Source organism: Tiliqua scincoides, chromosome 8 (genome assembly GCF_035046505.1).
Source record: "Tiliqua scincoides isolate rTilSci1 chromosome 8, rTilSci1.hap2, whole genome shotgun sequence".
Classification (NCBI taxonomy): domain Eukaryota; kingdom Metazoa; phylum Chordata; class Lepidosauria; order Squamata; family Scincidae; genus Tiliqua; species Tiliqua scincoides.
The window spans coordinates 24,067,870-24,349,091 of record NC_089828.1 but is presented as its reverse complement, the minus strand read 5'-3'; the positions used below and the strand labels follow the sequence as shown (position 1 = coordinate 24,349,091).

Here is a 281,222-nt window from a genome sequence, read left to right as displayed (position 1 = left end):
CTGTACACCAAGTGCAAGTGTGTGTGCAAGTGGTCCTCAAGAGTGGATATGGCCAGGTGACATTTGCAGTGGTAGTTATCCAATAAGATTCTGGCTTGATAGACTTGCTTTCTGCTTATGGATGCATATGGTTTTTCTGTGATATCTTCAACTCTACTCAGTGGCTGGTTCTTATATGAGAGACCAGTTCTTATGTGATAAGCATGACTGAAGTATTGGCCTGAAGACCACAACTGCAAGAAATTTTCCAGCCAGTTGTGAAGATTTGCATCCCTCCTCAAAATGGTAAATGTAAAGATGGCCTCCATCTCGCACCCTGCAGACCAACAGTTAATCTGGAGTAAAATTGAGACTTTTGCAGTAGGTTTCCTTCAGTTGCAAACTATATTGCATGCATTTTCATTTTTGTTCTGCATAAGGGTTTCTGTTGTTTCCTCTACGACAGATGCAAACTGAACACTGATTCACATGTGCATGTATGTCAGACTCAAGATCACATTGCTCAGAGCGCTTGGAACCTGAATGATGATCTCTTTTGAAAGTACGTGAACCAGTGATGTCGCTAGGGGCTATGTGGGCTGCATGGGTGATGCACCCGGGGGTGTGTGTGTGACACCACTACTACCCCAAATTTTTAAAATCTTGGTATTTTCAAATAATACCATCATGTTATATATTGTTTGACGTGTAATTTCATGAGGAATGTAATGAAACAAATGGCATTGAAACATCTCTATTCTATCAAACGTTTTAGCCAAAAAACTAGTGGGGTGGGACAAAGGTGCATCACCACGCCCACCGCCTGGTGCGTTGCCCTGCCCACTGCATGAGAGGAGCTCCATCAGGGGGTGACTTGCTGGCCTCCTGCACCAGGTGTTGCAAGCCCTAGGGACTCCACTGGTGTGAACTGTTTCCATTAGGAAAGCAGTATGTTTGAGGTACATATGCTTCATCTGAGGTGTTGATCGAAGTGTGGTTGTTTCGCCTGGGAAAGGCTTCACTGTAGGTTGCAGTCAGCGAGGCAGACATACACGTGTGAACTTGCCCCAAGTTTAATCTGGAAAAGCAGCATTGAGGACAAGGCTGTACCTTCTGCAAAAGCTGCCCATGTCCTCTTAGGGCAGTGGTTCTCAAACTCTCTGGGAGGCTTTGAGAGCCACTAAGTACTTGCGTGGATGCGGGGGGAGGCAGCAGGGGCGGGGGGAAGGCAGCGGCGCTATCCCCAGGATTGCACCGCCCAGGGGCGCTGCAGGGGCTTGGGTGCATTTACTCAAGCCTCCTGCAGCCTCCCCCAGGCTTCGGGGAGCCCGGTGCGACCTGCAGCAGGGCCCCCCACAGCAGTGAAAGTAAATGCGGAGTGATCGCACCCTGCCTCCTCTAAAGCAGAAGTGGAGCGCGATCGCTCCGCATTTACTTTCACTGCTGCGGGAATCCCTGCTGCAGGTTGCGCCGGGCTCCCCGCAGCCTGGGGAGGCTGCAGGAGGCTTGGGTAAGTGCAACCAAGCCCCTGCAGCCCCCCTGGGCGGCGCGATCCTAGGGATTGCGCCGCTGCCTCCTCCCTGCCTCTAGGCAGCCCCCGCCCCTGAAGGGGGCAGAGGCCAGGGCTCACAGTTTGGGGCGTTGTGACGCCCCGGTTTGAAAAGCCCTGTCTTAGGGAGATGTGCTTTGCTCTTGCAGAAACCAAACAGGGTTATTAGAATATCCTTTTCTGCTTAAACATGATTCTGCTATATTATGGAGTGGTAGAAGCACCACCTGGTGGCCGAATAGATATAAAGTACATAACTGTGAATCAACATTGTACAGTACTGAGCTTGTGATAGTGAAACATCAGAGACAGCTGGCTGGCTGAGTTGCTGAGCGAATATTCCAATTTCTCGAGAAATAAAGCTGCGGAAGCATATGCAGCCCTTCTGCAGTGAGGGAAAGAACAATTGTCAGTTTGGCAGGGACTAAGACCTAATATAGGTCCCTTTGGACAGGAGTAATTTTGTGGGGCAGATTGCTAACTGGGAGGTGGTTGTAGCAGGAAGTGCAAACTAAGAGGCAGAGAGCTCACACCCAAAGTAGATGGTTGGTTGATGTAGGCACGGTGGTATGTAGGTAGAGGTAGGTTGATTCTCAATAGCTGGAGGTCACCTGGACAGGAAACACCTTTAGGGCACAATCTTAACCTACTTTCCAGCGCCGACATAAGGGCAATGCAGTTCCTAGGTAAGGAAACAAACATTTCTTTACTTTGAGGAGGCCTCTGTGAGTGTCTCCCATCTGTAGGATCCCATTGGCCAGTGCTGGAAAGTGGGTTAGGATTTGGGCCTTAGTCTGTATCTCAGCTTGCATCACAGAGATTGTATTTTGGATTCTGAAAGGAAGAAGGGATCATCTCCAATACACCAATCCTCATTCAGTACTCTCTTCTGCTCTCCACTTCTGTAGTGCCCCCCTCTTTCTTTTCTAACACAGGAAGTGAAAGGAGGAACAGAAGAGACATGGGTGAAGAGGGGACAGGGGCATTTGGCCTGGTGAAGGTCTTGGACCAGCCCTATCTGAGCACCCCTTTTAGATTAGTGGAGTAGGGTGGCAGCCAAGGAAAGGGCGTTGTTTGTGGTGATGCCTTGACTTTGGATTGCTCTCTCCAGGGATGTCCACCTCGGTCTCTGCTTTGATGAGTTTTGGTGGCTGTTCAAGACCGTTTTGTCTGCACAGGAACTGAATGATGAAAATTTGGATACTGGGAGTTTAGATAGTACTCATGATCCTTCCTATGTTTAACAGTGGTTTTCATTTATTGTCTTATGGTTTACAATTTTAAAGACTGTATTTCAATGTTTGTTATTGTGTTAACTGGATTTTTTTTTAAAAAAAGCTGTCTTGAAAATGTAGTAATTATTAGATGGGGTCTAAAGTTGTAAAACTGATGTGCTGTGTATGCACCAAATTCTGCTGTGGGATTTTTTTTTCGTATTCTTGGTATAGTGCTAAAGGATTAAAGTTGAAACTGTCTTCCATAAATGTGACTTATTATTATCATTTTTAATTCTGTTCTCTCTTTGGGTCTTTCAGCTAGCAGACCAACAAATCTAAGTGATCTTCACATCTCTGAGCATTGTTCTCTCATCACAGAAGTCTCTCACTTTGAGAGTGTTGATATAGTTTGTCAAGTTGAAGGTTATTTTTGCTCCACACATTGCAGTATGTGTGATTTTTAAGGTAGGCGACAGAATCCTACAAAAGGGCTATAATAAAGCACACGTGTGGTAAGGAGATGCAAGAGCAGGGCTGGCCTGTCCACTAGGCTTATTAACAGCCCAATCCTGAGCTGCCCAGAGCTCCCAGGTCCGGTGGCTCCGTGGAAGGCTGCCGCCGGATCCTGCGCCTCCCGCGCTACCGAGTTTGTTCCCCCGAGTAAGGGAAACAGCCCCACAATGGGGCTACTCGCTTTAGCGCCGACCAAAAGGTTGGCGCTAAAGTAAAGGCGCTCACGTAGGGCAAGCAGCCCTGCCCGAGTGCCTTGGATCCTGCGAAGCTTGGCTCCGTGGATCTGCCTCTCCCCCTCCCCCCGATACGCCTCCTGCCCGCCCCCGGCCATGCCTGCCCCCTCCCCGGAACACCTCTCCCATGCCCCCGGCCACACCCCCACCTCCCGTTCCACAGTCTGGACTGCTGAGCCGCGGAACCCAGGCTCCCACCACGCACCGGCCCGGCTCTGGCCAGCACTGGGCTAGCTCCTGTGGGAGCCTGGTAGTAAGCCCCGCAAGCGTGCCTTATGGCATATTTGTGACTGAGGTCTGCGGCGTGGAGTTGTGCCGCAAACCTCAGGATTGGACTCTAAGGCAGTTGTCTCAGGTGGATTGGTGAGGATGCTTGCCTCCCACCACTCCTTCTCCTGATCCCTGGATTAAAAATGGAATAGGGCAGTGTTTCTCAAACTGTGGGTCGGGACCCACTAGTTGGGTTGCGAGCCATTTTCAGGTGGGTCCCCATTCATTTCAATATTTTATTTTTAATATATTAGACTTGCTGCTACCATTGTATGTGACTGCGTCTGGGGAAATGTTACAGCTCTCATAAACTACTATGTTTATGCTTTTAACAATGATAGTAAGTGGGACTTACTCCTGGGTAAGTGTGGGTCGGATTTCAGTCTGGCATTGTTAAAAATTTTCCTGCTTGATGGTGTTCTGGTCATGACATCACTTCTGGTGGGTCCTGGTGGATTCTCATTCTAATAAGTGGGTCCCAGTGCTAAAAGTGTGAGAACCACTGGAATAGGGGAATGAAGTGGGAGAGACTGTGTGGAGGAGAGGACTGGTTGACTAGATGTCAGAAGCTATCCTTCCCCTTTGGTGAATCAGTATTCCTCAGCTTTACAACTGCATTTTATAATAACTTCTACAGTGTTAACTGATTGTAAGTTCTTCCAAGGAGCTCAGGGTAGCTTACATGCCCCCTTCCATGTTATTCTCACAACAACCCTGTGAGGTTGGCTACTGAGAAGGAGTGACTGGCTCAAGGTCACTCAGGGGACTTTACAGGTGAGTGGGGATTTGAACCCAGCACTCTAACAGCTACATCATACTGTGTGATCCCGATATTAACACTGACCCACCCCATGGCTGTTGCAAAGATCACTGAAAGAATGAAGCATTTTGAACATACTTAGAGCTCAAAAAATGCCAAGTTGTTTTTAAAAAATAAAACATGCATTATGTTTTTACAAAATCCTTTATTGTGGTCACATGGTGTGCTTTGGAGGATTAAGAAAAATAAGTAAAAAAAAAAAACAAACCTCAGAATTTGGCTCCTGCAGATAATGTATCTTTGTAGACAGACTTTGCCTGAAACGTCAAACTTGGGAATGGCAGTTTTGTTTTAACAATTAACAAAAGGGAAAAAAAATAAAACTGTGTTTCTTTTGTGTTGCCTTGGCTGGAAAGTTGCTGCTGTGATTGCTTTCACTTTCTCTCTCTCTCTCTCTCTCTCTCTCTCTCTCTCTCTCTCTCACACACACACACACACACACACACACACACACACAAATACAACATGAGGTCTTGATTATAGATGAGGTAGACTTAAAAAAAGGATCCATGTTCTCAGCTAGCCTGTGACAGCCCAGCTCTGAATGCGGCTTTAATTATATAGAACAACTTGATGGATTAGGGGTCTCAAGGAGCAGAACTGTGGCATATTGGATGGTAAATAGAAAAGGAAGGGATTCTGTTGAGGTTGCTGGCTGTAAATTCTCCAGCCGAGGAAAAGAGATTTATAGATGGGCAAGGCCAACATATCTGAGCAACTCATTTGTTTATTTAGATAGACTTTTTTAAAAAAAGAAATAAATTCTCAACCCATCCTGCCTCATGGTATTGGGTAACAAAGTTTAAAATCAAATGCATGCAAAAGAATTCTAGGTCCTTCTTGAGTTCTGCCATCCAAATTGGCAAGGGGCCATAACTCAGTGATAGAGCGTGTGCTTTGCATGCATAAGATCTGTGCTCAATTTCTGGCATCATCTCAGGGCCAAGGAAGATCACCTTGCAACAGAGGTAGCTGCCCCCCCCTGTACCTGATGATGTGCCAACCTGTGCTCTTCTTGCTGCATGGATTGGAGTAGCAAGAGGAAGAATGGAGTGGAAGTGTAGAGGAGAGGAGAATAGTGAATTAGAGTATCTCTCTCTACCAACTCTTCTGTTCCATTTCCCTCTTCCTTTTCCAATCCAGGGAGTGGGAGGAGAAGGAGCAACTGAGGCAAGTGGGTGTATGGAGGTGGACTCTTCTTGCCTATCTGTTGCCTGAAGCAAATATCTCAATTGGCCTCATGGAGGGGCCGGCCCAGCAAGCAGAGCAGGGAAACAATGCAGTCTGAAATCTTAGAGCCACCACCGATGAGGGTAGACCATTCTCAGCTACATGAACCACTGGTCTGACTTAGAATAAAGCAGTTTGCCCGTGTAGCCTATCTCAGCCCAGTGATTCTTGAAAGTTTTAGCACCAGGACCCACTTTTTAGTATGACAATCTGTCGGGACCCACCGGAAGTGATGTCATTAACCTGGAAGTGATGTATGGTAGGGAGTGACATAATTAAGCAGGCAAATTTTTAACACCTCCATCCGACAAAATCAAATTAAGTAAATTAAAAGTTTACAATAAGTTTAAAATAAGCAAAAATTAAATTTATTTTAAATAAAGAAGAACCCTCCTAACACTTCCAAGCTGTTGCTGATCTGTTTTTTTTTAATTCCCCAAACATTCCAAAAGCTGCAATTCTATCCTCACTTACCAGGGAGTAAGACCTACTGATTACACAGGCCAACACACATTTTGTTTTCTTAAACATTACACAAATTCCTGGGTATATTCGGGGTGCAGATTCAAAAAATGGTATCCTTTGCCCTATCACGTCTAGTTTTGGAGACATGGCATAGCCTCTTTAGTGAATGCTTCAAGCAGCTTCCTCATGAGGAAGCCTACACCATGGCTTGCTCATGAGGAAACTGCTTGAACCATTCACTAATGAGGCTATGCCTCATTAGTTATTAAGGAATTGAAGAATGAAGTTGCAGATCTCTTGACTAAGGTATGCAACTTGTCCCTCAAAACGGCCACGGTGCCAGAAGATTGGAGGATAGCAAATGTCACGCCTATCTTTAAAAAGGGAAAGAGGGGGGACCTGGGAAACTATAGGCCGTTCAGCCTAACATCTATACTGGGTAAGATGGTGGAATGCCTCATCAAAGATAGGATCTTAAAACACATAGACGAACAGGCCTTGCTGAGGGAGAATCAGCATGGCTTCTGTAAGGGTAAGTCTTGCCTCACAAACCTTATAGAATTCTTTGAAAAGGTCAACAGGCATGTGGATGCGGGAGAACCCGTGGACATTATATATCTGGACTTTCAGAAGGCGTTCGACACGGTCCCTCACCAAAGGCTACTGAAAAAACTCCACAGTCAGGGAATTAGAGGGCAGGTCCTCTCATGGATTGAGAACTGGTTGGAGGCCAGGAAGAAGAGAGTGGGTGTCAATGGGCAATTTTCACAATGGAGAGAGGTGAAAAGCGGTGTGCCCCAAGGATCTGTCCTGGGACCGGTGCTTTTCAACCTCTTCATAAATGACCTGGGGACAGGGTTGAGCAGTGAGGTGGCTAAGTTTGCAGACGACACCAAACTTTTCTGAGTGGTGAAGACCAGAAGTGATTGTGAGGAGCTCCAGAAAGATCTCTCCAAACTGGCAGAATGGGCAGCAAAATGGCAGATGCGCTTCAATGTCAGTAAGTGTAAAGTCATGCACATTGGGGCAAAAAATCAAAACTTTAGATATAGGCTGATGGGTTCTGAGCTGTCTGTGACAGATCAGGAGAGAGATCTTGGGGTGGTGGTGGACAGGTCAATGAAAGTGTCGACCCAATGTGCGGCGGCAGTGAAGAAGGCCAATTCTATGCTTGGGATCATTAGGAAGGGTATTGAGAACAAAACGGCTAATATTATAATGCCGTTGTACAAATCTATGGTAAGGCCACACCTGGAGTATTGTGTCCAGTTCTGGTCGCCGCATCTCAAAAAAGACATAGTGGAAATGGAAAAGGAGCAAAAGAGAGCGACTAAGATGATTACGGGGCTGGGGCACCTTCCTTATGAGGAAAGGCTACGGCGTTTGGGCCTCTTCAGCCTAGAAAAGAGGCACCTGAGGGGGGACATGATTGAGATATACTAAATTATGCAGAGGATGGACAGAGTGGATAGGGAGATGCTCTTTACACTCTCACATAATACCAGAACCAGGGAACATCCACTAAAATTGAGTGTTGGGCGGGTTAGGACAGACAAAAGAAAATATTTCTTTACTCAGCATGTGGTCGGTCTGTGGAACTCCTTGCCACAGGATGTGGTGCTGGCGTCTAGCCTAGACGCCTTTAAAAGGGGATTGGACAAGTTTCTGGAGGAAAAATCCATTATGGGGTACAAGCCATGATGTGTACGCGCAACCTCCTGATTTTAGAAATGGGTTATGTCAGAATGCCAGATGCAAGGGAGGGCACCAGGACGAGGTCTCTTGTTATCTGGTGTGCTCCCTGGGGCATTTGGTGGGCCGCTGTGAGATACAGGAAGCTGGACTAGATGGGCCTATGGCCTGATCCAGTGGGGCTGTTCTTATGTTCTTATGCCGTGTCTCCAAAACTAAATGTGATAGGGCAAAACGGATGCCATTTTTGGAATCGGCACCCCAAATTAATATCAAACCACCATAAAGTTTGGGAAAAACTTTTCTGACCCTCAATTTTGTAGGCCTGTGTTATCATTGTTAAAAGCATATACATAGTAGGTTGTTAAATGTTAAAATCTGTAACGGTTCCCTAAATGCAGTCACATACCACATGGTTGCAAACAGTCTAATACAGCCATTTTCAACCTTTTTCAGCTCACTGCACACTGTCAAGGCACTAAAGTTGTCAAGGCACACTCCCAGTTTTTTTTACTTACATTAAATTACTATATTACAATTAATTTTTAATTAATGCAATTAATACATTTAAAACATTACATGACAAAGGGCACAAGCCTAACCAGGTCTACTCAGAAGTAAGTCCTGTTGTGTTCAACGGGGAAAGTGAACTCTCAGGAAAGTGTGGTTAGGATTGCAGCCAAAGGGGGGGGGGAATGTGCATGTGGGAGTTACTTCTGTGTATACATGCCTAGGATTGGGCTTTTGGTTGCGCTCTTTTTTTCTCAAATACATGAGCAGGCAATTGGTACTTCTCTCTCCTCCTCTCCCCCACCCACAGGGACATTCCCCCCTCATCTCATAATTGCAGCTAGCACCTCTCCTACTATCCCTCCCCTCACTGGTCCACACCTTCCAAAGGTCTAGAATCACTTGCTTCACATTCCCCCCCCCCCCCCATTGCCTGCTCCTGTATTTCAGAAAAAAGTGTGACTAGTAGACACTTTGCCCAATCTTAGGCATATCTACTCAGAAGTAAGTCCCATTATAGTCAATGGGGCTTACTCCCAGGAAAGTGGGGGCTAGGAGAGGAACTTGAGAGCCCAGCCTAGGCGTGTCTACTCAGAAGTAAGTCCCATTATAGTCAATGGGACTTACTCCCAGGAAAGTGGGGCTAAGAGAGGAACTTGAGAGCCCAGCCCAGGCTTGTCTACTCAGAAGTAAGTCCCATTATAGTCAGTGAGGCTTACTCCTAGGTAAAGGAGGTTTGGGGGTTGCAGCCTTCCTCTTGCTCACAGCAGGAGATGCAAAGCAGCCACAGCTGCTCCTTTTTCACTGCTGCAGAGTGAGGGTCCAAGCAGCCGCTTCTCCCGCCCATGGCTGCTGCCTGACTCCTCTGGCCCCACGGCACACCTGAGGCTGCGTCGGCACAGCGGTTGAAAACCGCTTGTCTAATATAATAATAAAAAAAAATACACATTGAAATGAATGGGGACACACCTGAAATTGACTTGTGACCCACCTATGGGTCCAGACCCAAAATTTGAGAAACACTGTCTTCGTGGACTGAGGTTTTGGAAGTCAACTATTCCACCAGAGGTTGTTGAAGAACAGAAGTGTGAACTCATGCTAATGAAGAGATGTGTGTTTTGTTCTGTTTGTGGTAAGTCACTTATTAGAACTCATGTGGCAAAAAGGCACTAATATATTTTTATTGTTAAACTAAGATAACCATGGTCTGGAGCCAGCCAGTGAGTGGATAACTGTACTGTTCAGACTGGATAGTTTTAAAGGTGCAGGTAACTTTTTTCTTTTCTTCAGGTGACTACGCTTAGGATGCATGTATACTTAGCTTATTGTTATAAATGCATAGCTCTCTGAGCATGAGGAAATGAGTATGTGAACACTTGTCTATGCCTTCATTTCTACAAACAAAAAAATTGAAAGGGATGCTGTTGATTTGTCGTGTCAATTTAAATTATTCATAACTCTTCCTATAAAAATAATTTCCAAGTAGAACTATGACAGTAACATTTGGATCATGTTAAGCATGCTTTATTGATTTTTTCCCCCCACTATTCAATCATTTCAGTTCAAATATTTCTATATGAAAAATCATTTTACACACTGTATAAATGTCACATAACCTAGCCTACGCTGTTTTGTTTAATAATAACAAAGAAACAGGGCAATCAGTGAAAACTTTGCCATTCCAAAGTACATTCCTTAGATCAATCCATGTTAATTGATTTAAACTGCTGTTTTATATTTCATGACTATGATTAATATATAATGCTAACTTATATGTCTAATTTATGTTACATTGTTTTGAATTGTTAACTGTCTTGGGTACAATTTGATAGAAAGGCAGGCTATAGATAATAGTGATCAATGAATAAACTTCCAATTGATTTTGGGCAGGAGTGGACGCAACTTTCTGAGATCTCCTTCTTTGCGAGAAGCTTTGGAGTCACAAATACGAGTACAAAATGGCAGCTTGGGAAGGTGGAGTCAGGCATGAAATGGCAGCTTGTTCAATATCTTCTGTTTTGGGGTTGTTTTTTGCACAGTGCACACATAACTCAGTAGTGTACAAAATTCCACCCTTGCTCTGAACACATTTGACTGGATTTTGAACTTGGGTTCGCAAGAGCACGGGACGACACAAGGAAAAAAAATTCTAACCACCAGTGTTGGAAAGGGGGAGGAAAGCAGACAAAAAATTTGAGAGTGAATTTCGATCACTATTGGGGATACCGATGTCTCCAGAATAACCTTCTGTCCCCCTGATTTAGGGCATTGGAAAATATTTCAGGAGACCCACATCATTGTCAGGATTTTCAATTCTGGATAGTGTGTGTTAGGGTCATGAATTCTAATGCTGGTTGTGCCATCAGAGTTTTCTGTACATTCAGATTTCCTTTTAAACCAAACTCTAAAAAAAAACCAAAAAACAATTGTGAATTTTGCTATGGCAGACATTTAAATTAAACCTGATTTTAAATAAAAATTGAAATATGAAAAATATAATTTCAAACACTATCGTATTTTTACATTTTTTTTTTGTTTATTCTGCCTCATTCAGTGCTTCCGTGCAAGCAAATAGAACAGAAGGAACTTCAAAGACAGAGATGATGGGCAGAGATTTTGCTCTTTTGGGTTATGCTGAATAGATTCTGCAGGAAGGTTATCTTGAGAAAAACATCTTTCGCTTGGTGTTTGTCCCGTTTGGTATAACGAGAACCTACTGCTAACAGCCGACCTAATTAGAAGCAATGATTTCAACCCAAAAAACCTATTAAGATGATTTGACTCCTGGGAAGGTTAGCATTTGCCTGACTTGGATATTGGCATAGCAGGCAAGCTTCTGTTTGTTTAATTCGTTTGGAAAGAGGCATTTGAATAAATCAGGCGTTACTTTCAGGGAGGGAGTTGGGCTTCTTCTGCTTCTGCCTGGGAGCTTGAACATGAGAGGATTCTCTTTGCAACAAGACAGGTTGCTCAGACCAAAGGCCTTAGCCTCCCAGCTTGTCTTTATAGGACATGTAGGTGGCCCAGGTAGTACTGCAACCTATTTACGATTTATTCATTCATTCATTCAAAATTCAATAAATGGCAAAATAACTTCTAATGCAGCAGATGATGACATTTAAAATAAAATGAATCAGTCCAATAAAACAAAGCACTGAGCCATCAGCAGTACTACGGAACCATGAAAAGCAACCCATCTGAACTAGTCAGTGGAAGGCTAGAGCAAGTAAACATGCCTTGACCCCCACCTTCTCCGAAGTCAGTAGGAAAGGAGCAGGTCTAACCTCCACTGGAGGGGAATTGACCTAGATGGCACTCTTGGAAAAACACAATTCAGTCTGCAAGGTGGGGGACTGAAACTTGACCTGGTGATGCAGGAGGTATAGTGTTAGAGCAGGCCTGCTGACCGAACTACTTTGTGATGCAGGGGCGCACACATATACATGCATGCCCCTTATACACTGTAATTAGTTAGGGAGAACTATGTCTTGGGATGTTGCTCAGTTTATGGCTGCTATAGGGCTGACCCAAAGCCTCCTAATACCTGCAGCAGTATGTTGCAACGCCACATAAGAAGAGCCTTGCAGGTTCAGGCCAAAGGCCTATCTAGTCCAACTTCCCATATCTCACAGTAGCTCACCAAATGCCTCAGGGAGCACACAAGACAACAAGAGACCTGCATCCTGGTGCCATTCTCTTGCATCTGGCGTTCTGAGGTAGTCTGCTTCTAAAACCAGGAGACTGCACATACCCATCACGTTTTGTAACCTGTGATGGACTTTTCTTCTAGAAATCTGTCTAATCCCCTTTTAAAGGGACCACATCTTGTGGCAAGGAGTTCTACAGCCTAATTACATCACAGGTAAAGGAATATTTTCTTTTGTCTGTCCTAACTCTCCCAACACTCAGTTTGAGTGGATGTCCCCTGGCTCTGGTGTTATGCGAGAGGGAAGAGAACATCCCTCTAGCCATCCCCTGAATAATTTTGTATGTCTCAATCATGTCCCCCCTTAGGCACCTTTTTTCTAGACTGAAGACCCCAAATTCTGTAGCCCAGGGGTGTCAAACTCATTTCATACAGAGGGCCAGATAGCATTCATGATGCCTGCTGAGGGCTGGAAGTGATGTCATTAGGCAAGAAATGATGTCATTAAACAGGTCATAACCAAAAATAAACACTTTTTTCTAACTTAGGAACTCATTAGCTGCAAATAACAAAAGAGAAAATATATGAATCTTGATCATATTTCAAGATATGGGAGAGCCCAATTTTCATGTGAGGGTCTTTCAGCAGTAACACCTCAGCACTACTCAGCGACTGAAAGCCTAAGGGCCGTATAAAAAGCTTCCGTGGTGTGCATCCGGGCCCCTGGGCCTTATGTTTGACACCCCTGCTGTAGCCTTTCCTTGTAAGGGAGGTGCCCCAGCCCAGTAATCATTTTGGTTGCACTTTTTCCTCTTTCTTCCCTCCTCCTGCTCCTTGGATTTGAAAAGAAAGAAGGGGAATGGGGCAGAAGGGGAAGTGTGGAGGAGAGCATTGGACTACTCCTCCACACTTCCTCTTCTGCTCTGTTCCCCTCTTCCTGTTCAAATCCCGGGAGCAGAATGGAAGGAGGAAAAGCAGCAAGAATGAACGGAGGCAGGCAGGCAGGCTGTGAGCACCCTCTGCCAGTCTTGTCATCTTAGCCATCATTCCAATCAACCACAAAATACTCAACCTAGTTCCAGCCCAGTGGAAGGCACACTGAGAATATTGCATGGCCAGTTCCAGCGAGTGCTGAGTTCAGTATAGAAAGGCAAAAGAGTCAGATGCCTGCTAAAACGGAGCCTCCAGTCCAGTTTCATGACCTTCTGAGTGTACATGGTGAGGCCCAGAACTTCACATATGTGGAGTTGGGTTTGTTGCTTCCCCCAGTAACAGCCGCAAGATGCCTCTGACTCAGTCACGTGACTCAGGCTTTCATCAAATTATTTTATATTGAGTGTCAGAATGGATACATTGTGTGTCCGCTGTTGGATTTCTGAGACTGGGGTTTAGGGAGATTATTTATGGAGCAGGATTTAGTAGCTGCCAACGCACTGTTTGCCTGATATCACCAGGGACCAGTTCTTCCATAAATCCTCATCTTCCGATGTTAAGCCTTTTGCAGAGAGCTGAATAATAATTTTTTTCCCCTCCAACCACCTGCAGTTAAAGTTCTTAATGTCACAGATTTTTAAATCTCCGAAGGTCTAGGGAAGCGATGGCTCAACTATAATGTGCTGCATTTTAAATGTGGGGCATTATCTTTTTTCGGTTCTCGGCTGAAATGCTAAAGCAGTCCAGGTGGCTTCGGCAGAAGTGACCCTTTAGAATAATTTCTTGCTGACTGCGCTTTTGTTAAGGCAAAGCGGGAAAAATGCAGATGACTTTTATCAAGTGTGCGACACAGATTATGGCACTATATTCCTGAGCTGTATTTCACTTTATATTTCTGGAACTCCAGAGAGCTCCTGCATAATCGCTTAAAAGACCATCTGGGAGAACTAACTAAAGATGCATTTTCCATTTTGGTGTCTTTTATATAGGGAGGTCTGTGGTTGAGGTAGACTGTAGCGGTCTGTCCCACCATGATATATACAGGTGGGCCACCATATCCATTGGGGTTCTTTTCTGTGGATAAGTGGGTCATGATCACGTTTTTTCATTGTTTTGAGGTATGGGGAGCAGTGGCGCATTCCTGGTGAGTGTGTCTCTGCCTTCCCCTCTTGGTGTAATTAGTCCATGGAACTCCTTGCCACAGGACGTGATGATGGTATCCCACCTAAATGCCTTTAAGAGGGGATTGGTCAGATTTCTGGAGGAAAAGTCCATCATGGGTTACAAGTCATGATAGGTATGTGCGTGCTTCTGATTTTAGAAGTAGGCTACCTCAGAATGCCAGATGCAGGGAAGGGCACCAGGATGCAGGTTGTGTCTTGCTATCTTGTGTGGTCCCTGAAGCATTTGGTGGGCCACTGTGAGATACAGGAAGCTGGATTAGATGGGCCTTTGGCCTGATCCAGTGGGCTCTTCTTATGTCTATTTGCCTTTAAAAATAAAATCTCTCTAGGCTTCCCCAGAATGTTACTTCATAAATCTTGTATATGTTGCATGTGTAATCCCAACCAATCAGGGACCACATCATAAACACCATTGCTACAGAGTTTGCTGTGCATTAGTGTAAGTTGCTGATTAATGTGTTGTGAAAACATGTGAAGTGGTTTTGGATTTGTCCTAAGTGTCTGTCATTTCTGTCTCTCTCCCCTAACTCCATCATGTGTATCAAGCAAGTGTTGTGCATTCTGCCTTGTTATTTCTGACTTGTTTTTTAAAGATGTCTTATGTGTGATGTCTGAGATGAGAATTGTTCATGAAACATCTTGTATGACACAGAGGCACAGTTACCCTGAAGGCATTGTGTGTGTTAATATTCCATCCGTGGATGTAGCTACAAACTCATTTATCATCTCACCAGGAGAAACAAGAGGCTAGATTATTGATTTAATTATCATAATACAAAATGTCCTTGCGTGGAGAGTGAAGTGTTGGTCTTGTAGTAACACTGGCAACCTCTTGCAGGGGCAGCAGTGAATCCATGTATTCTTTTCATACTATATAACCTCCACTCAGTTGGCTTGAAAACTTCACTGTACTGAAGTCCGAAAGGTGGAATAGCTCCTCTTCTTTCAAGATTATGTTCAGTGAGGTTGTGTATATGGGCTAATTCAAATGTTCAGTGGCTGTGGTTGTGTCAATGGGTTGCTTCACTGATCAATGGTTGTGGTTGTGTCAATGGACTGCCTATACTTTTTACCTTCTCTTACTAAGGACCATACCATGACCCTGATCTCAAGTGATAGGTAGGATTTGGGCTCAGAAGGGGAGGAGCCAGTTAAAATCCCATCCCTGAAGCTGGCTAATAAGGAGCAAGACTGGGTTGGGACAGCAAGGATGAGCTAGGAAGTGGGGAGACCCGGGAACTGGAATCCAGAAGCTGTCACCCTTGAGGTGAAATCACCAAGAACCTCTTGCCCTCTGGTCCTAGCTTGCAAATCCTAGGAATGTGTCTGGTGAGAGACAGAATGTTTGACTCCAGGCTTGGGCTTCACTCCTCTAAAGGATTCTTACTTTGCAAATGTAAGGTGGAGCCTGGGTGAGGGAGTGGAGACCTGGAGGCATAAAAGGGCTTAGTTGAAGCTGAGCCTGATGGACCAGCTAGCTCCTCTGGAGCTGTCCAAGGTCCTAGAGCCCTGTTGATTCTGCATCACTCCTTGCGGGTCCCTGACTGCTGCTTGTAGAGGGCAAGGGAGTGCTGAAACGGTCCACCCACTACCCAGAACTTGACTATCCCTTCCCTACATGAAAATGTGGTTTATGCAGGGGATGATCTGCATGATGGAGGACAGAGTCTTGTTCTGCTCCTCAGCTATGCCATTTAATCACCAGATCCTGGAGAATCCCGAGACAAAAACAGTGTGTTATACACTAAAAAGATATATCACCTTTCCTTGAATCTCCTTGCATGCCTAGTTTATTTTCATGGCAGCCAACTTCCATTTTCTGTAACTTGGTCTGCAGATTTTTGCCTAACAGCCTTGGTTATTGCAGTTTGTATATTTGTTCCCACCCTCTATCCCGATGAGCAGTTTTTTACAGCGTTTTAGTTGTACCACCCCATGGTTTGTTAACCCTTGGACATCTTTGAAGAATCCTGTCTCTCCCTTTTCCCCTTCCCTAGCTCTTCTGTACACAGTTTCAGAGCAGCTTAGGAAAAACCAGCCAAGTACTTTCCTGCCCACTCCTACTCCTTACTGTCCACTAAAGGCAGTAAGGCCTACCTTCCCACCCACCCAAAATAACTTCTTCATCTCAGTTCTACCCATGTCCAACCTTTTCTATATCCTTGACTTATTTGGTCTACTCTTCAGTTTAGTGGATGACTTATCCTGTAGGAGGAGGTCATTCACAGGTGACTGTTGTATAAGAACTGCTTTGTTGGAACATTGCCGTGGTCCATCTTGTCCAGCATTCTGGTTACAGCCGTGCTTCCGGGCACTCATCAAGCAGCATAATATATCGATAGCAGCTCATAACCTCCACCTAACTTGCCCCATACATTTTCCACCTCTGAGGTAATTGGATTCTTTCCCCATCCCTTCCTTGTTTGACGTTCATTGCAACAATTGCCACCAAATTGTTGCAATGATGTCTTTATAGGGTGTCTTTAGGTGATGTCTTTACGATGCCCTTCAGCTCTTGCCATCATCTTGCAACTATGAAGTAATGCCATGTTCAGATACATTGAAAGGACATAATGGTACAATAATCTCTTGGTGATGCACCTGGGTTGAGTCACGGTTGCAAGCAGATGCTTTCAGGCTAAATACTGATACTTGATATGCTAAATGTCTCTTTAGGTAGGCACCTTTTTCCTGTTCTGTACTTCTGCTTGCCACTTATTGTGGCATCTCCCTGAGCAACATCGGGGGGAGTCAGGTCAAGCAGTGACCTAAGGCACATGCCCATCAGCAGGCTCCCTCTTAGCCAGGAGTATCTTTTGAATTTCTCCCCCCCCCCCATACTGATCAGCCACTGCAAATTTCCCCTGTTCACCAATGGGGAGTAGGAGAAGCTGCCATCTGCTGCATGTTTGCTTGGGGATGTGACCCAGAGGTGGCACCAATATCTCCTTATTCTTGATTCTGTTAATCAAGAGTTAAACCTGTTCCTATCTAGATATCTATCTATGGACCACCCTTCCTCTAAAGAATTCAGTGTGATGCACATGGTCCCTTTCCTCCTTTTGTCCTCACAACAACCCTGTAAGGTAGATGAGGCTGAGAGAGAGAGAGTGACTGCCCCAAGGTCACCCAGGAAGCTTCATGGCTGAGCAGGGATTTGAACCTAGATCTTCCAGATCTAAGTCCAGCTCCCGAACCACTACACCATGCTGGCTACTTCCTGTCTGGCCTTCTAGCTTCTGATCAGCTTACATTTAAAATTTTAACATTGCTAACGTGTGAAAGTGTCACCGTTGGTTGATTTTTTTAACACACTCTCTCTGCACACAGCATACATGGCAGTATCTGTTTTCAAGTGGATGGAAGAAGAGAGAGAAGACACCGCCCAGGCTAAGATTAGGAAAACAGGCTAAAAAGACCCTGTTTGCAGACAGGGGGGTGATTCAGAAGGGCAAATGTTGTTCAGGACATTTTGTGTATACGGCGCCCAGCAATCTGGAGAATCCTTCTTATCAATCATGCAGTGTTGTTAGATCTGATGCAGGCTGGTCCCCCTGCACAATTGCGATAAGGGCGGCCAAGCTTGCTAGCCAGGATTTGCGAGGGGTTGGAATTAGTATGCTTTTGACGTAGCTGTACTGTCTTGCAAATCTGGCACCAGCAAAATGGGTTCGTTTTGTGCAGGGCAGTAATTGTGTGGTCTTTTTGTGGTGTTCTTATTTATATCGAACATAATAAATGTTCTAGAGCGGTGGCAAGGTGTTGTTTTTCTTTCTAAATCGGTATCAGCACATCATGTTCAGTCTCTCTGTGAACATATGAGGCTGCCTTATATGGTATTGAGTGAGACCTCTGGTCCAGCCAATCCAGCACAACCTGCTTTCAAATGCCAGTAACTTTCCAAGGTCAGAGGAAGGCTTTTTATTTTTCCACAACCCTGGTACCAAATCACCCTAAGAGTGGAAATGTCAGGTGGGACTTCTGCATGAAAAGCAGGTGCTTTTCCTCTGAGCTGTGGCCCCGTCCTCTCTCACCCCACTAACCTACCATTCTACCATGCTTGTGACTGCCATTTGAAAAAGCATCTGTGTCTATTATCCCCTTTAGCATCTTCCACAATGTACTTGTATCCTGATATAATAAAATTGTTGTCTGTCCCTTGCCAATGTCAGCCAGTAATGTGGGGAAATGTAGAACCTTGTGGCATTGGGACACAGCTAAGTTGTACTAGATGTGCAACTGCCTCTTTTGGTGGCGTTAGCACATTTATAGTATCTGTTTTGGTGAATCTGCCAGCAGCAGCCGTATCAGAAGAAAGCAAACTTCACATCAGTTATCCTTGCACTGGTTATGTTCAGGCTTGGCTTCTGCAATCTGCTCTGCCTGGGGCTACCCTTGAAAACGGTTCAGAAACTTCAGCTGACACCTGATGTGGCCACTAGGGTGGCCCATCAGTGTGAGATGCTTTGAACATGTTGCAGTGGTTTTATATCAATTGCATTGACTACCAGTAAGTTTCTGGGTTCAATTCCAAGTGCTGGTTAGTTCTGTTCATTTAATCCCAGGCTGTATAGGGCAGTGGTTCTCAAACTTTCAAACCGGGACCCAGTTTTTAGAATGACGTATCTATTGGGCCCCATTGGAAGTGATGTCATGGCCAGAAGTGACAACATCAAGCAGGAAAATTTTTCACACTCCCCATATGACAAAATCTAATCAAAAATAAAGAAAAAGTTAATAATTAAGTTTATAAGTATAAAAAATTTATTTAAATAAAAGAAAAGCCCCCTAACCCTCCCAAGCAGTTGCTGATCAGTTTTAAAAAAATTCCCCAAACATCCCAGAGGCAGCAATCCTATCCATACTTATTCGGGAGTAAGCCCCATTGACTATCATTGTTAAAAGCACATACATGGTAGACTTAAAAGTACGGATCTGTAACATTCCCCCAAATGCAGTCTCATACCATGGTAACATCAAGTCTAACATACTAAAAATAAAGTACACGTTGAAATGAATGGGACCCACCTGAAATTGGTTCATAACTCACCTAGTGAGCCTCAACCCACAGTTTGAGAAACACTGGTATAAGGTATTATCTCACGGACCACCTACACTCATACATACCTATCTAGATCCAAGATCATAACCCCACTGCTTTCTGACTCTTCACTGAGGACCAGTTCCACAAGTAAAACCAATTTCACTTCCTCAAGTTATAGAAAGTGTGACACGGACCCTCCTTTGTACATTCGTCCTAACCTTTCATCTAAGCCTTGGATGCATTGAACATTGCGTTGAACATCTAAGCATTGGGTACATTGAATGGGGTGGGGGGAGGCAGCAGCAGGGGGTGGGTGGATCAGGCCCAGAAGGGTTTGGGATCAGTGATACTGGCACGCACCAATGCCTATCACCCTTCCTGGGCCTGATCCGCTGACACAGATCAACTGGCGCAGGTTCCAAGTTGACCCATTGTGGCTGCTGGGACTTACTCCAGGGTAAGGGACAAATATCCCCTTACCCCAAGGAAACATCCAGCAGCCAGAATTTCCCTGCAGGATGTAGCGTAGCCCGTGCTGGTGCTGCTGCATTTTTGCAAGGGAGTTTACTTAGGATTGGACTGGAAATGTCAGTTCAGTTAGGAGCTGGTTGTAGAGCTATTCTAAAAATGAGGCAGACTCTGCTACTGGTGATGGTTTATCAGGGGGCAGAGCAAAAGGTGGAACTGGGAGTCTCCATAGCCCATTTCTCTCTTCTTTTCTGCTCAGAACCTCTGCTTCTTTTCAAACACAATGGACCAAGGAGAAGAACTCTGATCAATTCCTCCTGCTGCCTCAGGTTAAGTGACATGGTGGAGGAACCGGGGTGGGATTTGATGCCCCGCCTCAGGCACCTGGTTGTTGTGTTTCACCTGGTTTCAGAACACCCCTGGTTGGCATGTTAGTTTTCTCTGAAAAGCAAGTTTGCTTTAGAAAGGACTGATTTAAAAGCGACAGTAGTTTTGCCCTTACTTTAATACTGAGGTGATGTCAATACAAAGAAAACCAACCTTTATGCTTCCTTTGTGGATTTAAAGACATCTTTAAATACAATGGATAGGAGGCTACTTCAGGGAAAACTTTGCAGAAGTAAGTTGTTGATCTAAATTCTATATTTAGACATATGCCTGAGGCTTAGAACCAGTCTTATGGGATGCTATCAAATAACTATCTCTGTAGCTTGGGAGGTGGGAGATGAAGCAAGACTGTATCTAGGCTTCTTTTTCGTTCATTTATTCTCCATTGATGGCATCTTCATTAAAATGGCATCTTAGTTTTACTATTCACCAACAGTTTGCCAACAGAAAGTGTCTATTTTCCTTGCTGATCTGGTCCTATCTCTGATTGGGGGGGGGGGGGGGGAGGAATTATGATAAAACCAGTGTGGTGGAACAAGATCCAGCTCTATAGAGCTTGCGTCCTGAGTACACTTCTGTACTGCAGTGAGTCATGGACTCTTCGCTCACAACAGGAGAGGAAACTGAGCGCTTTCCACATGCGCTGCCTCCGACGCATCCTCAGCATCACCTGGCAGGACAAAGTCCCAAACAACACAGTCCTGGAACGTGCTGAAATCCCTAGCATGTATTCACTGCTGAAACAGAGATGCCTGCGTTGGCTCGGTCATGTTGTGAGAATGGATGATGGCCGGATCCTAAAGGATCTCCTCTATGGAGAACTTGTGCAAGGAAAGTGCCCTACAGGTAGACCACAGCTGCGATACAAGGACATCTGCAAGAGGGATCTGAAGGCCTTAGGAGTGGACCTCAACAAGTGGGAAACCCTGGCCTCTGAACGGCCCGCTTGGAGGCAGGCTGTGCAGCATGGCCTTTCCCAGTTTGATGAGACACTTGGCCAACAGACTGAGGCAAAGAGGCAAAGAAGGAAGGCCCATAGTCAGGGAGACACACCAGGGACAGACTGCACTTGCTCCCAGTGTGGAAGGGATTGTCACTCCCAAATTGGCCTTTTCAGCCACACTAGACGCTGTTCCAGAACCACCATTCAGAGCGCGATACCATAGTCTTTGAAGACTGAAGGTTGTCAACATTCGGTGGCTTTTACACATTTAGGCTGCAATCTTAGACACACTTATCTGGAAATAAGTTTTGTTAAATTCAGTGGCACTTACTTCTGAGTAGACATGCCTAGAATTGCACTGAAAATCTTGCAACATATTTTAGTAATTTTTCACATTTTTATACTGCCCTTCCTCCAAGGAGCTCAGGATGGGGTACATAGTTGCTCCTCTTCTTTTGTCCTCACAACAACCCTGTGAGGTAGGCAAGGCTGAGAGTTAGTGCCAATTCTAAGGTCACCCAGGAAGCTTCATGGCTGAGCGGGAATTTGAACCTGGCTTTTCCAGGTCTACGTCCAACTCACAACCCACTATACCATCCTGGTTTTCACTATGGCATATATGGTGTACTGACTTCTAGATAATCTAGCAGAGTTGCTACTTGACGTTTTTTGGTTTGTTTTCAAGTTAGGGCAATTGGAAAAAGCATTTGGCTGTATCTTGGCTGAAAATGAAACTGTGGGTTTCTGGTGCATGGAGAGATATGGGAGGAAGCAAACCATTAAAACGAACCGCTGAATCTAAATGATACCCACAGATTCTGTACGGTGCAGAAATGTCCAGTTTTTGTGGACTATCTGATATGAAGGTGTTTCAGAACAAGGTTTTGGAATGTATCCTAGATGTTGTCTCTTTTTTGGTGGTATTAAGAACAAAAACGGTGCTGCTTTCAAGTGCAGTACAAGTGTGTCTTTTTATCTCTTCATTACTGGCTAAAACTCATATGCTAGAAATCAGATTTCCAAGAATGTGCTTTCAAGAACAATTGCAAGCAGGGATGTGCCAGAGCCACAGCACTGAGTCTCAAGTTGAGTCCCGAGTATCTGCCCCCTTTGACTTGAGTCAGCCATGAGTCATAACGGGCAGCTGTTGCGACTCTTGCAGAGGCATTTTTAGAGTCATTTTGACTGGAGTCCAAGTCTTTTCAAGAAGCAAGTCAGGCATGGAAAAAAAAACCAGGTGTGTGTGTGTGTGTGTGTGTGTGTGTGTGTGTGTGTGAGAGAGAGAGAGAGAGAGAGAGAGAGTGTTCTTATTTAACACTCTCCTGATGTTCCCTTTCCATCTGCTGTTAGCGATGTGTTGAAGTCCTTCACTTCAAATGAGCCATGAGTTTGGAAAGGGTTCCTCTGCGATCGCAAGGAAATGTCTCCTCCCGACTTTGCCCGCCTCCTTAGCCCCCTCTCTGGGCTATCCAGGCATTTTTATATTGCAAGAACCCCCCCTCCCTTGTCCATTGGGCTTCTCCCTCTCACGTGCCCAGAAAAAAATATATCAGGCCATCCATTTGGCCAACCAATCTTTTTTTTTTTTTTTTTGAGATGAACAGGAGAGCCCGGTGTGTCCCCCCGTGTCCTGGTTGCCCCCACCTTCTTCTGGTTCCTCCCCTCAACCTCATGCAACCTCCCTCCTTCCCTCCACTCCTGCCTCCTGGAGCCAGCGTACCCCCCTCTCACCATGTATGCTGCTTGCCATGGTTTGAATGCCAGCTTCCAGATCATGGATGAAGTTTTTCAGGGTGAAGCAGAACAGCGAAAAAAATAGTAAGCAAGCATGCACATGAATCTGAGTCGCCAAGTCTTGGGCCCCAAACAGCTAGTCTTTGTGACTTGTGCATCTACATGACTTGGGGCAAAAACCCTGAGTCTCAAGCCAGTGCTTGAGTCATTGATGCGTGTGACTCAAGTTCTCACGAGTCACAAAAACCATGTGTTTTCATGTCTCAAGTCTAGTTTGTGAGTCAGTAGTCCCCATTCCTGCTTACTAGATAACGCTTTCTGTTTAACAATCAACAGTATTTCTCATAAACTCATAAACAGTATGAGTTTATCTCCATGGGCTCATACCTTTGTGATCAGTATAATTTGCCTCTAGTGTTTAATAGTAAAACAGCAGCTTGGTGTACAAGGAAGTTTTATCATGACTGAGAACATTTGCCATTTATTATTATTATTATTATTATTATTATTATTATTATTATTATTATTATTATTATTATTATTATTATTAACAGTATTTATATACCGCTTTTCAACTAAAAGTTCACAAAGCGGTTTACAGAGAAAAAAATCAAATAACTAATGGCTCCCTGTCCCAAAAGGACTCACAATCTAAAACGATGCAAAAGAACACCAGCAGACAGCCACTAGAAAAGACACTGCTGGGGTGAGGTGGGCTAGTTACTCTCCCCCTGCTAAAAAGAGGAGCACCCACTTGAAAGAGTGCCTCTTATCCAATTAGCATTTACTTACAGCTGTGCATAACAGTATAAATAAATATAGGCTGAGTCTCTGTATCTGCGAGGGTTCCATTCCCAGAACTCAGGTGGATGGCAAAAATTGCATTAAAGCAAATCCATTTAAGAAACAATATCCCTTTGCTAGGCAATTTAAAAACAGCCTTTGTGATGATGGAGTCATTAGGCAGACAATCCATCAATCACTCTCTCTCCAGGCGCTTAGAAAGGCTTCACTCCGAGGCAGCGACCCTTCCCTTCACCCAGAGCACAGCACTGGGAAAGAATGTAAAGTGATTACCTTTCTTTCACGTGCTCAGTAAGAAAGGAGGGGTAGCTTGCCTTGGAGTGAAGCTATTCTAAGTGCCTGGAAAGAGAATGATTGATGGATTGTCAGCCAGTCCCCCTCTCTCACATTTTTTTCTTTAATTTAAAGGGTCCTTCTCATCTTGTTGAGATAAAACCATGGGTGAAAAATCCATGGATAATTAGGTTATACCTGTATGCTATCATAGCCTTGTGGTCTGGAGGTCTGGTCTAGAGGGTAAAGCCTCCGTCTGCCTGAAGATAACATCCACAAGGTCGCCAGTTCGAGGCCACCGGCACCGTGCGACCTTGGAGCAGCTGACAAGCTGAAGCCGAGCAATTCCATCTGCTCTGAGCGTGGGAGGATGGAGGCCAGAATCTGAAGCCAGATCGGAATGAAACACCTTGAATGTAGTAGTTCTTGAAAGAAAGAACCTTCTTTGAAATTGTAAAAATCCCTAAATAGGGATTTAAATAAAAAGCCTGCCTATGTAAACCGCCTTGAATAAAGTCTTGAATAAAGACCAAGAAAGGCAGTATATAAATACCTGTTGTTGTTGTTGTTGTTGTTGTTGTTATTATTGTGCATGGATACAAGCAACGGGATTGGACCTGGTGCGCTAGCAGGAAGCATTGTATTTTGTCTGTCTTTGGCACCTCAGCCTTTGAGGCCGACAATATGAAAATGGAATTGTCATTGGATGCAATCAAATAGAGCAACTGGGGTTTTTCAGCTCTTTCTTTGGATAAATAAAAGGAAGAACTTGGGTGATAAATCACTTGCCAAGCCAAGCAATAAATAAATAAATTTTTAAAAGCTTTTAATGTATTTGGATGTAAGTTATGAGGACTCCCCCCCACAAAAGAAAAAAGAGAGAAAAAGAAAAAGCTTGACTTTGTCAGGATTTTTAATTAAAAATCTCAAATATCTCCCTAAAGCATAAATTAGTTTGGCGTTGAGCTGACAAAATATTCCCCATCTCCCTCTTTTCCCTCCCGGATGTCTGCTGCAATTTATGTGTGTCTGTATAGTTTATGCTAATTGGTGTAATCTCTAATAGCTTAGGAACAGCTACGTTCTCATAAAAAACCATGTTTATGGTATGTATTTTAGAAACTTTAGGATTTTAGAAGGTGTCTGTGGGGGATCCTAAATTGTTCAGATCTTATTTATTTTATTGTGTGTCTTTTGGAGAAGTTTTTTGGCTAGTGGCTCAGAGCAAAGAAATTACTTTGCAGCAATAAATTCTTCCAATGCTTGCTGGAAAGAAAATGGGGACATGAATGTTCTACTTGTGTTACTTGCCCAAGCTGTGAGGCCTGGAGGGAACTGACTTTGAACATTTAATATATACGGAGGGAACTTTATATGGAGTCCTTCAGTATCAGGTGGCAAACTGTTGGTGCTTGGAGGGGTCAGTTCCCAAAGTGCTCAGGGTCTAACGGTCTTGGGAAGGGTATTGGTTATTGGTCTGGGGCCCAGGCCAATAGCACAGTCCAGGGTAGTCAAAATCAAATTTGAGCACTGACAGTGAAAGGGAGAAGTATTGAAAGATGTGGTTAACCACAGATATTTCACATTCTTGAAAGGAGCAGGAGTGAAGCAAGGTTGGAGCAAGCAGCTGGTCTGATCTGTGCTGCTCCACAGCACCACCCTGATAATGGCTGAGAGGGGTACTGCAGCTTGTCAAAGCAGCTGGATCAAAATTCTGGGAAGCCAATGAGGGTCTTGCTGGTCTTGCATAACTTGCCCTTGTTCGCTCCTGGAATTGGACCACTTGTCGTCCAGTATTAGGCCACATCACTTGCCTCTGGCCTTTTTGCAGTTTCAGTTGCTACCTTTAGAACCTGACTTGTTGCCCATCTTGAGCTTGCCCCCTTTGACTACTTTATTGGGGAGTTGTCTTGTGCTCCTTGTCTTTGTTCCTTGCAATGAGAACCAGTCTCTTCACAACCTCTGAAACCTCGTCCATAGACCCTGCTGGGCTATGTCAAGCTCACTGGAGGCTCAATTGACCCTCCAGTTCTTGTTGTTTACCTGGGACTCTAGGTTGTTTTAACACCTGGCACACCACTACACATGGCTTGTGCATTCACGGGGTGTTGGCTTGATGGGTCACAAGTCATACAGGCCTCATCTAGTTTGATCATATCCTTCCCTTGCAACATCACAGCCAGAAAAAACACTGAACGTCACGTAGGCACCTTTAACCCTTCTTAATTTTATTCTGGCCAGAAAGCAAATTGGAATGTTGATCTTTCTTTTGTTCATCTTTGACCCCATTAGGGATTTTTTGCTGGCTGGCTCAGCATCACTGAGTCTGTAAGTATAGTCTGCTTTCCTTGTATGCGGGTATTTTGGTAGAACTTGGTCCAAAGCTGCTTGTTCATTCAGAAAGCATATCCAGAAACTGCTGCAGTATGACACAACGGTACATCAGGTTGCTCCATAATTGGCATTTAGCCCTCGGGTTGACTCTTTCTCTGTAAGTGGTTTTTTTCTCTAGGACTCTTAAATCCCACTCTAGGAGACCTGTGGTCTGTTATTCGGGCATATTAGAGGAACAGCTCTTGAAAGATGAAGTGGGCCTTCAGAGGGAGGTGCAGATGGCTGCTATGGAAGACCCAAGTGTCCCTCCTGTCTTCACAGAACATGAGCATGTACTATGCCTCTCGCAAACCTCCTGAAATAAATAAAGCAATTCTGAGTGTGAGATTGGTTCCATCTTTTGGAGTTGTATATTTATTTAGCAGCATCAGTGTGTGTAGTGTTTTAGAGTAACATAAGAGGGGGAAAAAAGAAAGATTTGTGCAGGGTTGGCCCTAGACCTCCCAAGGACTGTACCATGTTGGCAACCTTCAGTCTCGAAAGACTATGGTATTGCGCTCTGAATGGTGGTTCTGGAACAGCGTCTAGTGTGGCTGAAAAGGCCAATTCGGGAGTGACAATCCCTTCCGCACCGGGAGCAAGTGCAGTCTGTCCCTGGTGTGTCTCCCTGGCTATGGGCCTTCCTTCTTTGCCTCTTTGCCTCAGACAGTTGGCCAAGTGTCTCATCAAACTGGGAAAGGCCATGCTGCACAGCCTGCCTCCAAGCGGGCCGCTCAGAGTCCAGGGTTTCCCACTTGTTGAGGTCCACTCCTAAGGCCTTCAGATCCCTCTTGCAGATGTCCTTGTATCGCAGCTGTGCTCTACCTGTAGGGCACTTTCCTTGCACGAGTTCTCCATAGAGGAGATCTTTTGGGATCCGGCCATCATCCATTCTCACAACATGACCGAGCCAACGCAGGCGTCTCTTGTTTCAGCAGTGCATACTTGCTAGGGATTCCAGCTCATTCCAGGACTGTGTTGTTTGGAACTTTGTCCTGCCAGGTGATGCTGAGGATGCGTCGGAGGCAGCGCATGTGGAAAGCGTTCGGTTTCCTCTCCTGTTGTGAGCGAAGACTCCATGACTTGCTGCAGTACAGAAGTGTACTCAGGACGCAAGCTCTGTAGACCTGGATCTTGGTATGTTACGTCAGCTTCTTGTTGGACTGTACTGATGTGCCCACTCCAGTCTGTACTACAGTACAGTCTGTACTCCAGTCTGTACCACTCCAGGACTGTACTACAGTCCCCACTCCAAATGAGTGGGGGGGGGGCATCAGATGGTGCTGAAGAGGATGCATGGAGGAAAGGCGAATACTGGGCTAGAACATCTCTGTGTTTCCACTTCTGCCCCATTCCTCTTGTCCATATCCAGGGAGCAGGGCCGGCCTTAGGAGCTATGAGGCTCAATTGGAAACAATTTTTGCAGGACCCCAGGTTCACAGCCAATTTCAAAATATACACGAACACTGCAGGTTGGACTTCAGTGTCCGCGGGGGATCTGCTCTGGTCCCCCCATGGATACTGAAATCTGTGGATAATGGAATGCACAGATGGGGTCCAATAGGACCTCCGGATGTGCTTTTCGTTCATGTCCAGAGGTATTCTGTGGAGGCCACATGCTCTTCAGAAAGCCCCCCTGGAGGTGTCAGAAAGACACTTCCAGAAGGTCCTCTGTGGTTCCTCCAGACACAGATTCAGAACACGCTGTGGGGTCGAATCTACAGGTTCTGAATCTATGGATAAAGTGGACCACAGTACTGACTTTTTATTAAGAATTAAGAAGAAAATTAAAATTGTTGCCGTTCTCTGTAAAATCTGCAATGTGGTGTTTGTTGCAATGTGTTGTTGTGTGTAGCTGACAAGACTAGAATAGATTAGCCTAGCTCAGGGGGGGCCTTAGAAGCAGGGCCCAATTTTAAGCAATTGGTCCAGTTGGCTTAAAGCTGGCTTTCCCAGGGAGTTCAATGGAGGAGGAGGAGCAGTGGAGATGGGCGGACAGAGGTGAGTTCCCCATCAGTTCTCTACATGGAATGACCATCTCACTTGGCCTCATGGGTGGACTGGATCTGCTACTGGTCACCTGGTTATTCCCACAAGTCAAGACAAGTCACATGTCTCTCTCCAGGAAGAGAATCATGGGCATTTTGCTGAAGAACTTTGATATTCAGGTCTCCTGCCCTGTCAATTAACTTCTTAATAAGTGTGTGTCTGTTGATTTTTAATGAAGAAGGGAACAATGAGATCTCTGTAGTGCTTAACAAAAATGAAAGGTCTAAAAACTGACTGAGCCCACAGAAGGAATGAAATTTACAGCCCAGTCCTAATGAAATACCCACAAGGTGATGCAGCAGTACTGGTGGAGGCTATGCTGTTTCCCTTGGAGGATTTTTGGCTGCTGGAGGTCTCCCTTTTGCCCCCTTGTCCCTGCAGTAAGCCCCAGCTGCCTTAGCGGGTCAACTTGGACCTGTGCTAGCGAGACCACTGATGCAAGTCCGCGTTGATTCACGCAGGTGGACCAGGCCTGGGAAAGGGGTTTGGCTATTTCACAGCCTGGTGCTGCGACCCCGCCCCCCTCCGTGGCCCAATCCGTCCAGCCCTATCCTCATTGCGGCCCCACAGCTTTTCACAGTCTGCCAAGTGTGGGGTTGCTCTTTGGTGGTATCGTTTCAGTAATGTGATTGACAGGTACAAGGCATCTTGAATCCCATGGCAAATAGACTCACCTTCATGGTTAAGAGCAGGGCACAGTTTAGACCTAAAGTGCAGCAAACATTGGGCAACAGTACAGATGTTTCACCAGCTGTTGCCAGAACCAGGATCTTGGTTTCCAACTCTGGATTTTGGTTAACCATGGCTAATGTTGGTGTGGATCATAATACCAAACTATAGTTATGGACAGTGGCAGGTAGGCAGGGAAAATATGAACAGAATGAACAAAGGAGCATGCAACTCCTTCTCCTTTAACTGTGTAGTTATGGGGTGGATATTGTCATGTCTGCAGCAGCCCCAAATCTAGATGTTCATTTTCTGTCTTCTTTCAGTTTCTTTCTCTCAACAGGCTGCAGTTTTACAAGGCCTGGGTATTTAATGAGAATGGACAGGCTTGGGACTTTTAAACACTTCCCTTGATCTTCTTGCTGATTTGATTTATTTACTCTGATGGAAAGGTAAAAGGGGCGATCGGTTCTGGTTCAGGAGGCCTGTTTTGAAATTGGCAGCAAGCTCCGGATATCTGTTAGGCATTGTCTTGAATGTATCGATTTGTGCTTTGCAAAATCTAAGCAAAAGCGCGTGTTTAGAAGCAGGTCCCTTTGAACCGGCCCTGGCCAGCTTATTTATATTCCCTCTGCCGATTCATTTGTGTCAGCAGTTGCTGTGTTTGGTCCCGGTGAATTAAAAAAAGCCGCAAATCAAAATAAATACACAGCCGAGAGCTTTCTTTGATCGTTGCCAGTGGCCATAAGTGCACGGAAATGTTCAATTGAAATGGACGGCAGTTAAGAGATGGACAGGACCCCCTTACCTCCGTCCTGATTGGATGCAGTTCAGCGTTCTGGATGGTGATTCTGAACATCTGAATGAAGTTCCAATTGCACCTTTCAGCAGCAAGTGAAAAACCAATGAAGGGAGATCAGGAGAGGCGAGAACACGAAGAGACCAAGGTTAGATGAAGAAGGGGGAGGCCTGGTCGTCTCTAGCATAATGTGGTGCTAGCAGCCTTCATGTGTCAAACCGGATTGTTTGGGAGTGGGTGGGTAGATGTGTGTTGGCAACCTTAAGTCCCGAAAGACTCTGGTATCGCACTCTGAAAGGTGGTTCTGGAACAGCGTCTAGTGTGGCTGAAAAGGCCAATTCGGGAGTGACAATCCCTTCCACACTGGGAGCAAGTGCAGTCTGTCCCTGGTCTGTCTCCCTGGCTATGGGCCTTCCTTCTTTGCCTCTTTGCCTTAGACTGTTGGCCAAGTGTCTCTTCAAACTGGGAAAGGCCATGCTGCACAGCCTGCCTCCAAGCAGGCCGCTCAGAGGCCAGGGTTTCCCACCTGTTGAGATCCACTCCTAAGGCCTTCAGATCCCTCTTGCAGATGTCCTTGTATCGCAGCTGTGATCTACCTGTAGGGTGCTTTCCTTGCACGAGTTCTCCATAGAGGAGATCCTTTGGGATCCGGCCGTCATCCATTCTCACAACATGACCGAGCCAACGCAGGCTTCTCTGTTTCAGCAGTGCATACATGCTAGGGATTCCAGCTCATTCCAGGACTGTGTTGTTTGGAACACAACACAGGTGGGTGAAGGGTGGGTAGAAGGCAACTGCTATTTTCCTTTGCAAACTTGCCTATAGAGATGATGCTGGACAACCCCTTTTCTGCCTATGTGGCAGTGATTAATTCCTCTTGCAAACCTTGATGGACTGAGGCTTGCTTGAGTGATGCCGGTCCGTGTTCTTGGCAGGCTGGCTGAATTATCCCTTGCTCTTTTTTTCTGGTGGCATTTGCAAAGGAGCAAAGAGGAGAAACCGTTCTCATTTTTCACCAGCCTGAGATGTCCGGCTTTCTCAATGCAGGTCAACAGCTTGTGAAAAAGGGCAGCAAGTAATTAAATGTAAACCTGTCCTGGTTGAGTTCCTACCGCCAACAAGTCATAAAGATACGGTTGGCTTGTGCGTTGAAGTTATTAACATTCAAGGTACTTATCAGTAAGAATTGTATAAATCTTGGGAATAGGGTTGGCTCCAGCTGTTTTGCTCCCCCAAGCAAGCAATACTTAATATATATTGTCCAATTAATTTGTTTTTTCACCAAGAGCCCAGGGCAGTCCAGGGTTTCCCTTTTATCCTTGCAACAGCCCTTTGGGGTAAGCTGGCTGAGAGTTAGTGACTGGACCCGAGGTTAACCAGAAAGCATTCTGGCTGAGAGATAGATTTAGCATGGGGAAACGGGTTCAAATACTCTAACCCAGTGGTTCTCAAACTTTTTAGCACCACGATCCACTTTTTAGAACGGCAATCTGTCAAGACCCACTGGAAGTGATGTCACTAACCTGGAAGTGATGACCAGAAGTGACATCATCAAGCAGGAAAATTTTTAACACCCCCATATGACAAAATCAAATCAAATCAATCACTTAAGTAAATTAAAATCTGACAGTAAGTTTAAAAAAATATTTAAAATAAAGAATGCTCCTAACCCTCGATCTGTTTAAAATAAATTCCTCAAACATCCCAAAGGATGCAATCCTATCCACATTTTAAAAATAAAATACACACAGAAATGAATGGGGACTCACTTGAAATTGGCTCGTGACCTGACCCATAGTTTGAGAAACAATGCTGTAACCACTGCACAACAGTGTTTTGTTTTGCATCTTGTTCTAAAGTCAGAGATGCTCTGGTCTCCAATCCAAGTCAACTGATCCTGCTTAGCTTTTTCAGGCATTGTGACAGCTCAACTTCCAGACCACACCTCCTATTTATAACCCTGTGTACCTAAAGGATTACTATAAATTCCCAGTTACCATATCTGATCAGCTCCTTGGTTTATCCTTGGGGATCTGTTCATAAAAACACTCCAGAAATATCATACTACATATTTTAATTGTAGCATGTGCCCAAGATTTGTTTGTTTAGTCACATTTTTATACCGCACTTCCTCCAAGGAGCTTAGGGTGGTATACGTGGTTCCTCCCCTCCTTTTGTCCTCACAACAACCCTGTGAGGTCAGTGAATGTGAGAGATCGTGACTGACCCAAGGTCATCCAGGAAGCTTCATGACTGAGGCAGGGATTTGAACCTGGATCTTCCAGATCTAACTCCTGACCCACTGCACCATCCTGGCTCTGAATGCCCCAGGAAGCCCAGCCAGCCAGTGGGTAGTTAAACCCAAGTTCCCTATTAGTTGGTCTGTTGTAGCAAAAACGGCCTCAAAACTTTGGAGGCAGCTTGAAGACTCACAGATCTATTAGATAAGATTTCATTATGAAGTTGCCGTCTGTGAGGGTAGAAATCCATGTATGTCCAGCTGTGAGGTAGTGACTGGCCCAAGGTCACCTAGGAAACTTCATGGCTGAGCGGGGATTTGAACCTGGATCTTTGAGATCTAAGTAACTCCAGAACGACTACACCATCCTGGCTGCCCTCCCCCCCGTGCAAGGTAGCTGAAGACGGAAGCATTGTTGCAGGTTGGCATGGTCGTGGGTGCCACATTTCCAAACAAACTGCATTAAACATGGCCATTTTAGATGCATTTATGTGAAGAACTGCTTATCCTTCCAAATCACTTCTTGAAGATCTGTGAAAGAGACTGCCCCCATCCTCTGCCTGCGCAGAAGCTGTGAAATTGCTTCCTTTTTGAAGTTGAGTCATCTTGAGCTCCTTGCGTTAGTCTTTAATACGTGATACATCTTTAGCTGGGCCTGAAAATTCCAGCTTTGATTAGATTTGCAAGTACTGTTGTAATTGTTTTTACATCTAAATTATTTACACTCTCAGTTTGCTTTTAATCTTGCAAGCGGCTGGATCTTTTTTTTTAAAAAAAAGAGGAAAAAAAGAATAAATTTTACTGTATTGTGGCATTCATCTCTTCTATGGGATTTTGTTGTTGCTAGTAATAATAGCAAAAATATTGTATAGTGTTCCATCAGTATACATGGAGCTTTACACAGAGTGGCTAGACTGATCCCTGCCCCAGGAGGATCACAATCTAGAACGGGCACAAGGAAGATGACAGAGGAAAGGGTCTTCTGTTCTGGGGTCTCCTGGCAGGCCCAGGCTGTAACCTGGGTCTTCTGCCTCAAATGCAACCCTTAAGAGTCAGGCTTCCGCTTTTACTCAGGACTAGAGACATGACATTGGAAATTGGAGGCCATGGCCCAGTTATCATGGAGGTGATAAACCTGTGTCTGGGTTGTGCCACTTTCAGAATGTAGTCAAGGCCTTGCAGGGTTGGATGCTGATTGGTATATAAATTACCAAGTGGTATATAAATTACTTGCACTTAGTAAAATAGCCTGTCAGGTAGAAGGCTAAGCTAGATCCCTTCAACCTAACATGCTAGCTTTCGAGATGGAGATAATTTTTCTTGTATGAGCAGACAATCATATGAACCCCCACCTGCATGGTGAAGTGGTACAAACTAAACACAGATTTACTGTCTCCATGAGAACTGGCTCGATCTCTTATGCACAGGGATCTCTGTCCGTTGTTTTCTCATGTGACAATGTGGAAATAATTGTCCTGTTGCATGGATGTGAAATCTTGTGGCAAAGTTTGCTTTCTGAACTGCTTTCCTGTCCCCACTGATAGTGATATAAGAGGCAGCCTAGATATAAAATGCTATGTCCTTAAATCTTGGGCTTACCCTCTAGTTCTTGCTTTTTATTATATTAATCATAATGAAATGTCACATTATGTAAAATATGTGCATTGTGCACAATTCATTGTGCTTTGGTGATCAGATTATCTTTTCTAGGCACTTTGGGGTCATCGATAGAATGTTGGTATATTCTGCTTCATTGCCTGTCAGAAACTGCTAGTCCCTTCTAGACAAGCTACTCAGAACTTCACTGAAAGGTTTCCAGGACTAAAGTGCCTTCTTAGGGTTCAGAGCAAGCTTCACTAGGAAGGCTGTTCACCTTTCCTTAACTAGAAATCTATGAAAGCTTCTGGGTCCTACCATCTTGGGGGAGATGAATGGTCTGCCTGGGTGGGTTGGAAGAGTCGTCCCATACCATGGGAAAACTCCATTGTCCTAGGAATATATAAGTGCCCCAAATTAAAGCAACAAGTGTCTGAACAATGACAATAGGTTGACGAGGAAAAAAGGCAGGGTGGGAGGTTACTGTGCCATCCATAGTGTTGAACATATAATTCTGGAATGGTGAAGGGGGTGAAATAGGCTGGTCTTTTGAAAAAGGACTAGGCAGTTTGACTGGTGTTCTCAGTGGACAACGATAACAATATTGCACCATGTGCAATAAGAAGTCTGCAGATCTGCTGGCAGCCTCTGTGGGCTTCAGAATGGCTTTTTCGGGGCTTCCCCAGGCCTCAGAATGCCTTATATGGCATAAAAACATCACTTCCAGTTTCCCAAGGGAAATCGGAAGTCATTTTTTTTTTTTTTGGCTGAAAAGGCCATTCTGAAGCCCGCAGAGGCCACGGGTGGATGTGGGTGTCTCTGTGGGTTTCAGAAAGCCCACCGGAGGTGACCAAACCACAGTTCTGGTTGCCTCCAGAGGACTTAGGTGGGGCCAAGTCTGGTTCCATGCAGATCCGAGGGACCCATGTTGAACCACATCCATGGATGCAGAATCTGCTGATACAGAGGCCCCACCTTTATAAGCAATGGCAAGTTGGATATATCTAGTAACATTGGAGGTTTTCACACATCCCTTCTGAAGGGCTTTTAGAAAACAATCTGCTAACGAGCAAACTCTTACCTCTGTGAGCTGTGAAACCTGGGCTGTGCCATCTGGAACCTGTGTGTATGTGTGCATGTGTGTTGCACAGAGAGAGCACAGGTTGCTCGTGCTTTGAAAAATGTGTTTGATCTTTACTGTGGAGAGGATGTCTAACTGCTTGGTATTTGCTGTTGTATTTTCTCGCTCGCTGCAGCCTAGTTGGCTAGAAGGAATCCTGGAGGATGCCCAGAGGCTTTTATGCAGCTAGTAAACTACTGAGTGCATCTGGGATTGGCAGAACTGACTGATTAGAGAAGGGAGCTTCTGAGGGAGCAGCTGTGAATCCGCCATGTTCCATGTCAAGAACTTAATGACATTAAAGGGCTGCTGCTTCTTTTTTTGGAAGAGGTGATTCAAAACCTAAAAACCAGCGCTTGTTTCTCACCCTTTGTAGCTTGCTTTTATAATTATTGTTGCTCTACAAAATAGCCCAATCCTAACCAACTTTCCAGCACTGATGCAACCATGCTAATGGGGTGAGCACTGCATTCTGCAGTGGGGGCAGTCATAGAGGCCTCGTCAAGGTAAAAGAATGTTTGTTCACCTGAGGGCTGCGTTGCAACTGCATCGGCCCTGGAAGGTTTTTCATAATTGGACTGTAATTTAATTATACCCAGCCGTTACCCCAAGGAGATCAGGGCAGGGCATGTCTGTTTGATGCTTACAAGAAACCAAAAAAGTTAGGATGAGAGAGACCGTAAACAGGCCACAGTTTGTCCCAGTGAACCTTGTGGCTGAGTAGAGATTTCGGCCCAGGACTCTTTGGTCTAGTTCAGTGTTTCTCAAGGATTGTCCTCCTCTGTACTGCTTCACATGGTCTACATCTTTGAAGTTCCACAGGTAATGGCATCATTGCCAGTCACTTCTGGGTTGGGAGACTAGATGCAATGTGCCAGATGTCAGAAAGAGGCTCAGGTGGACAGGAGGGTTTTTTTGAGCACAGAAAAGCATGCTTTGGAGCTCTACCTGCCGAGCTGAGCTTCCTACTACTGCTTGTTGCTTCGCGATCCTGGTCTTGCTGCCAGGCAGCAGGTGTCCAAGGATTCCATGAGTACCACCAGACACCACCTCAAGTACCACTAGTGGTACCCGTACCCCTGGTTGAGAAACACCGGTCTAGTCCAACACTCGAACCCAGAGGTGCTAGACACAAGGCCTACAGAAGCTCTTTATCCAGCCCATGTGATAATGGGGTTATCCCAGCGCCACCCTTTTAGCACTGCTGCTTCTGCTGAGGCTCTGGGAGGGAGAGATAGAAGGAGGCTTCTGAAGGCAAGGAATGCTATGGGGGAAGGATGCAGACCAAGAGGGGTGAGAGAGGGAGATGCTTCTGGTCAGGTGTTACTTGTCAGAGCACCTCTCAGCTGCTGAGCTGCAAAGTGATTCTTCGGCAGAAGCACTGCTGCTTCAAGTGTGGCCCATGTGATAATTGGGGCCTCCCAGCATGAAAATTGGGTTTTCCCATGTCTTGAAAATATGATCAAGAATTGCATATTTTCCTCTTTGGTCATTTGCAGCTAATGAGTTCCTACGTGAGAACAAAGTGCTCATTTCCGGCCATCATCTCCTTAATGAGGTCACTTCCTGCTTAATGATGTCACTTCTGGCCTTCAGTAGGTGCTTTGTCCTGGCGTGTGAAATGAGGCTGCTCTAACCACCGCACCACTCTGCCTTATAGCCTTTCATAATGAACAGCTGAAGACTACCTGTGTGAAATGTACATAGTGCATAATAAATACTTCTAGACATTGCCTTTGCCATAATATTTATCCATCAAATTCATGTTTTGTATAATACATCTGTCAATGATACATGCTTATTTCTGTTACATGGAATCAAAAAAGCAGATTAAACTAGTATGTAACTTATTAATGGCAACTTATTTGTAGCTCACAACTGGGAGTTGAGCATAATGTAACATGCCATCAGGAAAGGAAAAGATATAACATGTCCACAGCCTTTTCTAAAGGCCCCCCCTCCCCAATTAATAGTACTTCCTTAACAAGTTCTGAATTTCCATTTTTGCTGCAGTGGCAGCATGGATGCCTTCTGGCTTGCACAAGAATGCACGCTTTAAGCGGCAAAAATCAAAGAAATTTTTAGAAATCAGAGACATTGGCAAAGCATTTTCTTTTAATGGAGGTTCTTAAGCTTCTACCATCTGTTCTGCCCATAAATATGTTCTGCCAAAAAGATTGCATTTTGACTTGGAGCTGTATCGGCGCAAAGGCTTCAGCCATGCGCTTCCATGCTGCGCTCACACTGATGCGTCTGCTGTGTTCTCACTCTACCTACGCAGTCCAGAAAACAACCTGTTCATAGCGGAGCCTGTTTCCTGTAACATGTGATTTCAGCGGCAAGGAGGCTTGTCGGTCAGCCAGTATTTCACAGATCCAGATAGTAAAATTCTGCTCTAGTATTTCTGTAGAGCCTGTTAGTTTCCACCCATAAATCACCAGGCAAGGACAGCTCCAAGTTTAAGGGAGGAATCTCTGCAGAGTCGCCTCCATGTTCCTTTCTTTCTCTTCCCCTTAGACAGGCAGAAGGTGAAGGCAAGAGCATTGCCTGGCTGTGACAGCTATTGGCACTTTTAACGTGCAGCCATGGAAGAGTCCTTGTGGCTGCTGCAGCTAGAATGAAAAAATCATCCACTTGTCTGCTCATTTTTTAAACGGAGGGGAGGAGGAAATGGGGTGGAGAGGGTGTAGGCATTGTATCACAAGACCATTTGAGGCAAGGGGAGAAGGTCTCGCTCAGGCTGTCCTGGCCATGAGGCTTCCATCTGCCCCATTCAGTTGCTGGCGCAGGACCGAGAAGACCTGTGTAGGGCATGGAGGCACAGGAGGGGATAGAATCTGGCGGCAAACTCTGCTGTCATCCTTGCCCCTTTCCTGGACCTGAACTACCCTCAGGTCAGTTCTGCCTCCAGAACTGAGCCAGTTCTGCCCACTCAGTTTTGCCTCCTCTCCACCTTCCACCCTCCCTCCTTCTGCCCTGGAACACCTCCCTGCCCTTTAGCAGGGAAGTTAACTGCTGCTGGTTCCCAGTGGTCATCCAACTGTTATTGACACCTGCCTGTGTTGGCCAACCTACCAGCATCTCCCTTCTCCTGGCCACCGTGACATGCCTTACATTTGCAACTATCGTCACCCGGGCAGTGTGGGAGACAGGTACTGTCCAGGATCAGGCCCTTCAAAGGTCAGTACTGTGCCCCTATGAGGTTTGCACCCTAGGTAGCTGCCTAGTTGGGCCAGTCACTTTCTCTTAGCCTCACCTACCTCACAGGGTTGTTGTGAGGACAAAAGGAGGGGATCAGCTGTGTACACTGCCCTGAGCTCCTTGGAGGAAGGGCCGTATAAAAAATGTGAAAAATAAATAAATAAATAAATAAATAAATAATGATAGCACCAGACCTGTGCCTATTTTATCTCACACATGAGAAGAGCTGGGCTGTATCTGGGCTGGTTTATCTTAAGCATGTCCCCTGTCCACGTGGAAGCACAAATCATACAAATGAGACTTCCGTGAAGTCCTATCATGCTCCCAAGCTTGGTGGCTTCTCCATATTCTCTTACAGACAATCACACGGAACCCAAGAAGCATCTGAACCAAACCTAAGGATAGTGTTTATGGTGGTGGTAGGGGAAGGGCAAGATACTGTAGTGCAGCAGTTACCAAACTTACCACGGTCATGGCACTCTTTTTTTCCAGCAGCCTCTAATGACCAGCTCTCTCTGTCATTGGTGTCTTGGATCTCATGAGAATCACACGAGATCTTGCAGGATTCAAGATGGTGTTGCCTGGGAGAACCAGAAGAGGCCACAGGGGACATCTCATGGTGCCCCTGTGAGTTTGCCGCAGCGCTCTCAGACACCATGGCACACTGTTTTGGAACCACCGCTGAAGTATATTTGTGTATGTAGGAACATGAAGTTCAGCTATAGTTAAACACTGAGGAAACGAAAGCTTGAGGTCCTGTGGGGTTTTTTTTGGCTATGATGATGTTCCTCAGAATGGACTTTTGTCGCTTCCTGCCCCCGGATGAATTTCCACCTTGTTCCATTGATCCCTTTTTAATTAAAGCCTTTTGTTTCTGTACTCCTGTCGGCCACTCATATTTTCCCCACCAGCCTTTTTAACATTTTGTTCAAACACAACTTGTTCTTTCGGTCTCGCTGTGTGATTTAATATTAGTAGCTGGGAGCATTCAGCTTGTTAGGAAAAGTAAGAATTAAATGAGTCACTGGGAGAAAAAGACCTGTTTTATGCGCTATAATGAATAGGTCAACTTCTCTGCAGGTATCGTGTTGACACAATTTCCCTGAAATCAAGGGCAGTGTGCTAGCTGACTATTGGTTGGTGGAATGATTCCCTGTGCAGCCAGCAAGGGGAATGAGACTGTTGGGTTGTACAGCTGTGTGTGTGTGTGTGTGTGTGTGTGTGTAAGCAAAAGAGAGAAAAAGGCAGAGAAGGAAGGAGCGCAGGTATTGCAGCAACTGTGACCCTGCACATGTGTGATCTCGGAAGCTAAGCAGGGTCAGGCCTGGTTAGTACTTGGATGGGAGACAGCCTGGGAATACCGGGTGCTGTAGGCTTATACCATAGTCTTTCGAGACTGAAGGTTGCCAACCAATGACAACTATCATCCTGGGGATTGGGGTCCACAAATGCCTTGGCTCAGTAACCACCCATAACTTGTGGTTGCCACCAACCCCATCTCCCCATATACATTAAGGCAGTGTTTCTCAAACACTTGGGTTGGAACCCACCAGGTGAATTGTGAGCCAGTTTCATGTGGGTCATGTAGCACCTAGCTCAGCTGCCATTGAAAATATAGTTGGCATCCTTCAGTCTCGGAAGACTATGGTATCGCGCTCTGAATGGTGGTTCTGGAACAGAGTGTCCTCTCCAGTGCGCGAAGCCTGGGTAAAGTAGATATGGAGGATAGACTGTTACCCATGCAGCAAATCCCCCCTCTCCACGTCACTGAAATGGTCCAATGGAAAGGCAGAAGCCAATACGGTTGGTTCCAGCGGCGTCGCAGGAGTTGCCAGAACGTGACTGTGTTCAGCCATGAACTGCCTCAGGGACTCCGGCTCAGGATTTTGCCTCGAGGTTGACTCCTGAAGCCTCTTCCATAACTGGATGTAGCCACAAGGCAGTGGAGGTTTGGAATCGGAGTTTTCCTTCTCTCAGATGAGCTGCCTTCCCAGGCTGACGAGTCCCATCTACCCAGTGGCTGTTTAGTCGCCTCTTATGACAAGTACAGCCAAACCGAGGGCCTATTCTTATCCCCAGCCCCCAGGGGGCTACAGGGCTGAAAATACAGGGCTGAAAATACAGGGTACAGAGCTGCTGGGCAGGTTGGGCTCCCAGCTGGAGAGAGACACGATGCTTTGCCCTGGATAGGTGGAAAGATGGGATGCTGGATAGGAGGGAGAGTTGTGTGGTTGGAGAAAGATCCAAATCTGCTTTGACTTCTGAGCTGGAATGTTTGAATTCCAAGCTATGCACAATAACAAGATGAGCATGTTGTGTATGGGAATCTTAAGCTGATCATGGCTTAGGTTTGAAGCCTAAATTGATGGTGTCACTTCTGACCATGACATCACTTCCAGGTTAATGGCATCACTTTCAGTGGGTCCTGACAGATTGTCATTCTAAAAAGTAGGTCCTGGAGCAAAATGTTTGAGAACCTCTGCGTTAATTCCTCTAGCATTCAGGGAGGGTGTTCTCTGATGTGGGCTGGTATATGGTGTTGAGAAAACCAATTGTATAGGTATAACCTAATTATCCATGGATTTTTCACCCACAGTTTTATCTCAACAGAATGAGAAGGGCCCTTTAAATTAGAGGAAAAAAGTTGCTTAACAATAGCTTCGTTAATGTGAGAGAGGGCAGCCAGCTGACAATCCATCAATCATTCTCTCTCCAAGCACTTAGAAAAGCTTCACCCCCTCCCTTCCCCCTGAGCATGTGAAAGAATGCTAAATGGCAGTGATTAACACATCCTCCAACCCCCCCCCCCCACACACACACTGTGGCTTCTGGTGAAGGAAGGGAATGCTGCCTTTGAGTGAAACCTTTCTATTATTATTATTATTATTAACAGTATTTATATACCGCTTTTCAACTAAAAGTTCACAAAGCGGTTTACAGAGATAAATCAAATAACTAAATGGCTCCCTGTCCCAAAAGGGCTCACAATCTAAAAAGATGCAAATGAATACCAGCAGACAACCTCTAGAACAGACACTGCTGCAGAGAGATGGGCCAGTTACTCTCCCCCTACTAAAGTTACTCTCCCCCTGCTAAGAGCCTTTCTAAGAGTCTGGAGAGAGACTGATTGGTGTATTGTCTGCCTAATGACTCTTTCTTAGTGATTGGTGAATTGTCTGCCTAATGACCCTTTGCTAGGTAATTTAAAAACAGCCTTGCTGATCTTTGTGACCTATCTGCAAGGCTGTTTTTAAATCACCTAGCAAAGGGACATTGTTTTTTAAATGGATTTGCTTTAATGTGATTTTTGCCATCCAATTTGATTTTTGCCATCCAATAACAAGACTCAACCTGTAATCTCACTGTTGCGTGGAAGGGGTTTCAATTAGTTCTTATTCCATGCATGGCAATGAAAATGACACCTCCAGGAAGGGGAGCTGTGTAGTGTTTGCGGGGGTCCTCCTTTCCAGCCCACTGGGGGTATTGCCCCGGTGGGCTGCGAATAGATTAAGAATGCCTGCTGGCGATCCTATCTCAGCACCTTTCTCTGCATGTTCTCTCATCTTTGTCAGCAAGCTTTTCAAACTGTCTCACTGATCAAAACATGCGGCAGAATCCATGACACCAAAATTATCAAAAACAGGAAAATAAACCACAGTCACAGAGCACTAAAATTAAAGTCCTAAGCAGTTAAGGAAGAAGCAGATTAAAAACCTAAAATGCTGGAACAACAGCTGATAACATGACAAGAGGCTGGAAGGAAAAGGTCTGAGTGAAATGAGATAAGTCTTAGCTGGTGCCCGAAACTCATAACAGCCAGTGTCAAGTGCACGGCCCTGGGGATGGGCTTCCGAAGGCACAGAACCACAATCAGAAAGGCCCAGTCCTGTCATCAGCCATCCAGCCTCAGAAGGTGGGGACATCTAGTCTTGGTAGTAGTAAATAATGGCATATTAACGTATCTTTACACTAGTGCTAAGGCCACCACTTCTGATTTGTCAGCTGCTAGCTACATTGATAGTGATTTAAATTGGTTTATAGTGCAAACTTGAGCATGTCTACTCCGAATTTTTGAATTGAATGGCTTTTAGTGTCAAGGAAATAACAATACAGTGAACTTCCTTGAATACAATACAATGTATACAAAGGGTACAAACTGCAAGAGAGGAGATTCAGATTGGACACTGGGAAGAAATTCTTGATGGTAAGAGCGTTTTGGCAGTGGAACAGATTGCGGGGTGTGTGTGTGTGTGGGGGGTGTGGATTCTACCTCCCTAGAGATCTCCAAGCAGAGGTTTGATTGGCACCTGCTGGAGATGCTTTTGGAGGATTTCCTGCAAGAGTGGTTGGGCTAAATGACCTTGTGCGTCCCTTCCATGATTCTAAGTGTGTCTCCAATTGCAACCTAAGCATCTCACATGGAATTCTCGGATCTCCTGCCAAACTTCAGTGGGAGAAAGCCATTATTATTAATTAACAGTATTTATATACCGCTTTTCAACTAAAAGTTCACAAAGCGGTTAACAGAGAAAAATCAAATAACTAAATGGCTCCCTGTCCCAAAAGGGCTCACAATCTAAAAAGATGCAAAAGAATTCCAGCAGACAGACACTAGAACAGACAGTGCTGGGGTGAGGAGGGCCAGTTACTATTCCCCTGCTAATTAAAAGAGAAGCATCCACTTGAAAAAGCCATGACAGTTAAGCTGGTATAACACCAATATAAATTTGTAGTTTATTATTATTATTATTATTATTATTAGTAGTAGTAGTAGTAGTAGTAGTAGTAGTATTTATATACCGCTTTTCACCAAAAGTTCACAAAGCAGTTTACAGAGAAAAATAACTAATGGCTCCCTGTCCCAAAAGAGCTCACAATCTAAAAGATGCAAAACACCAGCACACATTCACTGGAAAAGACACTGCTGGGGTGAGGAGGGCCAGTTACTCTTCCCCTGCTAATTAAAAGAGAAGCACCCACTTGAAAAAGTGCTTCTTACCCAATTAGCAAGGGTTCATTAGCAAGGGTGTAGTTGATTAACTCATAGGATGAAGCCATAATGTGTGTATTGTTCAAGTCATGCAAAGTTTTTCTCTGTCTACCTTTTAAATTTTCAATTACCTTAATTAAAAGCATGTGGGCAAAACTAGATGTTTCAAGAAATACATGACAGCTGCCAAAAGTCCCCCTCCTTTCTCCTGGCTCCCCTGATTGAATAACCAGAGTGGGACCAGTGGGAACTGGCCCCATCAAAGATATCCTCTCCTACATTCTCTGTCCATTTAAAAAAGCAAGTTTCTAGTTCCTTTTACTTATAAAGATATTAGGAAAAGCATGCCGAAAAGTGTCTACCCAATTGCTTGCTAAGCAATAATATCACAACTGTAAACAAATTGAACTCCTTTTTTGTTTGTGTGTCTTAGCTGTTTTGCAATAATTTATCCTTTAGGATCCCTAATTCACAGCCAGATTTATGGATACAGGCCTGGTTCTGCCCTGTAGAAGTACAGATTTAAATATGAATAGCAAAGCAGAGATTTATGCATAAGTTGGAAGATACAAAATATGCCCTGTGGCAACTAACCCTCAGTATGTGTAGCTAAATTACATGCCTGTTTTCACCTTTCACATCTGCTTCCACTTCCCTTCCCTTCGTCCGATATCTCCCTTGTGTTGAATTTTAGATTGCATGCTCCATGGGGCGGGGACCTGCCCACTCTGTAAAGCTCTGTGTGCGTAGACAGCGCTGTGAAAATAATAAAGTCAAAATGGAAGGAAAGAATCAATTGGAGCATTCATTCCAGTAATGTGACCAATCCACCGAAGTCAATTGATCAAGGCCAAATCAATTAAACAGTTCCCTGCTCCATTCTGTTTCTTCATGCCATCAATGTTTATGGAGAAAAATCAATGGAAGGGAGGGACCTGACTGGTCAAAATAAAGCTGGCTGATTCAGGTTCCTTCATTCCTCCTCTTTGGGTTCATTTGGCCCAGTTCCCCGGTGTCCTTTTCCCCTTAACTACATGTAGCTAGTCCCTAAGCCCTGTGCGAGGGTTTTCCCCAGCCATTTTTTTAAATCAGTCAACATTTCCACCTTTGAACTCTGTCTTCCCTTCTCATTTTCTGTTCTCTTCATCTAACAATTCAATTCTATGCAGGTTTATTCAGAAGTGAGTCCCACTGTGTTCAGTGGGGCTTACTCTTAGGCAGTGGCGTCACTAGGGTTTGCATCGCCTGGTGTGGGAGGCCCACGCGTCACCCCTATGATGGACCTCCTCCCATGAAGTGGGCCGGGCAATGCCCTGAGCGGTGGGCGTGGTGATGCGCCATCACCCCACCCTGATGAGTTTTTGGTTATAACTTTCGACAGAAGAGAGAGAATTCAACACAGTTTATTTCATTGCGTTCTGCGTGAAATTACGCATCAAGTGATATATAACTTGATGGTATTATTTGAACATACCAAGATTTTAAAAATTTTGGCCAGTAGTGGTGTCACCCCCCCTGCGCACATCACCCGGTGTGGCCCGCACCCCGTGCACCCTCTTAGCAATGCCACTGCTCTTAGGTAAGTGCTTATTGGATTGCAGCCGAAGGCTTCCTTTTCCCCCATCCCTTTGTTTCTGCCAAACTCTTGCTGTCCTCCCTGGAACTCCCTCTACCCTCAGCCTTCATGCACATGCAATGCACCTGCATTTCTCTTTCAGTACACACAGTTGCTGCAGCCCTTCAGCCCTGTGTGAGGCTTTTCACCCAGCCAAGCTGACCTTTCATTTCCTTCACAGGGGTTGGGCTGTTCTGTTACCACTCAGAGGCGGGAATCTTTCGCCTTCAGCAATAAAGATGTTTGTAGGCATTCCGTGACAGTTCAATAGCTCAGCTGCTGATGGGGGGGGGGGAGGCTTGACAGTTGAATTCTGATTTTAGCCTCTTCTCAGTGCAGTGAAGGAAGACATATATGCTGAAGATGTATTTTTCTAGGCACTATGGTGGTAATAATAATTAAAACAACTCTGGCTGACTTTATAGAGGAACATTGTGCATGTGTGTGCATGATTATGGTCTCTTGAATATTTGTAAAAGTGATTGACAAATGATTTATCTTCTAACCAGCTGTAGTAATTGGAAAGGATTCTATTGGTGCACAATATTATGGCTTCTGGAGACACCGTGAAAAATCTTTTTAAGCTTGTTTTTCATGTGCAGAAGATTATGCGCCGAGGAACTGTGCACCTGGTACACAATCTGCTGAAGGCTATGGGTATTTATAACAAAATGGTTTGCTGCGTGGGCCTGTGCTTCAGTTTGCTGCTAACAAAAAGGCTTCTGATTATCTTGCATGTTTACCGGTCTGAACAAATCAATGTGTTGTGAAATGTGTTTTTTTTTTTTTTTTTTTTTACAATCTTGCTAGTTGCTGATGTTGATTAAGGAAGAACATAGGAAAAATTTATGCCTAGAGGTTTGGGAAGAATATGCTAGGGTGTTTTTTATATTTTTTTCCACCATGGTGCATCTTTTATAGGTTTTATTATTTCAGAGTGGTTTGCAGCAAAGCTTCCATAATTTAGAGCGTGTGTGTGTGTGTGTGTGTGTGTGTGTGTGTGTATTTCTTGGGAAGAAAGAAACGGAGCTCTAAGGAGGGGGAAGTGTTATAATCCTCTTATGTTAATGGACTGAATTCTCCTGATGGGTTTTCATAGGTTTGATAGAAGTTGGAAATTTGGGCAGTTTAAAACCTGACAATCATATTTTATGCATTTCCATTTTAATGATCCTGGCCAGGCTCCCATTTCGCAGTTCTTGCCCACCTCTTCTGAACATCCTGTTTGCATTTAATGCCTTCTAGAGAGGAAAAAATTTCCCTCTTTCTTTGGATTGGGCTCCTGCCATATACATTTTCAGAAGTCCCTGTTTTGTCAGGTTTGGATTGTCAGGTTATACTCATTCCAAAACCTGTGCCAGGACTTGATGATGCCACAAGACCTCCACTCTTGAAAAATGGAGGAAAAAAGTCTGGTTTTGGATGGCCCCCAGCAATATTGGGAATTGATCCCAGTAGCAGTCCCACCAGTTGGCCAGAGGTTGACTTTGCCATGTGTCTCCCTGGGGGGGGGGGGGGAAGGAGGAAAAACTGGACAAGCAGGATTGCTCTAGGCAAGTGGGCAACTGTCTTGATCTGGCTTTCCCTCTCTATTTGCCCTTTGTGAATGCCTTGTGTAGTGCAGTGACTGAGAGCTCAAGCCTGTGCATGTCTACTCAGAAGTAAGCCCCATTATAGTGAATGGGGTTTACTCCCAAGTAAATGTGCACAGGATTGTAGCCTGAGCTGTGAACCTTGCCTCTGCCATGAATTCTCACTCGGTGGCCTCAGGCCAGCCATTTCCACTCAGCCTTTGCCTCTACAATATAGGAAGAATAATACCTTACAGGGTTGTTCTGTTAACTTGTTTTTCTCCTTTATATGAAAAGTGCTTTGCAGACTCAGGAAGCTCTCTACTGATGTGAATGTGTAAGCCTTCAGCGCATGACTTCAGGGCAGTGTACGGTTTCAAAACAGGCACTCATAAAAGGATGAAAACAGGAAATAATAAAACCACCGGAAAGAGTTAAACCTCAAAAGCAGCAGCCAAAAATATTTAAATCCAGAAACGTTGGGTTTGACTTTATGGATATGGGAAGGGACCTTCGACGGAGTTGGACATTGGTCCATGTTCTCAGTGCAGATAACCCTGGATTGCCAGTGGCGCACTCCCAGCCCTGTCTGAAGGTGGCAGGGCATTTTACCTGGGACTTCTTGCATATAAGGTGCGTACTCTGTCACCAAGCTGTGGATACTCCTGATAAGTGTAAGAAGCTACTTTCTACTGAGTCAGATCATTGGTCCATCTTGCTCAGTTTCATGCGCGCAGACAGGCAGCTGCAACCCAGAGATTCAGACTGGGTCTTTCCAAGCCATATCTGGAGATGCTACCAGAGATTGAACCTGTGGCCTTGTACAGACGAAGCAGGGGTTCTGCCACTGTGCTATAGGACCCCACTCTTGACTGTATGATAGGACAAAAAAATTTAGGAGATGATGTTAATAGGTTTTTGTGCCACGTACTTGTACTCTGCCACTGTTCAATAGACAACTTTCACTTATTCACTCAATAAAATGTTCACTTATTTATTTTTATTTTCCATGTTACCCTGCACATGCCTGATCTCGTCTGATCTCGGAAGCTAAGCTGGGTCAGGCCTGGTTAGTACTTGGATGGGAGACCGCCTGGGAATACTGGGTGCTGTAGGCTTATACCATAGTCTTTCGAGACTGAAGGTTGCCAACCTTCCTCCAAGGAGCTCAGAGTGGTGTATAGAGTTCCTCCCCTCCATTTGTCCGCATAACAATCCTGTGAGATAGGTGATGCTGAGAGATAGTGACTGGCTCAAGGTCATCCAAGAAGCTTCGTGGCTGAATGGCAGGGACATGCGGAGGGTGGGGAGGCAGGTGAGGCAGCGCCTCCCCATAGGAGTCCTTTGGAAAGCGCTGTCGCTGTGTGAGGTATGCAAGCGCTGAAAACCTGTGTGCTTGAGCTGGTTGTGAGTGCTTTAGCACCTTCCATGGTGGTGGCGCTTTTCAAAGGCTCTGTTGGGGAGACTCTGCCTCACCTGCCTCCTCACCCACCGCACATCCCTGCTGAGCAGGGACTTGAACCTGGATCTTCCATATTTAATTCATCTCCTGAACCACTGCACCATCCTGGTTCTTAAAGCACTTGAAACCTGTCTCCATTACAAATCTAATGGGTGCCTCCAGCCGGCATCACCTGATCATAATTTTAGAGCGCTTGCTCCAAAGTAGTGCATAAAATACTATGGAAATATGAAAAAGAATTTAAATTGGCTGTGCAACAATTTCCTTGTAATTACCTTTACTTTTAAATGTAGCTTCTCCTCTCTGTGCACAAAATAAACAGCAATTTACCGGCATATAATGCCACGATAATAACTTTCGATGATTATCTCCTTGTTTATTATATTTGGTTGGAATAAAGCAGCTGCTATTTTCTATGCAAGTCGAGGAGTTTTGTGTGTAATAAGCCATACAAAGATGTTGATTTAAATTTTTTTTTTATTTTTTGCTAATGGTTTTCAGTGGCATAGAAGGTGTGAGAAAACCAAACCATTTTCTCTGCCGATTGTTCTTCCATGTTGTAATGGATGAGCTTCTTTGCGGTTGGGGAAGGCTATAGCTATGAATGCTATAGCGCCTGAAAGCCAAGCTGGGGCGAAATCTGAAAATGCCCCATATTTTATTCATGCGCAGGCACCAGCCCGTCGGTCGCATGCATCGAATCATTAATGTACACTAATGTACAAGCAAATGCAGGAAATGCATTGCACCGTTTATTGTCGACAGAGCCAGTCTGTTTGTTTAATGGATGGGAAAGGGGCCCTTAAAGTTCAAAGCTCAGGAGTTGCTGGGAAGAAGGGGCAGAGAGAAAGCTGCCTTATATTCAGTTTGACTAATATATATTAAGTTCGCCTTCAATATTGCCAATATGGATTGGCAGGGGCTCTGCAAGTTTTCAGGTGCTTTCTCTGCCTTACCTAGAAACATCAGGTAATTGAAATTGAGACCTTCTGCATGTAAGGCAGTGGTTCCCCGACTTACCTAGGTCGTGACGCCCCCCACGGCCTCTTTTTTCCTTCTCAGCTGGGCACCACCACCTTGGATCTTGCAAATCTTGTAAGATTTCATAGGATCAAAGATGGTGGTGCCCAAATGGGTTTTGGGTGCTGCCATCTTGGATCTCCTGAAATCTTGCAAGATATAAGATGGTGGCACCCGGTGGAACATAAAAACAGCCCCACTGGATCAGGCCATAGGCCCATCTAGTCCTGCTTCCTGTATCTCACAGCTGCCCACCAAATGCCCCAGGGAGCACACCAGATAACAAGAGACCTCATCCTGGTGCCCTCCCTTGCATCTGGCATTCTGACATAACCCATTTCTAAAATCAGGAGGTTGCACATACACATCATGGCTTGTACCCCGTAATGGATTTTTCCTCCAGAAACTTGTCCAATCCCCTTTTAAAGGCATCCAGGCTGGACGCCATCACCACATCCTGTGGCAAGGAGTTCCACAGACCGACCACACGCTGAGTAAAGAAATATTTTCTTTTGTCTGTTCTAACTCTCCCAACACTCAATTTTAGTAGGAACAGGTAGGAGGGGCCACCGGGAGTGTCCCATAGCACCTTGTGAGTGTGCCGCAATGCTGAAGGTGTTGCAGTACACACTTTAGGAATCCCTGCTGTAATGCATGTGCTCTACCATGAAGTATAGCCCCTCCCCAAAGCTAGAGAGGATGTCTTCAATGTGGTGACTTATAAGTTGAGACTGGTCCCAGTTCCTCCTATGAAGCAAGTCAAAGTTAATCATCATGGGGAGCAAAGTATCAATAAGTGTATTTATTTCAAGTCGACCCTTCCTCCAAGGAGCTCAGGGCAGCATACAAAATCCTTCCTGATTATCCTCAGAACAACCCTGTAAGGTAGGTATGATGACAAAGTAGCTACAAGGGCTCCATGGAAGGCTCCATAGTGTCGTACCCCTGCCCAGAAGGGCAGCGCCAGTTCGGTAGACAGGGTGGATTCTGTGCAGTGCGGCTGAGGCCGAATAAGCAGACGCTGAAAGGTGGAAGGCTTTGAAGGTTCTTTATTGTTCAACCAGACATGTCTGTGACCTTTGAGAGTGCAAGCACACTCAAATTCAAAGGCAATGTCAAAAGGGTGGGACCCTCCTTTTATACATTTCAGTTGTCATTCAAAACACAATCCCCCAAAGGGTGTTACCCTTCCCTGGTAACATTCCACTGGCCTCCTCATGCTGTTGCCCTCCGCCATTCTCCATTGCCCTCCTCATGCTTTTGCCCCCCCCCCACCTTTCAACAGGGAAGTGGTCTGGTTTCGGTCTTCCTGTGCAAACATGTTTTGCTATGGCTATTTTCAGCTATATTGTCTGGTTTCTGGCTTTGTCAGCCGGGGGTTTTACTGGCATTAGGCACCTTTGGTTAACTTGTTGCAAGGCAGCAAGTCTGGAGCATCTCCCCTAAGTTCATACTTGGCCTGTCTTTATTCTGCACCCCCTCCCTCTGTCCTGTATTGATGGTTGTTACAGGTTACTTTGGGAGGAAAGAAGGGGGTCCAAGACAAGTAATTAGGTAACAATAGAATATCCCCCCACAATCCCCAGGGCTGAAAAAGATGCAAGGTGTAATGAAATACCTTTTCTTGGCGTCATCTTTCCTCTTAAAAGAGCTTCATATACTTTGTAAGTCTGTACCTTTATTACTGCAATCCCCAAGATCTTGGTGGGGATATTTCCCATCTCTTCTGTTAATTTTCCTTTGCAAGACAAATACGTCTGCCTTGCAAAGGTGAAAGACAGGGACCACCAAACCCTGGCCTGCAGTTCGAATCCAGCGCTCCAAGATTATCTTCCCGGGCCTTGCAGTGATGAAACCTTGCCATTCTGTGCCGCAGCCTCCTCAAGCAGGGCAGCCACTTCCCTCTGGAAATCAGGGTGCAGAGCCTTCTGGGGTAATGTGTGGTGGAAGGAGTTGCCCGGCATGAGTTTCTGCAAAAGACAGGAACAGGGCCTAGGAGAGGGGGGTCAAGGGGATAATTTGTACCTGGGCCCAGGGTCAGAAAGGACCCAGGAGCCAAAGGAGGGGGCCCAGAATGTTCCTGGGATCTGATATTTTCCTATCTCACCTGAACTCGCTGCCTACGCATGATGCCGGGGAACAACCATGTCCATGCAGTGTTAACTGCTGCTGCAAGCCATCCATGCCAGGCCCAGGAATGCATCCATGACCCTCCTTAACACAGTATCAAATCTGGAAGGAAACTGACCTGCTACGGTAGCTCTTTGGCTTGTGGATCCAATAACCACAAAGGGGTTTATCCCAGGGATGTAGCTGCAGGTCTACAGCTGCTGCAGAAGTATGTTTTGGTACACACAGGGCACTGTCCATTCTAGTGTGAGCCTAAGTACAATGATGCTAATTTTTTGCAACAGATTTGCTGTATTTCAAATATTTTAGAGAGAGGTGTTTGTTTGGTTTTTCATATTACTCTATCTAGCTGCCAGTGCTGCATGGTCAGGTAGACCTGGGCTCTGCATCAAGAAGCCTGGTACACCTGGGCTCCAAAGACTATTCTGGTTGTCAGTACCATCCTCCTGCCCTATTTTGCCCTCTGTTCTACCTGCCCCCATTGCCCCTCCCCCTTTAGGAAGGGGCCCAAAAGAAACTTTGTACCCCCTGATAAAATTCCTCTCGGAGGCCCTGGATAGGAGGCTTTGGTACGGAACAGTAAGACTTCACCACCCCTGCGCCGTACCCAGAAGAATAATCTTGGAACACAGTGGTCTGCGGTTTGGAGACCACTGCCTAAGAGACAAAGGATAAAGTTAAAATTAGGAAAGTCTGCCACATTTTGATCAGTTAGAATCAATCAATTTTAAAGCAATCTTGAGAAAAACAGCTCTTATTTTTTTAAAGGTTAATTATTTTGCTTATTATTAGTAAAAAAAAAAATATACGTATATATGCCACTCTTTGGCTAGCAGAACTCAAGGAAGCTTACAGAATCAAAACACAGATTAAATGACAGTCATCAAAAAGACACAGCATAGTACTGTATAGCAGGGTTTCCAAACTTTTTGGCAGGAGGGCCACATCCTCTCTCTGACACTGTGTCAGAGGGCTGGGGAAAAAATTAATTTACATAAATGAATATATTAGAGATGGAACTTATATGAATGAATGAAGGTCTTGCAATAGCTCAAGGCCTATAAAAGGTCTTGCACAAAGCAAGGCCAGCCTTTCCTTTGCTGCTGCTGCAGCATCACAGATGTGAAACTGCAAGCAGTGGAGTGAGCCCTTGTCCCACAGCTCACTTGAGAGGATGAACAGTTGCTCATCACGCTGAGAGCAGTTGCATCAGGCCAGTGTGGGCTCCAGCAAGTCTCTGGAGGGCCAGAGCTCATTTGAGACTGGGGGCCCCCTGAGGGCCGGATTGGGAGTCTTCAAGGGCCGCAAGTGGCCCCCGGGCCGGGGTTTGGGCACCCCTGCAGTGTATAGCAAACAAAACCATCAGGGAGCAGTACCAAAGCAACTAGATGGAAATTAGCTAACCTTCAACCTGCTAAGTTCTCATGCTGGACGCAGTGCAGCTGCACTGGCCTGGTACACAGGCCCCAGATAGAATTAGGCCATGTCTGTTGGCATCATGGATGGGCTGGCCCTACCAGCGCTGATGAATGTCTTCATGTGGCAGTGGAAATACATGAGATTACATCCCACATGGTATTCCATAATATGCAGAGTACCACAACCAAAAAGGCCTTCCCTTAAAATACCATTTGCCCAGTGGCATCACTAGGGAATACAAGGGGTATGGGCTGCACAGGGTGATGTGCATTTGGGGGGGGGCACCACTACTAGCCCAAGTGTTAAGATCTTGGTATTTTTGAAGAATGCCACCATGTTATATATCATTTGCTGTGTAATTTCATGCAGAATGCAGTGAAACAAACTGCCTTGAAATATCCCTCTTCTATCAAAAGTAATAGCCAAAAACCCATCAGGGTGGGGCTATGGTGCATCACTATGCATATCCCCCAGGGCATTGCCCTGCCCACTGCATGGGAGGAGGTCCATCATGGGGGTGATGTGCTGACTTCCCACACTGAGTGATGCAAACCCTAGTGACGCCACTGCACGTACCCAAGGTTGTGTCAGCATCTGCTCCTCGCACTCGCCAAAGCTCTAGCTCAGCACCCGCCTCCCCTCCACATTTCCTCTTCCGCTCTGTCCTCCTCTCTTCCTTTCCCACTCCATGGAGTGGAAGGAGAAGGAGGAATAGTGGAGGCAAGTAGGTAGACACAGGTGGGCTATTTTGCTGCCTGAGGCAACAGCTTCAGTTGACCTAATGCAGGGGCGCTCAAACCCTGGCCTGGGGGCCACTTGCGGCCCTCAGGGGCTCCCAATCTGGCCCACGGGGAGTCCCCAGTCTTCAAGGAGCCTCTGGCCCTCCAGAGACTCGCTGGAGCCTGGGCTGGCCCAAAACAACTGCTCTCAGTGTGAGGATGACTGTTCAACCTCTCATCTGAGCTGTGGGATGAGGGCTCCCTCTGCTACTTGCTGTTTCACATCTGTGTTGCAGCAGTGGCAGCGAAGGAAAGGCTGGCCTTGCTTTATGCACGACCTTTTATAGGCCTTGAGCTACTGCAAGACCTTCATTCATTCATATAAGTTCCATCTCTAATAAATTCATTTATCTAAATTTATTCAAATTTTATATGTAAATTAATTCCTTTTTTTCCTGGCCCCCCGACACAGTGTCAGAGAGATGATGTGGCCCTCCTGCCAAAACGTTTGGACACCCCTGACCTAATGGATGGGCTGGCTCTGGGGGTGGTGGTAGTGTTTCCTTTTCTAAGATAATGCCAATCAATAAACCAGTCAGTTGCACCTGCGATACTCTTATTTGTTTCCCCTTTGTGGTGCGGCTGCTGTTTTGGTGTGTTCTGTTCACTTGAATATTCACAGTATCTAAAAATAAGTGTGCAATTTTTTTTTTTACTTCAAGACTATAGTTTTAGCCATATACAAATTTGTGCAGATTTAATTAAGATAAATTAAAGCTCATTTGACTAATGTCTGAAGCTGTCTTTAACTAGGTAAAAGCTCAGCTTTAAAGCTCTCTCTTCCATTAAACATGTGCTTTCCCTGAAGACCATATGTAAGATAAAATATGCTGTGGAAGGAATGTATTTAATATTTTTGTTGGGAATGTGTTGTTGGTGTTTCTCAAACTGTGGGTTGGGATCCATAGGTGGGTCGTGAACCAGTTTCAGGTGGGTCCCCATTCATTTCAATATTTTATTTTTCATATATCAGACTCGATGCTACCATGGTATGTGACTGCATCTGAGGAAATGTTACACACCTATACTTGTAACAAGCTACTATGTATATTCTTTTAACAATGATAGTCAATGGGACTTACTCCTGAGTAAGTGTGGGTAGGATTGCGGCTTAGGACAGTTAAAATTTTTACTGCTTGATGTTGTTACTTGCGGTCATGACGTCACTTCTGGTGGGCCCTGACAAATTCTCATTCTAAAAAGTGGGTCCCGGTGCTAAATGTGTGAGAACCACTGTGTTATGTATTTCTGTCCAAGATATTTGCATTTTGTGTTTGAAATACTTATTGCACTTCAAATATTGTAATTTCATATTTGAAATGTAGTTTATTGATTTCATATTTCCTCTTAAAAATTGAATTACTCAACAATATGTGTTTCATCTGTGCCCTTGACAGTGACGCGTGTTTCATTATCCCTGCTTTGGAAATCTTTGCAAGAAGCACACTTTCAGCGCAATCCTGTCTTGCCCTGGAACAGGCAAGCCAGGAGGCCTGCGCTGTATCCAGCACAAGACAGGAGCCCACAGTGGCTCAGCCTCGGGTAAGCCACCACAGCCCCAGTCGGTCTCCTTGGACTTGTACCACCTCCAGACGAGGTATAAGTCAGAGGAGGGCAGAGTGGCTTGCAGCTGCTCCACGCTGCTTGGGGAACTGGGTTGGGATCTGGCTTAACTGTCAGGTCCCAGTCCCAACTCCCGATCCCCACCCGCCTGCCCCTGGAACCACCCTCCACGCACCCTCCCCCATCCCAGAACGCCTCCCTCCCGCTTGCTTCCTGCGTCCTCCCCATCCTGCCCAGACCCTTGCGTTGGCCAAGCTTGGCCAAAGCAACCCTCCCTGTCCAAACTGGCATGGAGGCTGGATTCAGCCTCCACTGGCTGGCGCACGTCCCTGCGCCAGCCCAGCCAACTCTCAAGGAGGTGCAAACGTGCTTTATGGCACATTTGCGACCCTCCTGGGCCCAAGGCAAACTCAGGATTGTGCCCTTTATCTCATTTAGAACTTAATATACTATATCTTAAACACAGATGCAAAAAGTAGCATTTGCGTTTCATGCTTTTGTGTAGCAAATCAAGGAAAGCTTTTTCCCCTCCTAATATTATTGTTTATAATATGTCATTGTGACAGAGAAGCAGATTGTGTTGATTAAGGCCTTCTCTTTGTTCTCGGGTGTGGGTGTGTGTGTCTCATATTCAGGGATCCACAAATTGTACCTGACCGTGGCAGTCAATTGTTATTTCCAAATAGCCTGTGATGAAGTTATTACCAGAGAAGTAAGTCTGCCCTCTCCCATTGGGCCCAGTGCTATTGCTTCTTGTCTCCCACCCAACTAAAAATATTTCAACGAAAAGTGCTTTCCTTTAAAGGAGATGCACAGGTCGCAGTGGGCAATCCCGTACGACTGTTTCTCTGAAAGTAGTGGGCCATTGGTATCCGCATGGGATATGTTGAAGAACCCTCCACTCCTGAATGTTGGCCAACCATTTCTACCTATGGAAATGGTCCTCTGGAATTGAACATGAACATATGTTGGGGACTTATAGCCCAATCCTGAGCTGCCCGGCATGCGGAGCTGCGGTGTTGCTGAAAATGGCTGCCGCTGCATCCTGTGTGCTCAGCGGACAGCACCAGCGGCTCCTCAACAGAAGGGGTCTTTCATTCCCTTCCCCTGAGTAAGGAGAGTAGCCCTGTAACAGGGCTACTCGATTCTACGGTGACGCAAGGGTTGGCATAGAATTAAGAGCTTCTGTATTGGGCCAGCCCGACATGGAGGCTCAGGATCCTGCCTCCTTCCCAGCATCCCGTTCTCCCTTTGCCTCCCCTGCCCCGGAATGCCTCCTCCCCACCTCCCACCACGCCCCCACCTACCTCTCCGCTGCCTGGTGGTCTGCGCGACTGCAGATCAGCACTGAGCTAGCACCAGCACTCACTGGCTCTGAGGGCCGCCAGAGTGCCTCATGGCACGTTTGCAACAGTGTGCGCCGGCAGTGAGTGGCATAGGTTTGGGCCCTTAGTGTATTTAAGACATGATTATAATCAGGGGCAGATTTTTGTTCCTGTTGCCTTTGATCCCGGAAATGCGGTGTGAGATTCGTTACCCAGCGTGCTAGATCTGATTAAACACTCCGAGGGATGGTATAGCAGAAAACAGTTTTTTTTGGTGCTGGTACGAAAGCAAGGCAGCAAGGAGGGTAGTTGCCTCAGCTTATGTGCAAGTGTAGCTAGATGCAGCTAGCTTTCAATGCTCATTTCAACCATAGGCAAGGTTAGGAGCAAAGGGTCCAGTAAAATTCCACTCTCCTCTGCTCGGTCCCCTCACCCTCCAGCCTTCCCTCCACACTTTGCCATAGTGAACTTGTGCTGCATTTGCTACATAACAGGGTTTTACGCCAACCTGCTCCATCTGGTCTCCAAAGACTAGGTCACTAGGGAGCCAGGCACTGGGTCAGGGCTGGCTCCCAGCTTTTTGCCAACAATTATTTTAGGACCAGAGGCAGTGAGCTGATGTCAAAATGGTGTTACTTTGGCCAGAGTTTAGTGAGAGCTCTTGGCTCACGGCATCATTCCTATTAATTTTTTTTTTACGTTGATTAATTTGTTAGATTATTCAGTTTAAACTTGCAGACTTACTTTTAAATAATAAAACTGGTAGCAAATGTCCTACCTTTCTTTAGTAACCCCAAAGGCCCTCTGCATGGCGCAGTCACTCAACATAGCCAGCGTGACAGTTCTGGCTGACAGGATGATGGTGATGGATTGATAGCACTTTTATCAATCAATTAGCATGCATGGTACTTTATAACAGAAGAGCAGACAGATCCCTGCCTCACTGTCACTAAGGCCGGCCTGTCCATGAGGCTAACTGAGGTGGGTGCCTCAGGCAGCATATTGGTGAGGATATCTGCCCAGGTTATCTCTAGAAAGAGAAGATGAGACAGTGTGAAGGGAGCAAAGACACTCTAGTCCAAGGGGTGTCAAACATAAGGCCAAACATATGACCTGCGGGATCTCTTTAGCGGGCCCGTGGGCTCTCTCAGCACCACCCTCAGCTGCTCTTAGCTACTGAGCTGGGCTGAGGTGTTACTACTTGAAAGGGTGACCCAACAATTGTGCTCTCCAATATCTCAAAAATATGATCAAGACTTGCACATGTTCTCTTGTCATTCGCAGCTAATGTTCCTAAATGAGGAAAAAGTGCTTATTTCTGGTCGTGACCTGCTTAATGACATCACTTTCTGAGTAATGACATCACGCCCTGCCCTCAGCAGGCACCCTGAATGCTATATGGCTTGCTGTGTGAAATGAGTTTGACACCCCTGCTGTAGTCCAGCATGCTTCCCTCCTTAATGCATCATCTTTTTCCCCCCTTGTTCCCTGCTACTTTTTCTAATCTAGGGAGCTGGAGGCAGAATGGAAGTGGCAGTTAGCATCCCTTCTCGGGTCCCTGGAGGTCCAGGGTCAGCTCTATTGCACCAGATTAGCCAGGAAGGGATGTTCTTTACGCATTGCCAGAGCAAGTAGCTTTGTATTCGCAGAGAGGCGGGATAACAGTGTGAACAGGAGCAGATAGTAGCCTGCCTTCATCTCTGGAGAAAGCTACATCTTGCTATGCTGGTTTGAGACATTTTTAAGCATTGTTCTCTGATTGTTTTTTTCAGCCTCGTTGTACAACACTGTCAAAAGCTTTTGAGGCAAGCGTTCCTCCCCGCAGATTACACTGATAACACAAGGAGGTCTGGGAATCTGTCCACCTCTTACTAATTTGTATGCTTTTCATGTTGATCCGTTCCCATTTCCCCAAGCAATATTTTATCCCAATGACAAGGTCACCTTCTTCACCGAGTCAGCAAAAAAAAAAATAAAAAAAATTCGTATCCCACAGTTTCTTGGGAGATCAAACAGGCGCAAACCACCTCAAAATTAATTTCCTGTTAAGTAGACCACAGGGAGCCTCCCTCTCTTTTATCATTTCAGAAGCTCTTACGATGGCAAACCAGCTCAGAGCACAGATTGCTTCTTTGCCTGCACGAGCTCCTGGGTGGGTGCCATCGCTAGTGCCTTTCTGTTCCTGATCCGTGGAGATTTTGGCAGTGCTTAAGTTAATGCAGTGCTCCAGGCTCCCAGAAAGGTCTGGGAAAGGGCACCCTAATACTTGGCTATGATAGCAAGCCTCATACTTCTGATGCTAGTAAAGTCAGTTCTTTGATGGCAGAGAAAATATTTGGTTATAGGTAACTGAGTCTGGCAGCAGCTTTTCAAGGTTTCAGATGGGGATTTTTATTGGCTCTACCTGGGGGATGCCAGGAATTGAATCTGGGAATGTGTTTTTTCACTGAGCTTTGGCCCCTGTGTGTGTGTGTGTGTGTGGGGGGGGGAACTGCCTTCCAATAAGAACATAAGAAGAACTCCACTGATCAGGCCAAAGGCCCACCTAGTCCAACTTCCTGTACCTCACAGTGGCCCACCAGTTGCCTCTGGGAGCATGCAAGACACATGCATCCTGTTGCCCACCCCCTTGTACCAGGCATTCTGAGGTAGCCTACTTTAAAACTAGGAGGTGGCACATACCTATCATGGCTTGTAACACGTGATTGACTTTTCTTCTAGAAATCTGTCCAATCCCCTTTTAAAGGCATCCAGGCCAGATGCCATCACCGCATCCTGTGACAAGGAGTTCCACAGACTAATTGCATGCTAGGTAAAGAAATACATTCTTTTGTCTGTTCTAACTCTCCCAACACTCAGTTTTAGTGGGTGTCTCCTGGTTCTGGTGTTGTGTAAGAGGGAAAAGAACATCCCTCTATCCACTCTGTCCATCCCCTGCATAATTTCATATGTCTCAATTATACCCCTGTCAGGTACCTTTAATCTAATGCATGAGAATGATGTTGGTCTGCCTAGCTCAGTAGTGTCAATGCTGCCTGACACTAGCTCTGCAGACCAAGGTCCTTTTTAGCCCTGCCTAGAAGTGCCAAGAATTGAAGCTAGAACAGTGTTTCTCACACTTTTTACTGTTGCGACACACCTCATCAGCTGTGGCAGCCATGTTGCTCCTCAGAATGCCTTGTGGCTTCTGGGTTGCACCCCAGAATGCGACACCGCAAGGCAATCTGGGGCACAGTGCAGCCAACAAAGTGGGTTGTGTGCCAGTGCTACCCAGAAGCTGCATGGTATTCTGGGGCATGACATGTCTTAGAATGCCTTATGGCTTCCAGTTCACACCAGCCCTGCAAACCACCCAGATTGGGTCACGTCCCACTCGTGGGTTGCGACCTGCAGTTTGTGAACTGCTGAGCTAGAACCTTCTGCATGCTCTTCAATTTAACTGTAGCTCTATTCTCCGTTTGATATCCATCATGTCCTAAGAAGCAAGTTCACGTGAAGTGGGACACTGACTCTTGAATGTGTCACTCAGTGTCACTCTTTTCGGATCCAGGTTCCACCTTTAATCTTGAACTACAATAAGATGGATTAAGTTCAGTTTAAAATATATATGTGTGTGTGTGTCAGACCTCAGGAGAGGTCTGCCTAAGCCTTTTTGTTCGGTTGGTTGTCAGCCCTTGGAATGGAGACAGGTTTATATTCCAGTACAGGTGAAGTCACGTTCCTGGAAAAGTCTTCTTAGAATTCGAGGAGGTGGAAGTTGATTTCTAAGGCTGCAATATTAGAAAGCACAGAAGCAGGGGCAAGATCAATTACCCAATCCTATCCCCCACCAGGCCACAGTACTTGGCTGACCTAACAGACCATGTCTTGCATGTTATGGGGGAGGGAGGTAGGCACGTGATCTGATGGCAATGAGAGGTGAGTAAAAATGTCTTTTAGTTACCTCCTGATCACCAGTGGGTCACCTTGGGCCCATGCTAGCTATAAGTCAAAGGGAAGCATTCCCAGTGGCTCTCTGTTTTGGCCCCAAACTGCCAATGGACCAACCCCTCTGTCACCTTACACGGACAGGCAGAGTGTCCAGGCAGTTCTGTTGCATGCGTGGAGCCTCTGGCTGTTTCCACCAATGGTGCATCATTGGCACGCATCACTGGGCCACTTATGTCATCAGACAGTGAGATCTGCTGTTGTAAATAGCCATGTTGAATTGAATTGGGCCATGTTAGGCAGAGTTTGACGCATGGTTCAGCATCCTTACTGAAGCTTAACAGGTTTGGAGAGAAGACTGCCTGGAAACCTTGTAAATGCTGCCTTGAGTTCCATGGAAGACAGGTGAGATGTAAATGTAATAATTAGAGTTTACCCAGTGTAAGCCCCACTGAATCCTGTAGCCCTTTACTTTCAAGCAATTGTGCCTCGAGGTGTCTTTTGGGATTGATTGGCTGCTTTCTTTCCACTTCTGGTAATCTCAGATGCCGTAAAGTGTTTATGTCTTCAGTGAAATTTCCTGTGCAATATTTCTGGCTAGTAATAGAAGCAAGAGGAGCTGCATCTTGTGACCACTTGGCCCTGCCTCCATAACATGGTCTCTCCCCAAGTTTGTTCAGATAAGTCACTTAATCTTTACAAGAACTGGTAAGTCAATTACAACAACTGATAATTGCAGAATGTAAAAAGGTTTGGCGGGGCTTTAGTGTAGGACCTTAGATGTAATTGAGATAATGGACATGTTCGCACACTCAATGTGGTGGGTGTGGAATGCTTACAGATTTCTAGGTTCCTGTAGAGCAAAATGGGAGCAGAGCTTCAGCTGTGTGTGTGTGGTGCAAGAACTGCAATCAATGCCATCTCCAGCACTGCTAGGAAGGCAAGCAGACACAATAAAACTGAGATTAGGCCTTAAACACAAGAAAGGCCACTGATGACATAAGTGATGGGTGCCAACGATGCACCACTGGTGGAAACAGCCAGAGGCTCCATGCATGCAACAGAACTGCCTGGACACTCTGCCTGTCCGTGTAAGGTGGCAGAGGGGTTGGTCCTCATTCGTTTGATGTGTGGAACACAGAGCATGTCCTTTGTTTATGACTTGGCTCCAAGAAAGTAAGGGAATGCACATATGTGCGAAAGGAGATTTATTTTACTTATAAAAAGCATTTATATTCTGCCATAGACTTGAGTATTCTCATAGAGTCCAGGCAGTTTACATAGACCCATCATTATTATGAGAGGTTCACCCAGAAAGCTGAGTTTTGGGGCTATCAGAGTTGGGCAGAGAACCAAAAGTTTGCAAGCAGAAAGGAAGTACTAAGTTTCTCTCTCTGTGGGAAGATGTACATTTCTACGCACTTTCTCTGCTGATCCGCTCCAAAATATCCTCAGTATAACCACTGGAAGCTTCACAGGTGGCCTTGCAATGGAAGATTGATTATCCCCGCCAGCTGTGTCCCAGCACGGCCCGTGTTCATGCATGCCTTATGCAAATTGTCTTGCCACTCTGTGCGGTGAAATATGCCAATGAGCATAATCATTTGGGAAATGGTTGAGGATGCAGTTGGCCCATAGGGAATTACAGGTATTGCCACTAAGGACCACTCATGTAGTTTGATTTCTTATTTTTATAAAACTGACTTGAATCAACGATGATATATTTAGGATACTTTTTTTTGAAAAGCGATCACCTCTGTTTAATAACTACTTATGCATAACCAAACCTAATAAACATTGTTCAGACTTTTAAAATAAAGAACCTATATCTTTCCAGGGAAATGTGTTTTTTTGCATCTCTATTTTGAGAAGATTTTGACTACATTTCTGTTACCAGCTTCTTGCTAGAAGCCTAAAAATAACTTCCCATCTTGATGGGGTTTTGCACTTCATTTAGAGGTAATTCAGGCTGCAATCCTATCCATGCTTACCTGGGAGTAAGCCCAATTGACTATAATATGAGTTATTTCAGAGTAGACATGCATAGGATCGGGGTCTTGGAGTATTAAATCGATGCAGGGTCAGCCCAGTTTGTGTCCCAGTGCCAGAAAACAGTGCACCAAATGATTCTTACCCTTACCTCATGGTGTGTCAGCTCTTGCCACTTCTCCTCCTCCTGGATTCAAACAGGAAAAGGGGAATAGAGTGAAGAGGAAGCATCAAGGTGAGTGATGGGCTAGAGCAGGGGTGCCCAAACCCCGGCCCGGGGGCCACTTGTGGCCCTCAGGGACTCACAATTTGGCCCGCAGGGAGCCCCCAGTCTCCAATGAGCATCTGGCCCTCCAAAGACTTGCTGGAACCCATGCTGGCCTGACGCAACTGATCTCAGCGTGAAGATGACTGTTTGACCTGTTGCATGAGCTGTGGGACAAGTGTTCCCTCCACTGCTTGCTGTTTCACATCTGTGATGCAGCAATGGCAGTGAAGGAAAGTCTAGCCTTGCTATGTGCAAGGACTTTTATAGGCCTTGAGCTATTTGCAAGACCTCCATTCATTCATACAAGTTGCATCTCTAATATATTCATTTATGTAAATTTATTCACATTTGAAATGTAAATTAATTCGGCCCCCAACACAGTGTCAGAGAGATGATGTGGCCCTCCTGCCAAAAAGTTTGGACACCCCTGGGCTAGAGTGTCTCTCCTCTTCTCCACACTTCTTCCACTACATTTGCCCTTTTCCTGTTTGAATGAATGAAGACATGCATGAAGATAAAACCTTTATTTGGTGTGGCTCAAGATCTTCAGGTGCTTGAGGCTGGACATCAATAGCTTTTTCTCCATCTCCTCTCAGACTTGCTCCATGGAAAAGGAAGAAGGGAATGGAGCAGGAGAAGAGGGTGGTGGGCTGCAGCATCTCCTACAAGTCATTCTAGCCCACAGTTTGATTCTGCTTCCCTCTAGCAAGTGTGGGACGGGGCAGAAGCAGATGTCAGCACCAACAGTGTCTGGCACCCAACCTCCCCCTCACCAACTGCCTGCAGTGACAACCTCAGTCTGCCTTCATGGGTGAACCAGCCCTGCCTTTGTTCAAGATTTTGTAGTTCACTGCACTGCTCCGGAGTATGTTGTAAAGAGCTGGGAAGGAAAATCTCCTATGCGCCTGCATGGTTTTCTTTCTAATGCTAGTAACTAGGTCATTTGTGCTAAGGTAATGAAACCTGGGAGAACTTCTCCTTTGTATACTTAAATGGGACCAAAAGGAATTGCATTGCAAATTGCACGTCAATTTCCTTTATATTTTGGAGGCATACACTAGGTGTTACAGATCAATGAGAGCTGCAGTCCTTGTTTTTAATTGCCAAGCGATCATTTCTTTTCAGGCATGGGAGAAAGAAATTAACTCAATGTTCTCTCTCTCCCCCCTCCACACCCCGCTTGGCAGCTTTTTATTTTGGGCAAGCTCATTCCAGGTTTATGGTGTTTGTTCTGAATTCATATACCCAAGAAGCTTTCTGCCTGCTCCTTAGGCCTCTTCTGTCAAAATGAATGGATCTTCTGCTTTTCCCGTATGCTACATATTTCAGCAGCATCCCAAACTATTTGTCCTGCTTGGCACAGCACAATTAAACATTATACCATGTACCCTGTCGTGTAAGGCCTTGGGTACATTGATAACATTGCAGCAGTTTGGTTATAGTGGAGCTTTCCAGTGTGATAAGAAGGTCTGTTGTTTCTGTACAGGAATGCCCCCGTATCCATGGGGGTTCAGTTCCAGAACCCCCTGAGGATACCTGAACCTGCAGATACTGTGGTTGCCTCCCCTCCCTTCAGAGGGTCTTCTGAGCTCCACAGAGGCTGCATGTGTCTGCCCGCAGCTTCTGTGGGGCTCAGAATGACTATTACAAGTGAAAAAAGTCATTTCTGGTTTTGCAGGAGGGGTTGAGTGCAACAGGAGATGAAACAGTTTCATTTCTAGTTGAGATTTTTATGTTTCCACTCATGTAAGAATTTGGGATTAGGGAGGGAGAAAGACTTGCAACTCTATTCTTGGTATGTTCTGCATAAGAAAACAGGAGGGTATCCTGGAAATTTTGTTTATTCGTTGCCATCCTGCTACATAACAGAGGAATAGAAGTTCTGCAAACTAAAACCCTGTAAACCACTTTGTGGTCTCACCAATGGGAAGGAGAGAGTTGAGATAGAAGTATTTAATAAGTCACAAAAGCAAGTCTTCAGCCCTAGGAACTTGCTGATGTTGAAATATAGATTGTGTATAGATGTGTGGAAGACAGAGCCAAAGTTAATAATGAATAGCAGTAAGATAAGAGGCAAAACACATGGATATTGATGTTGGCAGTATTAAGGTGGTAGCAAACATTTTGACAACAAATTGAAGTGGGGGGGGAGGGAGAGGACCTTTCACAACTGATGGAACTATGGACAGTATCTATGGCTGTAGTGTATGGTTTACAACAGTACGGTTGCAGTGTGAATTGGACTGCACTACTGAGTTCCATCCATGGTTCCAGTGAGCTTCATTTTTTTTCCCAGGTAGAGATCTGCTTTGCACTTAAGAGTACTGAATACCCCCAAACAGCTCTTTCTGTGTTCTTGTGCATACATGAAAGCATGTGATGTATGTGTCCTAATCAGCCCATGCTTACTTCCCAGGCATTTCTGTCTACTTCTGTTGCAGTAGGGCTTAAGTAACAAGACTTGACTGCATTATAATGCAAATACTGTTCTTATTTTAAATCATTTCGTTTCCCTCATGCCTGACAGGATGGCATTTTTTATTTATGTGTTCTTGCCTTGCCTGCTGAAGAGATAAGTTAAGCTCTTGCTAATACATTTTAAACGTTTTTAAAAACGTACCTACATATTTGAAACGCTGACCATTGCTTCATTCTTACATTTGGTTCTGATGGGATTTGGAGGCCACAGAGTCATAGGAGATGCTGGGGAACTGACCTGAATTAAAGTGCAAACAGCAGCAGGTTGTCATCAGATCGCAGCCAGTTTTGGAAAACCGCTTGGAATCAGTACCTGGGATAGCTCCTTGAGTTAATGGATGTTGCTCTGGAAATGGGACTCTTTAACATTACCCTAGCCAGAATCTAGGGCAGGGTTCTCCAAACTTTTTGGCACAAGGGCTGCATTGTATATTTGACATGGTGCTGAGGGCAGGAAAATAAATAATAAATGCATGGAGAAACAATGTGCTGAGAGTTTGGTTAAATACAGAAAGGGGGTGGGATGAAAGGAGGAGGGGAGCAGAGGGCAAAATTGACTTGCACAGGAAGGGCGGGGGGGGTGGAATTTGAAGAAGGATTGAAAAGCCATGGGTACATACTGCATTCAGCCACTAGAGGAGCAGGATGGAATAGAATGAAATGTAATTATCCCATTACATTGCATTAGTAATGGATATAGCCATGCTGGGAAACCTGAAAGTGAGTCTTTTGAGCTACTTTTAGCTCCAAGAGGCTGGGGAACTGTGTGGTCTGGATAAAATTCTCTGAAGGTCCGGATGTGGCTCGCAGGCTGGAGTTTGGAGACCCCTGATCTAGGAAAACAGAGTGGGTGAAGAAGTACATCAGAGATGTTCTCCACATCCCACTCCTCTCCTCCATGCCCGCTCTCACTTCCCCAGTTTGAACCTCACCTTGAAGTCCTGATTCCAATAGACTCTTTGTCACTGTGTGCCACCAGCATGATACCGGCTAGATTAGAACATACATGTTAACCATGGAAGACCAAAGTACAGGTGTGTGCCACTTAACGACAGGGATACGTTCTCCAATCCCTGTTGTTATGCAATCAGTTCGTTAACACTCAGTTCAATCTGCTGCCTTTGTTGTGTAAACAGACGCTCCCTGCCAGACACTAGTTGGCTGTACAGGCAACTGGAGATAGATTGCCTCTTCTTTGCATTAAGAGCCTCTCTGTTGTGTGAACACTCTGCTACAGGTTATGCAAGACCTCACTGCCTCATTAAGAGCCTCTTTGTTATGCTTTGACCACCGTCATATATGCGGTCAGTCGTTAAGCAAACAGTTGTTAAGCGGCGCACACTTGTACGTTGCTTGCTTCAGATCCAAGATTTTTACCTACATGCAAACTTTAATCAACTGATTAATGGACTAAAACTCATACACTTAATTGACAAAGATTTCTTTAAGTAGGGGAAAGGCCAGAACAAGAGACATCTGCTGCCTGTGAATTTTAAGAGGCACCCTGAACTAAATAAAGCAGGCATTAATTTAGAAGTGTTGTCAATTTGAAGAAGATGAAAGGGCTAGGTAGCCTTGAAAGACATGTTATCTTGTGACAGCAACTAGCAGTCTAATTAGTATTCCCTGTTAGGAAGCATGACCGTCCCTTCCTTTTTAATCATGTTAATAGTGATAAATCTATATAGCCTGGAACGGTGGTTTTAACGGCTTGATTTAATATGAACACTCGGTAACAATCTCATCATGACTGAGATGGGTAAATGGTTGTTTCCTGAGCAGTGTGACATTTTGAAGCTTCCTTTTTTATGTGCTATTTTTTTTTCTCAGGCTTGCAGTGCTTATTCCTTCTGACCTGATTTGTCATGCTGCCTCTCCAGGCTCCTGGATTCCCCCCCCCCCACTGGAATGAACCATACTAGCAGCCTGTGTACTAATTCCCTGCATCAGTGGTGTATCTACATGCTGCAGCACTCAGGATAGAGACATCATGTGACTCTGGACATCACTTCTGGGTTCTTACTGGGAATGTAACTTCTAAGGAGGCACATTGCCCCCCACGCACAAAGGAGCATGCGGGATGAAGCCCCCCCCCGCCACCTCTCCCCAGGGCAGGCAGCAGGTCCGGCAGCACACTCAGAGGCTTCAGCCAGTGAGCTTGTGCTCCTGGGTGGGGGCAAAGCACTGGCCCCTTCGAGCAACACAGATGGCCCCAAAACTCATGCTTGCCTGCTGCCTTACCCTCTGCTCTCCACTTGGGCTGGCCCATTACCCTCCTCCTCACTGCCTCCAGCAGTCCCACAGCGCCCACTGCATGGTGCAACTTCGTCCAGTGGCATATCTAGAGGGTTCCCCCCAGGAAGATCACTGGCTGCCACCTACTTTCTTCCTCCTTTGGAAGAAGCTCAATGACAACCAGCGGTGCCCCTCTTGGCGCCCAGGGCAGGTGTCCCTACCTGCCACACTCTGCCCTGCATGCATATTTATGTGTAGGGTAAGAGGCCTAGAGGACAGGAGATCTGGCTCCTCTCTTCTGGAGACCTGTTGTTTTACCTAATTTGGGGAGATGAATGCGTTGTCTCCAATATTCATCCTTTTCCTTGATCGGTGCTTGTGTTTTACTCTCGTCATCTCTGTATGCCTAAGCAAATGCCATGGATGATGAGCAAACAGTGACTATGATATACATTTTTTTTTCTTTTATTGGTTGTGTCTACAAGACAGGTGAGAGGAGCTATAACTCAGCACATAATTGACATGTTTTGCAGGCCGAAGGTCACAGTTTCAATCCCTGGTGTCTCTAGTGAGACTGAGGATCTTGGGTAGCAGATGCTTCTGCCCGAGAGCCAAGTGAACTGATGCTAGCCAGACAATGCAGGTTAGATTGACCAACAGGCTAACACAGTGCAAGGTGGCTTGCTAGGAAGGTGGGTAGCTCAGTGGTCCAGCACATGCTTTGCATGCAGAAAGTCACAGGTTCAATCCTGGTGCCACATGTAGTAAGGAGAAACCTCTGTATGAAAGCTTGGGAAATGGCTGCCAATTGGAGAAGGCAGAAATGTCTTCAATTAGAAGTTAGAGTTAGAGTTAGAACAGACAAGAGAAAATATTTCTTTACTCGGCGTGTGGTCGGTCTGTGGAACTCCTTGCCACAGGATGTGGTGATGGCGACTGGCCTGGACGCCTTTAAAAGGGGATTGGACAAGTTTCTGGAGGAAAAATCCATTACAGGCTACAAGCCATGATGTGTATGCACAATCTCCTGATTTTAGAAATGGGTTATGTCAGGTTGCCAGATGCAAGGGAGGGCACCAGGATGAGGTCTCTTGTTATCTGGTGTGCTCCCTGGGGCATTTGGTGGGCCGCTGTGAGATACAGGAAGCTGGACTAGATGGGCCTATGGCCTGATCCAGTGGGGCTGTTCTTATGTTCTTATGTTCTTAACCGCACCATACAAATAGCAGGGGACTGCATTTGGTCCCTCTAGCTCACAGTTGTCTATTCTGATAAATGGAGCTATATGAAAACACCAGGCTCATGCCAACTTTCCTGTACCGTACTCCAAGTGTTCCCAAACTGTGTGCCGCAACACCTTACAAGAGCAGTGCAGGCCCTGCAGAGGCCCCTGTTCTCCCAAGTGCTTCCATCTTGGATCACATGAGATTTCATGAGATCCAAGATAGTGGCACCCAGCTGAGCCAGGAAGAAGAGATGAGCCAGGCTGAGCCAGGAAGAAGAGACACACAATGAGGTTTAGGATCCACTGCTATACCCAATTTCTCAGTGTCATCATGCTATGACCTTTTCCCTACCCAGCAGCGTGGAGTGGGAGTTACTAGTCCTGAGAGCTGTATGCTCCCTTCACTTTCAGAGGGAGCATGTCTCTGAGTGCCAGGTGCAGGGGATTAATGGTAGGAGGGGTCAACACCTGAACTCCAGCTTGTGGCCTTCCCAGAGACACCTAATTGGCCACTGTGGGATCAGGATGCTGAAGTGGATGGACTTTTGACCGGAATGAGCTGGTGTTCTGATATTCTTACAGCAGCATTGTGATGTTGAGACATGCGGTAAGGTGTTCTAGTCACTGCGAGGCATCTCTTTCTATAAGGACCATAATTTCTTTTTGCTACCTGTGTTCGGAAGCAAGATGACGCTCTCCCCCATTTACTTAGCGGACTGGGGTCTGAATGGGACTGGGGTCTGAAAGAAACGCATCAAGCAAATTCCACAGAAGGAAATCCTTTTGTTCGTCTGCCCAGGTTTTCAATTCCATTGAATTTGCTATTCTGACCCCGATTAAATGCACTAGATTCTCCCCCCCCCCCACTGCATCATTTTCAGCCTGAGATCATTCCTCATCTGAGCAGGTTCGCCCTTTCCTCATTTCATGCAGACAGAGAACAGCATTGCAGGAAGCCCTTTTCTCCCTTGCAGTCATATTTTTTTATGTCTGCCCACCCTTCCATTTTTTATGAAGGCTAGTACAAGACCCCTTCCCCTCTGCTCTCCGCTTGCCCCACAGTCCTTCCCCTTTTAAAAATTCCTGTGCTCAACTCGCTTCTTGCGTTTGTTCCCTTCTCATGTCAGATATTCATTTCCTCCGAGATCACTAACTTGAGATCACGGAGTGCATGTGTCTATCAGTGGCGGATGAAAGGCAATAGAACAAAGCCTGCCTCTTTGTGTGGAGGAGTAGCTCAAATTCCTAGGAGCCATCATCAAACTTTCAGTGGCCCAGACAAACAGGTTCATGTGGGGTTGTTTTTCCAGCTCTCCTGATGCCATACTATAGTGTTCCAGGGAGAAGAAACCAAAAGTGCTATGAAAAATGAATGGGTGGTACAATATAATCCCATGCTACCAGCTTGAAGTGATATATTATTTGCTACAAAGCGCGGTCAGGAGGCGTGTGCAGGAAACATAGATGAACTGCTTATACAAGCATATTTACAAGCTGCCTGGATTAGGAAACCATTCCTAGCCACAAACAATTTATGAGCTTCAGAATTAATAAATTTGTATCTCTTTGGAGTGGGTGGATGTCTTATTTTATCAAGCACAACAGACAGGATTTCTGTAAATAAATGCAACCATAGGAAGTAACATCTCATGCACATTTTAGGCAGGCACGTTGTGAAATTTTAAATGGATAATTTTACATTTTGGGAGCAATTTAGACTTGCATTTTTTTTCATTTATTTTGTCCAGGGCACCCTTTTTCCTTTTGACAGGTCTGCTATGGAAATCTTGTGTATTGCAAAGCATTCTGGGACCCATTCTAGAACTCTGGCTGAGATGGCGGTGAGAGCCAGAAGAACTGAACTGAGCAGGGTTGTCCTGTTCATGAGGCTGACTGAGGCAGTCATTTCAGGTGGTGGCGGATTGATAGAGGGCCAGTCCATCTGCCTGTTCACCTCCTCCTCCTGCTTCCTGGATTTGAAAGATCCTTCCTGGAGCAGAAGAGAAAGTGTCAAAGAGAGGAGAATGACACTCTAGCCCACCACTCTTCTGTCCTTCACACTTCTTTTGCTTCGTTCCCCTCTTCCCTTATAAATCAATGAAGGGAGAAGTGGTGGAGATGGCAGCTAACACTTCGTCAGGCAAAGGGGGGAGGTAAGCACTGCCTCAGCTTTCAGGAGTTCCAGGGCAGCCCAGAAACTGACAAAGCCTGCCCCAAACACTTCTGCAGGGGTGTGTTGCAAGAGAAGATTGGTTGTGGTGGGCCAAACTGCCTTTACAGAAGCTTGCTTGCCCCTTGATTAAGCTATATATGTGTACCTTTTCTCTTTTGTTCACATCCGAATTATTTAGTGACATTTCAACATGGTCCTGATGTGTCATTCCTCAGATCTATCATGTGTGCATGCCTTTGTTTTTGATGGGATGATTTATGAGACTTTCGGGTCCCCTCTGACAATTTTTTTAAAAAAAATGTCAATTTCAGCATGCCCCAGTGGCATTGCTGTGGTTCTCGTTTGCTGACCTTTTGATAAATGATAATTTTGTTGTTGTTGTTGAATCTCCCCTACAGCGATTGCTCAGAAATGATTGTCATATGAGAAGTCAGCCATGTCAAACAGGAAATGTCAAAGTGCTGCAGCTGGCATGCTAGATCACCGGGCGAGAGCTTGCCCTACTTCCACTCACGGCAGGGAGGCTGAAATTGAGGAGAACAGCCTGCCGATGGAGGAGTATGCCGGGAAGGAGACGGAGGTGACAACGGTCAGACAAGGCAGCCCTACTCTAGTGGAACATGAGTGCAATGATAACAGCGGAGATGGAGACTCCAGTTCCGATTATGTCAATAATACATCTGAGGAGGAGGAGGACTATGATGAGGGACTTCCAGAGGAAGAGGAAGGGATCACCTATTACATTCGTTACTGCCCAGAAGATGACAGTTACCTTGAAGGAATGGACTGCAACGGGGAAGAGTACGTTCCTCATGAAGAGCACCATGAAGTTGTGACTGATGAATGCCAAGAGGCCGTGGAGGAAGAGGAATGGGTGGAAACCAAAACACAGCACCAGGATGAATGCGATGCCACAGAAGCAGCAGGGTACCATGAGGGTTGTGTTGAGATCTTGGAAGGTGAGGTGGCTTCTCTTGAAATCCAAGACCCAGAGGAAGACATTCAGTATTGTCATCAAAGGGAAGAGAGCTACCAGGGTTATTACTCGCCGGAAACCAATGGCAATTCACACCGGATGTCTCCCTACCATTCCAGGAAAGAAGAGGTAGAGTTGGAAGAGCAAGAAGAAGACATTGACCAGATAGTGGCTGAGATTAAAATGAGCATGAGCATGAGCAGCATCAACAGCACGTCGGAAATGAGCCCAGAGCATACTGGGAGTGAAAATGTGCCCAATGACTATGCAGAGACTTGTCCAAAGGGAGACTCTGGCCACGGCACCAACAGACATCAAGGGAGACCAAAATCACTGAACATCCCCCCTGCGTCTAAGCCGGTTGGAGATATACCCAGAGGCTTCAAGACCAAGTTGAGAACTCCTGAGGAAAGGCAGACGTGGCCACAAGAACAGGTACGAGGCTGACTTTCTTTCTCTGTTAAGATTAGCACAAAAGCATAGATCATGTTCCACACGTACCCAGAGTGTATCTGAGACGACTCAGTTGGCTCACGAATGTATCTGTTGTTGGGTGTATTAAACATTTTGAGAGTGGTCTTTGTATAGCTCAATGAGAGCAAAGTATCTCATTTCCATTTGTTCTGAGTTTGGTGAGAAACTCCTATTATGTGTTTTGCCCAGGACTGCTGGGCCAGGGCTAGAGGTTGATGCAAGGGAGGGCACCAGGATGCAGGTCTCTTGTTGTCTTGTGTGCTCCCTGGGGCATTTGGTGGGCCACTGTGAGATACAGGAAGCTGGACTGCCTTTGGCCTGATCCAGCGGGGCTCTTCTTATGTTCTTATGCTCTTTTGGGATCCAAAGAAGAAGCTAGTCCGAGGCTGTCGTAAAGGGCTTGATTTGACTAAAATTCAAGAACATCAACTTACAGGAGCACCTCCAGACATCCAGAAGCATCTGGAAGCATACATTTGCAACATTTCCAAACATAAAACTTTTACACCAGTGTCTCAATAAGACTTACAGTGTCTTTAGTGGCTTCAGGTGTCTCACTGGGCCAGGAAGACTCAGGAGCAAAGCAGTGGCCAAATACAGGGTCTTATATAGGCTAGCTGTTTACTTTGGCTCACTTATCAGGAAATCAGTACTAATCGGCCAGAAATAGACTAATTGACAGAAAGGAGATTTATATCACTAAATGTTGCTACTGTACTACTATCCATGTACAAGGATAATGACCGAGCTGATGCCAGCAAAGATGCTCTCATCATTAGGGAGAAGAGCCATCGAGCAGGTTAAGTTAATACATCTAAAAGCATCTAAGTTAATATGCATAAAGAAGAAATGTAGCCTGGGGCTTTGAAGTAGACACATTTATCACTCTATTCCAGTGGTTTCCAATCTTTCTAGCACCAGGACCCACTTTTTTAAACGACACTCTGTTGGGACCCACCTAGGTTTACCAGACTTTAGAAAAAGGAGATCTAGAAAGAAATAATATTTCATTTATTTATAAGTAATCATAACCCAGAAAAGACCCTCAAACATTCATCTCCCTATATTCGCACATGCTTGCATGCTGCAGGAGTAATTAGCAGCTACAGCTATTCTGATTTTTGAATAGCCTCAGGTCTCGAAGCCATTTGGTATATGATCTTTCCATCACCCTTTGGCAACCCACCAAAAATCAGGCTGGAACCCACCAGTTTGGGAACCACTGCTCTGTTCTCATAACATTGAGCAGCTGAAGTCTTTGGTTTGAGCCCAACTTCTCAAGTTTCTCATGGGAACAGTTTAGATAGCTCACAGGGCATGGGAGATACACAGAAGATAGCTGACAGGCACAGGGGGTAGAAGATGGTTGATTGGCCTTGCACTGGCCATTTCACTATGTACCAGATTCTTCTGGATTTCACTTGTATAACCAGTGTAGTACAGTGCCTAACTCCACAAATTCTTCCCTTGTTGAGTTGTGATGATTCTACTTTGTGCAGCCTTGTGATTAAATGCCCCAGTTCTACCCTCCATCAAAAATTATTGGTTGCCTGCTTGAAAAGGGGGAACTAGCTCTTGTTTTTGGTGGCTTCAGCAGACTTTAAGTGCTGATTGCCTTCCTGGTGGAGCATTTGATGGAGCCATACAGTTGCTTACTGGCATGTTCTGAAAGGGGAAAAAGTGGTAACTTGCTTGACCACCGGAAACTCAAGTGGTAAAACTTTCACTGTGAAAGTATGGCAGAAGATCTTAATAGTAAAAAAGGTGAGTGCCCCACTCTGTCACTCACCTGGGCATAAATTAAAGATTAACTGCTCACCTGGTCACCAGTGGCAAAGATCACTGACTTTTTATGTGAAATAGGCTTCTCCACTTGGGATATTTCTGGGCTTGTGATCCTTAACAAGCCTGGCTGTTAAGGGATGGAGTACTAAAATGATCCAAAAACTGGAAAAGTTTGCTATGCCTGGTTTATGGGCTAAGATGGACTGAGCTACACAGGTGGCAGAAATGTGGTGGAATCCTGAGTTGTTAGAGTATACTTCAGGCTTCAGGTGGGGAATGCCATCAAATTCTCTCCTACATAAACACAGTCCCTGCAAGGAAGATGTCTAGCACACCAGGGGAAAAGGTTATAGACCTACCTTCTGCTGTGCTAATTTTCTACTTGAAAGGAGGATTTATATCCATTTACATCTATCCGTACTTATATGAGAGACAGAGAGAGTGACTAAACAATATCACTGTTCTCCAGGGCTGGTCCATCTAAGACAGGGGTGTCCAAACATTTTGGCAGGAGGGCCACATCATCTCTCTGACACTGTGTTAGGGGCCAGGAAAAAAAGGAATTAATTTACGTATAAAATTTGAATAAATTTAGATAAATGAATTTATTAGAGATGGAACTTATATGAATGAATGAAGGTCTTGCAGTAGCTCAAGGCCTATAAAAGGTCTTGCATAAAGCAAGGCCAGCCTTTCCTTCGCTGCCACTGCTGCAACACAGATGTGAAACAGCAAGTAGTGGAGGGAGCCCTCATCCCACAGCTCAGATGAGAGGTTGAACAGTCATCCTCACACTGAGAGCAGTTGCTTTGGGCCAGCACAGGCTCCAGCAAGTCTCTGGAGGGCCAGAGGCTCATTGAAGACTGGGGACTCCCCGCGGGCTGGACTGGGAGCCCCTTAGGGCCGCAAGTGGCCCCAGGCTGGGGTTTGGGCACCCCTGATCTAAGATGTGACAGAATGTTGCCTCTGGTGGTGAATTGGGGGATTGCCAGTCTCAATCCATCTTCCTCTCCTTGGATTTGATACTGACCCTCTTAGCTGTGGTGCAGCAGTGACCATTGCTGTCCCCATTCTTCCTCCCACTCTTAGATTCAAAAAGGAAGAGGGGAACAGAGCAGAAGAGGAAGTGTGGAGGAGAAGAGAGTGACAGACTAGAGTGTCTCACCACCACTCTCCACACTTTCACTTCTTGTCTGTTGCCCTCTTCCTTTTCACATCCAGGAGAGGGAGGACGAGTGGTGGCTGCGACTGCAGCTGTTGCACCACTGGGTGCAATGTTTGGTGCATTGCCTCATGGGTCAATCTGCTCCTTCTCCCTGTAGTCTGTAATGGTACTGTCCATTTTTCCATCCTGCCACGCTGCATTTGTTGGTGCCAGCCCTTGACACCTTTCACTAGGTAACAGAAAGAAGCAAATGTCTGCCATGATAGCACTTGGGCCGGTTTCACTTCATATTGTAGGTGAGCGGGTAATATTTTTTTAGTGCTCTCCTATGTAAAGAAATTCCTTCCATGTAGTAAACTAGCTCATCAGGGAGGCAGGTCTAGCGTCAGCCTTGCCTTGACATGCGTGGAGCTTTTTATAGAAAGGGGCATTCAAAAATATGAAACCTTCTCCCAGTCAAAATTGGTACAGACTAGAATTCTAGCACTGCATTCCCTACAATGTGCAGAATGGCCCTGAGGGATGGCTCAAAGAATGAGACTCGAGCTCTTAAGCTTCTGACTGAGCTCAGCTAGCGAATACAAAACCATGTTCCAATTTCTCTTCCTCATTGTCTGTGGGAAGCCGTGCTGATTTCCCTAAAATATAGATGATTAAAGCTGTGATTGCATTTTGATGCCTTTTATTCCCACTCGACGCTGAGCCCAGCAGAGGCAAAATTTTCCACCGTGTGCATACCAGTGACTCATCATGAATTCCTAAGACTGATGTTTTCCAAGCACAGAAAAAAACGATACTATCCTTCTTCTTGCAACCTGAAAATCTTCTGTTTTTCAGATTGCAAGAAGAAGGATAGTATCGTGTTTTTTTTCTGTGCTTGGAAAACATCAGTCTTCTGGATTGTGTCTGATTTCACCTTCAGTATGTGTGTGTTTGGGAAACTTCCTGAGATCCCTTCTTTTTTGTGGGGGGGGGGGAGAGAGGAGGTGAAAGAGGGAAGTATCATACTGAAATATGTGCTGCAGTGACTGGACCTTTTTGATGGCATTGGATCCATAATGAATTTTGGCAGGTCCGTGGCACATCGACAAAGCTCATGCTTTGCGTGGAGAAGCTCTTGTGTTCAGATCTTGGCACCTGTAATTAAAAGGATCTGGAGGAGCCAGTGCAAGGAAAGGGAGATGTGTCTGACATCCTGGAGAGCTGCAGCCTATTGGAGTAGCCAACAGTGGGCTGGCTGGCTGGATTAATGGTTCAAAGCCATTGATTGATTTTTTTTCTCCTCCTCCATGAGTTTGTCTAAGCCCCTCTGAAAAATCCTGTAAGCCAGTGGCCTTCATAGATTTTCTGGTAACACCTTCCATCCATGAAGTATTCACTGTGTGAAGGAACGCTTTCTCTTGTGCCTCCTAAATCACTGTCCCTGACCATCATTCTCAGTGCATGACCCTGAGTTCTTGCATGATGAGGATGGAAAATCTCCTTTCTCCTTACTTTCTCTCTACTCCCTGCCTAATTTGATGCCCTTGGATCATGTCCCTGCTCCACCCTCATAGCAAGGAGAACACTAGAAGCAAGGACTTGAGATCGAGGGCCCATTGCCCTCCATTTTTTTTCCTTTTTTTCTCCTGTGAGGTATTTTATTTTCTCCCACACAAATGCACTGGCTGGGTACAACATGGAGTCACCCAGGTTGACTCTGAGCTAGTGCTCTTTTGGATACGGTGAATGGACTTGTCTTGACTACTATGTTGCTATGTTCAGTAAGCGTGATGCTCAACTGAAGTGGCTCACAAAGTTCAAATGAATTACCATGCATTCCCCAATAAATACAGCCAACAACAGGTATGGGATTAAATGGGCCACTTTATTAACGTACAACAAGCGCAACAAGGCCAAATAGGAAACAATACCCAAACTAAGTGCGGGGTTCTAAATGGGGGAAACGGCCTAGCCGTCTACGTCCCCCAGTCTCATAGGGCGTCCACCCAACTCCAGGCGTAGCTCAATTGTTATTAAGCCCGCCTTTCACTGTCGCCCAAAGAGGGTAAGCCAGCCAAACTACTCTGCCTTCAGGTCACCCCTGCAAGGCCCCAAAGTTCAGACCAGGGGCTAGCCAGCCTGCCTCCCCGAGCCGGTCAAGCATCCAAAGAGCGGTTCTGGTTCACCCCTGCCCTTGCTGGCTTAGATTGGACGCCGGAGAAGGTCTTCTGTCTACCCACCCCGCACTTCTACCGCCACAAGGGGAGGTCAGCCTAGCGCTTGGCCTTCCCTGCACCCAAAAAGAGGTTCAAGCCTTGTTGCAACTCTGAAAGAAAGCGCCCATAACCCATAGGAGAAAGGTGAACACCATTGCCACGATAAAGAGCAGGCTCCTCAAAACCAATACTGGGATGATGGATAGCCGCTCCACCAAGCTCCGTGACGATCCTGCCCAGGTAAGCGTTGACCCTTTTGCGTGCTACCCAAACTTGCCTAGGCAGCATGTCAGACCACAGGATAGTGATCCCGGGAAACTGACAGACTAACGAGTTAAAATCCTTGCGGGCCTGGAGCCTCAAGGACATAGACGTCCTCTGACCCAGGTCATTTTCGCCCAAGTATACCACAATTACCTGCGGCAGGGCGTTGACAGCAATGTACTCCAAAACGGCCGGGAAAAATTGGCCCCAGCACATACCCCTCTTGGCCAACCAGTCAATGTGCGCAACATCACCCAGCGCCAGCTGAGAGCCGAAACTGGATGACATTGCATGCTTCCAAGCCCAAAAAACTATGGAGTGTCCGCAGATCAAGACCCTGGCTGGGCTGATAGGGGGAGCAGCCTGGCAATCATTGCTAGCGTGCCTATACAGGCACGCTAGCTGCCTTACTCTTGGCAATGCACAAAAACCCCCTTCGTCACCACACTTCTGATTCTTTTTCAACACTCCTTAAGAAAATGTTTCCTTATATTGCCCTCCATGACTTTCACTTAACCTTGTGTAGCCCAAATCTGGTTGCTGCCCCATGTTGCGTTGGCATCCTATGCGCTCTGGCAACCCCTGATTGGGTGGGGGTCACATTTGGGAACTAATCTAGGAAGGAAAAAAAAAATATTATTGGAGCAGTAATGTAGTTAGGGCATCTGGAACCTGGGTCTCATAAATTTTTAACATGCCCCCATATCTCCATACACCCCCCTGTCTTCAGATTGCCTCCAAAAGGCACCCTCTTGACACCTCCTCACAGTGTGCTATCCGGGGCAATGGACCATTTCCCCCCCCCCAGCTATGCCACTACATTGGAGAGGAGAGGAAAAAGGGGATGTTGAAGCAGCAACCATCAGAAGAGGGAATGGTGTCAGATGCCTTTGGGAAAAGGTGATATTCACACAGTCTGTTTGGGAGCAGTGGAAGGCATTCATGTGCAGAATGGGTAGTTTCTGCAATGGGTAGTCTAAAATGGAGAATATTGCTTCTCTATTTGTTGCTCTCAATAAGATCATCTCAACTAAATAGAGAAGTTGCAAAGTTGGAAAGGCAAAAGTGTGAGGCAAGAAGTCAGGGTAAAACTAACCATATAGCCAGACTGGAGGGTGGAGACTGGGGCAGTGTCAAGGCTGGGAAGGGGGTGGTGTAGGTGGTAACATCACCACCAATATCCTATCTCACTTTCCAGCCTCAATCTGCCAGTAAAATCACTGGCACAGTCCCAAATAGACCAATTTGGGCCGAGGAGGCTTACCCATGGGCAAGGGAATAACTGATTCCTGACTCAGAGGAGACCTCCAGGATTGCCCCGCTGAGGATGCAGTACATGCTCCAATGGCACAGCTTCATCCATTGGGGTTGGGGTTTAGATAGGATTGGGCTGTTATACTCAGGAGTAACAAAGAAAATTATTCAAGATGGGTCTGTCTTATGCAGGCACCCTACAACTTAAGCAACAAAACATCTCTTACTGAAAGAAATGTGCCCCCAAAACTACTCTAAATTTGAAGAGTTTGATGACATTCACATTTATTTATATTTAACCAATTGGTGAAGAGAGAAATTTTTTAATCAACTGACAGCCCAATCCTAACTAAATTCTCGCACAGTGATGCAGCCGCAACAGTGTGGGCTCTGCGGCATCCCGCAGGGGAATTTCAGGTGCTGGAGGTCTCCTCAGGGAAGGGGACATTTGGCCCCCCTGCCCCAGGGTAAAGCTATATCACTAGTACACGTCTGAGTTGATCCATGCAGGAAGATTGAGCCCAGGAATGGGGATAGGATATGGTACATGCTGGTGCTGCTGATAGCACCCCCCCCAGGCCTGATCCACCCCTGTTGCCACCCTCCCCAACCCTGTGCCACACCTCCCTCCCGTGCCAGGCTTACCTGGTCTGGCAAGCTTTCAAACAAACACCAGGTGTGTGCAAAGGCTCCAGCCTTCCTACTAGTGCACCAGCTGCTAATGCTGTTTAAAAGAATTTTAAGGTGAGTTCCACCAATGTAGCGATTCAGTAGGATTTGACCATAAATATTCTTTAAGCAATTGACTACACCAGTGGAGACCAAAAATCTTGGGTGCACTTTGCCATAAGAACGTAAGAAGAGCCCCACTGGATCAGGCCAAAGGCCCATCTAGTTCAGCTTCCTGTACCTCACAGTGGCCCACCAGATGCACAAGAGACCTGCATTCTGGTGCCCTCCCTTGCATCTGGCAAAGTCCTCCAACTTTGTTTGCCAAGTCATATGATCAATACCTTTTCCTACCTGTCAGTATTTATAGTTGCAGTGAAGTCAATTCAGAGCACCAAAGATTTATGCATGTTTCTCTATTGATTACTACCCTTTTGACCCAATACCCAACGTTAGCCAGATTTACGGCTTCATGAGTTATTGATTATGCTGTTTATGATGGACAGATATATTGTCAGGATCGGACTTTGCCTCTGGGATGTTGCCATGGCTTAAAAAATACTACTCTCCTTGATTATTTTTATCTGCTATCGGTGCAGGGCGATGCGGTGACTGAGGCATCTTAAAGATAAATCAAATATTTGTGTAAGCGTTGTTCATCAGGAATGAAATCACTTTGCACCACTTGGGAGGAATTTAACCTTTCAAGATCGGAAAAACAAATGGATCAAACCATCTTGTAAACTCTTCTGCTTACAGCAGTGATTTCCAACCTTTACTTAAAGGGAATCACTAAATTGTTGCGGTGCTTGTAAAGGGGTTGGTGACACGGTGGTGATGTCACTCCTAAGTTCCTGCTGCCGCTAAGTAACAAAAGAGATGTTTGGACTTACCCGTCACCGCAGACAGATATGTTTGTAAATCCCCCCTATTTACTTAGGTGTGGCGATGCAAACCCGGGAGTGACATCACTGCTGGGTCTCCACTTCCCTTAAGGGGGAATCTGTTGTTTCCTGCTGCCCTGGGGGGTCATGACCTCCAGGTTGGGAAACACTGGCTTACATGAAGCTTCAGCCTATTGTGATCCTACCTGGTCTATTGTTCAAATCTGGACCTGCCTCCTTGACCGCATCTTTAGTTTCATCCTTGGCTTCCTGCCCTACACCTGTTGCGCTCATTCTCCCAACACTTCCCGCAGCCTAGTTCCTCCAGGTACCAACTCTTCACAATCAGAAAAGCCTGTAATGTGCTAACAATTACATTTTAGTCCTATTTTTCTTTTTGCGCCATATTTTCCCCTTGATCCAACCCCTAAGTTGCAGTACCCCTTACCCTGAATTCCAAATACAGAATATTCCAAAATACAGAACTTTTTTGAGCACCAACATTTTTTTTTAACTTTTATGCCTAAAGAAATAAAATCTCAAAATGTGTTTTGTGCATAAACCTTGTTTCATGCACAAAATCGTTAAAAACATTATATAAAATTACCTTCAGGCTATGTGTATAAGGGGTATATGAAACATAAATGAATTTTTGTGTTTAGACTTGAGCTCCATCCCCAAGCTCTCTCATTATGTACAGTGGGTCCTTGATATCCATGGATTTGGAACCTGTGGATTCGATCTTCCGTGGGTTGTGAACCCGCCGATTTGGGCCCATCTGGTCCTTCCAAACCTGGTCAGAGTTGCACTCTGGTCAGATCTGGAGTATGATCTGAGGGCTGGGAAGGCCGTCCTTGGCCTGCCCCACCTTCAGAATGCCTTTTTGGGCAAAAAAATCATGACTTGCTGTTTCTTGGGAAAGCCAGAAGTGACGTTTTAATGCCTTTGTAAGGCATTCTGAGGCCTGGGGGAATCGTGCAAGGCTTTCCTAGGCAGCTCTGGTCAGGTTCAGAGGGTTTGGGGTTTGAAGGAAACGGAACTCCCATGTTCCGTAACGAGAGCCCTCTGTATATGCAAGTATTTCGAAATGCAGAAAAATCCAAAACACTTCTGGTCCCAAGCACTTTGGATAAGAGATGCCCAAACTGTACTTTTTCTTCCTTTAGCGACAGAAGTGTGGCTAACCATCTTTAAAACCAAATCTCAACAGAGGCATCAGTTTTTGATTGGAACCAACAGTTAGAGAGCAAAAGAATGCCTGGGGGAAGTGCAGCTCTCTTCTTGGTTCCAAAAAAGGAAGTTTATGGCCAATTCCCATAAGGGCTTTTTACAGCATAGCAATCTGCTGGTAATGATTCTTTGTTCTGAGAACAGAGATGACAGATCCATATGCAAAAAACAATTCACTCTATTTTTAAAAAGTAGAGAGGGGGGAAGCATATGGTGTTGTTGAAATAATGTGTACCAAACAGCCCTGCTTTATAACAGCTCTGTTACCCATTGGGGTTTGTGTGGGCTGTTGAATGGAGCATGCGCAAGCTTGTTCATTGCGCGCATGGGTTTGAAGATGTGGTCAGTGGGTTGGATCCAAAGGACTGTGAACAGAAAGAAAATTGCTGCAGGTGCTGTTCTGCCAACACTCATCTAGTTGCTGTCATATGTAAATCCTATTCCAGTTGTAGTGCTTCTGCTAGTGGAAGAGGTTGTGGAAGTTCTTGGTTGGTTGGTTGGCAACCTTCAGTCTCGAAAGACTATGGTATAAGCCTACAGCACCCGGTATTCCCAGGCGGTCTCCCACCCAAGTACGTACTAACCAGGCCTGACCCTGCTTAGCTTCCGAGATCAGACGAATCATCTGGTCAGTTCCACTTTTCTCATGCAATTTGCTGGTATCCACAGGAATTCAGTCATCTCCCCCCCCCCGATACCCTTCCCCAGATACCAATCTTTAAGGATGCCAGGGCCCACTTTTAAAACGCTTAAAACAAAAAATACGTTTTCCCACCTTTACATGACAAAATCACTCTTTCCGGGCTGCAGGGTAGTTTTCTGTGCTCCCGGAAGCCATATCCGGGTTGCGTGCCTGCCTCCTTTGGTCCTGGTGATCCTCCCCCCTGCCTAGGCCTGATCTGCCCTCTCCTGCCCTGTCACTACCCATAAGCCAAATCCTATCCTCAGTTGGCCTGCAGGGTGCAATGGGCTGATGCAGCCTCCACTGTATGCTGCAGGCCAGCCAGGGACCATGGCATGGCCAAGAGGTAAATAAACTAAATTCTTACTTACCTGTTCCACCAGCGCGGCCCCCAATGGGTCTGCTTGGATTTGTACCAGCTCTGTAGCTGGCACAAGTCCAAGTGAATGCAAGGGGATGTGGCGAGGCCGGGTGGGGAACAAAGTATATTAGCAACACTGTTGCCATCAATAACTGCCCCCCTGCCCTTCCCAGTATGACTCCTGGCAGCCCTGATCCCCACCCCAATCTTTTCCCTCTCCGACCTGATCCTCCCCCACCCAGTCCACAGTGCACCCCTAGCACCAACTCACCGCCTTCAGCTATGGCTGGGTACTCCAGTGGCACATGCACATGGTCACCAACCTTTTGCACTGGAAATCATATTGTGCACATTGTTGTTGTGGTTGTGGCACTGATGGAGTGGGCTTTCAGTTGAAGGCGCCCGTAGGATTGGTCTGTAGGCCAATGGCATTAATGACCTAGAGGCTGTCAGTCTCCTTTCCATCAATCACATAAGGACATCACACGACTCCTGTTGGATTGAGGATAAAGTCCGTCTAATCCAGCATCTGGATTCCCACAGTGGCTCACAGACCTCTGGGAAATTTCCAAGCAGCCTTGCCCAGCAACTGGTGCTATTTCAGAAGTCAGCAGTCTCATTTAACCATCATTACTAACAGCTGCTGATAGGTCCATAAATGTGAAATTATTGTTATTTGGGAAGTAATCTTATGTATTAACCATGTGCTAAGCATGCTGTCTAACTTAATCTGGTCTGATTGTTCCCCACTTTGTCAGTGTGTCCTGTCTTTTGGATGAATATTTTGTGTGTGCATGTGCTACCAAAGGAATCGTAATCAGACCTGACGCAGCCTTTAAAGCACAGAGGAAACCAGAACTCCTCCACTCCGCATCCTGCGCCCAATATATGTGGCTGTCATTCTTCTTTGGAAAAGCATTTATTTCTTCCCCCGATGGCTGTATCCCTTTTCTGCAAAGTCTTTCTGCTTCGATCCTGCTGGTTTCTGAAATAATCTGCCTGCCATTTGGCAGCGTGACAACCCTTCTCCATACCGGTCCTTTTGTATTAATGTATTTTACTGGACGTTGACACGCGCTGGACCTTTATTAGCTTAATGGCACAATGTGATTAGATTGCTCTCGACTTTATAGGCCTTTGGGGAATGCAGAAAGCATGTCGCTGCTCCAGCCATCTGCTGCAGTGGCAGGGTGTTAGCCAGCTCAAAAATGGCCCTTCAGCAGTGCAGATCTGCAAAAGGATGCCTTGTAGAGAGACTACAGCTTAGCAGGTCTGGAACTCGAGCCCCCAGTAGCCAAACTGCATTGCCTTATCTCCTGTACTTGCAGAGAACATCACCAGGAGAGCAAGCAGAGGGAGCAGGTTGGCATGGGGATGTGGTTATCCAACACACTCTCACGTTCTCCCTGCCATGGGTACCTGGTGCATAGCAGGTGGAATGCCTGCGTAGGTCTGATGACATACATACATCTGAGTTGAAACAGATTTTTGAAAAGATAACTTTTGTGTCATATGGATGTCCCCTTGTTGTTCTAACCTAACATATAGTGAGCAATATATACTGCCAGGCTTCATGTTATCTGTGTAGGTGTGCACCACTAAATGACAGGGATATGTTCTCTGATTCCCTGTTATACAATTAGGTCATTAAGTGAACATTTAGCCCAATCTAGTGTCTGTTGTGTAAACAGACACTCCCCGCCAGAAATTAGCTGGCTGTACAAGCTACTGGAGGCTGATTGCCTCTTCTTTGCATTAAGAGCCTCTTTGTTGTGTAAACAGACACTCTGCTACAGATCTGATTGCCTCAATAAGTGCCTCTTTGTTGTGCTTTGACCACCGTTGTATACACGGTCCATCGTTAAGTGGAAGGTTGTTAAGCGGCGGACACCTGTAATTGTGGAATGAAATTTTCTACTTGTAGTTTCTCATTTTCTTATGGTGGAATTATTTTTTAAATGTATGTATGTGTTGATTTTAATTTATATCACCTCCCCTTTCTCCAAAAAGGTGGATTTACATGGTATTTAAAACACTATCAATGATTTTTAAAAACCCAAAAATCGCCACGATCTATCAAAATCAGCAACAACTTAATATCAAAAACTAAGAAGCCAATATATGCCACAACCAAAAGTTGGAAAACATCCATAAGGAGCGGGGAGTGGGGCGAGCATCACACCGGGGAAGGCCTGCTGAAAAAGCACTGCTTTCAGTTTGTGTCAAAAGCTGGAAGGTGCCAGCTGTGGACAGTGCTCATGATGTGTTTCTTTATAGATTTATACCCTGCTTACTATAGCATTACAACACAGTGCAGGATACCCTTCAAGGTTGCCACAACTCACTTCCCAGTTGAGTTCTTTCCAGCCAGGGAAAGGGAAGTGAGTTCTCTCTACAGCTGCTTTATTCTATGACCAATGGAAAGGAACACCTTCCAAAGGTGTTCATGTACGAGTCTTGTTGAGGACAAATATTTGTTGGGTCATTTTGTTTCCATGTATTTTTAAGTGACTCTGTTATGGTCAACGATTAGGTCAGCACTTCTTGTTGCTGCGGCAGGAGTAATAAAGACTCATGATTGAGAGCCTGTGATAAATGATGTGGATATTGATCTCTTCCCCCCCCCAAGCCTATTGATCAGAACCAGAAATGAGAATCAGCCTCTCTCTCTCTCTCTCTCTCTCTCTCTCTCTCTCTCTCTCTCTCTCTCTCTCTCTCTCTCTTTTACAGGTGTGCAATGGCTTAGAACAGCCAAGGAAGCAGCAGCGTTCTGATCTCAATGGACCAATTGACAACAATAACATGCCAGAGGCAAGTATTGGCAGCCAGGCACTTTCCTGTGCTTCCCTATCCTCCCTTGTTGTATATATCACCACATCTATTTGCTCTAAGGTCGTTAAGTGTTGTGTCCAAGAAAGATGTTCGCTACCATTGCAAGCTTGGTATAGAATGGGATTTCACAGGAAATGCTTAGCTGTTTTAGACGCTGGGCTATTTGTGGAGAATAGTCCATAACATAAGATGGACTGAGGGTGCAATCCTAACCCCTTATGTCAGTGCTTTCCAGCACTGGCATAGCGCTGCCAATGGGTCATGTGCTTCATCTTGCAGTTGGGTGTCACTCATGAAGACCTCCTCAAAGTAAGGGAATGTTTGTTCCCTTACCTCAGAGTTGCATTGCCCTTATGTCAGTGCTGCAAAGCACTGACATAAGGGGTTAGGATTGCGCCTAAGATGGTCACCCCACACAATGAATTTGCAGGGGGTGCCCACCTCCACCTATTTCCCTGCCCATCTCCTCCACTCCTCCTCGTCTCTAGATTTGAAAAGGAGAGCAGACACTTCCAAACCTGGTCTGTTCCCTTCTTCCCTTTCAAATTCCAGAAGTGGAGGAGGAGTGGCCAACGCAGCTGGTGCACCATTAAGTAAGGGCAGTGGTTCCCAAACTTACTGGGGTCATGGCACCCCCACAGCCTCTTCTTCCTAGCTCAGCAGGTCACTGCCATCTTGGATCTTGCAAAATCTCACAAAATCCAAGAGAGTGGCACTCATATCTCACAAGATCCAAGATGGTGGGTTGCCTAGGACAGTCAGTAGAAGGGGCAACTGGGGACACAATTTTCGATTTAGGGTGGCATTTGGTGGTCTTTGTCCCCATAAAGGTAATGCCATCATTTCTGCTACTTGCCATTAGGAAGGTTTAAATAAAAGAATTATGGTAGTTATTGAACAGACATAGTGACAACAGATAGATGTTGCTTGAGTAGTTCATTATCCTTGCACTTCTGGACTAGGATAAAAATAAGCAGAACTCAGAATGTAACAACATTTTAATTTGGAGAGTGTTTCCATTTATATCTTCTGGCAAGTTTACAATTCTAAACAGGATTTGACTTCCCAAAGGAGAAAGAATGCATGTGAATATAAAATATCAATCCCTCTTTGAATATTTTATCTGCTTGTTTAAACGTTCTTTCTCCTTTTGAAATTGGTTGGTTTTCAAGAAGCCTTTTCTGCTATTGTGTGTTTGTTTCGGTTGAGCCACCTTGGATTTCTTTCTGAAAGAAAGAATGGTGTTATATTTTCATGCACATATGAATAATTTTCAGGCTGGGTGAAGAGAAAGTCTAATGATCATTACTTTTTACCCTTTGGTCAAAGATAGCAATTGGGGCTAAAGCCAACATAGGACACCACCATGCATAGAACATTGACTTACCTCACCCAAGAAGATTTGATTTTGTTTGTTTTTAAAAAAAACCAACAGGCTGTTTAATTTGGTGACATGACAGCTTCCATTCAAAGCAGTGGCTCTCAAACTGTTTAACATGGGGACTCACTTTTTACAATATCAATCTGTGGGGACCCACTGGAAGTGATGTCATTAACCTGAAAGTGATGTCATGGCCAGAAGTGACATCATCAAGTAGGAAAATTTTAACACCCCCTCATATGACCAAATCAACTAATTAAATTAAAAGTTTTAAAAAAAAATTATTTAAAAGAAAGAAGAACTTCCCAAGCAGTTGCTCATCTGTTTTTTTAAAAAATCCCCAAAGGCTGCAATCCTATCCACACTTCTTATCCACAGGAGTAAGCCCCTTTGACTAAAAGTGAAGACATATCACATTTCCCCAAATGCAGTCACGTACCACAGTAGCATCAAGTCTAATTTATTAAAACTAAAATACGCATTGAAATGAATGGGGGCCCACCTGAAATTGGCTCGTGACCCACCTAGTGAGTCCCAATCCACCGTTTGAGAAATGCTGGTTTAAGAACTTACAAACTTTTTTTTTTGTCTAATAGAACAGGAAAGTTAGGAGGATTGTCTTAATGTGGCCATTGTTGTCTCAGAGGGATGTAGTCATATCAGTTGTAGCTCTTAGGGCACAATCCTACCAGGTCTACTCAGAAGTAAGTCCTATTTTGTTCAATGGGGCTTACTCTCAGGAAAGTGTGATTAGGATTGCATCCTTAATGTAATATCTCTCTCCTCAATACATGCCCATGCCCAAGCATGCAAGTGAGAGCCTGTCCACTTGCATTTAAGTATCATACTATTAATTTGTGGTCATATACACTCGTTCGTTCATTTGTTCAACCTTTAATTGGCATAAATATTTGGTAAATAAGGTCTCTGAACAGATACCATACCGAGAATAGAGACCTAAGCCATGTTGGCATCCTTTAGTCTTGGAAGACGATGGTATTGCACTCTGAATGATGGTTCTGGAACAGTGTCCTCTCCAGTACGCGAAGCCTGGGTAAAGTAGGTATGGAGGATAGGCTGTTACCCATGCAGCAAATCCCCCCTCTCCACGTCGTTGAAATGGTCCAATGGAAAGGCAGAAGCCAATACGCTTGGTTCCAGCAGCGTCGCAGGAGTTACCAGAACGTGACTATGTTCAGCCATGAACTGCCTCAGGGACTCCAGCTCCGGATTTTGCCTCAAGGTTGACTCCTGAAGCCTTTTCTATAACTGGATGTAGCCACAAGGCAGTGGAGGTTTGGAATCAGAGCTTTTCTTCTCTCAGATGAGCTGCCTTCCCAGGCTGACGAGTCCCATCTACCCGGTGGCTGCTTAGTCACCTCTTACGACAAGTACAGCCAAACTGAGGGACTATTCTTATTCCCTTATGTATGTGTGTGTGTGTGTGTGTGTGTGTGTGTGTGTGCGCGCGCGCGCATAAATGTACACACAAATACATACAAACATAATATTATCCATATGTGCATATATTATTTAAAAAACAGAAAACAGCCAATTACAGACTTTGCCAGGATGTGATCTACTCAATGATTACTTGGGACCAATAGCTTGGCTACTTGTTCAAGTTACTCAGGTTTAGAAACTGTGCAACTGAAAGGGTTATATGCTCGCCGTCACCCCCCAGAAGGTATTGAATTATAGCATTCTCTGAAAGCCCTGTTTTAGCACCTAGCAAGGGAGAGAGAAATTGATGTCTTAGTGCTTGATATTTAGGACAGCGCAGCATAATGCATATAGATGATTCTGCTTCGCCTAAGAAGCAGTTACACAAACATTCTCCCCTGGAGGCATTTCTAAATCTGCCGAATAGGCCATTACAGGGGGTCACATTACAACATGCCAGGGTGAAAGCCCTCCTCTCCGGGGGGCGTATTAGGAGGGACAGACATTTTGGTTGTTGACCAAATGTAATTTTAAGTTGGAAATTCAGCGGGGAACTTTTTTTTTTGTGCTGCGCCTAAAATCTCTTGCCTCTCTATGTCATGTAGTCTGGTTGTCATAAGCCTGATAATAACCTCAGGAGAGGGAGCCCCTTGTAGATCAACCTCAAGTCCCATCTGTTGGGTTTTTTTAATAGAATAGAGCTAGGCAAGGAGTTATCATTGGATCAGCCAACAGCCCTTTTAGCAGCAAATCACGATCAAGACTGAAAAAGACTTTGGCCCAGTATTTTAAAAAACTGGACCATGCATGTTTCTCCAATCTATGTTGACCTGACTCCAGGCAGAGTGCTGCATATGGAACACAATGCAGTAAGCCAAAAATTTTGTAAAGGAATTTAGACTGGACCCTTTCGATTGTATCATTTAATGCCAGCATCCATACAGGGATGCCATATAAAATTTGAGGTATGACTTTGGCATTAAAAGCTTGCAAAGCAGGTGGTACAAATGAATTGCCTCAAGAAAAGGAAAAATGAGTTATAGCTTGGACAGCTGATTTGGATGAATTAATTGCAATTGAACGTTGGGAGGACGAGGAATGCTTATAATGAAACCGAAGGCCAAGGTACTGGAATTCCTTGACCTGCTGTATTAGTTTTCCATTGAAAAGCCAAGATTGTGGTTTCCATGAGTTCCCAAAAACCACTATTTTGGACTTTTCATAATTTATCTGCAGAGAGTTAGTTGCGAGATATTCAGTACAGGCTTTAACCAGTCTTTGTAGGCCTATTTTTGTACAGAAGATTAGAGCCATGTCGTCAGCATATAAAAGTAAAGGAACGTCCATCGACCCCAATTTGGGACAATGTGTGTCAAACTTTGTTAGGAAGGGGGCCAAGTCGTTGATGAAAAGAATAAACAAAATGGGTGCCAGCACACAACCCTGCTTGACCCCCTTGTTGATTGGGATTGGAGGTGAAAGGTGACCCTGCAGAGATAATTTCACTTGGCAAGAGGTATTTAGGTGGAAGACACAAATTAATTCTAATAATCTTTTATCGAGTCCCATCTTCTCAAGTTTTTCCCAGAGTTTGTCTCTATCAATAGAATCAAAAGCTGACTTTAGGTCCAGAAATGCCACATAAAGTCGAGATTTATTTTGAGTCAGCTGTTTGAAAATTAAGTGGGACAGTATTACACAGTGGTCGATTGTGGACTTGTTTGGCCTGAAGCCTGCTTGTTCTGGGCCTATGATGATGTGATCAGATATCCAGGAAGAGAGTTTCCTCAGTAAACGGGATGCGTACATTTTCCCTGCAACATCCAGAAGGCTTATTGGCCTGTAACTGGAAGGAAGTTTCTTATTTCCTTTTTTGAAAATAGGGACCAAAATTGATCTAGTCCAGGATTCTGGAATTACTCCAAATTTATCAATTCTTGTAAATAATTCCACAATGATTGGGGCCCACCAATCCAGCGCTGCTTTATAGATATCTGACGGAATTGCATCTGGGCCAGCTGCTTTACCCTGTTTCAGCTGATTAATTGAGATGACCTCATCCACCAAGACTGTGGGCCAGTCTGGGAGGTCTGGCAGGATATGTGCCTTAACAACAGAGAGAGATTTAGATTCATAAAAAAAATTGATTATAAATGTGTTTCTCACAGATTAGCAGAAATTGTGGTAATACTGATTGGCTCTTTATGAAAACAGCCTGATATTATTTGCCAAAAACTCTTGACATTTTTAGATCTAACAGCATTAATTAAGAGTGACCATCTTGCTTCTGCAATGCGATGGATTGAAACTCTAACAGCATCCTTCAGGTGGGCAGTCAGCTTGAAATATTGGTGTAAAAGTGGTCTACTATTAGTATCTCTGAATTTTTTATAAGTGCTGTGAACAGCAGTTTTCAGAGATAAGCAGATCTGATCAATCTTGGTAGAATCATCTCATCAACCCTCAGCTCTTCAGGGTGAAGGGATCTGACCTAATGTATTCAAGAGAGTGGATATTAGGTCCTCAAAAAAGAGGATAATCCCTGGTTGATCCAAAGTAGACAACTGAGGAATTTCCTTTGTTTGTATTGATGCACAAAACGAATCCTTAGAATCTGGGTCCCATTTAATTCTTTTTTTATGCTTGAATAGCCAGCTTCCTCCTGGATATTAGTGTTATGATAACAATTTGGAAAATAAGCTAAATCACACATCAGAGGTAGGTGGTCACTAGAATGAGGGTATCCAACACAAAGTTAGCTACCTGTGGAAGGAGTTGAGGGGCAACCAAAATGTAATCAATGACACTTGCACCTCTAGATGAGATGTGAGTGAATTCTCCATTATCGCCCAATACATCTAGGCCATTCAGCCAAATAAGGCCATAGGTAATACAGAATTTGGCTAGAAACAGCCCTGCGGCATTGATTGTTCTGTCTTTCGATTGCCTTTCAAATAAGCAGGGCTCTGTATCTGCTTATCATATCTGTAGGTAGATTCCAAAGTAGATAAAAGATGTCAGAATTTTGCCCCACCCTGGAGTTGAGATCTCCTGTGATTAGTAATTTATAAGACGCCGGGTCATTGATTATACCACTAAGATATACCCATTGCTTTTCTGTTGCAGATTTATCTTTTAAAGGAGGCATGTACACATTGATTATCATTATGCTTTGGGGCATTAACTTCAGCTTGATCACTTGTATTTTGCAACAACTATCAGCCATAAATAACAACTCATACTTGAAAGCAGGTTTCACTAATATAGCAAGGCCTCCAACTGAGCGGCCTTCTACTGCATTCTTCCGTGCAGGCAAAGATATAGAAGAAAACCCTTCAAACTCGATAGGTCTAATTGCCCAAGTTTCCTGCAGTAAAATGACATCTAGGTCTCTTAACTCTTTCCCCTTAACTCTTTTCCCTCTGTCTCTTAACTCTTTTCGGTCTAACTCTTTTCCCTGTGTCTTTGCAAACCAGCCAGCAATATTCCAGGATAGGATTTTCAGCTGGCCTTGTAGGATGCTCTGGGAGCAGTTGGGTAAGAATCTGATGGAATTGGAGGGAATTTGAGTGTCTAGACCCCTCTGGTTACTTATAACAAGTTACTGTGTCCCAGACTAAGGGATAGAGTCCTCAGACAGTCTTGATTTGGCTTCCAAGTTGTTCAGCGGATTAGCTCCTTCTGGGGCTGTTCCAGTTACTAAAAGGTGTTGAGTATGGTCAAGTGTAGAAGATATCTGCAGCAGCTGACTAAACTGAATATCCTCTGATGAGAGCTGAGGTGATTGTACTGTAGCTTCCTCTAGATCAGCAGGTGTTGACTGTTGTTTAGTTGGTGGAGGTGATTTGAATGTCTCTGCTGCTGCTTTCTCCAACACCACATTCAGTTGGCAAGGGCCGCTGACAGTGGACATCTTAGTTGGTAAATCCATAGGATTATAAGGCAATTTAATAGGGTCAGGGATCCGAGCCACATTGACAGATGATGACCCTGAGGAGGCAGAGCACCCATAAAAAGGGGAGGAGGGCAAACCTCTCCCAGCTGGGGGCTCTTGATGGATCTCAGCCAGGAGAGACCAACTCTGAGGGGGGGCCACATCTGAGGAAGATGTTGGACAATCTTGTGAAGGAGGTAAGCTCTTGGGTGGTATAGAAGAACAGGGGGTCAGCACGATGTCCGTTAATTCTTGCCAGACCATCTCCACCTTCTTGACCATCCGCAGCTGCTCCTGTTGGGGAAGAACTCTAAATGCCTCCAGGGCCTCCCTGGTCAGTGCGTCCTCATCGATGTTCAACTGCAGCAGTAAATCTAAAGACTGGAGGCTTGTCTCATGGCTGGGAAAGCCTTTCCAAGGTGACATCATAGTTTGAGGAGGGTTGTCAGACGGGTGCTGAGGAACATCGCTGGTACTTTTAATCTCCTCAGAGCTGAGTGCAGAATTCCTTGATGAGTGTTTCCAGGCACGTTCTGTGTCTATGTTGGGCATCTCATCCTGTAGCTCTGTGGGTGAGTTAATAACCCTCTCTGGGTAACTTGTAGAAAGTGACTCCATATGATCCCTCCTAGCCAGTTGGTCATTTGGAGTTTCAAGGGGTTGTTGGTTTAAACCTGAAGAGGAGGTTGATACCCTTTTAGCAGTCAACTCTGTAGGTAGAGGAAAATCCAGAGGTGCAGACTGATCCTCCAAGTTCCTTGAATTATTGGATTCTTCAACAACTTCAACATGTGGCTAACATATGCATCAGATGGGGCTCTGGTGGGATAGCCAGGGGAAGCTTTCCACATATGTCTTTATCAGTTCCTGTGTATCGTAGGCTGGAAGAATGATTCAGCTTCGTTAAGGCTTCTTCTAGGCAGAGAGGCTGTGCATGGTAACTGAATCCCTTTCAATCGTGTTTTTTAATTATTTTTGGGCTCTGAGAGTTTGTTTGCTCCTTGGAGGAGGATGTTGCTGCAGTCTTATCAGCTGTCTGGGGAAGCAGCCAGGAATCACTTTGTACGGGGGTTGGGAGATGACGCAGTGGTCAAAGGCTTTGAACTATGTGTGGAGGAGGGCAGCAGCTTTCGGTCAGAGTCTGAGAAATCAGAGAAGACTCTCTTTGCTGTTATTTTAAATGTGCCAAGGAACCGTCTCATCCGAAACAGAGTCAGGGGAATTGTAGAGGTGTCAAAGGACAAAAGGAGTCTGGTTTTAAAGGCAGAACTAATTAGCCATTGGGCACTTATCATATCAATCTGATTTAGTTCCATACATAAAAGTTTGCTTAAGGATAATTTTATACAGAAGCTGTCCTGCCATTTTCCAGAGTTTACTGGCACTCTGCCAACTTCCAAGAGAATTTGATTTGCTTGGAAACAGCGTGAGTGAGAGCCAGCAGTATTGGGTAAGGAGACAGGTTTGGTCCTAGTTTCTTTCACAGAGACAGAGGCATCCTTGGATATTATCTGCGTGTGACTGTAAACTCGTGTTGTTGCTGGGGAGCTGCCCTTAGGTCTTGGAGCCGATTGCTCCTGCAGTTTTTCCTGTAGTGCATCAATTTGGGAAGATATTGACTTAAGTTCTCGAAAGATAGCCGGCACTGTTCTAGCCGCAGCTAGGGAGTGATCACCCAATAGAGTTAGGAGGCATGTGTTGCCTGATTCAAGGTCCTCTGGGTCCTTTCGGTCTCCTCGAGCTGGGTCCTTATCCCCCAGCACTCTCACAAGCATAAATATTTTGTGGAGTCACTTCAGGGCAGGACCCAGACTTAGTGTTTCCCAAACATAGTGTATTGTTACATTCTTCCCCCTCCAGATCAGATTCAGTCTCTAGGCAGTCAGGTTTGTTAAATGAAGCAAGATTGGGAGTAACACTTACTGCATTATTCCAAGATGTTATTTGGTCCAATCGAAGTTGTTTAGAGACCTTCAATGGAGAACCGCTACCAACTCGCTGCCTTTTCCTCCTCCTGCCCATGTTTACAATCCAAATCAATCCACAAGAGTAGACACTCCAAAGCAGTGAAATATCCAGTATCAATGCTGCCAGCAAGATCTTCAGCAAGTTAAAATATCTTGGGAGAAGGGAAAATCTCCTGCATTGCCACTAAGGGTGAAATTGATAAGAGCTCCAGCAGCTGGGAACCTGCTAGAGGGCAGTCATCTTCCTAATCCCCGTCATATACACTCCTCCTGTTCCCAAACAAGACTGGGGAATGTGCCAGGTGCGGTAAAAGGCCCGGCACTTTCTATTGCTTACCTTGGATGACTTTTCCAAAGTGTGCTGTTTTTGAACTGAAGTTCATCTATCAGTAGCATTAACTGTCAGCACAATCCTGAGCTTGTCTACTCAGAAGTAAGTTTTTCTGAGTTCAGCGGGACTTATTCCTAGGTAAGTATGTATAGGATTGAAGCTGGTGACACTTTAAAAAAAAAATGTGTGTGTGCCTGTCTGCACAAATTTGTGCTTAGATAGCAGATTACACAAGATGAATTTGAGACTATAATAGAGTCACCATCAGTTTTATAGAGATCATTTTGAGGTCTCTGTTATATTGCAATCTTTATTAGCCTCCACTGATCCTAACATCATTTTCCAGATAGCTACATTTATTTCACAAATAGTGGCGTCCAACTTGAAGCGTGTCCCTACTCCCTGAAGTCCGTGTTTTATAATTGTCAATTTTAGTTTGGTATGCTATGGTTCTCTAGTCAGCTCTTTCAAGTTTTGTTTGTTTGTGTTTTGTTTTTTTTTGGTATATGTAAGTGTGTATGTATTGTAACTGTATGCCAATAAAGGTACTGAAACTTCAAAAAAAAACTGCAGAGATCACTTTTTAGTGATCAAAGGATCACAAGCACAGCATAAGTGGTCTTCATCTGCCCCCACCTGGTTTTGCTCATCTGTCCCTCCCTGTCTCCTTTGTTTGTCTCCATCCTCATTCCCTCCTGTTCCAGCTCTTTGCCAGTATTCAGCATTGAGCTCAGTGCTGGGCCGCTCTGTGCTCAGAGGCTCCCCGAAACTCCTTTTAGGAGTGTTAAGAGCTCCTGAGACTGAAAAACCCGAGCACTACCCTTCTGGAGAGGCTGAGATAGCCAGGATGGTGTAGTGGTTCAGGAGTTCAGCTTAGATGTGGAAGATCCAAGTTTAAATCCCCGCTCAGTCATGAAGCTTCTTGGGTGTCCTTGAACCAACCTCACCTACCTCACAGGGTTGTTGTGAGAACAGAAGGAAGGAAGGACTCACGTACACCACCCCGAGCGTCTTTGGAGAAAGGGCGGTATAAAAATGTGGAAAATAAAAATAGACAAAAGGAAAAAAAACACGTTTTCATTGTGCACCTATTGAATGTGAATATAATGCAGGAAAAAGGAAATTAGAAAAGGGTGAAAAAGAGAAATCCTGAAGCAACTTCACATGTTCCTATCAAAATATGGGCACAATCCGGAGGAGGACTTGGGCCGGCACAAGTCCCTTGTGCTGGCCCAGGAGGGTTGCAAATGTGCCGTAAAGCATATTTGTGCCTCCTCAGGAGTAAACTGCGCCGGCGCACAGAGGTGTGCTGGCACATGGAGGTGCACCAGCACATGGAAGCTGAATCCAGCGTCCATGGTGGCTTGTGTGGTGAGCCTTGCGTCTTGGCCTTGGCCTTGGATGGGCGAGGAGGAGGCAGGAGGGAGGTGTTCCTGGGGGGAGGGCGGTCGATGGGCAGCCCCAGGGGCAGGCGGGCAGGGAGCAGGAGGCGGGGCTGGGATCTGGCAGTTGTGCCGGATCCCAACCCTCGTTCCCGGGGAATTCGGAGCAGCGTCAAGCCGCTCCGCTCTCCTCTGACTATTGCCATCTCAGGAGGTGGCGGACGTCTGAGGAGACCCATAGGGCCAAGGGTGCCTTACCCAGACGTAAGCGGAAAGTTTCCCCTTACCTCTGGCTGAGCTGCTTTGGACCACTATCCCTCTCTGGATACAGTGCAAGCCTCTTGGCTTGCCTATTCCAGCACAGAGTAGGATTGCGCCCTATGTTTGATATTTATTAATATCTTACACTTCATGACCTTTAGCTTAACAGGAATTTGTTGGCACTGGGTTTTACAGCTCATTCTTTTTATTTCCTCACAGACAAAGAAGGTATCTTCCTTCCCCAGTTTTGTCGACGGTAAGTACATTTTCACTGTGTGCTTACTATTAATAGCATTAAAACTCCTGAGGAAAATGTCTAATAAGGTCAGAGATGAAATTAGTTTCTTACACACAATGCAATTTTTGAGGCTGCTCTGGATATGTCTTCATTGCCGAGCCTCTTCAGTAGTTTCAGCCTTCAAAGCACTTGTTCTCTATTGGCTCATGTGTCATGGCATCTTGCCGTGTTGTAGAGGATTCTGGGAAGAGAGCCAGGATGGTTTAGTGGTTTGGGAGTTAGACCTGGAAGGTCCAGCTTCAAATCCCCACTCAGCCATGAAGCTTCCTGGGTGACCTCGGACCAGTCACTATCTCTCTGCCTCACAGGGTTGTTGTGAGGACAAAAAGGAAGGGAGGAACTATGTACACCACCCTGAGCACCTTGGAGGAAGGGCTGCATAAAAATGTGAAAAATAAATAAATGGGGAACATTCCTAGCAAGGCCTAAAATGTGACCTGGCCAGCTGTTCCGCAAGTGCACAGCTCCAAACCCAGCAACTGACTCGACATGGTTAGTGATGATGGGAAGAGTGTTTTCCAGGGACTCTTGTCTTCCAGCACTGATCTTCTCACTGATGAGCCCTTGATAAGCTTCCAAGGAACCTCCGAGTTCCCCAGAATGCAGACCTTGTAAAACCAGTGAGTTTCTTGCTCCTGTATTTGGGGCAGGGCCCAGGAAGATGTGAATGGAAGCAAAGAATAAGGGCAGAGGAAAAGTTTAGAGAAGATGTAGGGCAAATAATAGAAAAAAGAAGTACAGGTAACGAGATGGAATCCATTTCTATAGTCATGGAATGTTATTTAAGAGTATCCTGAGGCATCCCTGCTATTTTCGTTTCTTTCTTGTACCTGTATTTATTAGTCCTCTTCTGTACCCAACGATCTTGAAGATGATGTGCAAGACTTTAAAACCCACATTAATGCACATACCTTTTGTAGGTAATTCCTACCCACAGTGGGCCCTTGGCATCTCTGGGGGATCAGTTACAGGACTCCTTGTGGATACAGAATTCTGGGGATAATGAAATCCACGGGGGCCACAGGCACTGCTGCAATTACCTCCGGTGGTCATACGCAGCCTCCCTGCACCTCAGAACACCTTTGGACCCTTCTGGTCACACCACTTCTGCACCCCTGAGGCCCTCCAGCTGCAGGCTCGGCATGATATACAAATCCATGGATGCCGGGCCTGTAGCTAAGGAGGGCCCACTTTATTACATCATGCAGTATCGTTTCTGTAAGATAGATTTTAGACTATTTTGCTCCATGTTCACAGATAAGGTGTTTATGATTCTCTGACTCACCACCATCTTTTCCTTTACTGCTCCATTGCCATCTTCCTTTTTGAATTCAGGGAGAGTGAGTGAGAGGAGGAGTGGTGGAGGCAGAGGACAGACTCCTCCTGCTAAACTGGCACCGGGCAGCCCAGTCCTGAGCTGCCAAGCACGTGAAAGAGCGGTGGCGCCAAAAATGGCTACCGTTGCATCCAGTGTGCACCTCAGTCCATGGCTCAGCCCGCAGCAAGGGGAACTGCAGTTCAGCTTGCGCCAAGGGGAACTGATTCCCCTTACCCCAGACAACACTACAGCAGCACCAATGGAGCTGCTCGGATCTGTGCCACTGAAAGAGGTGGTGCGGATCTGAGCAGCCCCTTGCTGTGTCGGGTCGCCGGAGAGTGGGGTCAGGATCTGGCCCAAGTGCCAGATCCTGACCCCACCCTCCCACTCAGCCCCGGCCTGCCCATGGGCCCACCTGCCTTCTCCCTGGCCCGGAACACCTCTGTTTTGCCCTCCCCAGACTCCCGCACCGGCCTGACATGGCCAGCATGAACTTACCTCTCCTCCGGCGAAACGGTGCCGGAGTAGGCCTCCTGATTCTTGAGATGGTGCGAAAGTACCTTACGGCACTTTTGCGACATCTCTGGGCAGGCACAAGGGACTTGCGTTGGCTCAACAGAACACTGGAATTCTGCCCTTAGCTTCATGGGTGGGCCAGCTCTGCCTTCATATGTTTATTTAAACCTGTCCTTGTATTGCTTCCCAAATACCTGCTTGACTCTTCCCTCCTCGTTGGAGTACCTGAAATGTGCTCCTCTGTAACCTGAGGTAAATTGTTAATGGCTGATTTTCCTGGCTGACTTAGGAGACTTTGAAGAAACAGTGCATTCATAATTTGGAGGTGAAGTTTCTCTTTGCTTCCAGCCATTTCCTGCAGACTACTTGATAAAGAGAGTCCCTTAACAGGGGGGGGGGGGGGAACAGTGCCTGATGTATGGGCTAGAAAAACTGGCATTTGGAAATCTGCCACTGCAAGGCATATAATTATTCAAACCTCTTTCCATGGTTATAGCACCCCTTTGACTTTAGGGCTTTTAATTATTACTTTAATAACCAACACTGATGATCGGCTTAATGAAATTAAATTTGTCTTCATGATTGATCTTCAGAGGGGATTTTGTTGACTACTGAGGGTGAAGGGTTCACTTAGCTGTGCCTCATTTGCCCTTTACAGAGATATCTTGGATGCTTTCTTTATCTTTCATTAAATCCAGCAGGGGAAAAAAAAAAAAGCCAGCTCTTTCAGCAAACAAACGCTTATTAAATCAGATGGAGTTAGCAATTGGCTGCAGGAGAGAAAATGTTCATCTAAGGGCGGTGTGCGAAGAATAGGACCCACATTCATATTGAGCTTAGTTAGGACAAAAGTGGGAACAGCTTGCTCTGTACAACAAATGCTGGGCAGACCAATCCTGAGCTGCCCGGCGCACGGGACTGCAGTGGTGCCGAAAATGGCTGCCGCCTCATCCTGTATATTCCAGGCAGTCGCCGCCTCCTCCTTGGGAGAAGGGGACTTTCACCCCCTTCCCCCAGGAAAAACAAGTAGCCCTGCAATAGGGCTACTCAGTTCTACAGTGACCCAAAGGTCAGCATAGAATCAAGAGCCTCCATGTCAGACAGGCAGCCGACATGGAACCACCAATCCCACCTCCTTCCTGCCCCACCTTGCTCCCTCCCCTGGTACGCCTCCTCCCTGCCCTATCCCCACCCTCTCTCTGCCTCCCCCTGCCCTGGAATGCCTCCTCCCTGCCTCCCCCCACTCCTCCACCTTCCTCTCTGTTGCTTGGCAGTCCGCGTGACTGCTGAGCGGTGGAACTCTGATGCTCCACTGGCACTAGGGCCTGCAGTCGTGCCTTACAGCACATTTGTGACAGTGTGCACCAGCAGTGAGCCGGCGCGCACTCTATAGGATTGGGCCTCTAATCCTTCCTAAACTTCCCCAACCCGATGCAGTGGCTCTGGCTATCTTGCACTCTGTGTGTGTGTGTGTGGGGGGGGGGGTTTAGCAGGTGGAAAGTCTCCACCTGTAAGGGGACATTTGACCCCTTGCTCCGGGACACACCCCAGCCTGCGCACTTGGACCTGTGCCAGCTATATAACTGGCACAAGTCTGCGTTGGTGGATCAGGCCCGGGAAGGGGGAGAGAGGATATGAGGTGGCGGGTGCTTCCTCTGCCGAGTCCACTCCCCTCCTGGGCCTGATTGGTCCCCGTTCCACCTTCATTCTGCCCTGAAACGCCTCCTCCCTGCCTCCATTCCGCCCTCCCCAAACCCCTACATGAGTTGGCATTTTGCTTACCTCTGCTGATGGCTGGGGGCTCAGACGCAGTACTAGCAGGCCCGTATTGGCCTTTCTGCCAGAGCTGCTTACTCTAGAGTCGTCACAAATGTGCTTCACGACATGTTTACACCACTCTAGGCTGGCACAGCGCTCCACTAGGATTGTACTCTCTGATAAAGAACCAAGAATCTGGAAATCAACACTTGACAACCTGGACCCTCTAGATGAGGGAGGAAGTTCTCTCTTGTTCACAACAACCAAAATCCATCTCTCTATTCCTTTTTCCCCACCATATGTCCCTTATTAAGCCTATATCATGTCCTATGCAATTCTTTTTGTGATGGCTTTTGTATTTCCATGTCCCCCACTTGCCACTTAAATCCATGGAAAAACCACAGGGTTTTCAAAACTCAGTTTGTGAACCTCCCCTCTTTTTGAGAGTTGCTATCTCCACTTCTTGGAGAAGTTCATTCTGTGTTCTCCAGCAGCCCTGCCAGAGCTGCAGCCGCCTCTTCACCCCCTGCTGTTTCCTCTCAGAAGCAAAGCAGATGGCGAGTTCAAAATCTGCCCTCTGATGCAGAGGGCGGCAGCCAAAGGAAATGGCCCTGAACACCTGGCCCTGAGTCGCTAACAAGCCCAGAGTTGGAAACCAATCAACCATGCTTCCCACTAAGTGGAAAGATCTTGGATGAGGGCTGCTGCTTGGAAACACCGTCCAGACCAAAGCGTGACTTGCATGTCAAAGGAGGATGAGGGAGAGAAGAATCTGTAGGGAGTTCAGAGCAGTCATTGGAAGCACCTGCAAAGGGATCCGTGAATTAAACCATGTTATTTGTGTTAGTTGAACAGGCAGAATATTCAAGAGTTAAATACTAATTGGATGCAGACACTCATAGAATCTGAATGGAAATAATTATAATTATGTGCAAGTGTTACGCTTTCGTTTTCTGATTACCTGTAGTTAAGTCAATAACTTAATTATCATGCAATGATGTCACTGCCTTACTTGGTATAAAGATGACTTAGAAAATGGGTATTCCCACCATTCTTTGAGGACTCCATGAGAGCCAACAGATATCTCCCAAAGTGCCCCTAGCCAGGAAGGGAGTCTTCTGGATGATGTAGTCACAGGCTACACTGAATAGGAAACTTTTATCAACTGTATTAAGAGATTGGCTTAATTGCCTGGCTGCCCAAACATAAGATGGATCAGGCCAAAAGCCCATCTAGTCCAGTATACTGTTTACCACAGTCACCAGCCAGATTCCTCTGAGAAACCCACAAGCAGGAGATGATCATAGTCCTTTCTTACCCTGGCTATCCTGCAGCTGGTATTCAGAGATGTGCTGTGGGTAATGTATAGCCATCATGACTAGCAGCTGTTAATAGACTGGTTCTCCATGAACGTGTCCAGTCCTCTTTAGAAGCCATTTAAGCTAGTGGCAACCACCACATCATGTGGCTGCAAATTCAACTGTGTGATAAACTACAACTTATCAGTGGGTCGGCATCCACGGATTTTGGTGTCCATGGATGCTGAGCCCACTGATGGAGGTCCTCAGAGGACCTCCCAGATGCGCCTGGCAGTGGCTTCCCGTTATGCCTGGGAGATGTTTTGAAGCACAGGGAGGCCACACATTGCCTCCCCGAACCTCAGAAGGCCTCCTGGGTGCGACTGGAAGGTAGACTAGAAGGCAACTGGAAGTTCATGTTCCACCTTCTGGTCATGTCCAGAGATGTTCTGAGGTGCAAGAAGCCTTCTGGTCGTGTCTGGGAGGCCTTCTGAGGAGGCTGGTAAGTCCTTGCCATGCCCCCCCCATTTAATTATCTTCAGATTTTAGTTCTTGTGAGGGATACTAGATTGGATCCCCCATGGTTACCAAGAGGCCACTTTGCTTTTGTTCATCCTGAATCTCCCACTAACTGGTTTCATTAGATAACCCCTGGCTCTGTTGTTGTGACCGAAGAAGAAAAATGTCTGTCTCTTCCTATTCATTTTCTCCACACCATGGATAATTTTATGAGCTTCAACCCTGTCAGCCACCTTTTTAAACAAAATTAAAAGTTTCAAATATATTGTTGGCTTTCCTCATAAAGGAGGTGTTGATGTGACTACCACTCCCTGTCCCCAGTACAAACACATTTTTCTTGTTACCAGCAAGGCAAATACAAACCATAGTTTGCTGATTCAGAAAAAGAGGCGCCTGAAGGGAGACATGATTGAGACATACAAAATTATGCAGGGGATGGATAGAGTGGATAGAGAGACACTCTTTTCCCTCTCACGTAACACCAGAACCAGGGGACATCCACTCAAATTGAGTGTTGAGACAGACAAAAGAAAATATTTCTTTACCCAGCGTGCAATCTGTCTGTGGGACTCCTTGCCACAGGAAGTGGTGATGGCATCTCACCTAGATGGCTTTAAGAGGGGATTGGACAAATTTATGGAGGAAAAGTCCATCACGGGTTACAAGTCATGATAGGTATATGAAAGCTCCTGATTTTAGAATTAGGCTACCTCAGAATGCCAGATGCAAGGGAGGGCACACCAGGATGCAGGTTGTTGTCTTGTGTGTTCCCTGAAGCATTTGGTGGGCCACTGTGAGATACAGAAAGCTGGACCAGATGGGCTTTAGGCCTGATCCAGCAAGGTTCTTCTTATGTTCTTAAGTTATGTGGCAAACCCTGGTTTTCGTCAAAGCTGGACGGGGGAGAGAGAATTGCTGTATAAGGGGGCAAGGAAGAAGAAGGAGCAAGTGAGTTTGATGTTACATCTGAACCACCCCAGGGGGTTGGAAGGCTACTGTCCAGACATGTATCTCTTTGATACCAATTTAACATTTGTAGCTTCCCTGAAAGAACCATAAGAATGTGGTCTGGTGAGGAGAATTCTGTTAGAGACCCCTACCTAACCTTGTTCACAGAGTGACAGTTTTCAGAGATTCCCAGGGAGAAGTAATGATGATTAAACCTGTAGTACTAGATATACCAAAAATTATCTTGAGCATTAACTACGGCAGCGTACTCATTTTTAATTATTTTTTAAATTATTTTCCAAAATAAAAACAAACAACAAATATAAACAAACACATAACAAACACAAACTCAATATACAACACAAAAAAATCCCCAAAACGCACTGTTGGAGGGTGCAGGCAATCATATATCAATATATTTAATCAATCAATACATATCTTCTAGTCTTGTTCCTCTTCTAGTTTAGCCTCTTAATATCATTTATCTATCATATCATATCCTGTATAATATATCATGTATACAATATATTCATCTAAATGCCCTATCTCATACATCTACAACTTCATTTTCAACCAAGCATAAAATAGTCTCCATTGCTCTATTTGTGTCGGTTTGCGCTGTTGATTCAAAATCTCTGTGAGTCTATCCATTTCCGCCACGTTCATTATTTTCTCTATATTCTCTATAATAGAGAATATATTTCTCTATTTCTTTCTATTATCTCTATTCATCTTTGGTTGGAATTTTAATATCTTTCCAGTATCTAGCATATAAAATCCTTGGAGCAGTTAATATCGTAATAACTAAATACACATCATTTTCTTTATCTATAATATCTAAGGTAATATTAAGCAAAAATAACTCTAGTTTCAGCAGTATTGTAAATCCAACAATCTCTTGTATTAGATTCCTTACCATTTTCTAATATACTTGCATTTTTTTACATGTCCACCACATATGATAAAACGTCCCTTCTTCACATTTACACTTCCAACAATTTTTTGATATGTTCTGATTCATTTTTACCAGTTTTACTGGTGTCATGTACCATCTATAAACATTTTATATACATTTTCTTTAAAATTTGTTGCTCTAGTAAATTTTATATTATATTTCCAAATCTGTTCCCATTGTTCTAATGTAATATTATGGCTTATATTTTGCACCCATTTTATCATACATTCTTTTATTGTTTCTTCATGCATCGCAAAATCCAATAGGAACATATACATTCTCATATACATAGGAACATACATATTTTTCTTTTGTTTCTAAGTATTCTATCAAATGGTGTCTGTTCTGAATAGAATCCTGCTTGTTTATCTTTCCCAAATTTTGACTCAAGTTGCAAGCGAGTCCACCAATCCATCTCCACGCCATGAAACTAAGAATAGGCATGGGACTTCCTGATTGGTTTTTATATTATAAGGCCGCAGCGCTACTATGGATTAAAGAGTGGATTATATTAGAAGATAAAAGAATACTAAAACTGGAGGGACATGATCTTGAATGGGGATGGCATGCATTTGTTTGGTATGGAAAAGCAAACGAATATAAGCGATTCAATAATCATATATTAAGGAAATCTTTATTATGGATCTGGGCTAAAATACAAAGACAGATGTATACCAAAATCCCCTGATGGGTGGTGCCGCTAGAAGCATGTACCGGGCCGAATTTACTTGAGATAACAAAAATGCTTAGATATGAAAGTTTATTGAAGAAAGATGGGCAATTAAAGACAAAAGAAGAACTGTTAAGGCAGCGTACTCATTTTTAATGGTGGATATTTGCTTTCCAGTTTCATGACCCATTGTCACAGGAGCCAAATGCACTGCTTAAACATTTACTTTGTCCGTTGTTTCATTCTCCATGTAATTAGGCAGGCATTTACAAACACACAAAAGAGAGAAGGAGAGAGAGAGAGCCTCTTAGGGAAAGCTCGTGGAAGTTGGAGTGTTCTTCGTTACACCTTTTGGCCTCCTGACAGTTCTGTCTCTGGAGGGAAATAATTGCTTCTCATCTGCCTTCAGTTCCAGGGCCTTGCGAACCCGAAGACCTCATTGATGGCATCATCTTTGCAGCCAATTACCTGGGCTCCACACAGCTGCTCTCGGAGCGCAACCCCTCCAAAAACATCCGGATGATGCAAGCGCAAGAAGCTGTGAGCCGCGTCAAGGTAGGAGATGTTTTTGATTTGTGGAAGATCACCCGGGAATCCCTTGCCGATTGAACTCTGAAGAACATGGCAGCACCTGCTCCTTGGAAGTTGCAATAGGACCTTCTTGTGGGAGGACAGCAGCAAAACCCTGGCTGCTCCCAGTGCCCTGGTTCTTTAATTATCATGATGATTTAGTTTATTTTTTTATATTGCCTGTGCAGTCTGCCTGAGGAATAGAATGTGAATAATTCACAAATGCTTTTGAAATGTCTCTGTTAGCAAGTGTACAGCACTCGTGCTGGATGCAAAGCTTCAGGCTTATGATGCAAAATGGAGAATCAGGAAACTGCTTTCACCCAAATATTTACTGTCATCCAAGATCTTCTGGTGACTAAAGAAACATGCTGAAAGCCACCTCCATCATCTGAGGGCACATACTTTGCCACCTCCACCATCTTGCCTCCTTGCCCTATTCCTTGAATGCAGACAGGAAGAGGGGAATGGGGTGGAAGACGTGTGAAGGACACCGGAGCGGTGGGTTAAACCACCAGCATCACCTTGGAAGAGGCATTCCTGCCTGTGTGGGAGACAAGGGGGGATGCCTCTTCTGAGATACAAGTACTTGCTTGCCACAGCCTTGATAAGTATTTGTATTTAAAAATACATTTTGAAACTCCGTTGCCCAGTTAATTGAGACACCTTTGCAGCCAAACAAACCCGTTTGCTTTGATTTAAATCTAAAGGACGTTTATGCCAATAAAGGTGGAATGAATGAATGAATGAAATCTAAAGGATTTGTTGTTTTAAAGATTGCAGCTTTGTAATCATACATATGCATACGGGTGAAGATTTGAATGCCAAAGGAAAATCAAATATCATACCAATAATCCAAAAACATTATTGTATTAATTGCGTATTTGACCAAATTATACATTTGATCTAATTAAGGATACAATACCTTCAGCAAAATGGGACTTAGTCCTGCATAGACATGTATAGGATTGCACTGTGAATCAATCATGCATAATTGGATTCATTAGCTTCTGCAAGGGTGGCATCTAGGAGTCTGCCAAGCTGAGCATTGGCCAAGGGTCCAAGCCCATCAGAGAGTCTACCTGAACTCTCATTACTGGTGGCAGTGATAGTGTTCAGTACGCCATTGGGGGTTGAGCTTGGAAGTTCTGCTCCCAAGATCCTCCCCATCTTGCCAACGAAGACATGGAGAAGGAGAGCCGGAGAGCGATCAGGAACTTGATCTCACTGGCCCATTTCCTCCTCCTCCTCCAACGGTGCCACTATATTCTTTGGCAGCAGCACTGGGGGAGGGGGTAAGCCCCTCGCACCCTCCTCTTGCTTTTTCTACAAGGAAAGTGAGTGCAAAGAGGCTGGAGCAGTGCTTGGATAGAGCAGGTGGCCAACTGGGGCAGTGACCAACCCCTTGTCCGTTTGCTATCTTCCACAACTTGCTGCTCAACCCTCCCCACCCTGCTCCATCTCATGGGTGGGCTGTCTCTGCTCTGGTTTCCTCTCTGTGATATCTAGGAGAACGTTCCTCATACTGTGATGTCACAACTTCTGTGTTTCCTCATCAGTGCTCCAGACAATTAGCTGTATATACTGGAGACTCTGGAAGAGAGAGAGAGATGTGTTGCAGCAGCATCACACTGTGAAGTCAGTTCTACTAGGCGTTACAAAGTAGGGTGTTGGATGACACTTACATTTGCTGTTTCTGGTGAAAGTTGCATGTTTAGTATTAGTTCTACTTTCTCCCTTGTCTACCAAGAAACCAGAAAGCATCTGCCACAGAACCCCATTTCTGCTGCAGAGCATTCTGGGATATGTTCTCTGGCACACTCTGGGTCCGTGTGTTGGAGATTCCAAGGCATGTTGGATCTCTCTGTTGCCTTCGGAGCACTCTTTAGAATGCATTCAACCTTATTCCACAGCTGCTCACTGCTGCAGAAGAGAAACACTGACTGGTGCTGCCTTTCAGGGAAGTTTGTCCATCTTGATTGGCCTTCTCTCTGAAGAACCCCGTGATGAGCTCCCAGGGTTTCCCAGAATGCACTTGACAACCACTGGCTAAGGCAGTGGTTTTCAAACTGGGGCATCACGACACCCCAGCCTGAAGGCCCTGGCCTCTCACCCCTTAAGGAGAGGGGGCGGGGGGTGGCAGGGAGGAGGCAGCCACGCGATCCCCAGGATCGCATCCCTTACAGGGCTGCAGGGACTTAGATGCACTCACCAGTCCCTGCAGCAACTGTCCTCGGGTGCAGGGAGCCCTGCATGAGCACAAGCATTTGCAGGGCTCCCCAGGCTTCTAAAAGTGAAAGAGGAGCGATTGCACTTCACCTTTGCACGATTGCACGATTACTCCACTTTCACTTCTAACGAGCTGGGGAGCCCTGCAGGCACTCACGCAGGGCTCTCCGCACCCCAGGATGGCTGCTGCAGGGACTGGTGAGTGCATTCCAGTCCCTGCAGCCCCCTGAGCTATGCAATCCTGGGGATCATGTCACTGCCTTTCCCCTGCCCCAGCTGCCTCCCTCCGCCCCTGCATGGACTTACAGCAGTGCAAACTCTCCTAGAGAGTTTGAAAGCCACTGGGCTAAGGAATATAAACCACCCATGCTAGACTGAGTGCTGTGTTCAACTGTCAAGTTCTGTGGTAGTGAAATCCCAGAACGCGCCCGGTCCCCTTGTCACTAGACATTTTGTCTAACATCCTCTGAAATCTAACTGCCAAAATGTTTTCTCTGCAGTCATGAGGTCTAGAATCTTGGATTTTATTTTGTTTTCGTTTTGGGTGATGGTGAATGAAAATGTTGTGATTAGGAGCCTGGTGTGAATCACACCGAAACCCATAATCATGTAGTCTCATGAGTATACTCGGAGGCGATTATGGATTTGAAGCAGAACTTGAACATTGTTTCTTGGGTTGCAGGTAATCTCGGGAATAGCCAACAGTGGCTATGCTTGCACATATTTTAATTCCTAGTCAGTTTTAATATTGGGATAAATGTACCACTTAAAACGCTGAACATGAACATTCTCCCGCATGCAGGATATTTTGCACATGATCAACCCAGCGTTAATGGAGAGAGTTTAAAATGTGTTACTGCTTAATGTCCATTTGGGAAACAGTGTATTTCCTTCTGACTTAATTTGATTTGCAGTGATCTACATTTTGGGCTGCAGTATATTCTGTAAGAGAGAAACCTCGAATGAGACTTACTTCTGGACTAAGTACACAGGGAAGTCTCATTTTTCCGATGTAAGAAAAGTGCCTCAGAAATGAGCTCTCTTGGCATTGCTTGGAATCCAGACATAATTGAAAGGAACTGGAAACCACAAGCAAGAGCTGATTGCCTCATCCCTATGCACAGTTTTCTAAATTAGCATTAATTTTGCAGTATCAGGTGTGCCCGGCAGGTGGTTCATAAAAACTGCTAGCTGTTTCTGTTTTTCTTAGCTTCGTGACGGTGCACATGAGTAGCTCACAGAAGGGGACAGCCAGCCTTTTTTTAAAAAAAAAAATTGTGTTTTGCTTGAGAATTAGAATTTCCGTCTAGTATTAGCCTTGCAAGGGTTGTTGCTTTGCGGTATTCATTGCTGTCTCGCCTTTCTACATCTGAGGGCTGACTTCTTCAAGAATGAGCTCCTTCCAACCTCTTGTTCTGGGAGACCCTCAGGAAGAAGACCCCCCCCCGCCCCCGCCATCCCTGTAGGGCAGCAGTTCCCAAACTCTCAGGGAGTTTGGGAACTGGGGTAAATGTCTGCAGGGGAGGGGAGAAGGCAGTGATGCAATCACCACAATTGCCTCGCTGCCAGGACTGAAGGGAGTTTTTGCAACTTACCCGAGGCAGCGCTGGACTCCGGGTGGTGTGGTGTGCAGGGAACCCTATGGATGCTTCTGTAGGACTCTCCAAGCCTCCAAAATACTTAAAAAAAGAGGTCGCAATCCGCTTCCAGTTTAGCGATTGTCTTACCTATAAATATCTCCTTACTCCAAGTTGTACAGCAACCACTTCCTACCCAGTGCCGGTTACAGTACAGGCCACTTGACCCGCCGGTTCCAGCACAGGTTAGGATTGAGCTGACAGTTTATTTGGTATTTTCTGTGAGCAGTTGACTGATGCACATTAAACCCATGAAACCCCACACATTTTAACAGTAGAGGGGTTGGCGAAACCAAAGTGGCTTTTCCCCCTCTTCTTGCGAATAATTGAGACTTGAGACTCTTGAGTCTTGAGACTCTTGAGACTCGAGACTCTTGACTCTCGAGTCTTCCTCAGAAGGTTTCCCTGACTTCACATGCTGTCTTTTCTCTCTCTCTCTTTTTTGTTTTCTTTCTTCTTTTGTGCATTTGTCTGTTTCCCTTTTTCTTTCTTTAATTTTTTTATGCTTCTCCCCAGAGGATGCAAAAGGCAGCTAAAATCAAGAAAAAAGCGGTGTGTAAACTGTTTTTCTTGAATGCTCGTGTCTCGTTTCTGTTTTTCTGTCCTTCTTGTTCGTCCTGGAGTGTCGTGTCCTCCATTGTGGGTCTCTGTAAAGCTGTCATTTTTTGGTTTGCAACTGTGTTGTTTTTTTTCAGTATAGACAATTGGATGGAGTAGGAGATGCTGGTTGGTTTAATCTGTGATGCTGAGCTTCTTCTTCCCTGCTGGGTAGCTCCTCTTTCTCTTCAACCACTCAGCATCTGAATGTACTGAGTTCCTAAACCCAACTGCTGGATGATCATTGTATTTGCTCAGTGGTAGAGCACCCGCTTTGCATGCAGAAGGTCCCAGGTTCAATCCCCTGCAGGTGGGATCAGAGAAAGATGTATCTGAAACCTGAAAAGCCTCTGCCTGTCAGTGTGGAAGTGCTGAGCTAAACGACCCAATGATCTGACTCAGTATTATGGCAACTGCCTGTGTTCCTAAGTATTCCTTTTCATCTAACATTCGTGATTGCTTTATTGCAGCTGAGATCAGTGTTGCAAGCCAGTCGTGAGTTTGTGTCTTGTAATGATAGTTGTTATGATTGTCGTGTTTAATTATTTGCTTCCAGGATCTCCATTTGGATGAATATTTCATTTTGCATGTATAGGTTTCCCACCCCCTGTATTTGAACAAACTCTCCTGTGATGTGTTCCAGGCTATAAGCATAGTTTCGTCTCCCCTTAAAAGCTGGGTGGAGTTCATTAGCTCAAAATTCAGCCCTGCGATCCAACATAATGTGGATTCACTAGTGTAGTGGGGGGGGGGGGGTTTACAGGACCCTGAGTGGCACTTGTGGCTGTCAGGATCTTCCCCCCCCCCTCCTCACCCCTGTACTCCCTTCAGCATGACTGGCAAACTCTTGGATCCAGGGGCCAACAACTGTATTTGCCCAGCGGCCTTCTCTGCGGAGGAGCATTACCAGCAGGCAGTAGTGTGGCTACCAGGGGTGGTGGTGGTTAGTATTGCAGGTGCTGCAACACCCATGTAACCGGCCCTTCCCGTTCACTGTCTGAGCCATTCTGGGCAGCGACAGCAATGCTCTGTGCTGGTGAGGGACTGGTTACACGGGCATTGCAGTGCCTGCAATACTTATCATGTTGCCCCCCGTAGCTATGCTACTACCAGCAGCCTCTAACAGGTTCTTTTTTGCGTTGCCCTTTGGAAAAAAGCAAGAAGCAGAGCAAGAATTTCTCTGAAAGGCATTGCAAATGAGATGGAACCACTCCTCTTGCAAGCACAGAGGACTCAAGGGAGATGCAGAGCCTCTGTTTGTGGTTTTGATAAGGAAAGGAACACCGGAAGACACTCCTGCTGTGTTTTCCCTTTTTGAAGCCTTCCTGTGAAGAAGGCAAGATGCTGCCTGGCTTCTAAGCCGTCTCCATGTGCTGGAGGATTTGGGATGGAGCTGCAGTTTCCTTTGAATTCTGCAGCACTTTGGAGTAGGTTAGAAACAGCAAGACTGCCCCACTCTTTTCTTTCTTTCTCTATACTTGAGCACAAACAGGCAAAAAAAATATCCAAGCTTTTCTCCAAAGTCATGCGGGGGCAGGAGAATTGATAGCGAGGACTGGGAGCTTGGTTAATGAGCCAAGCCAATGTTTGTGGACTCCTGTTGGATCCAAAGCAGCTGCAATGGTGCAAAAAAGTCACTTGGGTTGCTTTTGCAGCTGAGCTGGTCTGTTTATTTATTTTTAAATTAAAACCTATCCCCCTTTTTGATATTTAAAACTGTGCAAGCTTTCTTAACAAGGTTTAAAATGCTATAAAAGCAACCAGAATAAACATAGTCTTAATTTTTTTTACACCATTGAGTAAAAACCATAACAAAAAACTGCAGTCATGAAAAATCATGTCAGTTAAAAGCCTTCTGGAATAAAAAGCTCTGAAATTCCCATTTAAGTGCTGGGAATAAAGAGAACTGGCAGGTCTCCCCAGACAGAAAGTTCCAGAGTCATGGAAAAAGCCCCATCCCTTGTAACTCCAAACAGACACACGTCAAGGGTGGCCCTGAAAGCAAGAGTTTGGGCACAATCCTAACCAGGTCTACTCAGAAGTAAGTCCTATTTTGTTCAGTGGGGCTTACTCTCAGGAAAGTGTGGCTAGGATTGCAGCCTTTGTGAGGCAGACTTTGTGTCTCTTGTGATGGGAGACACTATGTGGACAAATCACAGTTACAGTGTAAGTCAGTGGTTCTCAAACTTTTTAGCATTGGGACCCACTTTTTAAAACAACTACTTATTGGGACCCACCTAGGTTTATGAGACTTTAAAAAATCTAGAAAGAAATAATCTTTTTATTATTTATACGTAAGAATATCCAGAAAAAAGATGCTCCAACATTTATCTTCCTATTACCATGCACTCCCCAAATAAATATAGCCATATAACCCATTTTAATATATGGAATTAAAATGGGCCACTTTATTGAATTACAACAAGATAGCAACAAGGCAACAACAGGGTAAACAATACCCATCCCAAGTGCGGGGTTCTAAGTGGTGGAAACGGCCCTAGCCGTCTACGTCCCCCAATCTCATAGGGCGTCCACCCGACTCCAGGCGTAGCTCAATTGTTACCCTCTTACCGAAGAGGGTAAGTCAGCCAAACTGCTATGCCTTCAGGTCACCGCGCTAGAACCAGCTCAGTCGTCCCGCCCCCTAAGGCAAGCCAGCCAATCAGCTGGCAGCAAAGCCCTGCTGCCGGCTGAAAGGGGGGAGACATGGCAATCATTGCTAGCGCGCCACAGGGCATGCTAGCAGCCTTATTTACAAATGCTTGTAAGCTGCAGGAGCTGTTTGCAGGGCAGTTAGCAGCTATCTGATTTTTGAACAACTTCAAGGCTGGAGGCAGTTAGTTATCTGATCCTTCCATCACTTGTGTTCTCAGTGGAAGCTCTGCTTGGCTGCTATGGGAACCACCAAAAATCACGTCGCAACCCACCAGTGTGTCCTGACTCACAGTTTGGGAACCACTGGTGTAAGCCATTCAACCACTTTATTTAAAAAATTAACACTCAACCTCCTTGTTTTTACACTTATGTTTCATTCAAACACAATATCAAATATTTGTTGTTTGAACTCAAGGCCAGTGCAATAATAGTTTCTCTCAACCCAGTTTTTGGTCAAAGATATGGGAGGGAGAACAAGGTTTTGTTGGGTATTCCAATAGAAATATTGAGAACTGAGCAGTCAGGGGAAGTGAGTTCTTTTCCAACCTGTAATTCTGGAGAGAGAAGCAGTCTTCCTTTTGGGGAGGGTGGGTCACAGCTCATTGGCAGTGCACCTGCTTTGCGTGTAGAAGATCCCAGGTTCAATCCCTGGTATTTCCAGATCGGGCTGGAAAAGAAGGCCCTTGTCCCAAGCCCTGGAGAGTGGCTACCAGTAAGTGTAGCAATATTGAACCTGGTAAACTCAACAGCCTGTCACAGCTTCCTATACCCATTTAGGAAAAGGCATCCAAAATTTAATTCACTGAAGCTGTGGGTTCGGTGCAATACTTAGTATAGCAGGCATGCACTTAGGGTACAATCCTAACCAGGTCTGCTCAGAAGTAAGTCCTATTTTGTTCAATGGGGCTTACTGTCAGGAAAGTGTGGTTAGGATTGTGCCCTTAGACACCTAAAGCAAGGCTCCATTCACTTGATGCGCTGTTTCTGCAATTGGATGGTTCCTGTGACTGCATTCTATATAAGCGTATATCAGGAGATGTGCTAGGCCAAGTCATGACTCTCTCTTCTTCCACTCCCCATATTGTTTATGTTTGGGGAGAAGAGATGATGGAACAGTGATGGCTGGTGGAGGGTTGAGCTGCTCTGGCTTGACAGGGTGAGTGGGAGAGCGGCAAGGTGATTAACACAAGGTGGGGTGCATTAATCCTCTTAATTCCCCACTCCCTGCCAGCCCACCTCTTGAAGCAGCCGCATCACCTGGAAGGGAGGCTCAGTGATGCTTTGCAGTTAGAATGGCCTGAGTTAGATCTCTGGAGTGTCCCAGGAGGGCTGAGTAATACCTGCCTGAAACCCCAGAGAGCCACCATAGACAGTCACCATAGACAATCCTGAACCGAGTGGACCAGTGGCCTGCCTTGTATATGACAGTTTCCTCTGTGGGTCATCAGTGGGTCGATCAGTGGGCCGATCAGTGGGTCATTCCTGCTCTGACCCTGCTCCTTCCTTTGGGAAGGAAGTACTGCCTCCAGTTTTATTTAATGGTGCAGCTGTGCTCAGGAATGGGAAATTTGGGAGGAAGTGTCATAACAGCATCTATGATAAGGAATGGAACTGTCAAATTAGAGTTTCTGTGCCCAGAACAATGGGTGTGCCATTCCCTTACTGGCCCCATTATCAGAGTGCGGAATGTGACCTATGTCTCAAGGATCATCATGCTCTGACCTGGGCCCTAAGAAGTCTCCCTGGGGCGAAGTCCTTGCATGCGTTTTGGAAAATGGACCATTCCGAATAGCTGCTTTGTGTCGTGCCAGTAAGTTGCACAGTGTGGTCGGTGTACATCCCATTGTGTTTGAAGTTGCTGGGTGGAAAAGAAAAGACTGGAGATCTTCTGTAATCTTGCAACTCTTTTTTTTTTTTTAGAGCTCCGAGGGAGACTCCCAGGCTTTGACGGAAGTGGATCTGTTTATCTCTACGCAAAGGATTAAAGTTCTCAATGCAGATACACAGGTAAGGGCGCCGTCCTGAAGCCTCAGGGTGGCCCGGGAAATTGGTATTTAAGGGCTAGGCATGTTATGTAGTCCCAGCCTTTGCCTTAATTGTATAGACTGGTCTCCTTACAGATTTCACCTGTGCAAACCTATCAGGGCTAGTTTGGTGTTAGGCTGGCTGTTCGTGAATCCAACTCTGAAGTGTATATCCTTCAAACCAGTTTCCAGAGTTCCCAAAGGCATTCCCTACTGGCTCTTCACCCCTTCCACCAGCTATCTCCCACTTACTGGGCAGGTGAACTTGGAGGCAGAAAAGTGCTTTTGGTGGTGGTGGCAGTGCGCAGTTCCTCCCACCCCTCCTGCCCTGGCATAGCCCAAGTGGTACCCAAGCCTCAAGTGGTACCCAAGTGGCCTCTGGAGAGGGGAGGGAAAAGGCAGATCCTGGCAGGACTGTTTCTCCTTCCCCAGAGACCAATAGGGACTCACCCAGGGGATCCTAGAGATCTTAGAATCCCACTGTCCACTAGAGGAGTCATAGCAGCCTTAAGCAATTTTTGCCCAAAATTGCATATACGCAACAAGGACCAAATGTGTACACCTGTGGGCTGGGTAGAAATGGGTTAAAATTTGCATAGGAAAATCACCAGGCAACTCTAGATTTTCCTAAGGAGCTGCTGTGACACCTGCAACAGCCAACCCCAGGAGGGTGGGACAGATGGACCTGTATGGGAATGATGGGTTGCCAGCACGTGTCCAGGTAGGCCAGTCCTCTGGAACCAGACCGGCACAGATCCACTTCTGAGCCTGAAGTGGACAGCAAGGGCAAGGAGTTGATCAGGGAAAAGCTGTAGTCCCAGCTGCCGGCCTGACCAATCCAGAGGCTTTGTACTGCCTGCCAATCTCAAGAGCTGGCCTAAGTGTGTTGGCAACCTTCAGTCTCGAAAGACTATGGTATCGTGCTCTGAATGGTGGTTCTAGCACAGCGTCTAGTGTGACTGAAAAGGCCGATTTGGGAGTGACAATCCCTTCCACCCTGGGAGCAAATGTGGTCTGTCCCTAGTGTCTCCCTGGCTACAGGCCTTCCTTCTTTGCCTCTTTGCCTCAGTCTGTTGAGCAAGTGTCTCTTCAAACTGGGAAAGGCCATGCTGCACAGCCTGCCTCCATGCGGGATGCTCAGAGGCCAAGGTTTCCTATCTGTTGAGGTTCATTCCTAAGGCCTTGAGATCCCTCTTGCAGATCTCCTTGTATCGCAGCTGTGGTCTACCTGTAGGGTGCTTTCCCTGCACAAGTTCTTCATAGAAGAGGTCCTTTGGGATCCGGCCATCATGCATTCTCACGACATGACCAAGCCAACGCAGGCATCTCTCAGCAGTGCATACATGCTAGGGATTCCAGCTCGTTCCAGGACTGTGTTGTTTGGACCTTTGTCCTGCCAGGTGATACCGAGGATGTGTCAGAGGCAGCGCATGTGGAAAGCATTCAGCTTCTTCTCCTGTTGCATGCGAAGAGTCCATGACTCGCTGCAGTACAGAAGTGTACTCAAGACACAAGCTCTTTAGACCTGGTATGTTCAATCAAGTTCTTGTTGGGCCATACTCTCTTTGTGAATCTGGAAAACGTGGTAGCTGCTTTGCTGATGCGTCTTTTTAGCTCAGTATCAAGAGAAAGAGTGTCGGAGATGGTTGAGCCAAGGTACAGAGTCATGGACAACCTCCAGTTCGTGTGCAGAAATTGTAATGCAGGGAGGTGAGTCCATATCCTGAACCATGACCTGTGTTTTCTTCAGGCTGGTTGTCAGTCCAAAGTCTTGGCAGGCCTTGCTAAAACAGTTCATGAACTGCTGGAGATCTCTGGCAGAGTGGGCGGTGACAGCTGCATCGTCGGCAAAGAGGAAGTCACGCAGACATTTCAGCTGGACTTTGGACTTTGCTCTTAGTCTGGAGAGGTTGAAAAGCTTTCCGTCTGATCTGGTCCGGAGATAGATGCCTTCTGTTGCAGTTCCAAAGGCATGCTTCAGCAGAACAGCGAAGAAAATCCCAAACAAGGTCGGCGCAAGAACACAGCCCTGCTTCACTCAGCTTTGGATGTCAAAGGGGTCTGATGTGGAGCCATCAAAGACTACAGTGCCCTTCATGTCCTTGTGGAAAGACCCGATGATGCTGAGGAGCCTGGGTGGACATCTGATCTTGGGGAGAATCTTGAAGGGGCCATCCCTGCTGACCAGGTCGAAAGCCTTCGTGAGATCTATGAAGGCTATAAAGAGTGGCTGTCGTCGTTCCCTGCATTTCTCCTGCAGCTGTCTAAGGGAGAATATATTCTCTTCTGCAATACCCTAGCTTCTCCTCCCTTTTATCTGCAGAAAAGATCCCATGGAGAGGCTCAAAATACTCCTTTAAGAAGAGCATGAATTTGTATTAATAAAGCAGAATAACCTTATTTGTCTTTATGATCAGGAAGCCAAACAGATGTTTTCTTGGCTCTTTTCCCTGCTATGTTTAGAGGTGCCAAGTTATCCGCTCAATTAACAAGGATTGCTATTGCTGCTGTTGCTACCTTGTTGGAGTGATAGATGAGTAACTGCTCCTCTTTCATCCATACCTGATCCCTTCCCATACCATGGGTGTGCACAATCCATGTGGTTGGAGGAGGAGAGCGAAAATGCTGTAGCAACTTCTCATGCCAAGGAACCATCATGATTTCTCACTCGATTGCCTTACTACAAATATTCGCCTTGTAAAAAATATGTATGATCTTCCAAACATCCACCTTATATTCCATTCCTCTTTTCTTTTTTGAATCCAGGCAGTGGTGGGGGTGGGGGAACCGGTGCAGACCACCCCCCGGGTGTCACGCTCAAGGAAGGGTCTGATGGGCATGTCTCCACCGTGCAGAGCTCTGTGCCGTGTTTGTTGGCAGAAGGACGCTCCCATCTGCCCTTGTCTCTGCTTGGCCACAAATTTCAGCACTCCTAAAGCAATTAGGCAGTAACATCATGTCACAGCCAACCCACTTTTGGGTGCCGTGCTTTACATTTGCACCGTGTACCCATCATCAGGGTACACTTGCACCCGGGCCTGCTACTGCCACTAGCACCTGCTGCTCGTCATCATGAATGCGGGGGGTGCTATCTTGCAGCGAGGGTATCCTGCATCTGCCCCAGATGTACAACACACTGGCAACACCACTGAATCCTGGGACCAGGAGCAGAAGTGGAGAAAGTGGGTGGATGAATGGATATGAGTGGTGGGCCCATCCTTGCCAGTAGGCTAGCTGAGACGACAAGCTCAGTCAGCCTCATGGATGTGCTGGCCATTGTTGATTCCTCTCCCTCTACCGTTCTTTGGTTCTTTTCCTTGTGTGTTATTGTTTCTCTTTGTAGATGATAAACCTGTGGGTTAGGGATTGTCCATTTTCAGTATCTGTGATCTGCCTTTCTTTTCTTTAAAACACACACACACACACACACACACACACACAGAGAGAGAGAGAGAGAGAGAGAGAGAGAGAGAGAGAGAGATCTGATGAGTTAGCCTTGACAAACTCCCTGTGCCTTACTGTTTGGCTCTAGGTGTTTTTGGCTGCTTGTGTCTATGTTAAAAGGCCCAGCCATTAAAAGACCCAGCATGGAGCAGGTTGTCAGTGCTTAATAAAATGACAAACGGTAATGGGATCTGCTAGCTGCAGTAGCAAATGTGTTTCATCGTTGCATTTCACTGTTGCGAGTAAATAATGAAGGGGGAAAGAGAGGGACGAGAGCCAGTTCTGTTTTTATGTTGGCCACTGTAGCCAAAAGCAAGATTTAAGGAGAGGCAAAGATGGCACTAAAACAGATTAATTTGCTTCCTGTTGTGCTGGAGTTACTCCCAAAGGACCTTGCTCAGCTTATTCCGCACAGGCTTTGAGTGCTTTCCAGATAAAAGTTTAAGAATAGCCAAAACTGATGGGGGACAGGACTTTGAGAGGAATTCTATCAGGGGGTACAAAGTTTCTTTTGAGCCCCTTTCCTAAGGGGGAGGGGAGGGGTCAAACAGGGGAGGGTGGCAACAGCCAGAAAAGTCACTGGAGTCCAGATCTACCAGGCTTCCCGATGCGGAGCCCCGGTCTACCCTCCTGCACAGCTAGATACATTAATATGGGCAACCAAACACACTCCTGAGTCTCTCCAAAATCCTTTAAACATAGAAAATCATTGCAGAAAATCAGCATCATCACAGTTAGGCTCACACTACAATGGAAAGTGTCCTGCGTGTGTCAAAACTTACTTCTACAGCAGCTCTAGTCCCACAGCTGTATCCCGGAGCTCCTATACACTCTTTCATGGTAAGCAGATCCGCAAGACAAAGAACTACTGTAGCAGGCCGGTTTCCTCCCAGATATGACACTGTGGGCACAATCCTAACCAGGTCTACTCAGAAGTAAATCCTATTTTGTTCAGTGGGGCTTACTCTCAGGAAAGTGTGGTTAGGATTGCAGCCTGTGTTAAGGCATATCCATATATGCATACCTTGGCCCGGGTCATATGGCTTGTGGCAGCAGTTGCGACTGTGTGCCCGTGGTAGTGCCCCCAGCATCCCATGCGGGCAGCAAATCCAAATAAGATTGGAAAATGGAAGATCCCAGGAAATTTCCTGGGCCCCTTCTTTGGGTCTTGGGCCCCCTTTTTTACCCTAGGCCTGGGTACAAATTACCCCCTGCACCTCCCTTTCACAGGCTCTGGCAGGGGCAGTCTGTACTTAGTAGCCACACCAAAGTGCTTCAGAATGTTGTTGCAAAGGGGTGCAACCAGTCCTGATGCAGTTAGGTTGGCATATCCTGTATCCCACTGGACTTGACCAGTTGGGTGGCAACCAGTGTCTGGCAGATGAGCCTTTTAAAGAACATAAGAAGAGCCCAGCTGAATCTGGCCAAAGGACCTACTAGTCTGGCATTGTGTTCCCACAGCAGCCAAGCAGATGCCTCTGGGAAACTCCTACTCAGGCTTGAAAGCAATCACTTTCTCCTGTTGTTTCTTCTCCCAGGAACTGGTATTCAGTGGTAGACTGCCTCTGAACCTGGAGGCTCTGTTTTGCTATTATGCCTACAAAAAGCACTGCTGGAGCAGACCAAAAGGCTATCAAGTGGAATGCTCTGTTGTCCCCAAGCAGCTACTATTCAGGACTACGTTACTTTTGAACATGGAGTTCCATCATGGCTAATGACCACTGGTAGACCTGTCTTTCTTTTTGACCCGTCATTTCCTTTTGCACCTCGTTCTTTGGATCCAATCCAAGCTCTTGTTCCCTGCTGGGGAACTGAAGTCCTTGGTGCCCTCCACTTTACATTTTGCTAGTTTATTCTGAATGGCCTGGAGCAGAAGCTTCCCTCCCTTGCCAAAGTAAATTTGTAATGTGTTGAACAAACACATTCCCGCCACCTTCCTCTTTTTAGCGTTCTGTTCTAACCTCTCCTGCTTTTTCAGTTTTACCTAATCAGTAATGTCTCTTGTCTCTTTTAATTAGATCTCACAAACTCCTTCCTACGTGAGTGTAAAGTTCAACAGCCTTCGATTTCTTTTTAAAAGAACTTTGATCCATTTAACCCACTGCATAGATTGTGATTGTGCAAGGAAAGCGCCCTACAGGTAGACCACAGCTGCGATACAAGGACATCTGCAAGAGGGATCTGAAGGCCTTAGGAGTGGACCTCAACAAGTGGGAAACCCTGGCCTCTGAGCGGCCCGCTTGGAGTCAGGCTGTACAACATGGCCTTTCCCAGTTTGAAGAGACACTTGGCCAACAGTCTGAGGCTAAGAGGCAAAGAAGGAAGGCCCATAGCCAGGGAGATAGGCCAGGGACAGACTGCACTTGCTCCCGGTGTGGAAGGGATTGTCACTCCCGAATTGGCCTTTTCAGCCACACTAGACGCTGTTCTAGAACCACCATTCAGAGCACGATACCATAGTCTTTCGAGACTGAAGGTTGTCAACTACTAGATTGTGATCTGTTACAGCTCTGAGTGATTTATTATGGATCAGCAAGAATTTGTGATTCCCAATTGTTCAATAAAAGTGACAACAAAAATTGTTTTTGATTCTCATTTCTAAATTAGGTAGCTGAAACAAAGAAAGCTTTGGAGAAAATCAGGGGCATATCTTGGTGTGAAAGGATGGAGAGCACCTTACTAGTACTGAGAACAATTTCCTAGGCAGAACATATGCTCGCAGGGATTTTGTTTCTTAAGACTGCACCCCCAGCTACGGTTTTGCATCTGGTTCAGTTGGTGGACCTTGGGGTTCTAACAGGGATGGCTGGGTTGGGCACAGGCCAAAGCCGCAAGCCCAGCAGAAAACACCCCCCAGGCGGAATGTTCCCCTGAACTCTCCAGCACCAGTGGAAGCAGTGGAGTGAATTGGCCAAGAACATAAGAACAGCCCCACTGGATCAGGCCATAGGCCCATCTAGTCCAGCTTCCTGTATCTCACAGCGGCCCACCAAATGCCCCAGGGAGCACACCAGATAACAAGAGAACTCATCCTGGTGCCCTCCCTTGCATCTGGCCTTCTGACATAGCCCATTTCTAAAATCAGGAGGTTGTGCATACACATCATGACTTGTACCCCGTAATGGATTTTTCCTCCAGAAACTTGTCCAATCCCCTTTTAAAGGCGTCCAGGCCAGTCGCCATCACCACATCCTGTGGCAAAGAGTTCCACAGACCAACCACACGCTGAGTAAAGAAATATTTCCTTTTGTCTGTTCTAACTCTCCCAACACTCAATTTTAGTGGATGTCCCCTGGTTCTGGTGTTGTGTGAGAGTGTAAAGAGCATCTCCCTATCCACTCTGTCCATCCTCTGCATAATTTTGTATGTCTCAATCATGTATGTCTCAATCAAGAAGCTCCAGGCACTGTGACACTCTCAGAATCCCCATCTACACATGGGCACATCTTTGTCATTTTGAGGCCTTTACGTGATGCTTCCATTGGCTAGTGGAGAGGGGTTGCTACTGACCTCCGTTGTTCTTAAACCTGAGCTTGTTTGCTCCGGGGCCTCCAGCAAGTTGGCACTGACATTGGATTCTTAAAACAAACCAACAGCCCAATCCTACTTAAAACTTTCCTGTGTGGCGATGCCACAGCACCAGCATGGGCTACACTGCATCTCATGGTGGAATTTAGCAGGTGGAAAGTCTCCTCGAGGTAAGGGGAAATTTGTTCCCTTGCCCGGGGTAAGGCTCAGCCACTACCTGGGTCAAGTTGGACCCATGCCAGTGATATCACTGGCGCAGGTCCAAGTTGACTTGTGTTGGCAGATTAGACCCAAGAAGGGGAATAAGATATGGTGTGCACCAGCACCACTGATCCTGCTCCCTCCTGGGCCTGATTCACCCACCCTGCCCCATCGCAGCCCTCCCCACCTCTGTGCTGCACAGAGCAGAACTTACCCACTCTGGTGGGTATCCCCTGCTGTGCCAAAACATGAGGGAAGCTCTGGCCTTTCCACCAGCATGCAAAACAACACTTTTGTGATGGCTGCTGAGGCAGAGTGCATACTCCACTGGTGCAGAGCAAGGATAGGTTTGTACCACAAATCAATCCCAGAGACCTGAAATTTGTCTCCTCGAGGGGGCCAGTAGAAGTGTGAGGAATCTTGCCTAACCCAAAGATGCAGCCAGCTGATGGAGGCAATTCCTGGGGCAAGGGAGAAACTAAATGGCAACTGATCCTAGCCAGGCCTTTGCTGTCTTGCCTCTGCTGCAGCCAGGTGAAATATGGCTCAAAATACTGGGAGAGGAGGAACCAAACTGGATGGCTCTAAGGAAGTCTGTTGGACCACTGAGTCTACTACAAGAGGGGTTGGCTTCAGTTCCCAGGATGTTTTTTGTTTTAAGAAAATACGTGTAGGAAACAAGCAAAATGTTGCACAAGCTGCCAGCAATGCCCATTTGTTGCTTTGGCATCTCCGTTTTCTGCAGGAAACGATGATGGACCACGCATTGCGCACCATCTCTTACATTGCCGATATTGGCAACATTGTGGTGTTGATGGCACGACGCCGAATGCCCCGGTCGGCTTCACAGGATTGTATCGAGACAACCCCCGGGGCGCAGGAAGGGAAGAAGCAATACAAGATGATCTGTCATGTCTTTGAATCGGAGGACGTAAGTAAACAACGTTGGGGGAGATCCATAATTTAGAATTTGCGCATGACTGACGTTTTTGCTTGGTTAATCCCTCTCAGGACACCGGGCGCGGGCAACTTGTTTGCCTCTCTTCTGTTCCCATGAAGCTCGGTCCCCCTTATTCCATACGGGATTCCACAGTCGCCCCACCATAACCGCACAGACATTCACGCGCTGTTGCTTTTCCCTTCAAGGGCTTGAATGTTTAATAATTTAATTTGCTCTTTAAAGGATTTTGCAGCCAGAGATGACCTAAAATAACATTTATATTTAAAGTGCTGGTTTCCCCATTTGGGGCCCAATCCTATCCAATTTTCCAGCACTGGTGCAGCTGCAATACAGCCCCGGGGTAAGGTAACAAATGTTCCCATACCTTGAGGAGGCATCTGTGACTGCACCCCCGACTCAGGAAGCAGTGCATATCCCATTGGCACAGCAGCACCGGCACTGGAAAATTGGATAGAATTGGGCCCTTTATTTATTTATTTATTTATTTATTTATGTATGTATGTATGTATGTATGTATGTATGTATGTATGTATGTATGTATGTCCTACCCCTCTGGATTCAAGACAGCTTGCATCCGTTGCGTCAGTGTTTATCTCTGTCTCCAAAGGCTTTACAGTGCAATATAAAGCATGAATGGCTTGAGGATAGAGATGTGATAATGTGTGATCTGAAATAGAGTCAAGCTTTTGTGGATTTTTTTTAAAAATATCGTTTGTCCATTTTATCCATTTCATCCCATTTTGTCTTTTTTTCATCTTGGTACCTTATTGAATTTTAGCTTGGTATATGCGGGGAGGGAATATCTGTAGATATCTGTAGACATTTGAACCTTTTGCGAGCCATCTATTTGATCACTTGCAAAGACTCTCGACTGCACCCATGGAAAGTTAAACTAGCGATTCCCAAGTTTTGAGCCATACTCTCCCCTCCCCTGCCCGGGGAGCTGCAGAAACGAGCCACGGGAGCCATGGAATCCTCGCAAAAAACCCACCACCCTATACAATGTATAGGTTTGTAACCATGATGGGGAACTGCGGCCCATGGCCCAATAGGTCCAGAGAGCTGCCAGTTGAAAAAGTTTGGGAACCACTGGGCTAAACCAGCAGGCACCAGATGGGTAAGCTTTGCTCAAAATGGGGAAGGCTTTTCCTTCACCCAGCAGTCCTGCAGTTTGGAGCCTGCTGGGTTGAACCTTGGCAAGCATCGACCATGGCCCCAGTGCTCTGTGTTCCCCCCCGCCTCCCTGTGTAATCCCCCATGTAACTAAATGGATAAATAGAGCACTCTTAATCTGGTACCAGGATGTTTTGGTACAAATAGGTACAAACTGCAAGAGAGGCGATTTCAGTTGGACATCAGGAAGAAATTCCTGGTGATAAGGGCAGTTTTGCCATGGAACAGATTGCTTAGGGAGGTGACGGATTCTTCCTCACTGGAGATCTTCAAGCAGAGATTTGACAAACACCTGCTGGAGATGCTCTGGTTGGAAGTCCTGCTACAGGCAGAGGGTTGAATTAGATGACCTTGCAGGTCTCTTCCAACTCTATGATTCTATTATGTTTCTTGTTCTTCTCCATGTCGAGTACTGCATGGGGTCCATGCCTCCTGTCTGACATGAATGAATTTTGTGCTCACTCTTGAGTGCTGCTCATCTTCCTTCAACCATTTCTTTCTTTTGTAGGCCCAGCTGATTGCCCAGTCCATTGGCCAGGCCTTCAGTGTGGCATACCAGGAGTTCCTCAGAGCCAATGGAATCAACCCTGAAGATCTTAGCCAGAAGGAATACAGCGATATCATAAATACCCAGGAGATGTACAACGACGATCTTATCCATTTCTCCAACTCAGAGAACTGCAAAGAGGTGAGTGTTTACAGCTGGATAGCTTCTTAGACAATCCTTTGAAAATCACTTTCCCCTGTTTATTAGTGAAGTGCATGCTGAGAACTCATGTGGTGTGAAAAGAATTCATTTGCAAACATGTTTTTTAATCATATGCAACAGTAATGTAAAAATCAAACTCAGTGAATTTTTCAATAGTATTGTTTGTTCATTTTATCCTCGGAACATGATGTCTCTTTCATCTTGGAAACGTATTGAATTTTCGCTAGGTATACACGGGGGCCAAGGACTTCCAGAGACAGCCTGTCAATGAAGCAGCCTAGGGGTTGGTTGGAGTGGGCTACCTTTACCCACCTGTCCACCTTTACTGCTCCTCTCTGGGTTCAGAACATAAGAGAAAATAAACAGGGAAAGTATCATAGGAGAGTGGTGGGATAGAACATTCCTGGTGATCTAGCCGGCCACTTTTGTCTGCTCCACACTTCCTACTCTCTTCCTAGATTTGAAAAACTTAGAGAGTGGGAAGAAGAGGAGGAGCGGTGGTGGTAACTATTGCATGACTGAATAAGGGGGGCAGCATTTGGCGTATTGCCTCATGTACTGAGATATCTTGGACTGGCACCAAGGGCTGCTATGTACAAATTAGTGATGTGGAGATAGAGTCACACATACATTAATCAGAGGTCTCAATAAAATGTGGGGGATGGCTGTCTGGTTTAATACGAGTAAATCTGAAAAGTGACATTTTAATATGTTTAATTCTTCCTTAAACTTCAGGTCCAGTTCTGATGTTTCTCTTCCTTGCTTCCATCTTTAGGAGGTATACAGAGAAACAGGGAGAAACTGTTTGAAAAGGCAGGTGCTTTTGTAGCAGTTAGATGCAAAACTAACTCTTGTGACTGGCAAGCCACCTTTGCAGCCTATTCATAGGTCTGGCTGGATAGTCAGCTTTAGTGACTTTCATCATTGCAAAGCCAGGATATTTGACCTTTATTTTTGCCTACTTCTCTCATTTAGCATTTTGTATAGATCATTTAAAAAAAAAAATGTGCTTCATATACAGTAACTAGGTAATCCTTGCACCAGTCCTGTAGATTAGGTCATTGTCATTGACTCCATATTTTGAATGGGGGCTATGACTGAGAGTGTGTGTGAGAGAGTGATGTACTTGCCTGGTGAGTTTGTTTCAGAGATGAGATTCAAACCAGAGGCTTGCCAGCTCACCATCTTGGCCACTCTGCTGCTTGTGTCTAAAAGGCCAAATTACATGTGATGCTTAAAGGATTAAGAAACATGAAATGATTAGTTTTTGTTTAGTCCAGTGTTTCTCAGACTGTGGGTTGGGACCCACGAGGTGGGTCGTGAGCCAATTTCAGGTGGGTCCCCATTCATTTCAATATTTTATTTTTAATATATTAGACTTACATAAGAACATAAGAACAGCCCCACTGGGTCAGGCCATAGGCCCATCTAGTCCAGCTTCCTGTATCTCACAGCGGCCCACCAAATGCCCCAGGGAGCACACCAGATAACAAGAGACCTGCAAGGCTTCCTGGGAATTGTAGTTAAGAACATAAGAACAGCCCCACTGGGTCAGGCCATAGGCCCATCTAGTCCAGCTTCCTGTATCTCACAGCGGCCCACCAAATGCCCCAGGGAGCACACCAGATAACAAGAGACCTGCATCCTGGTGCCCTCCCTTGCATCTGGCATTCTGACATGGCCCATTTCTAAAATCTGGAGGTTGCACATACGCATCATGGCTTGTAACTCATAATGGATTTTTCCTCCAGAAACTTGTCCAATCCCCTTTTAACGGCATCCAGGCCAGATGCCATCACCACATCCTGCAGTAAGGAGTTCCACAGACCAACCACATGCTGAGTAAAGAAATATTTTCTTTTGTCTGTCCTAACTCTCCCAACACTCAATTTTAGTGGATGTCCCCTGGTTCTGGTGTTATGTGAGAGTGTAACGAGCATCTCTCTATCCACTCTACCCTTCCCATACATAATTTTGTATGCCTCAATCATGTCCCCCCCTCAGGCATCTCTTTTCTAGGCTGAAGAGGCCCAAACGCCGTAAACTTTCCTCATAAGGAAGGTGCCCCAGCCTAGCAATCATCTTAGTCACTCTCTTCTGCACCATTTCCATTTCCACTACATCCTTTTTGAGATACAGCGACCAGAACTGGACACAATGCTCCAGGTGTGGCCTTACCATCGATTTGTACAACGGCATTATAATATTAGCAGTTTTGTTCTCAATACCTTTTCTAATGATCCCCAGCATAAAATTGGCCTTCTTTACTGCCGCCGCACATTGCGTCGACACTTTCATCAACCTGTCCATTCCCCCCCCCCCCCAAGATTTCTCTCCTGATCTGTCACAGACAACTTGATGCTACCATGGTATGTGACTTCATTTGGGGAAATGTTACAGACCTGTACTTTTAACAAGCAACTATGTATATTTTTTTTAACAATGATAGTCAATGGGACTTACTCCTGGTTAAGTGTGGGTAGATTGCAACCTGGGATTGTTAAAAATTTTCCTGCTTGTTGATGTCACTTCCGGTCATGACATCACTTCCAGTGGGTCCTGACAGATTCTCGTTCTAAAACGTGGGTCCTGGTGCTAAATGTGTGGGAACCACTGGTTTATTATTATTATTATTATTATTATTATTATTATTATTATTATTATTATTATTATTATTATATTAATTTATACCCCGCCTTTTTGCCCAGCGGGCACACAAGGTAGCTTACAACACTTTAAAAAAAAATACAACATTAAAAACAATTAACAACAATTTACAATAATTAAAAAATCTAAAAACAAACAAACCCCATGGATTTTCATATAAAAGCAAGAACGCCAGCCAGCCAGCCTGTCAACAATTAGAAGCTTTTTGAAATAAAAAGGTCTTCAGTCCACGCCGAAACGTTAGCAACGAGGGAGCAGTTCTCAGTTCTAAGGGGAGGGTATTCCACAGTTCAGGGGCCACCACCGAGAAGGCCCTCTTCCTGGCCGCCGCCCCTCTCACATCTCTTAGTGGCGGCACAGTCAAAAGGGCCCCCCCAGATGATCTAAGAGCACGGGCAGGATTGTAGGGAAGGAGGCGGTCCCTCAAATACCCCGGACCTGAGCCATAAAGGGCTTTAAAAGTCAAAACTAGCACCTTGAATTGGGCCCGGAACAGAACCGGCAGCCAGTGTAGCCGCCGGAGCAATGGCTCGACAGAGTCAAACTGACGTGCCCCAGCAACCACATGAGCAGCTGCGTTCCGTACTAATTGTAATTTCCGGACCGTCTTCAAGGGCAGCCCCACGTAGAGCGCATAATCTAATCTAGATGTCACTAGGGCATGGGTGACTGTGGCCAGGTCCGCGCAGCTCAGGTATGGTCGCAGCTGGCGAATCAGCCGAAGCTGAGCAAAGGCTCTCCTGGCCACTGCCACCACCTGGGACTCCAGGTGCAGCTGTGGATCCAGGAGAACCCCCAAGCTGCGGACCTGCTCCTTCAGAGGGAGTGCAACCCCATTCAGAGCAGGACGATAGTCCAGCACCCGAGCTGTGGATTTCCGAACCAAGAGCACCTCTGTCTTATCCGGATTTAATTTAGTTTAGTCAGTAATAGTGGCTAGATTTGTGCCCCCCAACTCCTGCCACAGATTGGAACCATAGTGGTGGATGGAGAAGGCTTTAACCAGATCTGGTGGGATCAGACTGAGGCTGCAGCTTGTGGGGAGGAAGTTGGATATAACCCTTTCCTTCTCTGAGCCGTTTTTCCCATAGAAAATGCCCCTAAAGCTGCTGTTTGCTCTGAAAATGACTCTTTGCTGCAGGTGCTGTGAACTCATTGCTGTTTTTTTCCCCTTTTGGACCTGCTCCAGTTTCCCCCCCCCCCATATCTTTTTGTAAAATGCGATCAATAAAAGTGGATACAGGACTCAAGCTGTGGGATAATCAGCACTGAATAGAGTCGGATTGTTGCCTGCTGTGCTTTTGCATAGAAGAGGCATCCTTCATGTCCCTTCTCTTGCATTTTCACAGACTATATTCATTTCAGAAAAGATCTTTCCAAAATTCTTAAAGCCCGAGCACTTTAGGCACCTCTGAAAGGCCACCTGCTTCCTTGGTCTTGTTTCCCAATTTTTTTTTATTTTTTATTTGGGGGGGGGGGAATGTTGTCAGTAAGGAAACCTTCCAGTAATCCTTTGGATCTTTGCGTTTAATATGCAGAGGAGATTCTACTCTTGAATTAACTAACATTCCTCTGGCATGCTTATGATGGCTGTTCATTAGGAAGTGAACCAGAGACAACCCAGTCCTGAGCTGCCCGGCTGCTGTAGCATCCTGACCGTGCTGGGCAGCTGCCAGCGGCTCCTCAGAAGAAGGGGAATCATCCCTTTCCCCTGCATAAGGAAATTATCCCCGCAGTGGGGCTACCCAGCTCTGCAGTGGCTATGTAGCTAGCACAGAACTAAGAAACCTTGTGTCGGGCCATGAGGCCCAACACGGGGCTCTGGATTTGGTGGAGCTGAGCCCTGCCTGTCCCACCCCTTCTCGCCATGCATTTTCTCCTACCCTCCACCTGCCCCAGAACACCTCCTCCCACGCCCCGACTTACCACTCTGCTGCCCAGCGCTGTGCATGGAGCACCTGGCAGTGGTCTGCCAGCCTCCAATTGGCTCTGTCCTAGTGCAGGCTCATGCTGGACTGAAGGTGCAGACGTGCCTTACGGCACACTTGCAACAGTGCGTACCAGCGGTGAGCCGGTGCATACTGTGTGGGATTGGGTCCTAAATCAGCAGGTGACCACAAGGATCTAGTCTCAAGTTAAGAATTTCTACTTGAACCTGTTAGGATTTAGCCCAGCAATTTTCAACTAGTGTGCTGTGGCACACTGATATGTCACAAATGGTCCGCAGGTGTGCCATGGGAGTTTGGGGAAGAGTCATTTATTAGTAGGGCTTTTGGGGGGTGGGAGCCCCCCCCCCGACTGTGCAGTGTGCCTTATCAATTGTAAAAAAAAAAAAAAATCTGATGGTGTGCCTTGATAATTTTAGCACCTTGTCAGTGTGCTGAGAGATGGAAAAGGTTGAAAATAGCTGATTTAGCCTCTCTCAACTTGCACATGTATGCAACTAGCTTGTGATTAAAAATGAAGAAAATGCCAGGTTTTAGATTGTCAGAAAAAAGAGGGAGACTTCTTGCCTTTATGCTAGAAGTACACCATTCTTGCTCTCTGTTCCCACGGTTCTAAAGATCAGTGGGTACCTTGGGATTTATTGTGGAGCCTCAAGGAAGAAAGGTAAGCCTTCTGCTTAGGGCAACTTCTGGATACACAAAGGGACTCCTGGTGACCACAGTATATTGGTCAGAACTTCTTTGTAGCCTGGGTTATGATCACAATGATTTTCGTGGACAATCCAAATTTGGCCCTGCATCCTAATGCTAAATATTTGTGGCAAGCATAAATTATACACATTGAACACATGGGTCTAATTTCCCTTCTCTTGCCAGTGGTGTAGTTAAGGCGGGACCAGGGGGTATATGTCCCCCTGCAGTAGAGGGACGGTTCTCTGCTGTCTTTGCTGAGGGGGCTGAGAGGGCTTACTGAAGTTGTGCGGCAAACAAAATTGGCCCATCCGCTCACCCTCATCTCTGTATGGTTCCAAAGGGAGATGTTTTTGGAGGCCTGAGCCCTTGCAGTGCATGAAGCAGTGTGCAATGCACCATGCCCTTATCCTGCACTTGCACAAGCTGCCAGCATCATTCCTCCTCCCACTCCTGGACTGAAAATGGAAGAGGGTAATGGAGTGAAAGAAGAAGTGTGGAGGGGAGGAGAGAGGTTACAGCAGGGATAGGCCAATTATTCGGAATTGTATGTAGGGCCATGATGTGTGTGTCTGTTATTTAAAATTACCAAATTGGAATCCGAGTTAGAGCACAGTTGGACTGGAAACTATTGAAGGCTGGATTTGACTGGCAGACCTTAGTTTGTCCAACTCTGAACTAGAATGTTAGAAGTGGAAATGGGCAGCCTCTATCAGTCTCAGGCAACTGGGGATTGGCCAATTGGCCTCACAGTTTCAAGTACATCTGAATAGCCACAATGGCTAGCATTTTGCTTCTACTCTCTCTCTTTTTTATAATGGAAACTATGCTTCTGACACATTCTCCTGGAGCCAAACTACACATTATATGAATAATGTGATTTGTTTTGGGGTGCCTTCTTTAAGTGGCAGCAACTGGAAGGAGGGCTGCCATAGTCCTGGTCTAGATGTTGTTCTAGATCAGCGTTTTTCAACCGCTGTGCTGCGAGGCTGCCTCAGGTGTGCCGCGAGATCAGAGCAGACAGGCAGCAGCCACACACGCGGGAGAAGCGGCTGCTTTGAGCCTTACACTCAGCAGAAGGAAAAGGAGCAGGCGGCCAGCCAGCAAAGGGGCTGGTCGCGGCTGCTTTGCACCTCCTGCTGGCGCTTGCTCCTGCTCCTGCACCAGATGAAGGCTGCAACCCAATCCTGATTTACCTGGAAGTAAGCCCCATTGACTATTATGGGGCTTACTTCTGAGTAGACATGCCTAGGATTGGGTATTAAGTCCTTGCCTCCTCTGCGTGCTGATTGGGCGACCAGAGAAGCTTGGGGGTGGAGTGAGTGAGAACAAGGGAGTCAGGAGCAGGCAAGCAGACTGCTCCTGACCAAGGACTGTCTGGCTCAAAGGGTCCTGGATAGTCCCTTTTCCTTGCCACAGTTTGCCTGCAACTCCCCAAAGCAACCCTCCCTGCATTGCCTTTTAGGGGGAGGGCATTGGGCCCCAATCCTCTCCATACTTACCTGGGAGTAAGCCCCATTGACTATAATGGGGCTTACTTCTGAGTAGTCATGCCTAGGATTGGGCTTTTGGTCATACTTTTTTTTCTTAAATACAGGAGCAGGCAGTTGGCACTTCTCCCCACCCCACTCCCTCCCACAGGCACATTGCCCCCTAAATCTCATAATCGCAGTCAGCACCTCTCTTACTGTCCCTCCCTTCTCTCCTCCGCACCTTCCAAAGGTTCAGAATCACTTGCTTCAAGTTCTCTCTTCCCCCACTCCAGCTGAATCCTGTAGTTGTTTCACTCATGTCTCTTCATTGCCCCCCACCCCACAGCTCTCCTATGTGCTCAGTCTGACCTCTCTTTGCCAGCACTTCCTCGCATAACACTTTAATAACATTTTTCATCTTTTTCACAATCACATATCCTTTCCTCTCCAAGCTTCTTGTGAGTTTCTTTGTCACGTAATAATATAATTGTATTAATTATATTAACAATTAATTGTAATGTAGTGATTTAATGTAAGTAAGAAACTGGCAGTGTGCCTTGACAATTTTAGTGCCTTGTCGGTGTGCCGTGAGCTGAAAAAGGTTGAAAATGGCTGTTCTAGATTATGACGGGCATCTGCCCCATGAGGGTAGCTCTTATTGGTGCCAACAGCACCTTCCCTCCCAGGGTAGAGAGAAGCTGCATAGAAATATCTGAATTGAGAGCATGGTGGGGCAAAAGGCTAAGCTCCCCCCTTCCGGTATGATACCAGTTTATATCCCTGTGGCTGTTATTTAGGCAAGAAAAATAAGGTGCTCTTGTGCCAATCATACCATTGTTATGTAAAAATCTGTGTATAGGTTTGGAGCCTTTAATGGCATGGATTACATGTTCTCCCTCAGTGGCATATATAGGGAAAATGGCACCCGTGGCAAGCACTGAAATTGCGCCCCCTGTCCATACAGAGAAGGGGAGATAATTGAGTGGAAAGCCAGCCCTATCTCATCAAGTGAATGTGTGTGCTCAGTAAAACCACTGTGTGTGTGTGTGGAGATTTTTTTGGTGAGGACATCTTCTGACTATGGTTTAGATAAGGATCTATATGTCAGCACCCTGGACAATACTGCAAAAATGATTCCCTTTCCTACCAGTGTTGCACATTTGCAACGCCTCTTTCAGGTAGAACGGACCATTGGCAGTGGTGTGAAAATGCACCCTCAGTAGAACAGCAGTAGAAAATGCACCATCAGTAGAAAGTCTGTGCCCAGGACCTCCCCCCGTTCACATGGCTCCTAGGGCAGATGTCCCCACTTGCCACTCCCTAGGTATGCCACTGATCCCCCTCCAAGAAAACACCTCCAGGCAGGCCAGAGTGATTCCAGAAAGCTGCTTACTGTGGAGCAAGAGAAAGAAGCATCTCATGCAAATGACCAACTTTCAACTGTTGGTTTTTTGTGTGGGTTGATTTGGGAACAAGCAGTTGATTTGGGAACAAGTTTCTGTCGGAAACATGGGATCTGTCGTCACTGAGGAAAGTTGTTTTGGAGGTGAAAACTCTTAAGCAAGAAGTAAATGTCATAAATGTTGCCAGGAAATAAGTGATTTTTATCTCCCCAGCAGCTCTGGCTGAGTGTATGTGGAACATTTAGAGGTGAAATGCAGCCAAGGTGAATGGAAGGGAAGCCGAAAATCAACAAGCCAAGTGGAAATTGGATTTTAAATCAACACTGGGAAAAAGTGTAAATGAATCTTAATCTACTGAGTTGCAGGGAGAGGGGGAAAGCCATCAATGGATCCTGAGTGCAGCCACGGACGTTGGCAGAGGTTGTTTCTAGGAGTTAGTGACTCTGTTGACAAATGTTCAACAAACAAGAAGGTCTTCGTAGTTGTCACAGTGAAGACAGCAAAAGGAGAAAGGATCGAGTTAAGGGGTAGGGTGACCTTCCCAGGAACATCATTTTCATTCAGTAGAGTCTTGGTCAACTGGAAAAGGAGCAGAAGAGGGCAATCCAAATAAGAGTGCCAGAGCAAATTCTGAAGAAGAAAAAGCCAGGATGGTGTAGAGGTTCGGGAGTTAGACCTGGAAGATCCAGGTTCAAGTCCCCATTCAGCCATGAAGCCTCCTGGGTGACTTTGAGCCAGTCACTCTCTCTCTCAGCCTCACCTACCTCACAGGGTTGTTGTGAGGACAAAAGGAGAGAAAGCTCCATGTACACCACCCTGAGCTCCTTGAAGGAAAGGCAGTCTAAAAATGTGGAACTAAATAAAATAAAGGCTACGATGCTTTTTAGTTTAGAAAACAAGACAGCCCAATGTCAGGTGGTCATTACTGGGGCATATAAAATTATGAGAGAGAGAGAGAGAGAGAGAGAGAGAAGAGAGGTTTTTCTTTTTCAAATGCTAGAACCAGGAATGAAACAGATTGATGAGAGATTTGGCACAGACAGAAGGAAGTACTTCTTCATGCAGCTCCTAATTAATCTATGGAAATTGCTACCACCAGATGTGCTAGATGGTCTCATAATCCCACCAGAGAATGTGGAAGGAGAGCATAGAGATTTCTGGAGCAAAGGCACATTTCGTACTTATCCCCCCCTTCTAGCTCTATGAGAGAAACTAGTGTAGTGGAAAAGGGTATAGACTGGTAAGAACCCAGTTAACATTTTGCCATTCCCATAAACTTGCTAGGTGGGTTGCAGGCAACGTTCATTCTTGTTTATCATGATTATGTGAAATGCTGGTAGGTCATCTCCTTAAGAAGTTTATACTACTAGTAGAATGGTTCCCCTGAAGCATTATATCTCTGAGGCAATCATCTCCTTTAACTGGGTTCACCTTAAACTGACCATGCAGTGTCTCTGACACCGTTTTGGAAAAGGGAAAAGGCTACAGGAGTGCCTAGAGCATGTCCTCCTAAACAATGTGCAGTGCATAATGGGAAATCTTAAAGTGAAAGAGGAGGAAAACATCCCTTAGTGCATCTCTTACTGCATATTAATGATCAGTAGCGTCTCTGGGGGCGGGTGCATGCCACACCAGGTGTCATGCACAGGACACACACACACCACTATTGGCCAAAATGGTTAAAACCGCGGTTTTTAGGAATAATACCATCATGTTATATATCGTTTGATGTGTTATTTCATGCAGAATGCAGTGAAACAAACTGTGTCAAAATATCTTTATTCTATCAAAAGTTATAGCCAAAAAACCAGTGGGGGTGGGGTGATGATGCGTTGCCATGCCCACTTCCCAGGGTATTTAGCCACACCCACAGCATGGGAGGAGGTCCATCATGGGGGTGATGAACTGGCTTCCCACACTGGGTGATGCAAACCCTAGGGATGCCACTGTTAATGATGGATTGTTAAGAAGAACAGGCACATATTGCGAGTCTGTGATTCACTAGTATGATCTTCCTGGAATTTCCACAAACTTATCTTCTTTATGCCCTTCTATTGTTGTTGTTTTTATTCCCTTTGCAGCTGCAGATAGCTAAACAGAAGGGGGAGATTCTTGGAGTCGTGATTGTGGAGTCAGGCTGGGGGTCCATTTTACCTACGGTGATCCTGGCCAACATGATGAACGGGGGCCCTGCGGCTCGCTCCGGGAAACTGAGCATTGGAGACCAGATTATGTCCATTAATGGAACCAGCCTGGTCGGTCTTCCTCTGGCAACATGTCAAGGAATCATAAAGGTACTATTTATGTTCCTCTGGGTAGGTTTGCCAGTTGCCACTGAGAGTGTCACTCCTCTAAAAAAAAAATTCCCAAAGGAAAAAATTCATTTACAGGTCTGTCCTCCTTATCTGTCCTCCACGGATTCAGGATACGCGGATTTAAATCACAGCAAAGTTCTGAACCTGTGGTGAAGGGCTGGACCAGGTGGCTATATTAGTTGCAAAACTTGGGTTCTTGCCACCACAGCAGATGGAGAAGTCCCCAAACCCATTTTTTTACTTAGCTGGCCGTGGTATCACAAACCTGAAAGTGCCATCACCGCTGAGTCACCACCCCTGTAATTGCCATGCCTTACCTTCAGGTAAAGATTGGGAACCACTGTCCAACCTTTAGGAAAAATCTAAATGCTATTGCAGTCTTTCTAGAGAAGCTCCTTCAACCCTCCGACCCCTTCGGTTGTCTTTTCTTACACCTTGCCAGTGTTCTGCACTAGCTTGGTGACAGTGAGTAAGATTAATGGAAAGATTTAAATGGGTTTGCACAAGCCTTTTTGCAGAATGGATTCTCAGGCTAGTTGTTGTCATGGCATCATGGTGTTTCTAGGAAGTAGATCTTTGATTTATGAATTGTTTTAGCCAAATGGCCTTAACGATCAGGTCAATGTAAGAGAAGATACAAGTATGCTGCAAAAATAATCAATTAATGGGATAAAATATTAAAAAGATGCATCCATTAAAAAGATGCAACACAAGTTAATTTGATCATATCGTTTCATGTGAAGCTGGGTCAGATCTAGCTATTGTGTACACTGATTGGTAGAGGATCTCAGCCAAAGAGGGGTCTTTCTCAGCCCTCCCTGGGGAAGCTGGGTATTGAACCTGGCTGTTTTGCATGCAAAACAGCTGCTCGACCATTGATCCCCTGTCCCGTCCTCAGCTTGATATAAGTACCCCTGGTGCAAAGGACTTCCTGGGTACCAAGCAAGGGACTAGAAAGTAAGTATTTTATAGTCATGGCATCCAGTAGGAGCTGGGTCTTCTCAGTGGTGGCACCGACATTATTGAATACACTGTTGCGGGAGGCCCATGCAGTGCTCTTTCAGGTGCCAGTTTAAGGCATGGCTATTTTTGCTGGCATTTGGGGGTTACTGTGCTGGGCAGAAGATGGCTATTGTGAGAGGAAGCTGTTGTGAGCAATTTTTCAGGGATTTTTATTGTATTGCTAATATTAATTTGATTGGTTTCTTATGATTTTACAATGCATTTTTGTTTGCGGTTAGCTGTCTTGGATCAGCAACAAGAAAGGCCATGCACAAGCATGTGCTTTTTAAAACAAAGAAGCAATTACTGTGATTACAAGCAGCCACCCATGAAAACTCCTTTAGCTGTCACAGGGGACTTGCTAACATTGTGAATATATTGTAGGGTCTTAAAAATCAGACACAAGTGAAGCTGAATATCGTCAGCTGTCCTCCGGTGACCACCGTCCTTATAAAGAGACCTGATCTGAAATACCAGCTGGGCTTCAGTGTACAGAACGGAATCGTAAGTTCATTCATTCTTTTAAAGTGATTGGCCTAGGACAGGGGTGTTCAAAGTTTTTGGCAGGAGGGCCACATCAGCTCTCTGACACTATGTTGGGGGCCGGGGAAAAAAAAGAATTAATTTACATTTAAATTTTGAATAAATTTACATATGTTTACCTAAGTGAATATATTAAAGATGAACTTATATGAATGAATGAAGGTCTTGCAATAGCTCAAGGCCTATACAACAAAGCAAGGCTGGCCTTTTCTTTGCTGCCGCTACTGCATCACAGATGTGAAAATGCAAGCAGTGGAGGGAGCCCTCATCCCACAGCTCATGCAAGAGGTCAAACAGTTGCCCTCACTTTGAGAGCAGTTGCATTGGGCCAATACGGGCTCCAATAAATCTCCAGAGGGCCAGAGGCTCATTGGAGACTGGGAGTTCCCTGAGGGCCACATTGAGAGTCCTCAAGGGCCACAAGTGGCCCCAGGGCCGGGGTTTGGGCACTCCTGGCCTAGGAAAACAGTTTCCCTATACAGTATTTATATAGAATAGATAAGCATAACTGGGTGTTTCTTTATCCTCATCTGGCTCACAAACTGCTTGATGGCTACAACATTGAGTAAATGATTTGCATGTCGGCTGGACCATTGCTCAGGTTCATGAGGCTGGCTGAAATGACCAGCTTAGATAGTGATTACCAGGGGGTTCCTGCCTCTCTCCATCTGCCCCCTAATTGCTTCTTGTCCTCCCACTTCCTGGATTCAAATGGGAAAAAGGAGAATTGAACAGGAGAGGAAGCGTGGAGGATAGGACAATGGTGAACTAGAGCATCACAACACTCTAGCCCACCACTTCTTTTCCTTTTTAAATCTAGGGAGCAGGAGTTCACTTGTCCCTTGGTGGAAGTTAACCAGCTCAGTATTTTGTACAGCACATCTCACACAGACACACACTTGCCCCTTGTGGAACATCAGTCAGAAGAATCTGGGATGCAGAATCCAAGATTTAAGCTGCAGTCCTAACCCACTTTCCAGCACTAACATAAGGGCAATGCAACCCTACAAACATTGCCTTACCTTGAGGGGGCCTCCATGACTGCTCCATGAGGAGGCACATGCTCTATTGGCAGAGCTCTGTCAGAGCTGGAAAGTTGATTAGGATTGCGCCCTCAGTTTCTCAGAACAGAATGGTGAGAATCCCAGAGTTCATTCTTTATATTTTTTTTGTAATTAGCTTTCTGGTTCATATGTTTGTAGGGTTATATTAAATTGTCAAGGGCAAGTTCTCTTCTGCATCAAATATGTTGTGTCCCTGGATGGCTTCTGAGCCGGTTTCTCCGAAAGTACAAGTTTTCACTGTCTTTTGGTGCCATCTAGTGACAATGAGCCATACTCACAATTGGGCAAACATCATTAACATTTGGTGCTTGAAGCTACATTCAGATCTTGGAAGACAAGAGTTTGGATAAGCAGTTCCCTGTCTGTGAATGAAGGCTAGTTCCCATGTTGCAAAATGCTTGCACTGAAGGCTTATTTTAGCATCTGGGAACTAAAATCCCTATACCTTAACAAAGGAGAAAGAAAAAAAAAATAATGGAATTCTTAGGGAACTGATCTGACACTTAATACCACAACCCATACTGGCCTACAGCCATACCTTGTACTTTTGTCAGGTTAGGTACCAGAGCTTAGGTGAAAGTCAAAAAAATGATGAATGTCAAAGCATAGCCTTATTTAGCTTGCAAATTTATTTTGGCTGGCAAAAACAGCATAAATAATGAACTATAGAACTTGTGCGGGAAATAAAATAAAAATAAACATAAGGAAGTCAATGAGCATTGTGGAAGGTTGGATGGAATTGGCCAAAAGAGCAAAGCAGGTGGATAAAATTTGAAATGTCAAGGTATTGCTGTATTTGTGTGAGATGCAACTCCACGAGGAAACTGTCTATAACAGGGGTGTCAAATTCGTTTCATACAGCGGGCCGAATAGCATTCTTGGTGCCTGCTGGTGCCCAGAAGCGATGTCGTAAATCAGGAAGTGGTGTCATTAAGCAGATCATAACCAGAAATAAACACTTTTTTCTCACTTAGAAACTCTAATGAGTTTCAAATGACAAAAGAGAAAGTATGCTAATCTTGATCATTTTTTCAAGCTATGGGAGTGGTGGCGTAGCTGGAGGGGGGAGGAGCGAGGAGCACCCAGCCTGGTGGGGAGGCTTAGCGGGGCCAGCAAGCAGCCCCTCCCTTTGGAGCCATTCCCAGTGGGGGGAACCAAACAGAGCCGTACTGCTCCATTATGCTTTCCCCGTCGGGAATGGCTCTGAAGAGCGGGGCTGCTTGCCCACCCCGTTGAGCCTGCCCACCAGGTTGGGTGCTCTGCCCCCCCCCTCCAGCTGCACCACTGTATTGGAGAGCCAAATTATCATGTGGGCAGCCTTTTCATCAGTGATACCTCAGCACAGCTCAGTAGCTGAGAGCAGCTGATGGTGGTGCTGGAACAGCCCGAGGGCCTTATGTATTATACCCAAACTTTTCAGCGTGTATGAACCCTGCCAGTACACGTGTTGTCTGTATGAAGGCTATGGGCTAACTCCTTCATCGGGATGTTGAAATAAGGGTTCTTCCCCACCAGCATACATTTGGTGCGCACATTCTAATTAACTGAAAAAGCTGACAATGCAGTTACTGTATCACTAGTCCTAAGAAGAGCCATTGGCCAATTCCAGTGGGGCTCATGTAGGCTAACATCCTGTTTCCCACAGTGGAAGTCGACAAGCAGCAGGTAAAGGCATCTCTTGCACTGTTGCTCCCCTGTGATTGGTACTCTACACACTGACCCTGAACATGGAGATTGCATGCAGGGCTAGCCCAAGACCTTCAGGAACCTGAGCATGCCACACACTACCTTCCCTTACCTTGTGATGAGCCAGATTCTGCTCCTCCCCCTCCCTGGATTGGGAAAGAATGGGGGACAGAGTGGAAGAAAGAAGAATGGTGGGTTAGAGTCCACCAGGGAGTAGAGGAGGAGTAGTAAGAGTAGTAAGAGGAGGAGCAGCAGTGAAGGTCAATGGACAAACAGGTGGGTGTCTCTCACAATCTACTGCCTGAGGCAACTGTCTCCATTGGCCTCATGGACGAACCAGTCCTGGTCACATGTAGTCATCATGACTAATAGCCATGATAGATCTGTCCTCCATGGATATACATTGTACTTTGTAACTGCCTGTTACAAGTCTAAATGATCATTCCCACGTCCTGTGGTCATCCCCACGTCCTGTGGTAGCAAATTCCACAGATTAATTCTGCTACGTATGAAGAAATTCTTTTTTTTTTTTTGTTCCGAATTTCCCACTACTCATTTTCATTGGATTACAGTTTTTGTGGTGTGTGTGGGGGTGGGGGGGAGGAAGCCTGGGCACTTGTATAGTTGCACTGTGTGAGCTCAAGCAGGTGAGGCCATTGCTTACTGTTGTTGTATTTCTCTATACTGCCAGTTCAGCTGTACTAAGTAAAATGAGCCAAATGCAGGCCCCTGCCCCAAGCAGCTTCTAACCTGTTTCCTCTGCTATAAAGATGGGGGAGAAGGGATTTCTGAGAAGTGACTGTCATGCTAGAAGACTGTTCGATTAGGATAAATCCATTCACACCTTTTACCAATGTTTTGTGTATGCAACAAGGTTCCTTTGTTCTGCAGTCTCTGCATTGAAATGGATAGTGCTTCTGTGTTATGTACTGTAATTCTATTTCATCAGTATTGGAGGGGGGGGAGCAAACCCATGTCTGGTCATTTCTTTACCTTCTAAGCCAGTTACTGAAAAAGTCTTCCACAATTCCCTCAGCCTTTTTTTTTTTAAAAAGCTGTGCTCTTTAAGTGACTAGACAAGATCTTGCACCAGGTTCCTCCAAACAGGTCTGGGAGATCTGGGATTAGTGGCTTCAATTGACTTATTGGAAAATTGGAGATACTGTGCTCTGGGGATGGGATCTTTTCCCCTTTCCTTTTCTTTCCCTGATCTTAATTGCCTAGTCCTCAGGCGGAATGGTTTGATGCACATTGAGCCATCTTTCCTTCCTCTTTCATCTTCAACTCTCAGAAAAAGGAAAAAAAAACACGGCACCTTCCCTCTGTTTCCAGTTCTACTGAGATCCAGCTTCTGGTTGAGTGCAGGGGTTGTTCTCACCCTTGGCACATGCAAAAGGTTCCCTTTGAGGCCTGCACATAGCTGACATCATGTTAAAGATACTTTGGAGTCAGCAACTGTTATCACTGAAATGACCTGTCTTCTTTCACAGCACCTGTACATCAAAGTGGGATTTGTGCAGGTCGGTTTTTTAGTGCATTGTTCTCTTGGGGTTAGACCTCTCTGTTTCATATTCTGGCACCCTTAACAGTGCACGCTGTTTATCACCTTGTGTTACAGTAGGGCCAGCTCCGTCGGGGCACTTTTCTATGTGATTCTAGACATCTGTAAACCCAGGTGGGTACATTTTTTTTTTTTTTCATATGACTGGCACCACTTTTGCCAGGCAGTTATCAAGTTCATCATGCTGGACCCTTTTGCCATAGGTATGATAGACCTGTGGGATTTTATTCATTCATTCACATTTTTATACTGCCCTTCCTCCAAGGAGCTCAGGGTTCCAAGGCTCAGGTAGCCAAGGAGTACCAGGTTCCTGCCCTCTTTTTATCCTCACAACAACCCTGTGAGGTAGGTGAAGCTGGGAGATAGTGGCTGGGCCAAGGTCACCTAGGAAGCTTTGTGGCTGAGCAGGAATTTGAACCGGAATCATCCAGGTCTGGGTCCAACTTCCGAACCACTACACCATCCTGCATGTTGGTGTTGTACCCCACCTTTGAACATCCCCATTGTCCTGGCCATATGACTGAACCTGGTGGAATATCCAGCCTTCTGACCATATACTGTCTTTCTGTGAAGCTTGTGACCCAGAAACTGCATGTCACTTTTGATTTTCTTGAAGCTTGTGATGAGGATTTAAATTTGGAACCCAGCAGCAGCTGGGCCAGGAAAGAGAGTCTTGAACGGAAAGCTTGGGGCATTCCCTGTGAGCCAGCCAGCTATGTTCAGCCCACATCTGTGCACCACAGTTGGATCCGACTTCCTCGGGCTGGAATTGATGAGTTGGTACTTGTCATTCCCAGCTGCCGCTTTTGCGTCATTACCTTTAGCTGACCCGAATAGAACTGCTGGTGCCTCTTCCTGAGGAATAGGATCTGCTCTGATTCAGAGGCTGCTCCTCATCGAACAGAAGATGGACCTCAGCTTCATTGGTTGAGCACCTGCTTTGCATTCAGAAGGTCTCAGGTTCAATCCTTGGCATGTTCACGTAGTGCTGGGTCCTGAAATCATGCACAGCTGCTGCCTGGGGCAGTGCTGAGCTCAGGGAATCAACAGAAGGCAGTTTTCTATATTTTTGAAGATTTTTTGCTGCACCTAGGAGCTGGTCAGATTTTTCCAGGAGCCTGTTGGGAAGGGGGGGGGGTGGAATAGAGACCTAATTGCAACAGTGAGGTGGTATCCTTGCTGCAACTTGCAGCAAAGGTTAACTACAGGCCATTTTTGGACTGCCCCTGGACTCTGTCCATTACTGCTAGACTCTAACTGAGGGCTCAATCCTGACCAACTTTTGAGCACTGACTTAGTTGCAATGCAGCCCCAAGGTAAGGTAACAGACATGCTCTTACCTTGAGGAGGCCCCCTTGACTGCCTCCCCACTGCAGGATGAAGTGCATGCCACATTGGCACTTCTATGGTAGTGCTATAAAGTTGGTTAGGACTGTGCCCTTAATGCCAGATTTTTTCCTCCATTTTTCATTGGTTGGTAGCCTCCGTTGTTAGGTAGCCTTGGATGTGTCTGGGTGCTGGTTGTCCTACCGAGGGCTCACTGTTTGGACTCGCCAGTGGGTCCCTGGAATCCTAGGCCAGGTCTTTTTCCATGGACCTTTTCAAGAAAAGGTTGGATAGGTAGTTATTTGGAATGATTTGGGTTCAGGATGTGCTGCGTGGAGGCAAGGCGTTGAATCCGATGATCCAAAAAGGAAGGACCGAGTGGTGCTATTCTCACATCGTGTATTGCTTAGCATTTCCAGGTGAAGAAGGCCATGCGTAAAAACTTGTGAGGCTGCCGGCTGTCCTGTAGAAGCGACAGGAGGGTCACACCTTTTGTTTGAGTTGATGGACTGGGATTACCTTTTGACAGATATGCAGTCTGATGAGAGGAGGGATAGCGGAGAGAGGCGGAGTTAGGGTCGGCCACCGAATTATCGAGATCAACGGTCAAAGCGTTGTGGCCACTGCTCACGAGAAGATCGTGCAGGCCTTGTCCAATTCCGTGGGAGAGGTGAGTTTCCTGAGTTGGAATTCTGTTTCTATAATGAAAGGCTGTAATCAATTTTAGTCCCTGTTTATTGGACAACAAGGAAGAAAACCAACCATTCTGTAAGGAAATGACAGTCATCCCTAGTGTACCTACAGGGGTCAAGGCAGGCAAATGTCCCAGAGTACCATGCTTGTGGGGGTTTCCTTGCCTCCCTGTCACCTTCCTTAACTCCATGAGGACACCTTTAGAGGGCCAGGGAGGCTGCATGTGCTCTCCCCGACCCTCTGAAGACCAAGTAAGTCTCCAAAGGGTCTTTAAACTCCACTTCCGATTTTCAGATGAAAACAGTAAGTGACGTTTTAGCCTTCCGCCGAATGCAAGTGTGGGGGGAAGTGTGGCAGTCTGCAGTCCTGGCCCCATGTGGCCCAGGGACCAGGATCACCAGGGACAGTAATTAAGTTCAAGATGGCAACATTGACTGCATTTTATTCATAGTTCCCTTTCAAATGTTTTCGAGAGTATTTTTGGAATTTTCACACACATATTAGTGAAGAATATGTGAAGCATGTTCTTCACACTGAATGTAACTTCGCATGTTAGTGAATGTAACTTCACATGTTAGCGAAGAAATTAATCCAAGTATTAGAAATCTGCAGACTCAGCCATGAAATGCAACGCCCATCTTTGGTTTTTGTACATTCTGTTTCAATAAATTAATATTCAGCTAGTTGACAGAAATGATCAAGCTTGTAAAAATGCATATTAAATATTTAGGCAGAAGTTAACACGTGAGCATTGCAAAGTAGCATGCTGGAAGCAAGGAATGCATTTATTTGGGGGTCCACATTGCTGGTTTGACTTAAAAACCTCTAAAAGATTGGGGCCTCTACAAATGTTCAGGGCTGCCTCTTCTCCAGTGTCCCATCTGACACCGGTATAGTGCTATTCTAGGTGTTCCACCTTCATTCTGTCCTTGAACAACCAGGCCCCCTAGGGCTTATAAAGGAGATATGGTCTGGGCTGTACTACCACAGACTGCAAATAGAGCTTGCATGATTGACTTCCTTTCACATAGGAAGCAAATATTTTAGGAGAAGATTGATTTGGAGCCTCCTCTCTTTTTCATGGGCATCAAGCTTTCTATGCAAAGGCAGTCGTTCTAAAAGGCACACTTCCTTTGGCTTTAGACAATGTATACTTGTCTCAGTAGGCATTCTCTCTTGGAAGAGGCATTCTCTTACCATACAGTTGGGAATGCCTCTCCCAAGATGGTTCTAGCCACTTTCCATGTTGCATGAACAATTGAAAATAGTTTTGAAAAAAACGACGGCCTTAAAATCTAGTCTGATTAATGGGAGCACCTTGTTAGTAATCAAAATGTCCTTAACTGAGTAATCTAACCAGTGAACCCACTTAACGTTGCCTGCCCCTGCTCCTTTTTTGGTAAATATTTGAGTTATGGCTCTAGTCCCAGCCTCTTTCTGTTGTGACTTCTTGATGCTCTTTGTTGTCATTAACTCCCCTGTATAAATGCCTTGACAGATCCATATGAAGACCATGCCAGCTGCAATGTTCAGGCTGCTAACTGGACAAGAGACGCCGCTGTATATCTAATGCGGACGCCACATCTCTCACCGAAAGAACTGAACGATCCCATCCATGCTAGACACTTCAAGAGGAATTTTGTATTTTGTAAGAACAGGAAGGGTTGGAACCCGGTCCTTTGCGAGTCTGGAAGCTCAACGGATCCAGCTTCTTTGCCTTTTTTTCTTAGTTTCTCTCTTTTTTAAAAATTTTGTTGCCAAAAAAAGAGGAAGCTGTTAACTATGGACGATAACCACTGACACCGTCTTTCTAACACATAGGAGTATTTTGCAACATCGTCTACAATCCTTTTTCTCATGGAAGCTTACGAGCATAGGGTGCAATCCACCATATGAGTGTCTCCCACACCAACCCTGCTGCCACGACTGCGTCGTTCCGAGGGCCCCCCCTCACTCATGGCGGTGGGGCTTGCGACCCACTGTCATTCCAGTGGGTTGTGCTTGTAATATTTATTTAAACATTAATGTGGCATGTCTGTCATGTGTATACGTCTGCCACTTTTAAAAATAGGGTGGCAAAGGTGAATGTGTGAACCAGTCTGCAAAAGACAGACCATAAAATAAAATAAAATAAAATCACGGCTGCCTCAAAAAAAAACAAAAAAAACACCACAGGTTTGACTGCAACATTTGACATGCTGGGGCTTAGGGCAGACCAATTTTTGAAGTGGCCAAGAATGTATGCAGTTCTAAGGGGAAGGGGCTGGGAGGGGGGGAGGGAAGCATCTGATGCTCGTAGAAAGGAAAAGCTACTGTTGTACTTGGTATCCTTATTGACAAGTGTAACGTGTTAATGAGTTTTGACGAGATGTGACTTAAGTGTGAAATCAGAACAAGGGGATTTGGGGAGGGAGCGATTGGGGAGGAAAAGCTTTTTTAAAATGCAAAATAAACAAATGCCACAAGATGAACACCGAATATTTATTTAGACAAAGTACATTTTTTACGTCTTGGAGACGGAACGGTTGAGACGGAGACTGCTGTTGCAAGCCATTTATTTGTACTGGGGGTACCATAAACAGCAGTGGTTCCCAACTGGCGGCTCCCTTGGCCTACTGGACCATTGGCTTTGGCTCCCCATCAGGGCTACAATCCTATACATTGTATAGAGCGGCAGGTTTTTTGCGAGGATTCTATGGTTCCCTGGGGAGCCACGGCTCACAGTTTGGGAACAACTGGTCTCTAGGATTCCTAGTTTTAATATCCCACAACAACTTTCCATATTGCCCTTTTGACTGAACACATGTTTACTATGGGAAAGCCATGCATTAAATAGTCTATTTTTTTTTTTCCATTTTCCAAGCCAATGTGAGAGCTGAATGTAAAATAAACCGTGGCTGCAATTGGGGGAGTCATCACCATCAACAGTATTAGACTCTGTGGAGATGAGAAAACCAATGGTTATGTTGTGTTCATTAATGAGATAAATGTCAACTGATGTAACTTTTATGTCTTGATTTTATTTCCCTCTCTCTTTTGGCCAAGGCCTTGAAGAAAATAACACTGTGACTAAAAGGGATTCTTACAGGCAGTAACAAAAAGCTTTAGGATTACTGCACTTCAAGGAATGATGACTAGCTAGATCTCTGTTGCATGCAGGTAACCCTAAGAGAGACTTAATTTAGACTCATTAAAATAAATTTGGAGTAATAAAGCACCCTAGCTTCTTTTGTTTGTTTTGCAAAACCCCAAGAGGCTGCAGTGGGCCAAGTTCGCTGAATGCTGCTGTTGCACAGCTTCTATTGGTTTCATGGGGACCTGGGGAGATTTTTTTTTTTTAAGAGACGAAGTTTTGTTTTGTTTTGAAGCAAAGGAGGTTCTGTAGCAACAGACTGGGGTGCATTGCAGCCACCCTCACTTAAGCTCTAACTGTTTGACATTGGTAGTATACACCTCTAAATAAAGGGTGCAGGGGGACAGTGGTGAGCAGTGATGTAGCTTGAGGGGGGGTCGCTGGTGCGACCCACCCCCTGCAGCACTCTGGGGGTTTTCCAGCCTCTCCGCAGGGAGGGGGTGCACTGTGGTCACTGCCCAAGTGCTCGAAGTGGCAAGCACAGTGAAGAATGGCCCTCACACCCGCCCCTAGGGTCCAAGTGGCCCCCAAATCAGTCATTCCAGAAGCCGGGGGGGGTGACACAAAGATGTTGGGGGTGTGTGTGATGCATCGATGCAGGGGCTGTGACACAAAGATGCAGGGCTATGTGTGACACTGCAGCGTCATTGCGTCAACCTGCCCTGGGTGCCACTGCTGTTGGTGGGAAAGGACCATTGCCTTCCCATCCTGCTTTAGGGCTTCCTGTGGCGATCTTGTTGGCTGCTGCAGGAAACAGGATGCTGGATGGGAGGAATTTTGGGGGGCTGATCTTTCTATATAGAGCCAGGGGTGTAATCTGGGAGGAGCACAGTATCAGGATTTCTCCTACAGGAGGAACTAGGACAGGGGTCAGGGAACTTTTTTACCTCTTACCCCCCAAAAAATTTATAAACGCAGACGTTACCCCCTTGATTTGCATACAACAGAATCCCCCATACAGAGGTGTAGCTGCCCCAGTATAGGTAGCCAGTAGCCAAGTGATGCCTCAGTATAGGTAGTCAGTAGCCAGATGACCCCCCAGTATAGGTAGTCAGTAGCCAGATGACCCCCCAGTATAGGTAGTTAGTAGCCCGGTGATCCCCCAGTATAGGTAGTCAGTAGCCAGATGACCCCCCAGTATAGGTAGTTAGTAGCCCGGTGATCCCCCCAGTATAGGTAGTCAGTAGCCAGATGACCCCCCAGTATAGGTAGTTAGTAGCCCGGTGATCCCCCCAGTATAGGTAGCCCAACGATGCCCCCAATAAAAATAAATAAACAATACTCACCTTACCTCGATCCCACGTCGGTCGGCGCGGATTTTCTTCTTCCTCCCGCTCTGTCCGCTCGGCGGGAGACACTGACGGCCCGGCGCTGTGTGATGACATCATCACTACAGCGCCGGGCAGCTCCAGTCTCCCGCACAGAGCGGAGAGAGCGGGCGGCTGCGATACACGCAGGCTGTGGATACAGCCTGAGTGTATCGCCTGCTCCCTTCTGCTCACCGCATCTGAAGGTGAGCGGAAGGGAGCAGGGCAGCGGGCAGTGTGCACACAGCGCACCAGCCTGCTGCCGGCCCCCTGGAGCGGGTGGAGAGCGGGTGCGCTGACTCCCTCCGCTACCTCCTCATTACCCCCAGATTTTCACTTTTACCCCATTTGGGGTAATTTACCCCTGTTCCCCGACCACTGAACTAGGATGTCATCAAAACTCAGGCATTGCCTTTGACCCCTTTTTCAAAGGGTGTTACCTGAGAAGAATTGTCAGGCTCAGCAGGAGGCAAACTGAGAGAGCTGCCTGGGGCAAATGTTAATGTCAAGGCCACTGCCTTTTCCAAGGGTAGCCTGAGAGAGGGTACATCACTCATGTTATAAATGAGGCTACAATTATATGCAAATTTACCTAGGTGTAAGCCTTACTGAACACAGTGAGACTTATTTGCTTCTGGATCGACAAGCTGAGCTAACATGCTGAATCAACATGCTTTGAAATTTAGCTGGGATATTCTTTAATTAATTCCATTTACCAAATTTTGTATGCATTTGTTTTGAAGGATTGCAACCCCTTTCCAAGAATTTGAGATAAAATTAGCTTTAGAGGAAGTACAGCACGTTGCAAAGACGGGAGGAAAATGCTCAAATGAAGACATTTAACGCTTTTTTAAAAAAAAAAAATTGTTGTACAGACTTAGCAGGGTGTGATTATAGGAATATGTGTCATAATTGCCTCTGTGCTTCAAAATTTACCACCCCAACACTGGGTAGAACTTAAGAGTCTGCTCAATATTTATCCAACCACTGAGACAGCTTCCTTAAAAGGGGCACAGCCTAAGCCTCTTGGCTTCCACTGGAGGTCACTGTTGCTTCACACTAAACTGAAAAGCATTTACAGTAGGCTTCCCCCCCCCTCCCAAACAAATGCTGACATTTCTCTATAAATCTGTGGTACTCCTGCTGTAGATTAGATAGCAACACAGCTAAAGAACAAGAGATACCAGCAGAAGTTATATTTTCTGTCGAACGTTTCTTTGCTGGAACCAGAAGTGATGCAAATATTGAATTAGTATAAAAAATGCTTCTTATATTCTGCATCAGATTATGGGGCATCCAGCTCAAGATTACCTACACTTGACTGGTAGCAACGGCCTAGCCAAGGGATCTGGCACCTGATGGCACCAAAATTTTTAACACTCCCCTGGGATGTTAACATTCCCTGTGTAGGGCAGATGCCCAGAATGCCCCATTGGCATCCCAGAGGTGGTCTGAGGCGCAGGAAGGTCAAGTATAACCTCAGAAGGCCTCCTGGAGGCCTTAGAAAGGCACTTTCAGTTATTGCAAAGGGGGCCTTCTGAGCTCCTCCAAGTGCATCCTCTCTGAGCCTCAGATGGCCTCAGGATCCACAGTCAGGAGTCCAGGTTGGCACCCCCTCTAGGTGCCTGGAGCAAAGTACCCCTGCCCCCTTTACCTATGCCACTGACTGGCAGGCACCTTTTGAGGCAGGGGTCTTTCCCAAGCCCATTTGGAGATATCAGGGATTGAACCTGGGACCTTCTGTATTCTGAGGATTAGCTCTATCCTTGTTCTCACATCAGCCAGGATGAAAAAATACCTGAGCTCCAGCAGCCAGTTTAAGATCTGGCCTGCATGCTGCAGACCTGCTGGACAGCATATTTCAGCCCCAGTTTGACCACAACTGCAAAGAAAAAGCCAGTATGGCCTGAAAAGGGACTGGCTAGTGGTTTATTTAATTTTAGTATTATTATTATTCCTTCCAAATCAGAGCCTCTTTGAGTTTACCCATTAGTGTTAAGAAAAGTGGGATAGAAAAATACTTGCGAGCACTTAAGTGGGTTGGAAAGGTGGGGTATGTATGTATGGAAAGAGAGAAAGTTCTTTTGGAGCACTGCCCCAGTGAGCAAAGTACCTGCAGATTCCCTTAGGCCCAACCTGTACTTTCATTTCTATGCCAGAATGCTAAATTGGGGGAAGCCGGGGATCAAGCAGCTGTACTCAGGAGACCTAAGGCGATTCCATTTTGTTACAGATAGTGAGGAGGAAGACAAACCAGGCACAGACAGGGCATTATAGAAGCAGGAGCAGCAGATAGAAGAAGGCCCGTTGGTAGAGTTTGTTGGAAACGTTATTTGTTTTACTCAGAAGTAAGCCCATTGTATTCAGTAAGACTTATGCTGTGACCTTATCAGAAACAAACACTTCTACCGAGTGGGTGTCCCCCATGGGGTCCTCTGCGTCTAAAGAGGTGTCTGACTGCAGGGAAGAACATTGTACACAAGCATTTGAATTAGCTTGCCAAATCTCAGGCTGCAAGAACCACCTCTCTTAGGTCTTATTTTCTAGAACCAAGCGGTAAGTACTATAAGCAACAGACAACAAAGCAAAACCGCCTGCATTTGGTACAGCCAGCCCGCGGTGCCATTAAGTTAGAATGACACCTCTTGCAATTAGAGCCCAAGTTGTGGGCTTTAGCAGACAAACAATTCCTTGTGAAAACAGCATTGGGGGAAGGGGGTAGAAGATGCAGTTGGCACAGAGGAATTCTAAAGCCAGAGCTGCTAGGAAAACTACATCCTTTAAAGGGTGGGGCCCACAAAATGGGAAGCACTGCTGAAGCATTTTGCTGCCAGCTTCGGTTTCTGCCATTAACAACAGGGATATCTGAGCAAGCAATTTTGCCATGTTAACAAATGCTCCGAAAATAGGTAAGAGAGTAGATGCCTAAAGGTAATTTTTTAGAGTTGGTTCCAGCTTTCAGGTAGGTCTGAATGAATGACACCATCTCAAGGGCCAATGTCAACACAGTGTTTTTTCATCCCTGCAGGAGCGCATGAGAAAAATGAGCTGTTGGACCGAAAGCTCCATATGGCTTTTTGCAGGGAAAGCACAAAGTGCTACTTAGGCCTACTTATTTCTGAACAGGCGTAATTAAGTTTGATGTGCTTATTCAGGATCCAGGGGAGGAGGATCCATAGGGGAGGGGGGATCTGGGTTGGCAACATAATGGGCTTTAACCCTTTGCTTCCTCTCTGGTTCCTCTCTGCATTCAACACTGCTCCCCCCACCCCCAGCTGCTGTTTGCTCTGGGAAGGACTCATCCATTCATGTCAAACAACTGTTCCCCACCTTGATTGCTCAATAGTAGGGCCACAGCAAAAGCTCCCTCTCACCTCACCAAAGTCCCAATCTAGTCAAGCATGATTGAGTTAACGTTAATTTTTCCCCTTTTATCCCACCTTCCAACGAAATGGCACAAAGCAAGTAACAGAAAAAATATGGACACAGTTTAAAAACAGATTAATACAACTAATTGGAGACAGCTAATAATTGGAGACATAATGACCCCAAAACATTTCTAGTAGCAGACACAAGCCCACTTTCAGGGCATACGACAAATGTGGCTTAAGTGGTTTTTAAAAAATATTAACGTTAAAATCTTAAACAAAGTTTTGTTTTTTAAATGAAGCATGTTTGGGGCTAATAATACAAGTAATGGAGCATTTAATTTGAGCCTTGGGCAGTCTTAATTCGTAACATAGCCAAAAGTCACATGGCCTATATTTTCCGCTCTATCTGCTGTTGGGTAGGTCAGAACTCAGGAGTGTGATGCAGTGAGGATGGCTAATTTTTAAAAGTTAAGTTAAAAGAATGATGAAGACTGTTAGGCATTCAAAGGAATGAGGCAGCCTGCTATATCTCTGCTTGATTGACTGTTGTGGTCTTGTCTTCCTCCAACCACTTCCTGTTGCAGACAGGTCTATGTGCCATTTCCCTGCATTTAGATATGATTCAATCACTTCCAATGTAGAAGCCCACCAAAATTACAGGAACAGCTGCCTGTGTGAATCTCTGTTCTGGAGGCTTGCTAAGTTCAGTGGCTCATGATGGAGAAATGTTGGGTGTGTGCACACTATTTTCATGCACTCCTTTTTGTGTATAAGAGGTAAGGGCGCCTCTGGTTTTAATTCAGTTTGGGAAACCTAGCACTGTACATCTTCTTTGGCAAAGGGAAACACTTGGCAAAAGTGTGTCTTAGAAATTAATTGTGTACTTACCTTATGCCTTGTGTTGGTCACTTTGGAATTACTGCCAGCCACTGGCTGTCTTCATAGACACTAACAAGAAGACTTCCTGCAATTTAAGCATGCACTGAAAGAACGGGGAGGGGGGAGGCTTACCTAGGAAAATCCCTTAAAATTCCACATTCAATTCATTTCTTCAGTATAGTTCACAAGCTTGGTGGCCCCAGAAGTAAGACCGCATCAGCCTGGCATCAGGGAAAAGCAACGTGTTTGCCATAGCTTAGAGGTAGGGCACCTGCTTTGCATATAGACACACCTGGGTTCAATCCCTACCATCATCAATTCAAAGAATCATAGGGAGCAGACCTCACTCTACCTGAGACCCTGGAGGGCAACTGACAGTCGGAGTAGGCAGTGCCAGGCTAGATGGCCCTCTAGTCAGACTCAGAATGTGGCATATTCTTTTGTTCACAAGGACACATCCCTATCGTTCTGTGCTGTGTTGTGAAAGTACAGTGTAGCATGGGAAGAGAGGGAAGTATTCAGCACAGTGCCTGGGCAAGAAAGAGGGGTGGTCCCTCCCTCCACCATGAGGGCTCACTTTGTCCATCTTCTTACGGCATCCTCCCCTTTATTGTGACAACAACAGATTTATAGCCTTCTACACTGCTCAATCATAGGAGAATTCTATTCACAGCAGAGGCCTGGGTGACAAACAAGAATCTCTTCCAACCTAGTTCACAATGCACACAAATCAACAAGAAATAAGAAAGCAGCACCATTATAAGCAAGGCTGGCATGAGCGCACACACAGCTTTTGCACGTGCACCCATTCACCCATTCCTTTACTGCCTTGTCTTCCACGTACTGCAAGTACTATTTTTAAAAACCAGGAAGAGGAGAGCAGAATGTGTGAGGTGACACTCTAGGCCAGTACTCTACTTTCTTCTCAACTACTTCCTCTTCTGCTTTCCTCTGACTGCTTTTTAAAATCAAACAGGGCAAGGAGATGGGTGGGGGGGGGGAAAGGAGGAGCATGGAGCTTGACTGAAGCTGCCAATGCAGGTGATGGGAGGGTGCAGCAGAGCATGAGGCATCCCCGTTAAACAAGATGGCTGCTACACTCAACCTCATTGGTGGGTGGTCCTTTCTTTCCAGGCTCTAACAGTGACTTGATACCTCCTGAGGAAGGTCAGTTGGAAGGCAAGGAAGCCCTGGCAGCAACTCCCACATTACCAAGGTAACGTGACAAGGGATTCCATGTTCTTACTAGGTTCCTGCATGAATACTTATAGCCCAAGGCAACCCCTGTTTCCCCCCCCCCCCGCTACAATAGTCCAAAACTGCCACCTGCCTTTATACAGGGAAGGCAACAGCATGCAGACAGGAAGATAAGAACCACATAATTAGTCGAAGAAGATGGGAACATAAGACATGTCTATTTCCCGTCCGCATCCCCAGTCTGTAATCCCCCCCCCCATGACAGATTAACACTGCAAAATCAATTCTGGAAGACGCAATGTCCAGAAATACTTTTTATTATTAAAACACTTCATAATTACTTAAAACACTTTTGAGGTACAGTGAATAAAATACAACTTCTAAGTTGTATGGAAGCGGCATTGCGGCTTGGCAACTGAGTGTTCCTTCTCCCCCTCCCCCCCCCTCCCCATAGCATATCCATTAGATCTTTTCAAAGCAAACTCCTCTGTATGGGAGAAATGTTCGCGTAACCAGTTTATTATTATTTTTTCCTCCTATGACAAACCATTTCATGGTCGCAAAAGGTGTTCCTTCATTTTGCATTCACAAAATCCGGGGTGTTCTGCCACTGCAAGCGACGATCCTAAACAGGACCTCAAAAGGAAGACTCATCAGGGGTGTTGGGGCATTCTGTTTGTTCGCCTTTTAAAGCCACCCATCGGTTGGGAGTCTCCCTTCGTGGCCTGCTTCCTCGAGGCGTCCGTGCTGGAGTTTGTATTCCTTAGCAGAACTGCGGTTCACTGTCAAAGGATGGTCTCACGACAGACTCCGATTAAACTGTGTGGCCGTCCCCTCTCTAAGTTGTGGCTGATGTGGGCCCTACGTAAGAAGGCGACAGGAGAACTCAGAGCTCCACAGCTCTGGAGGTGGAGATCTTCCTGCAATCTCTTTCTTGAGGTATCCACATTCTGCTGGGAGCTGGTAATCACCTGCGTCAAAATAAATAAATAAATAAATAAATAAATAAATAAATAAATAAATAAATAAATACACCCCCCCCCACACATAAAAGAGGAAGATGAAAAGAAAAGGCACATGACCTACTGGGCCATTGGTTGCAACTCCTCATTAGGGCTATAATCCAATACATCAGTGGTTCCCAAGCTAATAGGTTGCAACCTACCAGTGGAACTGAAAGAAGGCCATGCCCCCTTAAGGGGAGTGACCAAGAAATTAGTGCCCTGATGGCGCCAAGGCAATCAAAAACTGAAAGTGGCTTCTGATCGCTGATCAGCACTATTCCCTACAGTGTGGAGACCTGCAGAGGGGGTCAGTGAGCTTCCCAGATCCTTCCCGAGGCCAGTGCAACCCTCTCCCAGCTATGTTTTACCATCCCCTTTGTGTCCGCAGCACTGCAATTACTGCAGTGCTCTTGCTGGCCCTCTATCCCACCCCCGCCAGAAGAAGGTTCCTAACTCCTCTCCAGGAATTTGGTAACCACTGCTATATATCATATAGGGCAGCAGGTTTTTCACAAGGATTTCACGGTTCCCCTGGTTGGTTTCCGTGGCTCCCCAGGGTGTCACAGTTCACAGTTTGGGAACCATTGCAATAGTCCTTCAAACAGCCATATAAGAGGAGGAATAATAGCTTGGTGACAAAGCATGGACTTTGTGTACAGATGGCCCCAGATTCCCTCTCCATTAATAAACTATTATTTCATGCACGTGTTCTTGGGCTTGCATGCATTAGGGGACTGGGTTTAAGGATAATGCCACAGGCTTTATTGAAAAGATGGGCTTTGAAGAGGGCTTTGAAGGAATTCACAGAAAACAATAAAAGTTGCAATGGGAATATAAACATATCACATCAGTAGGTAAAACCACTAAAAAAAAAATAAAGATGTGGAGTTGAATATAAAAACTCAGATAAAAGCAAGTGAAAACAGTGGAGCAGCAGAGACCAATTAAAATGAGGTCATTTCAAAAGACAAAGAGATATTCAAGGGCCAACTGACCTCAGTACAGGTCAGTAGGGCTGCCCCAACTCTGAGTGGGCCTGAGGTGGTCAACTCAACTCAGTTGGTGGATTGGGGGAGAGGTGAGTGGTGGCCTAGAGCAGGGGTCTCCCAAACATTTTGGCCAGAGGGCTGCATCAAATATCTGGCATGGTGTTGAGGGCTGGAAAAAACATTTAAATATAAAATTTATATAAATAAATTAGAGATGGAACTTAGATGAGTGAATGAACGGGCTCATTCTTTCAACCTCTCTGGCCCTTGAACACCCTCCAGATGCAACCAGAGCATAGTTCCAGTCATTTTTGACCAAGTGGGCCAAAGGCTTTCAGGGGACAAGAGGCTGGCCGCGGGCCAGATAGAGGCTGGCTGCAGGCCGCATCTGGCCCCTGGGCTGGGGTTTGGAGACTCCTGACCTAGAGAATCTTTGCCGCTCTAGTCCACCACTCTCCTCCACTCACCCTCTTCCACTCTGTTCCCTTCTTTCTTTTCAAATCCAGGAAGCAGTAGGAATAGTGATGGAGGTGGGTTAGCACTTGTGCAATAGCAGTAGTAGGTCTATTACTATAGTAGTAGAATTCAGTAATAGCAATATTCTCACCTTGCATGGCTTTTGTATACAGCACACTCATACAGATTGTCACCCAGGAAATCCCAAATTCTGCATCAGAAAATGCAGTGCTTGGATGCATTATGAAAATTGCACATTATATCTCCCCCCCCCATCCATTTTTCTGCACTTTTTACTATCTTGCATCATTTACACTGGTTTTGTTAGTTTTCACTTTCAGTCACAAGGACTAGAAGTTGGCATTTAAAAGAAGAAGAAGCCAGAATGTTGAGTTCATTACCCTGTCTGCATGATCAGGGAATTATATTATCTTATCTCATTAGGAAAAAAAAAAATTTATGTGGTCCCCAGTAGATGGTATATTTTGTAAACCAAAAATTGGCCAGCAATATGCTTTGAAAGATATGCGTGTGTCCTGGAGACCTGAAAGAAGGGAACTGGTCAGCTCAAAGTTATATTTAACACCCACAGACAAACACAGACACTCTAATATATGTGTTCTTCTTTTGATAGCCATGAACTTATCAAGCATGTTTGAACCACAAAAAACCTTACTGCAAAACAGCCTGTCACTTCTGCTTACTGTTCCATCTCTAAATTATGCAGTCGTTTCAAGGGGGGGAAAAGACTGAAATGTGTGAGGTCATGACCAGATCTGTGGAGCTGCATGAACTCTTGGCTATTATTGATGTAGGCTTGACTGAAAAAGCAGCTTTCTCTGAGACAGCTTGCCTTTATTTAAGGCAGCTGTATGCCTCCTTGGCTTTCTTGGAGCTTCTGCATTGGTGAACATTTTCACCACTGCTTTCCAGTGCAGGCTCTCTGGTCAGAATTTGCCAGTCTGTTCCAAATGATCATCTCTCTCCAGCCTTTTTTCTCAGGTGGACAGGTGGCAACAGTGAATCTCAGTCGCTTGGCACCACCCATTTTTCAAGGGTTGGCAGTCTTGCAACAACACCAGACTCCTGCCTCAGAAATCTCAGATGGAAGGGGGTGTATTCAATCTAGCAATCCTAATACAGAGGCCTCAGGAAGTCACAGGGGGCATTTCCTTTACTGAGATGAGTCTCTGTTCATAGGACTTTGGACCCTGATTTTGGATTCTAACACTTTAGGGCTAATAAACTACAACAGTACCTTAACTTCTATTCACTTGAATTTCATCTCTTTCAGCCATTTTCAATTATAACCACATTTCAAATGCCATCCATGTGCTTTCGTCCAATTTCATCCAACCTTCCACAGCATTCATCAATGTTCTCATGTTTATTTTTCTTTTATTTCTGTTTATTTAGGATTCTCATGCATTTGCAAGTGTCATACAGTTAGCTATGTTTTTTGCTGGCCAAAGTCAATGTGTGAGCTAAACAAGGCTCTGCTTTGACATTCATCCATTTTTTAATTTCATCCATGCTTTGGTCCTCAACGAGACAAAAGCACAAGGCATTACTGTATGGCAGGGGTGTCCAAAGTTTTTGGCTGGAGGGCCATATCATCTCTTTGACACTGTGTCGGGGGCCGGGGGGGAAAGAATTAATTTACATGTAAAATTTGAATAAATTTGCATAAGTTTTCATAAATGAATATATTAAAGATGAACTTATATGAATGAATGAAGGTCTCACAATAGCTCAAGGCCTATAAAAGGCCTTGCTCAAAGCAAGGCTGGCCTTTCCTTTGCTGCCGCTACTGCATCACAGACATGAAACAGCAAGCAGTGGAGGGAGCCCTTATCCCACAGCTCACGCGAGAGCTCAAACAGTCGCCCTCACGCTGAGAGCAGTTGTGTTGGGTCTGTGTGGGCTCCAACAAATCTCCAGAGGCTCATTGGAGACTGGGGGCTCCCTGAGGGCCGCATTGAGAAGCCTCGAGGGCCGCATGTGGCCCAGGGCTGGGGTTTGGGCACCCCTGCTGTATTTGTAAAGGAATACAAATGCAGACAGCAGCAGATATGCACAGCGGCATACTTGGGGGGGGGGGCTCCATGGGTGCAAGTGTTCTTGGGCAGCATGGCTGGGGGGCACCACTGCCCCCCCAACTGTGCTGTCCTGAGGGCTGCCTACACTTGAAGCCTCCCCGTCTGAATGCCTTCTGAAGGGTCCCTTTTTGGGAGAAGGGCGGGATAAAAATAAAGTTTTATTATTATTATTATTAAGGCCTTAAAACATCACTTCCGGTTTTCTGTAGAAAACAGGAAGTGGTATTTTAAGGCCGGGGGGGGGGGTAAGCACTTCAAGGTTTGCCCCAGGTGGTACAGTGGCCAGGTCACCATTGGATATGCATATCTAAGAAATGGTTGTGATGGCATTTTATTCCTAAACCAATAGAGACATTTGCTGGTACAGCTAGCAGCTAGCAAAATAATTTGTTCAGTCTTGGGTGGAACTATATACTGGGCCAGTTTGGATGATAAAATTTGCTGGCCCCACCCACTATGCAATGAGGGGCACCAGTCCCTCTCATGGTACACTGTCCCTCACTTTGCATAACAGCAAGGGATCACAAATCTTTCCAACAAAAAAAATAAGACTTATTCCACCACTCCCCCAAAGGTTGGGACCTAGCGGGCATCACGTTAAGCTTCTTGGGTCCACGTTGCCACCCCCATCCCCTCTAAATAAAGTCTTCAAAGCTGCTCACCTGGTCGATGATGTTTGCACTGAAAATGGCTTCTTCCATGTGTCGCTCGTCAGACTTGATGACGGATCTGATGCTGTTGACCACATGACGCACCTCAGGCGGGAGGTTACAGTTTGAGTGTTCCAAAAATTTTGCCACTAGGATCTTAGTGTCTTTATAGGCCTGCAGATCCACTAGCGAATGGGGCCGCTCTTTGCAGATGGTCTGTAAGGCCTTTGGCTTTCGGGAAAGGTCAGCTTTCCTGGGGTCCTTTGATTTTCCAGCTGGCTGGAGTTGGTTTGCAGAATCCTGGCAAGCAGAGGCAGCCACGTGAGGACCAGAGACAGGAACTAAAAAGTGAAGGGAATAGAAGGGGGAGAAATCCTGCTTTAAATATTGTAATTGGACAGTAAGCAAAGCAAATTCCTGATGGGTTAGTTGCTTATTATTGCGGGGGGAGGGCTGTACAAATGATTATTTTGATGTTGTAGAGCAGCGATTTTCAAACCATATGCTGCAAAAGGTCTGCAGGTGTGCCATGGGAGTTTGGAGCACAGTGGCTGAAAATCGCTGAAGAACTCTTCTGGGTACCGAGGCTTTGTCTCTAGGACAACTGTCTGTAGTAACGAATTGCAGTAATGAACTGACTGTCCTTCTTCCTCTGCTAGCATGCCAAAGGAATCCCTCGGAAGCCAGAAGTGACAAGAGGCAAAAACCACAGAGAGGACAGTAGAGGTCAGTGTGCTATTAGAAGACAAACGTTGAAAATTGCTGGCATAGATTATGGCTATTATTGTACTTTTTCCACCCTAGCACATAGGCATGGGGAGGTTTGGAGTAGTTAACATGTATCATCATGCATCATGCCTTCTTTCTCCTGTCTACATGCTAATGCCCTGGGTTCCTTTGCAAGTCACCCTACAGTAAGCAAGATAAAGGACCCTGGAGAAAGGGAGATTAATAAGGCCATGCAAAGTGGGGATGGTTCAATTCTTAATAACAAGGAGAACTGAATGGTATCTTAAAGACTAAAATGGTTAAAGACTTAACCACTCTGGGAGGGGGAAGAGAGAAGCTGACCCTCTGGAATCTGTGGCTTCACAGGCAGAGAAAGAGAGAGAGAGAGAGAGAGAGAGAGAGAATTCTTTCCTTTCCCCAGCCTTACCTGTTTAACTGGAGCTGCTGCAGCTTTAACCTGGGGGAAAAGGCTGTAGGATGTTTCATTGAAAGAGCACCAGATTTGCTTGCATGTAGAAAGCCCCCAGTTCAATCTCTAGTTTGGGCTGGGAAAAGGCCCCCTCTGAACAGAACCATAACGGGTTGCCCTGGTGCCTGGGGGCAGTGATATCATGTCACATAACATTATGATGTCCCTTCAGGTTCTCCCTGGAGGTGGAGGTGCTGGCTACTCTGTGCATCCCGTTTCTTTTTCTCTAGAGCAGTGGTTCTCAAACTGTGGGTTGGGACCCACTTGGTGGGTCGCGATCTGATTTCAGATGGGTCGCAAGAAGGTGGCGGCAGCCATCTTGGAAGATGGCAAAAAACCTAGGTGGTGCCATTTTGGAAGTGGGCAAAGCCTGGGGGTCACCATTTTAAGCTTCCCGGCATTGAGACGTGTGGGGGGATCCCTGGTTGCCTGGCTGCCAAGAGAGCAGCCAGGAGGGGGGGGGAGGAAGGAGGGCAGGTCTGGCATGTGGGGGGGGGAGCACCCAGAGAGAGTGCTGCTCCCCCAGCCCCTTCTCTGATGTGCACCCTTCCCTTCTTCTTACTTCTCTCTTAGGCTGCAATTCTGTGTTCTATTACCTGGGAGTAAGCCCCATTGCCAATAATGGGAGTCAATTCTGAGTAGGCGTGCTTAGGCTTGGGGGAGATGAGGGGAAGCGTCCCTGCTTATCTGCCTTCTGAGGGGGATACTACTGTTTATATTTCCTTTATTTACAAAAGCTCAAGCTAATTCTTGTCTTGAGGTGCATGAGTAGGGTGCACTTCTTTCTGGCTAGTGCTGAGCACAGTATCAATAGCCATCTTAATGCTTGTTAGTTTCAAGCACAATACAAAAAGTAGCTTGAGATTTTGTAAATAAAGACAGAAATAAAAACAGTATTATATAAACACACAAATATTTTGTCCCAGATGTAGTTTTATTTTTTGCCTGATAGCAATGGTAGCGAAGGCAGCGAGAACTGGAAGAAGCTTCTGAGCTAGAATACTGTCTCTTGTCATTTACAGTTTGAGTTTCTAGACAAGAACTTCCTGCTCGATGACATCACTTCTGGCTCTGACATCACAGTGATGTCACTTCCTGTTTGATGGTTTCATTTCTGACTATGACATCACTTTCAGGTTGCTGACATCACTTCCGGTGGGCCCCAGACAGATTGTCATTCTCAGAAGTGGGTCCCGTGCTAAAAAGGGTGAGAACCACTGCTCTAGAGGCTTCCTCCAGAGGAGACGTAACGGGGCGCACAAAGCCACCAGCAACTCCTCTGTAACTAGGATGGAACCTGGGGGTGGTGATGCTCCCCCACTTGGTGGAACACCCAGGGTAGGTGCCCCGCAGGCTCTTCCCTAGTTATAGTTCTGCCTCTGAAGGCCTGCAGAGCTACTGTCAAGTCAGCAAAGACAACACTGAGACAGCTGGACCGAGATTTGGCCCAGTGGGAGGTGGCTTCATATGGCACTGACTTCCTATGCGAAAACCATGTGCTTGATCGACCAAGCTGCAGCCTCATCCTTCCTTCATATTGAGATGATTGAGGAACAGTTTCTTACATGTAAACCTTCCAAAGGCTTTTTGCTGCCTTTTAAAATTTAAATGTAGTTCTAATTAAGCCTCCAAATTGACACAGGGGTGCAATCAACTGTGAAGTGCACTTGCACAAGGCTCAAAAAAACACCAAGCTATTTTTGTCCTCTCATCATCTAAAATCACTCTTCTTTTTCCCTGTTTCTCCAAATACTTGCAGAGAGGCCCGTGAGGTGCCACTTACACCCATAAGTGGATTTATCTTCTGATTAACCCCATTGCTAGGATGCTCAGTCTTTCAAAAGATTTAAGGCCTCCATGTGCAGAGGCAGGATACCCATTTCTAGGGGAGGCAAAGCAGGAAAGAGCTGTGGTTCTTCTTGGATTCTTCTGTAGTGCCATTATCAGGCAGCCAATGTAACAGAAGTATATTGTTAATAAAAGAAACTGGGGCAAGTGAGAGGCATGTCATCGTTTTTTTATCTCTACCTTGCTTTGCTTTGATACCAAGGGGAAATTATGATGCGGCCCAAGACCCGGCACCCAGTCTCTGTCCTGCTTAGTCATAAAAGTTCATTGGGTAGCCACAGGAATGGCCCATCCATTGGGATTGAAAAGGAACAGGGTATAGAGCAGAAGAGGAAGTGTGACTGCTGCTCTAGCCTGTGATTCTCCTCTCCCTCTCCACTCCCTTCCACCTTTTCAAATCCAAGGAGCAGAAGAAGGAGGAAGAGTGATGAAGGTCGTGGCTCACACATTGCCAGACAAGGAGGGAGAATCTGGTGTGGTCAGGTGCCATATGGGGTTGGTGGGGGCATTTGACATGACTCCTTAGGGGACAGGAAGACTTGGGTCAAGCCTAGATGAGCCATCATTCTGCCTAACCTACCTCACAAGGTTGTTGTGAGGATAAAAGGGGGTGAAGGCTCTGTAGACGGCCCTGTGCTCTTGGGAAGAAAGTGGGCTAAAAAAGAAAGAAAGAAAGAACGAAAGAAAGAAATAGACAACACAAAGAAAAACCCTGCTCTCTTAGAGCAGGGGTATCCAAAGTTTTTGACAGGAGGGCCACATCAGCTCTCTGACACTATGTTGGAGGCCGGGGGGGGGGGAAGAATTAATTTACATTTAAAATTTGAATAAATTTACATAAATGAATATATTAAAGATGAACTTATATGAATGAATGAAGGTCTTGCAATAGCTCAAGGCCTATACAAGGCCTTGCACAAAGCAAGGCTGGCCTTTTCTTTGCTGCCGCTACTGCATCACAGACATGAAAAAGCAAGCAATGGAGGGAGCCCTCATCCCATAGCTCACGCAAGAGGTCAAACAGTCGCCCTCACTCTGAGAGCAGTTGCATCGGGCCAGTTCGGGCTCCAACAAATTTCTGGGGGGCCAGAGGCTCATTGGAGACTGGGGGTTTCCTGAGGGCCGCGTTGAGAGGCCTCGAGGGCCGCAAGTGGCCCCAGGGCCGGGGTTTGGGCACCCCTGTCTTAGAGCATAAGAAATTCTCACTGGTTCAGGCTGCCGACACAGAAGCCTAGACATATTGCAACCCATGCATCTCCCTGACCCCCACCCCATATACTATGTACCTTCTGCAGTAGATGAACATGATAAAGGGTCACTAGTGGATCGGACGATATTGGAGATCTTGGCTTTCTTCATGTGCTGTGAGGCCGTTCTCTCAGGGCAGCCATGGGGCGAAGTTTTAACAGGCACTGAACAATGGGGGTGACAGGTCTGTGCAGCAGCAGGCTGGCTGAAGACCCCACAGCACATCTTCCGGGACTTGGGTGGGGGTGTGGCTTTGCATTCTCTAACTGAGCTGCACGAGTCCCTCTCGGAGGCACTGAAGTTCTCCGAGGAACAGTTCGAGGAGCGGCTGCGAAGGCAGCTCGGGTGTTCCTGGCTGTGAGGCACGTCCCCAAAGGGTGGGGTGTGGCTGCTGACCTCTTCCTCCGGGGAACACTGCGAATGAGTCCTGTGCAACCCACAGTGGATGCCGTAGTCCAAGCTGGAGCAGCTCCTGTTCATTGTGCCTTTGTGGGCACTACCATATGACGATAAGTCTGCAGAGAGGAGCGACTCTTGCACTTCGAGAGAACACAGATCCTCTGAGGAGTAGCTGTGATCGGGTACGTCAGCAGTTTCGAACACCATCTGAGATGTGCTGCCCCCGGAGGCTGAAAAACAAATTACAACTGGAAACTCTTGCAAGGCCTTTCCTTGAGCATTTGTGCATTTTGATTTCTCCGTACTGACAAAAATTCTAGTGCTGAGTGAAATACACACACTGAAAACTGGGGGCATAACAACCCATTTTTGTGCTGGGAGTAGACTCCTACTTTTACACACACAGAGAGAGAGAGAGAGAGAGAGAGAGAGAGAGATCAGCAGCAGGTTGAATTAAACATGGCCAGAACCTTAAAAACAGTGGCTCCAAAAATGTGAGCTGTGGTTGCTTAGGGAGCCATAGAAACCAGCCAGGGAAGCTGTGGAATCCTCACCAAAAATCAGCCACCATATACAATTTATAAGATTGTAGCCCTAATGAGAAGTCATGACCAATAGCCCAGTAGGTCAAGGGAGCTGCCACTCAAAAAAAGTTTGGGAACCTTAAAGGAATACCTACTGTTCTCACTGCTTAAGTAGACTGTTCCTGCTCAGAAGCTCTTGTACATAAACCCCCGCTATGTACCACTGCCCACTGTCAGACATCTTCTGTTTTCTTCTACCACACCTCCAGTATGGCTAGATGTGCTTCTAGCATCAGGCTTCCAGAACAGCTCAAGTTCTGGAAAGCTGCAATTCTTTTTCAGAGAAGCGCTTCCCATTAGAGCAAGTGAGTGGAGCAAACTTTTCCCCTTTACGCTTCCTTTGATAAAATATCGCCATATGCCAGGAGACGAAACAGATGTCTTCTCAAGAATACTTGGAAAGGGACACTTTGATCAATACTCAGAAAGGGAAGCTTTGATCAAAGTCAGGCTCCTGTTAGGAGGAGGAAACCTAAACCTAGACCTCCTTGTAAGAAGAAGAACCTTTCAGGGAGACAAAACATCTTTATCCCTCCCAGACAAATCACTGAGTATATCAGAGAGCCTTCTGTGTGCAATGCTTTGGGTTTCTCTTCCTTTTTTTTTTTTTTTTTTTAAAGGTACTTTGCTTGCAACCACGTGAATTTCAAGTGACAGGTTTTATCTTTTCCAAAGACATACACAGTGTTGTGTTATCAGCTTGGCTCCTTGGCTCTGTTCTATTTTGTTCCTTCCCTCTCATTGCTGGAAATGGTTTTCAAAGACAGAAGTGTCCCCAGATGCTCTGGACAACATCCGATAGGGAAAGAAACAAAGACTACCATATATATTTTAAGTGAGCAAGAAAATAAAAGGAAATCCTTGGATAAATGGTCTCATTTCAGAAAGTATAATAAGATCTGTTGGATGATTTATCATCTACTGCAGGCTTATTGGTCTGTGCTTATCTGCTGTGACCTCACTATTTTAATTGTTCTTTTTTCTAAAACATGAAATAAGCATATGTATCATGTCAAATTGCATGTGCATTTTGCAAGGCAGCCTTTTAGTGACCAGCAAACTCATGCTAGAGTTCTTTTTCAAGTTACGTTCTCGTGGCTGCCAGCAATCTAGCTACTGCCCTCCAGGTCATATATTGTCTGTTGAATGCTAGAGGGAGACCGCAATTTTGAATGGACTGTAGTAGTGAGTCCTTGGAAGTTTCACCATGGAACCCTTGTTTTTCATTAATGAAAACCAGCAAGGTTCACCCCTGTGAAATTCACAGCATCCCTTTCATCTGACGAGGAGGCTAGGATGAAGGTGACATCCTTCCTATGAATAGGTGTCTCCTGGTCCTTTTCTAAGGTCAGATGATACTGCCCAAAGTAGCCTCCATTCCACCATTAGGGACCTTTGTGAGCACATCTTGCTCTCCCTCCCACTGGAAATTAAATTTCCTCCTAATCTCATGGAGGGTGTGTGTACGTATGGTCTAAACCCCCTCCTCACATATGATCTGAATACTCTTATATACAGGCATTTTGATTGCACGTGACGACCTCTCCCACACATGATTAAGAGAAGGGGGGCAATCCTTGTGGGGGAATGGGATGAGCACAGTCTTACCCCTAATTGTGCAGTAGACTGGTTGGCTTAGACATGTCATCTGAACTGGCCCAAACAGCAGGTTGCAAAAGCTCCAACCAAATGTTTCCAAACTAAGGTCTGCCTTGCATAGGCCTGTTTATCAGCCGATAACTGCAACAGATGATGTAGTGACTTGCATGTGTGAATGGGTCATCTCATATGAGACGTTCTCATTGCCTCCAATGCAGCACCAGTGAGCCTTTTCAACGGCTTTAGCTCACACATACCACAACAGTCATCAAGTGTATGTCTAGCATCAAGGCAATGTGCACACATGCATGACTCAGCCCAAAGTCAATGAATGGGCAGTGTTGAAAGTACCTTGGGTGATGAAACCTGTTGTGGTGTTCCTCTCACCCAGGCTGGACTCCGTGACTCGCTGGTCAATGACTGGAACCTGTAAGCAATAAAAACATGTGAGATCATGGTCCCGCTCCATCATCAGAAAAGCACGAGCGGAGGCAAGCACGACCAAGATCTTAAACTGCGGTTCAACAGACGGAGTGCAAGACTTCGACAGTCACGTGTGAAATAAACATGTTATCATTTATATACCGGTCTTCAACAAAAAGCACTTTACACAGCAACAGGAATTCGAACATGGCTCCTGGTCGCAAAGAGGCCCCACCATCTAAAAAGAAGCACAAACCAGATGCTATGCTGGGATGAATTAAGACAGTTGTTCTCCCCCTGCATGAATACAAGAGAGCCACCACTTTAAAAGACTTATGAGCCCGGCTGCTGGGTCTGGGAGTCCTGCCCCTTCTGGGCACATGGCCCGTCTGAGGTCTCGCAAGATCTTGGGTCAGCAAGAGCACTGGCCAGGCGCAATCTCAGCGCTGACGCCCTACCCAGTGAATGTTCCCCTGGCACCCAACTTTGCTTTCCATCCCAGCAGGCGCCCTTCCCCACTGGCACAACAGTTTGGGGGGGGCACGCATCCATGCCCACCCCTTGGATCCGCCCCTGATAAACTGCGGTGTGATCTCTGCAACATCTCAGCAACATGAGATGGTGGAGTCCAAGGTGGTCAGGTGACTATACCACTTCAAACTGTAGTTGATGGGATACTTCTTTTGAATGCCCCCTATTTAGAAATGTATCCTGCAAGGAAAGCTAGGAGCATATTACACTACTACTGTAATATGTGCAGGGAGGCATTCAAAAGTCTGCCTGCAATCTAAAGTGCTAAAGTTCTGTTCTACCACCTTGGAACGCCACCACATCTTTCCACAGAATGTCCAGAACAGATTTTTCATGCATGGTGGAAGTGATCTAGCTAAAGCAGTGACCCAACAACTCACTTTTGTTTCCACACATTTTTTTATTTTATTTTTTGGCAGTGTCAAACAAGACTTTCCTTTGGGGGCAGTTTTTCCCCCCAGCACTCCTTGCAAAACTGTTAGCTTATTAGTTTTACCCTCACTCTCCATTGCCCTCACTTGCCCTCCTAGGATTAGGATGTCTCAATCTACCTACAACTTGAAAGAGCTCTGCAGAATTCTGCAGGTGCAATGGTGACAGAGGAGCACATTTTCTTTGCAGCCATCACTGCCACAGAACAAAAGGCATTTCAAATGGGAATCAAAGCGGCTTTCAATTGGATTTGCTCTACACGTCCTTGCTCATGCTAAAGTCGTCACCCCGTTGCTTCAGTTCCCACAAGTCATTAAAAAAAAGGTCGATTGCTTGATTAATGAGGAGCTCCTTTTAAATTGATCATTCTTACACAAGAGTTTGCATCCCATTAAATAAACCTTAATGGATTAAGTTATTGATTATATTTGCATATAGGTAAGAGTCCATACTAGATTCTGCTAGTCAGAATTTGAAGTACTGTGTCCAGTTCTGTGCACCACAGTTTTAGGTAGGACATTGATAAGGAAGGACAGGTTCAGAGGTGAGTGACAGAGATGGTAAAGAATCTGGAAATCAAGTCCTATGAGGAATGTTTAAAAGAGCTTGGCATGTTTCACCTGGAGGAGATTAAGGGGAGATGTGATAGTTGTATTCAAGTATAGGAAGGGCTGTCATGCAGAAGAAGCGGACTTACTCTCTTTAACTCCTGAGGACAAAACTATAACCAGTGGATTGAAACTACAGGGAAGTAGATTTAGGTTAGACAATGTAGTGGTGTAGCTAAGACAACTGGCACCCAGGGGCACTAAAATTTTTAACACTTCCACCTCTCCAAATTCTATAAGAAACCCCCTAAAGGCGTGGTACCTGGGGTAATGTACTCCCTGACCCCCCCTTAGCTATGCCACTGAATGAGGAAGAATTGCCTGACTGAGGGTGCAATCCTAACCCTTTATGTCAGTGCTTTCCAGCACTGGCATAGCAGTGCCAATGGGGTATGTGCTGCATCTTAAAATTGGGTGGCACTCACAGAGGCCTCCTCAAAGTAAGGGAATGTTTGTTCCCTTACCTCAGAGCTGCATTGCCCTTATGTCAGTGCTTTCCAGGATTGCGCCCTGAAAGAGCTGCCTAGCACTGGTACAGGCTAGGAAGCAGAGAGTGGGTGTCAATGGGCAATTTTCACAATGGAGAGAGGTCAAAAGCGGTGTGCCCCAAGGATCTGTCCTGGGACCGGTGCTTTTCAACCTCTTCATAAATGACCTGGAGACAGGGTTGAGCAGTGAAGTGGCTAAGTTTGCAGACGACACCAAACTTTTCCGAGTGGTAAAGACCAGAAGTGATTGTGAGGAGCTCCAGAAGGATCTCTCCAGACTGGCAGAATGGGCAGCAAAATGGCAGATGCGCTTCAATGTCAGTAAGTGTAAAGTCATGCACATTGGGGCAAAAAATCAAAACTTTAGATATAGGCTGATGGGTTCTGAGCTGTCTGTGACAGATCAGGAGAGAGATCTTGGGGTGGTGGTGGACAGGTCGATGAAAGTGTCGACCCAATGTGCGGCGGCAGTGAAGAAGGCCAATTCTATGCTTGGGATCATTAGGAAGGGTATTGAGAACAAAACGGCTAATATTATAATGCCGTTGTACAAATCGATGGTAAGGCCACACCTGGAGTATTGTGTCCAGTTCTGGTCGCCGCATCTCAAAAAAGACATAGTGGAAATGGAAAAGGTGCAAAAGAGAGCGACTAAGCTGATTACGGGGCTGGGGCACCTTCCTTATGAGGAAAGGCTACGGCGTTTGGGCCTCTTCAGCCTAGAAAAGAGACGCTTGAGGGGGGACATGATTGAGACATACAAAATTATGCAGGGGATGGACAGAGTGGATAGAGAGATGCTCTTTACACTCTCACATAATACCAGAACCAGGGGACATCCACTAAAATTGAGTGTTGGGCGGGTTAGGACAGACAAAAGAAAATATTTCTTTACTCAGCGCGTGGTCAGTCTGTGGAACTCCTTGCCACAGGATGTGGTGCTGGCGTCTAGCCTAGACGCCTTTAAAAGGGGATTGGACGAGTTTCTGGAGGAAAAATCCATTATGGGGTACAAGCCATGATGTGTATTCGCAACCTCCTGATTTTAGGAATGGGTTAAGTCAGAATGCCAGATGTAGGGGAGAGCACCAGGACGAGGTCTCTTGTTATCTGGTGTGCTCCCTGGGGCATTTGGTGGGCCGCTGTGAGATACAGGAAGCTGGACTAGATGGGCCTATGGCCTGATCCAGTGGGGCTGTTCTTATGTTCTTATGTAGGCTACTTCATGCAGTTGCAGGCTCTTTCTCTCACTGAAGGTTTTCAAGCAGAGCTTGGGTGGCCACCTGTCAGGGGTGCTGCAGTCATTGCTTGCACTGAGCAGGAGGTTGGACTAGATGGCCTTCAAGATCCCTTCACACATTAATATTCTGTGATTCAAACCCTAGAGAGCTGCAGCCAGTCAGTGTTAGCAATCCTGAGCTAGATGTAAAATATTACAACTCTGCTTTTCAAATCAAATAAGAAATGCTGACACTTTTATCTTTTTTTTTTTGGTCTTGCTGTCCAAAAGAAAAACAGCGAGATTGTTTCTGTGAGATGAATGCCAGCAAACACTAAATATGTATTAAGCAAGGTCAGGGAGTGAAGAGAGAAATGTCATCTCCAAGATCTGCTCCTGGATGGCCGTGTGTGAGCAAGAGATCATAGCAGGGGGCAGCAGAGTCCAAAATAAATCATTGATTGTCCAACAGAAGCTCTCCTGCCAAGAGCTTCATTGGTATTTTGAATCCTGTAAAAACTCACATGTGAGGTTTCCACACCAAAGCGGTCAAGAAAAGAGCTTTGAGCCTTGAGCATTAACTACTATTTTCTCCAGATTTAAACCTAACAGAAACAATTCTGGACTTTTATAAACTGTATACCTTAGTACCTTCGTAGCCCTATTATGGTATATGGTGACTGCAGCAAGGATGGTATATGCAAAGTACTGGAAACAAGATAAAGTCCCCGATATAGACAAATGGTTACAAAAGATGATGTATATAATGGAAATGGATAAGCTCTCAAGAAGTTTGAATGAGGAAATGTTAGAGAAATTTTACTCGGAATGGCATAAATTTAAAGTTTATTTGGAGAAAAATTGGGAGGTTAGGGGTCTATTATGGTTATTTGAATGATAATAAGAGCTATATAATGAACAAGAGTTTAGCTTGGTAATAAATAAATTTTGGTATAATTTAGCCTGGTATAAATAATTAAATTTGCAAATGGTAAAAGACGCTGTGGAAAGTCCGAAGTGGGGAGGGAGGTGGGGAGTGGAAATGGGATAAAGGTAAGATAAGATAAGAAGCACCCTTTTGGATATAAAACTTGGAAATTAGCCTTACAATAAGATGAAGCAAGATAATGAGAGTTGGTTGATTGGAAATGGGATAAAGGTAATGACTGAAATGAAAACTGTTAATCTGGATTTATTGAAGATACAATGTATTGTGATAATCTCAATAAAAATGTATAATCATATATCATATATGTCATATATCATATACATATATCATATATGTATAAAACATATATCTTACCAGAGAGAGAGAGAGAGAGAGAGAGAGAGAGAGAGAGAGAGAGAGAGAGAGAGAGAGAGAGAGAGAGAGGTTTTTTGAAGACAATGAAATTAAAAAACTAACAAACTAAGGAGCAAGACGAAAAAAGCAGCTTGTGAATGAATAAAAAGCCTTCAAGTGCAGTAACAGTAAAAAATATGACCAGAGCTCAAGAGATTACAAAAGCTAAATCTGGTGCAGTAAGGTTGGAAAAGAGCACAACTGGGTTGGTTTCACTTCCAGCTCTCAAGACCCTTGGCTATCATAAAAAATTTTAAAAATGGGAAAGTGTGCCACATTTTGAACCCCAGAGGGATGCCAAAGCAAACACACAAAAAAGAAATGTGCATAAATCTGAGGAAATGGTCCCTCCTGCTTCTCTCTCTGATTGGCCCTGCCTGGAAAAAAGGACTGCCCAAGGCAGACTCACCCAGACTGGGCTTCCAAGTCTTGAGCAGTGGCTTTCTTTTTCCCCAGTCAATCCAGGATGGTGTCGTGGTTCTGGTGTTGGAATGAGACCTGGAAGATCCTGGTTCAAATTCCTGCTCGGACATGAGGCTTCCTTGGGTGACTTTGGGCCAGTCACTTTCTCTCAGCCTCACCTACCTCACAGGGTTGCTGTGAGGTCAAAAGGAGGGGAGGAGTCATGCACACCACTCTGAGCTCTTTGGAGAAAGAGTGGTATAAAAACCTGAAAAATATAATAAATAAATCTGTCCAGTAGGAAGAGTAGGGAACATGGGGGGGTGAACAGGGGTACGTAGTCAGGGGATTTCTCTCTGTCCTTTCCAGAGAAGCTGTTGGTCTGATCTTGGAAGCTAAGCAGCATCAGGCCTGGTTAGTACTTGGATGGGAGACCGCCTGGGAATGCCGGGTGCTGTAGGCTTATACCATAGTCTTTCGAGACTGAAGGTTGCCAACCAGTCAGGGGAGGCAGAGCCTCACCTGTCATACTCCAGTGAAATAGCTGCTACAAAAAGTAAAAATAAAATAAATATTAAAATTTTTCCACTGAGCTGTGTTATGTCATTCTGTATGATATGAGAACGAAACAGCTAATATTATAATTCTGTTGTACAAATCTATGGTAAGGCCACACCTGGAGTATTGTGTCCAGTTCTGGTCGCCGCATTTCAAAAAAGACATAGTGGAAATGGAAAAGGTGCAAAAGAGAGCGACTAAGATGATTACGGGGCTGGGGTACCTTCCTTACGAGGAAAGGCTACGGCGTTTGGGCCCCTTCAGCCTAGAAAAGAGACGCCTGACGGGGGACATGATTGAGACATACAAAATTATGCCGGGGATGGACAGAGTGGATAGGGAGATGCTCTTTACACTCTCACATAACACCAGAACCAGGGGACATCCACTAAAATTGAGTGTTGGGAGAGTTAGGACAGACAAGAGAAAATATTTCTTTACACAGTGTGTGGTTGGTCTGTGGAACTCCTTGCCACAGGATCTGGCCTGGACGCCTTTAAAAAGGGATTGGACAAGTTTCTGGAGGAAAAATCCATTACGGGGTACAAGCCATGATGTGTATGAGCAACCTCCTGATTTTAGAAATGGGCTATGTCAGAATGCCAGATGCAAGGGAGGGCACCAGGATGAGGTCTCTTGTTATTTGGTGTGCTCCCTGGGGCATTTGGTGGGCTGCTGTGAGATACAGGAAGCTGGACTAAATGGGCCTATGGCCTGATCCAGTGGGGCTGTTCTTATGTTCTTATGTTATATAGACAAGGGGTGTCCAAGCTTTTTGGCAGGAGGGCCACATCAGCTCTCTGACACTGTGTCAGGGGCCAGGGAAGAAAAGGAATGAATTTAAATTTCAAAATTGAATAAATTTACATAAATGAATATATTAGAGATGGAACTTATATGAATGAATGAAGGTCTTGTAGTAGCTCAGGGCCTATAAAAGGCCTTGCACAAAGCAAGAGTGTCCTTTCTGTCGCTGCCGCTGCCGCATCACAGACGTGAAACAGCAAGCAGTGGAGGGAGTCCTTGGCCTGCAGCTCATGCAAGATATCAGTCGCCCCCACGCTGAGAGCAGTTGCAATGGGTCAGCATGGGCTCTAGTAAGTCTCTGGAGGGCCAGACCGAGGGCTACCCATGGGCCAGACTGGGAATCCTTGAGGGCCATGAATGGAAAAGATGAGAGGTGCAGCAGTGACAAGCTCAGCCTTCCCTCTGAGTGGCTGGGCACTGCCCCAGAATGCCTTATGGCACCACAGCAAGTGCTTTCCCAGCCACTGCCTTCACTGCATGCCACTGGGGGTGAATGGCCATTGCTAATCACTAGGTATTGTGCCCATTCTGCCATCTGACTCATCTCAGGAGAATTCAGGGCCCAATCCTAGCCAAACTTCTAGTACTGAAGCAGCTGTGCCAATGGGGCATGCGCTGCATCCTGCTGGGGGGGGAACACTCACAGAGGCCTCCTCAAGGTAAGGGAACATTTCTTGGCTTACTTTGAGACTACATTGTGGCTGCATCAGTGCCAGAAAGTTGGATAGTACTGGGCCCTCAGAGCCCAGATATGCTTATTAACTCAGCCCAATCCTGAGCTGCCCAGCGCGCAGGGCTGCCACCTCAGCGAAAATGGCTGCCGCTGCATCCTGAACACACTGGGCAGCACAAGGAAGCTCCTTGGGGGAAGGGCACTTTGTCCCCTTCCCTGGGTTAAGAGAAGTATCCCCACAATGGGGCTACTTAATTCTGTGGTGGCTCTTGAGTAACATAGAATCAAGGTGTCCCACGTCAAGCTGCGCAGCCCGACATGGGGCTCAGGATCCGGTCGAGCAGAACTCCACTGGTCCCGCCCCCTCCCACCACACCTCCTCCCTGCCCTCTCCCCACCCTGGAAGGCCTCCCCCAAGCCCATTAACCTCTCCATCACCCGGTGGTTTGGGCAAGCTGCCGGGTGGTGGACCACAGCCTAGCACCAGAGCTAGCCCAGCATGGGCTTGCGCTGAGCTTGCTCCAGTGCTGGGCCTACAGTAAGGCCACAACCATGTCTTACAGCATGTTTGTGACAGCGTGCACTGGTGATAAGCTGGTGCACCGAGCTCTGGATCAGGCCCTGAAGCAACTGATCCACCAGTTTTCTAAGGCTCAAGGCAGCTGACATACAAGACTAGAAACAAAAATTAAGAACAGTAAATGAAAGCAAACCAGCAACAAGAGCATCTGCATCCAGACAGCTACAACTATGCCCAAGAGCTAAGCAGGAAAGTGCATCTTAATTCCTTTAATAATACCAAGGGGCATCTCCCCATGCAAATCCTCTCTCGGGTGTTTCTAATCTCGGTGGAAAAATATCTGTTGCTTGAGGCATGAGTTGCTAAATGGCAGCTTAAAAACCACAGGAGGTGAAAAGGCCATTCTGTGAATTTCTTGAAGGTACTTAAATTCATTTCTTTAGATGCACCGTTTTTGTCACGTCTTCTCCTCCTTTTTACTGAGCGTCAGTTCAACCGTCTCGCAAGAATCAATTTGAGGCTCCACACACTTTCTTGTTGTTCGCACTTCAAAGCCTGGCGCTTCCTTTCTTCCTCATTTTCAGACTACAGGGACAATTATGCGCAGCTGACACTGGAGACAGACGGACACGCAAGTCCTCTCTCCCCGCAATGCGATTCTCCATTTGTAATGAGTGATTTGGGAAACTTGGCAGCATTTTTGTTGTGGTGTTCTGACTCGAAACAAGCCCAAACGAGACACCGCATCAGTCTCGCACCATTTTGTGCTCTTGCAAAGCATTCTGGGAATTGTGCGGCAGGGGAAGAAGGGGCTGCACTATTTTGTGCAAGTGTGATTTGATGCACGTCCCGTTGGGAATTGTAGCGCGGAAAGGAGAAAGGGCTGCCCCTCTTGCATGAGACATCATGTTGGCTGTCTGCTTTAACTAGCTGATTTCATGGGCTATGCATTTGCTGACAGAGCCGTGGAACCATTGTGTGATGCTCTGTGAACCTGAATGATACTTCAGATGAATGATAATAAGGATGAATGAACCTAGAACCCCACTTGGAGCCCAGTCCTAAACCGTGTCTGGCCTCACTTGGAGCCCACTGTCACAAACATGCCATAAAGCACATTTCCAAGCCCTCAGAGCTAGCCCAGTGCCAGTGGAAAGGCAGTACTCTGCTGCTTGGCAGTTGCCTGAACTGCCAGGCAGTGGAGAGGTAGGTGGGGGCATGGGGGAGGCAGGAAGGAGGCGTTCTGGGGTGGTGTGGGGGGAGGGAGCGGGGTGGGAGAATGGGCCCAGTGCAGATCAGCTCTACTGAATCCTGAGCCCTGTGTTATTTTCTCTGAAATTAAATACCATCTATAAAACATTTTATGAATTTTCTCTTTAAAAAAATACCGCTTTAATTATCTTAATACCACTTTAGTTACCACAATATTTGTATTCCAAATTTGTTTTCATTTATATCTGCTTTGATTTGATATAATCAATGGAATACTCTTCTCTTCTAAAGAGAATTCAGTCCACTAATATCTACAAAGAAAATTTCTACTTGTTGTTCAGTCATTTTCACTTTCAGTACTTTCTTTGTTCTCTGTCTTGTTGGTGTTTTCCTTCTTGCTTCTCCCACTGCTCCTACCACTTCTTTTTCTTCTTAACTCTCTTGTATTTCTTGATCCCTCTCTTTTCTTCTTTCTTTTTCTCCATTCTGTTCTTTTTGGATTTAATGCAAAGATTCTTCTTCTTGAAACAACTCTTTCTCTGAAAGTTCCCTCTTTTTTCCTTCCTTAAAATTCTTAATTCTGATAATAACTGTTGCTTTTTGCCATCTCCTGTCTTATTTCAAAAACCTCCACTTCTTTAGTTTCATCCGACATTTGATCCATTCTTTTTTCTTGTCTGTTATTTGTAATCTGTTCCTGCATTCCTGCATCTGTAATCTGTTCCTGTTCTAGGAGGAGTTTATTTGCTTCATTTGTTCAGATAATGTTCTGACCTCTTGCTTCATTTTGCTTCTGAAATCCCACAACATATCCATTAATAAAAACTGGCTTTTACTAACATCCTTTAAATTTTTAGATGCCATTCTTATCAATATCAAATCAAGCCAATATACCTCTGGCTGTAAAAAACAGAGATATAACGGTCCAGCAATTAAAAAATCAACCAACTCTCATTATCTTGCTTCACCTTCTTGTAAGGCTAATTTCCAAGTTTTATATCCAAAAGGGGTAAGTCAATATTCCATTTCCAGTCAATAACAATGTCAAATCAGTCCAACAATTAAAGAGTCATCCAAGTCTTATTATCTTGCATCCCTTCTTGTCCAAGGTAATCCTTAATTTTTAATATCCAAAAGAGGTGGATCAGTAATCCAATTCAGGTCAATAACACTGTCAAATTAAGTTAATATGTCTTTAAATGGCCAGGCCTAAATCCAGGTCTGGTCTAGAGGGTAGAGCCTCTGTTAGCCTGAAGATAAAGGTCGCCAGTTCGAGGCCACCGACAGATCCCTGAATGGCGAGACGTTAAAGCAGCTGACAAGCTGAGCTGAGTTATTCCATCAGCTCTTTGGTGAGAGATGAAGGAGCTGCTTGCCAGCCTGCGTGGGAGGCAACTGGAAGCCAGAAGTGAGACCAGACCAGGAAGATCCATTCTGAAATGCTGTTGGTTCTTGAAAGAGAGAACCTTTTATGATTGTAAAAATCCCCTTGAGGGATTTAGAAATGCCTATGTAAACCTCCTTGAATAAAGTCAGAGGAGTAATCCAATGACCAGAAAGGTGGTATATAAATACCTAATTATTATTATTATTCTTGCTGGAAAAGCGAAAGTAAAAATTATTCCAGTCGTTAAAGGTTAGTTATTTATTCCTTTTCCATGCAGGGTGATCTTTTATCTTCCCTTATTTATCTTGTCTCTCGCCTTTTCTTCCAGTCACCCTTATTACAAAAAAGAAAAAAAAACTACTCCAGCAGGGGCTTCTTTAAATCCAGGTTCGCTCTTTCCCCTCTGGGTGGCTACAAGCCAACGTAAATAATCTCAAAGTTATCTTTCCCTCCTTCCAACCTCTTGATTGCAGTTCTTTTTATAGCCTTTTAACGAACTGGTTACTCACAGTATAAAGCTTTTTTCGCTGCCATATTGTAGTATCTAGGCCGTACCCAGCTATCTGAATCTGTCTTCTCCGAATCTTCTCTGAAGATGGCGCCCAGTATACGATGTGATCCAACATAGAGCGATATCTGGGGGATAACTCTGCGACCACTGTCCCTCGAGACCCCCCCCAGTTCAAGCTCTCAGCCGTCATGTCTTCTTCTTAGACAATGAAGAGTCCCTCACTGCTGAGGTCCTCTGGAAACGCATCTATTTAGCAGTTCCCCCCGGAGTCCTCCAAGGTTCCCTGCTACTGCACTGAGTGTTAACTCCGCCCCCCAAATGTTCCCTTCTTCTGAGGAGCCTCTAGCGGCTGCCTGGTGCGCTTAGGATACCGTGGCAGCTATTTTCAGCGCCACGGCAGCCCTATACACCAGGCAGCTTAAGATTGGGCTGTTGGTCACTTCAAGCTGCCGCATCACACCCATCATCTCCCAAAATTGAAAGTGATTCCACTGCATAGCATTAGAACCCACAGTAGAACTAACTCATTGAGGTACTCTTGTGACTTCTAGAATGGACAAGCTGAGTGGGGCTAATACAGCAATGTTCAACCAGTGTGCCATGACACATTAGTGCGTCATGAATTATCTGCAGATATGGGAGTTTGGGGGAAGGTCATTTGTTAGTAGGGCTGTTGGGGGATGTAAGCCCCTTGCTGGCAGTGCAGTGTGCCTTGCCAAAAAAAAAACAAAAAAACTGATGGTGTTCCTTGACAACTTTAGCACCTTGTCAGTGAGCTGTGAGATGAAAATGATTGAAAATTGCCGGGTTCATAGCTACGTATCAGGCCAAAGCAAGAACACATATGTTATATGCATGTGCAGGTTTGAGTCATTTGTCTTGTGTCTGGGGGGGAGTCACTGGAGAGAGAAAGTTGGGGGACGTCTTATCGTTTAATACAGTTCTAAGCATGATAATGCCCTTCATCTCAATCTCTGTTTGCTTGCTGAAGAAAACAAGATGGGTGGCAGAGATCCACTTTGCCATTGAGTTCAGTCAGGCACCCCCTTCTGTAATAAACTACACATGCCACCCCACACTTCCATGTTGCCACAGCTCCTTTTGGTGCCTCATCAGATCATAAACCCTGCTGGATCAGGCCAAAGGCCCATCTAGTCCAGCTTCCTTTTAATTCACCAGATGTCTCAGGGAGAACACAAGACGATGAAACACCTGAATCCTGTTGCCACTCCCTTGCATCTGGCATGTCAGAGACAGCCTACTTCTAAAACCAGAAGATTGAATATACTCATCATGGCTTCTAACCTGTGATGGATTTTTCCTCCAGAAATCCGTCCAATCCCCTTTTAAAGGCATCTAGACCAGATACATCACCACATCCAGTGGCAAGGAGTTTCACAGATTAATCACACACTGGGTGAATAAATATTTCTTTTTGTCTGTTCTAACTCTCATGCCACTGAGTTTTAGTGGATGTCCCCTTGTTCCGGTGGCCTCTTAAAAAAAAAGAAGTTGAACTTGAACCCTGTTCTCCAAAAGGCTGTTAAGTTCAGTTAGATTTGGGTGAGCAAATCAGAACAGTACAGTAATATGAGGCAGCAATTTGACAATTGTATATTGTAACTAATTATTCTATGGGTTGCTCTGAATCACCGTGATTTAATCTGAGTGAGCTTCGCTCACTGTGTCTGCTCAGCTTATTATGTTAGGACCATAGTGGCTTTGCAGTAATTGCGCATTTCCTTCCCTGCCTTTCAGTGACAGGTGACAGCCGTAGATGCAGCTGCAACACCAGCGCATTCATTTAATGAGAAGAACAGGGAGGAGACCAATGCTCCTGTTATTATATTATCTCCTCCGGCAGGAGAACATTGGGAGGAGAACCAAGAGGTTTGGCAGCAGCTGGGCCCTGTGGAAATGGAAGCAACCTCTTCCACTGATGAATGAACGTAGTACTGATAACTCATCTTGGGTTTTTTTGTTTTTTTTACCCTGCTGTTTTTCCCAGCTGTGCTGGAAAGCAAGCAGTGAACAAATCTTGCAGTGAAATCACCTAGCAGCCCATCACAGAAGCAAAGAGCCCAAGTCAGAAAGGAACACATGTCCTTTCTACAAGCTCAGCTACAAATTACTGCTGAGTCCGTTACCAACCATTTCTCATGTTCTGGAGAGAAAGCTGCTTTAGCTACAGTGCTTATGCCAGCAGTAGTTGCATTTAAATATATGCGGGCCCACTGTATCTGTAGATCCTGTATCCACTGTTTCAAGCATCTGCAGATCAGTTGCTGCCCTCCCCCACATGCCCATTAACAATCTTTAAATGCTTACTCGGAAGTGGTTCTTGCTTAAAACTGGTCACTATAAGCATTGATGCGTACAGCATGATGAAAGGAGCCTGCCGGCAGCCTGAATAGCTGATCAAACTGGATCAGTGTTTCTCAGTGTTTGTTCTCCGCTATGCCACTTCACGTGGTCCATCTATTCGAAGTACCACTGGAAGTAACTGGTGAAGGCATCAACACCAGTTACTTCTGGGTTGGTAGATGTGACATGATCGACACCAGTAAGAGGCTCAGGGTGGACGGGAGGCCTTTTCTGAGCATGGAAATTTATTTATTTATTTATTAGATTTATATTCCGCCTTTCTCCCAGAAGGGCACCCAAGGCGGAAAAGCATGCTCTTGAACTCTCCCTCCCGAGCTGAGTCTCCTACTGCTGTTTGTTGTGTCGTGTTCCTGGTCTTGCTGCTGGGCGGTAGGTGTCCAAGGGTCCAGCAAGTACCACTAGAAACCACTTTTACCACTGGTAAATTTGTTTTACCAATTGATTGTTTACCAATCAAAATGATTGAGTAACACTGCACTATATGGAATACTAAATAGGAAGCAGTTAACTTACGCTTCTCATCTACAATATGTTCATTTGCTTTTTTTCCTGTTTAACGAAGTTGTGAAGTTTTTAGCTATTTCTCCACGGCATAAAAGAACTCTTGTCCTTTTGCTGAATCTGCTGAAATATTGTTTATTACCAAATTATTATATATTTTTTCAAATATATAAGCAGCTGGTGGGAATGCTCAATGCCCAGTTTTAAGAATTGTTCGCAGGTTGAATAATATCACCAGACGCTTCAAATAAATAAAGTTCCAGCAGGTTTCTCTCTACAAAACATGCTGCAACCTCTGGCAAAAGGATACATCAAGTACAGGACAGATTGTTCAGGAAGCAAATGCAGAAATAATATTTTAGTCCTTGAGAATCTGTTTTTCACTGATACACTGTCTATTTCCAAAAGAAGCTCAACTTTATTTCTGTAAGAAGTCCTTCTGAACTTCTATTTATCTGGGACAATAACAGGCTGGTGCAGAGGAATAATAATTTTTTTTTAGAAAGTTAAAGCCTGAGAGATGAAACCTATTTTTTGTAGAACTCATTAAAGAAGCACTTTTCAGATTACAGTTAAAAATAATGGGTCTACCAATGGGGAATGTGCTGCATCCTGCAGTTGGGTGTCACTCAGAGGCCTCCTCAAAGTAAGGGATTGTTTGTTCCCTTATCTTGGAGCTGCATTGCCCTTAAGTCAGTGCGGGAAAGTGGCTTAGGATTGCGCCCTTATTTATTGTGTTCAACATTTTTGTCACCAGAAAAAAGGAGCAGTACAGAAAAAAGGAGCATCACTGCAATTTAGAAAAAAGAAAAAAAAGAGTGACAGTCCACACTTGTAAACCTGAGTTGTGCTGCTTAATTCTTCTCCTTTAGCTCTTTGAACATGGCATGTTAACACACTCTGACACATACTGCTAAGTTAACAGCACATATACTGATGCAGCCAGAGACATAATGGGTCAGTAGCACTTGCAGTCGTCATTGCCAAAGACGGCTAGTTGGAGCACAGAATAGGGAGATACTTCATCATCATTGTTGTGGTCGCTGTCTGCAGACTGTCGAGCATCATCATCAGACTCCATGTCGGATTCCGGTTTCTCAGTGGCATCCGGCAGCTTGGAGTGGAAGGCATCTGGCATCGATTTCTGGCCTCTGGGCAGCCAGTCAGAGTTCAAACCGATGATGCTGAGACAGCAGAATGTTCCGGGGGGAGGTGCTTCCAGTGGTCACTGACAGTGTGCCCTATTATGCTAAATGCACTATGCTGGTGGATGCATTATGCATGGGAAGATACATCATGATACTATTTCCTCTCCCAGTACAGCCTGGGCTCATTAAGGGTAGCAGAATATTCACCCACATCATCCTGCCACAATATGCTTCCACCTCCTCCTAGGCAATTGTGGTGGACCTTTTTATCCTGCTGAGATTGTTCCGATTGGTCCAGAATAGGCACCATATCGACTTCCAGCCTCCAGAAGCTCCTAGGCCCCCACACATATAAGTGAAGGTTATTATAATGGAGATTCTGTAATAATCGGCAGAGAGGGGGTTAACAGGGCAGGGGGTTGGCAGCAGTAATGGGGGCAAGGGGTGAATGGTCTGGGACAGGGAGGGATTGAGATCAGCAGTGCCAGCATGCGCTGTATCCTCCTTCCTGGGCCTGAACCGCTGACATGGCTCAACATGGACTTGCACCAGCAGCTAAGCTGACTCATTACAGAGTGACACAAATATTTTTAAGTTACAAGGAACACACACACACACACACACACACACACACACACACACACACACACACACACACACTTATCTTAGGCCCTACACCTGAAACACAAGGTAACTTTCAAAGTGGTGATGTTCTTATATTCAGCAGGGGGACAGCAACCGATCCTGTTCATCCCAGCATAGTATCTTTTCCAGTTGTGCTTCTTTTTAGATTCTGAGCCTCTTTGGGATAAAAAAAATGATCTTCTCATTTGTTCTGCTATGTTGTAAGCTGTGTTGCAAACTCTTACAGATGGAAATCAGGATACAAATATTCTGAGCAAACAAACAAACTGTAACCGAACTTCTCTTTTCAGAGCTATTGAGGTGCCAAAAACAGACTGCACCAGCTTGAGCGAGTCCTGATCCTTTGAGTAATAAATAGACATGGAAAAGCTTGGCATTGGAATTGAGAAACCACTTCACCTTCAGGAAAGGGCTGCAGGTAGAAAGGCATCTTTTTTCTGCTGACTGTACTCATGATCCTTTCCTAAAAGCTTTGCAAGAGTTTTCAATTCCAACATAACATTTTCCATGCAAATCTTTCACGCAGTTGAGTTCAGGGTTGTTTATTGGATTACAGTTCATTTTGGCTTGCCTCAGTTAGAGATTTGAGTTTGGTTCTTTTAGGAAAGGGGGAAAAAAACCCTCTGGGCTCACGTCATTGGATTTTCATTTACATGGAGCATTTCCCCACCTTCTTACAAGGATTTTGCACAGCCCAAGTAGTACTACAAACAGGGCAATAATTTCTAGGATAAATTATAGAAACTCATTTGGTTTCCCTCGCCATTTCTCATGCTTCTCCTTGACAGGACGGCATAAAAGCACTGTGTAACAAAATTTGAGCAATTTCATGTTTGACTGAATATTTAATGTTTCTTTATTAATTTTGGCATGAAGATTTCAAAAATGCCACTATTTTTGGCATAGCATCAATAGTTTTTGGCATAGCATCAATTTACGCTATGCAGCTGTATAATACAATGTGTATCAAAATGCAAACTGGAGACTGCTGCGTCTCAAAAATCCCTTCCTCGGCACGCATGGAGTTTACCATTTCACTGGGGAGCCTCCTTCCTGTGCCTCTGGTCCCCCCAAACATTACAGGTGCCAGATCTGGTCCATGGGCTGGGGTTTGGAGCTTGCCATATCATAAGAACATAAGAACATAAGAACAGCCCCACTGGATCAGGCCATAAGCCCATCTAGTCCAGCTTCCTGTATCTCACAGTGGCCCACCAGATGCCCCAGGGAGCACACCAGATAACAAGAGACCTGCATCCTGGTGCCGTCCCTTGCATCTGGCCTTCTGACATAGCCCATTTCTAAAATCAGGAGATTGCACATACACATCATGGCTTGTACCCCGTAATGGATTTTTCCTCCAGAAACTTAGGATAGATAAAAACAACATTTAAAATAACTAAAAATTTTGATGATAAAAAAAAATTAAGATTACTGTTGGAATCAGTGCCTCTGAATTGTTTCAGAAACATTAAAAATTCAACATTCAACATAAACAAGTGTTCTGTGTTACACAGTGTTTTGTGTTACACAGTGTAATTTACTATCATTATTGCATACACAAATACAGAAAGAAAGAAAAAATAAGAGAAAGCAATAACCAAAAATAAATTTAATACGACTCCTGTTCGGTTCAATAAGGCTTGCCCAAAAGGTAACTAACTCAGTTACAGGTAGGCAAAATGACACAAGCCTTTCTCTCCATTTCCAAATTACCAAAATAGGGTTTTACATTGGATGGGTTTTTTAGACAGGGGAAAGCAAGGAGGAGTGAGTCATATTAGCTGCTGCTGACAGGCGAGGCAAACCTCGTTTTCCCTTTCTTCAAGCTTCCCATTAAAATGTGCCTCACATGCAAGGTGATGTGTCACCCTTTCTCACACTCTGCTATTCTCAGTGATGATGCTCAGCATCTTCACCCTAAAGGATACTCCTCAGTCTTCCCTCATGGCAATGTTACCCCTGACTATTTTTCCTATTGAGATTCAACATGGGGAGAACCAACAGCCACCAAAAAAACAAGGCCAGATCTAGAGTTGGCCCTGCTCACCATCCAAAAATGCCTGCTACTACAGTACTTGCTCTAGAACAGGGTTTCTCAAACTGGGCTGTGAGCCACTTGCTGGTAGGTTGCAAAACTGAAACTGACAAGAACGGAACCCTATGGAATGTAAAACTGAGCACAACACGAGTTTACTTGTGAGTACACAACCATACCTTGGTCCATTAGAAAGAGTAGTCTGAGAGCAACACAACACCATGGCCGGCTTTCCAAGCAGTGCTGAGGCTCAGGGCCAACTGGTGTTGGCCCAGTGCCGGCGGCCCTCCTCTCCGGGTGCTACAGATGTGTCTTATGGCACATTTGCGACATCCAGAGCTGGCGCTGGAGCTCAGAGCCGGCACTACAACTGCTTAGGATTGGGCCCTAAGTCACCTAGCTTTTTCATCTTTCTTTTGTTCAAGTCTGTTGCCAACAGAATGACTTCAGCAGCTGTTGTAATGAAAAAGGAAGCAAAAAATCTTTTCCATGAAATCAATGGGCAGAAGATTTGTTGTTATTACGAAGATATATCATGCTTGCAAGATTTCTGACTGACGTCAAATTTCTCTTCAATGCCTGATTCCCCCTCCTTGACTGGGAAGACTCAGTTTCAACAAATCAGTTCTTCAGCTCTGCTATGTCTGCGTGTTTTCTCAGCTAGAACCCAAAGTTCTCTGACTTTGTGTGTGACCTTTACCAAAATGTCATTATGCAACTGAGTGCTCAAGCGTAACTCAAAATCCCGGAGAATGCAGATGTATAGGTTAAAATCCCAAGATACATTTTGGGAAGGGTAAACAGGAGGCCATAGACTGAAAATTAACTATCTGAAAAATAGAAAAGTGCTCAGGGTTGTGTGCGTGTGCTTTAATTTTTAAAAAATGTCTGCCATTCTATTGCTACTCCACCTGTATTTTGGAATTCAACAGAACAACTAAGAAAAAATACCTGTGCATTTATTCCTCCAAGTGTATGAATCATCTGATCAAGTGGCTTTAGATTCCTATGCACACACCCAAAGAGCCCTGCTAGATCAGACCAAAAGACCACTGAGCCCAGCATCCCACTTTCCAAACTGGCTAATCAGATGCTTCCAGGAAGTCAATAAGCAAGACTTGAAGAAGGTGATAGCTACCCCTGCTGTTGCCCCCACAGCAACTGGTATTCAGAGGTATACTGCTGCTAAATATTGAGGTTCCATATAATCATAACTAATAGCCAGTGAGATATCTCTCCACCATGAATTAGTTCAATTTCCTTGGCCATTGTCACATTCGGTGGAATTACGAATACCACACAGACGGTGTCAATTCCTCATGGTGAGACCCCACACCTCTAGGAAGTGTGGGTATGTGTAATAAATAACCATTTGGTGGGGCCAATCATGTAGGTCTTTCCTACCTGTTTAGCATCCTCCTTCCTGGAGTTGGTGGATCTGACAATGCTGACAAGGACCCATTTGAATCTGTCTGTTGATGATTACCCTGCACATGCCAGATCTCATGCCTTTTCAGCCACACTAGATGCTGTTCCAGAACCACCATTCAGAGCGCGATACCATAGTCTTTTGAGACTGAAGGTTGCCAACAGAACAGAACATGCCAGATCTCATCTGGTCTTGGAAGCTAAGCAGGGTCAGGCCTGGTTAGTACTTGGATGGGAGACCGCCTGGGAATACCAGGTGCTGTAGGCTTGTACCATAGTCTTTCGAGACTGAAGGTTGCCAACATGTGGCGGTTTAATTCACACACAGCACAAGATCACACCATGGAAAGTGGGCTTGTGGTCAATGTAGCCAACAGCTTTTGCACTGACCAAATCTGAAGGTGTTCTAGAGTCAAAGAATCAATTCTATCACCGATTAAGAAAATCATCAAGTAATGCAACTACGAGGTACAGTGCCTCTGAGGTTCTGCCCAGGCTGTTCCATCACCACCATCCCCAACCTCCTGCTGGTATTCTTTCTTACCTGGTTGGCAGCAGTCTGTCCAATTACTGCTTCATAGGGAGGGGGAAGTTCCGCCGGATAGAGCATGCCGGGGCTGTTGATGGCAACTTCGTATAAAGCGCTGATGGGTGAGTGAGGAAAGTCCAAATGGAGCCCTCTAAAAAGCAAGGATGACCATTATGATGATAAACCCCAGCACTGATAATAAACACATTTTAAAGAATCAAGACAGCAGGGCTAGTTTTGACAGTAAGTCCGTGCGGCCCTACCAAATCATGGAGGAGAAGTTTGTGCATGCATGCCTCCTTCCGATCTCATGTGCCATCCCACCAGTGCAGTGATTCCCATACTTACCAGGTTCATGGCAACCCTGCAGCAAGTTCTTCCCAGCTCAGCCAGGTGCTGCCATCTTAGATCTCACAAAATCTCATGAGATTTCCCCCCCCCAGGAGGAAGGGTGACCGGGGACATTCTGTGGCACCCCTGTGAGTGTGCTCCGATGACCTAAGGTGTCTTAATGCACACTTTAGGAATCCCTGCACTAGTGCATAACTGAGTGGGGGCACAGAATATCTGAATCACCCTTACCACCCAATTTAAAGTAGTATTTTTGAAAGTAGTATTTAAATTACATGTGATTCAGACAGTCAGCTTCCCTTCAGACTCTGTGCTGGTGGGACAGAGCACCCAATGGAAAGTAGACAGGGCTGCCCAGACTCCTCTCAACATTATTTAGCAGGACTGGTTAGATGTATTGACCTAACTGGCCTGGTATAAATTTCATGTATATGCAGCCTGATCCCACACATGTTTATGCAAAAGTCAATCGCTCCCTACGGGTTCCATGCAACTTTCTCCCAAGTAAGTGTGCAAAGCATTGCAGCTTTAGAGATGGATTGGCTTGTGACTCATAAGAGCAGCCCAGCAGGATCAAACCAAAAATCTAACTTGTCCAGCACTTTGCTCCCAGTGGTGGTGACTCAGATCCACCACCAGGTGGTGACTCAGTGGGTGGTCCTGCCCAGCTGCATGGCCCTCAGCAAAGAAAGATATGCCACTATCTTAAAAAAAAAAAAACATAAGAACATAAGAACAGCCCCACTGGATCAGGCCATAGGCCCATCTAGTCCAGCTTCCTGTATCTCACAGCGGCCCACCAAATGCCCCAGGGAGCACACCAGATACAAGAGACCTCATCCTGGTGCCCTCCCCTGCATCTGGCCTTCTGACATAGCCCATTTCCAAAATCAGGAGGATTTTTAGAACAAAAAACAATACAAACAGCAGCCCTGAAGAGGACCTTTTTACTCTATGAAGTTCTAGGCAAGCGTATGGGTGGTTGTATGTGAGTTAGATCAGGAAACATCAAGCTAGGGTTAACTCACCCATCCCTGTTGTGTGAGCAGTTATGTATAGGATGAAAACAAAAATCACCTTTGTGCTTCAATCATAGGAGTGCAGGTATACTCAGGAGGGTAGTAAGGCGGAGGAGGAATTGGAGGAATGAACTCATCAAAATCCAGGGTCTGGTGCAGGAAAGTCCCATGAGGCATCATGCAGTCTGGGTTTGTGGAATGAGATCTCTGTGGCAGGAACTGCACAGTATAAATAAGAGAGATCAAGGACGCATTAGAAACATTTGCCAGTGGATTCTAGGAAGGATTTCAAGCAAGTAATTTCAAGCAAGGATTTCAAGTAAAAAGAGTCTTAGCCACTGGTGCCGAGAGCAAAACAGGAGAAAAGGTGATTGCCAAGATTACTTGTGTATGAATAAGGAATCACTGCAGACATGTCAAAATAATCACCAGCCAAGTCACAGCACTATGAAAAGTGATCCGTCTTTCCAATAATGCTAGTTTACTAGGTGTGACAATAGTATTGCAGCATATAAACAAGTCTCTTTGTATCAGGCTGAAATACCTGTGTTTTCCAAACTCAAAGCTGGGACCCACAAGTGGGTCACGAGTTGATTTTTGGCGGGTCGTGAAAAGTTTTTGAAACTAGTTAAAAAAACAACACAAAACTTTGTAAGTACCCTTGCCTGGTTTGCAGAAGAAAATTGTTAGCTAGAATGTTAACCTATAGTTGGGGGTTCATACCCGCAAATTAAAATGCCACATTTTCTGATTTTCTCTAGTAATTGGCATGCCATGGATCAGGGGTCTTCAAACCCCGGCTCGGGGGCCAGATGCGGCCTACCGGAAGCCTTTGTCCAGCCCGTGGCCAGCCTCTTGTCCCCGCAAAGCCTCTGGCCCACTTGACCGAACATGATTGGAGCTGTGCTCTGGTTTCATCTGGAGGGTGTTCTAAGGGACAGAGAGATTGAATGAATGAGCCCATTCATTCATTTATTCACTCATCTAAGTTCTATCTCTAATTTATTTATATAAATTTTATATTTAAATTTTTTTCTGGCCCTCCACACTGTGCCAGATATTTGATGCGGCCCTCTGGCCAAAAGGTTTGGAGATCCCTGCCATAGATCATGTGTAAATCCACTTTCAGCCTTTTGGCTGGCCTGGAAGTCCCTAACTGCACATCTTGCTCTCCAGTTCTGCCCCTTGCGCAGTGATGCTTTAGCCACCTCCACCATTCCTCCTTCAACTTCCCAAGCTGAAAAAGGAATGGAGCAAATGAGGAGGGGAGAGTGCTGGCTAGAGTGCCAGAGATGCTCTTTGTAATACTGATAGTTTTAATTTGATATATATTTTTAACACGGAGCCAGAGGCTCTTGGTGCACCAAGTGTGTGAAGGATTTATAATTCATCTAATACTTTGGTGGAAATTTAATTTTGCAGGGCTAAAAATAAGAATGTAATCTTAGGGTGCAGGATGAAAGTTGTTCCTGTTCCCTCCTGCCTAATCTTATGAAATATTTTCTTTTTAAACAGCCAAACATATTTTTCCCCCAAAAGGAAGGTAGCAGTGACCTCAAATGACCCAGCTTTTTGTTTTTTATTCTTCTGGAGTTTCTGCTGCAGTATAATTTGAGGGCTCTATGTTAACACCATGGAGTGTTGAGATAAGGGGATTGTCAGTGCTGAGAGGCAGAGTAGGTGGGAACTGATAGGCAAATTTGTGGCATAATAAAGAGCAAGTTCGGATGGACCTCTGCAGCAACTGCAGTGACAGAGTCAGTTGCAAGCCAAGCTCTGGAACTAGATAAGCAGTCAAAATTAAGGAGCCAAGCATGAAGAAGAACTGAAGTCCAGGTCAGAAGTAGCTGAGACCAGAGCCAGGTACGCAATCTCAACACTGCATCAAACAGCATGAAGGAGAGTAAGACTCAAGGACAACCAAGGTCAACAAACAAGCAGTCTGACCAAGGAGAAAGAAGCGGGTGTTGGGAGCCAATGGAGGGTCTTTAGATCTGTGCTCTGATGCCATATGGTGAGCTCAGGGTTGCAGAGCAGATGATGATCTCTCAGGTGGACCTCGCCCTCCCACCCAGTCCACCAATCTCCCCTGACCTCGTAGGGCTATAAAAGCTTCTGGGCCAAACTTGGGTTTCACCTGGACAACAGGTTGACTATGTCTGGCAGGCTTTCACCCCGAGGCCTGATGTAACACCATTCCCAGGGCAATCTGGGTAGGAGGGGATTATGATGGAGTGTAGAAGGAGGCCGTTAAGAACTTCACTGATATGTCTGCTGTCAGACTGTCAAAAAAGTAACAACAAATCTTTCAAAGGGGAAAAAAGACAGGACAGCCTTTGCCACCAACCAGAAGTCAGATGACCCCAAAACATTTCTCAGATGTCGTCCCTCCCTATTTTTATCACCTGCAAACAGGGAAAAGAAAATGGAGATGCCTGTTTGGAAAATCCATAATTGACACTACCAAAATTCTAGGCAAGACCATTCATCACTAATAAAATCACACCTGGAATACAATCATTTCCTATGGTAGCAGGTAAGTGGCTACCTTCCTAGGTGATTTGCAAGAAAATGTTGAACAACTGCTTGCCACAGACACTTTTAATTAAGGGCTATTCAGTCACAGGCATGAGGATGGACAACCTGACCCACTGGATTCTTACTACTGTGTTTTAATAGGTATGGAGGTGTCACCTGGGCCCAGCCCGGGTGGCCAGGAACTCCTCAGGAGTAGAGGCCTCCTCGGGAGTAAGATCTAGGCACCGTCAGGACTGGGGTCCCAGTCAGGACACCTCCCTGGGAGTAGGGCCTAGTGCCTCCTGGGAGCAGCAAGCAGTCACGTGGGCAGAAGGGGTGGGGCTGGCCCAGCCCAAGACAGGCTTCATAAGGAGGCTGAACAGCCTAGGGAGAGGTCACTCCTCTCCAGGTGGGAGCAGGGTCGAGGGGAAGGCCAGAGGGGGTAGCAACCCCAGCCTTATGCAGATGATCCAGGCCCCGAAGGGAACTTTGCTTACATCAGCCCTGGAGAGAGGGGCTGGGAGCTGCCTGATCCTAGACCCGCCCGGGCCCCGGGGGTGACATCAGGAGAGGCGAAGTTACAGACTCGAGGACTTGGAGCCAGTTACCTCAACTGGAGGCCGGCTGATCGGGGGGCAAGCCCTGAGGTACCAGGGGTCCCCTTGAGGACAGCTAAGCTGACCCCGGGCAGCAGCATGGCGGTCATCGGGAACCCATACCCCTGGCCTACAGACACAAGCTGAAAACTCTGCCCGAAACTGCAAGGGGTCAGGGAGGAACGGGGAACGGGCCTATCATGCACCGACGGCACGAGTCTGTGTAAGACAAAGTGGCCTGTGCCGTAACAGGCCCCATGAATGTCAAGCAGTTGACGCAAGTAAACCATCTGTGCAAAACAGCTGTGTCTGCCTCCCGTCCTTTTTTCCGCTGCCGACCAACTCTCATCGACAGGGTAAGCCCCCCGCGCTCGGTCACACCCCAAGGGGCGTGGTCTCCGCCCGCCAAGGGCATTACAGGAGGCAATAAATCTCCTTCAAGGAGGGTGAAGTGCCACATGGTCCTAAAGCCCTATAAATCAATGCCCTAGATCAGCAGTTTTAAACCACTGAGTTGTAGTACATTGGTGTGCTGCGAATGGTCTGCAGATGTCCCACAGGGGTTTGGGGGAGGGTCATACATTTGTAGGGCCAATGGGGGATGTGAGCCCCCAGCTGGCAGTGTGGTGTGCCTTGTCAACTGTCAGGAAACCGATGGTGACTTCGCAGTGTGCTGTGAGATGAAAAAAGTTGAAAATGGCTGCTCAAGAAACAGCTTGTAGTCTTCATACCTTGATCTGTACACATACACCAGAAAGCTCACTAGTAGAGTATCCTGCTTGTGGGCCCAGGTTCAATCCCTGGCATCTCCAAGGAGACCTTCGAAAGACCCCTGCCTGAAACCCTGGAAAGTTCCTGCTTGTAAGAATAGCCAACAGAGAGACAGATGGACTAACAGCCTGCCTCAGTATTAGGTACTTTCTTTGCATACAGTCTTTATCCAAAAACTGACCAGGTTGGCAGGAATCTCCTGCCTCCCCTGGCAGCTGGCTGCTGCTCTTTAGGGACACCTCGATGCTAATTGGAGAAACCAGGCCGTGCCCATCTTTTCAAAATTGCCCCCAAACAGAAGTTTCGAGAAACAACTGGAAATATTACGATGACAATACAGAGTTTTGAAGCTTGAAAGAGTATGCTTCTTAAAGCTAATAGACGAGACAGACCGAAAAAGGGAGCTTCTCTGAATGAGGACATTCCCCTGGAATTTTGGCCTCCTCTCCTATTCAGCAGCACTCTTGTGTTGGTGTCACAGAGACATTTTTATGGTTAACAAATCCATTAGGCTTCTACCATCAGCTCAGCCTGATGCCCCAGGCACTGGCCGCTAGGTCCCCACGGAAGCCTCTCCGAGGCTCCCGACGGAGCCGGAAACTGTGCTTCCGGTTTGCCAGAAGCACAGTTTATAGTCGGGGAACCTCAGAGAGATTTCCCTGTTGTGGGAGAAGGCTGTGCGAGGCTCCGTGAGCCTCTGGTGAGCAGGGGGGTGAATTTCTGCGCAGGGGGGTGGCGATAGCCCATGGGGGCGCCATCACTGAGTTTTGGCCCGGGCATGGGACTGTGGAGGTCCGCGGCTGCCTAAGACAGTGCCAGCCACCGGGGGGGGGGGGGAGGAGAGCTCCACAGACCCCTGTGTTAAAAATATTGATCATGATCCCCTTCTGGTTTGCAATCACCAAACCGGAAGTGGGTCACAACTGCTATTTTTAACTTTTCTGAGGCACTGGGAGCCCTACAGATGGGCTAGCCATACACCTCAGAGGCTGCCACAGACTTAGGTAAGTCTAAAACCTCCTTCTGCCCTGACGGTCACCCCTGCACACATTTAACCACCAGTGTAGGGGTTCTGGCATTGTACTTGAACTTGGAAGATTCAGGTTCAAATCCCCACTCAGGCATGAAGCTTCCTGGGTGAGCTTCGGCCAGTCGCTATCTTTCAGCCTAACCTACCTCATAGGGTTGTTATGAGGACAAAAGAAGGGAAGGAATCATGTACACCACCTTGAGCTCTTTGGAGGGAGGGTGGTTTAAAAATATGCAAAATTAATATTCAGAGGTATGCTGCCTATCTTGAAAACTGAGTTAACATTTATCTCATGCCTAATAGCTGTTGAGCCCTCCTTCATGACTTTAATCATATTTCAAGCATCTTGTGGCACAGAGTTCCGTATGTTAACTGTGCCTTGTGTGCCACAACCTTTCCTTTTGTGAGTTTTAAGCTTACTTCTATTCTGAACCAACTGCTGTGCAAAAAAAATGTGGGCAAAACTATAAAGCTACATTTGCTTGGCTTAACACTTCACTTATTTATGGGGACTAATATATGACTTGGTAAGCATCAGCACATGTAGAAGCTGAGCAGACCTCTCTTGCACATATTTATAAGAAACTGGCTGGCATCTGGGGTCAATGTGCAAAGATACAAGTTCACTGCTGTGCCATAAATGTTTAATTAGATGCTTTTCTGGAAACTGTGACCTCCATAACAGAGGTTACTAACTGCCTTGACAGCTCTGGTGGATTTATACTGCCATGGAAAGGACTTGTGGTGCACAGAATTAAACAGGAAGGCAGCTTTAATCTTGCCCATGAAGTGCAAGGAGAATATGGGAGAGGCCTGTAGCAGGTTTTTTTTGGATTTTTTTGGATCCCTAATGGCAGCACTGGCCCAAGGATTAAAAAATGACACTACAACACAATCAGGGTTGACAAAGCGCTGAAGCTAGGAAGGGATGCACACCAACTGCAACAGAATTTACATATCCCCGGTGGACATCTAGTGGTCAATCAATTTTTTCACTGGTACTAGATATTCTGGCCTGGGAATACATGATACGCAGTCAGAAAAGCAACTAGCAAATGCATGGAGCAGCCAGAAGTAGGTAGTAATGATCTGTCCACATTGAACCATTCTCTCCTCTTTATAGACTGGAGATATATTTTCTCCACTTTATGCTGGAGTGGTTAAAATTGCCCAAATCTCATGCGGAATCATCAGAGGTAAGGTCAGACACTGGACAAGGAACTCATGTCCATAAGAGCACCGATCTGGCCAAGCTAACTCGAGAACCCTCAAAACCAACTGAGTATCCAATGAACCATCAGGGAGTGGGCAGGAGATACCATGTCAAGATTTTCCACCAGGGTCCCCAGCAAGATGGTGTCAACACTGGTAACCACAAGCAACTGGCCACACACAACAGCCTCCATGTAATTGCAATTCAAGTTGATGCCCAAAGCTGAATTTGGCCTAAGCAGTACTGGTTATGCCTGAAATATAGCCTTATGGGACCTGCCATTAATCATTATGGAGGTTAACGAGCAGTGATTAAGGGCACAATCCTAACCAACTTTCCAACATCGAGATAAGGGCAGTGCAGCTCTGCGGTAAGGGAACAAACATTCCTTCACCTTGAGGAGGCCTCTGTGACTGCCATCCAACTTCAGGACGCAGTACATGCCCCATTGGCGCAGCTATGTCAGTGCTGAAAGGTAGGTTAGGATTCAGGTCTAAATTAGCCAATGTCCATGAACTATAATAATAATAATAACAACAACAACAACAACAACAGGTATTTATATACCACCTTTCTTGGTCTTTATTCAAGACTTTATTCAAGGCGGTTTACATAGGCAGGCTTTATTTAAACCCCTTATTAAATAGGGATTTTTACAATTTGAAAGAAGGTTCTTTCTTTCAAGAACCACTACATTCAAGGTGTTTCATTCCGATCTGGCTTCACATTCTGGCCTCCATCCTCCCATGCTCAGAGCAGATGGAAATAGCTCGGCTTCAGCTTGTCAGCTGCTTAAAGGTCGCACGGTGCCGGTGGCCTCGAACTGGCGACCTTGTGAATGTTATCTTCAGGCAGACGGAGGCTCTACCCTCTAGACCAGACCCTCTATAATTAATTCCTTTTACCACATGTATAGGACATTGTTTCAAACTCACTGTAAGTTTCACAGTGAAGTGGCAATACACAACTCCAAGCCTGACTCTACAAGGCCCTGGCACTAGGGCTGCAATAGTTAGTTAATTCATCAATTAAAATAAAGAGGGCAGTCACTTCAGGAAGTACTTTGGTGGGAGAAAGCTGCCTCTGCCCTTCTGCTTGCCTCCTGCCTTCAGAATGGAAAAGGAGAATAGGAAGATTGAAGCAGAGAAGATGGGCAGGGTAGAAGCACTCTAGCCCACTACTCTACTCCTCCACACTTATACTCTCTCACTGCTTTGGGACAGGAAAACACTTCTTCAGTCACACATTCCACTTTATGAACTTGTGCTTTGTTGAAAAGCAGTGCATGATACGTCATCACCACCCCTACCATGCCTCTTCTAAGATGGGGGGTGCTGTGACACACACATGTGTCATCTTAAAACATGTGTCATCTTAAAACAAATTCACAAATGCTTTCCCCCTTCAAAAATGCTGCCTCATTCCAAATCAAGTGCATGCAGATTGAGTAGTTCAATCAACTGATTAGCTGAGTAAACCTCAGACAACAGATCAGAATTTATTTAATTGGGTGACTGCTCTGGGAAATATTAATTTTCTTTCTCCACCTATTGAAAAAATCTGACTGAGATGGAAATTCATTTCTCCATCTCCAGACACCCAGAACAAGATTGCTGATTATCATTCCACAGTCGAACTACAAGTTTGGGGTGGGGGTAGGAGGGGGAGAAGCTGCTGTCAGAATGAAACAAGAACCAGTATTTCTTTCTTAAGCCTTGAAAAGTAAATTGAAACTAATCCTCTTTCAATTTGGTGGTAAATCTAAGGTGAGTGCTAGAGAGGAGTGTGATTTCTGGTCAGTTCATCTCTCCAATTCCACGGGGCATTTAAACGACAAGCCCAACGCATCAGAAGCACCCTGCATAATTTAGGAATATTTTTTCCCCAAGAATTGACTCTGAGAGGTGATTACTGAGTGTGCGAGTCATAAAGACAGAAGGTGACTCACGAAGCATGGAAATAGATTTGATGGCGGCGGTAGTGATGGTGATGACGATGAAACATTAGCAACTTGCAGTTGCTAAGGAATAGAATTCCTGATGCATAGGGTCAGGATTACATCATCCATGGGGGGAAAAATGCAGCAGTGTTTGGGGAGGATGACATGAATTGCCAGAACAAAGAAATACCCTATCTTGATGACTGCCAATGTTGGATGGTCTGTGTTGAAATCCTGACCTCTGGCAGGAATTTATAAGTTAGAGCTCTGCTTAATTGTGCCCCATTTAGTCTCACCAGAGCTGTATCCTGCTGCCCCATTGCCCGGGGCAGTGATGTCACAGTGCCATGTGACATCAGGATGTCACTTCCAAGTTCTCCTTGGAGGAGGGGTCAGTTGCTTCAGTAGCAATGCATTCCTCCTTCTTTCTAAATTGTCCTGAATATTCATGGCTGCACTCCTTCCTGTGCGATGCTGTTGTTACTAAGCTTTTTGTCCTTATGGGGATCGGCACCTGAGACTCTCCCTTCCATTATGGCAAGGTGAAAAAGTGGCTTTGTGCTCAGGACCTAGACTTCGCGGGTATCTTGCAGGGCATCAAGAATTTGCAGGAGAAGCAAAAACAAAGAGAGAACTCCAGTACAGTGATCTGAAAGAGCATTTTCAGATGAACATTCAAAGCATACTATGTTCGCTGCTGGAATTCATTTTCTCAAAAAGCATTAGGATCTTTGAACTAATTGATAAATTATATGATTAGTTCTGGAATCATTTATGGCAGTGCTTCCCAAACTTTTTAAAATCAGGGACCCACTTTTTTAAAACAACAATCTATCGTGACCCACTAGACAAAAAAAGATCTAGAAAAGAAAGAATTATGTATTTATTAATGTATTGGCAACCATCAGTCTCGAAAGACTATGGTATCGCGCTCTGAAAGGTGGTTCTGGCACAGCGTCTAGTGTGGCTGAAAAGGCCAATCCGGGAGTGACAATCCCTTCCACACCGGGAGCAAGTGCAGTCTGTCCCTGGTCTGTCTCCCTGGCTATGGGCCTTCCTTCTTTGCCTCTTAGCCTCAGACTGTTGGCCAAGTGTCTCTTCAAACTGGGAAAGGCCATGCTGCACAGCCTGCCTCCAAGCGGGCCGCTCAGAGGCCAGGGTTTCCCACTTGTTGAGGTCCATCCCTAAGGCCTTCAGATCCCTCTTGCAGATGTCCTTGTATCGCAGCTGTGGTCTACCTGTAGGGCGCTTTCCTTGCACGAGTTCTCCATAGAGGAGATCCTTTGGGATCCGGCCATCATCCATTCTCACGACATGACCAAGCCAACGCAGGCGTCTCTGTTTCAGCAGTGAATACATGCTAGGGATTCCAGCACGTTCCAGGACTGTGTTGTTTGGAACTTTGTCCTGCCAGGTGATGCTGAGGATGCGTCAGAGGCAGCGCATGTGGAAAGCGCTCAGTTTCCTCTCCTGTTGTGAGCGAAGAGTCCATGACTCGCTGCAGTACAGAAGTGTACTCAGGACGCAAGCTCTTTAGACCTGGATCTTGGTATGTTCCGTCAGCTTCTTGTTGGACCAGACTCTCTTTGTGAGTCTGGAAAACATGGTAGCTGCTTTACCGATGCGCTTGTTTAGCTCGGTATTGAGAGAATGAGTGTCGGAGATCGTTGAGCCAAGGTACACAAAGTCATGGACAACCTCCAGTTCATGCTCAGAGATTGTAATGCAGGGAGGTGAGTCCACATCCTGAACCATGACCTGTGTTTTCTTCAGGCTGATTGTCAGTCCAAAATCTTGGCAGGCCTTGCTAAAACGATCCATGAGCTGCTGGAGATCTTTGGCAGAGTGGGTAGTGACAGCTGCATCGTCGGCAAAGAGGAAGTCACGCAGACATTTCAGCTGGACTTTGGATTTTGCTCTCAGTCTGGAGAGGTTGAAGAGCTTTCCGTCTGATCTGGTCCGGAGATAGATGCCTTCTGTTGCAGTTCCAAAGGCCTGCTTCAGCAGGACAGCGAAGAAAATCCCAAACAAGGTTGGTGCAAGAACACAGCCCTGCTTCACTCCGCTTCGGATGTCAAAAGGGTCTGATGTGGAGCCATCGAAGACAACAGTGCCCTTCATGTCCTTGTGGAAAGATCTGATGATGCTGAGGAGCCTGGGTGGACATCCAATCTTGGGGAGAATCTTGAAGAGGCCGTCTCTGCTGACCAGGTCGAAAGCCTTTGTGAGATCTATGAAGGCTATAAAGAGTGGCTGTCGTTGTTCCCTGCATTTCTCCTGCGGTTGTCTAAGGGAGAATACCATATCAGTGGTGGACCTGTTGGCTCGGAATCCACACTGCGATTCTGGATAGATGCTCTCTGCAAGTACCTGGAGCCTCTTTAGTACAACTCGGGCAAACAGCTTTCCTACAACGCTAAGGAGAGAGATGCCGCGGTAGTTGTTGCAGTCACCCCTGTCACCTTTGTTCTTGTACAGCGTGATGATGTTTGCATCCCTCATGTCTTGAGGTACTCCACCTTCTCTCCAGCAGAGACAGAGGATTTCATGCAGCTCAGTGATGATGATCTCTTTGCAGCATTTTAGGACTTCAGCAGGGATGCTGTCTTTTCCAGGTGCCTTGCCAAAGGCAAGGGAGTCCAGGGCCACGTGAAGTTCTTCTAGGGTTGGTTCACTGTCAAGCTCCTCCAGCACAGGCAGGCACTCAATGTTGTTCAGTGCTTCTTCGGTGACTACATTTTCTCTGGAATATAGCTCAGAGTAGTGCTGCACCCAGCGTTCCATCTCCTGTGCCCGATCCTGGATGACCTCGCCTGTGGCAGACTTCAGAGGGGCAATTTTCTTCTGTGTTGGACCTAGGGCCTGATACCATCATACATCCCCTTGATGTTGCCCGTGTCAGCTGCTATCTGTATCTCGGAACAGAGCTGGAGCCAGTAGTCGTTAGCACATCTCCTGGCAGTCTGTTGGACTTTGCTGCGAGCAGTTCGGAGGACCTGCAGGTTGCGCTCACTGGGACAGGCCTTGTATGCTGCTTGAGCTCTCCTCTTTTCCTCAATGACTGGTGTCAACTCCTCAGAGTGGGCTTCAAACCAGTCTGCCGCCTTGTTGGTCTTCTTGCCGAATATGGACAAGGCGGTGTTGTAAACGGTATTCTTGAAATGTTCCCATCTGTTGGATGCGTTTGCGTCGGCCGGGCCTGGAAGAGATTCCTCAAGCGCTTGTGCAAATTCCTCCACTTTTCTCTGATCCTGGGTCTTGCTGGTATCAATGCGAGGTCTTCCTCGCATCAATTAATTATTGATGCATCAATTAATGATTAATTAATTAATTAATTAATTCCTCACATCAATTAATTATTTATTAATAATCAATAATTAATAATTAATTTAATTCATTTAATAATTTATTAAATTATAAATAATAATAAATTATAATAAATAAATAAATAAATAAATAAATAATAAATTATCATTTAATAATTAATTTAATTTATTATTTATTAATTTAATTTATTATTATTTATTATTAATAAATTATTATTTAATAATTAATTTAATTTATTTAATTAATTTAATTTAAATTAATAATTAATTTATTAATAATTAGTAAAATAATTAATTAATTAATTCCTCGCATCAATTAATTATTGATTAATAATCAATAAATTATTAATAATAATTAGGATCTAGTGCTCCTGAGGCTGCTAGAATCCTTACATATAACATGCATGTGTAGACATTTGCAACTCTCCCTAGAAGTGGAGTTCAAGGGCTGTTCCCCCAAATCTTTACTCATTGGAGAGCAAGATGTGCATAGACATCCACGTTGGATAAAAGGCTGAAATTGGGTTCACATGTGATCTGTGGTACACCAACTACTAGAGAAAATCAGAAATATGACTTTTTACTTTGGAGGCACGAAAACCAGCTAACAATTTTCTTCTGCAAACTGGGCAACAATCCTTGCAAAGTTTTTTCTTTTTTAAAAAGTTTTCCAAAACCTTTCATGATGCACCAAAAACTGGCTCACAACCCACTGGTGGGTCTTGACTCACAGTTTGGGAAACAGTGGTTTTTAGGGTGTGATGGGTTCCGCTTTGACTCAGTAAGCATTTTACTTGTGCACAAGTGGTCATTAGAAGCTCAGATCATTAACAGGGTAGACTGAGACTGTAACGTGATCCTCGTTTAAAGAGCGTATGAAATTGCCTTGTAGCAAGTCAAATCTCATTGGTCACATATTCCACATCATGCTCCTGCTGGCCAATTAGAACTTGGAATGTTGATCTATATCAGGGGTGTCAAACTTATTTCATGTAGTGGGCTGGATAGGATTGATAGTGCCTGCTGAGGGTTGGAAGTGACATCATTAAGCAGATGATGGCCAGAAACAAGCACTTTGTTCTCACATAGGAAAACTCAGCTGACAGAAGAGAAAATGTGCAAATCTTGTTCATATTTTCAACATGAGAGAGCCCAATTATCAAATGTGGGAGCTGAATTATAATGAGTGGCGTATAAAACTGGGGGTCACATCTGGCCCACGGGTTTGACACCCCCTGATATATGTAAATAACAGGAAGGGCAGAGGTCTACTTGGCTGTTATTGTCAGAAGGGCCTTCCATTTTCATGAACAAAGACTTCTTCTTACTGCCATTTCTAGGGGGATGGATTTTTTGGGGGGGGAAGAGACATTCATTTGCGATGAGAAGGTCACAATTTTCCTCACTGCAGCCTAATACCTTTTTCTCATACTCTGTTTTCTGATGAACCCAATCCTGCCTGCTCCAGCGAACAGTTCAGGAGAAGGAGTTGGCTGGCTGGAGATACATCGCTGGACTGCCATTAGTGGTGCACTTCCTCTACTGAGCAGGAACTAGAACTAGATGGCATGCAACAGTTTCTTCAACTCCATGCAGGCACATGTGCTCACACCAAGGACATTATTATAGATGGGATGACTTCCCACATTCCAAGACTGAGCCCTTGAATATAAGAAGCCAGGCCCACTTATTTTGTGAGCCCACTGCTTTGATACATGGAGGCAAAGGCGAGATTTATCATTAGACATGCTCATTGGGATTCACTCACCATTTGCAGGACATCAGATGAGACCATCTGCATGCAGCACATCGCGGTTGCCAAAGCGCAGACAATAGTGGAGATGATATTGAGCGCACACACACTAAACAACAGGTCCTGGGAGGAAAAACCAAAAACAAAGGGGAGGGAGGAAAAACAGAGACACGGCAGAATGTCATTCCTTATCTCAGCAAGACAGACGATGGATCGAAAACATTTTCAGCAGATTGGAAAATGTTGTCAATGGTTATCTGCTTGATGTGGGTCTCTATTAGATCTGTCCCTGTATGTAGATCTGCATGTAACCTTTCTCGGCTCAGGCCACACGTACAAACAAACGTAGGATCAACATGGTGGAAAACTAAGAACACAATCCCCAGCAGCCAAATAAAATAAAATAAAATGCATTCATTTTTTTTAAATCAGAGTTCAAAAAATTATCCCAGCAACATCTGGGTACGACTCTGTGAGGGCTTTTAATAATTTTGTATTCAAACATGAAGCTTGCATTCTGCCAGCAGAGATGTACATTCCTGGTTAGTATTCAAAATCTTCCCAAGGCTGATTCAAGTATAGGACGGGACAATGGAACTCATCAAGTGAACATTCTATCATTCCATTCATAATTTTGTTTATCATGTGCTACTGCCTAGTGGCCAGTTTGGACTCTACCAATGCCACCAACCTGCCCAAACACGCAGCAATGCACACATATGTGTTAACTGTACATACCTTGCAAGACTTTCATCACATAATCACATGGGAGAGAACACATGCATGCTTCTCTCCATGCGATGTGCTTGGACGGTCAAGCTTATGTTCTACAATGAAATAAAATTCATGACTGCTAGACACAAAAATGTCCCCCTTTTCTAGTAGTCTGGGTGCTTTTAGGTGCATACCAAATTTCAGCTTTATGGGTAATGTGGACGTTTCACAAGTATTCTGGGATATCATTTGAGGCAGTGCTTTTTAACCAATGGTCCAGTATGGTGCTTCTCAATCTTTCTGCTGCTTCAATCCACTTTGTTGGCTGTGGGTCTGCGTTGCGCCCCAGAATAACTTGCGGTTTCTGGGTAGTGCCCCAAAATGCTTTGTGGCTTCCAGGTAGCACCAATGCACAACACACCACAGTTTGAAAACCTCTGGTCTTTCTTTACTAGTGTGTCTGTATGCTATGGCAGGCAGTGCATGGCTCCAATGCCATGGTGACCATGTGGCACTGTCTTTCTTGGTCTAATTCAGGGGTGTCCAAAGTTTTTGGCAGGAGGGCCACATCAGCTCTCTGACATTGTGTCGGGGGCCGGGGGGAAAAAAGAATTAATTTACATTTAAAATTTGAATAAATTTACATAAGTTTACATAAATGAATATATTAAAGATGAACTTATATGAATGAATGAAGGTTTTTCAATAGCTCATGGCCTATAAAAGGTCTTGCACAAAGCAAGGCTGGCCTTTCCTTTGCTGCCGCTGCTGTATCACAGATGTGAAAAAGCAAGCAGTGGAGGGAGCTCTCATCCCACAGCTCACACGAGAGGTGAAAGAGTTGCCCTCACACTGAGAGAAGTTGCATTGGGCCAGGGCGGGCTTCAACAAATCTCCGGAGGGCCAGAGGCTCATTGGAGACTGGGGGCTCCCTGAGGGCCGCATTGAGAGGCCTTGAGGGCCGCAAGTGGCCCCCGGGCCAGGGTTTGGGCACCCCTGGTCTAATTGTACTGGAAGCTAAACTGTCTGGGGTCATGGTGTACCAGCAGACAAGACAGGGTGGTGCAGCTGTCTAGCCCTTCCAAAAGGCACTGTTTGGAGAAGTGTAGAGCAAAGGCGAGACCAGGAAGCAGAAGCAACTGAAGAAGTCTCATCATTTCTGCAGGGAGAACCTTGGGGCAACCCATCTACTCCTGTGTACAGTTGCCCTCTCTGGTGGCAGTAGTGGCATGAGTAAAAGCAGTACCTGCAAAAGGTGGTACTTGCAAAAAAAAAAACGGAAAAAAAAACTGAACAAACCTGCTATAAGTTTATCCATTACAAGCCGCCCTGAGTTGCTAAACTGAAAGCCTGTTCTGAAGGAGAGGCAAATGTCCACATTTCAGATTGCCCTATTAATTGAACTGGCTTTGGATTAAGTTTGCACCAAAGATCAGCATTCTAAATGATGCCAAAACAGCCTTTTGATACCCTTGTGAGTCAGTCAGTGAAGTCAAGAATCCTTATACTCCGACTGTTAATGAAGACTGTGGTAAAGAAAGTCTACTGTGTACAATAAGCTCCACAGCAGGCAGGACTTCCTTTTCGGAAGAGCAGATTCCTGCAACACATGACCACCGTCACTGGATCACTGATCAGGCACTGCCTGCAAAAGGTCCCAGTTTCAGTCCTTGCCACCTGCAGTTTCAGGAGACCCTGACAGTCAGAGCAGAGGATACTAAGGGAGATGGATTAGTGGCCAGCAGAAGGCAGCTTCATATGCTAAAATGTCTTTTGAAGCTGGAAGGTATTCCAAAAGCCACGAATGTACCCTTTCCCCCACTATCTCCAAAAGGCACCAATTGTTAATGTGCAAATGTATTCAAATTTAATCAGTCCAGTAATTGGTTGAAGAGCAGGTGGATCAGTCAGCTAAAAATTAATTAATTGGTTGACAACCCCTTCCAATCCCCTAACTTGCATTCAGTTCCCATTCCTCCTGTGTGGGAGAATGCTGATTTCTTTTTTTTTCTTTTTTTTGGGGGGGGGGAGTAATTACTCCTCACTCTTTAAAAGGTGACTTTACTTTCTTGCTCTTCTTAATTTTGCACCTGCTGGTGAACAGGTGTATCCTCAGAGGCTCTCCTGCTCCAACCTCAGCAATAGCCTGCAAACGACTAAGCGGTCAAGGAGCAAGCTACGTTTCACATGGAACACATGAAAATGTTCTGTTAACAAAGAACAGACAGATGAACGCAGCAGGCAAAGGAAACTCAGCAGAATCCAAACCTTTTATCTTAAAGATGGATGAGGTTTCCTTTCCTGCCAATTACCGAAATAACGTCCGCCCGCGCCAACAGAGTCTGCGGCTGCATTGTTCGCCCGGCACCGCCGAACAATGGGGGCCCACGAGAAAAAAGGCAGCTCTTGCTTTCACCTTAACGCAGCTGGCATTTGGATACGGAAAGCGGCCAATCGACAGAAGGGCACTCAGTCTGGAAAATGGGTCAGCAGGTCCTGGCTATTTAGCAGGATGCATTGAGCCAAAGCAATTTGCGCCACCTCTTTAGCAGACACAAGGGAGTAAGATGTCAATTAGAAGATGGCAGGCCATCTAGAAGGAGCAGGGTCTGACATGCACACACACACAAAGCTGTAAGCTTCATCAGGAGCTGGAGACAGTGTTGTGAGTTTGCCATCACGAATGCTGGTCAGCCGTTGCTTGGTCAGGCTAACAATTCCCAAAGGCAGCTGACTTTCTTGAATGAACTCTTAAAAGTTGCTTTATTAATGGGAAACTTCCCTAGATGTTTGAGCATTGGATGCTTACTTAAGATGGTAAGAACAGCAAGTGTTTTGCTGGATCAGATCACCAAGTCCAGCATACTTCACAATATGGGTAACCAGAAGGTAGGTTATGATCCATCAGTAGCCCACCTTGTGCCTTTTGATGGCTGGGATTCCTATAAGGATTGCTGGACTAGGCAGTCCTTGGCCTGGTCCCATAAGGCCTTACATTCACAAGCAAGACTACGAAGCTCAGGATCACTTATAGCACAGATAGGTTATGCCTGAACTATGAAGACATCCTGCTTTTTATACACCAGCAAGATTCCAATCAAGGCTATAGTAAATGCAATTAAAAACAAACCGGAACTAGCATGGACCCAAACTAGTGCACCATCCCATTCAAAGGCAAATAAAATGAATGGCCTTACTGCAACCAATCTCTCTCCCGTCCCCGTCTCCCCCATAGAAAATAACACATTAACCTCTGCTAACTGGGCAAAGAGGCACTTTTTAAAGTGGTGTCCTCTTAGATTTAGCAGGCCAGCAACTGTCCCTTTTCACCCCAACAAGGGGTCTTTTTCAGGGGTGGTTGCTGGTGTCTCTTCTATGTCCTTTTAAGACTATGGGCCCTTTGGGGACAGGGAACCATTCATTCATTCATTCATTCATTCAACTGCTTTTTGAACTACATTTTGTTGAAAAGCGGTATATAAATAATAACAATGATGATGATGTTGTAATGGCTGCTGATCTTTCTCCCTGCGTTGAAATATTTAGTCAAGTTTTTGTGTGGTCTCCCAAGAAATCACCAGTATTCCTCTTGTACCTGAAGCCCTTCTAGCATACCCAAATTGCTGAAATTATATTGGCTCAGCACTAACAAGAACAGCGGCAGAAAAGAGCAGCAGCAGATCAAATGTAAGAGCTAGTAAGTGAATGGACATCAAAACAGAAAGACCTCAACCTGCTTTGAGTCAAATTCACAATGCACAAAATAGTAGAACTGTAGATCTACACAGGATCCAGATGTGCCTGCTTTTTGTGGAGGCCAATTTGGCCTCCAAAGTAGCCAAAACCTGAAGCAGGATTTTATCTGATGAACTTAGAATACAGACACTTCATAGGAAAACGGGCAATCTCGGAGATACCTGGAACCCAGATCATTTAGGGCCCCATAGGTCAAAGCCAGCACCTCGTACTGGGTACAGAAACTGACTGGCAAACAATGAAGCTGTTTCAGAACTGGTCTAATATGTTCAACCCAACTCACATGCACAACACTTGCGTTGTGCGTTGTGCATTCAGTCTTGTTGACTGAACATCCCACTTCTTCAAATAATGGTTTAAGGTGGCTTATGATCAAAATAAATATAAACACCCAAAGTCAACAGGCAAGCACAATAATAAAAACAAAACAGGAGTAAATTCTACATCGAATAAGATGAAATGGTCTGGAGGAAACCTGAGATGTAGGAGCAGCAGCAATAAGCAAACAAAAAAGCAAACAACAACAAAAAAACTCCCAGCCCAACACTGAATTAAAATTCCAGGTCAAAGGGAGCAATTTCTAACTCACATCAAAAATTCATGACAACAAGTGCCAGGTATCCAGACCCACAAACCGCATTCCACAGGCAGGGTGCCACCACAGAAAAAGTCTATTCTTTGACTTTAGAAAGAAATTCTAGGCGATAAGGGTGGTTTGGCAGTGGAACAGTTGCTCAGGGGTGCGATGGATTTTTCCTCACTAGATATCTTCAATCAGAACTCAAAAGGCACCTGACGGAGATCTTCTGGGAGGATTTCCTGTTAAGGGCAGGGGGTTGGACTAGAGGACCTTGAGGGTCCCTTCCAACTATGATTCATCAGGAGAGGAATCCCCAAAAGGACCTTTCCAGCTTAGTTCAAGGGATGGGAAGCAGCTGGTTTCTGAGAACCCCTAACCCCATCACACACTGGGTAGCAGCATTCTGCACCAAACAGAATACACTCAAGCTCAGTGGAAGAACATCTGTGATGCAGAAGGCTCAAGTTTTACCCTTGGAATCTTCAAAAAAAGGCTAGAAAGGACTCTGGCTTAAAACCCTGGAGAGCTGAAGCCAATCAGGGTCAACAATATGAGATGTACCAATGGTCTGAATCTGCTGAAGGCAGCTGCCTACATTCCTCTATGCCCAGGGGCACTTGGGAATTGTGTTTCCTGAACTGTTATTTCCAATGTAATATAGCAAACCACCTTTTAGAGCAGTGATTTTCAACCTTTTTCATCTTGCGGCACACTGGCAGGGCACTAAAATGGTCAAGGCACACCATCAGCTTTTTGACAATTGACAAGGCACACTGTGCTTTCAATGGGGGCTCACATCCCCCAATGGCCCTATTGATAAATGACCCTCTTCCAAATTCCCTCGGCACACCTGGGGACCATTCGCGGCACACCAGTGTGCCACGGCACAGTGGTTGAAAATGACTGTTTTAGAGGGAGGAAAGTCTCTGTCTGACGCATGGGGGATATGGCAAAGGAAGGGTCTGCTAAAACTCCTTCATGTAATCCAACACAGCATCTTGGATTTTGGCCCAGTTTTCTGTCAAAGTATCACCATCCAAAATAGCTTCTTTCCCTTGCCCCATTTACCCTTTCCTGTTTTCAATGTTAGTTTTAGACCGCACGCACTGGAGGCGTAATTATAAAAAGTGCTCTCATGATGATTTCACAGGACTTGCGGGCAACTGCTTGATATATGACATGCCTGGCATGCAAAGAGCCTCAGCCCCATTACACGTAATGGCCCCTGCACCTAATTAAAGTCTGCCATTCTGAAAAGTTAAGTGGCACAAGACGGGGAAGAGAAATGTTTGGAAAATTAAAGCCATAAATAACGCTTGCTCCTTCTCTTCCACCTCCAATTCACAATTTTTTAATTAGCAACCATCTCTTTTGCGAGTGCTTGGAAGAGGGACAAGTTTCTGGTTTTCCCCTCAGCCTGAATCCAAGAAACAGGAGTAACACTTTGCTAAAACAGAGGATCTGACAGTGTTAACACACAGGAAAAAGGTCACAGGCAGTTGTGAGCATAATACGCACCTTGTAAGCAGGTGCGTTCTGAAGACAGCGCAGCAAGTTCATGTGCCAAGAAAAGGTTAATTCTGCCAGCTGCATGAATCTTGCACCTTTCTCTTAGTCTACAAAAGATTTCTTTTACGGTTCTACATGGTTGGCAGCCTTCAGTCTCAAAAGACTATGGTATAAGCCTACAGCACCCGGTATTCCCAGGCGGTCTCCCATCCAAGAACTAACCAAGCCTGACCTTGCTTAGCTTCCGTGATCAGACAAGATCGCGCATGTGCAATTTTGCATCATTAATTCCCTTTCTGCTACATACAGGGAGTGGCAAGAGCTATGTAAGTCATCAAGGAAAATAAGAACATAAGAACCTTATTGAGCAATCCCTTTCCTCATCAAGGAAAGTCTTATTGAGCAATCCCTTCTCAGATTTTTCTATTCATTGCCCATACTGTCCTGAGCTGGTTTACATGCAAGCCATGTGGCCATATAGCCCCCCCCTCTCCACCAGAGCAGCAGAGGTCAATGCAGTGAGTAGCTGGGAACAGGAAGGCAGTCTCACTGGAGCAGAACTGCAGAACCTTGGACAGCTCCAAGACCAGCAATGAAGGTCAGAATCAGAAGGCTCTGCCTTCCCTGGATAAGGAGTGTCACCTTAAAGGGCAAGTGCTTCTGTTCCGAGCTGCACTCTTGGCAGGGTCTCCGGTGAACAAGCCTAGGTGATCTTGATCTCTGAGCCACGGCAGAACTGACAGTCTTCTAACCACAGCCATAGGCCTGATACTGACAAAAGTTTTCAGCCCATAAAGATGCACAATGTTTTTGCCTTTTATGCCAGCTGTGTCAAGGGCTGGCATTTTTCTCTGCATTGCTGTAGTCTAGAACACTCACTCATTTTTGCTTTTTGCACATATTTATACTGCCCTTCCTCCAAAGATCTCAGGGTGGTATACATAGTTCCTCTTCTTTTGTCCTCACAACACCTCTGTGAGGTAGTTGAGGCTGAGAGGTAGCCCAAGGTTACCCAGGAATCCTCCTGGCTGAGTGGGGATTTGAGATCTTTCAGGTCTTGCTCCAACTCATGAACCATCCTGGTTATTATTCATTTCAGGCCTGAAGTTCTTTTTCCCTGCTCAAGATCCGTTGAAAAGAATGGCAGAGTTGTGCAAGAAATTAGGGATTGGGAACCTGGTTCACAAAAAATCTTTCTGGTATTGATTTAATGCTCGCACCTACATGCGTCTTATGCACTGTCATCAATGTAACTGGAGAGAACCCATAAATCAGAAGCCTGTTAAAAAGGAAACTGCTTTCTGCTGACACTCAGAAAACCTTAAGTATGAAAATTAAGCTGTTGCTCCATAGTCGATGGCTATTTGCACCACTGGGAGTTCTACATAATGATTTTTAAATGATTCGGCTGAAGTGGAATTAAGTCAATGCATCCCATATATTACTCAAGCAGAAAGCAAAGTCTGAAAACAAAAATAAAAACAGCATACACAAGGAGGAGGAATTTGGCTTCTCCCTTCCCTCATCCCCTTAGAGCAGGGCTTTTCAGACTGGGGCGTCGCGATGCCCCAGCCTGTGGGCCCTGGCCTCTGCCCCCTTAAGGGGTGGAGGCAGCGAGGAGGCAAGGAGGAGTCAGCGGCGCAATCCTGGGGAAGTGAAAATGGAGCGATCACACTCCACTTCTGCAAAACTGGAAGTGGAGCGCGATCGCTCCACTTTAACTTTCGAAGCTGCGGGGAGCCCTGCAGAAGGTCGCGCAGGGCTCCCCGCACCCCTGGGAGGCTGTAGGAGGCTCTGCTAAGTGCACCCAAGCCCCTACAGCCCCCTCAGCAGCATGATCACAGGGATCACGCTGCTGCCTTCCCCCCGCCCCTGCTGCCTCCTCCCCCCACAAAGACTTAGAGTGGTTTTCAAACTCCTGGAGAGTTTGAAAAGTGCTTCCTTAGAGGAAGGCATGCAGGGGTAGTGGCAGTGGTTGTGGTTGATGATGATGATATTACCATTACTATTATTATTAATAATAGTAATTACTACTGCTACTACTACAAATAATAAAAACAATAAGATATGAGTAACCGTTTTGCAGTAACTCATATTATTAGAATAACACAAATTATGTTGACCAGCAAATAGGAGCCTCCACGGGCCTCAGAAGCACAGCTCCAGTCGCCTCAGAGGGCTCAGGTGGGACCAAGTCTGGCTCCAGGCAGGTCCTGGGGACCTGCGTTGAGTCAGATTTGCGGTTAAAAATATCGCAAATAAAGAGGCTCCACCTGTATATGATTAGGCTGTTAGAACTGCAATATTGGATTAGGCCAACATCCATCTAGAATCTGAGAAGCCGACTGGCAGGTGATGGAGCTGAGAGTCTCGCTATGTTGTTTATCTCCAATATCTAGCATTCAAAGGTTACAGGTTGAGACTCATTATTCGTGTGGGTTCCCTTCCAAGCACTAAAAAAAAAATGCACGATAGTAAATCAATTTAAAAAACAAAGTTTCTTTGCTCCGGTGATTTAAAAACAGCCTTGCTGACCTTTGTGATGTAAGATAACAGTCATTAAGAAGACAATCCATCCATCAGTCCTCCTCCAAGAGCTTAGAAAGGCACTTCACTCAGCCCCTCCCTTCACCAATGCAAAGTGATCAGCTTTCTTTCAAGTGCTCAAAGGGAGGGGAGGGGTCCGGTGGAGAGAGGAGGATTGATGGATTGACAGCTGCTGCCCCCCCCTCTCATTAAGGAGGCTATTATTAAAGTTCAGTTTTTTAAACTGATTTTAAAGGGACGCATTTTCCCCTTCTTCAGGGATCAGCACATTCCTTCTCATTTGCAGGGGCCATTCGAGTTGAGTCAAATACGTGTACAAAAAATCCGTGCATAAATAGGCTGAACTTGTATACTGCTTCTGAAACTGTACACTTCATTGAGCTAACATGACTAATAGTCATTCATTGGCCTATCCTTCCTGATTTTTAAACAACAATATTTTAATCCCACCCCTCCTCCAAGGAGCTGAGTGCGGTACACCTGGCCCCCTCTATCATAGCTTCACAAAACCCCCATGAATTAAGTGAGGCTGAGAGAGTAGCTGGTATGAAGTCACTCAATAAGTTTCATGGCTGAGCAAGGACTTGAACCTGCGGACTGCACCAGTTCCATTTCAACATTTTAGCCCAGGAATATCAAACTCATTTCATACAGCGGGCCGAATAGCATTCCGGCTGAAGGCAGGAAATTACATCATTAAGCTGGAAGTGATGTCATTCAATAGATGATGGTCAGAAATAAGCACTTTGTTCTCACACAGGAATTCATTAATTGCTAATGGCAGAAGAGAAAATATGCACATCTTGACCATATTTTCAAGATATGGGAGAGTCCAATAATTGTGCTGGCCTCCATTTCAGCCATGCAGTTGAGGCGTCATTTCACAGATCAGTGATGTCTCAGCAAAAGTGGCACTGCTGAAATGGGAGAGCCCAATTTTCTTGTGGTTGGATAAAGAGCTTCGGTAAGCTGTACTTTGCTCATGGGCTTTATGTTTGACACCCCTGCTTTGGCCATTTTGACACACAGGCTAACTCTGCCCAATCGGCTCTTTAGAAAGATATTTCAACTAGTGACCATCACCACATCTTTCATAAGTTAATCATACATTTTATATCTACCTATCTACCTACCTACCTACCTATCTATATCTATCTATAGATGCCCAGCTGATCTTAAAGAGTTCAGAGAAAAGTTAAATCTTATTCTGTGGTCAGAAGTTCTAAAGGAGAGAAAACAGCCCAAGAAGGATGAGATGCTTTATGAAAGTGAGATCCTGGAGGCACAGTCACAAACAGTTCCTGTAAGAAGAGAAGTTGGGAGACATCTAGGGAAAACAATGTAGCTACACAAAGAGCTTTCTGAAGAGTTGAGAAGCAGGAAGAACAGGTGCAAAAGATTTAATAAAGGAACAGTACAATAAGTATAGCCTACACCTGGAGGGATGGTGTCAGGAAGGTTAAAGTACAGAAAAAAATGGAGGTTAGAGAGGGAGGCCAAAAATAACAAAAAAAATTTTTTTTTAGGCTATGTATGAAACAAGAGGAAGGTCAAAGAAACAGGAAGTCTGTTGCATGGCGAGGTTGGCAAAATGGAAAAAGACAATGGAAAGAAGGCAGAGCTCCTAACTCTTTCATTGCATGTGATTTTTCCCACAAGGGGAAAGTAGATCAGTCTAACAACCGATGCAGTAATGAAGAACTGGGAGCATTATGGCTCAAGATACCTGAAGCGATAGTAAGGGAACACCAGGTTATTTTAAATGAATTTAAATCCCCTGGACCAGATGAACTACACCCCAGGGTGCTGAAGGAGCTTGCAGATGCGATCTCATGGCCCAATCCTAATGAATTACTGTGCTGATGGAACATGCATTCCACCGGCGCAGGCTGTTGCAAAACAGCTATAAAACACTTTGTGTAGTCCTTCCAGCAGGCATGCTAGCAGGAAGGCCTGATCTTTTCACTGGGGCTGGCAGTTCCACTGGGGCTGGCTGCCCACCAGACCTGGTGAGTCTGATGCAGGGGTGGGGAGGAGAAATGTGGAGGAGATGGGGTAGGGGTCGGCAATTCAGGCCTAGGAGGGTAGCAGTATCCTAACTCCCTTACAGGACCCGATCCGCCTGCAAAGATCAACTCAGACCTGTGCCAGCCACAAGTCTGAGTCGACTCTTTGTGGCTGCTGGAGCTTGCCCAGGGGCAAGGGGACAAATATCCCCTTGCCCCAAGAACAGCAACTGTGAGATGCAGCACATCTGTGCTGGTACCACCGTATCGCCACATGCGAATTTAGTTAGGATTGGTTGGCACAGTGACTGTAAGCTTTGAAAACTCCCAGAGGACAGGTGAGGTGCCCAAGTCTGAAGATGAGCTAACGTTGCTCCTATCTTTTAAAGAAAGGAGGATCCAGGAAACTACAGACTAGTCATCTCGAAGTTAATATCTGAAAAGATCCTGGAACAGATCGTGAATCAGAACGTCCATGAGCACAGACAGACTTGATCATTGGGTTCCCATACCAACGAGACGAAATTCAATGCAGGAAAATGTAAAGACCTGCACATAAGAATCTGCAAAGAGTCAGAAGTTCATGTACAGGATGAATAAAACTCAGCTTTGCAGCAGCAGCCCATGTGAAAAGATGTCTTTGTGGACCAAAAGCGGAACATGAACCGGCAGTATGATGTAGATGCAAAAAAACTAATGCAATGCTGGGTGCATTAAGAGAGGCATAGTATCTGGACTGAATGCATGGATGGCAGACCTGGAGTCGAATGCATTCTTGGCTGTGGATTGCTGGTGTTACACCCCCCAGATGTGGGTTGACCAGGCAAATTATTCAACTGTGAGAAAAAGGCACTCTGCTTTTGCTTTTTTGGGGTCCCCTTTTCTGGTGTCAAGCAAATATCAGTGAGTTTTTTTCTCTATAACGTAGTAATTTTTACTCCCACAGTGGCAGGGAATTTAGGCAACTCTGATTCCCCTGATGCTATGGACAAGGGCTCACCAAGGAGAGGTGTCTGGTCTGGGAGAACCACAGCGGCCCCAATGGGTCTACTCAGACCTGCGCCACCTGACAAGGTGGTGCAGATCCAAGCAGAATGGAGCAATCAGGATTCGCTTCGTGCTGCCTGGGAACAGGGGCTAGGATCCGGCATAACTGCTGTGTACTAGCCCCCTCCCCACCTGCCCACTGCCTGCCCTCTTCTACCCCGAAACACCTCCTCCCCATCTTCTCCCCACCCTCCATCCACCCTTCGGAGCCCTGCACCAGCCGAGCTCAGCTGGCGCAGACCTACTTTCTCCTGCCGCCACGGAGGCTGGATTTGGCCACCACGGGCCAATGCAACTCTGTGTGCTGGCGCAGCTTACTTCCATGGAGATGCAAACACACTTTATGGCACATTTGTGACCCTCCTGGGCCCACGGCACAGTTAGGATTGTGCCCTGAGCTTCAAATCAGCTCTTTCGAGGTTCAGGTCTTACCTCACCTATGAAAATGAGCCCTGGGTGGTCTTAGACAGGCCACTTAGCCTCAGCCGTAATGTGGGAGAATAACACTTACTCTCTTTTCAGAGTTTGTTGCAAAGACAACATCAACATAATACATCTGAAGTGCTTTGCATGCTCAGAAAGCACCATAAAAAGAATAATTCATGTAATCGTTGCAATAGAAATATGCTTTTATACCACTGTGGTTTGGATATTACTACTTTTAAAGTCATTTGGACTTTTAAGTCACTGGATTTCATACAACATACAGAGAATTTTGATTTAAACATGGTATTTAGTCAAGAATGCTTGCACTGCAACTTAGAATGGATTTTGTTGTTGCGCGTGGCGTGCAGAAAGTAGAGATTTTGTTTCCTCTCTCCCTCTCGTAACACTAGAACTAGGGGCCACCCAGTGAGCGATTGCTACCATGCTCGAACCACGGGAGAAGAAGAGGTCAACCTCCTCCCCATAGCAATGCATGCTACCTGTTCTCTGCCTAGAAGGGAGGGAAGGGGGTTTGTAAGGCAGTGTTGCCTCCGGCAGGGTTGTTGGAAGGGCTGCTCACCTCCATTTGCTTCCAACATTCCCCAAACTTGAAGAGGAAATGTGGAAGGGAGGGGAGGAGAATAGCAGACTAGAGCAGGGGTGTCAAACTCATTCCATACTGTGGGCCAAATAGTATTCACAGTGGCTGCTGAGGGCCAGAAGTTATGTCATTAAGCAGGAAGTGACATGCAGTTGATGACTAGAAATACTTTTTTTTCCCTCACCTAGGAACCCATTAGCTGCAAATGACAGAACAGAAAATATGCCAATCTCGACAATACCTTCAAGATATGGGAGAGCCCGATTATCACATGAGACACCCTTTCAGCAGTGCTGCTTCTGCCAGGACAACACCTTACAGTTCAGGTGATCTGCAAAGTGATGCCTCAGCAGAAGCAGTGCTGGGAAAAGGGTGGCCTGTACGGTAACTGGGCTCTGCCAATGCCTTGACAGTGTCTTCCTCTCTTATCCCTCTTGGCCTCCCCCTTTCCCCATTGTGTTCCTTGCCTTATTAGACCTCCTTCCATCTCTCCTTCCCAGAGCCTCAGAAGGAGCGGTGCTGTTGCAAGGGCAATGCTAGGAAAGCCCAAATCACGGGTCACATAAAGAGCTTCTGGGGGCCATAACTGGCTCTCGGGCCTTATGTTGACACCCCTGGACTAGAGCATCTCTAGATGAGCTAGATTCCAGCAAACCACTCTCCTCCTCTCCATACTTCCTCTTCCACTCTATTTTCCTTTTCAAACTCAGGAAGTAGAATGCTGATTAGCTGACACCCCAGCAAGTACAGGGGAACATCACCTTAGGTACCAGGATCTCTCAACATCACCTGGTACCTAAGGTGGTGTTGTCTAGCTGGAAAGGCCCACTAGAAGTCTGCTTTCTGGGGCTCCCTAAATCTGCAGCTGGTACTTGTGGAAGCACCTCCCCCCATCTCATCCAGTTTCAAACTTACATAAGAATATAAGAGCCCTGCTGGATCAGGCCAAGGCCCATCCAGTGCTGCTTCCTGTATCTCACAGTTGGCCCACCAGCCACTCCCATGCATCTGGCATTCTGAAGCAGCCCATTTCTAAAACCAGGCGGTTGCATGTACCCATCATGGCTTGTAGCCTGTGATGGACTTTTCCTCCATAAATCTGTCCTTTCAAAGGTATGTAGGACAGATGCCATCACCACGTCCTGTGGCAAGGAGTTCCACAGACTAATTACACACTGGGTAAATAAATATTTTCTTTTGCCTGTTCTAACTCTCCTGACACTCAATTTTAGCGGATGTCCCCTGGTTCTGGGGTTGTGTGACAAGGAAAAGAACATCCCTCTATCCACTGTTATCCATCCTCTGCATACTTTTGTCTACCTCAAACATGTTCCCCCTCAGGCTCCTTTTTTCTAAACTGAAGAGCCCCAAACACTGAAGCCTTTCCTCATAAGAGAGATGCCCTTATTCATTTGTAAGTTCCCTCTGGTCACATAAGGCAGAAAGCCAGCCTAGAAATTGCACTGACTGATGAAACATCCAGCCACTTCTTTCTCCCCTGAAGTCCTCCCATGGTTCCTTTCCATCAGCAACTGTTTCAAGGGAGCAAGAAAAGGCAGGATGAGTAAAACATTGCCATGCAGTTGCTGCAATTATTCCCCGGTGTTTGCTGCCACTTCAAAAGAGAAGGCAGCATCTGTCTGGTAGATTTGTAGACTTACAAAACGGCTTGGCTGGGGATATGCCTGAAATCTGAAGGGGCTGAGCAGCAAAGAACAAGCATAAGTCTTCATATGAAGAGGAAATCCTAGGGCAAAGACATCCGCAAGGAGATGATACCTCATAAATCTATCATCATTTTCTTTTTAAATATCAGGTGAGAGAGAGAGAGAGAGAGAGTCTGTGTCCAGGTGCATGGGAAGTCTTTTGTATCATTAGTGAAATGCAGTTTAGCAGTGACTAAACATTAGAACAGCGGTTCTTAAACTTTTAGCACCGGGACCCACTTTTTAGAGTGAGAATCTATCAGGACCCACCGGAAGTGATGTCATGACTGGAAGTGACATCAAGAAGAAGGAAAATTTTTAACAATTCTACGCTGCAATCCTACCCACACTTACCCAGGAGTAAGCTCCATTTTCTATCTTTGTTAAAAGCATATACTTAGTAGCCTGTTAAAAGTACAGATGTGTAACATTTCCCCAAATGCAGTCACATACCAGAGTAGCATCAAGTCTAATATATGAAAAATAAAATATTGAAATGAATAGGGACCCACCTGAAATTGGCTCATGACCCACCAGTGGGTCCCGACCCACAGTTTGAGAAGCACTGCATTAGAAGGTTATTTATTCCTCCAACTCTAAAAACTTAACATATCTTTTTACAGGTATCCACTGATTTGACTCACCACTGATATTGAAGTCCACCTTTAAATGCCTTGAAGCAAGGAAAAAAGCTCCAAAATTTCATTTCCTACCTTCATGCTGTAAACTGCACTGGTTGCAAGCTTCTTGCGGTTAAAGATACCTTTTTAAAAAAAATAAAATAAAGATACCTTTAAAGATCCGCTTCCAGGTTTCTTGCTCCACCGTTCTCATCTCTCCTCTCAGCTCAAAATGCATCAGCAGAGACACTATAATGCATTCAACTAATTTCATTCCATTAGATTCCATTATTGACCCCATCTAGCAGCTGAATGCGGTATAGCGTCTATATCAGGGGTGTCCAAACATTTTGGCAGGAGGGCCACATCATCTCTCTGACAATCCCGGGGGAAAGGCCCGGGGGAAAAAGGAATAATTGACATTTCAAATTTGAATAAATCTGCATAAATTTACATAAATAAATATATTAGAGATGGAACTTATATGAATGAATGAAGGTCTTGCAATAGCTCAAGGCCTATAAAAGGCCTTGCACAAAGCAAGGTCAGCCTTTCCTTTGCTGCCACTGCTGCACCACAGATGTGAAACAGCAAGAAGTGGAGGGAGCCCTCGTCCCACAGCTCATGTGAGAGGGCAAACAGTCGCCCTCACACTGAGAGCAGTTGCATTGGGCCAGCATGGGCTCCAGCAAGTCTCCAGAGGGCCAGAGACTCATTGAAGACTGGAAGCTCCCCGTGGGCCGGATTAGGAGTCCCCGAGGGCCACAAGTGGCCCCTGGGCTGGGATTTAGGCACCCTGGTCTATACCAATGCATCCTGGCATGACCATGAAGGCGCAAGAAACCTGGAAGTGGGTCTTTAAAGTCATATTTCCACTGATTTGGTAACCACTGATATTTTTATAATCCATTGAGGGTTCTGGAATGGAACCCCCAGTGGATAACGAGGCACAACCTGTATTCACAAAACCCATTTTTTAATACCTTTCCTTAACATTTTTTCTCCCTAACATACAGAGTGAAGTTTTCATGAGCATTACCTCTAATTCCCCACAGTGCCAATGTTTGGGGAAGGGGCTTCTCTGGATGCTATTTAGGCTGTATATAGCCAGGAGAGCCACGATGGGGTAGTGGTTTGGGAGTTGGACTTAGACCTGGAAGATCCAGGTTCAGGTCCCCGCTCAGTCATGAAATCTCCTGGGTGACCTTGGGCCAGTCACTACCTCTCAGCCTCACCTACCTCACAGGGTTGTTGTGAGGACAAAAGGGAGAAAGGATGTACACCACCCTGAGCTCCTTGGAGGAAAGGCATTATAAAAATGTGAAAAACAAATAAATGGCTTGGGCCCAGGATATCCAAAGGCCTGCCTGCTCCCATACAAACCTGCCCAACAGTTAAGGTCACCTTTGAAGAACCTTCTCAGCATGCACCCACTGTCAAAGGTAAGGTGGGTGGGCAGCTGGGAAGAGGGACATCACTCTTGGGTCCACCCCACTGGACCCCCAATTAGTGGAACTCCTTCCTCAATTTCACTTAGTACCATCATTCCTAGATTTCTGATGGTAAAGTCTGTCCTCTTCTCCATCCTATGCTGAAAGCCAGTGTGGTGAATGGTTGAGTGTTGGGCCATTAAATATTTACCCTGGGGGAAAAATAGCCCCATTAGTGCCAATGGGAACTCTTGTCTGAAGATTGAGACCATACTGTTTTGAATATCACATATATGTACTAGGGCCTCGTACTAGCCCTCGTACTAGGGCTCTTGGAGAGGTCCAGAACTTAGGAAACTGCCTTAGACCAGTGGCATCACTAGGGTTTGCAACACCCAGTGACCTCCTGCATAAAAGCAGCTATAAACCAATTCACCATGAGTCTCTATTTGCAGTGGATCCAGGGGCTTTGAGACATCCTGCGCAGATGATTCTGATTCAAGGCTGTTATTAGATGGGTAACTGTTGGTAAAGGTTTTGGGGCTGTCAATCTGAGGTCAGATCTTGGAAGCCCATCCGCATCATGCAAACAGCCACTGTTGCTACATAAACTAAACATTTGTGTCCCCCCCCCCACCCCAAAAATAAGCAATAATGTGCTACCACATCTCTCAGGCTTCTTTTTGTTTTTACATTGCTTTGCCACATTTACCATGCATTCCCCAAATAAATACAGCCGACAACAGGTATGGAATTAAAATGGGCCACTTTATTGAATTACAACAAGATAACAACAAGGCAACAACAGGGTGAGCAATACCCATCCCAAGTGCGGGGTTCTAAGTGGGGGAAACGGTCCTAGCCATCTACGTCCCCCAATCTCATAGGGCGTCCACCCGACTCCAGGCGTAGCTCAATTGTTATTAAGCCCGCCTTTCACCGTCGCCCAAAGAGGGTAAGTCAGCCAAACCACTATGCCTTCAGGTCACCCCTGCAAGGCCCCCAAGTTCAGACAAGGGGCTAGCCAGCCTGCCTCCTCGAGCCGGTCAAGCATCATGGGAGCGGTTCTGGTTCACCCCTGTCCTTGCTGACTTAGATTGGACACCGAGAAGGTCTGCCTACCCACCCCGCACTTCTACCGCCAGTGACCAGGGTGTTAAAGAGATATATTGCAAACCCAAACACACTCCATAGCCAGTTTGAGGTAGGCGAAAACAAACACCATCATAGGGCCAATCAGATGGTGATTAAAAAATTCCTACCCGGTCCTCCGGAGAGTGACCAGCTAATCCCAGACTAGCTACCCCCACCCCAAAAATAAGCAATAATGTGCTACCACATCCCTCAGGCTTCTTCGTTTGTTTTTACATTGCTTTGCCACATTTATGGAAATGCAAACTTGGCAGGTTTCCCAAACTGCGCCATCAGCCTCTTCCGAGAGTCATTCCTCGTATGCAGGGCTCTGCATAGATGGCACATGAGTGGAATTCAACAAAAAGAAGCTAAAATTAGCCTGCTACTTGGAGAGGTTAAATGTTTCAGGGACAGGCCTCAGTGAACTATAATTTGAAAATCTCAAAGATGTATTTTGCAGCCCTGAAAATTTAAACAGACAGAAGTCACATTTTGCATTTCGGTGTTCTGTCGAGTGTTGCCTGCAGTTAATCCAAAGCCAATCACACAATAACAATTTATCTGCAGCAAAATGACAGCTTAATATTGCTTATGCCATTCTTTCAAGGCCCTTTAAACTGGTCTTGTTATACACACACAGAGTGCTGATTTCTTTGTGCATTTTACATATAGTCTGAATATTCAAAACATGTTTCTTCTCTCAAAACAACTCCTTTTAAGATTTCGGTGGATGAACATCTGCTATATAATCTTGGAAAATTACAGTAATTTGCAAACTACTTTATGCTTTAGACAACATTTCTCCATCAAGTCCTGATGGAGTTATCATACCCTAAGTACATGTAAACTGAAAAAAGTTCTTCTCCTCCTTCTGTTTATCCCTTCCTCAGAGCCCAATTCTTTGCCTCTTTACTCAGAAGTCCCATTATAGTCAATGGGGCTTACGTCTAGGTAAGTGTGGATAGGATTGCAGCCTTAATTACTCTCACCTTCCTCTATAGCAGGGACCTGCAAACTCTGGCCCACAGGCCAGATCCAGCTCACTGGAATAATCATTCGGGATGTGGTGTGGCAGTGCTGAAACTTTTCTGTTCCACCCTGCAGCTATCAGTTTTCATGCTGGATCATTGCAGAGCCTCTTGCCAGAGAGCCACTTCCCTGGGAAATCAGGGCTCAGAGCTTTCTGGGGCGATACGCAGTGGAAGCGGTTCCCTGGTATGAGGCTCTGCAATGATCCAGTGCAAAAACTGGTGGCTATGGAACAGAACGGTTTGGAGACCACTATTTTACAGTCTTCCTTGAGTTGAATTCCATGTTTCTCAAAGTATGTGTCGGGACCCAGTCGCGAGCCAATTTCAGGTGGGTCCCCATTCATTTCAAGAACTTATTTTTCATATATTAGACTTGATGCTACCATGGTATGTGACTGCATTTGGAGAAATGTTACACATCTGTACTTTTAACAGGCTACTATGCATATGCTTTTAACAATGATAATAAATGGGACTTACCAGGATTGCAGCCTAGAACTGTTAAAAATTTTTCTGCTTGACGATGTCACTCCCGGTCACGATATCACTTCCAGCGGAATAAGAATAAGATTCTCCTTTTAAAAAGTGGGTCCCAGTGCTAAAACTTTGAGAACTACTGTTCTCATTTGTAAGCTCCTTGGGGCAGGGAATAAGATTCCCTTGGGGATTCAGGGACTTAGGATTCCCTTGGGGAGTCCCTTGGGGACTCCTTGGGGATTCAGAATAAGATTCTCCTTTTAAAAAGTGGGTCCCAGTGCTAAAACTTTGAGAACTACTGTTCTCATTTGTAAGCTCCTTGGGGCAGGGAAAAAACCTGTCCTCTTATATTTTGTAATTGCAAGGCATATCTTCAATGTAATCAGATAATTCTTTCACCATCCGTGCAGTGGTTTTTATTACCTTTAACGCAATCCTTGGGCACAGAAATATTGGGAACTTCTCTGGTGCACATCACATTGAAATGAATGGGAGCTGCTTTAGTGTGCTCAAGAGGAGTTTCCACAGGATTATGACTTTCCTGCCAATACAAGAGTAATTGGTTAACTCAATCACTCATTCTCTCTGTGCATTAGATTTTCTTCCCTGATGGGTGCTTTGCTAAAAGTGTCCCTGCCCGTCTTGCAAACTCTATTATAAACTGTGCACACTGGTGGTTGTATTAGCGTAGGTGAAATGGAAAATCTCATGAAAAGAAAGCAAAGAGAGGCAAATTGAGATCTGTGCTAATAAAGGTCGTTGTAACAAGTGGTTGCTTAATTCTCAGTTCTAAGAGCTTTATGACTGAGAGAAAGAGTTGGCATAAAATAATGCTCTACAGTTTTGCAAAGAGGGTTAGAACCAGGCCTGTCTGTAATAAAAAATAACAATTAAAAAAAACTAAATAACGAGAGCTTGTGATGATCTGCCCAAACAATTGCATCCGAGTCTTGAAGCGAAAGACAGAAAGTTCAATGGATGCCTCAATTTCTCTAAAAAAAAATCAGATCACACCAATATCTTCTGCTTTCATTGTAGGAGTAAACAAAAAAGTGTATAGGGCAAGATACTGATGATTGGATCTAAGATACTGATCCAATAAATCTTGTTAAGTCCCCACCACTACAATGGGATAAGCCAGGATGGTGTAGTGGTTGTGGTGATGGATTTAGAACTGGAAGAGCCATGTTCAAATCTTTGCTCAGTCCTGGGGGACTCTGGACCAGTCACTATTTCTCAGCTTCACCTACCTCACAGGGTTGGGATGAGGACAAAAGAAAGGATGAAACTATATATACCTCCCTCAGCTCATTGGAGAAAAGGTGGTACAAAAATCTGAAAAATAAATAAGTTACCATTAGCACTGCATTAAAAATGATTCAGTTACACCATAATATGGAGTCAGAGAGTTACCAACAGTAACCCTAACCAATCAGTAACCAACAAAAACAAACAAACAGCAGCCAACTTGATGACATTCACACAACTGAATAGGAGTTCAAGTATTAGCTCTGATACATAGAAAAGGAGCTGACTCATAACAACATCTTATTGGGTCCATGCTGTGTCATAACAACACCTTGTTAGGTCTCAGAACACTCAGATTCATTGGTCAGTTTTGAGTTAAGGAAATTCACTTTTTGTGACATAAGGCAGTTGTGTTTTTCTTTTCTGGTTATTTGGATATAGATCTGATAGAACACAGATATTTTGATGCCGTTTGTTTCATTACATTCTGCATTAAATTACATATCAAATGGTATACAACATGATGGTATTCCTAAAAACCACTATTTCAACAATTTTGGTCACTAGTGGTGTCACTCCCTAAGGGGTCACCATACTAACTCCTTATTGGTTCCATGCTGTGCCATCACAACATCTCATTGGCTCTTTGAACAATCAGGCTCACTGGTCTGCTTTGACTTAAGGAAACATACTTTTTGTTACATAGGAGTTACATTTTTTTCCTGGTTTTTTGACCTTAACTTTTGATAGAAGAGAGATATTTCACTCCGATTTTTTTCATTGCATTCTGCTGTAAATTATGCATCAAATGGTATATAACATGATGGTATTATTCCTAGCAACTGCAATTTTAGTCACCACTGGTGTCATCCCGCCAAGGATGGCACCTGGGTCAGCCTGCCACCACCCTCCGCTAGCTACACCACTGAGCAGGACACAATCAGACCAGGTCAAAATAGGAATGTGTGCAAGGTGGACATTATTGTTGGCATCCTTCAGTCTTGGAAGACTATGGTATCGCGCTCTGAATGGTGGTTCTGGAACAGAGTGTCCTCTCCAGTGCGCGAAGCCTGGGTAAAGTAGATATGAAGGATAGACTGTTACCCATGCAGCAAAACCCCCCTCTCCACGTCACTGAAATGGTCCAATGGAAAGGCTGAAGCCAATATGGTTGGTTCCAGCGGCGTCGCAGGAGTTGCCAGAACATGACTGTGTTCAGCCATGAACTGCCTCAGGGACTCCGGCTCTGGATTTTGCCTCAAGGTTGACTTCTGAAGCCTTTTCCATAACTGGATGTAGCCACAAGGCAGTGGAGGTTTGGGATCAGAGTTTTCCTTCTCTCAGATGAGCTGCCTTCCCAGGCTATCCAGTCCCATCTACCTGGTGGCTGTTTAGTCGCCTCTTATGACAAGTACAGCCAAACTGAGGGCCTAATCTTATCCCCAGCCCCCAGAGGAAAGGACACAGAGGCTAAGAGACACTTTAGCCAAGAGACTGTTACCCTGCACATGTCTGATCTCAGAAGCTAAGCAGCGTCAGGCCTGGTTAGTACTTGGATGGGAGACCGCCTGGAATACCGGGTGCTGTAGGCTTATACCATAGTCTTTTGAGACCGAAGGTTGCCAACCAAACCAAACCAACCAAAGGTGGACAAAGTAGGAAATATATGAGTATCTTCTGGCAAGGAGTTCCATAGGGTAGTTCCCACAATATAAAAGGCTCCACTTTGCTGATCATGAAGCTCAACCCTGAATAACAACAAATCAGTGGGTGGGCTTTTCCTCTGCAATTTAAGACACAAGCTCATTCAAACCAAGGTAGCATTTTCTACTTCTACCTAATCATCCACTTATTGCTCAAATACCAGCCCATAAATTACACAGCCAGTTAACCAATATGCATGAATGAGCAAATCAGTGATTTTTTTTTTTTTAATATGAATGGCTTGCAACAACAAATACTCATTCTTGCTGGCAAATGTTTATGTGTAATGCAGCCGGATTGTGCCACTGAGCAAATCAAACTGCTGTCAATCCAGATGACCTTTCTCCTTTAAAAAAAATAAAATAAAAAAAGTCTGAGAAATGCAGTCCACTTCACATGGTGCTCCATTTTTTCTCAGGATGTTTGTAATACAGTCTAAATGAAAAGATTGCAGGGTCCCCCTCCTCTTTCCCTTCCCCTCCCAGTCCCATTCAATTCACACTTTATAGAACACTGGGAGGGACACCCCAGAGGTGTGAGGTGAGGGCTATCAATATGCTAATACACACTGCTGCTCCATCTCTTCTTTATCTGATGTTTTTTTCAGTGCTTATTTGATGTCTGACCTGGATATTGACAAGAACCCTCCAAGAAGCCAGACCTGAGCCAGTAATGAGACTGGGTAGGCCTGTATGAGGACCCAATCCTAACCAATTTTCCAGTGCTGATGGGTCATGCACTGCATCTTGTGGTGGGGCAGCAGTCACAGAGGCCCCCTTAAGGTATAGGAACATTTGGTCCCTTATCTTGGGGCTGCATCACGGTTGCACCAGTGCTGAAAAATTTGATAGGATTGGGGTCTGAATTTCTCCAGGCACTTAAATCAAGAACAAAGGCTTCACTCTGTGCCTCTCTACTAACAAAAAGGTGGAGGGTGAAATGCCCTCCCTATCCTTCCCTCTCCCCACCAATGCAGCATCAAATGGTTACTACTACATCCTAGGGGCAGTTGCAGATGTCCCTTTGGGTAAAGGAAGAATCGTTCTCTTACCTGAGGTCAAACCTCCGCAGCATGGGGGGGTCTACTTGGACATACACTAGCTAAATAGTTGGTGCAGGTCCATGTGGACCTATGTCACAGGGTCTGGGGAAGGGGCTGGAACTCGGCGGCCACCACTGTCACTGAACCCACTCCCTTCCCAATTCTGACAAGCCCATCCCTGTTCCCTCCCCAGGGGTGACACTAGGGTTTGCATTGCCTGGTGCAGGAGACCAGTGTGTCACCCCTATGACGGACCTCCTCTCATGCAGTGGGTGTTGCAACGACCCAGGCAGTGGGTGTGGTGATGTACCATTGCCCTGCTCCTGCTGGATTTGGGTTATAACTGGTCCCTCAGGGGTGATTCATTCTGAACCAGGCATACTCAAGGGGTTGGGCCTTGACCTGCCAAGAACCTCTTTGCCCATGCTTGTTTGCTGATATTGGGAATGCATCAGTTGAGAGGTGGTGGAATGCTTGGCTCCAAGCCCAGAGGCTGTCACTATAAGGCTGCAGCAGTGGGATAGAATCCAGGAGAAGGAGTAGGGGCAGGACAAATGAAAGTCAGAGCTGGGACTCCATGGACTCAACGGGAGCTATCCAAGGTGCTGGAGCTTTGCCTTGTGGCTTCGGTGTGGGTTCCTGCCAAGGCTAGAAGAGGACAAATCTTAGGAACAACCAACCAACCATAAAGCCACTGGGTGTGTTGATAAGGCTGACCCAAAGGAAAAGCTGCACAGTAAGAACCTGCCCAGTTTCCATGCATAACAGATTGGCTTCCAATGGAGAAAATAGGATTCATAGCTCCTCACCAGGATCTTCTAATTCCCTTGACATTTGGGAGGTTCATTCCACAAACATGGAGAAGGGAGAATTAGTGCCTGTAGACATTGAAAGGCACTCTTGTAATCAATAAACCCAAAGGCACAATGGCCTCCTGTCATTACCGACTAAGCTGAAAAGTGAACCCCGTTTGGCAGCGCTATGAAGAAGACTTCTTTTCCCCTTGATTGACTTCAATTACAGTGCCTCACTGCTTATATACCCACAATAACCTGAAAAGAGATAATGAGCAGTAAAGCTTTTTCACCCATGAAATTGCTCTCCATGTACTCTTTTTTTTACTTGGGAAAACTCAAGGACAGGCGTGCTTCTTCTTCTTTTTTTTTTTTAAACTCTAGATTACAAATGACAGCAGTCTAAGTGGCCGATGCTGAAGCGAGCAGAACTGCTTACCTGTAACTGTTCTCCAGACTGTTTTACACAGCCACACACCTGAGTGGTAAGCAAGCCTGGTTGGTCACCTGGTAAGGAACCTTCTCCAAAGCATTGTAAGAGCTTTTGAAAAGTCTTCTCTCTCTCTCTCTCTCTCTCTCTCTCACACACACACACACACACACACACACACACACACACCTATTAACTGAACAAAGAGGCACCTTTTAAGTTAGGGTCCTCATATTTAGTAGCAGACAAGTAACTAACCCTACTCCAGTGAATCTTGGCTGCTCAATCCCTTCTATTTTTCTTTTTAGACCATGAGCCCCTTTGGGACAAAGAACTCTCTTTTTATTCCTTTTGCTTTCTTAAAGGAACAGTGAGCTAGAGCAATGATTTTCAACAATTCATGCCACAGCACACTGACAAGATACTAAAATCATCAATACACACCATCCATTTTTTGACAATCGACAAGGCACACCATGTGGCTGGTGGTAGGCTTACAACCCCAATGGCCTTACTAATAAATGACCATCCTCCAAATTCCCGCAACACACCTGGGGACCATTCACAACACAGCAACGTGCTGAAGCACAGTGGTTAAAAACCACTGCAAAGAAATGTCACGTGTGTGGCCTGACTCACTGGCCGTCTCATACTGGTTGAAAATCACTGGGCTAGAGTACCGTATTTCCTCTTCCACCCTGTACCCTTCTTTTCAGGTCCAGAAACTGGAGGAATGGCAGAGGCAAGTAGGTAGAGGCTGCTGGCCAGCACCTTAAGGTGCCACATTTGCCACCAATTGTCAGAGCCAGTGGTCAGCGGTTCCAGGGATCGCCAGTGATATCAGGGATTTGCCAGCACTGATACCACTGAAGTGAAACCAAACATATTGAATCACTGGTTTAGAACCACTGGCCAATGAACCACTCCATCACCATGTCACTTCAAACCGGCATATGGGGCCCTGATCTGAAAGGGGAGCTAGCAGGAATTGCAACACTGTGCCCTGCTCAAGGAAAAACAATAGACTACAGGTAAGCTGCTGTGCTTTCTTCTTCAGTTGGAGCCATGTGAAAGGCTGCTTCACACAGACATAAACATCTCCTTCCTGTTCCCAGCACTTGACTACTCTCAGATGTGTAACCCACCTCTGTTGAAAAGTATTGTGATTGAGTTGACATCAAATGATATGGTGGAATTTTGTGGAACTCTCTCCCACCAGAGATTACAACAGCCCCTTCTCTACTATCCTTCTATTGGGGGGGGGAGTTTAACATTTTTTTCTGTTTCATCAGGGTTTTGGGTAATTAATTTTGCTTAACTGTTCTTGTATCTGGCTCCATCCAGGTCGTTCTTTCAAATTGTTTCTGACTTGCTTGTGCTGCTGTTTTTAATGTTTTTTGCTGTTGCTTTATTTTATTTGGGCTTTACCTATTTGAGGAGCTGCTTTGAGATCCCCAGCAGAGTTGGAAAGGCAGGGTATGAATACTTTAAAATAAAGATAAAATATGAAAGCCGTTTCCTGTGGCGATGGATTTGCAGTGGCTCAAAACACAGGTCAGGGTCCATGAAAGTGGGGTGCAGGGGGTGTAAATTGTACCTGGGTTCAGGATCAAAGAGGGGGCCCAGGAACCAAAGGAGGGGGCCAGAAAATGTCCTGAAACATTGCATTTTCCAATCTCACCAGGACCCATGAGAGGGGGTGTAGAGGGTACATCGTGCATGGCCCTGGGGTCAAAAGGGGGCCCTTGGTGCCAAAGAAGAAATTTCCAAGGATCTCAGAAAATGTTTGCATAAATTGTGTGAAGACTAGCAGTCACACTTTGTTGTAAGCCTGCAAAGTTGTATATACTGTAATTCGTAGAAATTATGATCCAGCGGAGAAGGGAAGGGGCCCAAAAGAAACTTTGTACCCCCTGATAAAATTCCTCTCAGAGGCCCTGTCACAGGTGCCAAAACTAACTTAATATTGCAGACAAAAAAGTACTAAATGGTTGTGGGGCAACCAGTCGGTGCTACAGTATACTGGCAACTCGTAAGCTCTCTTGACAGCTTGTCTGTCTCTTTCAAGCTTCACCTATAAGAAGCACCATAAAGAAGAGTTTGTCGGGCTCCAGTAGGGTACTCTCTAATCACCCTGGGCAACCATAAGGCTCATCTGAATTCTTGTGTGAACTGAACATGCACAGTGGATATGTCCCAAAATTCTCTGTAATTGAGTGCTCCAGGGCAACGGGCTGGGAATGAAGTGGAAAGGGTTCCCAGAAGGTAGAATATTTGAAAATCACTGGTACATGTTATTGTTCAGAGAAGGGATGGCTGACTTCCAGAGTCACAGTATTCTCCAAAGAGTAAACCAGGGGCTGATATAAATTTTGTCCCATGTGCATGTTGACCTTTTCACTTTTTAAGAAATAAAAATGCTGCATTCCTAGCTAGAATGGTCACAGTTATGGAGTATATGCGCTCAGACATCGCTGGAGGATTACATGCAAACCCCACAAAAGAGGTCACATCGCAGCATGGATTCTCTCTATAACTTATCAATCTGCCGACACAGTTCTGAGAACTGTGCACTATGCTTTGATTAAGATTCAGTAGGGTCACCGGATGCCAGGGCACACTATTTCAGGGGCCCAATTGGACCCCAGATGGCTATCTCCACTTTGGAGTATACCCAGGCTGAGATAATGTTGTGTCTACAGTGAGAGAAGGACTGCAGGCCTAAAAGCAAGCATTTACTTTGCTTGATATCTAGGACGTCGTGGAGCCATTTCATAATGCAATCTTGATACACTACTTTTATATTGTCTCTGGGGATCACTTTCCATTCAATAAAACTTTTTTAAACCAGAGAGGGGGAAAAACGCATTTCAGTTTAATGCTTAATGATGTAAAGGGGGGTGTTTCCTGGGAATGTAAAAAGTTAACATTTGGGTTTTCCATTTGTTCATGGAAACAAATCAACAGATATATATTTACTGCCTTTTTTAAATAAATGTTGGAGCTGAAGGGAAAACTAATTTCATTTACTTTCCTGTAATTAGGTCTGACTGAAAGCTTCAATGCAACAAGGAAGAAGATAAAAGAAGGCACAATCCAGTGGTAAGTTCTCCCAATGAAATGAATGGGAGCGGCCCAAGAGCCTCATTTCAAAGGGGTGTAATGTTGTATGCTAAGTTTGGTTAGTAATGACTACAGAGGTTAGTTATGATCAAGTCCCTATAAAATAAATAGGACTTAGGCACCAATGCTACCCTTCTGTATCACCACCTGCACTGGCGATGCAAATGTGCCAAAGAGGCTTGATCTGTATCCTGTGGGATTGGGGGGGGGGGGGTGCCATGACATGATGGGAGAGGAAAGTAGGGCAAAGTTCTACTTAATCTGCTGCATCACGCTATGGTTTCCAATGGGTCTCTGAACCTGCACCAGCTGATGCAAGTCCAAGGACAGAAAGGGGGTGTGCCAGCTGTTATCAGAGAGGATAGCATCCAGCGCAAGTCACCCACGCTGGGTGCCACCCCCTCCTGCCTCCATCATGCTCCCACCTGATTCCGCCTTCCCAGTCAACCTACCAGAACTGGCAAGACTCCCTCAACATGCTGCCCTATGAGAGGCCACTCAGGTTTCTCCGCCAGCTTTCCAGAAGTATACGGCTTTGTGCGCTGCTAGAGTGTGTTTTGTGACTGTCGTATGGGAGGAACCGATGCCAGAACACTAATTCCAGCAGTAGTGAAGCCCGATATAATTGGGCTGTTAGTCACAACTAATCTCCTTGGATAGCCATGACTTACACTAAGGATGAAATCCAGCCCCTGGGATGTCATGAAAAGCACTTTCGTGCCACTGATCAAGGAGGAAGGCCGAAGCAGACATGCGCTGGCCTCTGGAGGCTGATGCGAGCCCTGCTCAGCCAGCGGAAGAGTAAAGTCATGCTAGCCAAGGAAGGCCAACACAGGGGCTCGGGGAGGGTGGAGGAAGGTGGGAAGGAGGTGTTCTGACATAGGGGGAGTGGCAAATGGACCCGTGGGCAGGCTGAGGCTGAGCAGGGGGTGGGGCCAGGATCTAGCAATTGTGCTGGATCCTGACCCCAGTCCCATGCAACCCAGAGCAGCTCCAGGCTGCTCTGATCTGTGCCGCCTCCTGAGGTGGTGCAGATCCGAGTAGCCCCATTGGAGCTGCTGGGTGTTACCCAGGTAAGGGGAATAAATTCCCCTTGCGCCAGGCAGCCCTAACCCTTACAGGGGAGGCCAGCCTGTCTCCCTGGATTGGGCTGTGCGTTAGTCATGACTACCTAAACTTAGGGTGCAGCCCTTAGAAAGAAGAAGGTACCACTGGGAGAATGGATTCTTTGGGGCACATCCAAAAGTTTTCACAGCTTTCCAACTTCAGAAAGTTGGAAAGCTTCTGAAAGTTGGAAAACTTCTGAAGTTCCAACTTCAGAAAGAAACTTCAGCTTTCCAATTTCAGAAAGTTCTTTTCACCACACCTCATCTGATGAAGAGCACTTGCTCATCTATAGTTGAATCCTATTGCCCTGAAGAAGATTCTGGGGCATGGGTTAAGGCTAAAGCCAATGCTTGGTTCTTCATATAGACTGCTGGCCAAACCTATCACATGTCACTGTTACCTTGTGTGAGTTGGGAGTGCTTCCTACCGTGGAACATACTGAATATTCTCAAGCAAATGGGGACCAGAGCAGGAAAACATCAGAGGGAAAAGTGGCGGGTGTGTGGTCAAACTAGGCAGAGGCTGAAAACTAAGGCAGCCACTGAGGATGGGGAGCTGGAGCTTAGGTAGGCAATGCTCCTATGCAAGAGGCAAGATGCTTAGAATGAGAAGGAAGCATTGAAGCTAGAGCTTTATACAGTTTGATGGGCTGGGATTGACCATTGGGAGCAGTAGTGTAGAAAGCAGGGAGTGGAGGGCATTCTGCCTTGGGAGGCGTGCCCGGGGGGGTGACAGGCGCACCGTCTAAGCCCCTGCTGAGCGGAGACCCATGCCCTCCCGCCCTCCCTGAGGCTCTGAACAGCCAGAAATGGCTGCCACTGAAGCAACTCAGCAGTGCTCACAATGACATAATTGTGTCATAGCCTAATCACTTCCGGGTGCTGTACATCGCTCCAGTTAAGTATAGGGGGGTTTGCGAAGTGTGAGGGGGGGTGACACCCGCCCCAGGTGGCACCTGCACTGGTGATGACACTGCTTGGGGGGTCAGCTGACAAAGATCAGGCTGTCTAGGCCCACAGCCTAGGTGGCACCCTTGAAGCACAGAGCAGTCATCAAAGTCTTTTAGGTTCAGGTACAGAAATCGATCTGGAAAGTTCTAAATTCCCACTCTCCCATATTCAAACAAAAGCAAGACAGAGTTCTAAAACTTGGCAAAGAGGCGTGGTCCCACCTCCCCAACCCTCCCCAAACACACTCTGAGAAACGTCTTCCAAACATCAAGGTTTCTCAGAATAGCATTGTGGAATTTTGTGACAAGTCATTACTTTTGTGTTTCTCCCATGTCAGCTTTGCAACAGCTCAAATGCTTGTGTAAACCTAGACCAACACAAAGAAGTTAACCCAATAAAAGTACAACTTTGGCTATTTTGGTCTAGTACCACATGTATTTAAGTATTGCTTCTTTTGATGCTGTGGCCAAGGATCTCGTGCACTGGGCCTCATCAATTGTTTAAATGCCAAGTTTTCTGAAGGTCAATTGTGAAGATAAGACACTCCATAAATCAATACAATAAATATGAAGCTGCCATCGGCAATAGCTTAATGATCCATCTTACAAACTCCTCGGTCATGAACTTTGCTATTTGCTTTCATGTAAGATAATCTGTTTAATCCTCTCTCTCTCACACACACACACACATACACACACACACAATGAGTTTTGTTATTCAAGCAATCTCTGAAGGTGGAAGGAAGGGAACAACAGAAATCTTTCACATCTGGAAGAAGATGAACCATGTTGGGACTTACTTAGTGTCATCTGAGCTAACTAAAACTATCTGCTGCTTAGATTCATGGGTCACAATATATAAGCTATATTATTTTACTCAGCCTCATGAGGTGGTGGTGGACACCTCGATGAAAATATCGACCCAGGATGTGATGGCTGTGAAGAAGGCCAATTCCATGCTCGGGATGGAAAAAGGGAATTGAGAATTAAACGGCCAATATTATCATGCTATTCTAAAAATCGATGGTAAGGCCACATCTGGAGTATTGTGTACAGTTCCAGTCACTGCTTCTCAAAAAAGAATATAGTGGATTGGAAAAGGCGCAGAAGGGAATGACCAAAATTATTAGTGGGCTGGTGCACCTCCCTTCAAATGAAAGACCTTCTGCCATGTGAGGTGGCCAGTAGACCAACGTTTGGGGCTCTTCAGCCTAGAAAGAAGGAACCTGAGAGGAAAAATGATTGAGGCATATAAAATTATGCATGGGATGGATAGAGTGGCTAATGGGAAGTTCTTTTCCCTCTTGCACAATACCAGAACCAGGGGTCAGCCACCAAAATTGACTAGTGGGAGAATCAGAACAGACAAAAGGAAATATTTCTTCACCCAGTGCATAACTAATTGGTGGAACTCCTTGCCACAGGATATGGTGATGACAACTGACCTAGATGCCTTTAAAAGAGAATTGGACAGATTTATGGAAGAAAAAGTCCATCATAGGTTACAAATCATGATGATTGTATGCAGCCTCCAAATTTTAGAGGTAGCTTTTCTCTGAACGCCACATGCAAGGGAATAGCAACATAATACAGGTAAGATACCTGTCTTGTGTTCTCCCAGAGGTGTCTGATGGCCACTGTGAGATCCAGGAAGCAGGACAAGATAGGCCCTTGGCCTGATCCAGCAAGGCTCTTAAGTTGTGATTCATGTGGCAGTCAACCTGCTACCTGCCCTGAGTCTAAAACAGGGTTCTCTAAACTTTTTGGCCAAAGGGCCGCATCAAAAAGCTGGCACAGTGTCAAGGGCCAGAAAAAAAAAATTAAATATAAAGTTTAAATACATACATTAGAGATGGAACTTAGATGAATGAATAAATGAGTGGGCTCAAATGTCCAGGACTTCTCCAAGAACGAACACAGTCCAAGAAATAAAGCACACACTTAAATGGACCCCCATTCTCTCACCCCACAAGCACAACTCTGGTTGTGTTTGGTCAACTGGGCCACAGGCTCTCAGGGGATCAGAGGCTGGCCGCGGTCCGGATATAGGCTCACCATGGGCCGCATCTGGCCCCCAGGCCGGGGTTTGGAGACCCCTGGTCTAAACAACTCTCTAGCAGGGTTCTTAACCCAGACCTGCAGCAGGGTTTTTCCGAGTTCAAGGGGAGGATGGAATCTGGTCTGTACTATAAGAGGCAATGTGCAACTAATTCATTGTGCCTGAATATAACACAACAGCACACTTCAATTCTGTTTGGCTGGGGCTTGTTCTTTGACAGCCACCACACCACATGTGGTGAGAAGCAGAGACCATTTCACATCACATCAATCAGCACCACTCTTTTATGTACTCCTATGACCCAGGGACAGGGCTGTTCCCCCATCTCCTCCCTGCTTATATTCTGTGCTCATATGTCTGCAGTAATCTTCCTTGCCTGTGTCACTTTCTTTTGTCAGGCAAATGGCTGCATGAAAATGAGTGTGTCTAACAGCTGTTTCCTCTCAGTAGCAATTACTAATCATAATTACAAAAGGTGAGTGTTATCCCTGTCAGTGTTTACCTGATTAACTGTAATTTCTTCATGGGCTTAGCAAGACACCTCCAGTAGGAACGGTGGAAGGGAGCAGAGAGCACAAGAAGGAACACCAATACATGGAGGAGTAAGAAATTCAAACTGAGAGGGTTTTATCCTTAAGAAATAGGTTTTGCTAATCTCCTAAATCCTCTCTGTTAGAAGGAGATGGGTAAACGCTGCACATTATTACACACCGTCCCCCTTTAAGCACAGTCTGCTGTGGGAATATTTCTTGGACCGCTTGTCTGGGCTAAGGCTGGCCATTTGGCTGTTGAGAAACTACAGTGTTTCTCAGCAGCTGACTGATCCCAGAATAGCATTTATACTGCTTAATTTAGTTGAACAAGGAAAGAGGCATGTGCTCATAAAATAACCCCAAGGTAGTTAGCTGTTACTAAATAATCAAATTACATTCTAAAGTGATCGCAATCCATTTCTATGCAGAGCTTACAATGCTATGCTAAAATAAACGCACGCCAACGATATTCACTTCATGCATAGAGTGGACTCCAGTGTACGAAGCTTAGGGGGAAAGAAATGTGTAGACACTTAAGTCGCTACATGCCTCTTGATTGGTTTATGCTTCAACAGATTAACACAGCAACTCTTCTAGAAACAATATTCAAGAGAACGAACAGGCAGTGGTGTAGCTGGGGGGGCAGGGAGCGAGGCCCAGTTACCATGCACTGTGCTGAAAACCAGAAGTGTCTTTTGGAGGCCTCTAAAACTAACCTCAAGGTGTGGTAATCAGGATAATGCACCCAGTTCCCCCCCCAGGTCTGTACCCAGTGCCTCAGAAGGTACCCAATGCCCCCCTATCCCCCCGGGCCTCAGAAGGCCTCCTGGAGGCCTCCCAAAAGGCACTTCTAGTTTTCATTGAAAATCAGAAGTGCCTTTAGGAGGCCTCTAAGATGTCATATGGGGGCTGTTAAAAAATTTTTGGGTGTGTGTGTAATGGGTATATGGGATACTGGGGTGTTAAAAATTTTTGTGCCTCTGGGTGCCAATGCCTTAGCTATGCCACTGCAACCAGGTAGCCATAGCCCTTAAAATGACATTAAAAAACAAAGTATATAAGGAAAACTGAAAAGTTCCAGGCCAGCAGTGGCTGTTTAAATGAAGTGTGCATCTGGACAAGGGAGGGAGGGAGGGGAGCCCAGGCTTTTCTGTCAGAGAAACTGTGACACAAAGGCTGACACCTACATAAGAACATTCTCAGTTCCATGGAATGTTTGACCGTGTCAAATATTGGGAGGCATCCAGAACTGTCTTCCGGCAGCAGAAAGGCATTTGTGAGAGAGGAAGGATGTTGCACAGAATTCCTAAGCGGGGAACATTTCAAAGTGGTCATGTGCTAGTGGAAGGATGGTGTGCAATGTGGTGCACGGACCTTTTAAAGTGTGCCACAGGTGATGCAATAATGAGCTTGTGCAAAAGCTCACTGCATCACCTGCGGCACACTTTAAAAGGTCCGTCTCCCACTAGTGGTCACGTGACACTGTGGAGCATTGTCTCGACCAACACTCCTTCCAAGTGCATCAGTGTAGATGTCACTAGTTTTCTGATAGATATGATCTGCAGGCAGTATCTGAGGCGCAAACCTGGGCAGAATAGGTATAACTTCTACCTTATATGTTACATACACGGTACAAAGTAATATAATCCAAATGTGATTTAAACCTCACAGTTGTAATTTTGTGCATCTTCCATTCTCTTCTATGAACACTAACAGCAAGCTATACAAAATGAGACGTGAAATGAAATCCACAGGTCCCAATCCCTCATCTGCATTTTGTGTGGCCCCATCCCAGGCAAGTTTACTTGCAAGTGGTCTTTCTCCTGGTGAGCATAGGAATGCAGCCCAAGGTCATTTGATTTTTGAGATTTCTACAACTTGGTTTTGTGGTGGGCAGACTCTAGGCAAGTGGGAACTATTTTTTTTTTTTTTTTGCCAGAATTCTTGGGAGCTCTCAGGGCAAAATGATAACTTGTTCAGGCAGAATGTATCAAAAAATGGCAGCTTGAGGAGGCAGAGCAAGTCACAAAATAGGAGCTTGGATAATTGACATTGTGTTTTGGTTGCTTTTACATGCAGAGTTGTGCCTTCTGCTCAATATTCCACCCATGTTCCAAACAAGATGGGGTTTGGATTTGAATATGAGTTCCTGAGAGGTGCAGGGGGCACAAGGAAAAACTCCACAAACCACCAAGGCACAGGGACAGGCATGGGCAGTAACATAACAAGGTCAGGGTGGGCAGTCTGCCCCAGGTGTCAAGTACACCTGGGGTATCAAAATGCACCACTGAGTGGCCAGTAGACCTGGCCTACCCCTGGGGATTTTGCAGTGGATGCCTGGTATACTCATAGATTTGAGTGGCTGCTCAAACCAAAGGGTTGACCTCACCTCCCCCAGGGGATCTCAAGGTAGAGGCCAGGCCTACCTGTGGCTTTAAATGGCCTGCCGTGGATGTCCAACAGGTGCACCACTGGGGATGGGCAGAAAGTTTGGAGCACCTTTAGGACACCATTGGAGTTAACAGCAACTCTAGAGTGACCTTCTCTCCCCACTCCTGATCACACCTGCTATACCCAAAGGTTTTGTCCAAAGGCACCTCACACCATGAATTCGGAAGAGGAAAGTATCTCTCTGACTTTCACCTTTAGGGTCAGCCTGACGGTGTTGCATTCCTGCAGGGGGTTCAGCTTCAGCATCTCTCCAAGGTTGCTGCATCCTGTGGTTTGGTACTGCAGCTCACAGCAAACGCAGACACCGTCACTGTCAAATGTAATCTGAGAAAGGAAAAAAGAACAGAAAAGCTCATCAGATAGTAGTTTAAAAAAATTAGTAGTTGGGCCCACTAAACAGAGCAGTCAGGGTTAGAAGAACAGAGCCATGTTCTTCCCAGATCATACTCAGGACTCTGCCTGTAATTCAACCCTACCCCTCCATTTTGGTACTGAAATGTCTGGAGACTAGTTTCTGAGTAAGAGGAGGGCTCCAAGGTCTTAGTATACACACTCCTAGTTATTTCTCTCCACACAACTCTGCTGCCCTGTAAGATCTTTTAGGGAGACCCTCTTGTGGGTTCCACCTTCTTCTAATCTGACAGTGACCTGTGAAAGGGCATTCTCTGTGGTGGCCCCTGCTCTACAGAATTTCTTGCCTGGTAGGTGCTGCTGACTCTTTCGCTGAAGATCTTTAGGAGATTGCAGAAGACTCATCTTCTACAGCAGGGGTGCCCAAACCCCGGCCCTGGGGCCACATGCGGCCCTCGAGGTCTCTCAATGCGGCCCTCAGGGAGCCCCCAGTCTCCAATGAGCCTCTGGCCCTCTGGAGATTTGTTGGAGCCCGCACTGGCCCAACACAACTGCTCTCAGCGTGAGGGTGACTGTTCAACCTCATGCGTGAGCTGTGGGATGAGGGCTTCCTACATTGCTTGCTGTTTCACATCTGTGAAAGGAAAGGCCTTTCACGGCAGCAAAGGAAAGGCCAGCCTTGCTTTGTGCAAGGCTTTTTATAGGCCTTGAGCTATTTCAAGACCTTCATTCATTCATGTAAGTTCATCTTTAATATATTTATTTATGTAAACTTATGTAAATTTATTCAAATTTTAAATGTAAAGTAATTCTTCCCCCCCCCCAGGCCCCTGACACAGTGTCAGAGAGATGATGTGGCCCTCCTGCCAAAAACTTTGGACACCCCTGTTCTACAGCAAGCCTTCCCTGATCTGTTGTAATTCTGTCTGTGTCTCTCGCCATTCTGTTTAATCTTTTGCTGATCACTGCTGTTTTTGAGATTTTTTTTTTTTAACATACATTTTTTTCTTGAGTGCACTTCTGAGAATGCATGTTTAATGTTAGGCTGTAAAACCAAGACTTCCTCTGTGTACGAGCATGTGTGTGTGTTTTAAGCTAAACACAGTCTAGGAGGGCAAAAGCTCTCTCGTATTATATTGGGTATCACAGAAAAGGCCAGGTTCAGACAGCTCAATCTATCAGTGGCTCTGAACTCGTGAACTCCTCGACCGCCCTCTAACCTGCCTAATTAGCCTGAATGCTTTTTGAAAAGCTGAGCACATCAGCCAGCCCATTTCTTATGCTCTGCTAAAGGCAGTTCACTTACGAGCTGCGACCATCTTATTCTCCAAAAGTACTGTGGAATGAATCATGGAAAACTGAAAGGCGGTGATCTCTAATTCACGTTGGCAATGCAGAGGCACTGCTTCAAGTTTTATGCATCAGCATTTACCCCTGTGGATTTTAACAATGGTTGGCCTGCTGCCACCAGAGGCAGTCGCAAACACAAAGCAAAACCAAGGTAAGGCTTTCCCCCTGGGGTACTTTAGTCCTGGCAGTCATAATTGCAATAAACCAGTGTTCTTCTCAGTTCTGGGGTTGCGGCAACATGGGAGTGAAAAAGGTCGAAGACCACTGGACTAGAGCACTACCAGGGAAAGGGGAAGCATTTGGTGTGCCCCTTCAGGTACCAGGAGATTGTGTCCTAGTCCTGCTCAGGTTCTTAGCAATTGTGCTGAAACAGCTTTCATTAGTGCCAGCTTTAGGGTAACTTTTCCTATTCTCTCTAATTATTTTGTTACAGTGAACATTGCTGAGATGGTGAAACAGGGATAGGGAGTGGACAGCAATGGGATGGGGTGGTTGGCTAGAGTCCTGGGAAAGGGGACAGGATCGACAGTAGGGTCCCTAGATTCATACTTACTTACTTTATTTATTTATTTGGGTCACAGCATGAAAAGGGTTGAAGACCACTGCAATAAACCCTTGTACGGAACTTTCCAGTGTTCAAAGCACTTCATGTTTTATCCTGATGAAATCCTTATAACAACTCTGGGGTAATCCAATCCTGTGCTTCCCAGGGCTACAGTGGCGCCGAAATGGCAACTGCTGCATCCCATGGGGCTGGGAAGGAGCACCAGGTCTACTCAGGGTAGGGAGCTTATGCTCCTTTACCCTGTGTAATACCCAGGCGGTCCTGATGATTCTCCTTGGATCTGCGCCCACTATTGAGTGGGAACAGATTCAAGGAGACCTGTGTTGGATCTCCTGGGCCGGGTGGGGAGCTAGGATATGGCAGCAGGGCCTGATGCCATCTATGCCCCATCCCTCTCTGCTTCTGCCCTGCCTTGCCTTGCCCCCACTCTCCCCCTGCTCTGGAACGCCTCCTCCTGCGCCCTGACTTCCTACTCCACTGCCTAGCGTTCGCCTGAAGTTCCGGGCGGTGTTCGTCCATCCTCCCAGCCCTGGCTCTCTGCAGGCTTTCCCTGAGCCAGCACCAGCAGCAGCCCAGTGACAAGTGTCACAGGAGTGCCTACGGCACATTTGTGACACTGTGCGCCAGTGCTGGGCTGGTCCAGGCCCATTAAGATTAGGCCCTAAAATACTTAAGGATACATATCCCACATTTTTTCTCAATGACCAGAGGTGGGTAACAACTTAATAAGAAGAAAAATAACCATAATAAAAATGCAAAAACAAGAACACAGCAACTAATCCAAAGAAACACTCTTATCCCCATAGTGCAGATGAGGAACACTGAGGCTGAGAAGTGACTTTCCCAAGGAGATCTAGTGATTTCATTACAGGCAACAATCAAACTGGGGTTGTAAGTCCTGAGTTACAACAAATTCCTGAGTTGTAAGTCAGTCTCTAACTACACTAGAAATCATCCCCTGGTCAATGACCTGAAGGTGCACCCGTCTCCATTATTTTCCATTCTTATCCCTTTTTTCCACAATTGCATTTCTACAGGACTTCCAGCTGAAGGTGCCACCTGTGTGTAAAAGCGACAGAACAAGTTTGAAATTTGCACTTTGCATTCAGGGCTCTTGTCAAACTCTGTGGTTGCTTAGAACCCGTCAGTGCACCCACACGAACAGCAGGGTATATATCAAAATCAATACATGCCTCAGCTGGATGGTGAGGGGAGCACCTCAGTTCCTAACAAGGAAAATGCACTTCAGACAGACTTGTCGGCATCAAGATAACAATGCCGGTTATTCATTTTGCTTCTGCCACCCGGAGATGACGGTTTATATCTGACGCGCCTAATGTGCAATATAGATTCAAGGTCCACTTTAATCCCACACAAGGGGAAGCGATCAGAGAAATGATGCCTGAAACAAAATACAACAGCAACTAATGAGAGGCCCTAGTCAAGTTTCTCTATCTGCGTGAAGCCAGGAGTACAGGAAGCAACCTTCTCTGCCTGGAAATATAAAGGACCGCAGTGGTGTGGATGCACAGGCTTCCATCCACAAATTCAGCTCCCTGGAGTTGAGTGCTCCCAGCAATCAATGGAAGACTTCCAGCACTTCCAGGGGAAATGACTAACATTGAGTGTCAGGAGAGTTAGAACAGATAAAAGAAAATATTTCTGTACTCAGGGTGTAATTAGTCCGTGGAAATACTTGTCACAGGATGTGATGGTGGTGTCTGACCTAGATTTCTTTAAAAAGGGATTGGACAGATTTCTAGAAGAAAAGTTGATCATAGGTTACAAGCCATGATGGGTATACACAACCCCCTGGTTTTAGAAGTAGGCTACCTCTGAAATGTCAGGTGCAAAGGAGTGGCAACAGAATACAGGTATCAACAGGTATCAGCCTCAGGTATTGTGTACTCCCTGAGGCATCTGGTGGGCCACTGTGAGATACAGGAAGCAGGACCAGATGACCCCTGGGACTTATCCAGTGGGACTCTTCTTATATTCACTACCTAAATCCTTACACCAGAGGTCTTAAATCCACTGCCCTTGTTTAGATTGTAAGAAACAGCAGGAACCTCTTCTGATCAATTTCTTAACATCTCCATATCCAAGTGGTTCCCAAACTGTAGGTTTGGGACCCTATGGGTTGGGACCCATTGGTGGGTTGTGACCTGATTTTTGGTGGGTTGCCAAAGGGTGATGGAAAGATCAAGTAACTGGTTGCCTCAAGCCCTGAGGGTATTCAAAAATCAGATGTTATAGCTGTTAATTATCCTGCAAAGAGCTCAGCTCCTGCAGTTTGCAAGCATGTGTAAATATACAGTAGGGAGAAAAAAAATGTTTCAGGGTCTTTTTCTGGTTATTTTTATTCCTAGATCTCCTTTTTTAAAGACTGGTAAACCGAGGTGGGTTCCCATAGAGTGTCTTTTTAAAAAGCGGGTCACTGCCACATCCCAATGCAAAAAAGAGAAGTGTCCCCCCCCCCCCCAACAAGCCTTCTTGGAAGAAAAGGAGGAAAGAAGAGATTAGTGACAATCAAGAGTAAAGGCTGGCTAGAAAGCCAAGTCAATGTTTATAAGAACATAAGAACATAAGAACAGCCCCACTGGATCAGGCCATAGGCCCATCTAGTCCAGCTTCCTGTATCTCACAGCGGCCCACCAAATGCCCCAGGGAGCACACCAGATAACAAGAGACCTCATCCTGGTGTCCTCCCTTGCATCTGGCATGCTGACATAACCCATTTCTAAAATCTAGAAATTTCTAAAATTTCTAAAAGAGGTTTGTGGACCTCTGTGTATAGATCTGATTTTAATATCAGTCTGCCATATTTTACATATTTTATTTGCTATGATTTGCCTTGCTGGACTGACTTTAGATTAACACAATCTGCATTTGATGCTTGGGTCAATGAAGATCAGCTTGACTTGATGTCAGCACCAGGGCTTCTGCCACAAACGGCTGGCAATTACTTGGCTACAACTGAAAATGGGACCAGCAATGCTTAATGTTAATTTGTTTAGGTCTGTGCTTTTCAAACTCTCCAGGCGTTTGAAAAGCGCAGTAAGTCCTTGCGGGGACAGGGGCAAGGCAGCGACGTGAACCCCAGGATCGCGCCGCCCAGGGGGGCTGCAGGAACTGGGATGCACTCACCAGTCCCTGCAGCAGCCTTTCCGGGGTGTGGAAAGCCCTGCGCAACCACCTGCAGGGCTTCCCAGCTGGTTCAAAGTGAAAGCAGAGCAATCGCACTCCACTTCTGGTTTTGCGGAAGTGGAGCGCAATCGCTCTACCTTCACTTCGAACCAGCTGGGGAGCCCTACAGGTGCTCACACAGGGCTCCCCGCAACCCAGGAAGGCTACTGCAGGGACTGGCGAGTACATCCCAGTCCCTGCAGCCCTGTTAGCGACGTGATCCTGGGGATTGCGTCGCTGCCTTCCCCCCGCCCCTTAAGGGGGCAGAGGCCAGAGCCCTTAGGCTGCGGCATTATGACGCCCCAATTTGAATACCACATCAATGACAAGGTGATCCTATCAAAGAAATGCTTGTAAAACTGCAGGTGGTGAGCATCTTCTTACACGTGGTATTCCCCCTTTTCTCTTATGAAAGAAGAAAGGCTTCTTCTATGACACACACACACAAAATCTAAAGACAAACAGGTATGTCTTTGGCTACAGAGTTATTTCTTTTTGACTCAATTATAATCAATTATAATCAATCAAAAGTGAGGTATAATCAATTGATCAGCTAAAGCGCAGACAATTGACTAAGACGCCTTTAATGGCATGCCAGCCCTGCAGAAGATAACAAGGGATCACATCTGGCCAAAGCTAAACACATCCTGTTACAATGGGTGTCTGCAATGCAGGGCTAGATGTGTGTTCTGTTAGCACTCTGTACTGGCCCTGTCATGAATAAAAGTTAAAGAACTGTTGAAAAACCAGCTGTGAGTTTGCCATCAAGTCTGAAAAAAAGAAAGGCTGCCAGTAGTTTGGTTTTGAATTTCCCACCCAAAAGGCTAACTGAAAAGAGGGAGGCGTTAAGAAGCCCTAAAGAATATATAAGGACCAGCTCCTAGCCCAGGGCTATTTAACTCATTTCATATTTCATGGCGCCTGCAGTGGGTAGGAAGTGACAACACTAAGCAAGAAGTGGTGTCACCGAATATGCAACAGGGACCAAATGTGTACCCCTGTGGGCCGGGCAACCCCTGTTGCGTATATGCAACATTGGGCAGAAATGACTTAAGCAGATGATGGCCAGAAATAAGCACTTAATTCTCACATAGAATATCATTAGCTGCAAATGACAGAAGAGAAAATGTGCAAATCTTGATCATATTTTCAAGCTATGGGAGAGCCCAATTAACATGTGTGCTCCCCTTTCAGCTCGCTGCTTCTGCTGTAGCGTCACTTCACAGCTCAGCAACTGAGAGGTGCTCTGCAAAATGACACCTTGACCGAAGCGGTGCTGCTAAAAGGATTGCTTGCATGATGATTGGATTCTCCCAGTGCCTCAGCAGTGTCTTCCTCTCTCACCCCCCCTGGTCTGCCCCTTCCCCTGTGACATTCCTTGTCCCCAGAGGCATCCTTCCTTCTCTCCCTCCCAGAGCCTCTGCAGAAGCAGCACTGCTGAAAGGGTGACTCTGGGACAGCCCAAATATCACATGGGCTGGATAAAGAGCTTCCAGGACAGCATCTAACCCATGGGCCTTATGTTTGACACTCCTGTTCTGTGTGGGAAGCTGGAGACCGAAGAGAAGAGCACTATACTGCTACTAAGTAGCCTTTTTTTTAAAACCAAAAAAAAGTTTCACCTGAAGAGCTGCAATGACTGCTTTCATTCCTGCCTTAATTTCTGGTGGAAAACCAGGTTCCTGAAAGGTGAGCTGGACTCCAGGGGTTGAGAACCTGGAAGGGAAGCATCCCTACTCCCTCACAACTTCACACAGAATGAAGCCACGGCAAGCTAGGAGCTGTTGGCAGCAGAACAACCACCAGTTGAGTCAGTGCCTCAGGGTCACTGTTGGCCCTCTGGTTCATTTATAGGCCAATTATTTCCACATATCTAAGCCTGACTCCAGATGCCTAGGATGGCACCAGCATCCATAGTGTCCAAGCTACCCCCGTGGCTTTCTCTCTCTGTCGTTATGCACACAGCATGCTCCAAACTCCTCCCACAGTTTTGTCCATCCCCCTGCAACCAGTCTACAGCTTCCCCCCCCCCAATCTGATCCTTCTCTGTGATTTTCCCCACTCTCTACCTTTCAACTACAGTGATGTCAACTGCAGGAGAGAGTTAACTGCCGTGGTAACCATTGCCTACACTGGGTAATGAAGGGGAGGCAAAAGCATAGTAAGGGGGCTCGTGGAGAGCCCTGTCTCTACCAATCCATATTACTGGAAGCAGTCACCTTACCCCACCTCAATGGCAGGTTGATGCTGTATCTACCATCCATGTATGGGGCCCAGAGGCCGGCTCATGTGCAAGACTTGCACGGGAAAAACTACTTTTGAAATCACTAAAACCAAGGAAACATCAGGGATGTTGCAAGTTCATAGAATTTTTCACAATCATAAATGTCACAATCAAAATTAAAATGAAGTAGTGGTCACTCTCACCCCACCTCAATCTGGCACCTTTTACATGTGGCACAAGCAGGATGGAAAAGACTAGCTCACATATTCAAATGTGTAATCGAAGAAAAGGGAATTCTCAGGCGCAAGAAAGGATGCATTGCTTTAAATTCTAAGAAAGTCTCCCATTAGCCACATTCCTTTGCTCAAATGAATGAACATCTTTCCCTACAACTGTGTTTGGAAAAAAACTATTCTTGTTGCTCTAATCCAGGGGTGTCCAAAGTTGTTGGCAAGAGGGCCACATCGTCTCTCTGACACCGTGTCAGTGGCTAGGGAAAAAAAGAATTAATTTACATTTAAAATTTGAATAAGTTTACATAATTTTACATAAATGAATATATTAAAGATGAACTTATATGAATGAATGAAGGTCTTGCGATAGCTCAAGGCCTATAAAGACCTTGCACAAAGCAAGGCTGGCCTTTCCTTTGCTGCTGCTACTGCATCACAGACGTGAAACAACAAGCAGTGGAGGGAGCCCTCATCCCACAGCTCACGTGAGAGGTCAAACAGTTGCCCTCATGCTGAGAGCAGTTGCATCGGGCCAGTGTGGGCTCCAACAAATCTCTGGAGGGCCAGAGGCTCATTGGAGACTGGGGGCTCCCTGAGGGCTGCATTGAGAGGCCTCGAGGGCCGCAAGTGGCCCCAGGGCCGGGGTTTGGACACCCCTGCCCTAACCTATCACAAAGAAGATTTGGTCTATTACGGAGAAACCACCCATATGTATTTCGGGATAGCTGCAACCACGAACCCTTTGGAAATATTTAGCAGTTATATGAAAACTCTTTTTTCCTCTGTAAAAATGAATAAACTTGACAGAAATATGTCAAGTGAAGATGAATTCTTATATGATTTGTGTATTGGGACTATAGCTCTTGCCAGCATTTATGAACAACAAAATGAGATTTGGCTTAGTGTCTTGGTTTGTTTTTTCTCCATGTTTCTATTTTAAGAAGTGGTGTAAAGAAGAGATTTGGGGCTGGACACTTGTATCAGATTTTCTCACTTGGCAGTGGTTTGCAGATGTAATCCATACAAATCGAAAGCACATATCATACCCAAATGGGGCTCATTTCAATCACTCTTGCTGAGAAGGGAGTTGTGCTGGTAGCCTGTGTAGTATACTGGTTAGAGACCTGGATCAGGAAGACGGGTTCAAATCTTCACTCAACTATGAAGCTCACTGGGTGACCTTGGACCAGTCACATGCATTTGGCCTCTTCTGCCTCACAGGGTTGTTGTGTATATAAAGATGGTACTCCTGAGCTCCTTGGAGGAAGCAGGGATGTAAATATGAATATTATTATCACTAATGTCCAGCCAACTTCCTTTCAAGACAATCTGAGAAACACAACTGGATGATACTTCCTTGGAAGACGAGAACCTCACCATTGTCCCAGCACATCCAAGGACTGAGGGAAGTACAATCTGCGGAGTCTGATGTACTCCGATTCGTCATAGTCCTGAGCTCCTGGTCCTCCACAATCACCCCCAAGAGTGGAAATGGCAACGTAGAGGAGGCATAGTAAGATGCTTTATGCTCATACTTGGAGAGTGGCATAATAAACTGAAGTATATTCTACAGCAGGGCCTCATTGGTGCTTTGGGAAGGCATTGAACAGCAAGACCAGCTATTCAGCATCTAGTTCTGTGTGCTTCATTAGGTGGACAGGGCCCCTGTTTCTTCAGCAACCTTGCCTTAGGTCACCATCAGTGGTTACCAAACTGTGTGCTGCAGTTCGCTGGGCAAATGCACAGGGACGCTGCAGGATGTCCCTAGTGGCCTTTTCTGCTGTCACTGGTGCTGCCCTCTTGGCCAGGCAGAGATTGACATCTTGTGAGAATAGTGCACACTATTCTCATGAGATCTTGGGGAAGTGCTGGCGGCTGGCTTATCCTCCTGTGTTGGGACAGGTTGCTATGAAAGAAGGGCAGTGTGACCAGGGTAAGTTTGGGTACCACTGGACCTTCTCCTCCTAGATTTGCTGGACAAGGAAACACAGAAGAGAAGGCAGGGATGGGGAAGTGGTAAGCAGTAACTATGTTTTTTAGCTAACGCTATCAAAAACATAGGCTTTATTGTGAGGGGCAATCAGAGAGCTACACAACCGATCATGCCCAAGTGAGCGAACATCCAAGGCCTAACAAAAGTCCTGTTCAGAACTGACTCACACATACAAGAAATATGGCAATGGGAAGAGGGGACATTCCAGGATGGTGCCCACAGGAGAAACACTTCTCATGATCAGTGTTTGTCGTTGCAGACAATCGCTGAACACATAATGGGCAGGGCTTCAGGAGCCCACTGGTGCAAGGACAAGGCTTGCCAGCATGTTCTCTCTGCTCTCTCTCTCCCCTCCCCCCAAACAAGAGTGGTAGCAGTGGCCCCAGAAGAGATTTCCATAGTGGCCAGGATTGCTTGAGCCCTAAAACACACAATGGCAACATCTTGAGGACCTTGAAATTGCAGTCACATGACCTCAGGAAAGCACCAGCTCTCCTAAGCCAGGTTCAGAGCAATGCAGAAGGCTAGCTGACAACCTCAATCTTTTGTTTATGGAGGAAAGAAGGCCTAAGACTCTCTGTGAAGCACAGTGCACAATCAGCAAACTTTGGTCTGATAAAACTGTTATGTTATGAAGTTGCAGAAGGTAAGCCAGCAGTGGAAACAAGAACTGGAGAAGTACAACATTAAGCCAGGATGATGTAGTAGTTCTGGAGTTGGACTCTGATCTGGAAAATCCAGGTTCAAATCCCTGCTCAGTCATAAAGGTTCCTGGGTGACCTTGGGTGTGTCACTATTTCTCAGCCTCACCAACCTCACAAGGTTGTTGTGAGAACAAAAGTAGGGAACTATGTATCAAACCTGAGCTCCTTGGAGGATGGGTGGTAGAAATATGTGAAAAATAATAAATAGATATAATTGGCAAAACAATTTCAGGCACCAAAAAGGGGGGAAGGGGAGTTAGGAGTGTGAGCTTCAAGAAGCATTGAAAGGATAGAACAGTTCTGGAATTGCTGCATTTCTAGGAAGCAGTGGAGCATGGAACTTGGGAAAATGACACACAATCTGAAGCCTGTTTTGGCAGCCTCCACCGAATTTGAGGAAACTGGAGAGATTCCATTGCCCATTTCATCCTCTCCAAACCCCAGAATCCAAGCAAAATTTCAGGGCAGGCAAACCTCCTGCTTGCAATCCCATCTCTGTAATTAGGAGGAGCAGGTGGGAGAAGTTTTGCAATATACTGCATCCCCACTTTTCCCGACACTTTTTGACAGTTTCCAGTGGCTGATAAAATCCTGCCCTGGAAGCTACAAGAGCAATGAACATGTGCACACACAGAGAGGATATCACTGTAGTTTTTTAGCATTCTTTCTGCCTTTTTTGGTTGGAGGGGGCTTACTCACTAGTAGCCTGGAGCATCTTCTGAGCACTTTCTCAATCTGTTGGCTACAGGCTGGATAGGTGACAGGTTTCCTCAGTTCAATTCTTGGCTTAGGCTGTCACCTACTGTGATACCCTGGCCAAGGAGAATGTGCGTGCTTTGTATTGCTATAAGCCTGGTCTACCAAAAAAATTCTACCCTCCTGCACATGGTTTGTTTTAATGAACTGGTAGGTGGCAAATGAGGGGAGGGAGAGAGAATTGATAAAGATAGCCAGTTCTTGTTAAACAGGAGAAGGAGGAGCTTAAACATCATCCAAACCATGTGGGCATGATGATGTTATGAGGTTGAATGTATGGCAAAATGGTCATCAGTATGGGCTCCTTGGGGGCATGTCATTTACGCACAAAACTGTACAGGACTGCAGCCATAACCAAGCAATGCACAGGCTTGCTGAGAGAATAAGATCTGGTGGTCATGTCAGACCTACCATTTGAGGTGGATCATTGCCATGTCAGTCTAAATCAGGGGTGTCAAAATCCTTTCGTGAAGTGGACTGAATAACATTCATGGCACTTGCTGAGGGCTGGAAGTGACATGATTAAGGAGGAAGTGGAATCTTTAAGTAAATGATGGACAGAAATAAGCACTTTGTTCTCACATAGAAACACATTAGCTGCACATGATGGAAGATAAAATGAGCAAATCATAATTTCAAGATATGAGAGGGCCCAATTATTACAGTGGGGGAGACCAATTATAAAGGGGGGCAGATATATTAGTTCTGGGGGCCACATCCAACCCGCAGGCCTTATGTTCAACACTCCTGGTTTAAATGCTAAGTAGTTTTTGGGCGAGAGTTTTTTTTTATCAGTTTAAATCAGGGGTCTCCCACCGTTCTAGCCAAAGGGCCACATCAAATATCTGGCCCAGTGTTGAGGGCCAGAAAAAATAATTTTAAATATAAAATGTAAATAAATACATTAGAGATGGAACTTAGATGAATGAATAAATGAATGAATGGGCTCAAATTTCCAGGATTTCTCCAAGCACCAACACACATCACAGGAAAAAAAAGCACACACTTAAATAGACCCTCATTCCCCCACCCCACAAGCACAGCTCTGGTCGTGTTTGGTCAACTGGGCCAGAGGCTCTCAGGGGACCAGAGGCTGGCCACAGGCCAGAAAGAGGCTTGCTGCGAGCCACATCTGGCCCCCGGGCCGGGGTTTGGAGACCCCTGGTCTAAGTGGTATGTAGGATTTTGAGTGAGAGGTTGAAGGGTATAAGCCTAACCAGGTCTACTCAGAAGTAAGTTCTATTTTGTTCAATGGGGCTTACTCTCAGGAAAGTGTGGTTAGGATTGCAGCCGAAGATGTTCTGAGGTGTGCTTGTTTTGTTTTGGGTTTTTTTACTCCTTGGAAGATAACCCATGACACAACCCTTGCTGCACTTTTTCCTCTTCCAAAATGGTAGCACTATACACACTATTCAGGCATTCAAAGCACGCCAGTACTTCAAGAGCCTAGATCGTTGCCACAAAATTCACTCTGCCATTCACCCACATTGCTGTCATGGAAATATGACCTTGTCCCAGATGAATGGATGTTACTGTGCCACATGAATATGAACCCACACATTTTAATCATGAATCCGCTGTGGAGAATACCCAAGGCAGAATGTTCACTACACAAACCACCCATGGTAACAGTTGTAAACAATCGAACTAGAATACTTGAAACACCAAGAACTGATCACATTGCTAAGCAAGGGAACAACTGAACAAGGATGAAGAGTCCTTTAGATTTCACAATGGACTACTCTAGAGTTTTCTAAATTCACTTTCTCTTTGTGATTAACTACACTGATTTTACCCCAGGCACCAAAAAGAATTTTACTAAGCCAAGAAGTAGATTTTTAAAGCTGTCCTTTATATTTAAATGGGTGAATTTAAGAAACACTAGACGGAAAAGAGAGGCAGAGAGAGAAAGATATCTAAACATATCGGGAAAGTTGTTTTCGTTTTTCAAGCCCTTTCATGACAGCAGGACATTGAGCGATGCAAAAACAGTCGTTGTGGTTTTCAACAATCGCCTCAAAAGCCAAACAAATGTGAGGAAACTATCATAACAGGACAATAAAGAGACATTATTAAAGAATTCATATTAAATAACCCATTCTGTGAAATATTCCCCCCTGCCCCCCATACATACATAATAAGAGAGAGGGTTACAATCTATGGCTACAATATAAATGTGTCAAATAAATGGATATTATTCATTACTATTGCCACGTTATCTCTGAAATTGAAAGGCAATTGCTCTGAGAACGACCTTTAATGTGTTGTATCAAAAGAATAAATAATGCAAGACTGTCAAAAGGATATTAACTTGCCCAGGATGTCCATCCTTCACGGAATAAAGGGAAGAACATAATTTGAAGATTAAACTAAGTCATAAAGTAAACTAGAGCTCATTTGCAAATTAATTTGGCAGCGCTCATCCTCCCCCACCGAGTCCATCATAAATCAGAGTTGGTGGAACACGCTGTGTGAAGAGAGGTTCTGACAGGAATAATTTCAGACAAAGAAAAAAGGGTAAACTAGACGAGACTAGAAAGGCAAAAATAGCTCATAAATAATGTTCTTTATTGCTTTAAAATCTATTTTTCACACACAGATACGGAAATATTTTCAAGTAGGAAGGAACATAAGAACAGCCCCACTGGATCAGGCCATAGGCCCATCTAGACCAGCTTCCTGTATCTCACAGCGGCCCACCAAATGCCCCAGGGAACACACCAGATAACAAGAGACCTGCATCCTGGTGCCCTCCCTTGCATCTGACATAGCCCATTTCTAAAATCAGGAGGTTGCACATACACATCATGGCTTGTAACCCATAATGGATTTTTCCTCCAGAAACTTGTCCAATCCCCTTTTAAAGGTATCCAGGCCAGACGCTGTCATCACATCCTGTGGCAAGGAGTTCCACAGACCAACCACACGCTGAGTGAAGAAATATTTTCTTTTCTCTGTCCTAACCCTTCCAACACTCAATTTTAGTGGATGTCCCCTGGCTCTGGTGTTATGTGAGAGTGTAAAGAGCATCTCTCTATCCCAGGGGTCAGCAACCTTAAACACTCAAAGAGCCATTTGGACCCATTTTCCAGAGGAAAAAAAACTTCGGGAGCCACAAAACCCTTTTGACACCTAAAATGAAGATAACACTGCATATATAGTTTTTTTTAACCTTTATGCTCTTATAGGTCCCATTTTTATAAAGTAGCCCCCTCTTGTAGCTTTCAGTTAGTTTTATCATACATTCTTGTCCTGTGTTTTCAGACACCTGGTCCTCTATGGTGTTTTGCCTGATTCCAAGGCCATTCTCTGCCTGGAGAATTATGCCCACTTTAAGCAAATTAGCTCCCCTTTCCCCCCACAAATGACCCTGGTTCTGCCCTGCAGTCCTGCTGGACCTCCAGGATAGCTCCCCTGTTCAACCTGCAGAGGTCCTCTCTCCTACCAGCAGCCTACCACCACTACAGCAGACCCTAAATCATCAGCAGGTCTTGGACACAGCAGCCGCACTTCAAACTCCAGTGTCTCTAGCAGTCCCTTAGTCACAAAGTCAGTGAGAGTATCCAGGGCAGAGTCCAAAGTCAATAAGCCAAGTCACAGTCCAAGGTCAGATTCCAAAGTCAGTCAAATCAGTCAGACTATCCAAGTCAAAGTACAAAGTCAATAAGCCAGGTCAGATTCCAAAGTCAACCTGCACTCCTTCTACAACCCACAAACCCTTCCTGCCTCAGGTGCTCTTATATCCCTGAGGGCCCTATTGCCTTCCAGTGGCTGCAGCTGTGCAGCACACGCTGCTGGATGCCCAGGCTTACCCTTAAAGGGGCCAGTGCTGACACCACATCTACCTCCTCACCAGATCTTCCTCGATTCCAATACAAGTGGGGGGGGAGCAGATCTCTATACAGACCAGTGCAAAAACAGGGAGAAGGTGCTGGGGAGGGAAGATCTCTATATAGATATCACAGCAAGACCATTGCAAAACCCCTTGCACACAGAACCAACAGATGGAAGTTGGGGGGGGGCAGATCTTCATACATACCAGTGCAAAAACAGGGGGAAAGGTAAGTCAGCCCCAGTAGAGTCAACGCGGCTTCATCTCAGGGATGCATGGACAGGAGTGCAGCCTGCGAGTGGCTCCTCTCCCTGTCTACTCAGAAGTCAGCCCCAATAGAGTCAATGAGACTCACTCCCAGGGGAGTATATATACACTGCATATATAGTTAGCGCTCCCCTCTTGTAGGTCACAGTTATATAATAAACTTCCCTCTTCTAGGTCCCACTAAAAATCAGGTCCAGACCCACAGTTGGAGAACAACTGTTTTAGATTGTGCACAGGTGAACTGCTTGTGAAGGATACTGTCATTCTTTACTGTCATTTACTTCTGTACTTCTGTAAATGCCTTTCCACACAATACTACCTCTGAACAAGTCCACTTAGTACTACTTAACACTGTTCACAAAGGGGCTCCTGAACAAACAAGCCAAGAGTTCAAAACTGCATAAAATAAAAGGCATACTAACAGTGATTACTTTTCAACAATGAAATATGCTTTGATGCTACATATACAGTATGTTACACATACAGTATACAAACATATACAGAATACCATCTGGTGCAGGGGTCTCCAAAACCCTTTCAAGTTTCCAAGTGAAGGAAATGGAGCAGTGAGTGAGTGAGGGGGGGGGAATGCTGAGTGGGCAGCTTGAAGGCTGTAATCCTGGGCACACTTTCCTGGGATTAAGCACAATGGGACTTACTTCTGAGGAGACACACACAGGATTGTGCTCTGAGCTTTGGAGGAGGACAAAGCAGCTGCACTCAATTGCTTGCTTTTGCCGTGATCATGGGGGGAAACAAGTGAAGGAAATGGGGCAGTGAGAGGGTGAGTGAGTGACGGGGGAATGCTGAGTGGGCAGCTTGAAGGCTGTAATCCTGGGCACACGTTCCTGGGAGCAAGCACAATGGGACTTACTTTTGAGGAGATCTGCACAGGAGGACTGAGCAGCTGCACTCAATTGCTTGCTTTTGCACTGCGGCTCGGGCAGGAGGGAACGGGCAGTGCGGGCTCTTTGGGCAGGAGCTGCTCCGCCAGCCCGCTCGTGCCCTCTCCTATGGGGCGCAGCCGCAGGATGCGTGGGAGCTGCGCTAGTACACTCAGGCTGGTAAGGAGCAGGTGCGTTGCGGGAGGGGTGAGCCCCTCCTCCCACGGGTTGGCCCCGCACGGAGCCGCAGCAGAAGGCTGAAAGAGCCGCTTGCGGCTCCAGAATGGTAGGTTGCCGACCCCAGCTCTATCCACTTCATCCTTCCCATGCACAATTTGGTATGTCTCAATCATGTCCCCCCTCAGGCGTCTCTTTTCTAGCCTGAAGAGGCCCGAACGCCGTAACCTTTTCTCATAAGGAAGGTGCCCCAGCCCAGTAATCATCTTAGTCACTCTCTTTTGCAACTTTTCCATTTCCACTATGTCTTTTTTGAGATGCGGCGACCAGAACTGGACACAATACTCCAGGTGTGGCCTTACCATCGATTTGTACAATGGCATTATAATATTAGCTGTTTTGTTCTCAATACCTTTTCTAATGATCCCAAGCATAGAATCGGCCTTCTTTACTGCCGCCGCACATTGGGTCGACACTTTCATCGACCTGTCCACCACCACCCCAAGATTTCTCTCCTGACCTGTCACAGACAGCTCAGAAACCATCAGCCTATATGTGAAGTTTTGATTTTTTGCCCCAATGTGCATGACTGTATGCTTACTTACATTGAAACACATCTGCCATTTTACTGCCCATTCTGCCAGTTTGGAGAGATCCTACTGGAGCTCCTCACAATTACTTCTGGTCTTCACCACTCAGAAAAGTTTGGTGTCATCTGCAAACTTAGCCACCTCACTGCTCACCCCTGTCTCCAGGTCATTTATGAAGAGGTTGAAGAGCACCAGTCCCAGGACAGATCCTTGGGAAACACCGCTTTTCACCTCTCTCCATTGTGAAAATTGCCCATTGACACCCACTCTCTGTTTCCTGGTCTTCAACCAGGTCTCAATCCAGGAGAGGACCTGCCATCTCATTTGCTGACTGTGGAGGTAAGGAAATGCCCATCTACCTCCCCCTACACTCATTTTGGATGACCACACCCGAACTCCAGGCTGCGTCAGGACAATGCCTGCTGCCCCCTTCCTTGTCACCCCAAAGGGGTCAGGGTGGCTGGCTATCACAGGCCACCCAAGCGAACCCGCAGTGCAACTTTGTCACAAGGCTGAGGTTCGTCCAGACCCACCTCACCCAGCCGGGTATGCCAGCATGACCGAGCATGGAATCTTCCCAGCCCTTGCCATCCTGCGGTGTACACCAAGATGGCCTTACCCGCCCAAACCCACACGACACCTGCCTAAAGTGACCAAAAATAACCTATTTAATGCCCAACAATCCCAACAAAATCTGGGGTAGGTGAAAAAACCACCAACCTAGAGCCCAATCAGGAGGACCCTGCTCCCAATTAGCCCCCAGCCAACCGGCTGAGGGATAGCCCCCGCTGTGCCTTGTGTGGGGGCAGGGGCAAATGCCGGTGGTGCATTAAGCCAAGCACCACTGGAATAGGCTGAAGGGCTACACTGAACCTCACCAAATGGTGCATATATAACCATATATAATGCTTTGGTATTATTCTTTTGTGAGCAGCTTTCTACGTTTCTGTTGGGTTAGGAGAGGCATGGTAAAAATGCTTTAAAATAGATCAAAGAAATAATAGCAACCAATAGAGAGACTATAAAGGGGGAGAGGGGCTGTAGCTTAGTCCCTGATATCTCCAGTTAAATGATCAGGTAGCAAGTCCTGGGAAAAACCCCTGCTCAGAAGTGCCACTTGCCAGTCAATCTGCTGGAGCAAGGGTGACCAAACCCCGGCCCTGGGGCCACTTGCAGCCCTCAAGGCCTCTCAATGCGGCCCTCAGGGAATCCCCAGTCTCCAATGAGTCTCTGGAGATTTGTTGGAGCCCACACTGGCCCGACGCAATTGCTTTCAGCGTGAGGGCGACTGTTTGACCTCTCGCGTGAGCTGTAGGATGAGGGCTCCCTCCACTGCTTGCTATTTCATATGTGTGATGCAGCAGAGGCAGCAAAGGAAAGGCCAGCCTTGCTTTGTGCAAGGCCTTTTATAGGCCTTGAGCTATTGCAAGACCTTCATTCATTCATATAAGTTCATCTTTAATATATTCATTTATGTAAACATATGTCAATTTATTCAAATTAAAAGTGTAAATTAATTCTTTTTTCCCCGGCCCCCGACACAGTGTCAGAGAGATGATGTGGCCCTCCTGCTAAAAACTTTGGACACCCCTGTGCTGGAGCAATGAACCAACTCAACATGTAGCACATGGGTGACAAACATAAGGCCCGCTGGCTGAATACAGCCCCCAGAAGCAATTTATCTGGCTCCCATTATAATTGGGCTCTCTCATATCATAAAAATCTGAATAAGATTTGCACATGTTCTCTTCTGTCATTTGCAGTTAATGAGTTTCTATGTGAGAACACGGTGCTTATTTCTGGCCATCATCTGCTCAATGATGTCACTTCCTTCTTAATGATGTCACTTCCAGCCCTCAGCAGGCAGCATGAATGCTAACAGCGGACCTCTTTATGAAATGAGTGACACCCCAATGCAGCAGCTTCATGTGTTTTATATGTGCATGCTTCCCATCTCCAAAATTAATGAACTGCAGATGCAACCTCCAGACTTGCTGAATTCATCAGAATTGGATACAGTACAATGTTCAAATAGTGCTGCATACTCTTCTCAAAGAGAGAACCTTTTCTCCTACCTTTTCTCCAACCCAGTCATCTGCTCCTGAACATTTTAATGAGCTTACGATTCCGGAACAATTTAGATGGCTTGTGTGCGATAGCGTCGTTTTATCTCCCAGCACCACATGCACTTCCAAACCTTCTCCCCTTTGTTTCACATTTACACGGAGCCCACATTTAGATTTGTGTACAGACATGGTATATATAAATAACCAACCCGGATGGAACAATCTCAACTCCCACCCCATCCATTTTAATGAAAATGACCTTTATCTATGCTAATTCTTTGACTTCAAAAAACGTGACAATCTTCCCAACAGAAGGAAAAAAAAAAATAGGAATGACTCATTTCTGTAAGCATCTTCACTGCATTATGTTTCCTAGTAACTTCACAGAAATGTCTTTCTCATTAGATTACCTGGAAACCTACAGCCAGAGCACTGGTCTGTCTAATGATAAAAAGAGACAGACAATCTTTTCGTCCTACAGAGCAAGAAGAGAGGGTGTCTGGTTTTGCACTTAAAAACAACACCACCATCTAAATGGCCACTCAACCCAGCATCACTGCTCTATAATCACAACTTCCTTTCATTAGAGCACTGGGCAGAAATGATGTACATTGGGATGTGATTTGCAACTGAATACTTATTTAAAAAGACCATTGCATTGTTTCATAAGATTCAACTCTTTTTAAAAAATATTTACATAGAACAGTATTATAGTAGGGTTTGGCAACATATGGTGCCATTAAAAAAAAGGTTATCTGGTTGTTACGGCTGCCTAAATAACACGTGATCGTGAAAGAGGAGACTGCCCAAACACTGAGAAAATAATTTTTAATAAGCCAACTTGAAAGCTGTCTTCCTTAACATCACACAGTAAAGCCAATAAAAAAGAAGTCATTAGAACCAAGGAGGATTCAAGTGACTTACAGGAATAAAACCATAATAATTTGTTCCACAAGGATGACGGATGGAAGCTAGGCTGCAAATTGATCCGCTGTGTTGTATCAAAACTCTTCCCCCATCCCCAACAGTATATTTTGCATGTGAGCGAAAGGGTCACAATGCAGGTTGATGCAATTATGAACAGTGCAGAGAGAGTGGGAGAGATTTCTCCTCTCCTTGCATAAGACTAGAATTCAGTGCCACCCAAACAAGTTGATTTTCAGAAAGCACAAGGAAGGCTAAAGGAAGCACTTCTGCTCACTGGGTGGCTTACAACATTTTAAAAAGCACCATACAGTAATAAAACTCTTACATCAAGGTTGATCTGTATAGCAGCTGGTGTTATAGGCTCCCTCTGGCCTGCATACTTGTTCTTAGATCTTGTGGCTTGTGATCAGCTAGTCACGGAGCCCACCAGAGGACAGGTGACTCTGGATTTAATATTGTGCGGTACGCAGGACCTGGTTAGAGATGTAAACGTTACTGAGCCATTGGGGAACAGTGATCATGCTGCGATCCGTTTTGACGTGCACGTTGGGGGAAGAATACCAGGCAAATCTCTATCAAAAACCCTTGAATTCCGACGGGCGGACTTCCCTCAAATGAGGAGGCTGGTTAGAAGGAGGTTGAAAGGGAGGATAAAAAGAGTCCAATCTCTCCAGAGTGCATGGAGGCTGCTTAAAACAACAGTAATAGAGGCCCAGCAGAGGTGTATACCGCAAAGAAAGAAGGGTTCCACTAAATCCAGGAGGATGCCCGCATGGCTAACCAGCCAAGTTAGAGAGGCTGTGAAGGGCAAGGAAGCTTCCTTCCGTTAATGGAAGTCTTGCCCTAATGAGGAGAATAAAAAGGAACATAAACTGTGGCAAAAGAAATGTAAGAAGGTGATACTGGAGGCCAAGCGAGACTATGAGGAACGCATGGCCAGCAACATTAAGGGGAATAATAAAAGCTTCTTCAAATATGTTAGAAGCAGGAAACCCGCCAGAGAAGCGGTTGGCCCTCTGGATGGTGAGGGAGGGAAAGGGGAGATAAAAGGAGACTTAGAGATGGCAGAGAAATTAAATGAGTTCTTTGCATCTGTCTTCACGGCAGAAGACCTCGGGCAGATACCGCTGCCCGAACGGCCCCTCCTAACCAAGGAGAAGTCAGATAGAGGTTAAAAGAGAAGATGTTTCAGACCTCATTGATAAATTAAAGATAAATAAGTCACCAGGCCCTGATGGCATCCACCCAAGAGTTATTAAGGAATTGAAGAATGAAGTTGCAGATCTCTTGACTAAGGTATGCAACTTGTCCCTCAAAACGGCCATGGTGCCAGAAGATTGGAGGATAGCAAATGTCACGCCTATTTTTAAAAAGGGAAAGAGGGGGGACCCGGGAAACTATAGGCCGGTCAGCCTAACATCCATACCGGGTAAGATGGTGGAATGCCTAATCAAAGATAGGATCTCAAAACACATAGACGAACAGGCCTTGCTGAGGGAGAGTCAGCATGGCTTCTGTAAGGGTAAGTCTTGCCTCACGAACCTTATAGAATTCTTTGAAAAGGTCAACAGGCATGTGGATGCGGGAGAACCCGTGGACATTATATATCTGGACTTTCAGAAGGCGTTTGACATGGTCCCTCACCAAAGGCTACTGAAAAAACTCCACAGTCAGGGAATTAGAGGACAGGTCCTCTTGTGGATTGAGAACTGGTTGGAGGCCAGGAAGCAGAGAGTGGGTGTCAATGGGCAATTTTCACAATGGAGAGAGGTGAAAAGTGCTGTGCCCCAAGGATCTGTCCTGGGACCGGTGCTTTTCAACCTCTTCATAAATGACCTGGAGACAGGGTTGAGCAGTGAAGTGGCTAAGTTTGCAGACGACACCAAACTTTTCTGAGTGGTAAAGACCAGAAGTGATTGTGAGGAGCTCCAGAAGGATCTCTCCAGACTGGCAGAATGGGCAGCAAAATGGCAGATGCGCTTCAGTGTCAGTAAGTGTAAAGTCATGCACATTGGGGCAAAAAATCAAAACTTCACATATAGGCTGATGGGTTCTGAGCTGTCTGTGACAGATCAGGAGAGAGATCTTGGGGTGGTGGTGGACAGGTCGATGAAAGTGTCGACCCAATGTGCGGCGGCAGCAAAGAAGGCCAATTCTATGCTTGGGATCATTAGGAAGGGTATTGAGAACAAAACGGCTAGTATTATAATGCCGTTGTACAAATCGATGGTAAGGCCACACCTGGAGTATTGTGTCCAGTTCTGGTCGCCGCATCTCAAAAAAGACATAGTGGAAATGGAAAAGGTGCAAAAGAGAGCGACTAAGATGATTACGGGGCTGGGGCACCTTCCTGATGAGGAAAGGCTACGGCTTTTGTGCCTCTTCAGCCTAGAAAAGAGACGCTTGAGGGGGGACATGATTGAGACATACAAAATTATGCAGGGAATGGACAGAGTGGATAGGGAGATGCTCTTTACACTCTCACATAATACCAGAACCAGGGGACATCCACTAAAATTGAGTGTTGGGCGGATTAGGACAGACAAAAGAAAATATTTCTTTACTCAGCCTGTGGTCGGTCTGTGGAACTCCTTGCCACAGGATGTGGTGCTGGCGTCTAGCCTAGACACCTTTAAAAGGGGATTGGACAAGTTTCTGGAGGAAAAATCCATTATGGGGTACAAGCCATGATGTGTATGCGCAACCTCGATTTTAGAAATGGGTTATGTCAGAATGCCAGATGCAAGGGAGGGCACCAGGATGAGGTCTCTTTTTATCTGGTGTGCTCCCTGGGGCATTTGGTGGGCCACTGTGAGATACAGGAAGCTGGACTAGATGGGCCTATGGCCTGATCCAGTGGGGCTGTTCTTATGTTCTTATGTATGTTCTTATGTTCTTCTTGCTAGTATTACTGACAAGAGAGATCTTCAACAAACAATTGCATCTTTCCCAAGCAAGCCTAGTGTCTTATTAGGGCAGGAGGTCTGGTCTAGAGGGTAGAGCCTCCGTCTGCCTGAAGATAACATCCACAAGGTCGCCAGTTCGAGGCCACCGGCACCGTGCGACCTTGGAGCAGCTGATAAGCTGAAGCCGAGCTATTCCATCTGCTCTGAGTGTGGGAGGATGGAGGCCAGAATGTGAAGCCAGATCAGAATGAAACACCTTGAATGTAGTCGTTCTTGAAAGAAAGAACCTTCTTTGAAATTGTAAAAATCCCTATTTAATAAGGGATTTAATAAAGCTGCCTATGTAAACCGCCTTGAATAAAGTCTTGAATAAAGACCAAGAAAGGCGGTATATATAAAAAAATACCTGTTATATTGGGTCAAGTCCAAGTCAAGTCCCCCGTGGGGGCACAGGACACTGAGAATGCTTCTTTTGCACCAGACTGCATTTTAGGTATTTGTTTGGGAGTTCTGCATACCTGGGGAGCTCCCAGAGTAACAACATGACCTTGTCTGTTGAGGTCCCACTTTACATGCAAACTCATAGGTCACTCAGCTGCATGAATTTGCTATTTGTAGATAGATAAATGCTTAGAATTTTTGAGGTGTTGTGCTTTTTTAAATCTGCACAAGTCCTACACATAGGCTTACAATGTAGTATAGATGTGATACAGAAGCAAAATGAGACTGAGCTGAAGAGGAAACCAAGCCAGTTTAAGTATCCAGATTTTCAAGGTACATAATGACCACCAGGTGTAATGGCCACTGTAAAAGACAGTGTTGGGAAGGGCCAAATAGCAGTTTGTCCCAGCTGAGCTGAGATAAGGAAGACTTGTGATTTTCACTTTCCTCCCTCTCCCAGGTGGCATGGCTGCTGCCAGAGAGAATCATTTTATTTGTATTACCCCTGATACCTAAAATGCAACCCTTGCCTGGAGCAATAACTTCAACTTGCTGCATTTCCACCTCTAGCCCTTACCCCCCAGCAAATGAGTTCAGGTACTTTGGGTTCAGAATATATATATCCAGGTCTGGATTCAGATGTAACCTTCTGGGGCTAATATACCCAGGAGGGACTGTAGCTCAATGACAGAGTGTTGCCTTTGCATGCAGAAGTTCCCAGGTTAAATCCCTGACATCTCCAGGTAGGTCTGAGAAAGATTCCTGTCTGGCAAGGTGCTGCCACTAGATGTAGAGTAGATGTAGAGTAGAGTAGATGTAGATGTAGTACTCTAGATGTAGTGTAGATAATCCTGAACTAGATGAACCAATGAGCACAGGAAGAGGCAGATTTATACATCTGCATTATGTAAATATATCCAAACTTGTGATTCAGGATCTCTGCAACCCAGATCTAAACCAGTCTCAGGTGTGCACCTTCTCTGGAAAATTTGGATCTCTTCCCTATACTTCAGCATATCATATGTTTGGGGCAAAATGATGATGAACTGAAATAGCAATGCTGTTACAAGCACCAACCATCTGCCTGGTTAATTAACAGGGAGGGGGCGGCGACAGAGAGAAAAGAGGTGTGTGTGTGTCCATCACTAAACCTCACAGCATATGGAAAGCACATGCACACACATGTAGCATAAAGAGAGAACTAGCTACAGTCCACTCTCTATTCTGTGTAATCTGCTATATGTCAGAGATCTCTCAGAACAGGTTACACCAGCAGTTCTCGAACTCTCTAGGAGAGTTTGAACCGCAGTAAGTTCTTGCAGGGGCTGCAAGGACTGACATTTACTTACCAGTCCCTGCAGCAGCCTTGGGGGTGCAGGGAGCCCTGTGTGACCTTCTGCAGGGTTCTCCAAAACTTAAAAAGTGAAAGTGCAGCAATCGTGTTCCACTTCCACAAAACCGGAAGTGGAGCGCAATCACTGCACTTTCACTTTTTAAGCTTCGGGGAGCCCTGCAGAAGGTCGCGCAGGGCTCCCCGCACCCCCAACAGACTGATGAGTATTTACCCCCAGTCCCTGCAGCTCTCTGAGCAACATGATCCTGGGGATTACATCGCCAACTCCCCCCTTAAGGGGACAGTGGTGCTCTCAGGCTGGGGCGTCACAATGCCCCAGTTTGAAAACCCCTGGGTTACACAAAAAAACAGGGTGATATGTGGTTGTACTGGCTCTCTCCAACATGCTTCTCTTGTGAGTTTCCCAAGGGACACTCGGTTCTGGACTTGATGGACCTTTGCTCTGATCTAGCAAGAATCTAAGAAGGATGAGTTGCACCAGGAGATTTCAAATCAGAGAATAACTCCTTCTTAACTTACTGCTCATGTGGTATTGCTAAGATGGCATACAAACATCCCCCTATATCAGCAGATGCCAGATCTGTGGTTTTAGTTATTTGCTGTTCTCTTTCCCCCACATGTTCATTACTTATCTATCTTCCTTTGCAGCCCTTCCTGTTACAGAATGCTAGAGGAGGAGTGTGAGAAGCAGGAAGCTTCCTGCTTCCTGTTAGCATTCTCTTTGTCTCCCTCCTCTACCATTCTGCCACTTTGAAGGTTTGTTCTAGGAAGAGCTGGATCACATAATATTTCTGAATGTGTAGGTCGACTTTTGTGCTTGGGCTGGTTGACTTATGGTCAGAGTTAAGTTGGGGAGAGACTGGGGTGAACTTCCGATCATCAGGGTTATTTGTCATGTTTTCTTGATTTTATGTTCTGCATTTTTAAGAAGTTGTCCTCTGAAGCATTTAAAGAGGCTAAAAGTCTAAACATCCTCATGGCCACAAAGTCATATCCCAAGAATGTTATGTTTACTGCCTTCCCTTCTAGGTGGAGGACAACATTTTGGAGGCATTCTGGGATCCATTTCAAAAAGAGCCGTAAGCACAGAGTAGCAAACAGATCATCCGAGTCATATCCCAAGAATGTTATGTTTACTGCCTTCCCTTCTAGGTGGAGGACAACATTTTGGAGGCATTCTGGGATCCATTTCAAAAAGAGCCGTAAGCACAGAGTAGCAAACAGATCATCCGATTGAAATGCAAAAACAGAGTGGCTCATTATGCCAGAGCTTCTGTCTTCTGACTCAAATTGCTAGAGCTTTACCAGATGCATTCACACCATTAGCTGGTCTTAAACAGATGCAGACCTGATTGCCATGAGTGAGTGCTATGCATTCAAATGTGCTCCATAGAGGGACAGGGGTGTGTGTGTGTGTGTGTGTGTGTGTGACGGCATTCACATTCAAGGAGGACAAATACATTAATTGCAATAAAAAACAGTCAAAGGGAAAAAAGGGAATGCAGTAAGAGAGTCAACTTTTAATTAAAATTACAAGCAGAGAAAAATGGAAAAGCTATAACTAGATGGCACCGTACAAAAGGAAGCACCATTTCCCAGGGTTTAATATTCCTAATTTCTCATTTGCGACTATTAAAAGGTATTAATTATATTTAGAGTTTCCATTTTTAAGTCTGAATCAATAAAACTCTCCTCTACAGCTAATGTTTACTGCTTTGGGTCCACAAAAAGAAGCCCTTAGCAAAACAGATTTGATTGATTCTGTAATTTCCTTCTGGTTTCCACTCCCCGTCCTGGATTATATTTCCAAAACCTTCATCCTACCAATTTACACATCTCATTACATTAAAAGACCAAGTGGACCCCTGATTAAAGTGTAATAATGTTTGCAGCATTATTGAAGCCTTGAAGCCTTTGCGTGTTTTCACCCATGACTGAGGGTCTCATTTGCCATGGAGATGACTAATACGCTGCTTCCTCACCTCCGGATCTCCTGGTTCTATCTATATTTGAATCTGTTTTATACAGAAGACAATTTCGTATTGATAAATTCCTTGATATTTGGAAACCTTTTTTAGATATCTATGCATAGATTCTTTGTAATTTTTTTTCCTTTCTCTTATAGATAACGTTTTGTATTGGGGCTGCTAGCGCGCCTGTATGGCACGCTAGCAATGATTGCCATGCCTGAACCCTATTCAGCCGGCAGCAAGGTTTTGCTGCCAGCTGATTGGCTGGCTGGCCTGAAGGGGCGGGACAACTGGTCTGGTTCCAGCGCGCAGGCGCTAGACTTAGCTCAGTCCGTTCCTTGTATTACTTGTATCATGTTATTAAAAATAAAAAAGGGGGTCACCTTTTCCTGTAATAAGAGATTATGCTTTTAACTGAGAGATGGACCAGAAAGAAATATATGGGCTAAACATATTTACCGAATATAGTGGGACTTACTTCCCTGTAAACATGCATGTCTGAATGACTAGAAACCTTGACCTATGGATCTGGCTCCTAAGTTGCCTAGGTTCTACATAAACTAATCACATCCAGGTTAGACTACTGTAATGTGTTCAGTGTGGGGCTACCACTGAAAACAGTTCAGAAAGACTTTTCAGCAGTGGGCCTGGAGCTCTAGAAACTCTACCATGGGCACTTGGGCTGGCCTCTTCTTTCCCATCTTCAAATGATGTGTGAAAAACACTGTTTAGCAAGGCTTTTTGTGTCACACTATAATCAGTCCTGGAGAAACATGGAAAAATATGATTCACTGCTACTTTTTATGCTCACATAGATTTTACATTTTATTTTCACGGTGGTTCTATCATTTTTAATGTGTGTAAGCTGTTCCAGTGTACTTGTGACTGAAAAGAGATATATAAATATAGGAAATGAGTAAAATAATCCAGGCTGAACCTCAGTATTGGTGGAGGACCTGTCCCTGGACTCCCTGCGGATACTTAAACATGTGGATAATTGAATCCATAGGTGGAGGGCCATCAGAGGACCTACAGGCATGACTGGAAGTGCCATCTGTTCTGTTCTGAGGTGCAGAAGTCACATGCGGTTTTTCGTCGAACCAGAAGTGCCTCCCAGAAACTTCTGGGAGGCCTTCTAAGGCACGCGGAGGCTGTGTGCGACCTCTTTGTGCCTCATAACATCCAGATGTGGGTTGGGACCTGCGGAGAGTCAAATCCATGGGTTCCAAATCTATGGATAAGGAGGGCCCACTTTTAATTATTTTTGCCTCTGCCATTTTCTTCGTTCCATAGTCCATGTATTATATGCCATACGCCAGGGGTGCCCAAACCCTGGCCCTAGGGCCACTTGTGGCCCTCGAGGACTCCCAATGTGGCCCTCAGGGAGCCCCCATTCTCCAATGAGCCTCTGGCCCTCTAGAGACTTGCTGGAGCCCCCACTGGCCCAACGCAACTGCTCTCAGTATGAGGGCGACTGTTTGACCTCTCACATGAGCTGTGGGATGAGGGCTTCCTCCACTGCTTGCTGTTTCACGTCTGTGATGCAGTAGTGGCAGCATAGGAAAGGCCAGCCTTGCTTTGTGCAAGGCCTTTTATAGGCCTTGTGCTATTGCAAGGCCTTCATTAATTCATCTTTAATATATTCATTTATGTAAACTTATGTAAATTTATTCAAATTTTAAATGTAAATTAATTCTTTTTTCCCCCGGCCCCCGACACAGTGTCAGAGAGATGATGTGGCCCTCCTGCCAAAAACTTTGGACACCCCTGCCATACGCTAATAAATAAATTCTTTCCGTGGGTCTCCTCCTTCTCAGTCCACTGTATGATCTGTATGCTTCCTTTGACTACTTTGCCTTTGGGCTCCCAAACCCTTAGCTTCCTTAGAACTCTTCCACTTATTTTCTTTACACTCCACCTTTCTTCAACCCTATAGTCAAGAATATATGGATTTCTCAGGGGAATCTCCAATCCAAGCAGTGGTCAGATCCACATCCGTTTGTCTTCAGCTGCTGTATGATATAACAACAAGTCAGCCTGCCCCACCAAGACATTCTTGGAACTGTGTGAGATGTTAATAACCAGTCAGCTTCCCCCCTTCCCTCCATAGGAAGCGGCCTGTGAACATTCTGACAGCTTTGTTCCCTAAGACGGTGGGACGGAACACTATGTGTTATCACACCAACACTGCCAACCAGCACCAGAGGCTGTAAGCTTCACCATCACAACAGCAATGTGTGATTTAGATGCCAGCCAATTCTGATCCTGTAAGCTGCTGCTGTTCTAGCAAACAAATGAGGAAATGCATCAGAAAAATAATCAATACTGGAGTCTCTTTAGAGTGGATGCTTTTGTACGTAGACATTTCTTTCATTCATTATGAGTGTTCACAATGCTCATTAATCATGAATGCTCAAATTCACAATGTCCTTACACAAGCAATAGATTCCCCACAATACTTCTCTTTCTTAGCATCCAGAAACAGTATTGTGCCACTAGTGAGGTCTACAAGTTTCATGGCTTGTAATAGGGGTTTTCTGTGACTTGTAATCCTTATCTTAAATACAAGTAATGTCACATCCAAGTTCATCTCTGATGTGGATTTTAATCCAATCCAGAGAAGAACACAGTCTCTATTCTCCACCCATATGCAATTCCCCAACCCTTCTCCCCCACTTGTGAATCTTGCCTGCATATCTTCTGTTAATTCACAGCCAGTTGCTAGAAAATTTTTTCCTCTCCACCACAAGTGTTTGACACTGCGAGCCAGGAGCGTTGAGAAATGTCATTTTGTGAATGTTTAGAACAAAACAAGAGTGCTGCTGGATCCACCCAGTCCCATCCAGTCCAGCAACCTGATTCCACAATTGCCCAGTCAGATACCTCTGGGAACCCCACAAGCAGGAGAAGAAGGCATGCTCCCCTCCCACCACTGTTCTCCTGCTACTTGGATTTGAAAGCATATTGTCTCTGAATCTGGAGGGAGCATATGGCCAAGACTTCACAAATTTATCTTATGCCCATCTAAAGCCAGCTAAATTAGTGGCTATCACCACATATTTGTGCAGCAAATTCCATAAGTTCGGAAATCTACGCAATATTTTTAATGTGGCCTCTCTGTAGATTTACATACGGCCACAATAATATTAACAGCTTTATTTTCAATCCCTAACCTAATTATCTTTAGCATGGAATTTTGCCTGGGTTAAAGTTTTCACTGAGCTCTCCATGACAACTCCCAAGATCTCTTTCTGGCTAGTTACTGACAGCTCAGGTCAGGTTGTATGTTGCTTGCTGATGGTTAGCGGTTTGTAGGAAGGTAGAAGAATGGATGGGAGGATAAGTGGGGGATGAGGAAGAGAATGAATCCCATCACATGCCCAATCGGAGATGTGTGACGAGGTCCAATTTTACTTATACAGGTGTGTCTAAGGGGGTTCTGTTCTGGACCCCCCCCCCACCCCATAGATACTGTGAATCCACAGATACTAGGGGCACCCTTTAGAAAGGTAGGAAAAGGAAAAGGCAAAAAATAGCTGTACCTACTGTAGCACAGCAAAACTGCTGCAGTTTCAGGGCTGCAGCAGTCTCCCAAATTGCCTACAGCTTCCTCCTGGTCCTGCTGTTGCTCCTCTTTACACTCAGTGTCACCCCAGAATATATTGCGATGCATTCTCCTCCTGATTGCGATGCATTCTGGGATGACATTGATTGAAAAGAGGAGTCTTGGCATGACCGGGAAGAGGCTGCAGGCAGCTTGGAAAACTGACTGCAGCCCTGAAAACGAAGCAGTTTTGCCATACTGCAGTAGGCACAGCTATTTTTTTGGCAATTTCCTTCACTTTCCTTACCTTTTTAAAGGGCATTCCCAGTATCCTCCGGAACAGCAGAGAATTGAAACTGCGGATATTAGCTCTGCGGATATCGGGGCCCACCTGTATTGGCTCAGAATAAGCCAAACTGTTTCTCAGTATTAGAGGTGGAGACAGCTTGGTTGATTCTGAGTCTATTTGGGAAGAACCAGGGGCAGGTGCATTGTGCGTCATCTGTCACAGCCTGTCACCCAAAAGATGGGTACTGCCAACCCCACCAACTACTTTGACATCCATGGTTTTCCCTATTTGCATCCATAAGAGCTGCCTGGTAAGGTGACCTAACAACTTCATGATAAAAAGGGACATGCTCTCCCCTGGTTTCAACCATTCCCTTCCCTCCCCCCGCCATGAAACATATTAATTGGTTTTGCATTTTTATCTGAAGACATGGTTTCCATTACTCACCAACTGACAACCTTCCAAGGAGTTCACCAGCTGAGCATTCTGACAGGAGAGAATAGAACCAGCCAAGTTCAGCATGACACAGACCGCCGACAGCAGCATGAAAAAGGTTATCTGGAAGGGAGAGAAAGAGCAGCCCGTTGAACACACATTGCAAGAATCAGCAGGAGGTAGGGAAGGCGATAGCCTGATAAGGTCCGGGCATTTTTTTTTTTTTTTGCTTTCAACCTTGTTTGTCCACATTAATGAATACTGAAAAGGAAGACAACATATTTACAGCCAGCCCAGTCCAGAGAACTGCAAACTCAAGTAAGAAATCTGCCCGTATTCTTCCTGCTCAATAGCAGTGCTGCAAGTTGAGTGAGAATATTCATACTCATATCCATTCATCTGTATGGCCTCTGTACGAGACCTTTGGTAGCTTTTAAAACTAATATATAAGAAAATAGGGATTGTCAAGTGCAAGATTAAGATTTAGGCCAGATTAACTCACACATTTAGCACCAGGACCCACTTTTTAGAATGAGAATCTGTCAGGACCAACCGGAAGTGATGTCATGACCGGAAGTGACATCGTCAAGCAGGAAATTTTTAACAATCCTACCCACACTTAGGATTGTTGTGAATAGGATAGGTGTGAACACACACACACACACCTCCAGTCTCCATTCTTCAGCCCACTCCAGGCTTAGTTGCTTCATGTTCTCACCAGCAAGGGGCAAAAACAAGATCATCAGTGAGACCCGGTGTGGCCCACGCCACCTGCATCCCCGTATTGACGCCACTGGCAGACTGTATTTCCTTGCACTTTTCCCAGTAAATCCTGCTTTTGCCTCTTGGGTTATCTAGATTGTAATTGTATTCATGTGCACAGCTAGAGTTGCTAGCTAGTTCTCTTTCTGGGGCCTCAGCCAAAACTACAGGTTACATTCCACCTCTTCAAAGCAAGAGGGTTAGGGTGCCAAAGACTGTGCTGGAGAAAGGAGAAAGGATGGGTTTTTCTGCTTAATGCTGTTCTTGTCCCAACCACGGATGGTTTGCCATGTAAAGGAAAGCTCCAGGTAGATATCACCCTCCCCTGTAGCAGCATCTAGAGTGGCACTGGATGATTACATGCTGGCAGGAGATCCTTTCCCTCTAGCTCCCCCTTCTCAGTTTGTCTTGACGGATTACAGGCTTCTGCTTCCATCCCTCCTCTGGAAACATGGCTGGAAGAGCAGAGTGGGAAAAGGTAAGGTTTTTGACAAGAAAGCAGGAAATGGGGCAGCAGTGTGTGTGTGTGTGGGGGGGAATTAACCCCTTTAAACCAGGCTAAAGATGAAGGACAGCAGGAATGCCTAATTATTATGAGACATGAAAAAGTAACACCAACAAACACTATAAAAACTGTTATGAGATCCATCAGCCTTTGGTACAACCCCTTAGTCCCAATACCCCATGTAATGGAAATATATATTCTTCTCCTGTTTACCTGCCTTTATTTCTCTTTTCTTCCTGTGTTATCTCCCCTGTGCCAAACCTTTAGACCAGTGGTTCCCAACTTAGGGCCCAATCCTATCCAACTTTCCAGCACTGGTGCAGCCGCAATGCAGCCCTAAGGTAAGGGAACAAATGTTCCCATACCTTGAGGAGGCCTCCAAGACTGCCTCCCCAACACAGGAAGCAGTACATACCCCATTGGTACAGCAGCACCAGCACTGGAAAATTGGATAGGATTGGGCCCTTACCTGGCTCACATTGTCCCTGCAGCTTCTTTTTCCCAGCTTGAGCTGGGTGCTGCCATCTTGGATCTCACAAAATCTTGTAGGAGGGGCAACCAGGGACATCCCATGGAACCTCTGTGAGCGTGCCACGATGCCCTAAGACAGTGGTTTCCAAATGGTGGGTCTGTGGCCCACCAGGGGCTCATGACCAAATTTTGGTGGGTTACAAAACTAGCAGGGCAGATTAGGCTATGCGCATGAAAGGTTAAACAACCTGCTACTCGGGGGAGCACTGCTTCCCGATCACCATTATAACCATAGAGGCTTGAGTGGCTGGTAAAGTGAAACTTTTTTTTAGGTGGGTCTTTTAGGTTTGGGAACCACTGCCCTTAGGTGCTGCAATGCATACTTTCAGAACTCCTGCCTTAAACTGTAAGCTCCTTTATTTTGCAAAGTGCCATAGCACTAAATAAACCAACAATGAGAGCTGAACATACCAGAATGTTCACAATGCTTCAGCTACAATACCCCAGTCCTCCTTCAAAGAATCCCATAAGGTAGGTGAGCATTATTATTATTAAGTGAAGGAACAAGCAGCTTGTCTTAGACCACTGGAAAGCTCATGGTTGAGGCAAGATTTGGCTCTCAACTTGCCCATTAGGCAAAATATTTTCCTAATTTCCTAAACATTTTCAGCCACCACCATGCAGGTGCCCAAATAGACAGCAGAGCCTTGCCTTAATCCCTACTCCCTAACAGCGCGACTCCAGGTGCAGTCTGCGCCGGCCAAGCAGAAAGTGTTTCTGGCCTTTCTTTCTCTCTTTCTGCCCGTTTCTGTCCAAGGCCAAACCAGGAGGTGATTTATGGCTTGCTGGTTCAGAAAAACAGCTTCATATGATGTAGCACATAAGTGCCCTCCGTGATTGCAAGTCACGTGGTTTAAAGAGAGTTCTCCCTTCCCCCCAGCCTTGAAGAAGAAGGGCTCACATTTGTAGCCCTGGTGGTTCAATGCACAAGACAGCCATGCACAGCCAGAAGTTTTCTGGCTTTAACGCTGCAGCTTACATTGGGTTGCTATGCAAGAGAGTTGCTTTAAGCAGACATGGAGAATGGAGGGAAAGGAGGTAGAGAGCCAGCCGTGAGATCCAGAGAGAGAGAGAGAGAGAGAGAGAGAGAGAGAGAGAGAGAGAGCTTAAAACAAGTTCAACAAGATCTGCTTCTCTGTAATATTGAAGCTTAACCAAAAGGCCTAAAATGGTTAGCCTGAGTTTTTTTCCAAAATGTGTTCCTCTTAAAAATATAATTGAAAAGTGCTGCGAGAAGTGACAGCACTTTAAACAAATGCTTTTTAGCTTTTAGGCCTTCCATTTCCAGAATATGTATTTACAAGAGACCACAATGTACTTTCATAGCTTCAAATGAATCCTAACAAACAGGCGACAAATCCATACAAGTGAGAATGGAGACTCTGGGGGTAGTTTATCTTTAATTGTAGACTACAATTATTGGAGATCTATGCAAGTTTCTCTGTCATCCTGCTGGACTATTTCACTCAGCATGGAAACATATAGAAAAGTTAATGGAGGGAAGCAAGATGAGAGAAGTGCTTGTCTTGTCAGAGCACACCTCTCTAAAATGATATCTTCATGGAGGAAAGATCTATCAACAGCTATAAGCCTTGGTAGCTAAATGGAACTTCCAAATTTCATGATCACATCACACCCCTCCTTAAATCTCTCCATGGCTTTAAAATGTGCTGTAACTTGGCATTTTCTGTCATTAATTTGTCCATATCACTTCTGTGCAAGAAACATGAACTGTTCTATCATGAAGTAGCTGTTATATGGAGGCTGTCCAGCCGCCACGACACCAGCCACCCATAGTGGACTAGCTCACGATCCAACTTTCCACGATTTACTAGATTTACTAGTAAATCCACAACTTTCCACAATTTACTAGAGACAATCCTATGTTCTGACCTTTGTCCCTCAAAAATTCCTGTTCTTAATTTTTGGAGAGCTTTCTAAACTATTTTATACCCCACCTTTCACATTAAAATTTCCACCTAAACAATAAAAACTTCACATAATTTAAAAGCGAGCAACTAAAAGGACATAAAAAGCGCCACCAAGTCAGCAAGTGTAGGGACGACACTTATGAAAAGGCCTAGAATAGTGTTTCTCAACTAGAGATATCCATACCACCTGTGGTACTTGAAGTGGCGTCTGCTGGTACACACGGGACCCCCAGACCCCCACCACCTGGTAGTGAAACCGGCAACTCAACACAAGCAGTGATAGGAGGCTTGGCTAAGGAGCAGAGCTCCAGCGTGCATGTTTCGCCTGCTCAAAAAAGCTCTCCCATCCACCCTGAGCCTCTTACCAGTGTTTAATGCGTCATATCTGATCTCCTAATCTGGAAGTAACTGGCAATGATATCAGTGGTACTTCCAATAGGTGGACCATGTGAACTGGTATGGCAGAGGACCAATGCTGAGAAATGCTGGTCTAGAAAGAAATAAAAATAAATGTACACCATTATGAATATCCTACTAGTGGGAGTAGCTAGAGTTGTCATTCTTTAGGGATTCTGCCAAAATCCCAGAATCTCTAGCATTTAAACATCAAGGAAAAGTGGTGGATACATTGTGTCTCCAGTGCGCATGCATGTAAAGGCATGTACGTGAACACTAAGGTGGCAGTCAGTGCACAGCCTGACATTTCATGCATGGTAACTGCTGAGGTGTGTTTTGAACAGCTAAGAACATAGTGTAGGTTATGATTTTCTATTATATCTTTAACCCACACACACAGAGGAGGCTTGGCTGTTAAATCAATGGAGGACAGGACTGTAGCAGATGAAACAGAACCTTGAACCCATAGATGGAGGCTTGGGCAGTGATCGCTGACTTGTCATAAAGTTGTGATGAACATGTCTCTGTTTTCATCTTCCAACTGTTGGAAGATATGGAACAGTGCTGAAAACTCCATTTGCTTTGAGCTTCACATTAGCCAGATCTTAGAGGCCAGCAGCTTGAGCCTGATGCCAGGATCCCAACATCAGAATAAAACTTCATTTTCAGTTATTATCATAATAAGAGAAAACAAGTGTAAAGCAGAGAATAAGGAGAGTAACAGATGGCCTTGGAACAGAGAAGAAAAGCAAAGCCTTTTATCCATATGTTGGTGAGTGAAGTCCAGATTCACCAGCCAAGGCCAACGGAACGATGGCGTCCCCATCAAACACGTCCCTTCTTGGAACAGGCTGAGTTTCTCATCAGCTTTGTTATTAACCTGGCTCAAACCTGCCTGGCACAATTTTGCAGCTGGGGATTGCTGCTGAAAGCAGGTAGCAGGTGGGTTAGGGAGTGGAATGCAGAGCTGCAGCAAGTAGACAAACCAGATTCAAGGCCAGGATAAATTCCTCAGGACCATGGAGAGCTCCACCTTACTTCAACAAGGTGCATAGCACAAAGGAGGCCTTACATAATCTTAGTGCAGGGTTACCCAAATCTTGCTCAAAAGTGGAAGGGATTTAAAGTAGAGTTATCTGGCTTGGAGCCTTGTACTGGATGCTCAGTAGCCTTACAGCACAATCCTATACACACATTCTTTGGAGTAAACCCCATTGAAATTAATCAGACTTGCTGTGGAGTAAGCATGCACAGGATTGTGTTGTGAAAATAAGGCTGCCTTTGTCTCAACATCTGGACCATGTTTGAAGGCTCATAGAGGAACTAGGCCAGGGGTTCCCAAAGTGTACCTCATGATGCCTTAGGGCATTGCAACACACTCACAGGGGCATTGAAGAATGTCCCCTGTGGCCACTCCTGCTTGTTCTCCTGGGTGCCACCACCTTGGATCTCGCAAAATCTCGCAAGACTGAAGATGGTGGTGCCCAAATCTCCCAAGATCTCCCACCATCATGGTTCTCACAAAATGTCATGAGATTTGGGTGCCACCATCTTGGATCTTGCGGGATTTTGTGAATTCAAGATGGTGACACTTGGTTAAGCTGAGAAGAAGAGGCTGTGGGAGAGTTGTGACCCAAATAAGTTTGGGAACTACTGAACTAGGCAGCTGTAGATGCACAAGATGGGTTGCAAATATCAGCAACATTAATACTTTTGCCTACCCCAGACTGGCAAGGGAGGGAAGGTGTGTTCAGTAGGTTTCATATGTTAAAAATTGGACACTTGTGTTTAATAAAGTGGCCCAAGTTAAACCCAAGCACAGTCTAGTGTCTTCATTTGGGGGTGCAAGGGTAAATAGAATGCCAGATGCAGGGGAGTGGCAGTGAGATGTAAGTATCTTGTGGTCCTGAGTGTTCCCTTAGGCATCTGGTGGGCCACTGTGAGATACAGGAAGCTGGACTAGATGGGCCCTGAGCCTTATCCAGCAGAGCAATTCTTGTGTTCTTATGTGGCGAGGGAACAAGTTGGTCCAAAACGGGTCAGAGTGTATTGAAGCCTTAAACCCCTCCACTGCAGGGTTCCACTTTTCTGCCTGAAGAGTGAAGGCCTTAAAGAGGTAGGGCACAATCCTAACCAGGTCTACTCAAAAGTAAGTCCTATTTTGTTCAATGGGGCTTACTCTCATGAAAGTGTGGTTAGGATTGCAGCTGCAGTCTACTGGCCTAGTATCTTACATGTCTCCTCTCTTACATTTAGCTGGCTGATTTGGATGGTCCTGGTCAAAAGAGTCTAGGTCTGCCACTGAAGCTTTCTTTCTTTTCAGACTGGACTTCGTCTGAATTTCAGGCATGCAATATTTCTGGATCTATACCCCTATCAGTCTCTGAATCACTGCTTGCGGCTGGTGCTGTGACACATTTGAGTTCCTTCTTAAAAGCCATATATCTGGGGAAAGTTTCACACTGCAAAATAAATTACACACTTCACGTGCCATTAGAGACAACATCTTCCCCAATCATTACTAAGGTTCTGTCATCTGTGTTTCAATCATTTCTTCTTGAGCAATAAATCAAGGGGAACTAATTTTAGGTTGGTCTCCAGTTACTCACAGAAATGGAGCTACATTGCTTGACATTAGTACCCGGAATAAATCAGTGTCAAAATATCTGTCTCTCGAATCATATCCCCCAAGAAATGCACTGATGGTTTCACCATCTGCACAGTGCGTTTAATGTGCGATTTCATGTACTCGGTTCTCTCTTAATCTAACATGGCAGGTCCATGCCTCCTCCAAATCTGTTGGGTCAAAAGAGCTGCATTTCTCCACACACTCATGATAATTTATTTACAAATATGCAAATGAGGACTCTCATTCACATTTCCTACGGGAAAGAGAAGTCCCTTCCATGAAGGAAAGTGGAATCAATTCCACATATATGACAAAGGCAGCCCTCTGTTTCTCCATGCGCGCATGCAGCAGGAAAACTTCATTCTTAGCATGTGATAGAGTTAGGCTGTAGGAAACTCTCAAGGGGCTCTAGGCAATGTGGTGGGGAGCCATGAAATTCTCAGCCAGTAGGGGGAACTTTTTCAGTTCTTTGTGTGAGGGCAGTGAACAGCCAGCCTAGGTGAGTGGAGTCACCTTGAAGCCCACTGCCTTAACTGCAGCTTTCAGGTTTTCTCCTGGCTGTCTACTAATGCTCAGTAGCACATAGGCACACTCAGTAAAATGCCATCTCAATGGGAATCTTGATGCAATCACACGATCGTATCAAGATCTATGTTTTATGTGCTGCAGTTTCATCCAGGGACAATCTGAAGATTACTCTGGACTTACCAATAGCCCAAAGTCACTCCAAAACTTTCTTCTCCCCTTGTTATCACTGTGGGAGTCTGAATTGTTTTTCTGTTTAATCGTCTACCTGCCTTGTTGAAGTAGATGTGGAAAACTGAGCAGAATGCAAACTGTGGGAATGTTTTGCCACTGTGTGTATGTGTGTGTAAAAACAACCAAAAATGTTAATTATTGTGCAGGCCAATTATTCTATAGCAGTGTTTCTCAACATCTGTCCATTTGTAACACTTCACAAGGCCCACCTATTAGAAGTACCACCAGAAATTATTGGCGATGACATCGGCGCCAGTTACTTCTGAGTTGGGAGACCAAACGCGACACGACAAACACCAGTAAGAGGGTCAGGGTGGGCAGGAGGGCTTCTTCGGGCACGGAAAAGCATGCTTTGGAGCTCTACCTGCCAAGCCGAGCCTACTACCACTGTTACGTTCCTGGTCTTGCTGCCAAGCGAGTACCTCCAGACACTACCTCAAGTACCACTGGTCGTACCCATGCCACGGGTTGAGAAACACTGTTCTCTAGCTAGCTCTGTCACTCCAAGCTGCCACTGCATGCTGGAAACTAGCAAGGCCTTGGCAAAAGAGTAGCACCCAGAAGCTTAAGACTTCTCACTCCTGTTTTAATCAATGCTCACTGATTATTTACAGCACAAATCCAGATGCAACCATGCCATTGCATCTGGATTCCTTCTTGTGCATTGCTCTAAGCATGGTGATTCCTGCAGAACTGGAGCCCATAAACAGCCTGGAGCCCATAGGTGGATGGAAAACCAGCCTCAAACTGCATGTGCCAACTCCAAAATTAATTTTTGAAATTCTCCAAGCTAAACAGGAAGACAGGCAGAGTTGAATGTGCGGCAACAGAGCCAACAGAATAATTTTGAAACCCAACAGGAGGCATCCACTCTTCCCTAGTAAACATTTTTTTTTTTAAAAGAAACTTCATGTTGAATTCTGGCAGTTTCTTTTTTATTCTAAGTATCTGATCTTTCACTTTTATCTTATGCTTCGCCGGTTGCTAAGTGGCCTAGACAACAGCGGTGTCAGCCAAGTAACAGCTTAGCATTCCCTCGGCTCACTTTATTCCCCTTATTATTTTGACTGCTGCTTGGGCTTATTATTGGCGGCTGCTTTCAATATGTGGACTGGAGTGTCATAAAACGCGGCTCCCCAGCTCACGCACGCACCACGGACAGCCTCCCTTTAGACGGCTCCCTTAGCGCCTCAGTCGTGTGTAATTGGAGTTTGTGCACTGTTTATGGCTTTCTCTGATCAACCCAAGGAGAAAAAAAATCATATTCGTATTCTCAGCCTAGTGTGTCCGTTGTTGCGTGCACCGATTACTAATTAGCATTGTTCATTTTCAGCCTTTAATTGCAGCTGCGTCTGTATATCGGCCTCTGATCTTCCCCAAAGTGTCCCCATTATTTTCACTGATGCTACAAAATGGAATGTGCAAGACTTGCTGTATCGCTTCTATTTATCTTTGCATCACCACACATGTGGTGTGTGGGTGGGTGTTTTTTTTTTTTTTTTACTTTCACAATTTGCCTCTGGCAATTTCACCTTCTTTGCTTCCAGCATCACAATGGATTTTGCTTTCTTCTCACTTCCCAAAGGCTTACAAGACCCATCTTATCTGAATGACCAAACCTCTCAGGAACCTGCCTCAGATTCTTACCTCTAATAAATATGAATATTTCTCTATTTGCTTCCTTGAAAGGTGCATCTGCCATCGACGCAGATGCATCTTTTTAAGAGCAGCTGAATTAGACCGGGTTCATAAGTGCATGGACATCACTTCAGTGGCGACACTGGGGTTTGTGTCACCCAGTGCGGGAGACCAGTGCGTCACCCCCATGATGGACCTCCTCCCACACAGTGGGAGGGGCAATGCCCCAGGTGGTGGGCATGGTGATGCACCGTTGCCCCATGCTACTGGTTTCTTGGCTATACCTTTTAATAGAATAGTGATATTTCAATGCAGTTTGTTTCATTGCATTCTGCATGAAACCACACATCAAATGATATACAACATGATGGTATTATTCAAAAATGCCAATATTTTAAATATTTTGGGCAGCAGTGGTGTCACACACACCCCGTACACCTCACCTGGTATGGCCTGAACCTCCCAGCGATGCACCAGAATGTGGCACCTCCCTTACAAGGAAAAGGTACAGTGCTCGGGGCTCTTCAGTCTAGAAAAAGAGCACCTGAGAGGGGACATGATTGAGACGTACAAAATTAAGAGGGGGATGGGTAGAGTGGATAGAGAGATGTTCTTTTCCCTCTCACACAACACTGGAACCAGGGGACATGTACTCACATTGAGTGTTCGGGGAGTTAGAACAGAAAGAAGAAAATATTTCTTTAGCCAGCCTGTAATTAATCTGTGGAACTTATTGCCACAGGATGTGGTGACGGCATCTGGCCTACACGCCATTAAAAGGGGATTGGAAAAATTTCTGGAGGTTCACAGGTCCATCAGAGGTTACATCACAGGTCAATCACCTGATGGGCTTGTGCAAGCCTATTTTAGAAGTAGGCTACCACATAACGCCAGGTGCAAGGGAGTGGCACCAGGATGCAGGCCTCTTGTTGTCCTGTGTGCTCCCTGAGGTATCCGTTGGGGCATTGTGAGATACAGGAAGCTGGACTAGACGGGCCTTTGCCTGATCCAGCAGAGCTCTTATGTTCAATCCTACACATTTCCTCTCACTTTCTGGGTGGGGGGACCGTGGGGAGGGATAAGTGACACTCGTGTGGCTGAATCCTATCTCTCTTCGCTGCCATTATGCTCCTCAATTCTGTGTCAGCAAAATAGCAGGTGCAGAACCAAGAAGAAACATAGTGAGAGCAAAGCCTTTCCCCATAGTAAGGGAACAGAGGTTCCCTTAACTTGAGGGGACCTCCGAGACAGCCCTCCCTTGCAGAGGGCACCTCCTTGGCACACATGCATGTACAGGGAAGATTTAGTTAGGACTGGGGCATCAGTCTATAATACACCATGAATACTGATGGTGCCATATTAATAACAGCAGACATACAAAACTGTCCATCTGGTGAGGTTAACTGGCGTAGCCCTCCTATATGCCCAGTCAGCTTCAAATGTTTAGTTGGCAGAAATGTGAGAAGAAGACCTTCTCTGTTACAGTGCCTAGGATCCACTTCCTCTGGCATTTTGGTTTGGTTTTGTTAGCTCCTGTAGAATCTTCTGTTTAAGCAAGACTTTAGCTCATAGACAGTTTGAGCTGATATGAGGGTCTTCCTTATTTATATGGTTTCTGCAGTTCTTTATTATTGACTAACTTGTTGATGCTGTTATTTCTTTGCATGTTTATGGTCTAATGATGTTAGCTCCTTGGCAACTTGGTTGAGCAGAAAGGCAGGATGAAGTTTCACAAAGTAAATAAAAGCCTTGCAGGTAACCGCTTACTTCAGCTTATTGGATCTGATATGTTCACACATCTTGCTGACTTCATGGTATATGTTCTTTTAAAAACCCTTAAAGGCTGCAATCCTATACATACTTATTTGGGAGTAAGTCCCATTAAACTCAGTTGGGCTGAATTTTCAGTAGACCTGCTTAGGATTGCTCTATACAGTGGTTCTCAAACTTTTAGCACCAACAACCACTTTTTAGAATGAGAATCTGTTAGGACCTACCAGAAGTGATGTCATGGCCGGAAGTGACATCATCAAGTAGGAAAATTTTTTAACAATCCTATGTTTCAATCCTACCCACACTTACCCAGGAGTCAGTCCTATTTATTATCATTGTTAAAAGCATATACAGAGTAGCCTGTTAAAAGTACAGCCCAAATACAGTTGCATATCATGGTAGCATCAAGTCTAATATATTAAAAATAAAATATTGAAATGAATGGGGAACCACCTGAAAATGGTTCACGATCCACAGTTTGAGCAACACTGCTCTATAAGGTAGTCAAAGCAAAGTTTTCAAGCATGAAGCTATTATTCAGGACATGTCATTTTCAGAGAGAGAGAGAGAGAGAGAGAGAGAGAGAGAGAGAGACTACAGTGTTGAATTTGTTCAAAACCTCACTCAACTGTGAACATAAGAACATAAGAACATAAGAACAGCCCCACTGGATCAGGCCATAGGCCCATCTAGTCCAGCTTCCTGTATCTCACAGCGGCCCACCAAATGCCCCAGGGAGCACACCAGATAACAAGAGACCTCATCCTGGTGCTCTCCCCTACATCTGGCATTCTGACTTAACCCATTCCTAAAATCAGGAGGTTGCGCATACACATCATGGCTTGTACCCCATAATGGATTTTTCCTCCAGAAACTCGTCCAATCCCCTTTTAAAGGCGTCTAGGCTAGACGCCAGCACCACATCCTGTGGCAAGGAGTTCCACAGACCGACCACGCGCTGAGTAAAGAAATATTTTCTTTTGTCTGTCCTAACCCGCCCAACACTCAATTTTAGTGGATGTCCCCTGGTTCTGGTATTATGTGAGAGTGTAAAGAGCATCTCCCTATCCACTCTGTCCATCCCCTGCATAATTTTGTATGTCTCAATCATGTCCCCCCTCAAGCGTCTCTTTTCTAGGCTGAAGAGGCCCAAACGCCGTAGCCTTTCCTCATAAGGAAGGTGCCTCAGCCCCGTAATCATCTTAGTCGCTCTCTTTTGCACCTTTTCCATTTCCACTATGTCTTTTTTGAGATGCGGCGACCAGAACTGGACACAATACTCCAGGTGTGGCCTTACCATCGATTTGTACAACGGCATTATAATACTAGCCGTTTTGTTCTCAATACCCTTCCTAATGATCCCAAGCATAGAATTGGCCTTCTTCACTGCCGCCGCACATTGGGTCGACACTTTCATCGACCTGTCCACCACCACGCCAAGATCTCTCTCCTGATCTGTCACAGACAGCTCAGAACCCATCAGCCTATATCTAAAGTTTTGATTTTTTGCCCCAATGTGCATGACTTTACACTTACTGACATTGAAACGCATCTGCCATTTTGCTGCCCATTCTGCCAGTCTGGAGAGATCCTTCTGGAGTTCCTCACAATCACTTCTGGTCTTTACCACTCGGAAAAGTTTGGTGTCGTCTGCAAACTTAGCCACTTCACTGCTCAACCCTGTCTCCAGGTCATTTATGAAGAGGTTGAAAAGCACCGGTCCCAGGACAGATCCTTGGGGCACACCGCTTTTCACCTCTCTCCATTGTGAAAATTGCCCATTGACACCCACTCTCTGCTTCCTGGCCTCCAACCAGTTCTCAATCCACGAGAGGACCTGTCCTCTAATTCCCTGACTGTGGAGTTTTTTCAGTAGTCTTTGGTGAGGGACCGTGTCAAACGCCTTCTGAAAGTCCAGATATATAATGTCCACGGGTTCTCCCGCATCCACATGCCTGTTGACCTTTTCAAAGAATTCTATAAGGTTTGTGAGGCAAGACTTACCCTTACAGAAGCCATGCTGACTCTCCCTCAGCAAGGCCTGTTCGTCTATGTGTTTTGAGATCCTATCTTTGATGAGGCATTCCACCATCTTACCCGGTATGGATGTTAGGCTGACTGGCCTATAGTTTCCCGGGTCCCCCCTCTTTCCCTTTTTAAAAATAGGCGTGACATTTGCTATCCTCCAATCTTCTGGCACTATGGCCGTTTTGAGGGACAAGTTGCATACCTTAGTCAAGAGATCTGCAACTTCATTCTTCAATTCCTTAATAACCCTTGGGTGTATGCCATCAGGGCCCGGTGACTTATTGATCTTTAATTTATCAATGAGGTCTGAAACATCTTCTCTTTTAACCTCTATCTGACTTAACTCCTTGGTCAGGAGGGGCCGTTCGGGCAGCGGTATCTGCCCGAGGTCTTCTGCCGTGAAGACAGATGCAAAGAACTCATTTAATTTCTCTGCCATCTCTAAGTCTCCTTTTATCTCCCCTTTCCCTCCCTCACCATCCAGAGGGCCAACCGCTTCTCTGGCGGGTTTCCTGCTTCTAACATATTTGAAGAAGCTTTTATTATTCCCCTTAATGTTGCTGGCCATGCGTTCCTCATAGTCTCGCTTGGCCTCCCCTATCACCTTCTTACATTTCTTTTGCCACAGTTTATGTTCCTTTTTATTCTCTTCATTAGGGCAAGACTTCCATTTACGGAAGGAAGCTTCCTTGCCCTTCACAGCCTCTCTAACTTGGCTGGTTAGCCATGCGGGCACTCTCCTGGATTTAGTGGAACCCTTCTTTCTTTGCGGTATACACCTCTGCTGGACCTCTATTACTGTTGTTTTAAGCAGCCTCCATGCACTCTGGAGAGACTGGACTCTTTTTACCCTCCCTTTCAACCTCCTTCTAACCAGCCTCCTCATTTGAGGGAAGTCCACCCGTCGGAAGTCAAGGGTTTTTGTTAGAGATTTGCCTGGTATTCTTCCCCCAACGTGCACGTCAAAACGGATCGCAGCATGATCGCTGTTCCCCAATGGCTCAGTAAAGTTTACATCTCTAACCAGGTCCTGCGTACCGCACAAAATTAAATCCAGAGTCACCTGTCCTCTGGTGGGCTCCGTGACTAGCTGATCTAAGCCACAGTCATTTAGCACGTCAAGAAATCCGGTTTCCTTATCGTGACCAGAACACAAATTGACCCAGTCAATATGAGGATAATTGAAGTCCCCCATGATTACAACCCTGTCCCTCCTTGTCACCTCCCTGATCTGTTTCCTCATTTCAAGGTCCCCATCAGATTTCTGGTCTGGAGGACGATAGCACGCCCCCAGTATTACATCGCTGCACAAGCCTGGTAATTTAACCCGCAGAGATTCTACGGTGGAGTCGGACCCACCTTCAATCTCTACTTTGCTGGATTCTATCCCTTCCTTAACATAAACGGCCACCCCACCTCCAACACGCCCCTGCCTATCCCTCCTGTAGAGTTTATAGCCCGGGATTGCGGTATCCCACTGATTCTCCGCATTCCACCAGGTTTCCGTTATGCCCACTATGTCAATATTTTCCCTTGTCACCAGACATTCCAGTTCTCCCACCTTTGCTCGTAGACTTCGGGCATTCGCATAAAAGCATTTATACACGGAATGCCCCAGGATGGGCTGCTTATTCGCTCCTTTGTCCCCGCATCCTCTCATTGTGCCAAACCGTCTATCACATCCCATCACCCTACCTTTCCCAATTTCTTCTCCTACCCTGCCTTTGTCTTGTTGTTCTCTAACCTCCCCATCCTCATCCCATAGGGATGAGGAGTCCCGAACCGGATGCCCCTCGGCTCCTGTCGGCCTTCCCCCAGGGATCAGTTTAAAAGCTGCTCTGCCACCTTTTTAATGTTATGCGCCAGCAGTCTGGTTCCATTCTGGTTCAAATGGAGCCCGTCCCTCTTGTACAGGCCCCGCTTGTCCCAAAACGTTCCCCAGTGCCTAACTAATCTAAACCCCTCCTCCCTACACCACCGTCTCATCCACGCATTGAGACCCCTGATCTCCGCCTGCCTAGCTGGCCCTGCGCGTGGAACAGGTAGCACTTCAGAGAACGCTACCTTTGAGGTCCTGGCTTTCAGCTTCCTGCCTAAAAGCCTAAATTTGGCCTCCAGGACCTCCCAGCTACACTTGCCCACGTCGTTGGTGCCGACATGCACCACAGCCGCTACCTCTCCCCCAGCACTGTCTACCAGCCTGTCTAGACGAGAAGTGATGTCCGCAACCTTCGCACCAGGCAGGCAAGTCACCATGCGGTCCTCACATCCGTCGCAAACCCCCCTCTCTATGTTTCTAATAATCGAATCCCCCACTACAAGAAGCCCACGACCCCCCTCCCGCCGAGGAGTATCCCGAGTGCGCTCGGATACGGGCCCATCCCCTGGAGAAGGGATCCCCCCTAGGGGATTGTTTCCCTCCTCTCCAGGATGACGTCCTCCAGTCCCGAGACTTCCCACCCGGGCAGCCGAGGAGCTGCACGCCTGAGGTTGGGACGAAGCCTGATCGTCCCCAGAAGTCTCCCCACGGTCCTCCTCTGGCTGCCTGCGCTTCTCCAGGTCGGCCACCAAGGCTTCAAGGGAGCGGACGCGTTCCCTGAGAGCCTGGAGCTCCTTGCATCGAGGACACACCCATGACTTATGCCCCAGAGGCATATAATCATACATGTGGCACTCGATGCAAAACACTGGATAGCCCCCACCCTGCTGCTGGCTGTCTGACTGCATAGCTTTTTTGTGAAGCTTACTGGTTGATCAGTCATTATCTCCCAGCCTAACCTACCTCACAGGGTTGATGTGAGGATAAAAGTAGAGTTACCTTCCACCAATAATCTGCAATGTAACATTTATACAACTGTACTCTCATCGACAAAACTGAAATTTCAACTAGTGAGAATTTAAAGAATTCTGGTCTTAGCTCAATGGATGGCCCACATAGAGTGTCCCAAGTTAATGACATTCCATAGCTTTGGCACCACCATCAAGAAGGTCCTGTTGTATTTCTTACAGATTTGACATACAAAATCCAAAACAGAAATGTAAGGTTCACCTATTAAATACAGGTTGTGTCTCATTATTCGTGTGCGTTCTGTTCCTAGAACTCACTAAATCGCACTATAGCAAATCAATTTAAAAAACAAAGTCTCTTTGCTCAAATGATTTAAAAACAGCCTTGCTGACCTTTGTGATATTAAGGTAGAGTCATGAAGATGACAATTCAACAATCAGTGTCTCTCCTCAGGCTTAGAAAGGATTATCTTTCTAAGGGGCAAAGGAGGGGGTCGCTTGGAGAGAGAATGATTGATGGATTGTCAGCTGGCTGCTTTCTCTCTAACTATTTACAGAACTGTTTTCCTTTAATTTAAAGGGCCCTTCTCATCAAACTGAGATAAAAATCTCTACAACAGTAAGAAAAGCATTTTAAAGGAGTGAATTTTTCCCCTTCTCCAGGGATCAGCACATTTCTTCTCATTTGCAGTGGCCATTAGTGTTGAGTCAAATCTGTGTATAAAAAAATCCATATATAACAAGGTTGGACCATTATCTCTGCTTCTGACAACTTGGCAATACGGTATTTCCCTCTTGCAAAAACAAAAATGGACACTGAATTCTTTACTAGTAACTTGATTGGAATTTGGATGGACTGCTACAGCAGAGCATGTAGAGGCAGATAAAATTGCTCCTGGAGCTAGATGTGGCCCATGGGCTGAGGGCTAGTCCTCTCAGCTATACAAGGACATCCAGTGGTTTTCAACACTTTTCATCTCATGGTATACCGACAAGGTATTAAAATTGACAATTGTGCTGCATCTTGCAGTTGGGGGGTAGGGCAGCCACAGAGCCTTCCTCAAGGTAAAGCACCTTTTGTTCCCTCACTTTTGGGCTACATTGTGGCTGTATTGGTGCTAGAAAGCTGGATAGGATTGGACCCCTAGTCTATTATCTGTGACCAAATAAACAGGCATTCTGATTTAAAACTATTTG

At 45.6% G+C, this 281,222-nt stretch overlaps 2 protein-coding genes and 1 pseudogene across 3 annotated transcripts; 2 read left to right on the top strand and 1 right to left on the bottom strand.

The window, feature by feature from the left end:
* The first annotated feature begins 47,111 nt into the window (after positions 1-47,111).
* On the top strand, positions 47,112-47,231 carry LOC136659688 (5S ribosomal RNA; annotated as a pseudogene).
* Positions 47,232-70,542: 23,311 nt separating this feature from the next.
* Positions 70,543-143,525, top strand: APBA2 (amyloid beta precursor protein binding family A member 2). 2 transcript variants are annotated; one of them, XM_066635835.1, is made up of 12 exons: positions 70,543-71,517; positions 84,779-84,859; positions 95,799-95,835; positions 104,269-104,414; positions 108,812-108,847; positions 113,468-113,554; positions 121,490-121,675; positions 123,387-123,566; positions 133,847-134,059; positions 135,467-135,586; positions 141,792-141,932; positions 143,454-143,525. In XM_066635835.1, the coding sequence occupies exons 1-12, from the start codon at positions 70,543-70,545 to the stop codon at positions 143,523-143,525; spliced, it is 2,274 nt and encodes a 757-aa protein (XP_066491932.1). The 2 variants fall into 2 exon arrangements, with proteins under 2 accessions (XP_066491932.1, XP_066491933.1); XM_066635836.1 differs by lacking the exon at positions 108,812-108,847.
* A 9,102-nt stretch (positions 143,526-152,627) lies between these two features.
* Positions 152,628-264,409, bottom strand: ENTREP2 (endosomal transmembrane epsin interactor 2). Its single transcript, XM_066636331.1, has 9 exons — positions 264,299-264,409; positions 233,435-233,566; positions 198,234-198,341; positions 185,132-185,292; positions 183,719-183,854; positions 164,268-164,343; positions 161,373-161,963; positions 157,053-157,381; positions 152,628-152,813 (listed from the first exon to the last, which is right to left on the bottom strand). Exons 1-9 carry the CDS (start codon positions 264,395-264,397, stop codon positions 152,628-152,630), a joined length of 1,818 nt encoding a protein of 605 aa, XP_066492428.1. The 5' UTR covers positions 264,398-264,409.
* Between the last annotated feature and the right edge of the window lie 16,813 nt (positions 264,410-281,222).

What these genes read in the sequence shown, in the direction of transcription:
- APBA2 (XM_066635835.1), top strand. Translation starts at nt 70,543, where the DNA reads ATGTCAAACAGGAAATGTCAAAGTGCTGCAGCTGGCATGCTAGATCAC. An exon ending in CTTCCCCAGTTTTGTCGACG is followed by an intron (nt 95,836 to 104,268) that starts GTAAGTACATTT and finishes ATCTGCCTTCAG; the next exon opens with TTCCAGGGCCTTGCGAACCC. An exon ending in CTAAAATCAAGAAAAAAGCG is followed by an intron (nt 108,848 to 113,467) that starts GTGTGTAAACTG and finishes TTTTTTTTTTAG; the next exon opens with AGCTCCGAGGGAGACTCCCA.
- ENTREP2 (XM_066636331.1), bottom strand. Translation starts at nt 264,397, where the DNA reads ATGCTGCTGTCGGCGGTCTGTGTCATGCTGAACTTGGCTGGTTCTATT. An exon ending in CCGTCAGGCTGACCCTAAAG is followed by an intron (nt 198,342 to 233,434) that starts GTGAAAGTCAGA and finishes TTTTCCTCCCAG; the next exon opens with GACCTGTTGTTTAGTGTGTG. An exon ending in CATCTGATGTCCTGCAAATG is followed by an intron (nt 185,293 to 198,233) that starts GTGAGTGAATCC and finishes TATACTGTGCAG; the next exon opens with TTCCTGCCACAGAGATCTCA.